Source organism: Heterodontus francisci, chromosome 2, assembly GCF_036365525.1.
Source record: "Heterodontus francisci isolate sHetFra1 chromosome 2, sHetFra1.hap1, whole genome shotgun sequence".
Taxonomy (NCBI): Eukaryota; Metazoa; Chordata; class Chondrichthyes; order Heterodontiformes; family Heterodontidae; genus Heterodontus; species Heterodontus francisci.
Window position 1 is genome coordinate 92,192,252 of NC_090372.1, and position 275,956 is coordinate 92,468,207.

Below are 275,956 nucleotides of genomic sequence, written 5' to 3' on the forward strand. Positions count from 1 at the left end.
TCTCTCTCACTCTCACCACACTCTCTCTCTCTCTGACCACACTCTCACCACACTCTCACTCTCTCTCTCTCACCACACGCCCTCTCTCTCTCTCACCACACGCCCTCTCTCTCTCTCACCACACGCCCTCTCTCTCTCTCACCACACGCCCTCTCTCTCTCTCACCACACGCCCTCTCTCTCTCTCACCACACGCCCTCTCTCTCTCTCACCACACGCCCTCTCTCTCTCTCACCACACGCCCTCTCTCTCTCACACCACACGCCCTCTCTCTCTCACACCACACGCCCTCTCTCTCTCACACCACACGCCCTCTCTCTCTCACACCACACGCCCTCTCTCTCTCACACACACGCCCTCTCTCTCTCACACCACACGCCCTCTCTCTCTCACACCACACGCCCTCTCTCTCTCTCACCACACGCCTCTCTCTCTCTCACCACACGCCCTCTCTCTCTCTCACCACACGCCCTCTCTCTCTCTCACCACACGCCCTCTCTCTCTCTCACCACACGCCCTCTCTCTCTCTCACCACACGCCCTCTCTCTCTCTCACCACACGCCCTCTCTCTCTCACCACACGCCCTCTCTCTCTCTCTCACCACACGCCCTCTCTCTCTCTCTCACCACACGCCCTCTCTCTCTCTCTCTCACCACACGCACTCTCTCTCTCTCACCACACGCACTCTCTCTCTCTCACACCACACGCACTCTCTCTCTCTCACCCACACGCACTCTCTCTCTCTCACCACACGCACTCTCTCTCTCTCACCACACGCACTCTCTCTCTCTCACCACACGCCCTCTCTCTCTCTCACCACACGCCCTCTCTCTCTCTCACCACACGCCCTCTCTCTCTCTCACCACACGCCCTCTCTCTCTCTCACCACACGCCCTCTCTCTCTCTCACCACACGCCCTCTCTCTCTCTCACCACACGCCCTCTCTCTCTCTCACCACACGCCCTCTCTCTCTCTCACCACACGCCCTCTCTCTCTCTCACCACACGCACTCTCTCTCTCTCACCACACGCACTCTCTCTCTCTCACCACACGCACTCTCTCTCTCTCACCACACGCACTCCTCTCTCTCACCACACGCACTCTCTCTCTCTCACCACACGCACTCTCTCTCTCTCTCACTCATCACACTCTCTCTCTCTCACCACACTCTCTCTCTCTCTCTCTCTCTCCCACACTCATTCTCTCTCTCTCTCTCCCCACACTCATTCTCTCTCTCTCTCTCCCACACTCACTCTCTCTCTCTCTCTCCCCACACTCACTCTCTCTCTCTCTCTCCCCACACTCACTCTCTCTCTCTCTCCCCCACTCTCCCTGTTTGCCACATCTCCCTCTCTCTGGTTCCCCTCCACAATCTCTCTCTCTCTCTCACCACACTCATTCTCTCTCTCTCTCTCCCCACACTCACTCTCTCTCTCTCTCTCCCCACACTCACTCTCTCTCTCTCTCTCCCCACACTCACTCTCTCTCTCTCTCCCCCACTCTCCCTGTTTGCCACATCTCCCTCTCTCTGGTTCCCCTCCACAATCTCTCTCTCTCTCTCACCCACACTCTCTCTCTCTCTCACCACACTCTCTCTCTCTCTCTCTCACCACACTCTCTCACCACGCACTCTCACTCTCTCACCACGCACTCTCACTCTCTCACCACGCACTCTCACTCTCTCACCACGCACTCTCACTCTCTCACCACGCACTCTCACTCTCTCACCACGCACTCTCACTCTCTCACCACACGCCCTCTCTCTCTCACCACACGCCCTCTCTCTCTCTCACCACACGCCCTCTCTCTCTCTCACCACACGCCCTCTCTCTCTCACACCACACGCCCTCTCTCTCTCACACCACACGCCCTCTCTCTCTCACACCACACGCCTCTCTCTCTCACACCACACGCCTCTCTCTCTCACCCACACGCCCTCTCTCTCTCTCACCACACGCCCTCTCTCTCTCTCACCACACGCCCTCTCTCTCTCTCACCACACGCCCTCTCTCTCTCTCACCACACGCCCTCTCTCTCTCTCACCACACGCCCTCTCTCTCTCTCACCACACGCCCTCTCTCTCTCACCACACGCCCTCTCTCTCTCTCACCACACGCCCTCTCTCTCTCTCACCACACGCCCTCTCTCTCTCTCACCACACGCCCTCTCTCTCTCTCACCACACGCCCTCTCTCTCTCTCACCACACGCCCTCTCTCTCTCTCACCACACGCCCTCTCTCTCTCTCACCACACGCCCTCTCTCTCTCTCTCACCACACGCCCTCTCTCTCTCTCACCACACGCCCTCTCTCTCTCTCTCACCACACGCCCTCTCTCTCTCTCACCACACGCCCTCTCTCTCTCTCTCTCACCACACGCACTCTCTCTCTCTCACCACACGCACTCTCTCTCTCTCACCACACGCACTCTCTCTCTCTCACCACACGCACTCTCTCTCTCTCACCACACGCACTCTCTCTCTCTCACCACACGCACTCTCTCTCTCTCACCACACGCACTCTCTCTCTCTCACCACACGCACTCTCTCTCTCTCACCACACGCACTCTCTCTCTCTCACCACACGCACTCTCTCTCTCTCACCACACGCACTCTCTCTCTCTCACCACACGCACTCTCTCTCTCTCACCACACGCCCTCTCTCTCTCTCACCACACGCCCTCTCTCTCTCTCACCACACGCCCTCTCTCTCTCTCACCACACGCCCTCTCTCTCTCTCACCACACGCCCTCTCTCTCTCTCACCACACGCCCTCTCTCTCTCTCACCACACGCCTCTCTCTCTCTCACCACACGCCCTCTCTCTCTCTCACCACACGCCCTCTCTCTCTCTCACACACGCCCTCTCTCTCTCTCACCACACGCCCTCTCTCTCTCTCACCACACGCCCTCTCTCTCTCTCACCACACGCCCTCTCTCTCTCTCACCACACGCCCTCTCTCTCTCTCACCACACGCCTCTCTCTCTCTCACCACACGCCCTCTCTCTCTCTCACCACACGCCCTCTCTCTCTCTCACCACACGCCCTCTCTCTCTCTCACCACACGCCCTCTCTCTCTCTCACCACACGCCTCTCTCTCTCTCACCACACGCCTCTCTCTCTCTCACCACACGCCCTCTCTCTCTCTCACCACACGCACTCTCTCTCTCTCACCACACGCACTCTCTCTCTCTCACCACACGCACTCTCTCTCTCTCACCACACGCACTCTCTCTCTCTCACCACACGCACTCTCTCTCTCTCACCACACGCACTCTCTCTCTCTCTCACTCATCACACTCTCTCTCTCTCTCACTCATCACTCTCTCTCTCTCACCACACTCTCTCTCTCTCTCTCTCTCCCCACACTCATTCTCTCTCTCTCTCTCCCCACACTCATTCTCTCTCTCTCTCTCCCCACACTCACTCTCTCTCTCTCTCTCCCCACACTCACTCTCTCTCTCTCTCTCCCACACTCACTCTCTCTCTCTCTCCCCCACTCTCCCTGTTTGCCACATCTCCCTCTCTCTGGTTCCCCTCCACAATCTCTCTCTCTCTCTCACCACACTCTCTCTCTCTCTCACCACACTCTCTCTCTCTCTCTCTCACCACACTCTCTCACCACGCACTCTCACTCTCTCACCACGCACTCTCACTCTCTCACCACTCACTCTCACTCTCTCCACACGCACTCTCACTCTCTCACCACGCACTCTCACTCTCTCACCACGCACTCTCACTCTCTCACCACGCACTCTCACTCTCTCACACGCACTCTCACTCTCTCTCACCACACACTCTCACTCTCTCACCACACACTCTCTCTCTCTCACCACACTCTCTCTCTCTCTCACCACACTCTCTCTCTCTCTCTCACCACACTCTCTCTCTCTCTCACCAAACTCTCTCTCTCACCACACTCTCTCTCTCTCACCACACTCTCTCTCTCTCTCACCACACTCTCTCTCTCTCACCACTCCCTCTCTCTCTCACCACTCCCCCTCTCTCTCACCACTCCCCCTCTCTCTCACACTCCCTCTCTCTCTCTCACCACTCCCTCTCACTCTCTCACCACTCCCTCTCTCTCTCACCACACTCTCTCTCTCTCACCACACTCTCTCTCTCTCACCACACTCTTTCTCTCTCACCACACTCTTTCTCTCTCACCACACTCTTTCTCTCTCACCACACTCTCTCTCTCACCACACTCTCTCTCTCTCACCACACTCTCTCTCTCACCACACTCTCTCTCTCTCTCTCCCCCACTCTCCCTGTTTGCCACATCTCCTCTCTCTGGTCCCCCTCCACTCTCTTTCTCTCTCTCTCACTACAGTCTCTCTCTCTCACCACACTCTCTCTCTCTCTCTCTCTCTCTCTCTCACCACACACTCTCTCTCTCTCTCTCTCACCACACTCTCTCTCTCTCTCTCTCTCACCACACTCTCTCTCACCACACTCTCTCTCTCTCTCTCACCACACTCTCTCGCTCTCTCTCTCTCTCTCACCACACTCTCTCTCTCTCTCACCACACTCTCTCTCTCTCTCTCTCTTACCACACTCTCTCTCTCTCTCTCTCTCACCACACTCTCTCTCTCTCTCTCTCTCACCACACTCTCTCTCTCTCTCTCTCTCTCACCACACTCTCTCTCTCTCTCTCACCACACTCTCTCTCTCTCTCTCATCACACTCTCTCTCTCTCTCACCACACTCTCTCTCTCTCTCTCTCGCACACTCTCTCTCTCTCGCCACACTCTCTCTCTCTCTCGCCACACGCTCTCTCGCCCACACGCTCTCTCTCTCTCTCTCGCCACACTCTCTCTCTCTCTCTCTCTCCCGCCACACTCTCTCTCTCTCTCCCGCCACACTCTCTCTCTCTCTCCGCCACACTCTCTCTCTCTCTCCCGCCACACTCTCTCTCTCTCTCCCGCCACACTCTCTCTCTCTCTCACACACCACACTCTCTCTCTCTCTCACACCACACTCTCTCTCTCTCTCACCACACTCTCTCTCTCTCTCACCACACTCTCTCACTACACTCTCTCTCTCTCTCCCCACACTCACTCTCTCTCTCCCGCCACACTCTCTCTCTCTCTCCCGCCACACTCTCTCTCTCTCTCACCACACTCTCTCTCTCTCTCACCACACTCTCTCACTACACTCTCTCTCTCTCTCCCCACACTCACTCTCTCTCTCTCCCCACACTCACTCTCTCTCTCTCCCCACACTCACTCTCTCTCTCTCCCCACACTCACTCTCTCTCTCTCCCCACACTCACTCTCTCTCTCTCTCCCCGCACTCACTCTCTCTCTCTCTCCCCGCACTCACTCTCTCTCTCTCTCTCCCCGCACTCACTCTCTCTCTCTCTCTCCCCGCGCTCACTCTCTCTCTCTCTCTCCCCGCGCTCACTCTCTCTCTCTCTCTCCCCGCGCTCACTCTCTCTCTCTCCCCGCGCTCACTCTCTCTCTCTCCCCGCGCTCACTCTCTCTCTCTCTCCTCGCGCTCACTCTCTCTCTCTCCCCCGCGCTCACTCTCTCTCTCTCCCCGCACTCACTCTCTCTCTCTCCCGCACTCACTCTCTCTCTCTCCCCGCACTCACTCTCTCTCTCTCCCCGCACTCACTCTCTCTCTCTCCCCCCGCACTCACTCTCTCTCTCTCCCCCCGCACTCACTCTCTCTCTCTCCCCCGCACTCACTCTCTCTCTCTCCCCCCGCACTCACTCTCTCTCTCTCCCGCACTCACTCTCTCTCTTTCTCCCCGCACTCACTCTCTCTCTTTCTCCCCGCACACTCTCTCTCTCTCCCCACACTCACTCTCTCTCTCTCTCTGCCCACACTCACTCTCTCTCTCTCTCCCCACACTCACTCTCTCTCTCTCTCCCCACACTCACTCTCTCCCTCTCTCTCTCCCCACACTCACTCTCTCCCTCTCTCTCTCCCCACACTCACTCTCTCTCTCTCTCCCCACACTCACTCTCTCTCTCTCTCCCCACACTCACTCTCTCTCTCTCTCCCCACACTCACTCTCTCTCTCTCTCCCACACTCACTCTCTCTCTCTCTCCCCACACTCACTCTCTCTCTCTCTCCCCACACTCACTCTCTCTCTCTCTCCCCACACTCACTCTCTCTCTCTCTCCCCACACTCACTCTCTCTCTCTCCCCACACTCGCTCTCTCTCTCTCCCCACACTCACTCTGTTTGCCACATCTCCCTCTCTCTGGTCCCCCTCCACACTCTCTCTCTCTCTCTCTCTCACCACACTCTCTCTCTCTCTCCACCGCACTCTCTCTCTCTCTCTCTCACTGCACTCTCTCTCTCACCACACTCCTCTCTCACTCTCTCATCACACTCTCACCACACTCTCTCTCTCTCTCACCACCCCTCTCTCACCACCCTCTCTCACTCTCTCACCACCCTCTCTCACTCTCTCACCACCCTCTCTCACTCTCTCACCACCCTCTCTCACTCTCTCACCACCCTCTCTCACTCACCACACTCTCTCTCTCTCACCACACTCTCTCTCTCTCACCACACTCTCTCTCTCTCACCACACTCTCTCTCTCTCACCACACTCTCTCTCTCTCACCACACTCTCTCTCTCTCTCTCCCACTCTCCCTCTCTCCCACTCACTCTCTCTCTGTCTCCCCCACTCTCCCTGTTTGCCACATCTCCCTCTCTCTGGTCCCCCTCCACACTCTCTCTCTCACTCTCACCACACTCTCTCTCTCTCTGACCACACTCTCACCACACTCTCACTCTCTCTCGCTCACCACACTCTCACTCTCTCTCGCTCACCACACTCTCACTCTCTCTCACCACACTCTCTCTCTCTCTCACCACACTCTCTCTCTCTCTCACCACACTCTCTCTCTCTCTCTCACCACACTCTCGCTCCCTCTCTCACCACACTCTCGCTCCCCCCAACACTCTCTCATGCTCTCTCTGTCCCCCTCTCCCACTCTCTCTCCCCTACCCTCACTGCGCCTCCCACTCTCTCCCCTACTCTCTCTCTTTTCCCCCACCTCTGCTCCCCCCCACTCTCTCTTTTCCCCTGCTCTCTCTCTCTCACTCTCTCTGTCCCCCCACTCTCTCTCTGCCCCCTCCCCCATTCTCTCTCTCTGTCCCCACTCTCTCCCCCTCTTTGTACACCCCTCTCCCACTCTCTCTCTCTGTCCCCCCACTCTCTCTCTGCCCCCTCTCTCTCCCCCACTCTCTCTCTGTAACCACCCCCCTTCCCCCTCGCTTTCCTCTCTGACCATTGCTGAGAGCGGGAACAGCACTTCCAAACTTTGCAGAAATTCATGGTTTTCCAGCGGACTTTTAAAAAAAATTGGAACCTGCCGGAAAACCACGAATCTGTCTGAAGTTCGGAAGTTCGAAACTGACATTCACGATTTTTTAAAAAGGCTTTTCTGAAGAAGCCAATGGGAAATTTCCCAACCTTGAAATTACCAGTCACGGACCCCAAAATTGTTTACCACGGACATTGGTGTCCGTGTATGGACACATGCCAACCCCTGAATGGGCCCACATTTGACTTTGGTAATCTTTTCCTTTTTCCATATATAGAAGCTTTTACAGATCATTTTTATGTTTCTGGCATGTTTACTTTCATATTCTATTTTCTCTTTCTTGATCAGTTTCTTGGCTCTCCTTTGCTGAATTCTAAAATGCTTCTAATTCCCAGGCTTACTACATTTTTGGGCAATTTTATAAGCCTCTTCCTTTGATAGAATACAATCTTTAACTTCTCTTGTTAGCCATTGTTGGATCACCTTTCCTGTTGGGTTTTTGTGCCTCAAAGGAATATAAATTTGTTGTATACTGTCTATTAATTCTTTAAATGCTTGTCAGCCCCCCAAATCCTTGCCCATCTTCCCTGGAACGCCATGTTTGAATCCTTCTAATCAGGTTTCTGCCCCTATCACAGTAAAGAAATGGTTCTTATCAAAGTCACAAATGACATCCTATGTGGTTGTGACAAAGGTAAACAATTCCTCTTCATACCTCTCTACTTGTCTGCAGCTTTTGACATGGTTGACCACACCATTCTCCTCCAACACCTCTCCACTGTGATCCAGCTGGATGGGTCTGCTCTCACCTTGTTCCAGTCTTACCTATCTAATCGTAGCCAGAGTATCATTGCAATGGCTTTTCTTCCAGCTCCCAAACCTTTAACTCTGGTGACCCCAAGGATCTAACCTTAGCCTGCTCCTATTTCTCATCTACATGCTGCCCCTCAGTGACACCGTCCGAAAAGATAAGAGTTTTCACATGTATGCTAATGACACCCAGCTCTACCTCACCACCACCTCTCCAAATTCCTCTATTGTTGCTAAATTATCAGACTGTTTATCCAACATCCAGTACTGAATCACCAGAAATTTCCTCCAATTAAATATTGGGAAGATAGAAGCCAATGTCTTCGGTCCCTACTACAAACTTCATTCCCTAGCTACCAACTCCATCACCCTTCACTGGTAAGTGTCTGAGGCTGAATCAGACTGTTTGCATGTGATATTTGACCCCGAGATGAGCTTCCAACTACATATCCATGCCATCACTAAGATCACCTATTTCCATCTCCATAACATCTCTCTACTCTGACCCTGCCTCAGCTCATCAGTTGCTGCAACCCTCATCCCTGCTTGTTACCTCTATCTAGACTTGAGTATTCCACTGCTCTCCAGCCTGCCTCATACATTCTACACTCCGTAAACTTGAGGTCATTCAAAGGTCTGCTCCCTGTGTCCTTACTCGCACCAAGCTTTGTTCACCCATCACTCCTGTGCTCGCTGACCTACACTGGCTCTTGGTTTTAAAATTCTCATCCTTGTTTTCAAATCCCACCATGACCTCAACTCTCCCTATCTCTGTAATCTCCTCCAGTCCCACAACCATCTGAGATAGCTGAACTCATCTTATTCTGGCCTCTTGAGCATCCCCAATTTTAATCATTCCACCATTGGTGGCTGTGCCTTCAGTTGCCTTTGCCCCAAGGTGTGGAATTCCCTTCCAAAACCTCTCCATCTCTCTTTCCTCCTTCAAGACGCTCCTTAAAACTTTAAAATCTATCTCTCTGACCATCTGCCCTAATATCACTTCATGTGGTGTAGTGTTAAATTTTGCTTTATAATGTTTCTGAGAAGTACCCTAGGATGCTTTATTATGTTAAAAGCGGGTATAAATGCAAGTAGTTGTTTTTGTTCATAACATTCAGTGCACTTCAGCGGTGAAGCAAACAACAAGAGGTAATTTTTGTGAAGCTGACTGAGGAGCAGCACAACTCAGACAACAACTTTTGGACATTCTTGTTTAGCTGCACATCTGCCCTTCGCCTAAAGTCGCTATAGTATTTACTCATAAAAACGTCGATGCCAGTCGCCTCACCATTATTTTTGACAACAAATTCTGACCCAATGATTCACTGGTTGTTACTGGGGTTGGGGGTTACAGTTATGAAGTAAGACTGGGGAAGTTAAGGCATTTTTTCACGAGAAATGAGAAGACCATGGCTGGGGATCTGAAAGATTATGAAGGCTTACGATAGATAGTTTCCAGTAACAAGCAAGATAGTTAAAAGACATCAGATTTATCTCAAAGAGGAGTTTAGAATTAAAGCAGAGTTTAGAATTACAGGGAACGTAGAATTAAAGCAGAGTTCAGAATTACAGGGAATGTAGAATTAAAGGGGAGTTTAGAAGAAACATTTTACACAGGTACAATACTGTTAATGTTGAACTGACACAAAAAACTCACATTTTTTGCATTTATATGGTGCCATTTCATTGTGATCATCTGCAAAATGTTTGCACCTGCAACGAATTGGCTGAGTTCCATTCAATGGCACATAATTGTAGGAGATACACCGGCAACCTGTTACTCTGCAGGGCAGCATAATAGGACGCACAGTTGGAATTTCTTTGTAATCTGTTTTGTGCTGTTTATACCTGTGAGAACAAAATGGGGTACATTTCAACAAAGTTATATAAGTTTACATTTATGAAGTATATTGTTATGACCGATCACTCAAGACAAAGCCCCCAAACAAAATATATGATTCTGATTGTGGTGGGAGAAGCGCACTGTTGATTCAGTCCCGCCGCTCCACAGATTGCCTAACATATCATTTTAAACTTTCCAAATTAAAGAAAGACCCAGCCAAATTGTAACATCTATTAACTCCCGAATGAGGCTAACCAAATCAGGTGTCTTTAGATCAACAAATTAACTGTTTAATTAGAAAAACTAAATTCTTAAACACTACTAAGATATAAACAACATTTAAAAAAGAAAAATTAGTGTCCTTGCAGATTTACACTCCTGCCGAATGTGGAACAGTCCAAGGTTGCTTGAAGTCCTCACAGCTGTCTGATAGGGGAAAAAAAAGTTCTTCAACAGTAGAACAGTCCGTAGTTTAGTTCAGCAGTTGAATTGATGCTCTGCTTTTCCAGCAACGATTTTCAACAATTACCGTCAGTAGATAAAGGAATTGGTTATTTTCTTTTAAGAAATTAATCTGGCTTGACATCAGAATTCTGAGAGTATAATAAATGGGGTTTAAATAAACCAAGAGAGAGCTCTCTTTTCCTTCAGTATATGTTGGCTGACAGTCTGTGTCTGTCTCTGTTAACTGTGTCTCAAAAGCCAGTTTTTCAACTAGTTTCAAATGTCAATCGGCAGCAATGTATCTCTCGATCCTTAGTCTCTGAGTGGCTGTATCCAGGGGCAACCAGAATGCACTCTTTGACTCACAATCTCTGAGTGGCTGTATCCCAGGGCAATGAGAATGCATTCTTTGATTCATTCTCTGGAGCTTGTTGCCTTAAAGCAGTACTGCTCCTTTTCCAGCCTTAAAGGCACACCGCATTCTTCCCGGAAAAAAACTACAGGATCATAACAATATATAATATAAAGTTTCATTACATGGTTCACATGGTTACATAATTACATGGTTTAAAAACTTGGATGAAGCAGCTCAGATCTACACTTTTACCAACATACATTTTATGTACACATATCCATCTATCTATTAACATAACTAAAAAATCTTGTATCCGTACACACCTCCTGTAATTTCTTTCCATTATAAATGCAGACATGGCAATTTATAATAGAAACTGCCTATGCAAACTTGCCACTCTATAATTACACCTTCCTGAATGCACAGAACTATCAGTGGCAGGGGGGGGGGTCGGGCGGTGGGTGCAGTGTAATTACAGCACAACTTTACACAAGCAATGTGCAATACAAAAGTAGGCAAAGGAATTTATAGTGGTAATATTAAAATAAGGATACAATGTATGACTTTCAAATGGGAATAGAATTATACCTACATTCAGATAAAGCCTGCCCTGTAACCCCACTTCATCTGAAGACAGCACATAGCCTGGACTCCACTGTGCAACACCACAAGATCAAATATATATTTTAGATACACTCTGATGGCATTGCTCACAAGGAGTCAAATGGAGATTTTTCTTTTACAACAATTGCCATATTACCAATAAAGAGTGATGGGAAAGTACTACGGGAAATAAGTGTAACACTTGCAGGAATGCATATGATACACAAGACTTTAATAATATGTAAATAGATTGTGGTTATTTTTGCATTTATTTTATATTGTAATATTGTAATTTTGTGTACTATATCTGTAACAATTAAGATTTAACAAATTAATACACAAGATTTAAATTGTGCATAGAATTAAACTGATGACTCCATCAAAATATTTATATGTACATATTAGTTTGATTCATTGCTGTAGCACTTAATACAATAGATTTAGAAGTTGAGAGCAGGAATGGCTGGAGGGAAAATCTCATCAGACTATGGACATGAAGCAGCCAGGAGTCGGCTGAGGTACTAAATGAGTACTTAGCATCTGTCTGTACCAAGGAAGAAGATGCTGCCAAAGTTATAGTGAAAGAAAAGGTAGTTGAGATACTGCATGGGATAAAAACTGATAAACAGCATAACAGAAAGGCTGGCAGTACTTAAAAGTTGATAAGTCACCAGGACCAAATGGAATGCATCCGAGGATACTGAAGGAAGTAATAAGGAGGAAATAGCAAAGATACTGGCCATAATCTTCCAATCCTCCTTAGATACATGGTTGCTGCCAGAGGAATGGAGAATTGCAAGTGTTAAACCTTTGTTCAAAAGGGTATAAGGATAATCCCAGCTACTACAGCCCAGTCAGTTTAACCTTAGTGGTGGGAAAGCTTTTAGAAACAATAATCAGGGGGAAAAAATTAACAGTTACTTGGATTAATTAAGGAAAGCCAGCAGAGATTTATTCAAGGCAAATCATTTCTAATGAATTTGACTAAGTTTTTTGATGGGGTAATGCGTTTGATGTGATAAATATAGACGTCTAAAAGGCTTTTGATAAAGTGCTACATAATAGACTTGCGAGCAAAGTTGAAGCCCATGGAATAAAAGGGATAGCGGCAGTATGAATACCAAAGTTGGCTGAGTGACAGGAAGCAGAGAGTAGTAGTGAATGGTTGTTTTTCAGAATGGAGGAAGGTATATAGGGGGAATCCTCCAGGGGTCCTTGTTAGGACGCCTGCTTTTCTTGATATACATTAATGACCTAGACTTGGGTGCACAGGGGTACAATTTCAAAATGTGCAGATGTTACAAAACTTGGAAGTATAGTGAATTGTGAGGAGGATAGTGATAGACTTGAAGAAGACATGGATAGACTGGTGGAATGGGCTGATATGTGGCAAATAAAATTTAATGCAGCGGTGATAAACAGAGTCCTACCCCAGAAGTGAAAAGTGAAGTAAATGGACAAATCTTGGAACAAATGAAAAGATTCACATACCTTGGGCAGATTATCACAGATAATGGGATATGTGATTGTGAGATCTGAAGGAGAATTGAAATAGCCAGGCCAGCTCTGTCAAAATGAAGGATGTCTTACCATCAAAGAAACTGAACCTGAATTTTAGGGAAAGAATGCTGAAGTGCTACATTTTGTCATCTATGTTATTTGACTCGGAGACATGGAAAACAATGAGTATTGAAAAGCTGAATACATACAAGAGGTGGACATATAGGAGGATGTTCTGCATATCCTACACAGACAGAAAGACTAATGATGAAGTGCTGAAAATGGCTGGAGAAAAGAGTAAATTAGTGCTATCAAAGAGAGAAAGATACAATATTTCCCTCACATCGTTAGAGCAGAAGGTAGACAGAGACAATTATTGGAAGAAAAGATCAATTGAAAATGTAGGAAAGGGAAGCAGAGGAAAAAATGGATGACAAATATCATGGACTGGATGCAGTTGACCTATGCAGAATGTGCAAGGGCAGCACAGGACAGACAGAGGTGGAGATCCACGGCAGTCAACCTTCTGGGAAGAAGATGACACCAACAAACAAAATATTATTTTGGAATATCTTAAGGACATAAGATGTTATGTAAATGAAACCTTTTTTCCTTGAACTTCTGCCACTTTGTCGTATCAAGGTTTTCTTGAAGTAGCCGTCAGATTTATCTTTTCAATATGGTTTACCATAATTCTATACCTCTACGCAAGTTTCTTCTCTGTTGCTTTCTTTCAAGGCTAGAGACTCCAAATTTCTCCAATCTTTCCTCATAACTTAATCCTTTGACATTAGTGATGAGTCACACCGCCTCCAGGCCACTAATGTTTCCAGTAACCAAAACTGGCTACTGTATGAGAAATGCAGTGAAACTAGACCACTGTGCATTTGTAAGATGATATCTTATTTATACTCTACTGGTTCAGCAATATCCAGCACAGTGGTTAGCACCGCAACCTCACAGCTCCAGCGACCCGGGTTTGGTTCTGGGTACTGCCTGTGCGGATTTTGCAAATTCTCCCTCTGACTGTGTGGGTTTCCTCTGGGTGCTCCTGTTTCCTCCCACATGCCAAAGACTTTCGGGTTGATAGGTAAACTGGCGATTGTAAAAATTGCCCCTAGTGTAGGTAGGTGGTAGGAGAATTGAGGGAAGGTGGGGATGTGAGAGGGAAAATGGGATTAATGTAGGATTAGTATAAATGGGTGGTTGATGGTCAGTGCAGACTCGGTGGGCCGAAGGGCCTGTTTCGGTGCTGTATCTCTCTATGACTCTATTATAGTTGTTTCACAGATTGCTGCTCTGCATTGACTTAACATGTTAATTGCCTAATACACTGTAAGATAAAGTGCTCTGGCTATTTTAGTGTGCCTTTGTCATCAATGGGCGGAGAAACTAGAATTTCTAGTAACTAAAACTAGAAGCACTGAAGGAATGAAAGCCTTACATTATCATTCACTGTGTTAGCTGCTTAACCAGTATAAACCTCCTAACTTTATTAATGCATCTAAAGCTGTCGGAGAAACTGACCAAACATCAGTTGTGAACAGCAAGAGATCTCCAGTGGGCGTTGTAAAGAGTATCATGATGACATATTTGGTACAAAAGGAAGGTCTATAAATTAGCAGAGAAAATAAATAAGCAGATATTAAAGCATGTGTTGTATTATGTCACCTGCAGGGTGAAAAAGATCTTCAGGACTAAAAGGACTTTGCAGGAAGTGAGGCAAAAAATTGCTTGACTGAAGGATCAAGATCCACATATCACTGTAACATGCAGAAGGGGAAAATATGCACTAAACAGAAACTTACACTTTTAAATCTGTCCATCTCAGTATTGGTGGAAGTCCCACCTTCACATTGAGGATACCCTTCATCGTGTTGTATGGCACTACCACCATGCTAAATGGGATACATTTTGAACAGATCCAGCAATGCAAAACTGGGCATCCATGAGGCGCTGTGGGCCATCAGCAGCATCAGAATTGTATTCAACCACCATCTGTAGCCTCATGGCCCAGCATATCCCCCACTCTACCATTATCAAGCTGGGGGATCAACCCTGGTTCAATGAAGAGTGCAGGAGGGTATGCCAGGTGCAGCACTCGGCATACCTAAAAATGAGCTGTCAACCTGGTGAAGCTACAACACAGGGCTACATGCATGCTAAACAGCGGAAGCAGCATGCGACAAATCCAACTGGCCAATTACCGCCCCATCAGTCTATTCTCGATCATCAACAAAGTGATGGAAGAGGTCGTCAACAGTGCTATCAAGCGGCAGTTACTCAGCAACGACCTGCTCACTGATGCTCAGTTTGGGTACCGCCAGTGACACTCAGCTCCTGACCTCATTACAGCCTTAGTCCAAACATGGACAAAAGAGCTGAACTCGGGAGGTGAGGTAAGAGTGACTGCCCTTGATATCAAGGCAGCAGTTGACCGATTCTGGCATCAAGGAGCCCTAGCAAAACTGGAATCAATGGGAATCAGGGGGAAAACACTCCATTGGTTGGAGTCAAACCTAGCACAAAGGTTGTGGTTTTTGGAGGTCAATTATCTCACTCCCAGGACATCACTGCAGGAGTTCCTCAGGGTAGTGTCCTAAGCCCAATCATCTTCAGCTGCATCATCAATGACCTTCCCTCCATCATAATGTCAGAGGTAGGGATGTTTGCTGATGATTGCACAATGTTCAGCACCATTTGTGACTCCTCAGATACTGAGGCAGTCCATGCCCATATACAGCAAAACCTGAAGAAAATTCAGGCTTGGGCTGATAAGTGTCGAGTTACATTTGCACCACACAAGTGCCAGACAATGACCATCTCCAACAAGAGAGAATCCAACTATTTCCCCTTGACTTGCAATGGCATTAGCATCGCTGAATCTCCCACTATTAACATTCTGGGGGTTTCCACTGACCAGAAACTGATCTGGACCAGCCAGACAAATACTGTGGCTACAAGAGCAGGTCAGAGCCTGGGAATTCTGTGGCAGGTAACTCACCTCCTGACTCCCCAAAGCCTATCCACTATCTACAAGGCACAAGTCTGGAGTGTGATGGCATACTCTCCACTTGCCTGGATGAGTGCAACTCCAACAACACTCAAGAAGCTCAACACCATCCAGGGCAAAGCAGCCTGCTTGATTGGCACTCCATCCCACCACCTTCAACATTCACTCCCTCCACCACTGACACACAGTGTGTACCATCTACAAGATGCACTGCAGCAACTCACCAAGGCTCCTTCAACAGCACCTTCCAAACCTGTGACCTCTACCACCTTGAACACGGACAGCAGATTCCTGGGCACCACCATCTGCAAGTTCCCCTCCAAGCTACACACCATCCTGACTTGGAACTCTATCGCCATTCCTTCACTGTCGCTGGGTCAAAATCCTGGAACTCCCTTACTAGCAGCATTGTGGATGTACCTACATCACATGGACTGCAGTGGTTCAAGAAGGCAGCTCACCACCACCTTCTCAAGGGCTATTAGGGATGAGCAATAATTGCTGGCCTAGCCAGCAATGCCCACATCCCATGAAAGACTTGAAAAAAATTATATCGAAAATGCTATACCGACACAGAAAAATGTCAACAACATAGCAAGGTAAAATTAAAATAGCACGTTACAGTATATATATATATATATATATATATATATATATATATACACTGTAACGTGCTATTTTAATTTTACCTTGCTATGTTGTTGTTGACATTTTTCTGTGTCGGTATAGCATTTTCGATATATATGTATATATATATATATATCATGAAGGCTGATCAAATGTATGCCAAAGATGATTTCCCATGGGCTAAATCACCATCCAGTCTCATTGCCATTGTTCTTCAGTTTAAAGGGAAAACTGGCATTCATTAGGGAGATACAAAGTGCAGCAGATGCTAGACCACACCGAATAAACCTGAGGAATGTCTACTTGATCTTTAAGGCAGAATTAGGAAAGTTTATGGTCTTCAGGAGGTTAAGGAACAGAACAGAACTCATACTGGACACCACATTATTCAGATCTTATATAATTTCCACTATATGTTACATGAACAGATCACACGTCGTGACTGAGTACATAAAAGCTTGAGGGAACAGTAGCATAGTGGTTATGTTATTGGATGAGTAATCTAAAGGCCTAGACTACTGATCCAGAAACAAAAGTTCATACTCCAGCACAGCAGCTACGGAATTAAATACAGTTAATTTAAAAAAATTCTGGAATAAAAAGCTGGTATGGTAACCATAATGGTAACCATAAAACTACTGAATCCCATAAAAACCCGTCAGTTCACTAATGTACTTCAGGGAAGGAAATATGCTGGTCTGGCCTATATGTGATTCCAGACCCATAGCAATATGACTAATTGTTAATTGTCTCTGAAATGGCCTACCAAGCCACTCAATTGTATCAAACTGCTGCAAGAACAATAAGAATAAAACCAGACAGACACCCAGCATTGACTTTGGCATCGGACATGACAAAGTCACGCAGAGCCCAAACAACCATGCAAAATCCTCCTCACTAACATCTGGGGACTTCTGCCAAAATTGGGAGAGCTGTTCCACAAACTAGTTAAGCCTTACATATTCATTCCCACAAAATCATATCCAATGTTCCAGACTCCTCTATCACTATCCCTGGGTCTGTCCTGTCCCATCAGCAAGACAGACCCACCAGAGGTGGCAGCATAGTAGTGTACAGTTGAGAGGGAGTGGCCCTGGGAATCCTCAACATTGACTCTGTACCTATGAAGTCTCATGGCATCAGGTCAAACATGGGCAAGGCAACTTCCAGCTGATTACCACTGATCGCCCTCCCCCACCTAGAACATAGAACATTACAGCGCTGTACAGGCCCTTCAGCCCTCGATGTTGCGCCGACCATCTGACCTACACTATTCCATTTTCATCCATATGTCTATCCAATGACCACTTAAATGCCCTTAAAGTTGGCGAGTCTACTACTTGCAGGCAGGGCGTTCCACGCCCCTACTACTCTCTGTGTAAAGAAACTACCTCTGACATCTGTCCTATATCTGTCACCCCTCAACTTAAAGCTATGTCCCCTCGTGTTTGCCATCACCATCCGAGGAAAAAGGCTATCACTATCCACCCTGTCCAACCCTCTGATTATCTTATATGTCTCTATTAAGTCACCTCTTCTCCTCCTTCTCTCTAACGAAAACAACCTCAAGTCCCTCAGCCTTTCCTCGTAAGACCTTCCCTCCATACCAGGCAACATCCTAGTAAATCTCCTCTGCACCTTTTCCAAAGCTTCCACATCCTTCCTATAATGCGGTGACCAGAACTGCACGCAATACTCCAGGTGCGGCTGCACCAGAGTTCTGTACAGCTGCAGCATGACTCGTGGCTCCTAAACTCGATCCCCCTACTAATAAAAGCTAACACACCATATGCCTTCTTAACAGCTCTATTAACCTGGGTGGCAACTTTCAGGGATTTATGTACCTGGACACCAAGATCTCTCTGCTCATCTACACTACCAAGAATCTTCCCATCAGCCTAGTATTCTGCAATCCTGTTACTCCTTCCGAAGTGAATCACCTCACACTTTTCCGCATTAAACTCCATTTGCCATCTCTCAGCCCAGCTCTGCAGCCTATCTATGTCCCTCTGTAACCTACAACATCCTTCGGCACTATCCACAACTCCACCAACCTTCGTGTCATCCGCAAATTTACTAACCCACCCTTCTACACCCTCATCCAGGTCATTTATAAAAATGACAAACAGCAGTGGCCTGATGAATCAGTACTCCTCCATGTTGAACAGCATGGAAGAAGCACTAAGGGTAGCAAGGACAAAAATGTAGTCTGGGTGGGGGCTTCAATGCCCATCACCAGGAGTGGCTCAGTAGTACCACTACCGACCAAGCTGGCTGACGCCTGAAGGACATAGCTGCTGGACAGGACTTGCAGCAGGTAGTGAGAGAACCAACTACATGGGGGTGAAAGGTTATTGGGGGAGGGAGGAATGTGGAGTCGAGGTTACAATCAGATCAGCCATGATCTTATTGAATGGCAGAACAGCTGTAAGGGATCGAGTGGCCTACTCCTGCTCCTAATTCATATGTCCGTATGTATGTTCGTATCTTCACCAATCTACCCATCACAGATGTACCTGTTCATGACAGTATTGTTAGAAGTGACCACCGCATAGTTCTTGAGGAGACAAAGTCCCGTCTTCATGCTGTAGACACCCTCCATTGTGATGTGTGGCCCTTTCACTGTGCTAAATGGGATAGATTCAGAACAGGTACAGTAGCTCAAAACTGGGCATCAGCAGCAGCAGAACTGTGTATCAACCCAATCTGTAAGCTCATGGCTCAGCATATCCCTCACTCTATCATTACCATCAAGTCATGGGACAAAAACTGGTTCAATAAGGAGTGTAGAAGAGCATGCCAGGAGCAGCACCAGGCTTACTTAAAAACATTCAGGGTACGATGAGTAGGAAAAGAGAGGCTTTTAGCAAATACAAGGAGAGCAAATCAACTGAAGCATTAGTAGAGTACAGAAAGTGTAGGATGGAGCTTAAGAAAGCAATTAGGAGAGCAAAGAGGGGACATGAGAAAGCTCTGGGTAAAAGTAGGGAAAATCCCAAGATATTCTATAAGTATATCAATGGGAAGAGGGAAAGAGTAGGACCCATTAGGGACCAAGGGGGAAATCTGTGGGTGGAGCCAGAGGACATTGGTAGGGTGTTGGATGAATACTTCACATCTGTCTTCACCCAAGAGAATGAGGAAGTAGATATGGAACTCAGAGAGAGAGACTGTGAGGTTCTTGAGCAAATTGTCACAGGAAGTGACAAGGTATTGGAGGTTTTGGCAGGCTTAAAAGTGGACAAATCTCCAGGTCCGGACGATTTGTGTCCCAGGATGCTGTGGGAGGCGAGGGTGAAGATTGCAGGAGCTCTGACCCAAATTTTTAATTACTCTCTGGCCACGGGGGAGGTGCCAGAGGACTAGAGAACAGCTAATGTGGTCCCACTATTTAAGAAAGGTTGTAGAGATAAGCCAGGGAACTATAGACCAGTGAGTCTCATGTCAGTGGTAGGGAAACTATTGGAGAAAATTCTGAAGGAGAGAATCTATCTCCACTTGGAGAGGCAAAATTTGATTCGGAATAGTCAGCATGGCTTTGTCAGAGGGAGGTCATGCCTAACAAATTTGATTGAATTTTTTGAGCATGTGACCAGGTGCGTAGATGAGGGTCGTGCAGTTGATGTAGTTTACATGGATTTCAGCAAAGCCTTTGACAAGGTCCCACATGGAAGACTTATCAAGAAAGGTTATTGGCAAGTCCCCTTGAACGACCAAGCTAAGTAAATTTCTGCCTTCATGACCCCAGATGACCTATTTTAGCGTAAGGTTCAGTTCCATTTGGTATGAAAAATGCATCGGCCACATTTCAAAAGTTGACCAACCAGGTGATGGCTGGACTGAGCAATTACATTGGGTACCTTGATGATCTGTTGGTATACAGTGGACTTGGGAAGATCATGTTAAACACTTAAAGACTCTGTTCAACAGCTTAGAGAGAGTCAATTGGTAGTAAATATAGCTAAGAGAGAGTTTGCTAAGGCTAAGTTCCTTATTTAGGGCATGTAGTGGGTCAAGGTCAAGTGTTGCCCAGAGAAGTTAAGTTCAGGTGACAATAGACAAGACAAAATAGGAGATACTATGATTCCTAGGGTCGTGTCGGTTCTAATGGAGGTTCATTCCTAATTTTAGTACAGTAGTAACTTCACTATCAAATTTATCAAAAAAGGGCATGAAGATCCAGTGGACAGAATCCTGTAAAATGGCCTTTGAATAGTTAAAGGTCATTTTAATAAATGAACCCATTCTAGTGGCACCAGATTTTGGTAAGCCCTTGAAAGCGGCTATTGATGCCAGTGATGTAGGAGTAGGAGCAATATTACTCCAGGGTGATAATACTGTACCAGAATGACCAGTCAGGTGTTTTTCCAGAAAACTCAGTAAGTACCAGAAGAAATACTCCACTATTGAGAAGGAGGTCTCATAATAGCTTCTCAACATTTTGAAGTATATGTTAATAATGGCCAAGGAGAAATAGCATAATCCATTGAGGTTTCTAGAAAAATTCAAAACCAAGAATACCAGATTATTTCAGTGGAGCCTAGTACGACAAACATTTAGCCCAAAGATTGTACATGTTGCAGGAAAGAGCAATGTAATTGCCGATGCTCTATCCAGAATTTAAATAAGGGGTATAATGGAGAGAAACAACTCAGAAATGTGCAAAGTGCTAATAATGAAAATTTTTACAATGTTACATCTGATTATGTCGTAGGAAAAATCATTACAATGCTAATGACGTTTCTGTTTTTAGGGGGGAGGTGTTATGAACACTGGACCTTGTAACATGATTATGTTTTAAAAATTGTGATTTTTTTTAAAGTTCAAAATGGAGTCCAGAAGGTCATGTGACCTTACATCCACTCTGCGAAAGGACAAGTTACCAGGACAACAGAGGACACAGAACAAAGACTTTAATTTGAAAAACAGAGATGCAGGGCTAACACCTGAAGAACAATGGGGTTTCGCCCTTGCAGACTTTTGGGAGGAGTTTGGAACATTTAACCACAAAGGATTGCGCCATCAGAAAGGACTGTGTAATATACAAGTGTCTTATCATGTAATTCTTGAAATTGGTTTGGGGGTTCATATCTTGTATTTTTCATATTAACTATCTCACTGAAGTTGTAACAATAGCTTTGGTCCAAACATAGACAAAGGAGCTGAATTCCAGAGGTGAGGTGAGAGCGATTGTCCTTGACAGCAAGGCAGCATTTGACCGAGTGTGGCATCAAGGAGCCCGAGTAAATTCAAAGTCAATGGGAATCAAGGAAAACCTCTCCATTGGTTGGAGTCATACCTAGCACTAAGGAAGATGGCTGTGGTTATTGGAGGCCAATCATCTCAGCCCCAGGACATTGCTGCAGGAGTTCCTCAGGGTAGTGTCCTAGGCCTAACCATCTTCAGCTGCTTCATCAATGCCCTTTCCTCCATCATAAGGTCAGAAGTGGGGATGTTCATTAATGATTACACAGTTCAGTTCCATTCACAACTACTCAGGTAATGACAGTCCGTGCCCGCATGCAACAAGACTTGGACAACATTTAGGCTTGGGCTGATAAGTGGCAAGAAATATTTGCACCACACAAATACCAGGCAATGACCATATCCAACAAGATAGAGTCTCAGCACTACACTGACATTCGATGGCATTGCCAGTTCCAATTCCCCCACCATCAACAACCTGGAGACCATCATTAACTAGAAACTTAACTAGACCAGCTATATCAATATTGTGGCTACAAGAGCAGGTCAAAGGCTGTGTATTAAACAGAGTGACTTACCTCCTGACTCCCTAAAGTCTTTCCACTACAAGGAGTGTGATGGAATTCTCTCCACTTGCCTGGATGAGTGCAGCTCCAACAACAATCAAGAAGCTAGGCACCAACCAGGACAAAGCAACCCACTTGATCAACACCCCATCCACCAAAATAAACATTCACTCCCTCCGCCATCACTGCACCGTGGTTATAGCATGTACCATCTACAAGATACTACAGCAACTCACCAAGGCTTCTTCAACACCACCTCCCAAACCTGCGACTTCCACAGGTGAAAAGGACAAGGGCAGCAGGTGCATGGGAACACCATCTTCTGCAAGCTCCCATCCAAGTCACACATAATCCTGACTCGGAAAAATATCGCAGTTCCTTCATTGGCGCTGGATCAAAGCGCTGGAACTCCCTACAAAATAGCACTGTGGGATCACCTTAACCACACGGACTGCAGCAGTTCAAGAAGTCCACTCACAACCACTTTCTCAAGGGCAGTTGGGGATGGCAAAAAATAAATGCTGGCCTTTCCCGCAATGTCTACATCCCATGAACAAATGAAAAAAATAGAGAATGTTAGAATACTGCAGCGCTCAGAGAGATAAGTGTGCTTATTTATTCATAATGTACCATCTGCGCTTTTCACAAGGGAAAAGATCACAGTTGCTTCCCTGGTGTCACGGTTAAAGATCTCACGGAGAGGGTGTAGAATATTCTTCAGGGTGAAGGGAGAAAGCCAGAAGTTGTACAACAATGACAGAGAGAGCAGGTATTGAGGTCCCACAGTCAGATTTTCAGGAGCTAGGGAACAAGTTAATAAGTAGGATCTCAATGGTAGTAATCTCTAGATTACTCCCAGTATCACACACTCAAAAAAGTAGAAATAGGAAGATAGGGAGGATCAATGCATGGCTTGAGGCATGGCGCAGAAGGGAGAGCTTCAGATTCTTGGGACATTGGAACCAGATCTGGGGCAAGAGGTAACTGTTCAAAAGAGGCAGGTTGCACCAACAGGACTGAGACCATTGTCCTCACGGGGAAGTTCACTAGTGTGGTTGGGGAGGGTTTAAACTAAATTGGTAGAGGGGTGGGCACCAGTATTTCAAGGCAGAAAAGAGGAATAAGGTGCATAAAGTGAAAGTGTTGGATAGTATTAGAGAAGGAAGTAGTACCATATTAGATAGGACTAAGAAGGACTGCGAGGAAACAAAGACAGGTTTCGAATGCATGTATGTAAACACCCAAAGTGTGGTGAATAAAGTTGGTGAGCTACAAGCACAAATAACCCTGTGAGAATATGATGTAATGGCAATAACAGAGAGGTGGTTTAAAAATGGTGAGGACTAGGCACTTAATATTCAAGGATAAAATGTGGTCAGAAAAGATAAGGAAGGAGAAAAGGTGGCAGTACTGATTAGGGAAGACATAGTGTTGGAAAGGGAGGATGTCCTAGAGGGGGCAAAGAGAATAAATTTGGTTAGAGTTGAGAAGCAAAAGGGTATGATTATGCTACTGGGGATATTCTATAGGCCAACAAGTTGTAAGAGACAGATAGAGGAGCTAATCTGCAGGGAAATTACAGAGATCTGTAAAAGCTAACGAGTGGTGATATTGGGGACTTTAATTACCCAAATATCGATTGGGATATCGTTAGGGTAAAGGGTAAGGAGGGGAAGAATTTCTGAAATGTGTTCAGCAGAACTTCTGTGACCAAATGCGAGTGGACAAATGCAAGTTAATTAAGGAAAGCCAGCATGGATTTCTTCAGGGAAAATCACGTTTAACTAACTTGCTGGAGTTTTTTGAGGAGGTAACAGAGAGAGTTGATGAGGGGAATGCTGTTGATGTGGTGTAAATGGACTTTCAAAAGGCACCACAAACTTGTGAGCAAACTTGTAGCTCATGGAATAAAAGGGATATAGCAACATGGATACAAAATTGACTGAATGACAAAGAAACAAATAGTGGTTAATTAATATTTTTCGGGCTGGAAGAAGGTTTGTAGTGGAGTTTCCCAGGGATCAGTGTTGAGACCCTTGCTTTTCCTGATATATATTAATGACCTAGACCTTGGTGTACAGGACACAAATTCAAAGTTTGCAGATGATACGAAACTTGGAAGCATTGTGAACTGTGAGGAGGATAGTGTAGAACTTCAAAAGGACATAGACAAGTTGGTGGAATGGGCAGACAGGTGGCAGATGAAGTTCAATGCAGAGAAATGTGAAATGATTCATTTTGGTAGGAAGAACATGGAGAAACAATATAAAGGGTACAATTCTAATGTGGATGCAGGAACAGAGGGACGTGGGTGTATATGTGCATAAGTCATTGAAGGTGGTAGGACAGGTTGAGAGAGTGGTTAATAAAGCATACAGTATCCTGTAAGCATAGGCATAGAGTACGAGAGCAAGGATGTTACGTTGACCTTGTATAAGACACTAGTTCGGCCTCAGCTGAAGTATTGCGTCCAGTTCTGGGCACCACACTTGAGGAAAGACGTGAGGGCATTGGAGAGAGTACAGAAAAGATTCACAAGAATGGTTCACAAGTTGGTGGAATGGGCAGACAGGTGGCAGATGAAGTTCAATGCAGAGAAATGTGAAATGATTCATTTTGGGATGAGGAATTTCAGTTATGAAGATAGATTGGAGAAGTTAGGACTCTTTTTCTTGGAGAAGAGAAGGCTGAGAGGTGATTTGAAAGAAGTATTCAAAATCATGAGTGGTCTGGACACAGTAGATAGAGAGAAACTGTTCCCACTCGTGAAAGAATAGAGAACAAGAGGGCACACATTTAAAGTATTTGGTAAGAGAAGTAAAAGTGACATGAGGAAAAGCTTTTTCATGCAGCGAGTAGTTAAGGTCTGGAATGCATTGCCTGAGAACGTGGTGGAGGCAGGTTCAAATGAAGCATTCAAAAGGGAATTAGACAGTTGAATGTGCAGGGTTCTGGGGAGAAATGGAACTGAGGGAATTGCTCTTTCAGAGAGCCAGTGTGGATACGATGGGCTGAATAGCCTCCTTCTGCACTGTAATTATTCTGTCATTATGTCCAACTAGGAAAGAGGCATTGCTGGATACAGTGCTGGGGAATGAGGTGGGCTAAGTGGGCCAAGTGTCTGTGGGGAACACTTAGGTAAGAGTCATCGTTGTATTATAAGGTTTAGATTAGTAATGGAGGAGCAAGGAGCAAACTAATGTGGAACTTCTAAATTGGAAGAGGGCTAACTTCAAAGGGATGAGAGGGGATTTAGCCAGGGTAAAATGGAACTAAAGATTGACAGGAAAAACAGTAATGGGACAATGGGTGATCTTTAAGGAGATGATGTTTCACATACAGGCTAGGTATATTCTAACAAGGGCAAAAGGTAAGGGAACCAAAGCCAGAGCTCCTTGGATGATGACAGAAATAGGGAATATGATGAAACAAAAAAAAAGTGTGTTGGTACATGTCAGGTGAATTCTTCAAGCACGAACCAGGCCAAATACAATAAATTCAGAGGGGAAGTGAAAAGGAAAATAAAACTGACAAAGTCAGAATATGGGAATAGAATGGCAGTTAACATAAAGGGAACCCAAAAGTCTTCTCCCGGCTTGTAAATAGTAAGCAGGTAGCAAGCGGTGGAGTGGGACCTATTAGGGACAAAGAGGGTGATATATGCTTATAGGCACAGGGCAAGGCTAGAATACTTAATGAGTACTTTGTATTGGTGTTTGCATTGGTGTTTACTAAGTAAGAGGATGCTGACAAACTATCAGTAAAAATGGAGATAGTAAAGGTAATGGATGGGGTGAAAACTGTTAGGCAGGATGTATTGGAAAGGCTGGCTATGCTTAGAGGGCATAAGTTGCCTGGTCCAGATGGCTTGCATCCCAGGTTGCTAAAGGAAGTGGGAGTGGCTATAGTGGAAGGCCTTGCCATAATCTTCTGAACTTCCCAAGATACGCAGGAGGTGCCAGAGGATTGGAGAATGGCAAATGTGGCACCCTTACTCAAGTAAAATTTCAAAATTTGCCGATGATACCAAACTTGGAGGTGTGGCAGATAGTGAGGATGATACAAATCGACTGCAACAGGACGTAGATAGGTAAGCAGAATGGGCAAACAAGTGACAGACGGAGTTTAATTCAAAGAAATGTGAGGTGATGCATTTTAGATAGGGAGAGGCAATGTGGACTAAATGGCACAGTTCTAATGAATGTACAGGGACAGAGGGACCTTGGGTCCACATGCACAGATCCTTGAAGGTGGCAGGACATATTGACAGAGTAGTTAGCAAAGCATAAAGAACCTTGGACTTCATAAATAGAGGTACGCAAGCACAAAAACAGGGAAGTCATGCTGAACCTAAAGCTCTGGTTAGGCCACAACAAGATTACTGCATCTGATTCTGGTCACCACACTTTCAGAAGGATGTGAGGGTCCTTGAGAGGGTGCAGAGGAGATTTAACAGAAGTTTAGCGACAAGGTTAGGCTGGGGTTGTTCTCCTTGGAGCAGAGGATATTGAGGGAATATTTGATAGAGGTGTACAAGATTGTGACAGGTTTAGATAATGAAAAGCTGTTCCCATTAGCTGATGAGACAGAGTTAAGGTTTTGGGCAAGAAATGCAGGCGGATGTGGGCAAGAACTTTTTTACACAGCGAGTGGTAAATGACCTGGAACTTGCTGCCTACGAGGGTGGTGGAAGTGGAAACAATGAATGATTTCAAAAGGAAATTCGATAGGCACTCGAGGGAAATAAGCTTGCAGGGCTACGGGAATACAGGGGAGAATGGGACTAATTGGATTACTTCACAGAGAGCTGGCATGTGCCGTAATGAGTCCATGACTCTGATTCAATTAACAGAAATCAGAACAGTCACCAGCATGTTACGACCAGGTGAGAAAGGTGTCTAGGGGTCTTTTACTGTCTTCACTTGGTCTTATTGTAATAGGGTTTAATTTTTAAATACACTGTGTTTTGAGCTCCCCCTTTGGTGAATCCTTGTTCACCACTTTCCAATTATAAGGCAAAGAAATGAGCATAAACAGGCTTTCTTAGGTTTAAATAAGAAAAATGAAATTTATTAAAATTTAACAAACTAATTCGCTTAACGTCAACGGATACACACCATGATAGCATGCATACACAATACACACATGCAAATAGGGACAGAAAAGAGCAGAAGAAAAATAAAACGGAGAGGTTTGAGGCAATATCAGAAGAGCTTCTTGTTTACTGTGCTTACAGCTCACGGTAGTCCTTTTGTAAGTAGACTTGCTTTTCATTGGGGCCCAGTATTCTTCTTAAACCTTGTTCACTGTAGGAGATGTTTCACTCTTGAGGTTCATGTGTCTTCAATGGTTTCCGAAGCTGGTGAGAACGAGATGAGAGCAGACAGGAGAGAGGTGTTCTCAGTACAAGAGCAAACGGCATTCTGAGTTTCTTTCAGCAAGTTTGAATTCAAAAAATTCCAAGTCAGTTAGTCATCTGACTAAAACTGGTCTGACCACTTCTTCTGTGTATTGCGGAAGCAAGGACTGGGTCCCTTGTTCCAACACTGTCTGGTAGCATGCAAATGTCTTTCCAGTCAGGGGCTTGGCAATTCCTTGTGATTGGCCCTCTTTTCTTCCCAGCCATGATTTTAAGTTTTAATGTTCATGTGGCGAAATAATGTGTGCCTCAGTCTTGGCAGGTGGGGGCCTGCGAGACAAGCAGTTCAAATCCAAACTTTCACCAAGCATTCAGCAAGACTAGGGTTACAGTATAGTGGTTATGTTACTGCAGTAATAATAAAGTAGAATATTACATAGAATACACAGCACAGAAACAAGTCTGCTCCCGACCCATCAACATCATCACAGCCTTTCAGCATATCAATATGTTCCCTTTTCTCTCCTGAAAATAGCTATTTGCCTCAATCACTTCCATGTTCTAATCACTCTGAGTAAATAAATTCCTCCTTATTTCCCTACTGGATTTTTTAGTAACTATGTTTTATTTATGGCTTCTACTTTTGGATTCTCCCAAACTTTCTCCCCACATTGCCACACTTATGACAACTGCAACAATGAGGGAAAAAAATTAAAAACTCAAACTGAAGAATTATAAAAATTAAACTATTTAATATAACAACAAATTATCAGTGATATTTCTAAACTTGAAACCTAATTAGTTAAATACAACACAATAGAGATGGTAGGCCAGATGATTTGTTCCAGCTGAAGCATGTGGGAACTGGTGGACACCAGTGTGATCCACTGCAACCACATATGCAGTAAGTGTCTGCAGCTCGAGGAACTTTTGGCTCAGAGTTGATGAGCTGGTGTCCAAGATTCAGACACTACAATGCATCAGGGAGGGGGAAAGTTACCTGGACACTTTGTTCCAGGATGCAGTCACACCCCTTAGGTTAGGTACTTCAGATTCGGTCTGCTCTCAAGGACAGGAGGGGGTGACTACGAGTGAGGCAGGTATGGGGATCCAGAAGGTAGCAATGGAGGAGCCTCAGCTCTTGCACTTGTCAAACAGGTTCGAGATTCTAGCAGCTTGTCTGGATGAGAGCAGTGACTGCAGGGAGGATGAGCAAACTGACCACAGTACTGTGGTGCAGGGGACCATTCAAATGGGCGGAGTAAAAAGGAACGTAGTAGTAGTAAGGGACAGTATAGTTAGGGGGAGAGATACTGTTCTGTGCAGCCAAGAGCACAAGTCCTGAATGGTGGGTTGCCTGCCCGGTGCTAGGGTTAAGGACTTCTCCTTGGGGCTGGAGAGGAACCTGGAGTGGGAGGGGAAGGATCCAGTTGTCGTGGTCCATGTGGGTACTAATGACATAGGTAGGACTAAGAAAGAGGTTCGGCTGAGGGAGCATGAGCACCTAGGGACTCAATTAAAAAGCAGATCCACAAAGGTAATAATCTCTGGATTACTACCTGAGCCAAAGGAAAACTGGCATAGGGTAAATAAGAGTTAAACGACTCAAAGATTGGTGTGGGAGAAATGGATTTCGATTCATGGGGCACTGGCACCAGTGCTGGGAAAAGTGGGAGCTGTACTGTTGGGACAGCTTTCACCTGACTTACGCTGGGACTAGAGTCCTGGCGAATCATAGAACTAGGGCTGTAAAGGGGGCTTTAAACTAAATAGTGGGGAGGCGGGGGGAGAGGGTTCAGGTGAGGGAAAATTTAGAAAGTTGATGAGAAAGGACTAGGAATAGTGCAGGATAGCGCTACAGGCAATGATAACTAGAGTGTGACGGGAACGGACAGAGCGTACAAACATACTGGTGCACCAGCAAATAAGGTCAAAGTGGAGTAAATGGTAAATAGACAGAATTAAAGGCTCTTTATCTGAATGCACACAGTGTTAGTAACAAGATGCATGAATTGATAGCACAAATAGAAATAATTGGGTATATGAAAGCCATTACAGAGACGTGGTTGCAAAGTTACCAAGGCTGGGAACTAAATATTCAAGTGTATTTGACATTTCGAAAGGATAGGAAGAAAAGAAAAGGAAGTGGGGTAGTTCAATAAAGGATGAGGTCAGTACAGTGGTGAGAAATGATCTTGGCTCAGGAGATCAAGATGTAGAATCAGTTTGGGTGCAGGAAGCAATAGTGGAGGAAAGAAGTCTCTGGTGGGAGTAGTTTATAGGCCTCCTAACAGTAGCTACACTGTAGGACAGGGTATAATTCAAGAAATAATGGGAGCTTTAGGAAAGGTACTGCAATAATTGTGGGCAATTTTAATCTTCATATAGATTGGACTAATCAAATAGGCAAAGGTAGCCTGGAGGATGAGTTCATAGAGTGTATTAGGGACAGTTTCTTAGAATAATACATCCTGGAACTAACAGGGATCAGGCTATTTTAGACCTGGTAATGTGTAAGAGACAGGATTAATAAATGACCTCCTAGTAAAGGATCCTTTAGGCAAGAGTGATCATAGGGCGGCGCAGTGGTTAGCACCGCAGCCTCACAGCTCCAGGGACCCGGGTTCGATTCCGGGTACTGCCTGTGTGGAGTTTGCAAGTTCTCCCTGTGTCTGCATGGGTTTTCTCCGGGTGCTCCGGTTTCCTCCCACAAGCCAAAAGACTTGCAGGTTGATAGGTAAATTGGCCATTATAAATTGTCACTAGTATAGGTAGGTGGTAGGGAAATATAGGGACAGGTGGGGATGTTTGGTAGGAATATGGGATTAGTGTAGGATTAGTATAAATGGGTGGTTGATGTTCGGCACAGACTCGGTGGGCCGAAGGGCCTGTTTCAGTGCTGTATCTCTAATCTAATTTCACATTCAGCTGGGGAGAGAGAAGTTTGGGTCTGAAACGAGTGTCTTAAACTTAAATAAAGGCAATTACAAGGATATGAAGACAGAGTTGGCTACAGTGGACTGAGAAAATAAGTTAAAAGGTAAGACGGTAGAGAAGCAGTGGCAGATATTTAAGGAGGTATTTCATAACTCTCAACAAAGATATATTCAATTGAAAAAGAAAGACTCTTTGAGAAGGATGCACCATCCATGGCTAACTAAGGAAGTTAAGAATGGCATCAAATTGAAAGAAAAGGGGTACAATACTACAAAAATTAGTGGTAGGCCAAAAGATTGGGAAAATTTTAGAAACTAGCAGAGGATGACTAAAAAAAGGGGAGAAATTAGAGTATGAGAGTAAACTAGCAAGAAATATAAAAACAGACAGAAAAAGCTTCTACAAATATATAAAAGAGAAGAGAGTAGCTAAAGTAAGTGTTGTTCCCTTAGAGAAAAGACTGGGGAATTAATAATGGGAAACAAGGAAATGGTAGAGATTTTGAACAAGTATTTTGTATCTGTCTTCACAACAGAAGACACAAAAAACATCTCAAAAATAGCAGAAAATCAAGAGGCAAAAGGAACAGAAGAACTTAAAACAATCACTATCACTAGAGAAAAAAGTACTCGGAAAACTAACAGAACTAAAGGCTGACAAGTCCCCTGTATGTGATGGCCTGCAACCAAGGGTCTTAAAAGAAGTCGCAACAGAGATAGTGGATACATTGTTTGTAATCTTCCAAAATTCCCTAGATTCTGGAAAGGTCCCAGCAGATTAGAAAACCACAAATGTAACACATCTATTCAAGAAATGGGGAAGGAAGACAGACAGCAGGAAACTATAGGCCAGTTAGCCTAACATCTGTCATTGGGAACATGCTAGAATCCATTATTAAGGTAGTAGCAGGATATTTAGAAAATCATTATGCAATCAGGCAGAGTCAACATGGTTTTATGAAAGGTAAATCGTGTTTGACAAATTTATTAGCATTCTTTGAGGATGTAACAAGCAGGGTGGATAAAGGGGAACCAGTAGATGTACTGTATTTGGATTTCCATAAGGCATTCGATAAGGTGTCACATAAAAGATTACGTCACAAGATAAGAATTCATGATGTCGGGGTAATACATTAGCATGGATAGAGGATTGGCTAACTAACAGGAAACAGAGAGTTTGGATAAATGGGGATTTCAGGTTGGCAAACTGTAACTAGTGGAGTGCCATTGGGATCAGTGCTGGGACGACAACTATACATGATCTGTATTAATGAATTGGATGGAGGGACCAAATGTATTGTTGCCAAATTTGCAAGCAATACAAAAATAGGTAGGAAAGCAAGTTGTGAAGAGGACACAGTGTCTGCAAAGAGATATAGCTAGGTTAAGTGAATGGGCAAAAATTTGGCAGATGGAGTATAATGTGGGAAAACGTGAGGTTGTTCCCTTTGGCTAGAAGACTAAAAGCAGAATATTATTTCCATGGGCAGAAACAGCAGAATGCTGCGGTACAGAGGGATCTGGGAGTCCTTGTACATGAATCACAAAAAGTTAGCATGCAGGTACATCAAGTAATTAGGAAGGCAAATGGAATGTTGGCATTTAATGCAAGGGGGATGCAGTATATAAGTAGGGAAATTTTGCTACAACTGTACAGGGCAATGGTGAGACCGCACCTAGAGTGCCATGTACAATTTTGGCCTCCTTACTTAAGAAAGGATATACCTGCATTGGAAGCAGCTCAGAGAAGGCTCACTCTGCTGATTCCTGGGATGTTACTGTTGTCTTATAAGGAGGCTGAGCATATTGGCCGATACTCATTGGAGTTTAGAAGATTGAGAGGTGATCTTATTGAAACATATAAGATTCTAAGCGGCTTGACAGGGTAGATGCTGAGAGGATGTTTCGCCTTATGGGGGAATCTAGAACTAGGGGGACACAGTTTCAAAATAAGGAATCTCCCTTTTAAGACAAAGATGAGACAGAGATGGAATTCTCTTCCCCAGAGAGCAGTGGAGGCTGGGTCATTGAATATATTCAAGGCTGAGTTAGGCAGATTTTTGATCTACAAAGGAGTCAAGGGTTATGGGGGGCAGGCAGGAAACTGGAGTTTAGACCACAAACAAATCTACTATGATCTTAGTAAATGGCAGAGCAGGCTTGAGGGACTGAAAAGCCTACTCCTGCTCCTATTTCTTATGTTCTTATGTATCATGTTGCATTATTCATCAGCGTAAGTTACAGCCCCAAGTTTGGTATCATCTGTAATTTTTAATGTTGAATTACTTGTTCATTAATCCAAATAATTCATGTAAATTATGAATAAAAGTGATCCCACAAGAACACAAGAAACAGGAGCAGAAGTAGACCAGATGGCCCATTGAGCCTGCTCCGCCATTCAAAACGATTGTGGCTGACCTTGGGCTTCAACTCCACTTCCTGCCCGCTCCTTTATTCCCTGCGAGACCAAAAATCTATCTATCCCAGCCTTAAATGTATTCAATGAATCCCAGAACTAATCCTTTTGGAACACAGCTTTCTACCTTCTTCCAACCTGAATACCTACCCGTTACGCCTACCTCTGTGCTTTATATATTTTAGCCAATTTGCTATCCATTCAGCTATTTGTCCCTGACTCCAAATACACTAACCTTTGTCATGAGTCTACTGTATGTTAACTTAATTGAAGGCCTTTTAAAAATTAAAATATATGGCATCTACATTACACTTATCTATTCTTTCTATGATCTCTTCAAAGAGCTCTATCAGGTTAGTTAAGCATGATTTAGCTTTTTGGAATTCATGCTGACTATTATTTTGTTATATTTTCCGTCTCTTGATGCTCTTGTAACACTTCTTTTAGTATAGATTCCAGTATCTTTCCCAAGATTGGCTTTAAGCTGACTGCTTTATAGTTCCCAGGTTTAGTTCCATCTCACTTTTTGTATAATCAAGTTCAAATTCCACCTTGCCAGTTTGAGAATTGAAATTCCACTTTCATTTTTAAATCTGGAAATAAATAGCTGGTATTAGTAAAAGTGAGCGTAAAACTGTTAGATTGTTGTAAAAACCCAATGGTTCATTGGTAGGGAAGAGACTTGCCATCTTTATTCAGTTTAGTATACCTGTGACTCTAGTCCTATACCAGTATAGTTGACTCTTAATTGCCCTCTAAAGCGGCCTAGCAACCCAGTTGGTGCGGGACTGAGGTCATGTGTCGGCTAGACTGGGTGGTGAGAGCAGGTTTCCGTCCCTAAAGGTCATTAGTGAACCAACTAAGTTTTAACAACAACCTGCCAGCTTTATGGTCACTTTTACTGAACCTAACTTGATATTTCCAGTTATTAGACTGAATTCAAATTCTCATTCCCTGGATTATTAGTTCAGGCCTTCGAATTATGAAGCCAGTCACAGAACCATTAAACTATCCTACCCAGCCACCCAATGCAGATAAAGAATAGAAGGTAAGAGTGAAAATGAAGAACAAAGGCAGAAAAATAAAAAAACAAATAAGTAAATATGTCAAAGTGAAAATTACATACAATAAAGAATAAATAGCCAAATGAAAACAAAGTAAGAAAAATTATGAAAATGAAAGCAATGGAAATGTTTAGAGGTTACGGCACAGCCTTCTTAATCATAGTCTCTGGAACATGGAGCTATTACTTTGACTAGGCACGTAATATTCGCACCCCACAAGTGCCAGCAATGACCATGTCCAACAAGAGAGAGTCTAACCGCCACCCTGACATTCAAAGGCATTATCATCTCCAAATCCCCGACCTGAAGGTCACCATGAAGAGTCTCATGCAGGACCCAACATATTAAATTTCTGTTAGTTGTTGATTTTAGTCATTTGTGCTTGACTGGCATGTTGAGAGATTTGATTGATGGCTGACATCACCAATTTGTCCAAAAGGGCAAGCAAGATACACTAAAATTTTAATATACGAACAAAAGAAAACAAAGTTCTAAAATCTACCTGTGCCTGCAAAAACAAAGTGTTTCTGGACCAACTAATTTGCAGTCAATGCCATTGGGTGATGTCCAGCTGACAAACAATCGATTTCGTAATCGTGTTGGCAATACTTCCTTCTTGTACCTTTCATATTCCTCCGGCGTAAAGAGAGTGCCACCATCATCCTCACCAACGATCCTATGACCAAAAATAACTAAATTAAAGCTACAATCACTAATTCAATTAGTAAACAAAAAATTGGCACCGTACACAGATCCAAAGAATATTATGTTTTTACATAAGTTGATGAAAAAAGTATTGAAGTTTTTTGCAATATTCAAGAAAATATATTTGTTTAATAATTTATTGAACAGATCAACTACATTTCTCTCCCTCTTTCATTATTTATTTTTACAAACTGCATAGTGGACCCACACTGAAGGACTGCCACAAATTTTCCAACTTTTGTTATACTATGAAAAATGACGACTCATGATTCTGATTTATACATCCAGCTTTCTAAGAGGTTCAGTTGGGACTGGCTATGAATCTTATTATTTTACCAGTACATCTCCAGCGGTCTTCCTCAAAGGCTGAGGAGTGGAGCTCAGAAGTGAGCAGAACAACAGCAAAGAGACAAAGCAGAAGCAGAGAATCAGTCAAGGCCTGAGGCTTATCAGACAGATATCTGAGAAAGGAGTGGTTGGTGACAGTAAAGTGCTGGTAGCATTGCAAAGGTAAGTTGCAACCTTGCTCTTTTTTGATCCACACAACACAGTGTAATGATGGCTGAAAGGGAGCTCAATTTTTTCCTGGAATTTGACTGATGTACTGTTTTACTGAAAAAGAATTAAAAGGTAACTCATTTGCAAGTAAAATAATATGGAAGCCACTTGGCTAAGAAACACATTTGGATGAACCAAAGCATTACTTACCACATTTGAATATAATAATGCAGCAGTTAGTGACTGCCCTTATATATTACATTTCTACAGGAAATGCAGGGGAAAACTAGACCACCCAAAAGAAAGAATGAAAAATTTTACTGTCAGCACTAACACGAGAATAGCTTTCTTGAAAACTTGAAATTGAGAGGTCATTTGGTACCTCAAAGCTGTTCCTTCCAATATCTACTCTATCATGCACTCTACCCATTTATTTAATCCACTGCAGAGAGTTTTGCATTATAATAAGTAAAACTCCAGAACATTCATCCAGCCCAATCTCCATTATTTAACTCTGCTCTGTTGCCCTCCAGATATTGGGTTTGAAATCTGTGATCCTCCCAGCCCCAGTACAGATCCAGAATTATAATTTCTTGTGAAATATTTCATCATCTTGGTCTAATTTTGACACAATAACACAGTTACCAGCTCCTTTTTACTGCTATGCAAATATATTTGCATACAAATTATTTCATAAGAAATCTACTTCCTTGATCTTTTATCATTTCATCATTTTCATTCAGGAAGTCCTCACACAATTGGAAAAAGACAGTGTGGGGATGGTGGCGTAGTGATGATGTTACAGGACTAATAATCAGAGGCCTTGACTAATGGTCTGGGGATACGAGTACAAATTCCACCATGGCAGCTGGTGGAATTTAATTTCAATCAATTAATAAATCTGCAGTTAAAAGCTAATATCAGCAATGGTGACCATGAAACTATCAGATTGTCATAAAATCCCATCTGGTTCACTAATGTCCTTCCAGCAAGGAAATCTGCTATCCTAACTGGTCTAGTTTGACTCTTAACTGCCCTCTGAACTGGCCTAGCAAGCCACTCAAATGTACCAAACTGCTACAGAAAAGTCAAAAAATAAAAGCAGACAGATCACCTGGCATTGACCTAGGCACCTGAAACGACAAAGGCACATCCTGCCCAGTCAGCCCTGCAAAGTTCTCCTTACTAACATCTGGAGACTTGTGCCAAAATTGAGAGAGCTGCCCCACAGACTAGTCAAGCAACAACCTGACATAGTCATACTCAAATACTCACCTTCCTGCCAATGTCCCAGTCTCCTCCATCACCATCCCTGGATATGTCATGTCCCACTGGCAGGTGGTGGCACAGTGGTGTACAGTCAGGAGGGAGTTGCCCAGTGGGTCCTCAATATTGAATCTGGACCTCATGATGTCAAATATGGGCAAATGTGCTGATAACCACCTGCTGCACTCCATGTTGAACACCACTGAGAAGAAGCAGAGGGTCTCCAGGGCACAGATTGTACTCTGGGTAGGGGACTTCGATGTCCATCACCAAAAGTGGCTCAGTAGCACCACTACTGGCCAAGCTGACTGAGTCCTGAAGGACGTATCTTCCAGACTGGGCCTGTGGTAGGTGGTGAGGGAATCAACAAGAGGGAAAAACATGCTTGACCTTGCTCTCACCAATATGTGTCACAGATGCACCTGTCCATGACAGTATTGGTAGTAGTGCCCACCGCACAGTCCCTGTGGAGACGAAGTCCTGTCTTGACACTGCGGATACCCTGCATTGTGTTGTGTGGGACTACCACCGTGCTAAATGGGATAGCTTCAGAACAGATCTAGTAGCTCTGTGAGCCATAAGCAGCAGCAGAATTGTATTCAACCACAATCTTTAACTTCATGGCCTGGCAACTCCTTCACTCTACCATTACCATCAAGCCAGGGAATCAATGAGGAGTGCAGGAGAGCAAGCCAGAACCAGCACCAGGCATACCTGGAAATGAGATGCAAACCTGGTGAAGCTACAACACAGGAGTACATACATGCTAAATAGTGGAAACAGCATGCTATAAGCAGAGCTAAGCGATCCCACAACCAACAGATCAGATCAAAGTTCTGCAGTCCTGCCACATCCAGTCATGAATGGTGGTGGACAATTAAACAATGAACTGGAGGAGAAGGCTCCACAAACACCCCCATCCTCAATGATGTGGGAACCCAACACGTCAGTGCAAAAGACAGGTTGAAGCATTTGTATTCATCTTCATCCAGAAGCACTGAGTAATGAATGACCCATCTTGGCCTCCTCCTGAAGTCCCAGCATCACAGATGCCAGTCTTCAGCAAATACGATTCACTCCAGGTGATATCAAGAAACAGCTGAAGGCCGTGGATACAGTAATGGCTATGGGCCCTGACAACATCATCAGTATTACTGAACTCTTGAGCTCCAGAACTAGCCACACCTCTAGCCAAGCTGTTCCAGTACAGCTACAACACTGACCTCTACCCCAGAATGTGGAAAATTGCCTCAGTATGTCCTGCCCACAAAAAGCAGGACAAATCGAATCCAGCCAACTACCACCTCATCAGTCTACTCTCGATCATCAGCAAAGAAATGGAAGGTGTCGTCGACAGTGCTATCAAGCAGCACTTAATCAGCAATAACCTGCTCATTACTGCTCAGTTTGGGTTCCAACACAGTCAGCCAGCTCCAGACCTCATTACAGCCTTGGTCCAAATATGGAGAAAAGAGCTGAATTCCAGAGGTGAGGTGAGAGTTACTGATTTTGACATCAAGACAGCAAGGAGCCCTAGGAAAACCTGAAGTTAATGGGAATCAGGGGCAAAACTCTCTGCTGGTTGATCATACTTAGCACAAAGGAAGATGGCTGTGGTTGTTGGAGGCCCATCATCTAAGCCCAGGACATCACTGCAGGAGTTCCTTAGGGTAGTGTCCTAGGCCCAACCATCTTCAGCTGCTGCATCAATGACCTTCCCTGCATCATAAGGTCAGAAGTGGGGATGTTCGTTGATGATTGCACAATATTCAGCACCATTTGCAACTCCTCAAATACTGGAGCAGTCCATATCCAAATGCAGCAAAACCTGGACAACATTCAGGCTTTGGCTGATAAGTGGCAAGTAACATTCGCACCACACAAGTGCCAGGCAATGACCATCTCCAACAAGAGAATCTAACCATTTCCCCATGACATTCAATGGCATTACTATCGCTGAATCCCTCACCATCAACATCCTGGGGGTTATCATTGACCAGAAACTTAATTGGACCAGCCATATAAATACTACGGCTACAAGAGCAGGTCAGAGACTGAGAATTCTGCAATGAGTAACCCACCTCCTGACTTCCCAAAGCCTGTCCACCATCTACAAAGCACAAGTCAGGAGTGTGATGGAATACTCTCCACATGCCTGGTTGAGTGTAGCTCCAACAACATTCAAGGAGCTTAACACTATCCAGGACAATTCAGCCCACTTCCATCAACACTCCATCCACCACCTTAAACATTCACTCCCTCCACCACTGGCGCACAGTGGCAGCAGTGTATACCATATACAAAATGCACTGCAGCAACTCACCACGCCTCCTTCAACAGCACCTTCCAAACCTGGGACCACTACCACCTAGAAGAACAAGGGCAGCAGATGCATGTGAAGATGACTCCCTGCAAGCTACCCTCCAAGCCACATTCCATCCTGACTTGCAACTATATCGTCGTTCCCTCACTGTCACTGTTAAAAACCTGACTGCAGGAACAGCTCACCACCACCTTCTCAAGGGCAATTAGGGATGGGCAACAAATGCTGGCCTTGTCAGCGATGCTCACATCCTGTGAAAGAATAAAAACATTTGGAATGGAGTTAAACAGATGCAACTTCTGTCATAAATGATTTGTAACAACTTGTAACCATAAAAATTAACAGCAGCCATTCACCCTATTGTGTGTGATAGCTCTTTGGTGGAGCAATCCAAAACTAATCCCACTGCTCTGTGCTCTTCCCATTGTTTGTGATTGAGGTATTTGTCAATGATAATATAAAAGTTGCAATGGTAATCACTTAATTACTCCTTGTGGCAAAGCATTTTGTGCTCCAACAGCCCTTTACATAACAAAATTTGTTCTAACCTTTCTCCCCATTCTCAGCAATTATTAAAAATTAATGTCACCTTATTAATGATTGCCAAACCAATAGGATGTCCCTATTCATCATCAAAACCTTCAGAATTTGAAAATCTTCTATCAAGTCTTCTGTTAGCTTCCACTGCTCCAATGAAAATAGTCCCACTGTTGGCTGCCTCATCAGAACTAGTTTCCCATGGGTGGCATTTTGTCTTGGTGAAACAATGCTGTCTATGGACTGAAATATCACCTTTACCAGTCAGTCAGCAGAAAGAAGGCAACTTTAGTCCCAACAGTCTGGGCTCACAAGAGCACAAGAAACAGCAGCAGGAGCCTACCATATGGCCCATCGAGCCTACTCCACCAGTCAAAACGAGCGTGGCGGATCTTACGCTTTAATTCCACTGTTCTGCCCAATTGCCATAACCCTTGATTTCTGAGAGACCAAAAATCTGTCTATCGCAGCCTTTAATGTATTCAAGGATGTGCTGGGATGAGGGAGCAGTACCACAGTACATGTGCGATGCCAATATCATCACCCTCTATAAGAACAAGGGTGACCGCGGTGACTGCAACAACTACCGTGGAATCTCCCTGCTCAGCATATTGGGGAATGTCTTCGCTCGAGTTGTTTTAAACAAACTCCAGAAGCTGGCTGAGCATGTCTACCTTGAGGCACAGTGTGGCTTTCAAGCAGAGAGATCCACCATTCACATGCTGTTCTCTCTTCGCCAGCTACAGGAGAAATGCCACGAACAGATGCCCCTCTACGTTGCTTTCATTGATCTCACCAAAGCCTTTTACCTCATCAGCAGACGTGGTCTTTTCAGACTACCAGCAAAGATCGGATGTCTACCAAAGCTACTCAGTATCATCACCTCATTCCATGACAATATAAAAGGCACAATTCAGCATAGCAGTGCCTCATCAGACTCCTCTCCTATCCTGACTGGCGTGAAATAGGGCTGTGTTCACGCACCTACACTGTTTGGGATCTTCTTCTCACTGCTGCTCTCACATGCATTCAAGTCTTCAGAAGAAGGAATTTTCCTCCACACAAGATCAGATGGCAGGTTGTTCAACCTTGCCCATCTTAGAGCAAAGACCAAAGTACGGAAGGTCCTCATCAGGGAACTCCTCTTTGCTGACGATGCTGCATTAACATCCCACACAGAAAAGTGTCTGCAGAGACTCATCGACAGGATTGTGGCTGCCTGCAACAAATTTGGCCTAACCATCAGCCTCAAGAAAACGAACATCATGGGACAGGACGTCAGAAATGCGCCATCCATCAATATCAACGACCACGCTCTGAAAGTGGTTCAAGAGTTCACCTACCTAGGCTCAACTATCACCAGTAACCTGTCTCTCGATGCAGAAATCAACAAGCACATGGGAAAGGCATCCGCTGCTATGTCCAGACTGGCCAAGAGGGTGCGGGAGAATGGCGCAGTGACACGGAAAACAAAAGTCCGAGTGTATCAAGCCCGTGTCCTCAGTACCTTGCTCTATGGCAGCGAGGCCTGGACAACATACGTCAGCCAAGGGCGACGTCTCAACTCAGCCCATCTTCGCTGCCTCCGGAGAATCCTTGGCATCAGGTGGCAGGACCGTATCTCCAACGCAGAAGTCCTCGAGGCGGCCAACATCCCCAGCATATACACCGAACTGAGCCAGCGGCACTTGAGATGGCTTGGCCATGTGAGCCACATGGAAGATGGCAGAATCCCCAAGGACGCATTGCACAGCGAACTCGTCACTGGTATCAGAACCAGTGGGCGGCACAGTGGCGCAGTGGTTAGCACCGCAGCCTCACAGCTCCAGCGACCCGGGTTCAATTCCGGGTACTGCCTGTGTGGAGTTTGCAAGTTCTCCCTGTGTCTGCGTGGGTTTCCTCCGGGTCCTCCGGTTTCCTCCCACATGCCAAAGACTTGCAGGTTGATAGGTTAATTGGCCATTAGAAATTGCCCCTAGTATAGGTAGGTGGTAGGGAAATATAGGGACAGGTGGGGATGTGGTAGGAATATGGAATTAGTGTAGGATTAATATAAAATGGGTGGTTGATGGTCGGCACAGACTCGGTGGGCCGAAGGGCCTGTTTCAGTGCTGTATCTCTAAAACTAAAAAAAAACTAAAAACCACCGGCCGTCCATGTCTCCGCTTTAAAGACATCTGCAAACGCGACATAAAGTCCTGTGACATTGACCACAAATCGTGGGAGTCAGTTGCCGGTGATAGCCAGAGCTGGCGGGCAGCCATAAAGGCGGGGCTAAAGAGTGGCGAGTCAAAGAGACTTAGCAGTTGGCAGGAAAAAAGACAGAAGTGCAAGGAGACATCCAACTGTGTAACAGCCCCGACAACCAATTTTATCTGCAGTGCCTGTGGAAGAGTCTGTCACTCTAGAATTGGCCTTTATAGTCACTCCAAGCGCTGCTCCACAAACCACTGACCACCTCTAGGCGCTTACCCATTGTCTCTCGAGACAAGGAAGCCAAAGAAAGAAAGAAAGCATCGACAACCCTCTGGGGTAGAGAATTCCAAAGATTCACAACCCTTTCAGTGAAATAATTTCTCCCCATCTCAGTGCTAAATGACAGGCCCCTTATCCTGAGACTGTGCCCATGTTTTAGATTCCGACCAGACAATCTGTGTCTACCCTATGCAGCCCCTTCAGAATCTTGTATGTTTCAACAAGATCACCTCTCATTCTTCGAAACTCCAGAGAATATTTGCCCAATTTACTCAGCCTCTCATCATAGGACAATCCCCTCATCCCAGGTCCCAGAGAGACCCCAGTCCTGCCCAGAGCCCAGTCCCAGAGAGATCCCAGTCCTGCCCAGAGCACAGTCCCAGAGAGATCCCAGTCCTGCCTGGACCCCAGTCCCAGAGAGATCCAGGTTCCAGAGAGACTGCAATCCCATGCAGATTCCAGTCTCAGACAGACCCCAATCCAGGGAGACCCCGGTCCTGCCTAGACCCCAGCCCCGGACAGATACTGCCGACAGCACAAGGCAGGAGAATGCGATTCCCCCCGGAGTGCGCGCTGACGAGCCGGACTGCGGTTCTACAGGATGAGCCTGTGTAAGTCCGGCCTCCCCCGCGGTATCTCCACCTGTGTCACGGCCCAAGCCCAGGCCCCGGTCACTGTAGGCCGGTCCTGGCCGCTCTCTATACCCTTCCCCAGCCCAGCCTCCAACACACGGCGGACGGCGGACGGCGCACACTCAGGGCCAGTCAGGTGGTGGAGGCCATGGGCCGGCGGTTTCTAACCTCCGATATTCGAGATAAGAGTCGACGGCAGCCACCGCATCCTTATCCAGGCTGATTCGCTCCATCAGCACGTTGCTAAGCAACGGATCGCCGGGCAACCAACGCGACGCGGACAGCAGGTCAACCGAGCATGGGGGTGTGCATCGTACACAGCAAAAACAATATACACAGCAAAAACGATATACGTAGTACACAGCAAAAACAATATACATAGCAAAGACAATAAGAACAGCAAAAACAATATATACAGCAAAAAACTACACAGCAGAAACAATATACACAGCAAAAAAATGTACACACCAAAAACAATATACATAGCACACAGCAAAAACATTATACACAGCAAACACAATATACACAGTAAAAAATGTACACAGCAAACACAATACACACAGTAAAACCAATATACACAACAAACACAATATACCACAGTAAAAACAATATACACAGCAAACATAATATACACAGCAAAAATAATATACATAGTAAAAACAATGAACACAGCAAAAACAATATACACAGCAAACACAATACACACAGTAAAAAATGAACACAGCAAAAACAATATACACAGCAAACACAATACACACAGTAAAAAATGTACATAGCAAAAACAATATATACAGCAAAGACAATACACACAGCAAAAACAATATACACAGCAAAAGAAATGTACACATCAAAAACAGTATACATAGTACACAGCAAAAACATTATACACAGCAAACACAATATACACGGCGAACACAGTATACACATAAAAAATGTACACAGTAAAACCAATATACACAACAAACACAATATACACAGTAAAAACCATATACACAGCAAACATAATATACACAGAAAAAATAATATACACAGAAAAAATAATATACACAGTAAAAACAATGATCACAGTAAAAACAATATACACAGCAAAAATAATATGCACAGTAAAAACAATGAACACAGCAAAAACAATATACACGGCAAAAACGATGTACATGGTACACAGTACACAGTAAATACAATATACAGATTAAAAACAATATACACAGTAAATACAATATACATAGTATACAGTAAATGCCATATACAGAGTAAAAAAATACACAGTAAATACAATGTACACAGTAAATACAATATACACAGTATGCAGTAAATACAATATACACAATTCACAGTAACTACAATATACAGTAAATACAAATACACAGCAAACACAATATACACAGTACATAGTAAATACAATATACAGAGTAAAAACAAAGATAATATACACAGTGAAGTGGTACACCCGGGAGATGGGTGAACATTGTGCAATCATCAGCGAACATCCCCACTTCTGACCTTACGATTGAAGGAAGGTCATGAATGAAGCAGCTGAAGATGGTTGGGCCTAGGACACTATCCTGAGACACTCCTGCAGTGATGTCCTGGAGCTCAGATGATTGACCTCCAACAACCACAACCATCTTCCTTTGCGCTAGGTATGACTCCAACCAGCAGAGGGTTTTCCCCCTGATTCCCATTGACCTCAGTTTTGCTAGGGCTCCGTGATGCCAGACTCGGTCAAATGCTGCCTTGATGTCAAGGGCAGTCACTCTCACCTCACCTCTTGAGTTCAGCTCTTTTGTCCATGTTTGAACCAAAGCTGTAATGAGGTCAGGAGCTGAGTGGCCCATGCGGAACTCAAACTGAGCATCACTGAGCAGGTTATTGCTAAGCAAGTGCTGCTGTATGGCACTGTTGATGACACCTTCCATCACTTTACTGATGATTGAGAGTAGGCTGTTGGGGCGGTAATTGGCCAGGTTGGACTTGTCCTGCTTTTTGTGTACAGGACCTACCTGGGCAATTTTCCACATTGCAGGGTAGATGCCAGTGTGTAGCTGTACTGGAACAGCTTGGCTAGGGGCGCGGCAAGTTCTGGAGCACAGGTCTTCAGTACTATTGCCGGAATATTGTCAGGGCCCGTAGCTTTTGCAGTATCCAGTGCCTTCAGTCATTTCTTGATATCACGCGGAGTGAATTGAATTGGCTGAAGTCTGGCATCTGTGATGCTGGGGACTTCAGGAGGAGGCCGAGATGGATCATCAACTCGGCACTTCTGGCTGAAGATTGTTGCAAATGTTTCAGCCTTATCTTTCGCACTGATGTGCTGGGCTCCCCCATCATTGAGGATGGGGATATTTGTGGAGCCCACCTCCTTCAGTTAGTTGTTTAATTGTCCACCACCATTCACAGCTGGATGTGGCAGAACTGCAGAGCTTAGATCTGATCCGTTGGTTATGGGATCGCTTAGCTCTGTCTATCGCATGCTGCTTAGGCAGTTTGGCATGCAAGTAGTCCTGGGTTGTAGCTTCACAAGGTTGACACCTCATTTTGAGGTATGCCTGGTGCTGCTCCTGGCATGCCCTCCTGCACTCTTCATTGAACCAGGGTTGGTCTCCTGGCTTGATGGTAATGGTAGAGTGGGGGATATGCCGGGCCATGAGGTTACAGATTGTGGTTGAGTACAATTCTGCTGCTGCTGATGGTCCACAGCGCCTCATGGATGCCCAGTTTTGCATTGCTAGATCTGTTCGAAATCTATCCCATTTAGCACGGTGATAGTGCCACACAACACGATGGATGGTATCCTCAATGTGAAGGCGGGACTTCGTCTCCACAAGGACTGTGCAGTAGTCACTCCTACCAATACTGTCATGGACAGAAGCATCTGCGGCTGGCAGATTGGTGAGGACGAGGTCAAGTATGTTTTTCCCTCGTGTTGGTTCCCCCACCACCTGCCGCAGACCAAGTCTAGCAGCTATGTCCTTTAGGACTCGGCCAGCTCGGTCAGTAGTGGTGCTACCGAGCCACTCTTGGTGATGGACATTGAAGTCCCCCACCCAGAGTACATTTTGTGCCCTTGCCACCCTCAGTGCTTCCTCCAAGTGGTGTTCAACATGGAGGAGTACTGAGTCATCAGCTGAGGGAGGGCGGTAGGTGGTAATCAGTAGGAGGTTACCTTGCCCATATTTGACCTGATGCCATGAGACTTCATGGGGTCCGGAGTCGATATTGAGGAGTCCCAGGGCAACTCCCTCCCTACTGTATACCACTGTGCCACCACCTGTGGTTGGCCTGTCCTGCCGGTGGGGCAGGACATACCCAGGGATGGTGATGGCAGTGGCTGGGACATTGTCTGTAAGGTATGATTCCATGAGTATGACTATGTCAGGCTGTTGCTTGACTAGTCTGTGGGACAGCTCTCCCAACTTTGGCACAAGCCCCCAGATGTTAGTAAGGAGGACTTTGCAGGGTCGACACAGCTGGGTTTGCCGTTGTTGTTTCCGGTGCCTCGGTCGATGCCGGGTGGTCCGTCTGGTTTCATTCCTTTTTATTGACCTCGTAGCGGTTAGGTACAACTGAGTGGCTTGCTAGGCCATTTCAGAGGGCATGTAAGAGTTAACCACATTGCTGTGGGTCTGGAGTCACATGTAGGCCAGACCAGGTAAGGACAGCAGATTTCCTTCCCTAAAGGACGTTAGTGAACCAGATGGGTTTTTACAACAATCGACAATGGTTTCATGGCCATCATTAGACTGGCTTTTAATTCTTGATTTATTAATTAATTCAAATTCCACCTTCTGCTGTGGTGGGATTCGAACCCATGTCCCCAGAGAAAAGACTTAAAGACTTAAATGTGTTTTGCAGTAAAAGCTAGTTAGAGTCGGCTGTGATTAGGTAACGATTGGACAATACAGGGGACAGGACGTCTGGACAGATAAAGCAAAGTTCGTCTTTCTCCTCTTGCAAAAAATCAGGTCTTCCATGACTAATTTATCTGTAACTATGTACATGTTGAAATGTCACAGGAATGGTATAAATACATGAGAAAAATGATGTTACTCTGAGTCAACTCTTAGAGTGGTCTGAGAGGACTCCCCTGTATGCATACTTGTAAAATAAACTGCTGCTTTATTCACTTACAGCTGACTTGGACATGTCGAGTGTCTTTAGAAACTCCACAATAATTGGCGCAGTGAGCAGGGTCTCCACAAGCAACTGAAGAACTGGTCGGTTGGACGCACCAGACGGGTAAGTACCTTTATTTTGCCACCCATAGTTAGGGTGTAAGTTCGGCAATCATATGATATAGCGTGTGGAGACCCGAACCTGAGAGTCAGCTGAAGGTGAGGAAGCAGCAGCTGCGCAGTTAGCCGCGAGCCGTCAGTAGCGAGGTCAGAACCGTCACTGGACGACAGGCCAGGTAGAGCCGCACCAGGAGACAAGCAGGTCAGAGCTGCAGGAGCGCAGGCCAGAGGCGAGGTACCGTGTAACCATGTCCGGACTAGACAAGAATGAGTGGGGACCAGAAGGGTCAATAACTAAATTTATCAGACAAACATAAGAAACTAATGGAGAAGATGAGAAAGAAAGCATGGAATCCGGAAGACCCCCTAGCTAAGCAGAAGGGGTGGGGGGATGCCCAGAGTAAGGTCAAGGAAGAAGAGGGCATGATTATAATTATCAGTAGCTACTTAGGACTCAGTAACCACGTAAAAAATCATATTGAGAAATGTTGAAGAAATTTGATTGTCAAAGAAATTCTCCGGACTCAGACCTTGAGCATTAACAAATTTTATTGCATGATATCACCAAAGCGCTCCAGATCTCCGCGGATTTATATAGTACAACAGATGCCGAGCTGACAGTTTCCCAATTATTTACAAAACCACAAGATAAGCACAGGACGGCCTACGTGACTATACACCATGCAGAATCCGAGGTCAGCTTCACATAAGGCTGTACATAACGAGCTATTATTTTCCTTAAGTCAATGCATACTCCAGATACCACATTCGCCCGTTGATAACGTCTGTGTGGGTTGCGTTTTTGCTTAGCAGGCTGCTACAGACAACGAGTCATTAAAGCTAAGAGCTATAGACCCCAAGGTCAGCAAAACTGCTACCACAAGAAAAGGTAAAATAAAATAAGTGCAATACAGGCACCAGGACCGAGACTTGTATCCGCAGACAATAATGATGACACTGACTGGGTAGGATTAGAGAAAGAAGCTGCCAAATATGGCAGACAAGATGATGACTGGGATTGGGAACAACCACTGGACTATGAAGCGGTGGGACCCTCAGCCCCACCAGTGACAGAAACAAAGGGACCAGTGGCCCCCATTGTACACGACCAAAAGTGGGATGGCCACGGGAACACCCAAATGACAGTAAAGTATATCCCTTTTACCCCGGCCGAGAAACAAATGACGACCAGGGACCTACCTATCCCTAGACAGAACCATGCAAATACCTATTTCTGGAACAAGTTGGAGGAACTGATCGCTATCTACTCACTCCACCCTGAGGACATACCAGTCCCAGTGAAAGCTAAGGTGCCACGCCAGACTTGGCGACAAATGAATAATTTGGTTACCAGTGGGAGGTGGATGCACATCCGAGGTTTAACCCAAGTAGGTAGATACAATCGGTTCAAGAGACTGGTCAAGGAAGGATTGGGGGTACCCGATCTAACTGGTCAGTGGTCGTAGGTGTGACTCAAAACAAAGGCAAAAGCACCTATGACTATGCCGAAAAGAAGTACACTGCCATTAGTGATTTCTCCAACCTGAATGACCCAGACATGGACAATCTAACGTTTCTGAAAATGTTGAAAGAGGGACTAATTTCTGAACACTAGAAGGTCCTTGAGTTGGGACTACCGGTAGGGACAGATTACGATGAGATAGTGGAGTGGGCTACTGAGGTAGACACAAAGAGTAAAAAGGGAATGCCCACGGACATACCAGGCATACTCTGGTGGAACTCTTAAACACCGGTAGATTAAAAACAGTCTTAGACATCAGGAGAGCCACCTGCCAAGGGATAATTCAGCACAAATAGTTAAAGATATGGGTACCAACCCTGCAGAAGGCAGTGCGGACATAGGAGAGGAACATGAGTGCGAGGAAACTATCGTCTCGGAAGATCCTAGCAGGATCTGCAAGGAGCCCCTTGAAAATGCAGACCTTATCCTGTTTGTGGACGGGTCGCAGAAGTATGTAAACAGAACCCCTCGGACTGGATGGGCAGTGGTAGATAGTAGGGGTGTCACTGTTGCTGAGGGAAGCCTCCCAGGAGACTTCTCTCCACAGGTTGCCGAACAAACGGCCCTCAATGAAGCCCTTAAGTTAGTTGAGGACCATACCATGAATATCTATACTGACAGTAAACATGCTTTTGGGGTTGTCCATGACTACATGACTGCCTGGAGTAGACGAGGGTATGTGACTTCCAGTGGGAGGTATATACAGCACGAGGAAGTAGTGAAAGGATTGGTAGAAGTGGCACGCTTACCCCGACAGGCCGCTGTAATAAAAGTTAAGGCACATCAGAAAGTTCAGGACACCATTCAGAGAGAAAATCAATGGGCAGATGAAGCAGCAAAGCAAACCGCAGAGGTAGGGACCCCGGAGCCAGTGGCAGCTTGTGCCATTGGCCCAGAGGAGATAAATGTGCAGAAAATACATGCTGAGACGCCCGAGATAGAAAAGGAAGATTGGGAAGGAAAGGGTGTGTGTAAAGATGAGCATAGAATCTGGAGGAAGGATGGACAAGTAATGGTCCCTAAATGTATGCGACAAAACCTGTTCAAGATTTATCATGGAAATCAACATTCTGGGAGGAATTCCATGCTCGGGTGCACGGAGCAGTGTTGGTGGTGGCTGGGAATGGGCAGGGACATAGAAAAACATTGCCAGCGATGTGTTACTTGCACCCAGTTTAACGCTGGTAAAGCTGTAAAAATCAAAATGGCCGACCAGCCTAGACACAAGGGGCCTTGGGAACACATTCAGATAGACTTTACCAGACCCTTGTTCCCTAGCCAAGGCAAGAGATACTGCTTAATTGTGATAGATCAGTTCACCCGATGGGTAGAAGCGTTCGTGACAAGGGATTGTTCCGCTAATACTGTCACGAGAATCTTCGCTGAGGAAATTAAACTCCGATGAGGAATACCATTGCCGATAGATCCAGATCATGGGACACATTTTACAGGCAAAATAATCAAACAGATATGTAACCTTTTGGGAGTTAAGCAAAAGTTCCATATACCATACCACCCGCAGAGCTCAGGTATGGTAGAAAGGATGAATAGGACCCTCAAGGCCATTGCTGAAACCTGCAAGAGCTGGGCTAATCTGCTACCCAGTATCCTGTTTAGATTGCTGGTGACTCCTAGCCGAACTAACTCCATTTGAACTAATGACCGAACAAGCCATGAGGCTGCCCAAGGGCACTTATACAGGCAGTGAGAATGTGGGACCAGCTTGGGAAAGGATTAAGCAATTTGGCAAAGAGTTGTGCAAGCAGTTACATGTCCTGAGGCAGGAGGTGAGGGACCAGCAGATTATCAGGGATATGGAAGTGGATGAGGCAGAGGGAAAAGAAAAGTTGCCAGGAGTAGGTGATCAAGTGATGGTTAGGGTCCTACCCACAAAACCAGGTTTAGCACCTTGCTGGCAAGGACCTTACGAGATCCTGATGACCAGCGACAATTGCGCATGTGTGGAAATGAAAGGGAAAGGCCGGTGGAAACACTGGACACGGATCAAGAAATATGGGAGCGCAAAGTATACGACCGGCATCCGTTATGTACTCTCTTTACAGGACCATGAAAACCGCAGTACTGCTGATATGTCTGGCGACCATGATCACAGAGAGAACCAAGTCGTTTGACTAGAGGACCCAACAAGATCTGTTCTACAGGAACTCAAGCGATGACAATTGCGATCAGGAGCATGGAACATTAAATGTCACGGTTAACAAACCAATATACTTAAAGTGTAGCAGAATTAACATTTCAGTTCTATGACCTTTCATCACCTCTGTTTCTCTCACCACAGATGCTGCCAAACTTGCTAAGTATTTCCAGCACTTTCTGTTTTTATTTCTGATTTCCAGCATCCACAGTATTTTGCTTTTACTTAGAATGTAGCTCGGGAAAACTGAAGGTGGAAGGCAAGGGCAGAAACAGTAACAATTGGCTCCCAGGGGATGGGACTAACCATTGGTGTCTGACCTTCCTTAACCGCAGTGTTGCAACGGACGTTTCTACAGTTACGGAAATGAGCCCGCCTGCCGAACGCTGAGATATAGGTGTTTTAACCTCACGTGTACAAACAAGTAGCCAGCCCACGTTCTCTCCACCTAATGAGCCAGGGGCCTGGGAGATGTGTGCTCTGGCAAGGGATGACCTGTGGAGGCAAATGAAGAGGGACGGGTACGCTATGACAGAGATGGGTCAGTAGAAGATTTGTTCGCGAGACAATCCCACAACCCTGACCACCCACAGTACCCCAGTCACATCAGCCTCTGGGACTACAACTACAACCACTAAGGAGCCGCTGAGGTGCACCCAAGACTGCCCTGGACCCCAGGGTGGGCTTGTGGTACAGGACTCTAGCAGGAATTTGTTTGAGAACATACATCACGAGATAGTCCTGGTTGTAGGAACATAGGAACATTGGAACAGGAGTAGGCTATTCAGCCCATCGAGCCTGCCGCACCATTCAATATGATGATGGCTGATCATCCACTTCAATGCCTTTTTCCCACACTATCCTCATATCCCCTTATGTCATTTATATTTAGACATTTGTCAGTCTGCTTTAAAATTCTCAGTGACTGAGCTTCTGCAGGCCTATGGGATAGAGAATTCCAAAGATTCACAACTCTCTGAGTAAAGAAATTTCTCCTCATCTCAGTCCTAAGTGGCTTCCCCCTTATTTGAAATTGTGTCCTGTGGTTCTAGACTCTCCAACCAGGGGAACATCTTAGCTGCATCAACCCTGTCTATCCTTGAAGTATTTTGTAGGTTTCAATGAGATCACCTCTCATTCTTCGAAACGTGAGAGAATACAGGCCCAGTTTACCCAATTTCTCTTCATAGGACTGTCCCACCATACCGGGAACAAGTCTGGTGAAACTTTGTTGCACTCCCTCTAAGGCAATAATATATTTCCTAAGGTAAGGGGAACAAAACTGCACACAGTACTCAAGGTGCAGTCTAACCAAGGTTCGAGACAATTGAAGCAAGACTTCACTACTTCTGTACTCAAAACCTCTTGCAATAAAGGCACCTGCATGTCAGCTTTCAGTGACTTTATTGATGAGGATACCCAGGTCCCTTTGTACATCTACACTTTCTAATCTCTTACTATTTAAGAAATACTCTGCATACCTGTTCCTCCTACCAAAGTGGATAACCTCACATTTTTCCACATCATATTCCATCTGCCATGTTCTTGCCCACTCACTAGGTCTGTCCAAATCCCTTGAAACCACTTTGCATCTTTCTAACAAAACACATTCCCACCTAGTTTTTTGTCATCCGCGAACATGGAAATATTACATTTGGTCCCCACATCCAAATCATTGATATATATTGTGAAATAGCAGCTGGGGCCCAAGCACTGATCCTTGTGGTATAGGTCAGCTACCTGACCCGAACCCAATGGGACCTGATGACATGTTTGGGCCTGGTTGGGTTGCACTTCAGGGTTCAGCATTCGGGGTCGGGCCGGGTCGGCCATGCTCTATCACAACCTCAGGTAAATGGCTCCAATGTTAATTTACTTTTTGGGCTTGAAAGGTGGTTTTGTTACAGTTATTTTAAGCTTGTACAGATAAGCAACAAAGTGAGAAACGGATGGTAGGTTAACTGATGGTTGGGTCGGGTTGGGCGCGAGAAAAAATGGAAGGGCTCGGGTCAGGTCGGGCTCGGGGCCGGGTGTGGTTCTGTCGGGCTCGGGTCAGGTTTCATTTGCAGAACCGAGCTGGCCTTTACCTTGCAGTGCCCCAATCCTTAATCCATGCCAGTATATTACCTCCTATCCCATGTGCTTTAATTTTGCTAACCAACCTCCTGTGGGGAACTGTATCAATGTGATCACCTCTCATTCTTCAGAATGTGAGAGAATACAGGCCCAGTTTCCCCAATCTCTCTTCATAGGACAGTCCCACCATCCCGGGAACAAGTCTGGTGAACCTTCGTTGCACTCCCTTTATGGCAATAATATCCTTTGTAAGGTAAGGGGACCAAAACTGCACACAGTACTCCAAGTGCAGTCTAACCAAGGATATAGACAATTGAAGCAAGACTTCACTACTCCAGTACTCAAATCCTCTTGCAATAAAGGCTAACATACCATTAGCCTCCCTAATTGCTTGCTGCACCTGCATGTTAGATTTCAGTGACTTATTAACAATTCCACAATGGAGATGTGCCGAACTGGATCACAGATGACACGCTGCAGACCTGGGCGCCTGAAAGCAGGAATTGCTCCTCCTGTACCCTGAGAGGACTAATACGAGCTTACTCAACAGCTGAACACTGTGTCACCACCCACCTGAGATTAATAGGAATGGTGCTGGCCATACTGAGTTTACAGGAAGGGGCATCCAAGCCCCTCTATGAGGTAGAAAATATCGGGATCATAAGAGATGGCAATTAGCTTAAGTATTACCCGTACCCAAATACGCAACCCAGAGAGGTTCCCTCTTTACAGGGATCACACTAGTCAGATGCAGAAAGGGAATAATGTTGTCTGCCCACATCCCATAGGGATGGGGATGAGAGCCGCATGTGGTTTTAACACCCTAAACTATACCCTTGAAATTTCCAGCGCCTGCCATGAACTGACTCAGGTGGCATACCGTAGAAAAGGGGAATATTGCTTGACCACCAGCGAGCCTCAATACCAGTACGGTAACATGCACTGCCCAATGATCAACTCAAGTTTCTGCTTCCACCCCGGGCCCCAAAGACAATCGGACATTCGGCGATAACTCACATCCAGCCTCCTCATATGGAGCGGATGAATCTAACCAACGACCTGAAGGATAACTTACTAAGATACCTGCTTCCTGAGGGTAAGCGAATCCCGAAACTGCCGGAACATCTACCGAAGTTGAGGGGCCCAGGCAGCAATGAAGCAGTATCACTGAATCCAACAGGAGGTCAAACAACTGGGAGAGGATGTGAAAACCGAACTGGAGGACGCATCGTGGTGGCGGACAGTTTGGGACTTGGGTATTAGGGTGGACATTCATCCCTGGATCAGAATTGCTTCCCATGTACTGGTGTGGTGCAATTGCTAACTGCTTTCGGAATTATGATTGAATGTTTTATCCGGTGCTGGCGATGCTGGAACCAAGCCATTGCTAGAGTAGTAACCGAGGCACTGCGCAAGCCTGAGGATAGACAGGGCATGCTAGATGTAGTTTAGGAAAATATAACAGTGCAAATCTAACTGCCTGCCTGGCCAGCAGTGATGGAGCGAGGAGCAGGGGATAGCTTAGCGTTAGTTGACCATCTTGGGGACTAGTTGCCAAGGGCCAAAAGGGGGGACTGAAGTGGTGCACTTGGGGGTAGGGCAGGGGAGCTACAGGCTAGGCTAAAATTGCTATAATTTATTTGGCAATTCAAAATATTAGATGTTTTGTATTTAAAATTACTATAATTGGTATAAAGACTTAAATGTGTTTTACAGTAAAAGGGTGTTCAGAGTGGGCTGTGATTAGCTGATGATTGGACAATACATTGGACAGGAGGTCAAGACAAATAAAGCAAAGTTCGTCTTTCTTTAAATAAACTGCTGGCGCCGCTTGCAAAAAATCAGGTCTTCCATGACTAATTTATCTCTATGTACACTTTGAAATGTCACAGGAATGATATAAATACATGAGGAAAATTATGTAACTCTGAGTCAACTCTTGGAGTGGTCTGAGAGGACTCCCCTGTATGCATAGTTGTAAAATAAACTGCTGCTTGATTCACTTACAGCTAACCTGAATGTGTCGAGTGTCTTTAGAAACTCCACAACACACAGTAAATACAATATACACAGTACACAGCAAGTACAATATACAGATGTAAAAGCAATACACACAGTAAATACAACATACAGAGTAAAAACAATATACACAGTACACAGTAAATACAATATACGGAGTAAAAATGCGACACACTAGATACAATCTACACATTGTGCAAAAACTATAGAGTAAAAACAATATACACAGTTTAAAAAAAACACAGTACACAGTAAAACAATATACACAGTAAAACAATATATACAGTACACAGTAAATGCAAGATGCACAGTAAATACAATATACACAGTAAAAACAGTACCCAGTAAATACAATATAGATGGTACACAGTAAATACAGTATATAGCAAAAACAATATACACAGTACACCATAAACACAAAATACACAATAAAAGCAATATACACAGTAAACACAATATACAGAGTAAAAACAATATACACACTAGATACAATATAACCAGTGCACAGAAAATATACAGTAAAACAATATACAGCACAAAGTAAATGCAATAGACAGAGTAAAAACACTACACACCAGATACAATCGACACATTGTACAGCAAAAATAGTCTACACAGTTATTCAATATAGATGATACACAGTAAATAGAGTATACAGTAAAAACAATATGCACAGTAAAACAATATACATGCTAAAGGCAATATACACAGTATGCAGTAACACAATATACACAGTAAATACAGTATACACAGTTAATACAATATACACATTTCTTTTCTTTGGCCTCCTTGTCTCGAGAGACAATGGGTAAGCGCCTAGAGGAGGTCAGTGGTTTGTGGAGCAGCGCCTGGAGTGGCTATAAAGACCAATTCTAGAGTGACAGACTCTTCCACAGGCGCTGCAAATAAAATTGGTTGTCGGGGCTGTTACACAGTTGGCTCTGTCATTGCGCTTCTGTCTTTTTTCCTGCCTACTGCTAAGTCTCTTCGACTCGCCACTCTTTAGCCCCGCCTTTATGGCTGTCCGCCAGCTCTGGCAATCACTGGCAACTGACTCCCACGACTTGTGGTCAATGTCACAGGATTTCACGTCGCATTTGCAGATGTCTTTAAAGCGGAGACATGGACGGCTGGTGGGTCGGATACCAGTGACGAGCTCGCTGTACAATGCGTCCTTGGGGATCCTGCAATCTTCCATGCGGCTCACATGGCCAAGCCATCTCAAGCGCTGCTGACTCAGTAGAGTGTATATGCTGGGGATGTTGGCCGCCACGAGGTCTTCTGCGTTGGAAATATGGTCCTGCCACCTGATGCCAAGGATTCTCCAGAGGCAGCAAAGATGGAATGAGTTGAGACATCACTCTTGGCTGACATATGTTGTCCAGGCTTCTCTGCCGTAGAGCAAGGTACTGAGGACACAGGCTTGATACACTCAGACTTTTGTGTTCCGTGTCAGTGCGCCATTTTCCCACACCCTCTTGGCCAGTCTGGACATAGCAGTGGATGCCTTTCCCATGTGCTTGTGATTTCTGCATCGAGAGACAGGTTACTGGTGATAGTTGAGCCTAGGTAGGTGAACTCTTGAACCACTTCCAGAGCATGGTCGCCGATATTGATGGATGGAGCATTTCTGACGTCCTGTCCCATGATGTTCATTTTCTTGAGGCTGATGGTTAGGCCAAATTCGTTGCAGGCAGCCGCAATCCTGGCGATGAGTCTCTGCAGACACTCTTCCGTGTGGGAGGTTAATGCAGCATCGTCAGCAAAGAGGAGTTCCCTGATGAGGACCTTCCGTACTTTGGTCTTTGCTCTAAGACGGGCAAGGTTGAACAACCTGCCATCTGATCTTGTGTGGAGGAAAATTCCTTCTTCTGAAGACTTGAATGCATGTGAGAGAAGCAGGGAGAAGAAGATCCCAAACAGTGTAGGTGCAAGAACACAGCCCTGTTTCACGCCGCTCAGGATAGGAAAGGGCTCTGATGGGGCACCGCTATGCTGAATTGTGCCTTTTATGTTGTCATGAAATGAGGTGATAATACTTAGTAGCTTTGGTGGACATCCGATCTTTGCTAGTAGTCTGAAGAGACCACGTCTGCTGACGAGGTCAAAGACTTTGGTGAGATCTATGAAAGCAACGTAGAGGGGCATCTGTTGTTCATGGCATTTCTCCTGTAGCTGGCAGAGGGAGAACAGCATGTCAATGGTGGATCTCTCTGCTTGAAAGCCGCACTGTGCCTCAAGGTAGACACACTCAGCCAGCTTCTGGAGTCTGTTTAAAATAACTCGAGTGAAGACTTACCCCAGTATGCTGAGCAGAGAGATTCCACGGTAGTGTGTTGCAGTCACCGCGGTCACCCTTGTTCTTATAGAGGGTGATGATATTGGCATCACGCATGTAAAATCAATATACACAGCAAATACAATATACACAGTAAAATATATACAGCAAATACAATATGCATAGAACACAGTAAAAAATATGCATAGTAAGAACAATATACACTGTAAATACAATACTATATATATGCATAGTACAAATAGTCGTTTGGTAGTACAGAACTTGTGTATTGCTGAAATTTTTTTAAAATTATTTTTATTTAGAGATACAGCACTGAAACAGGCCCTTCGGCCCACCAAGCCTGTGCCGACCATCAACCACCTATTTATACTAATCCCACATTAATCCCATATTCCTACCACATCCCCACCTTCCTTCAATTCCCCTACCACCTACCTATACTAGGGACAATTTATAATGCCCAATTTACCTATCCATCTGCAAGTCTTTGGCTGTGGGAGGAAACCGGAGCACCCAGCGAAAACCCACGCGGTCACAGGGAGAACTTGCAAACTCCACACAGACAGTACCCAGAATCAAACATGGGTCGCTGGAGCTGTGAGGCTGCGGTGCTAGAGACATGTTGTTGAAACCTTTTGTCTTGCACTCATCAGGACAATCCGCAAGAATAACAAATGTAACGGAAAACAACAAAGTATACTGCATGAGAAGAGAGTGCTGATTGGTTGGCAAGTGAACTCTGATTGGTAGAGGCATTGCCATGGATAATGCACCAGTTTCTGGCGACTGACAGCTAACTGCCAAGCTTTTGTTTGAAATTTAAACCAGGCAGCTTGACTCTGATTGGGCAAGGCATTGCCCTGAGTAATGAACCAGCGAATGGTTGTCACCTATTTTGTTCAGCTGAAACAGGCGTAATGTTTGTACATATTCTTTCTGTCTGCAAAGAACAGGGCCCTGTGTATTAATATATGTAGCTTCCAGTAAGTGCAAATGCACTACACTGTGAGCCCTACTGACAATCTTAAATTGGTTGTCAGCGTAATTCTTAGCACACTGTGGATTATTTAGCAAATGTTATCCAATCGTGGAATCACATCTAATGTTGGACACGGTTTAAAGTTTTGCAAGCATGAGCTGGTTGGGTACGGCCCGTACCTTGCCTGTTGCGAACAGCAGAAGCGACATGTTGTTTGATACGATCCGCCAGTCTTTGGAACGTACGGCCTATATACTCAGCATCACACCGGCATTGAAATTCATATATCACATTACTCATTTGTATGATAGACAGGACGTCTCTTTGACTTGACGGCAGCATCCGGTTAGTAGCGAATACCACAAGTGTTGCTACTGCATAGTAGCAGCATGAAACTAGCTTTACCTGTTGCACATATTTGTGGGGATATATTACCCGGCCAGGGTAATTTGAGGTAGACTAGGCACTTTGCAGGGCCGAAAATGACGGCCTTAGGCCCATTCATAAGTTTGTGCGATATACAGCGAGAAATGATCTAATCAGGGTAGACATTGTCGCCCAGGATTTCTTTGATTCGCCCTATTTCAGCATCAAGCTTACATGGTAATCAAATGGCTCAGGCCCTATTCATAAGGTTCTTCTTATTCTTGTTAAAACTTGGAATCTATATTTTAAAACTGACAGGCTGACCTTTGGGTGTTTTTTTTTAAAGGAGGTTCAAGAAAAGGTTGACCAGTAAACAAGGTTTACTGGAAAGCATGTGATTTCAAGTAAACATCACCGGGGAGGGGGTGGTAGGGGGGTTCTAACCTGAAGGAACAAATGTTTACAAGAAAATGACAGACCACTATATATGGCTATCACAAGATTGTTGCTGAACTGTTTTTGGTTTCACTTTGAACTGTTAAAAGATGCTAGTTTTTGGACTAAAAGAGGCAATTGGAATTTGTTTATGGACGCGAGTAGTTCAGAACATCCAGACAACTGTTCCCTCTCTTTGAAGAATCCGTTTTTGAAAAGCAAAAGCCTGTATGAGGTTGTACTGTTGCCTCCTGCATTTTGAAGAAAGCCTGAAGATTTGCAGAAACCTTGCATCTTCAAATGAACTTTGCATCGAATGTATGAGTACTGAAACCTCTGTTGCTGACCTGCTGTAAGACCTATTTGAAGCCTCTGCAGTTGAATTTCTTTGAACACCTGTTTGAACAGACTGTTCATCAACCTCACCTGTAAAGATTCCTAATGGAAGCCAATTATTCGATTTTATGACATCTTGCCAAAAAAAAGACTTCCTTCTAGATCTTTGTCGTCAAAGTTACTTTTTTAAATTCATTCTATTCCTTTGTCACAGCTGTAAACAAAAATCCTTTTTTTCCTGGTTAGCCTGGTTGTGGATGTATGTGCTTGTGTGCGAGGGCTAGGATAGTAATACAGGGCTTTAATATTTCAATTTGCGTATATATTTGTATCATTACTGCTTAAGACTTAGTTTATAATAAATGGCTAATTTTGTTGTTTATTAATGAAACCTGGTTGATGTGCTTTATTCTGGGGACAAATAGAGTATCTAATTGGCTGTTTTGGTAAGTGGGAAATTTTATTGATATGTTGTGACCTGTCGAGAAGTGGGACTGAATTAACAGTGCACTCCTCCCACCTCGGTCGTAACAAAATAGTAAATATAATACAGAGTATGCAGTAAATACAATGTACAGTGCAAATACAATATACACAGAAAAATAAAATAGTCTATACACAGTATACATAAGCATACTATATAATACAGTAAATACAAAGTACAAGTAAATACAGTATACTACATACACACAGAAAATATACATAGTACACAGTAAATACAATACACAGTAAATAAAATAGAGTAAATACAATATACACAGTAAATACAACACTATACACACAGTACACAGAAGCGCAATATATACAGTACAAGTAAATTCAGTATACACCGTAAATAGAATACTATACAGAGTAAATACAATATACACAGAAAATACAATATAGTACACAGTAAGTACAATACTCAGTAAATAAAATAGTGTAAATACAATATACACAGTAAATACAATACTATATACACAGTATACAGTAAATATTATTGCTACGGTCAAGTGAGGAGGGGTTGAAGGGCTTCCCTCTTTTCCCTCTCCTTGTTAGACCACAACAGGTTTAATTCTTTCTTAAAGTGGATGTACTGGCCAATTCAGTACATGTTTGATTACTTACTTGCTATGATCATAACAAGAACCAGACAGGTTTTCTGGAGTTAACAAAGAAAGAAGTTAACTTTATTGTACCTAAACCGAACTAAAAAAAAGTGCCAACTTTCACTCACACACACTCTGGAGGTTTACATACACACAAATAGGTTACAGAGTGGGAAAAGGTAGACTGGTTGAGTTAGAGTCCATAAAAAAAGGTATACAGTCTGTGGAGTTTGACGATTCGGCTGGCTTCTAGCTGAATTCAGTGGTCCTGAGGTTTTTAGTTTGAAGAGATAGATGACTGGTTCAATAATAATAATAATAATAATAATAATAATAACAACAAGAAATGCTGGAACCACTCAGCAGGTCTGGCAGCATCTGTGGAAAGAGAAGCAGAGTTAACGTTTCGGGTCAGTGACCCTTCATCGGAACTGACAAATATTAGAAAAGTCACAGGTTATAAGCAAGTGAGGTGGGGGTGGGGCAAGAGATAACAAAGGAGGTCTAGATTGGACCAGGCCACATAGCTGACCAAAAGGTCACGGAGCAAAGGCAAACAATATGTTAATGGTGTGTTGAAAGACAAAGCATTAGTACAGATTAGCTGTTAATACACTGACTATTGAACAGCAGCAAGTGCAAACCTGAAAAAAACTTGGGTGACTGGTTCGATGGGTTTCTTGGAGATAGCGATGCGGATGATTTCCTCCAATGGGGTTTCTGACTGTAACTGGAGTGTGCAAAGGTGGTCAGTCAACAAGCAGGATTTGAAAGCTCTCAAGCTGGAATGGAGAGAGAGACCCTCACTTGGGCCTACTGATGTCAGAGTCCAGTTGTTCTCCTTTGTTGCAGAGAAAACACCAGCTTAAAACCACAGAAGGCTTGTCACATGACAGCCACTCAGTGATTCAAACATAGCATTTAGCAGTATTTCTTCTTCTTGCTGAGAGAATAGATAGTTCCTTTAAAGTTCCTGAGTCTTGGTGCTTGCTGGGGACTTTGAGCAGACATTTCATCTCTCTCCTCACAAACATTGCAGTGTAGGATACAGTGTTGCAAATTAGGTGATCATCTTAAGCTAAAAGGATGACTTTGCTGGCATCTTGTCAGTTAAAAATATCTTTTAAAAAATACAAATTCAGATCTTCGGCCAGTGGATCAAAGAAAATTATCATTCAACAAAACACATTGGGCTGAATTTTTCGCTTCAAAACCGACATGGCGCACAGGAGTTCTGGCAAACAGCCGGAATATCAGCGTGGGACAGCCATTGCGACAAAGTAAGTGATTCATTAACATTTATTTACATATTTCAATTAAGTCTCCGTCGCCATGTGGCGGGGGGTGTGCTGCCACAAGGCCTCGCCGTCGCTGGTAAAATGGAGCAGGGATTTCCCAGCATCGAGGCCCATGGCGGGCCTCGCCCGGAGGTATTTTCCAGGCCTTCCCGTCATGACCCCCGACAGGGGGCTGGTAAAATTCAACCCATTGGTGGAACACCTCCCCCTACACGAAATGAAATGTGACAACATTTCATCATGAGGCCACAAGATAAAAAGAAACTGTACACACACACTCATCAGTCTCACTGTCATGGCCATACTCTAGTTTAATTTTTTTGATCCGGGATTGTGCACTAGCACAACTGGGGAACTCCAAATGCTTTGACTGGGCTCAATCAGCTTGTGCTCCAGCATACATTTAATTTCCTCATGTATTTCTACAATACCTTTCTTTTCCAGTTTCTCTACATCAGTGAACTCAACCCTGAATTCAAAGTTGTTCATAACTTTGTGAAGATCATCCAGTACTTTTTGTACATGTTTTGCTCTGTACTCATCCAGCATGGCCCACAATTCCTCCTCAGTTAGGATACATGACTTGCAGTCAGCACCACCATCACCATCCTCCAAAACTGCCACAAAACCCTTTTTGATCTTAGGATTTTCCTCTGGCTTATGAGCTTTTCAGTCTCTCCCTTCAGAATTTAAATCTCTAATTTCTAGTCTTCATTCAGAATTTCTTCCCAAACCTGGGTCAGTTTCCTGGGACCTAGGCATTGGGATTTTGTTTTATGGGAGGGGTCTCTCTTACATTCACATCATGTAGGGTTAGGGTTATGCACCCTGGTTTATCCCTGCAAATCCCTTTAAATGTGGTGAGCTGCCTTGCTAGATCTCCTCCCTGTTCTGCATTTAAATTGGAGAGTACAGTGTCTGATCTCCTACCATTTCAGTGTTAGCTAACTGGGCGCTAGGGGGTTTGATTGGGAAACCCTCCAGGCCTCCCTCTAACTCGTCCTCACTGTCCCTTTCACCCTTCTCTTTTCTGACTACTTGACAGACTTGAGCTTGTTTGTCCCCTTCCCGGCTATGATACCATTTTAACATATTGATGTGGCACAGCCTTTGTTTTGTCCTATGATCTGCATTGTCAAATATATAATTCACCTGGTTAATTCTCTTCACTACTCTGCAAGGGCCACTGAACCGGGCTTTCTCCCTGTATTGGTAATAGCACTAACACATGATCTCTAGGCTAAAATGTTCTGGTTTTGGCATGTTGATCTATCTGCCTTTTCATAGCTGTCTGGGAGGCTTTTAGGTGTTCCTGAGCCACGACACAGGCTCTCCTGAACCATTCTTGGAACATGAATATGTAGTCTAACAGGGAAGATTCGTCCCTGGGTCCCAAAAACCTCTCCTTGATTAGTTTTAGAGGACCTCTCACCTCATGTCCGTAAACTAATTCAAAGGGACTAAAGCCAGTGGACTGATTGGGTGAATCTCTGGTAGCAAACAGAAAAAATCTCTGCCCCTTGTCCCAGTCATGGGGATACTCACAGCAGTATGCCCTGATCATTGTCTTTTGGTTCTGGTGGTACCGCTCCAAAGCCCCTTGTGACTGTGGGTGGTAGGCTGAGGACTTTAGCTCGGTTATGCCCAGATTATCCATGACCTTTTGAAAAATACTGGTCATAAAATTTATGCCCTGATCCAACTAGATCTCAGCACGCAGCCCATATCGGGTGAAGAATTGAGTTAGCCCCTCCACTACGGCCTTGGCAGAGATAGTTCTTAGAGGGATAGCCTCTGGAAATTGTAGCCACATCCATAATGGTGAGAAGATACTGGTAGCCCCCTTTTGTTTTCGGCAGGCGTCCCACACAATCTACCAGCAGTCTGTTAATGGTTTCCCAAAGGTCGGTATGGAATTAGGAGTGTTGTTTGATTGCAGGTTGAGGCTTCCCCACAACCTGGCACATGTGACAAGTCTTACAGAACTCCACCACATCCTTGTGGAGTTGTGACCAGTGAAAATGCTGTCTGATGCAGACTTGGGTTTTTCTGATACCGACATGTCCAGCTATTGGAATCTCGTGGGCTATTCTTAATATTTCCCGACAGTACCTCAGCGGCATCACTACCTGGTGAACCACTGTCCACTCTTTGTCTGCAGGTCTGAGAGGAGGTCTCCACTTCCTCATCAGCACCTCATCCTTTAAATAGTAGCACTCTGGAAATCCCTCTGCTTCAGCTTCAGTTTGGGCAGTCCGTGCTAACATTTTTAACCCTGGGTTGGCTTTCTGAGCCGCGACCAAGGAAGATCTGTTCAACCCATCCTCTGAGTCCTCTAACTTCCCAAAGGAGGTTTCAGACAACTAGACAGTAGGGTCATCTGTGTGCGGTGCCAGTTCAGCCTCCTCACGGAGCTTGTTTGGCCATGGACAGGGGCACCACACAGTCAGGGAAAATGCCAGGGACCTTGTCCTGTAAGTGCTCTGTCTCCCTGACCTCTTTCTGTCTCTAAAACCAGAGGGGAAGCTACCACCTTTGCCCCCACCAGATCATTAACCAGGAGCAGGTCGACCTCATCCGCAGGTAAACTAGGGACAATGCCCACGGTTACTGGCCCTAAAACAAGGTCGCACTCCAAATGCACCCGGTATAAAGGCATGAGCATATGCTTTCCTCCAATACGGTTTCCTAGCACTCTAGCATTCAATGCACTCTCTGGGGGAAAGGTCATGCCCTACATCCCTAAGTATGACCATGGGCTTATTCGCCTCACTCAAGGGGTATGGGGTCACTTTTCCTCTGGACACAAAATCCTGGTAACTCTCAGGGATCTTGTTAAGTTTTCCCACACTCTCAGTGGTAGGTTTACTGGGTTTTACTGCTGCAGTTAAAGCCACAGCCTGGTCTGCTGTGCTTTGCATCAGGGCCACTTTTCCTGCACTGGTCTGGTGTACCCTGACTAAACCTATGCGTTTTCCCCGTAACTTCTAGAAGTCAGCGCAAAGGTGACCTGCCTTGTTACAATGGAAACACACAGGCCTCCGGGTATCACTCCTGTTCTCAGCATCGTCCTTTCTGGCCTGAGGAGGGCCCCCTGTGTTTCCAGCTCTCCCTTCTCACTCATGGCTCTTCATCCTCCTATCACCCTCCCATCTTCTATCCTTTTCAGCTTTTTGGAGGTGACTAGGGAAGAGTTTCCCTTGGGGCAAGGGCTTGTGAATAAGGCTATAATCATCAGCCAAGATTAAAGGCCTGCTAAGGTCTGCAAATGAAACCCGACCCGAGCCCGCCCCTCCCCGAGTCCTTTGATTTTTTTCCCGCGCCCGACCCGACCACCAGAATGAAGTTGATTATATATTAAAGAGGTTGTGCTCTACCTTGGATGGAATCGCTCACTGCAGACTAGTGCGGAAGCCAGATGCACGTTTCCCACCTTGATGTCCTGGCTGCTCAAATCTGGAAGCTTTTCCCCCCCTAACCAAACGGCAGCACTGTGTCCGACCTGGCCCTGAATGCCGGAGCCAGAAGAGCGACCCGACCCGGATACATGTCGTCGGGTCTGGTTGGGTTTGGGTCAGGTAGCTATGCTCTAGCCAAGATTGCTGCCTCCCTGGCTCTTGGAACCTTTTGTTCTTCCACCTGGAAAGGGAAAGCTATAGAAGCAGCATTAACATACAACATACAGAACAGCTATAGGAATTCTGTGAATATATACAGCACAGCTATAGCAAAGAACAAAAAGAACAAAGAACAGTACAGCACAGGAACAGGCCATTCGGCCCTCCAAGCCTGCGCCGATCTTGATGCCTGCCGAAACTAACACCTTCTGCACATCCGGGGCCCATATCCCTCTATTCCCTTCCTATTCATATATTTGTCAAGATGTCTCTTAAACGTCGCTATCGTATCTGCTTCCACCACCTCCCCTGGCAGCAAGTTCCAGGCACTCACCACCCTCTGTGTAAAAAACTTGCCTCGCACATCCCCTCTAAACTTTGCCCCTCGCACCTTAAACCTATGTCCCCCAGTAACTGACTCTTCCACCCTGCGAAAAAGCTTCTGGCTATCCACTCTGTCCATGCCGCTCATAACTTTGTAAAGCTCCATCATGTCGCCTCTCCACCTCAGTCGTTCCAGTGAAAACAATCCGAGTTTTTCCAACCTCTCCTCATAGCTAATGCCCTCCAGACCAGGCAACATCCTGGTAAACCTCCTCTGTACCCTCTCCAAAGCCTCCAAGTCCTTCTGGTAGTGTGGCGACCAGAATTGCACGCAATATTCCAAGTGTGGCCTAACTAAGGTTCTGTACAGCTGCAACATGACTTGCCAATTTTTATACTCTATGCCCCGACCGATGAAGGCAAGCATGCCGTATGCCTTCTTGACTACCTTATCCACCTGCGTTGCCACTTTCAGTGACCTGTGGACCTGTACGCCCAGATCTCTCTGCCTGTCAATACTCCTAAGGGTCCTGCCATTTACTGTATACCTCCCACCTGCATTAGACCTTCCAAAATGCATTACCTCACATTTGCCCAAATTAAACTCCATCTGCCATTTCTCCGCCCAAGTCTCCAACTGATCTATATCCTGTTGTATCCTCTGACAATCCTCATCATTATCCGCAACTCCACCAACCTTTGTGTCATCCGCAAACTCAATAATCAGACCAGCTACATTTTCCTCCAAATTATTTATATATACTACAAACAGCAAAAGGTCCCAGCACTGATCCCTGCGGAACACCACTAGTCACATTCCTCCATTCAGAAAAACACCCATCCACTGTTACCCTCTGTCTTCTGTGACTGAGCCAGTTCTGTATCCATCTTGCCAGCTCACCTCTGATCCCGTGTGACTTCACCTTTTGCACCAGTCGGCCATGCGGGACCTTGTCAAAGGCTTTACTAAAGTCCATATAGACAACATCCACCGCCCTTCCCTCATCAATCGTCTTCGTCACTTCCTCAAAAAACTCAATCAAATTAGTAAGACACGACCTCCCATTCATAAAACCATGCTGTCTCTCGCTAATAAGTTCGTTTGTTTCCAAATGGGAGTAAATCCTGTCCCAAAGAATCCTCTCTAATAGTTTCCCTACCACTGATGTAAGGCTCACCGGCCTATAATTTCCTGGATTATCCTTACCACCCTTCTTAAACAAAGGAACAACATTGGCTATTCTCCAGTCCTCTGGGACCTCACCTGTAGCCAATGAGGATGCAAAGATTTCTGTCAAGGCCCCAGCAATTTCTTCCCTTGCCTCCCTCAGTATTCTAGGGTAGATCCCATCAGGCCCTGGGGACTTATCTACCTTAATGCTTTGCAAGACACCCAACACCTCCTCCCTTTTGATAATGAGATGACTGAGACTATCTACACTCCCTTCCCTAGGCTCATCATCCACCAAGTCCTTCTCCTTGGTGAATACTGATGCAAAGTACTCATTTAGACCCTCACCCATTTCCTCTGGCTCCACGCATAGATTCCCATCTCTGTCCTTGAGTGGGCCAACCCTTTCCTTGGTTACCCTCTTGCTCTTTATATATGTATAAAAAGCCTTGGGATTTTCCTTAATCCTGTTTGCCAATGACTTTTCATGACCCCTTTTAGCCCTCCTAACTCCTTGCTTCAGTTCCTTCCTACTGTCTTTATATTCCTCAAGTGCCGCATCTGTTCCTAGCCTTCCAGCCCTTACAAATGCTTCCTTTTTCTTTTTGACTAGGCTCACAATATCCCGTGTTATCCAAACTTCCCAAAACTTGCCAAACTTGTCTTTCTTCCTCACAGGAACATGCTGGTCCTGGATTCTAATCAGCTGACGTTTGAAAGACTCCCACATGTCAGATGTTGATTTACCCTCAAACAGCCGCCCCCAATCTAAATTCTTCAGTTCCTGCCTAATATTGTTATAATTAGTCCTCCCCCAATTTAGCACCTTCACCCGAGTACTACTCTTATCCTTATCCACAAGTACCTTAAAACTTATGGAATTATGGTCACTGCTCCCGAAATGCTCCCCCACTGAAACTTCGACCACCTGGCCGGGTTCATTCCCCAATACCAGGTCCAGAATGGCCCCATCCCTCGTTGGACTATCTCCATACTGTTTCAAGAAGCCCTCCTGGATGCTGCTCACAAATTCTGCCCCACCTAAGCCCCAAGCACTAAGTGAGTCCCAGTCAATATTGGGGAAGTTAAAATCACCCACCACTACAACCCTGTTACCTTTACATCTTTCCAAAATCTGTCTACATATCTGCTCCTCTACCTCCCGCTGGCTGTTGGGAGGCCTGTAGTAAACCTCCAACATCGTGACTGCACCCTTCCTATTCCTGAGCTCCACCCATATTGCCTCGCTGCATGACCTCTCTGAGGTGTCCTCCCGCAGTACAGCTGTGATATTCTCCTTAACCAGTAATGCAACTCCCCCACCTCTTTTACATCCCCCTCTATCCCGCCTGAAGCTTCTAAAGCCTGGAATATTTAGCTGCCAATCCTGCCCTTCCCTCAACCAAGTCTCTGTAGTAGCAACATCATATTTCCAAGTACTAATCCAAGCTCTAAGTTCATCTGCCTTACCTGTTATACTTCTCGCATTGAAACAAATGCACTTCAGACCGCCAGTCCCGCTGTGCTCAGCAACATCTCCCTGCCTGCTCTTCCTCTTAGTCCTACTGGCCTTATTTACTATGTCCTCCTCATTTACTTCACTAGCTGTCCTACTGCTCTGGTTCCCACCCCCCTGCTACACTAGTTTAAACCCTCCCGAGTGACGCTAGCAAACCTTGCAGCCAGGATATTCGTGCCCTTCCAGTTTAGATGCAACCCGTCCTTCTTGTACAGGTCCCATCTGTCCCTGAAGAGAGCCCAATGGTCCAGATATCTGAAACCCTCCCTTCTACACCAGCTGCTCAGCCACGTGTTTAGCTGCACTATCTTCCTATTTCTACCCTCACTGGCACGTGGCACAGGGAGTAATCCAGAGATTACAACCCTCGAGGTCCTGTTTTTTAACTTACTACCTAACTCCCTAAACTCCCCCTGCAGGACCTCATCACTCTTCCTGCCTATGTCATTGGTACCGATGTGTACCACAACCTCTGGCTGTTCACCCTCCCCCTTCAGAATGCCCTCTGTCCGTTCAGAGACATCTTTGACCCTGGCACCAGGGAGGCAACATACCTTCCTGGAGTCTCTTTCACGTCCACAGAAGCGCCTGTCTGTGCCCCTGACTATAGAGTCCCCTATAACTATTGCTCTTCTGCACTTTGTCCCTCCCTGCTGAACAACAGAACCAGCCGTGGTGCCACTGCTCTGGCTGCTGCTGTTATCCCCTGATAGGCCATCCCCCACAACAGTATCCAAAACAGTATACTTGTTAGAGAGTGTCAATATACAGTAAATATAGCACAGCTATAGGAAGCCATTTAATATACAAGATATGCAGCATAGAAATAGGAGCACTGTCAATATACAGTAAATACAGCACAGCTATAGGAGCAGTGTGAATGTACAATGTAAACAGCACAGGTATAGGAGCCTTGTCAATATACAATATATACCACAGCTATAGGAGCAGCGTTAATATATAACATACATTGCACAGCTATAGAAGCTCTCAATATATACAGCATGGCTGTAGGGTCAGTATCAATATACAGCACAGTTATAGTAGCACTGTCAATACAAAATATGCAGCACAGCCACAGGAAGTGCTCCCCACCACCCCCCCATCATCCTATCCTATCTTCTCCTCCTCTCACCTATCCGTTTCTCACTCACTCCCTCCCTCTCCCCTTTCCACCCTCTCTCTATCTTTTCCTCCCTCCCCTTTACCCCTTCCCATCCTCTCCACCTCTTCTCTATTCGTGGAAACTGTCATTGGTCTTTATCCCATGTGATTACCAAGGGAGCTTGAGTAGCTTTGTTTAAAAGGATGACTTTATTTGGATAAATATCACTCAAGTCTCCCTATGTTAAAAAAAAATTACAATATATCACTTCTGTTTATCACCAATGTTATGCATTACTGCCTGTGAATGTCGCGAGTTTCAGGAAATAAGCCCATTCGCACACAATACATTGAGCAGTGGCCGATAGAGCGCAACAACTGGTGGCTCGCACATGCGCAGTTCGCGGGGGCTGGGGCTGCTGGGAGTTGGAAGTGCTGCGAGCCGGAAACGGCGAGAACTTGGAAGCCAAACAGAAGCAGTGGGTGAGTGAGGGGAGCGCGCGTGGGTAGTTGCGTCACAATGGGTTAGGGACCCCTGACCCAGGCTCGGGAAGGGGGCTGGTGTGCTGGGAAGTGAGAGTCATAGGCGGGGACACCGCCCCTTCCTCACTGGGTAGTGAAGGGTCGTAGGCCTAGGGGTGTGGGTCTCTGTAACAGTGCTGATGGGTGGGTCACCATGTGGTTCAGGAGTTGAAGCGCATCTGACAAGTCAATGAGTTAAATTGTGCTGGTGAAATGGAGCGTACCGATCTCAGGTGCGCAGTCATAACCTTGTCCGAGAAATCGTCCCATTGCCCTGCCAGGCATATTTTATAACAAGGTATTTCAACGCCCATGTTCCCCAGTTGCAGCCACCACCCCTTCATTATCTCTACAACTTTGCAATAGTAGGAGGTATCAAAACCTTCTTTGTTCTCAGCTGCGCCTGTGATGAACTAATTGAGTAAGCAGGCTCGTGGAAAAAGCCCACAACCAAAAACAAGTATATTTCACCTCAGTCACCCAAAGGTCCCGCTGGAACGCTTTGGTCAGAACTTTCTGCTACTCAGCGACCACCTAAAAACAGGAAGTTTAGAATGAAAGGTCACCAAGGAAGGACAGGGATAAAAATACCTTTTGGGAGACACACAAGATTTTTTTTTCTTTCTATTTTCGTTTAGCACTGCCAAAGTGTTTCTGGAATGTATTGTCACAGTGGGGAAATGCCTACAAGAAAGTGTAGCAACTGGGAACTTGATAGTTGAGAAAACTACATACCAGAAAATAAATGACATGATCCAATCGCCATAGGGGTACCATGATGGTAGGACTGATATTGTAGTTGGCATGTATCTTGGATCAAGATGTCCCTCATGTTGTATTTGTTAATGTCTTTTGAGGCAGCCCTTTCCTTAAATGGCTGCTTTATCCTCTAGCTCTTTAATTCCTCCTCTTCATTATACAGGCACAAGGGAATCCCTCCCAGACACTGAAGTCTGCATATGTCTGGGTGGAGAAAAACTGGAACAGGATTTTGGACTGATAATTATTATTTGGCCTCTCTGACCCATTTTCCTTTGATATCTACTCCCAAACAGGGTGTAAATGGGAAGCAAATATAAGCAAAAGAAAAGCTTGGATTTATATAGTGCATTTCGCAAGCTTGGGACGTCCAACAGAGTTTTACAGCCAATTCACAGCTATCACCTTGATCTTTTTATTTCAAGTAAAAACGAAAGGTGCTGGAAATAGCGATCTGGTAGTATCTGTGGAGAGAGAAGCAGAGTTAACATTTCACGTCTGTGACCTTTCGTCGTCATCATGTTATTTCATGTGTCCTTGTTACTCTGATCAGGTGATCTCTAATCACTTTATTGTATCACTCTCCACAAACATCCCTCTTGCCCTTTCCCCACCCTAATTCCTTCTGTGTCTGCAGCTGGGAAAAAAACACTCTCAAGTCAGTTACAACTGTACTTGCAAAATTCCAACAGTCTAGCCTTTGGCCCTCCATTCACCATAACATATTTGCAGCTACTGATCTGCTCAATCACAGTCTAACCTCCACCTTTGATACCCTAGTCCTTTTAAAACCATTACTGTCTTTCACACTGGTTGTTTTCCCCTTGGATGACCCTCATCTCTGCTCCCTTAAGTCCAAGGGATGCAGTCTTAAATGTATATGGTGGACAACTGGTTTAGCTATGCACAACCAGATCCGCTGGACTACATAATGCATTATTGAGTCTTGCTTTCCTCTATCAAAACTGCTCGCTACTCCAAAATGATCCTGGAATACAGATAACCGTGGCTTCTTTTGTCACTGCAAACGATCTTGTGAAACCCCTCTCCCCTGTCTCATCTACCTTTGTCACTAAGATTGAGATCATCTGCCTCTGCTACTTCTCTTCCTTTCCCTAGCCCACCAGGCCAAAGTTCGTCTAAGGTTCCCCACGCCCTAGCCCTGAACTTGCATTTTTCTCTAATTTCTCTTCTATCTGCCCTTGTGTCCTCTCCAAGCTCATCTTGTCTTTCAGATCCACCTTCTGCTCTCTCGACCCTATTCCCACTAAACTGCTGATCACCCAAATTTCCCTCCTGGCCCCCATGTTAGCTGATATTGTAAAGGTTCTCTCTCTGCCAGTATCATACACCCTCCTTCAAATTTGCCATCATCACCCCTTCCTCAAAAAAAACCTTGAACCCCCTCTGTCCTTGAAAACTGCAGCCCCATCTCCAACCTGCCTATCCTCTCCAAAGTTCTTGAATATGCTGTCGCCTCCCAAATTCACGCCCATCTTTCCTGGAACACCATGTTTGAATCCCTCCAGACAGGCTCTGCCCCTGTCACAGTACTCAAATGGCATCAAAGTCACAAAGGACATCTGATGTGACTGTAACAGTGGTATCCTTCCTAATTCTTCTTTACCTGTCTGCAGCCTTTGACACAATTGATGGCAGCGTCTTTCACCAATGCCTCTCCTCCGTTGTCCAGGGGTGTGGAACTGCACTTGCCTGGTTCCATTCTTATCTATCCAGTTGTAGCCAGAGAATCACGTGCAATGGCTTTTTTTTTCCCACCCATAGATCATAACCTCTGGTGTCCTCTAAGGATGTATCCTTTGCTGTTCCTAATTCTCATCTACATACTGATCTTTGGTGACATCATCCGTAAACATCAAGTCAGTTTCCACATGTCTGCTGACGACATCCAGCCACCTCACTGCCACCTCTCTCAACCCCTTCCATTTCTCTAAATGGCTACACTACTTGTCCGACATCCAGTACTGGATGAATAGATATATCCTCCAACTAAACATTGGGAAGACTAAAGCCATTGTCTCCTGGCCCTGTCGTGAACTCTGCTCCCTAGCCACTGTCTCCATCCCTCTCCCTGGCAACAGGGTGAGGCTAAATCAGACTGTTCATAACATTGGTTCTGTATTTAACCCCAAGATGAGCTTCTGACCACATATCCATGCCATCACTAAGACAGCCTAGTTTCACCAACATAATATCACCTGACTCTGCCCTCTTTTAGCTCATCTGCCAGCTATAATTTCAGCATTTATCCTCACAGCAAGAGAAACCAGGTATCAGGGAACAGGGTGAACAGGGCAAGTGGCTGCATATCTCCTTAACCAATCAGATTGAAGGATTGAGAAATAAACAGGGCAAGGACTGAGAAGCGAGTGTAAATTAGGGTGGGTAAATTCAGTGTCAAACCAAGTACTGAAAGAGAAATGAGAGAGTAGGAATGATTGAATGAGGGAGAGAGAAAAATGACAATGAAAAGGTTTTTTAAAATGTAGATCTAAAAAATTTTATATGTAAAACAATTAAAACCTGAAGGAATGAGACTCCACACTTGTCGTAGCTAATTTTCAGTGCCAGAGAGCCGTTAAAAGGGTATTTAGACTGAAACGGACAAGACTTATCATTTTTTGGCGAGTTTAGCTCGTATCTACTGCGCAAGTACAGCAACTTCACACCGTTCAATGCATCTTGATGGTGAGGCTGACAGCACGATACTGGTATTGTAAAGCTAATGGTGGAGCAGTGCATCTTCAGCAGCAACTTTTGGAATTGTGCATTTAACCACACATTTTCCCTCAGCTGAAGTTGCTGTAGCATTTACACATAAATACTGGCAAGCATTGTTAGCCTCACTGTTATTCTGGCTGCAAATTATGGCCCATTATTCATATAGTACAGAAAATATGTTCTGACCAACCTCCTGGCTGTGTTTGTTTACATCTCGTTGGGAGAAAGAATATGCCTTGCATCTACAACTTCTCAAGTCCCACAGTAATACACTCCATACACAGGAGAGGAGTAATATTGGTCCACATTTTGCAGTGGTAATGACTGAAACTGTCGGGGTTCACCACCATTACTCTACTGAAACTGACATCAACATCTGGAGATCCACACCTGGAAATTCAGATGTTACTTTGAGTGGTTCTACACTTCTCCAGAGGGTGCGTGTTGAGGCACTCCTAGACTGCAGTCAATTGAATTGACAAGATCTTTGACTCTTAGACTGTTAGTCTCACTGTAAAAAACACTTGAAAAAGTTACACCTTGTTAAATGAGGTGTAACTAGGTTTTTAAAGGCGTATTAACTTCATAGTTAACGCTAAATACACTCACTGGCCCTGAGACGCTAATTTTATATATGTGGAATGCCAAATTTCTCCATTATGATAGAAAAATGCTGCATATGTTTTTTTAAAAATTAAATTTATTTATCTTTATTTTAGCTTTTATCTTAATCCAATCATTATTATTTACTTCGCTGTCTGAAAATTTAAATTAAAAATGGAGAATATTAATTGATTTTAACTTCCTGGTTTGTTGTGTGTAAATTCCTCAATGTGATTGGCTGCTTACCTGCTTGCTGACATCACTATTGCTGCATGCCAAGATATCTCCTGACTTAGCACCAGATTTAAACTGCAATTTGGAAAAGGGAAAACCATGCCAAAGAGATCGCTAGATCTTTGTGGGCAACTTGCTTAGAGGTCAGTGGTGAGCACCGTTGCTTCGCTGCTAACCACAAAATCCAGGCTATTGAGGATTATGTGTATGCTGTTGCAGGCTGGCTGGAATAACACACATCTTTAATGGTTAGATAGTACACAGGTGACTTTTGTGTTTTAGGTTGCCATGCATTTGGAATGGCACTGGCTGAAGTTTGGAAAGTTATTAAATGCAGTAATCTTGTTTTATCAGTACTAACCGTGGTGAATCATCCGTGAAAATAATTATAGTGAATGCGTTAATTATGGGTCTCATAGCTGAATTGTATTTTTAAAGCCCTCGGCCACTGGTCAAAAGCCAGCTGTTTGCTTCTTTCAAACTCCAGATAAGTTTGATTGGCTTGCTTTTTGAGGGTTCTAAACTTCTGACGGTAGGTTTCGGGTACTAATTCATATGCCCCGAGGATAGCATTTTTGGTCAGTTCATGATTTGATGAACTCTCATCTGGCAACAAGGAATAAACCTCATAGGCTTTTCCAGTTAGTTTGCTTTGCAGTAAAAGAGACCAGGGGCTGGATTTTATCTTGGGTGAGCAGGAATTCGCTACTGACGTAAAAGTCGGTGGTGAACCCACTTCTACCCAGCCCGGGGATCCGTGCCGCATTTTATGGGTCCCTGGGCTTTAATTGTCCCGAGGTGGGACTTCCACCCGCTTGAGGGAGAATGTCCCACCTCATTGAGCTGCCGGCCAATCTGCGGGCCACTGCTGGGACTGCAGCCCAGCCGACAACATGGAGCCAGGAGGGAAGGTAAGTTGGGCATGCCTCATTAGGGAGATCGGTCGTTTGGGGGGAGCAGGGGGTGTCTTGGGTCCCGGGGGTGGGTTGGGAGGTGGGGGCAGCCCTTAATCAGGCACCCTGTGCCTGACTTACATGGCACACACCACCCCCTCGGCGCGCAGAAAGGCCGACAGCTATCGCTGGACAGCCTTCAACATCCCCAGCACGCCCGCTTGCCATGGATAAAATAGCTGTGGAGGCGGGCGAGGGCCCTTAATTGGCCGTTTTCCCTGCCCGACCGCCATAAAGTTGACGGGAGCGGGGCGGGTAGGCCTCCCAGAGCCTCCCACTCAATTTCACGCCGTCCCCATGCCACCATCTGACCCGCTGGGGTGGCATAAAATTCAGGCCCAGGTCTCAGCTGGCCGTTTTAGCTGCCTTGCCAGTTTGTCGAAAGATATGAAAAACCCTTCCACATTTTCCTCATTGAATCTTAGAATCAGTTGGTGAGTTATAGAAATCTTGTACCCAAGCCTGAATTCTGATCCTCCATATTGGCCATGCTTTCACTAGGGTTACTCTGTCGCCCCCTAGCTAACTCAAGCCACCGTCACTCTCTTTCTTCGCATTCTTTCTGGAATTTTCTTTCTCTCCCTTTCTCTTCACATTCCATTTGGAAGGCTCTCTCTTTCTGCCTCTCCTGCTTCTCTCTCTCTTTCCTTGTCTTCTAATTCAAGTTACTTTTGTTCCAATTGTGTCTTTGCTAGCAGTACCCTGTCTGGGACTACGTCTAACACTGCTTCTGCCTCTTCAGATTCAAGGGAAAAATGGTGGGCCACTAACCTTAGGAGTTCAGTCTTCCTAGCCTTGCCCCGTACAGTGTTCCCACACTGCTCAGCCATTTTTCTCAACTCCTCCAGAGACAATGCTTTTAACTTATCCCAAGTTGCTCTACACTGGCATAGAGAGCTACTCGCTTCAGTTGCAGACATATTAGTATACAATCATACACAACCACAAGAAAATCTGTCTTGATTTGCTCTTTTTTGATAGGGAACAATTTGGCTTCCCACTTCAATTTAACTCGTTTGTCTGTGGGTAACAGACAAACGGAGCGGCACACTGGCGCAGTGGTTAGCACCGCAGCCTCACAGCTCCAGCGACCCGGGTTCAATTCTGGGTACTGCCTGTGTGGAGTTTGCAAGTTCTCCCTGTGTCTGCGTGGGTTTTCTCCGGGTGCTCCGGTTTCCTCCCACAAGCCAAAAGACTTGCAGGTTGGTAGGTAAATTGGCCATTATCAATTGCCCCTAGTATAGGTAGATGGTAGGGAAATATAGGGACAGGTGGGGATGTGGTAGGAATATGCGATTAGTGTAGGATTAGTATAAACGGGTGGTTGATGGTTGGCACAGACTCGGTGGGCCGAAGGGCCTGTTTCAATGCTATATCTCTAAACTAAACTAAACTAAGCAATCCCAGATGAGTCCCAATTTCTGTTATGACCAGGTGAGCAATGTTTTGAGGTCTTCTTCTGTCTTTACCTGATCTTATTATAACAGGATAACAGGGTTTTATTTTTAAACAAACTGTGTTTTGAGCTTCCCTTTGTGTGAATCCTTGTTCACAGTTTTCCAATTAGCAGGCTTTCTTTGGTTTAAAGCAGAAAGAGCTGGTTTGATCACTTCTGTGTGTTGGCGAAACAGGGACTGGCTTCCTTTGTGTCTACATTTATTTATTTTATTTATTTATTTAGAGATACAGCACTGAAACAGGCCCTCCAGCCCACCGAGTCTGTGCCGACCAACAACCATCCATTTATAATAACCCTACATTAATCCCATATTCCCTACCACATTCCCACCATTCTCCTACCAATTACCTACACTAGGGGCAATTTACAATGGCCAATTTACCTATCAACCTGCAAGTCTTTTGGAGGTGGGAGGAAACCGGAGCACCCGGAGGAAACCCACGCAGACACGGGGAGAACTTGCAAACTCCACACAGGCAGTCCCCAGAACTGAACCCGGGTCGCTGGAGCTGTGAGGCTGCGGTGCTAACCACTGCGCCGCCCAAACATTGTGGTGTATTATGCAAATGTCCTTCCAGTCAGAGAATGCAATTCTTTACATTTTAATATTCATGTGGCGAAATAATGTGTGCCTCAGTCTTGGCAGGGGGGTTTGCCTGACAAAATCCTTTGATGATTAACTGAAACAAAATAAATTTAATAGAGCAGCCATTCATATGTATACTTAAAAAATAAATTGAATATCTTGACAACTTCCTGGAAATAGATTAATCTGTTTCAAACACCTGTGCGATATTATCTCATTTTATGGCAGCAATAACCAGAAGCATTTGTACTTCAAAGTATTCTTGGACTATTACCATCCTATATTTTGTGTTCAACTTGTCCTAATATCTGTCTCTTAGACAAGTCAAATCTTTAAGTAAATTTAGTTTCAACTTCATATGTACTATAATAAAGAAATAAGCCAATGGCACAATTCATAATAAATAAAAAATAGTTCATTTTGTTGCATTGGCTTTCAACATGCATTTCTTTCTGTACGGTTGGTGAGACTGAGCCTCATTCTTAGGTTGATATTTTGAGTTCTCAAGGTGCTGTGGTCTTCTACGGTTAGGGATTGTTTTAAAGAAGTTAAGGGGTGGCTCCTAACCTAATGTCAGCAATAGCTTCTCATTACTGAGTATCTTTATGTTGACTTGTCCTTTTTGGTGCTGGATATTCTACCTTCGTAAACCTGAGGGCATCCAAAACTCTGCTGTCCATGTCTTAACTCACACCAAATCCCATTCACCTATCACCACTGTGCCTGTAATGGCTCCTGTTCCAGCAACACCTTGAATTTAAAATTCTCATACTTATTTTTAAATCCCTCCATGGCCTCACCCCTCCCTATCCCTGCAATCTCCCCCATTCCCATAACCCTCTGAGACAGCTGCGCTTCTCTAATTCTGGCCTCTTGAGTAAAGGCCTGCTACCCGACCCAAACCCAACGGGACCTGACGACATGTGTCTGGTTCGAGTCGGGTCGCACTTTTGGGTCCGGCATTCGGGGTCGGGTCAGGCCGGATCGGACACGCTCTATCACCACCTCAGGTAAATGACTGTAATGTTAATTTACTTTTTAGACTTTAAAGGTGGTTTTGTTACAGTTATTTCAAGCTTGTGCAGGTCAGGAACAAAGTGAAAAACCGAAGATAGGTTAACTGATGGTCGGGTCGGGCGAAGGAAATAATGGAAGGACTCTGGCTGGGTCGGGGTCGGATGGGGTTCTGTCGGGCTCGAGTCAGGTTTCATTTGCAGACCCGAGCAGGTCATTACTCTTGAGTGTCTATGCTTTTAATTGCTCCATCATTGGTGGACACGCCTTTGGTCGCCTAAGCTTTGGAATTCCCTCCCTACACATCACTGCCTCTCTACCTTATTTTCCTCCTTTGAGATGCTCCTTAAAATCTACCTCTTTGACTAAGCGTTTGGTCATCTGACCTAATATCTCCTTATGTGGCTGGGTATCCTATTTTGTTTTATATGGCTCCTGTGCAATGCATTGGGATGTTTTATTACATTAAAGTTGCTGTATGAGTATAAGTTGTTGCTGGATGCTAATCAGGAGGTAGATTGAAACTTGCAGCATTTGCTAGGCACTGCTGTGTGCTGGGCTGGAACTGAATTATCCATTGTCTCATCTTCAGGGATGGGAAAGGATACTATCGGCATGTGCTGTTAGCTGATTTCATGTAAGTGACTTTATGAAAGGTTTCAGAACGGCTGGCCTCCAGGTGGCCCCAAGCGTTTAAAAAAGAAATCTGCTTTTGAAGATTTATGGCAGTGCGGGGGGGTTGGTGGGGACTTTAACCTGGGTGTGTGGGTTTGGGTACAGGTGGGGGAAGGGTGAAGAACAGGAAAAATGTGAGTGCATCGGGAAGCTGGCTCCAACAAGCCGATTTCAGCGTTTAACTTGAGCGCGTTTGGCTACTTGCACACAATCCCCACCCCGTTGGCCCATTAACATACTCAATTAGAGCATGACTTTCTGAACCACATCAGGATGGGTGCCATCCTGGCTGCCTTAGACTGGAACTCAGATAAGGAGCGATATGAGCAGCAACTGCAGAAGTAGCAGCCTGGTCATGAGAGACTTCTGGCTGCACAGCAGAGGAGTGCAGTTTACAGGGATACTACTCACATCACAGAGTCTACAGGCAGAAGCTGAGTTTCTTTGGCACGTCCAAACAGTGTTTTAGCGGGCTCAAGTTGTTGTGTCAGCTGGTCGCAGACGTCTGCCTGGTAAAGTTGCCACCGCCCTCAACTTTTTTGCCTCCAGATCTTTCCAGGGCTCTGCCGGAGGCATATCCAGAAACTCTCAGTCGGCGGCCCACAAATGCACAAGACAAATGACTAATGGCTTGATTGCCAGGGTGGGCAATTATGTGAATTTGGTCTGTGATGACAGCAGTCAGAATAAGCTTAGGGTTGTGTCTCTGGCTGGCTTTCCACAGGTGCAGGGCATCATCGACTGTACACATGTGGCAGTCTGGGCACCCAGGAGAATTCATCAACCCAAGGGCTTATATTCCATCAATTTGAAGTTGGTGTGCAACCACAAAAAGATATTTCTGCAGCCATGTGCAAGATTCCCGGGGTGCTGCCATGATGCATTTGTCTTGTGGTTGTCCAAGCTCCGTGACATCTTCAGACCTGGAAGCAAACTTAAAGGATGGATGCATGGAGATGAGGGATTTCCATCTCTAATTTGGCTGATGACAACTGTCAGACACAACCACTGAAGGCCAACAGTGCTACAGTGAATGCTGTAGGACCACCAGATGTGTGATTGAACAAATCATCGGCATGCTGAAGATATGCTTCAGGTGCTGAGATAGTTCTTCGGTATGCACCAGCTTGAGTGTCCAAAATAGTTGGGGTTTGAACTTGCAGGAAGAATAAGGCACAGAGCTCAGACCCTCTGTGGATGATTCTGAAGAGAAGCTGATGAGGACAATATCAAAAGGCAACTTGTCACCCAGCACCCAAGAATGGACAAGTCAGGAAAGTGATGCAAAAAAAAAAAATTGAACTAAAGAACATAAACATCACAACATAACATTTTCTCATTGCTTCATGCAGGAAAATTGTACATACTGAATGACTCATTTAATTTTAAAGCAGGTTTAATTTGTGATTATGTATATTTAATGCACCCACCGGTCTGACTCATCGCTTTATCAGGTGGTTAAGTAGCGATGACCAAGTATTAATGAGACTCATTTTACTACATGGCACCTGAGACACTGGATCAGACAACAGCCAGCTCATGCAGTAAATGCAAGATCCCAACACTTGTGTTCAATAATATTTATTTGGTAAGTCTATAGTGCATTTCTTAGAGTACAAAATTAATTCTCATTGTTACTTTTGTTATTGGGATATCCTGTTGTACAAGTTGGTGTTAGAGTAGCAGTAGTTGTTTGTACAACACTAAATGCTGTAATGATCGCACAATTTTTATTTGTTTCAAAGTCCTTGTTAAAACCTGGGGACAGTTTTGAAGTACTAAAAAGTTCCCATCTTTTCAGAAATGTGTTAGTTAGGTGATCACTGTACTATTTACAGTGTCAGTCACTTGCATTTGAATTATGAAATTAATTATGTTTGGTATTTTAAGAACCTTGTTTATCACTGCTCGAACTGCATTGCATTGTTAATATGTAGAGATCTATATATTCTTTCCCTCTGTTTATTTGGAGAAATAATTATTCCTTTTTTGAGAACAGGCCTATCTACAATATATTTTATCTGACTGGGCCATTGCTCTCAATGTACGCCTTCCTGCGTAGGAACAGGAGTAGGCCCATGGAGCGTGTTCTGCCATTCATTTAGATCATGTTTGATGTTGTGACCAGGTGAGAAAGGGGTCTAGGGGTTCCTCTCAGCCTTTTCCTGTTGTGACCGTAACAGGGGTTAATTTTTTTTTTAAAACATCGTGTTTTTAGCTTTCCCTCACTGATTCCTTGTTCACTGCTCTCCAATTGTAATGGCAAAGAAATCAACCAGACAGATTTTCTTAGATTTAAACAAGAAAGGTGTAAGTTTATTAACCTTAAAACTCTAAGTTGGTTAAAACTACTAAAAATACACGACTCAACCACGCTGGCCTGCACACACAATAAACACACGCAGATAGAGACAGAAAAGGAGAAAGAATCAAGGGGAAAGGTTTGAAGCAATAGCTGGAGTTCATTTAATGTCTTTTGAGTTTGCTGTAAAGTCTTTTATTGCAGTTAAATCTTGCTGTCTCGTTGGGGCCCAGTACACACTTTCAAACTTGTTTTGATGGTTTTCTGTCTTCTGGAAATCCAGCTGCAGTCTCTTCTTTTCGTGGGAAAGGGAGAGACCTTCCTTTTCTTTTGTCTTCAAATTGTAGTCTGACCCAAACTGTTCTGTGAACACAATTCAAACCAAAGCTAGGTCAGTCATGTGACTAGCTTCTTTTTTGGGACAAACTGCCCAGTGAGTTTTGTGGATTCTTTCAATCTTAGTAGACATCCTCAGTAGGGGACTGGAATGCTGGCTTTCACACAGTCAATGTCTTGTGATCAAAATCCATTTGGTTAATTGAATCTGGGAGCAGTTCCATTGTCTTCTCCAGGCAACTGTATCTTAGAATGCAATGTTTCCAGCCACTGTCCTGTTAGAATGCAGGTGCAGCATGTTTCAGTCCAGTAAGAGTTTAAAATTAATGTTCCATATGATGAAATTAATATGCCTCATTCTTGGCAGATGTGGTTTTCATCACATCGATCAGTGATATAACGCTATATAGCTGCATGTACCACATTTCCTTAATACCTTTGGCTAACAAAAATCTATCAGTCTCAGTTTCAAAATTAACAATTGATTCAGCATCAATTGCTGTTTGCAGAAGAGAGTTCCAAACTTCTACCACCTTTTATGTGAAGAATTGTTTACTAATTTAATTCTTAAAAGGATTGGTTCTAAATTTTTTGACTGTGCCTCATAGTTCTAGGCTCCCAAAATAGCAGAAATAGTTTATTTCAATCCCCCCAATGGGTTGAATTTTATTCTTTTGTCGCCATCAATGGCGGCGGGCAAAAGAAATGCGGACCACACACTGCCATGCTGCTGCAATGTACCACGCAGTGGCACAAGATAATATGCCAGTCGGGCCCACCAACCCCCCCCCCCCCCCCCCCCCCCACCCCCGCCAATCACGTGGTGGGACAGATACTGTGACGCCGGCAATGGCGTCAGCTGCCCTTGTGCAGGCGCTGTCACCATTTTTAAAGGGCAGCCAGACCTGCCACTAAATTTAAATATTTAAAACCGTACCCCCCCCCCCCCCCCAGTACACCACAGTAAAAAAAATATTGCCCCTTTCTCCCTCAATAACACTTACAGATAATAGTTGCCCTACCCACCCTCCCAAATGACTTAACATGCAAGACATGGCTTTCCCCCAACCCTCCCCCAAAAACTGTTCAAAGTGCAGAGGTCCCCCTTCCCTACACTATTGATGCACATTTGACCCCATACCCCCCTCCCACCCTAACACACTGAAAATCCTAAGTACCCCTTTTTCCTACCTCAGCGGTGCCAGCTTTTCCTTGACGGGAAAGTGAATGCTTGTGACTTCCGGCCACCGCTTGTAAGATCCCGGGCAGCAGGTAAGATCGCTGACAACTTTATTTAAATGTATTCATTTTCTTAATTTACATATTCAAAGTCTGGTCCCGTCGTCCAGCGACGAGGAGGCTGCCGTGGAGTCTTGCCGTTGCCAGGAAGATCGGGCCCGGCACTTCTGGCGCCAGGCTCCGTGGCGGGCCTCTGCCAGTACAATCTTCTGGTTCCACCCCCGCCATGGATCCTGACATTGGGACCTCAACAAAATCCAGCCCAATCTGTTCTGCTTAATGTCTTGAAAAAGTCAATCAAATCATCCCTTAACATTGTAAATTCCAGGGAATACAGCCTACTTTGTTTAATCTCTTGTACCAATTATCTATGTACCTGGACTCCAAACTCTCTTTGGATCTCCACTGTTTGTAGCATTTCACCATTTAGAAAGTATCCTGTTCTATCCTTTCTAGGTCCAAAGTGGATGACCTCACGTTTACCTAAATTGAAATCCATTTGTCACAGTTTTGTCCGTCACTTAATCTATCAATATCTCTTTGTAATTTTTTGCTTCCATCTACGCTGCTTATAATACCATCTATCTTTGTGTCATTGGCAAATTTGGATATGTGGCTTTCTATCCCATCATCTAAGTTAATGAATATAGTTGACGTCCCAACACAGATCTTTGTGAGACACCACTAGTCACATCTTACCAGTTAGAGTACCTCTCCATTATCCATATCCCCTTTTTTGTTCCACTCAGCCTATTTTCTAACCAGGCCAATAATTTGTCTTCAATTCCATGAGCTTCAAATTTAGCTAACAGTCTCTTATGAGGGACTTTATCAAATGCCTTATCCATAGGCATTCCCCTGTCCACTACTTTCTCATCTCTTCAAAAGAAAATTCAGTGAGTTTCATCAGGCATGACCTACCCCTTACAAATCCATGTGGGTTCTCTCTGATCAGCTGAAAATTTTCAAGGTGTTTAGTTGCCCATCTTTAATTCTGGACTCCCGCAATGACCCGACAACAGCTATTAGGCTAACTCGTCTGTAATTCCCTGGTTTCCTACTGTCACCTTTCTTAAAGAGCTGAGTGGCATGCACAATTTTCCAATCTAAAGGAATGGTTCTTGAATCAAGAGAATGTTGGAAGATTATAGTTAGGGCATCTGCAATGTTCTCTCCTTTTAAAACCCTGGGATAGAAACCATCTTGTCTCTTTAGTGCCATTAATTTTGCCATTTACTGCATCTTGCCTGAGTTAGTTTTGTTGAGTCCCTGTCCCTGATTCAGTAAAGTTTCCTTAGGATGTCTGGCATGTTGACCTCTTCTGCTGTAAACACTGACGCAAAATAATTATTCATCGTGCCCGCCATTTCCTTATTTTCATTAACATCGCCTTGATCAGTTTTCAAGTGACCCACATTGCTTCTGACCTCTTCTCAAATGTAATTGTAAAAGTTTTTTCTACTGATTTTGGTATTCCTTGCAAGTTTTTTTCATACACCCTTTTTGTAGCTGTTGCTATTCGCTTTATCACCCTTGCTGTTTTTGTATATTTCCTATTTGCCAGGTGCTATTTTTTGCATCTTTGCATGCTTTTTCTTTTACTTTTATGATCATAAGATCATAAGAACTAGGAGCAGGAGTAGGCCGTCCGGCCCCTCGAGCCTGCTCCGCCATTCAATAAGATCATGGCTGATCTTTTCGTGGACTCAGATCCACTTACCCGCGCTCTCACCGTATCCCTTAATTCCTTTATTGTTCAAAAAGATATCTACCTTAGCTTTAAAAACATTTACTGAAGAAGCGTCAACTACTTCACTGGGCAAGGAATTCCATAGATTAACAACCCTCTGGGTGAAGAAGTTCCTTCTTAATTCAGTCCTAAATCTGCTCCCTCTAATCATGAGGCTATGCCCTCTTGTCCTAACTTCACCTGCCAGTGGAAACATCCTCTCTACTTGTATCTTATCTATTCCCTTCATAATTTTATATGTTTCTATAAGATCCCCCTTCATTCTTCTGAATTCCAATGAATATAATCCCAATCTACTCAGTCTCTCCTCATAAGCCAACCTCCTCAACTCCGGAATCAACCTAGTGAACCTCCTCTGCACCCTCTCCAGTGCCAGTACATCCTTTCTCAAGTAAGGAGACCAAAACTGCACACACTACTCCAGGTGCGGCCTCACCAGTACCTTATACATCTGCAACATAACCTCTCTGCTTTTAAACTCAATCCCTTTAGCAATGAAGGACAAAATTCCATTTGCCTTCCTAATTACTTGCTGTACCTGCAGACCAACCTTCTGTGATTCATGCACAAGGACGCCCAGGTCCCTCTGCATAGCAGCATGCTGCAACTTTTTACCATTCAAGTAATAATCCTTTTTACTGTTACTCCTACCGAAATGAATGACTTCACATTTATTAACATTGTATTCCATCTGCCAGACCTTTGCCCACTCACTCAATGTATCTATGTTCCTCTGCAAAGTTTCACAGTCATCTGCACACTTTGCTCTGCCACTCATCTTAGTGTCATCTGCAAACTTTGACACCCTACACGTGGTCCCCAACTCCAAATCATCTATATAAATTGTAAATAATTGCGGTCCCAACACCGATCCCTGAGGCACACCACTAGTGACTGATTGCCAACCAGAATAGCACTCATTTATCCCCACTCTCTGCTTCCTGTTAGTCAACCAATCCTCTATCCATGCTAATACTTTACCCCTAACGCCATGCATCCTTATCTTATGCAGCAGCCTCTTGTGCGGCACCTTGTCGAAGGCCTTTTGGAAATCTAGGTACACCACATCCACTGGGTCCCCATTGTCCACCTTGCTCGTAATGTCATCATAGAATTCCAAAAGATTTGTCAAGCATGACCTGCCCTTCATGAACCCATGCTGCGTCTGCCCAACGGGACAATTTCTATCGAGATGCCCTGCTATTTCTTCCTTGATAATAGACTCAAGCATCTTCCCCACTACAGAGGTTAAGCTAACCGGTCGATAATTCCCCATCTTTTGTCCACCTCCCTTTTTAAACAGTGGCGTCACATCTGCTGTTTTCCAATCTGCTGGGACTACCCCAGAGTCCAGCGAATTTTGGAAAATTACCGCCAGTGCACCTGCTATTTCTCCCGCCATCTCTTTTAGTACCCTGGGATGCATTCCATCAGGGCCAGGAGACTTATCAATCCTTAGCTCCATTAGCTTGCCCAACACTACCTCTTCCGTAATAATGATTGTTTCCAGGTCCTCACCTACGTTCGTCTCTTTGTCAATTACTGGCATGTTATTAATGTCCTCCACTGTGAAGACCGATACAAAATACCTGTTCAATGCCTCGGCCATTTCATCATATCCCATAACTAAATTCCCCTTCTCATCCTCTAAAGGACCAACGTTTACTTTAGCCACTCTTTTTCGTTTTATATATTTATAGAAACTTTTGCTATCTGTCTTTATATTCTGTGCTAGTTTTTTCTCATGTTCTATCTTACTTTTCTTTATAGCTCTTTTTGTGGCTTTCTGTTGACCTTTAAAGGCATGTTCTAGTTTCATGCTGTTTTTGGCCACTTTGTATGCCTTCTCTTTCAATTTGATAGCCTCCCTTATTTCCTTAGACACCCATGGCACATTACCCCTTTTCTTCCAGTCCTTCCTTTTCACTGGAATATACTTTTGCTGAGCACTTCGAAAAATTGCTTTGAAAGTCCTCCACTGCTCGTCAACTGTCCCACCATAAAATCTTTGTTTCCAGTCTACTTTAGCCAAGTCCTCCCTCATTCTATTGTAGTCCCCCTTGTTCAAGCGCAGGACCCTGGTATTGGATTTTATCTTCACACTCTCCATCTGTATTCTAAATTCAACCATACTGTGATCACTCCTTCCAAGAGGATCCCTAACTATGAGGTCATTAATTATTCCTGTCTCATTACACAGGACTAGATCTAGGATAGCTTGCTCCCTCGGCGGTTCCATTACATACTGTTCAAGAAAACTATCACGGATACACTCAACGAACTCCTCCTCAAGGCTACCCTGACCGAGCTGGTTTGACCAATCTACATGTAGATTAAAATCCCCCCATGATAATTGCCGTACCATTTTTACAGGCTTTAGTTATTTCTTTGTTTATTGCCCGCCCCAATGTGTTGTTATTTGGTGGCCTATAGACTACGCCTATCAATGACTTTTTTTTCTTAGAGTTTCTAATTTCCACCCAAATGGATTCAACCTCATTCTCCATAGAACCTATATCATCTCTCAGCACTGCCCTGATGTCGTCCTTGAATATCAGAGCTACACCACTTCCCTTACCTTCCTGTCTGTCCTTCCGAATAGTCTGGTACCCCTGGATATTTAACTCCCAGTCGTGACCAACCTGTAACCATGTCTCCGTAATGGCTACCAAATCATATTCATTCGTGATGATTTGTGCCGTTAACTCATCAACCTTGTTACGAATGCTACGAGCATTCAGGTAAAGTGCCTTTATGCTAGCTTTCTTACCCTCATGATTTCCAACATCTCTAATAATAACTCCTGAGTTATCCTTCTTTTCTGCTTCTTTCATAGTCTGCCTTGAACTTAAACCCTCCTGCACACATGTTAACCTGCTGCTTACCTTTTTATTTACTATCATACTCCGTCGTTTTCCCTTTCCCTTCCCCCCGACTCACTAGTTTAAAGTCCTAGAGACCACCCTATATCTCTTACCTCTTCAGTTGACCATAGCTGTCTTTCTTGGCAAGTAGAACTCTTGCCCATTAGGGGTATAAGTTGGTTCTGTATCACATTAAATTCTTTTTTCAGCACCTCCTACTGATCATCTGTTGTTTTACCCTGAACAGTCTTTGTCTCATCCCATTGAAGTCAGCCTTATCTAAATCTAGAATCTTAGTAGCTGTTTCACATTTCCCCATTTCAAACACTACCTTGAACTCGATCATATCATGATTGCTATTAGATAAATGTTCACGCACTATTCAGCTGTAAACTAAATCTCGCTCATTACTAACTCTAATATGTCTTTCCCCCTTGGTTGTTGGACATATTATTTCAGAAAACTATCCTGGACAGACTCAGAAAATTCACAACCTTTCTAACGTGCTAGTCTGCTTATCCCAATCTATTTGAAAATTAAAATCCCCCATTAAATCCATTTTGCCTTTGGTACATGCTTGTCTAATCTCAGCATTTATACAAGCTAACACTTCACAGCAACTACCAGGGGACCTATATACAAGTGCCACTTTCATCCTAAATCCTTTTCTGTTCCTTAATTCTACCCATAAAGTCTCCACTGCCTGCTTACCTCTCGTTATATCCTCTTATCATTGAAGTGGTTTGATCCTTAATTATTAAGGCTACTCCTCCCCCTTACCATTTTCCCTATCTTTCCTGTAGACCTTATAACCTGGTATGATTCGTTCCCAATTCTGGCTGGCTTGCCGCCATGTCTCTGTAATGGCTAGAATGTCATACCCTTCAAGTTGAATTTGTGCTTGAAGTTCATTCAATTTGTTCCTTATACTCCATGTTTATATAAAGAATACTTATTTGAGCCATGCTTCTGCTGTAATGCTTTACTCACATGTTTCTTATTTCTCAATCCTGGTTTAATTACATCCTTTAGTTTTCCCTTCACCTGCAGTGCGTAAAGCACAATTTCTGACTATTAGCCTACTGTCTTTTTTGTTTTTCAAACTATTATCTATACTTGTACACTCAACTCCTGAAAGAATCGAATACTGTAGCTAAAAAAATGCTGTTGAAAGTAGGGGCGCAATTCAATTTAATTTCAAAAAATAATTCAAAATGTGACTGGTTTTGCAAAACTGAAACTGTTGCATGTTTATCTTTCCTGTACATTAGGCTGAAAAATCAAGTTCAGAGTGCTAGGCATGAGGGTCTGAGGCCAAGTGTTTTGCACTGGATTTTGTGGTAATGACTTCCAGAATGATCTACACCTTTTCTCTTTTGTTTTTTTTTACTGATTATTCCAAGTGTTTAAAATGCCAACAAGAATGGCAAATGTGGGTGCATTATGTTATTTAACTTGTATTGTGAGCATAGAATGGAGGACTCAAAATGATAGAGCCTGGAACAGGATGGAATCCTTCTTTCCCCTCTCTCCAACACGGCACAGCAGAAAAGTGGAACAGAATTCTAACTAAAACAGTTGATGCTGTAATCATTAATGTGTCAATAAGAAACCTGGTTGAAAGGCACTTGGGTTATTAAGATAAATAGAACTATTTGGTCCTATAACTTTTTCCTCCCTTTCTGTTCTGTAGTGAAGCACTTAGTTGTCCATAGTGGTATACTTAAAGTCAGGAACTTACTATATGGGAAATTATAGGTACAGAGTCATGTCCCATCACTACATGGCACAGTGCATTGGATCATTCCTGAGAGTGACCTTCAAAATAATCATTGGTTGAGATTATAGACCGTCAAAATGTTAATGAATAAATGTGTGATAGTTCCTAATGCCAACCCTGGGGTAGGGAAGGGAACTACCATTTACATTCCTCCACCTAAAAAACATCCAGTGACGACGATTCTGTTTTCTGTCCATTAGAATGCTACTGCATTCCCTTTAATAGCAATTATATCTATACACCTGTTATACAACACCTTATCAAACACTTTCTGAAAATCCATATCTACCACACCCACTTCATTTCTTTTGTCTGTATATTCAATTACTTCCTCCGAGAACTCTAAATCTGTCAAACACAACTTGGCTTTTGTAAATCTGCGTCCGTTGTAACTCGAGTCTTTCTTTTGAGAATTTTTTGTGCAGTGGTGTTAGACTGACAGTCCTCTGATAGAAATTCTATATTCAAGAATTGATGAAAGATTGTAGTGGGGGGATGGTGGGGGTCAGGTCTATGCTATTTTCTCCCTGAACACATCTCCGAATTCAAAAAGCATGCATTAGAACCAGGTACTTTGTCTAATTTGAGGTCCCTAAATTTTTCCAATATTTCACTTGGATAATTTTATTGATCTCACTTCTTTTGTATCTGCATTTGTTACAGGAAGGAATCAAAATACACTTCATTGTGCATAGTTCCAAACTTCTTTCCAGGTCCTGTTAATGGTGATGTGCACAATTGAATTGCCCAGATTCATCTTACAGCAGCGTAACCTCTCACTGTGAATAATGCCATAGGAGATGTGCTAGTGGCTATATATTTTGGAAAGGACATGGCATTAAAACATTTAATGGGAGTGTGTTCAAGAGTTTCTATCCTGTGCCGAATAGGTTAAGATTACTCTGCTTATTTTAATGTTTGACTTTTAAATGTGAGCTAAAAATTGACTTCACAGAACTGTATCTTTAAGCGTTCCTTGCCTGTATCAGGAAAGTAAGTGAATGCACAATCTGTCCTGTTCCATCCACATTTTCAATGAGAATCAGCTACCTGTCTTTGTGCTACTGTCTGTATTCAGTAACTGATCAGCTTGCAGGTTTAGAACACTCAGTATAAGAATATAAGAGCAGGAGTAAATCATATGGCTCCTCAAGCCTGCTCTGCCATTCAATATGATTATGGCTGACCTGCCTCAACTCCACTTCCTATCTGTTCCCCATATCCCTTGATTCCCTGAGAGACCACAAATCTCTGTATTTCAGTCTTAAGTATACTCAACAATGGTGCATTCATAACTCTCTCGGGGTAAACAATTCCAAAGATTCACAACCCTTTGAGTGAAAACGTTTCGCCTCATCTCGGTCTTTAATGATCAACCTCTTATACTGAGACTGTGCCCCAATGTTCTATATTCCCTAGCCAGGGAAACAACCTCTCGGTGCCTAACTTGTCAAGCCCCTTCAGAATCTTGTATGTTTCAATGAGGTCACCCCTCATTCTTCTAAACTGCAGAGAATATAGGCCCAATTTACACAGCCTTTCTTCATAGGACAACCCTATCAGTGCAAGATCCAATCTGGTGAAGCTTTGCTGTACTGTTTCCAATGCAAGTATATCCTTCCTTAAATATGGAAACCAAAACTCCAGGTATGGTGTCACCAAAGCCCTGTACAATTGTAGCAAGAATTCCTTATTCTTGTACTCCAATCCCCTTGCAATAAAGACCAACATGCCATTTGCCTTCCTAATTATTTGCTGTACCTGCCTGCTAACTTTCTGTTTTCATTGTACGAGTATACCCAAATATCTCTGAACATCACCATTTAGAAGTTTCATGCCTTTTTAAAAAAAATTCTGCTTTTTCATTGTTACTAGCAAAGTAAATAACCTCACACTTCCCCACATTATACTCCATCTGCCACCTTGTTGTCCATTCACTGAACCTGTCTTATGTCGTCCTCTGAGCTTGCATTCTCATCTAGCTTTGTATCATCAGCAAACTTAGATATGTTACTCTGTCTCTTTGTCTAAGTAATAATTGTAAATAGCTGAGGTCCCAGAACTGATCCTTGCAGCACTCCAGTAGTTACAGCTAGCCAACTTGAAAAAGGCTTGTTTATCCCTGTTCTCTGCTCCATGTCCATTAACCAATCCTCTGTTCATGCTAATATATTACCCCCAACTCCATCTTGCATATTAGCCTTTGTGTAATACCTTATCGAATGCTTTTTGGAAATTCAAATATGCCACATCTACTGGTTCCCCTTTATCTATCCTATTAGTTACATCCTCAAAAAAAACTCAAATTTGTCAAACAGGATTTCCTTTGGTAAAGCCATGTTGACTTTCTCTGATTAGACATGATTTTCTAAGTGCATTGTTAAGGCTTCCTTAATAATAGATTCCAGTATTTGCCTAACAACTAATGTCAGGCTGACAGGCCTGTAGTTCCCTGTTTTCTCTCTTCCCTCCTTTCTTGAATAGTGGTGTTACATTTGCTAAATTCCAATCCACTGGTACCATTCTAGAATCTAGGGAATTTTGGAAAATCGTAACCTGTGCATCCACTATTTCTGCAGCTACCTCTTTTAGAACCCGAAGAGGTAGGCCATCAGGTCATGGGGATTTGTTGGCTTTTAGTCCCTTAAGTTTCTCCAATACTTTTTCTCTGCTGATATTAATTACATTATGTTTCTCAGTCTTATTAGTCCCTTGGTTACCATCTTTCTGGTATGTAATTTGTGTCTTCTACTGTGAAGATATACACAATATTTGTTCAATGTCTCTGCCATTTCCTGATTCTCCATAACGGACCAATGTTTATTTTACCTACTCTCCTCTTTTCTATATACTTGTAAAAGCTCTTACAATTCTGTTTTTGTATTCCTGGCTAGTTTACTCTGGTATTCTATCTTTTTCTTTTCTATCAACGTCTCTGCATTGAATTCCATCTGCCGTCTTTCTGCCCATTTCACGGCATAACAGGGCACTTGGAAAATTACAACATGATTAGGCAGATTCAACATGATTTTATGAAAGGGAAATAGTGTTTAACAAATTCATTGAGTTTTTTGAGAGTGTAATTAAGCAGGATAGATAAGGAGGAAACCAGTAGATGTAGTATATTTGGATTTTCAGCAGGCATTCGATAAGGCACCGCACAAGAGGCTGTTACACAAGATTAGGGCTCGTGGGATTGGGGGCAATATATTGGCATGTTTTGAGGATTGACTTAGGGACAAAAAACAGAGTAAGAATAAACAAGTCATTTTCAAGATGGCAGGGTGTAACTAGTGGAGTGCTGCAAGGATTAGTGCTTGAGGCCCAGCTATTTACAATCTATATCAGTGACTTAGATGAGGGGACTGAATATAATATATCCAAGTTTGCTGACGATATAAAACTAGGTGAGAAAGTAAGCTGTGAAAAGGACGCAAAGACGTATAGACCAGTTAAATGGCAAGAAAGTGGCAGATGAAGTATAATTTGGAAAAGTGTGAAATTATCCACTTTGGTAGGAAGAATGGAAAATCGGAATACTTTTTAAAAGATGAGAGACAAGTAAATGTTGGTATTCAGAGGGATTTTGGGGTTCTTGTACATGAATCACAGAAAGTTAACTTGCAGGTACAGAAAGCAATTTATTAGAAGGGGTTTGGAATAGAAGAGTAAGGAAATCTTGCTGCAATTATATAGGGCTTAGGTGAGATCACATCTGGAGTAGTTTGTACAGTTTTGGTTTCTACCTAAAGATGGATATATTTGCCTTTGGAGTGCAACAAAGGTTCACAAAATCGATTCCTGGAATGAGATGATTGACCTATGGGGAGAGATTGAGTAGAATGGACCTATATTCTCTGGAGCTTTTGAATGAGAGGCAATCACATTGAAACATACAAAATTTTTATTGAGCCTGACAGGGTAAATGCTGAGAGACTGTTTCCCCCATTTGGAGAGTCGCAAGGTAAGGATTTGGCCAATGAGGACTGAGATGTAGAGAAATTCCTTTGCTCCGAGGGTAGTGAATCTTTGGAATTCTCTACCACAGAGAGTGTTGGTTGTTCAGTCGATAAGTATATTCAAGACTGAGATTGATAGACTTTTAGGCACTAAGGAAATGAATGAAAGGTATGGAGATAGAGCAGGAAAGTGGAATTGATGTAGACGTTCAGCAGTGGTCTTACAGAATGGTGAAGCAGGTTCAAGAGGCCATATGATGAAAGGTCATGACCTGAAACGTTAACTCTATTTCTGGCTCCGCAGATGCTGCCAGAGCTGCTGAGTATTTCCAGCACTTTCTGGTGTTATGCCATATGGCCTACTTCTGCTCCTATTTCTTATGTTCACCAGCCTGTCTGTGTCTTCCTGAAGTCTGTTACTATTGTTACGGCCAGCTGAGAAAGGCGTCTAGGGTTCCCTTCAGCTTTCACCCGGTCTTAGCGTAACAGGATTTAATTTTTAAAACACAGTGCTTCAGTTCCCCCTTGGTGAATCCTTGTTCACCGTTTTCCAATTATAAGACAAAGAAATCAGCTCAAACAGGTTTTCTTTGGTTTAAAGAAGAAAGGTTGAAATTCATTAAACTTAAACTCCAATTCGGTTAACGCCTACGGATACACGACGTGCCCACGCTAGCATGCATACGCGATACACAGATGCAGATAGAGACAGAAAAGAGCAGAAGAAAAATAAATTGGAAAAGTTTGAGGCAATCTCTGAAGAGGGTTTTTGTTACGGTTCTTCGAGCTCACTGTAGAGTCCTTGCTTGTAGGTAGATCTTGCTTTTCGTTGGGGCCCAGTATTATTCTTAAATCTTGTTCGCTGCAGGAGACTTTTCTCTCTTGGGGGTTCATGTGTCTTCTGTGAATTTGGTGTTCCATGAGAAAGAAAGAATGAGAGAGCCAGACAGGAGAGGTCTTCTTCAGTCCAGAAGCATACTGCAGTCTCTGAGTTCAAATTGTTTGTACAATTCAGAAAAATCAGGTTGCCAAGCAGGCTAGTCACGTGACGAGCTGGTCTGACCACGTCTGTTTGTGGATTCTCTGGTCTTAACCGACCCTGGAATGTCTCTTCTTATACGCAATACCTGGTGCTCAAAGTCTATTGTGGGTTAAATTGGATAAGGGGAGTAACCCCTTTGTCTCCACAAGCACTGTCTGTTAATATGCAAATGTATTTCCAGCCAAGGGCCTGGTGATTTTTTACACGTCCTTTCTTCACTTCAGCAACAGTTTTCAAACAATCAATGTTCATATGACAAAATTAATATGCCTCATTCTTGGCAGGTGGGGTCTAGTATGACACTATCCTCCACTGTTTTACTACATTTCTGAGTTTCATGCCATCTGCAAACTTTGAAATAATGCCCCATATACCTGACCCCAGGTCATTAATGTATATCAAAAACGTCCTAATACTGACACCACTGCAGAATTCCCTCTTGTGTGTGAAGCAATTGTTCACTGCTGCTCTATTTTCTGTCCCTTAGCAAATTTCGACTTTGAATTTAATTAGATTATAGAATCAATTTATTTTCAAGGAAACTAAATAATCATTGTGTATTGTGCTATATAGCTAACATTTTAAGATAACATGATGTAATACTTCAACACAAAAGTAAAGTATTGCACATGCTGGAAATCTGAAATAATAGAAAATGCTGGAAATACTCAGGTCTGGCAATATCTGCGGAGAAACAGTAATAATACTTCATCTTGTGTATGTATTTAGTCAGATTTTTACCAAAACTTTTTTTAAAAAGGGGATTGCAGTAGCTTGTAAGCTAGTTTTGTTAATTATTCTGATCTTAGACAATCACACTGTCAACTTAGTTATTTTTGTATAATGTTTTTGGCCTTTTTATCATTTTTACTTTCTGGTTTGCCCTTGATTAACATAAAGTGCTTCTGGATTGTTACTGGTGATTAATTGTCAGTTGTATAACTTAGGTCACTTTTTCATCCTAAAGAATCATTCCTCCCTACTTTTTGCAGGACAGAAGATGAACGTCAGATGAAGAAGATTTAAAGCGATAAACGGCTTGAATGCTCCCATATAAAGGATTCAAAAAATTAAGATGTTCATAATGTGACTCGTTTGTCTGCAAAAGGAGGCTGTGGTTGGACAAACATGTTTGGAAGTCTGTTCAGAAGAAATACATCTCAGAAACTAGGTGTTTTGCTGCTGATTTTTGGATTTATTTGGGGACTGGTGCTACTTCGATATACGGTCCAGCAACCAAAGCACCAAAACAGCGCAGAATTGCGGGAACAGATTCTGGAACTGAGTAAAAGATATGTCCGGGCTCTAGCAGAGGAAAATCACAATGCAGTAGATGGTCCTCATGGTGCTTCAATGGCAGGATATGGTAAGAGCTGAAAAGCATCTATTCTGGGTGTGTGTATTGCAAAATATTTTTCTAAACTTTCTTGTTGGCAAGAAGAATCATGCTCGAAATGTCCGTAACCTTTTAAATGAGTTTTGTTCCTATGCTTAATAATTGCAGGAGGCAATGTGTAGAGCATAAGAAGGTCGCAGGTCTGCATGGTGAAAATTTGTATTTTTTATTCAACCATGGGATGTGGGCATTGCAGGCAAGACCAGCATTTATTGCCCATCCAAAATTGCCCTTGAGGTGGTGGTGGTGAGCCACTGCATTGAATGCGGCTGAGTGAGTTGCTAGGCTATTTCAGAGGGCAGTTAAGAGTCAGCCACGTTGTGGGTCTGGAGTCACATGTAGGCCAGACCAGGTAAGAACAGATTTCCTTTCCTAAAGGACATTAGTGAACCAGCTTGGTTTTTATGTAATTTCATGGTCACCATTACTGATAACAGCTTTTCAAAACAAAAAATCTAGATTTATTTAATTGAATTTAAATTCCCCAGCTGCCATGGTGGGTTTTGAACTTGTGGGCTTTGAACTTGTATCTCTGGATCATTAGTCCAGTAGCGTAACTATTTTGCTACCATACCCTGTCAGCCACTATGTAACTTGTGGCAAAGTGCAAATACAACCTACACAGATTGTTATGGAGAAAAAACATTGGTTCAATTAAAATTTTATACAGTCTTATTTTTGATGCCTTTAATAACTTAGGTTTAAGTTCAAAGATACGGGGAAATAGCCCAAGAATAACAATTATTAATATTCACCTGATACTATTGACTCTGCTTCCACCACTCTTCAATCCTGTAATTCTATCCTATGTCCCAAATTAAATTGCTCATGTGATTTATGGTCATTTATCTTCCATGATTTTTAACATGGTTTCTCAATCTTTTCTCCAGCAAAAGCAATTTAGGCTATTCAACTTTCTTTATAATTTAGCTGGTACTATCCTTGGCATAAAATCAGGATTTCACAGATTTAGAATTTAATAATGGATAGTTAAGGGGACTGGGAAACAGGTTGGTTAAGGGAAATTAATGAAAATATGCATTAAAATCTTTGCATAAAAGAAATTGGAAAGTAATAATTATAATCTGAGTTTTTTCTAACTACAAAGAACAAGTTTCCACTGGATGGAGGGCTGATAACCAGAGGACACAGATTTCAGTAATCAATCCCGAAGTATCTGATGACTGGTTAGGGTTCCATTTTTTAATAATTCATAGATGGATAAAATATTTTTTGCTCGTTATGTGCTGGTTTCTGTGCTGGCTTCTCCCACCAGATGGCAGCATTGTGCAATTTCACACAAAGCAACATTGGCATTTGTTGCAGGGATCCCCACTGTCATTCGCTCATCCACTTTAAGTTTGTCAGCCGAGTGTCTAGCATACAGAAGTTCCTTTGTGTTCAAATTTCCAAACTAAGCTACCTAGACACATACCAGTGATCATCCGATATGGAGTGTACAATCTCTCTCCCTGGCCAGTGAGCTTAAGAGTAAGCTGATTCTAAGTTCAGAAACTCACAAATGGACACAGGTGACTGCAGGAGGTTAATCAGCTAAATGTAGAAGTAGGCTGGTGCTTGAGTGGAGTACTGAGGGAGTGCTGCATTGTCAGACACTAGTATAAGACACTAGTTCAGCCTGGAGTATTGCATCCAGTTCTGGGTGCTGCACTTTAGGAAAGAGAGTGCAGAAAAGATTCACGAGAATGGTTCTAAGGATGAGGAGCTTCAGTTAGGAAGATAGATTGGAGAAGAGAAGGCTGAGAGGAGATTTGATAGAGATATTCAAAATCGTGAGGAGTCTGGACAGAGTAGACAGAGAGAAACTGTTCCCACCCATGAAAGGGTTGAGAACGAGAGGGCACAGATTTAAAGAAATTGATAAAGGAAGCAAAAGCGACATGAGGAAAAACTTTTTCACGCAGCGACTGGTTAAGGTCTGGAATGCACTGCCTGAGAGTGTGGTGGAGGCAGGTTCAATTGAAGCATTCAAAGGGGAATTAGACAATTATATGAAAAGGAAGAATGTGCTGGGTTATGGGCAGATGGCAGGGGAGTGGTACTAGGTGAAATGCTGATTAGGAGAGCCGGTGCAGACACGATGGGCTGAATGGCCTCCTTCTGTGCTATAACAATTCTGAGATTCTGCGATTCTGATGGGATGTTGAATTGAGGTCCTGTCTGCACATGAATATAAAAGATGTCAAGGCACTATTTGAAGATGAGCAAAGGGGTTTCTCCCCATCTCTGCAACAGATAATCTGGTCATTTATCTAATTACTGTTTGTGGGACCTTGCTGTGTGCATTTCCTGCATTACAACAGTAACAACACTTCAAAAATACTGAAAACATTGGCTGTGAAATGCCTTTGGAGGTTCTGCATATGTGAAAGGTGCTATATAAGATCAAGACCTTCCTTTTCCTGTTTCATGAGGACTGTAATTTACTAGATTGCTTTAGCTGGAACATGAAACTGTAGAGCTTTTGATGTAAAGCAGAGAATTGAAATGTGGGAGAAAGGTTTTGCATAATTGATGAGTAATACATGGGAAATAGTTTGAAAGGAAGAAAACCCCAAAAGAAGCTTGGCCAACAGGGAATAAAGTTGGGCAGACTTGTCCATCACAATATGGATGACACATCTTTCGCTATCTTGTCTCAGGCTCGGTGGAGTGACAAAGGTAATGTCGAGCCTGGCGTCCTTTATCACTGCTATTTATGCACTGCCTGATAAAATGGTTCATGTTAAAAATGCAGTTCTGCAGTCATGTTATGCCCATCCACAAGTCTGGCCAATCGAGTTAAATTCTGCGAAGATTATGTGATTTCTTGGATCATGGTACTGCACAGATTACCCAGCACTTGTAGTTGTATACATTAAGAACCTTGCACTGTTGTGCACATTTGATGAGCACTTTGTACAGATTTCGCTGGACTATGAGATGAAAGAACTTGCATTTATAAAGTTCCTGCTTCAAAACAGAGTGCAGACTGTAAGCTGAGTGTGGAGATTTGAGTTTGGTGAGGGGAGAGGAGGTGCTCCATTTTTGTACTTTTTTAACCGTCCAGTATTTGGTTCTTGCTTAGGTTCAGTGCAAGAAGCTGGTTGCTAAGTAACTGATAAGCTATTCTACTTATAATAAATAGTCTGTAAAGGTCTGGCAGGCTTGCTCTGCCGAGCGGAATGCACAGCCTGTGGCATGTGGGAAGTCATGGATGCACCATGTGTCCTGGACAAATACATCTGCAGGAAGTGTCACCAACTGCAGAAGCTTGAGCTTCGGGTTTCAGAACTCGAGCGGCGGCAGGTAGAGTCACTGTTGTGCATCCGCGAGGCGGAGGATTACGTGGACAGCACATTTAGGGAGGTGGTCACACTGCAGGTTAGGAGCTTGCAGGCAGATAGGGAATGGGTGACCGCCAAGCAGTCTAAGAGAATCAGGCAGGTAGTGCAGGAGTCCCCTGAGGCGATCTCACTCGCTAATTGGTTTTCTATTTTGGATACTGGTGAGGGTGATGGTTCCTCAGAGGAGTGCAGTCAGAGCCAAGTTTGTGGCACCACAGGTGGCTCAGCTGCACAGGAGGGGAAGAAGAAGAGTGGAAGAGCAGTAGTGATAGGGGACCCATTAGTTAAGGGAACAGACAGGCATTTCTGCAGCAGTAATCATGACTCCGGGATGGTGTGTTGCCTCCCTGGTGCCAGGGTCAAGGATGTCAAGGAGCAGCTGCAGGACATTCTTCTGGACGAGGGTGAACAGCCAGAGGCTGTGGTCAACATTGGTACCAATGACATGGGTAAGAAGGGGGATGAGGTCCTTAAAGCAGATTTTAGGGAGCTAGGAAGGGGATTAAAAAGCAGGTCCTCAAAAGTAGTAATCTCAGGATTACTCCCAGTCCCCCGTGAAGTGAGCATAGAAATAGGAGAATTGAGCAATTGAGCACGTGGCTGGAAAACTGGTGTAGGAGGGAGGGCATGGATTTCTGAGACATTGGGACTGCCTGAGAACGTTGTGGAGGCAGGTTCAATTGAAGCATTCAAAAGGGAATTAGACAGTTATATGAAAAGGAAGAATGAGCAGGGTTCTGGGGAAAAGGCAGGGGAATGGAACTGAGGGAATTGTTCTTTCGGAGAGACGGTGTGGACACGATGGGCCGAATGGCCTCCTTCTGTGCTGTAACGATTCTGTGATTGTGATTCATTGTCAAGTAACTCCACCTGGAAAGTACATGTGTGCCTGGATACTAAATGAGGGCAGGATTGGGCTCAGAACCAAGACAAAAACGCTTCACCACCACCCCATGACATTCAGAAGGATTACCATCACAAAGTACTGCGCCAACATCATCCTGGGAGTGCCCATTGATCAGAAACTTAACTGGGCAAGCCATATAAATGCTGTGGCTACTAGTGCAGTTCAGAGGCTGGGTATGCTGCAGCAAGTAGCTCACCGCCTGACGCTCAAGTCTTTTCATTACCTACAAGATGCACTGCAGCAATTTGCCAAAATCTTTTCAGCAGTGCCTGGTAAGCCTATGACCACCATCGCCTACAAGTACAAAGACAGCAATTGCATAGGAACATCATCACCTTCAAGTCGCACACCATCCCAACTTATATACATATTGCTGTTCCTTCCTGTAGGGAGTATCAAATGTGGCAGTCCAGTGATTGCATGCTGGCCTTCACCAATGGCTTGCACACTCTGAGTGCCACCTTAAATAGGATTGATCAAAACCTTGCCCCTTCATCGCCTCACTGATGTGCAGCAAAGTGCTCTCTAGCTAATTGCTAGCAGGGAAACACAGGTGGGCCAAGAGAGGGAAGGTGAAGGAAGGGGACATGGAAGTGGGGGGACTGTTCAAAGTGCCTTCACGTCTCATCCATTACCCCCCCCGCCTCTCGGTCAAGGCCCCACATGCTGCCTCATACCCTGATGGCCGAGTCTGCCCCTGCACAGGTGCAGGTGGGGGAATCTTTGGCAAGGCTTTGTAGCCTTCAAAGTCCAGAGGATATTTGAGTCACAAAATTATTTGTTTGCACCACTTTCCAGTCTTGCCCATTTTTTCCTGCTGCCTAGCAAGTGGCCTTCTCACTTGTGATGCTTGGTACGACAAGACTTGAAGCAGGGCTCTGAGTGTCTGTGATAGGAATACTTTGCTGGTTGTGGGACTGTTTTGTGTTGGGGTGGGGGCGGCAGGTGGTGGTGGGTGGGGGGGGCGGCGCGGGCACTGGTCACGTGAGTTCAGCATGTGGCTACCAAATGGGTGCGCTGTGCAACTTAACTAAATCATGCCTTCTGAGGGAGTCTCGGTCAGCAAGGTGCATTGCTGCTAGTGCCATAGCTACACGTTTAGCCTCCTCCTGTACCGTCAGCATCTCTTTTGAAGAGTTAATGCTCTCCACACTTGGCTCCTTGTGCAGCTGCAAACCTCACTGCTGTGCTATGTTGCGCAGAGCACAGCACACAGCATTCGCGATACTCTGGCTGTTGCATGTTGAAGAGCACCTCCAGGTCTGTCCAAGCACCTGAAATACATCCTCAACAGCTTGATTGCTTGCTCTGTTCTCATCATCATATGGCTACGTTTATAGTACTCTTAGGCCTCATTGCTTTGGCTCCTCATGGGCGTTATCAACCATGTGTTAAGTGGCTAGCTCTTGTCCCTAAGGAGCCAGCTGGTATGTCTGTTCCAAGGTCCACTATCCACTGCAAGGTTACTTCACCCTACACACATGGCATTCGTCTCTGGCCGATGATGCTGGAGAAATGACCCAAACAATGTACATGAGACTATGCCTCTGTCTTCAGATCTACTGGATGTTGAATCTTGGAGTCGTGAATGATCTTAACTTGACCCTGTTTTCTCCTCTCCTCTCTGCCGCCTGCCCCCCAGTCATGCCATACTCCACCTGCTGCCTTACAACAATGCACTGTTTACATTACAGTAATCATCCTCTGGAACTTTCACAGTTCTCATGTCAACAGAAAGCAAAACCATGTATCCAGCTGTGGTGTAATCCAGTATCACTCATTTCATAATTTGCATTTGTCATATGAACAGTTTAATTATAATTTCAGCAATTTACCACCAACCAAAGCAAATTGGAAAATTATAATGCCTTTAAACCATATATGTGGCAAGTTTTCTGCAAGGTTCTACTACAAAAGTTCATGATATTGTACATCTCTGCAGAGTATTATACATTTAGGAAGTCTTTCTCTTAATCTTTTGTGTTTCAGTGTAAGGCATGCAGGGCATTTTTAAGGACATTTATTTTGAAGATGGGTTATTCATTTTGGGGAGGGTGTTTCGTATGCTGTATATGTCAATCATTGTTTTCAATGTTTTTGCATTCTGTTTAAAGTTGAATATTAAAGGGAAAAGTGTGTTCAGATGGCACTTGATTAAGATATTTAACATTCCAATTTTTTTTTCTCCCTCAGCTGATCTGAAAAGGACAATTGCTGTCCTACTCGATGACATATTGCAGCGTCTGGGAAAACTGGAAAACAAAGTGGACTACGTGATTACGAGCGGCTTGACAAATAACACCAACAGTACCAACAGCAATCCTGTGTCAGCAGCTGCCAATAAACAAATTAATCTTCAAGGTAGTATTAGATAGCAAGTCTGTAAAGGGGTAAGAAAATGGGATGCTATTTTCAGTTCCCTTTCTGCTTTGGTAACCTTCAAATCCTATTGAGCTTTTTTTGGAAGGTTTCATTGACATTTCTGTCTAGTTGAAGTACAGTAAGTATCTGGTGCTCTGTACTGTCTCGATTAATTTTGATATCAGTATGCAGTGTTAAAGCTTAAATTAGCAAAAAACAGGAGATGTTTCAACGTGATGTAATGCTGGGACTGGTTGCATGTGAATGCAAATTCTTGGACATTGGTCCCGTGGCTCATTATGGATTCTAGTTGGCTGGGTTTTTTTAAAGAACTATGCTTGTAGGAAAAAGTGATCTATTATATGAAAGGGGATAGGCCTCTTTTGATAGTAATCAGTAGATATTCATATCCTTATAATATATATTTAAAATTGTCACATCTTCACTGGTGACTTTAAAAAAAATAGCTTAAAATAAACCATTTTTAAGTGCACTGAACTTTGCATGTTAACACAAAACAATCACTGTAAAATACTGAATAATGGATCAGTCATGGTATATTTCTGTATGTTATATCCCAGGATTGCATACAAGTATAAATGGGATACGTAATTACTCATTTTAAAATAGCTCTCCTCCCCCCTGCCCCCCGACCCCTCCTTTCTCCTTCCATTCTACCTGCCCCAAAGCTGTATTTGCACTGCTGCCTTCAAAGCTGTAAAGTTTTTTGAAATGACTGATAGTGAATGTACTGTACAGACCAGGCTATTGCAGATATTTTGCAAAAGCTGTGGATAGAAAGAAAAGGAACCTGATTATTGACTACATTCGTTAAGACATGGATGAACAAATAATGTTATTTAATGTTCTTCAATATTTTGGGGGGGGGAGGTGGTGGAGGTTAGACTACCACTATGTTATCGCTCTGTACTTCTTGGCAACTGCACAGATCTTTTGTTTACTTAATCTAATTTTTTTTCTATGGGTGTTGCTTTACATTAAGTCTGTGAAGTTTGTAATTGCTATGCAAGTTCACCTTGTACACAGTATATCTCTGGTCATGAGGTTATTAGTGGAAACAGACTTCATTGTGCCCTCTACCCCAGTGTAATTAAAGCTGCAGTACTTTATAGTAAAACATATCATTGAAGAGGATAAGGTATTCATCTTTAAAAATACAGTAAAATCACCAAGACAGTTAACCTTTGTATTTATATATACAGTAGTAATGGGAGAAAGCCTATAGGTGTTCACACTAGTGCTGCAGGGTAACATTCATAAAACATATATTGAACTGGGAGAATTCACAGGCATTTTATGTCTGTATATTCAACTCATATCTGTAAATACATCTTAGTTTAATTTATTTGTCAGAAGCTGTGCATTGCACATAAAAAAACTGCACAGATAGACTGACATAAAATGTTTCCTACACAGTGCTGCAGATTTAAGTGTATATTTGCTTATTGTAATTATACTTTTTGGTCTGTTAAAACTGCTGAGCAATAAATTTCCATTTATGGGGCTGGGGTTTGCAAATGCTTTATGCTTTATTTGTGTTCTTTTATTCATGCTGTCAAATGTGTTTTGCAAAATAGCGAATACCATTACATGAAATAATGTACAAAATGAATTGGACAGCATTTATCTGTTAAGCAGTTTTATACTGGTGTGACGCTATCTCTTTTAAAGATTGGCTGCAGCAATGGGCTATTATAGTATCCTTTTACCTCCAAGATTAAAGGCTCCCTTCTTGGGCAGTTGTAAGGGTCCTACATGGAGAGAACTGTTTCAACTCAGCTTTTAAAAAACCTAAACAAGCAGCATCAAATTCACAGTATTACTCAGGGAAAGGAACAAGAATGGCTGGTGTAGGAAATCAGAACATTCACATTGGTATAGTAGAGAATACTCTTCTGAGATAAGGCACATGATGAGGAAGTGTAGAGGGTGAATGATTCTGGATCTCACCTGGGAATGGTTCACGTTGATAAAGTGGAGAATCCATTCATTAGCACTGTTGCATCTCTGTTGTCTCTGTTTTTGAGCACAAAAGTTCACCAAAACTTGTTTAAAAACACAATCCTTTTCTAGCTGACTTGCACTAAGATCTTTTCAAATTAATTTGCCGATAAGTTGGAATGTTGGATTTAATAACTAAATTATTTGCAGTATTGACTGAACTAAATTTTGTTGCATTCCTATAAGGTAGTTTATTATGATGGGCCAGGAATCAACCTGATTTTTCTCAATTTTCACTTAGCATGCAAACTTTTTTGAAATTCCATTGCAATGTTAAAATTAAGCACATGCAGAATCTAGAAGGAAATCTAATTTGATGAATTATAGCAATACGGGGAGAGAGAAGTTAATCTCTACAAAAGATTCACTTATTGAGCTCTAACCCAATTCTGAAGTTGATAGCTTTGTACTGCACTTGAATTTTCTTACTCCCGATTATAATTTCCTTTGTCTCTTTAATGGTAATTTGCAACCAATAAAATACATTAAATAGCTATGTAAAGTATAAATGAAGTAGAAAATCCAAATCCTAAATCTATCTTTTCAATGCAGTAAAATTATTGATACACCATGTAGACAATTGTACTTTTATCCATTTTTTCAAATGAATTAAATGGATAAGCACCTGAAGAGAGAAATTTTGCAGGGAAAGGGCAGGGGAGTGGGATGAGCTTAGTTGCTCTTGCAGAGAGCCAACATGGATGCAATAACCCGAATGGCCTCCCCTGTTCTGTAATCATTCTATGATTCTAAATATGCACAGCAAGTCATTTAATGTTGCATTTACCCTGAAAATTTAAGGGATTATTTTGGCAGCGCAAGTCTACAATGTTTCAAAGTACCAACTTGTTAAATATTGATCAGATCAAATTTGTAACATCAGAACCACTTTTTTTCAGTTTGGCCTTAATTTAAATTAATTACAACTTTGGTTTTATTCATTCTCGGGATATGGACGCGCCGAGCAAGGCCAACATTTATTGCATGTCACTGAGAATGTGGTGGTGGGGCATTTCCTTTAACTACTGCAGTCTCTGTGGTGAATATATTTCTATTGTTGCTGCAATTCTTGTCTTTTACTGGCTGCCATCTTTTCATTAACAGAGAACACTATGCTTACTTTGTGCAATATTTGTTGCTTTGCACTTACAACAGAAAGTACATTCTTGTGCCACTGCTGGGTTAACCAGTGTTTCTTGCAATTTGCACAGCAGTAATATCATCTCCAAGACTGTTTAATAGTCTATTTGGATAATAGAATCAAGGTATATGAAATATTTTTGAGAATTTAAAAATACTGAAAATAATTGTAATTAACCTTGTAGGTTTTGTTTTTTTTAACTTGTAAAGCAAAATAATGTGCTACTGCAAAGCTTAATCATTATTATGTGACTTTGTTTCTGGAGCTTTGTGGTTGGAAGTATCTTGAATAAAGTTCATTTAAAAAGCTTACAGCACTATATTTCACTTTTCTGATTTGTCTGGTTCTTTTATACAATGTTTTTTCCCCCTTTAGAGTGGGAGTCTTTGCTGCTATTTAATGCATTTTTCTTGGCTTCTTTACTTCTGCTTACACAGTGCGTCGTGCCAAAAAAATCCTTTCTCACTATTGGATCATACTTGATTGAAGGTATAATACTCATTTGTAAATTCAAAAGCAAATTTTGGGAGCCTCTGAAATAAAACTGCACAACCTACACTCACTACTGAGTATAGAATTCCCAGACTATTTGCCATTTGTTTTGAAGGAGATTGTTCTCTTTTTCTTTATTTTGATAAAGTACCTTTATTACTGATTTTGATCTTTTTTTTTCCAAACTTAAGTTTAAAAAAGTGGATAAGTATTTGAAACAGAGGAAGACACAAGATTGAGAGGATAGCACGAGTTAGTGGAATAAGTTTTGAATTGCTGTCAAAGGGCTCATATGGGCAGGATGGGCCAAATAACCTATGTTGTTACCTTCTGTGGTTTACAGACTTTCACAGATGATAGACTTGTTGAAACAATCCATGTGCAGTTTAGAGCAAGAGAAAAGGAATTCCAATTTCTGCCAGGTCAACATAAATATGACATGGTTTTGGTATGATCTTTCCATCTGCTTATTCAGATGCTTGTTCAGAGCATGATCACCAAATTGAGGTAATCCAGGGATAATCTCTTTATTTAGGGTAAAGCAAAGTTTTGTATTTAAAACAGGCTTTTTAAATAAGGTTGGTGTTTTGTCATGTATGTTTGTTGACTGTCTCCAGTTGACCAGTTAATTGAGATAACTTGTGTTTGAAAACCTTGGATTATGTACTTTCCCATGGTAATTGTACTATAATTGAGTACAGTTAAATATAAAGACCTCTAAACAGCATATTTTGTTTACAATAGTGTAACTTTATGGGAAGGGAGGGAAAATATTGGTTTACTTTTTTATTAATGAGATTTTATGAAATTAGTGTAATTGCTGTTGGTGGTAACACAGGCTAATTTGTCAAAGAAATATGCTTTGTATGATTTTATGTTGTATTTTGGAAGTAACTGTTAGGATACCTTATGGCAGATTCAGAGCTCTGAAAACAGTGGAGACCCTAGAGGAGTATAGAAAGTGAAGATGGGGAATTAAAAAAGTAATTAGGAGAGCAAAGAGGGGGCATGAAAAAACACTGGCGGGCAAGATAAAGGAAAATCCCAAAGCGTTTTATAAGTATATTAAGGGCAAGAGGATAACCAGGGAAAGAGTAGGGCCCATTAAGGACCAGAGTGGCAATCTGTGTGTGGAGCCAGAGGACGTAGGTGAGGTTTAAATGATTCCTTTTCATCTGTGTTCACTATGGAGAAGGACGATGTAAGTATAGAGATCAGGGAGGGGGATTGTGATATACTTGAACAAATTAGCAATGAAAGGGAGGAAATATTAACTGTTTTAGCAGGCTTAAAAGTGGATAAATCCCCAGGCCCAGATAAGATGTATCCCAGCCTGCTATGTGAGGCAAGGGAGGAGATTGCAGGGACTCTTGACACAAATTTTCAAATCCTGTCTGGCCACAGGAGAAGTGTCAGAGGACTGGAGGACAGTGAATGTGGTACCATTATTCAAGAAGGGTAGTAGGGATAAACCAGGTAATTACAGGCCAGTGAGTAACATCAGTGGTAGGGAAACTATTGGAAAAAATTCTGAGGGACAGGATTAATCTCCGCTTGGAGAGGCAGGGATTAATCAAGGATAGTCAGCATGGCTTTGTCAGGGGGAGATCATGTCTAACAAATTTGATTGAATTTTTTGAGGAGGTGACTAGATGTGTAGATGAGGGTAAAGCAGTTGATGCAGTCTACATGGACTTCAGCAAGGCTTTTGATAAGGTCCCCCATGGGAGATTGGTCAAGAAGGTAAGAGCCCATGGGATCTAGGGCAATTTGGCAAATTGAATTCAAAGTTGGCTTAGTGGCAGGAGGCAGAGGGTGATGGTCAAGGGTTGTTTTTGTGATTGGAAGCCTGTGACCAGTGGTGTACCGCAGAGACCGGTGCTGGGACCCTTGCTGTTTGTAGTGTATATTAATGATTTAGACATGAATATAGGATGTATGATCAGTAAGTTCGCAGATGATATGAAAATTGGTGGTGTCGTAAATCGTGAGGAGGAAAGCCTTAGATTACAGGACGATATAGATGGGCTGGTAAGATGGGCAGAGTAATGGCAAATGGAATTTAATCCTGAGAAGTGTGAGGTGATGCATTTTGGGAGGGCTAACAAGGGAAGGGAATATACAATGGATGGTAGGACCCAAGGAAGTACAGAGGGTGAGAGGGACCTTGGTGTACTTGTCCATAGATCACTGAAGGCAGCAGCACTGGTAGATAAGGTGGTTAGGAAGGCGTATGGCATACTTGCCTTTATTAGCTGAGGCATGGAATATAAGAGCAGGGAGGTTATGATGGAGCTGAATAAAACGCTAGTTAGACCACAGCTGGAGTACTGTGTATAGTTCTGGTCGCCACACTGTAGGAAGGATGTGATTGCACTGGAGAGGGTACAGAGGAGATTCACCAGGATGTTGCCTGGGCTGATGCATCTCAGCTATGAAGAGAGACTGGATAGGCTCGGGTTGTTTTCCTTAGAGCAGAGAAGGCCGAGGGGAGACCTGATTGAGGTATACAAAATTATGAGGGGCAGAGATAGGGTAGATAGGAAGAAACTTTTTCCCTTAGCAGAGGTGTCAATAACCAGAGGGCATAGATTTAAGGGAAGGGGCAGGAGGTTTAGAAGGGATTTAAGGAAAAAGATTTTCTGGAACGCACTGATTGAGTGGGTGGTAGTGACAGGAACCCTTACAACATTTAAGAAGTATTTAGATAAGCACTTGAAATACCACAGCATACAAGGCCACGGGCCAAGTGCTGGAAAATGAGATTAGAATAGATAGGTGCTTGATGGCTGGCGTGGACACAGTGGGCTGAAGGGCCTGTTTCTGTGCTATATATCTCTATGACTCCATGACCTTTTAATACCATATGTGGAGGATTTATTACTGGACAAGTGGAAATACCTATTATTTCTTTAGTGAGGTGTAGTCATCCTTGCAACTAAAGGTTATGAATGAATTACATAAATTAACCTTTGCAATGCATTATAAGTAGGTACTCATCATGCACACTATTGAATATTCTGTTTGCTATTCCCATACAAAACTGAAGTGTGCCTCTATTTTCTACAAATAAAACTTAAAACTAAGGTCTGATTATATTTTTTGACACCTTGTGGGCCGACATCTGAATTGGCAGTTAAGTTTTCATCCTTCTACAGCAAGAAAACATTGCAAAGTTCATCAAACCAGTAAAAATGCATTTGACGAACATTGCCAACTTCGAGAACAACATGTTAAAGTTATGAAAACTTTATGAAAATTACATTCAAATAGGTCTCCCTTAATTCCTAACTGAGATAAACAATTTTGATAAATGTTCAAAACTCTGAACATGTTATTTCAAGGGCATTTAGGAATAGACAACAAATGCTGGCCTTCCCAGTGATGCTCACAGCCCATGAAAGTATATACATTTTTTTTTAAACCTGGAGGATGGCATTATTGGTAGCCACTGGGCTAGTGAATGCCAACTAATTATTACACACATTGATCATTCAGTTTGTGAGGAAGCTTAATGCTTTTTCCAAATATGATGCCGTTTTTTTAAGAAAAGGCTACTTAAAATGATATAAAGATTCCAACACAAACACAATGTAGAATTGTATTAATCTCACTGTTACTATTCCCAGTGTTTCAAGTCTGACAACTTTCTCTGGTGATGCAATGACCTATGACAAAAATCTAAAACAACAAATTATTTGCACATGAACTGTTGTTACTAAGTTCAATGTAAGTACAAACCATAGAGATTTAAAATAGCACTCCAACTGTGAGCTTCTGTGCCAATGCAGATAACTTATACAACTACTTTTGTTCCAAACTCATTTGATTTAGAGTGTTGTTGAAGTCTTGGATTTATTCTACAATTATCCATTTATGGTATATCTGAAGTTCTATACATATAATTTTGATCTAATTTAATCTTTGCCAAGTCTCTGATTTATTCCTGCGTTAAGTGCAAATAAATAATTGCAATAATACAAAATTTTAGTTAAAACAAATGTTAATGCTTTGTGGGTAGCTAGTGTGTTTGTAAACAGACGAGTTATACGTACAAGGAAGGCCCCAGATTCAATCCGCAGTCTGCTGAGTTTGGCTGAGGGAAGCAATATAGGTGTTAAATTTTGCCTCTGTGCCCCTGAATTAGGGAAAATAAATATCAGCTAGGATTCTTGCTCCTGATTGCCATCCAGCAATCCTTCCTGGAAATGAGAGTGTCGGCTGAGGACAAACTCATGCTCGGCTATGATGCCCCAGCATTGAATAATTCCCTGCCAAAAATTACTATCAAGGCCAGTTGGGCAAGGTATCGAAGGGTGACTAGTGGCTGCAGAATCGTATCCCGGCGAAGAAACACCGCCTTCAGGAGAGGAGAGAGATTGGTGAGGAAAAAAATTTACATTTTAAGAAAGCAATTCTATGGCCCAACTTCGCACTTTGTATGTAACAATGTTTCACAGTATTCACATCAACTAGTTTTGAATCTAGTTTAATAAAGTATACTACTCAGGCTTCGATATTAAATAATAGGCTTTGCAGAGTAGATTCTGACTATCTTGATAGCATTTTCCTTTGTAAAGTGACTATATGTTTAGGTTTATGCTTTTTCTAACATGTGGGACACGTAGCTATCATTAGACAATAAAGATGGCATGTGTTACTAGAGCGATGTATGAATCCAGAAAACATTAGCAGAAGTAGAAAATAATAATTGCTGCAGAATGAAAACATTTTTGTAGTTCATCTAACTACTTCCTGCTTGACAATTTATGCCAGTAACTTAATCAAACTTATTATCATTACAGAACTTGCAGCCTTTTGTGGTTTAACATCAATAGATGGTTTTCCACATTGTGAAGAAAAAATAAAGGTGAGGAAATAAATGTTTTTTTTTGCTGAATCTGAGTGATTGGGATGATTTTTGAAAAAAGGCCTTAACCATTTTTTAAAGTGTTCCTTAATCTCGATGTCATCCATAAGACACAGAGTAATAGATGCAATTGTGTGTTGTGTTTTTTGCAATCCTGTGGAACTTTTTTTTGAAGTGGCATCAGTGTGCAGGTTAGTATTGCGTGCTCTGAAAAAAAAAAGACTTGTATCATATAGTTCCTTGCATGGTTGAATAGCCTGTCATACAGCCTAGGCTCAGATGTAAAGAATAGCCATTTGGGCAAAGCACTGGAGAGCATCCGGTGCCCATAAAACCATATTTTAACAAGAAATGAAAGAGAATGAAGAGAAAATTGGTGAGTATATGTACTTTAAAAAAAAAAGAATTTCTGAGGCTGTCATGGTATGGGGCATTTTTCATGTGTGCCTCCTGGTAGCCCACCAAAAACAAATGGCAGCAGCCTGGGGAGCAGGGCCCCCACCTTGTTAACCACATGTTTTGTAGCCTTGCAGAACCTAGGAGTGTTAAGAAAAAAATAAGTTTACATTTCAAAGATTCGAATCATTAAAGAAAAAAATTGGTTTGGCCATGCAGTCTTATGGAGTACATACAGAAAGCGTAACTAATTATGCTGCTGTAACCATTTTGCTCAAATAGACACGTAAAATAGCAATCTGCACTCAACCACATATATTAAAAGCATACTTAATGTAAAAAATGACTCATAGTGCTTCACAGATGGGGAGGGGGTCAGACCCAAACTGTAGTCAGATAGTAATTTGGGGAAGTGACTAAAGGTGCAGCCAAAGAGCTTGGATTTAAGTCAACTTTTGAAGATGGAATAAATATAACATAGTAGAGGGATTTCGGGGACAGAGGCCCTGACAAGTGGCTGGGAGTGATAAAATGCCAGGGTTGAGACTTCTACAAGCACAAATTAGGCCATTGTGGGGTTCCAGCAAAAGGCAGGCAGAGGCCTAACTAACATTCAAAAGTCATGGCCCAATGACATCATTGGTACCATCATTTAATCATAACAGTAAGTTTGAGGGAGGCCTGTGCTTTTTTAAATTTATTTTTAATTTGTTCATTCTTAAGATATGTACGTTGTTGGCATCCCTAACAGCCTTTAAGGAGGTGGTGGTGAGCCTCCTTCTTGAATCACTGCAGTTCTTGTGGTGAGTGCACGCCCACATTGCTGTTAGGGAGGGAGGGCCAGGAGTTTGACCAGTGACGGTGAAGGAACGTCAATATATGTCCATGTCAGAATGGTGTTTGACTTGGAGGTGGTGGTGTTCCTAAGCGCCTGCTGTCCTTATTCTTCTAATTGTTAGAAGTTGATGGTTTAGAAGGTGTTGTCAAAGATGCCTTGGTGAGTTGATGTAGGATGGGGTACCGATCAAGTGGGCTGCTTTGTCCCGGATGGTAACTAGCTTTTTAAATGTTGTTGGGCTGCATTCATCCAGGCAAGTGGAGATATTCTATCACACTTCTGACTTGTGCTTTGTAGGTGGTGGACAGGCTTTGGGGGGTCAGGAGGTGATTCACTCACCGCAGAATTCCTAGCCTCTGACCCTCTCTTGTGGCCACAATATTTATTTGGCTGGTCAGTTATGTTTTGGGTTAATAGTGACCCCAAGGATATTGATGGTGGGTGCTTCAGATTGGTAATGCCGATGAATGTCAAAAGGAATTGGTTCGGCTCTTTTGTTGGTCATTGCCTGGCACTTGTGTGACGCAAATGTTACATGCCACTTATCAGCCCACGCCTACATTTTGTCCAGGTCTTGCTACATGCGAGTATGAACTGCTTCATTATCTGAGGACTTGCAGATGCAGTCTGAACACTACAATAATCAATGAAAATCCCCACTTCTGAATTTATGATAGAAGGTCATTGATGAAGGAGCTGAAGATGCTTGGACCAAGGACACTGCCCCTGAAGAACTCCTGCAGTGATGTCCTGGGGCTGAGATGATTGGTTTCCAGCAATCACAACCATCTTCCTTTGTGCTAGGTATGACTCCAACCAGTGCAGAGTTTTCCCCCTAGTCCTAATTGACTTAAATTTTGCTAGGGCTCTTTTGTGCCACACTTGGCCAAATGCTGACTTAGTGTCAAGGGCTACTTCAATTCAGCTCCTTTGTCCATGGTTGGATCAAGACTATAATGAGGTCTGGAGCTGGGTACTCCTGGCAGAACCCAAGTTGAATATCAGTGAGCAGATTATTGGTGCATAAGTGCTGCTTGATAGCACTGTTGACAGCCCCTTCTGTCATTTTGCTGATAATTGAGAATAGGCTGATGGGGTGGTAATTCGCCGGATTGGAATTGTCCTGCTTTTTGTGGACAGGACTTACCTGTGGTATTCCCACCAGCAGCTCCAAGACGGGATGTACAAGCATACGAATTAAGAGCAGGAGTAGGCCATTCTGCCTCTCGAGCCTTCTCGGCCTTTTGATAAGATCATGGCTGATCAAAATTCCACCAGCTGCCATGGTGGGATTTGTCTGTTTCTCCAGGTCATTAGCCTGGACCTCCGAACTACTAGTCCAGTGACATTACCACTATGGCACTGTCTTTCCACTGCCACAGCTCCCCGGCTATGGCCTCCTGCCCACTTGCTTGTGCTCCCATCTGCCGGCCAGACTGTCAATTTGGCTGTCTGTCTGCCCAGTGGCTGTAAAGGTTTATCACATCCCAGGCCTTGCTGGGTTCTTCCCACACTAGCACACTCCCCAGCACCCTTCCCACCTTGCCGTTCATATAGGGGCCAGAATCTCAAGGAGGCAAGGTGGCTGAAGAGTCTGCCATTACACTTTGGTGACTTCTAATTTTCCTCTTGCTCCTGTTTTGGAACTTTGCAAGAGAGCATTGAAAAGCATGAAAGTCTCCGTGACAAGTGCAGTGAGATAGGGATGGATGGAAGCTGCTGATTGCTTGGATGTGCAGTTTGAAGTTCAGTTGAATATAGCAAGATTCAACAATCGGGTTTAACTTGAGCAAATACCGAGGAAGGAGGATGGAATTGGGAAGCTAAGATGTAGTGTTTCTGGCAAGCCTGAACAGGATGTCTTTCATCTTGCCAATGTCAAGCAGCTCAAAATTTTGATGATCCATGATTTGATATCTGGAAGACAAATCATGGAATCAAGGGTGGTGATGAAGAGATAAAGCTGGCTATTGTTGGTATACATATGAAAGCTGGCTCCATGCTTGCTGAAAATATTGCCAAGGGGCAACATATAGATTAGGAGTGGAAAGGGCCAAGGATGGAACTTTGGGGCATACCAAGGCTATAGTAGAGACATACAAATTGAAGTCATTGCAGATGTGCTAACAGTGTTAGTATTAATAGGAATATAACCTTGGAAAGGCAGTGCCACAGATGTGGGCCACAGAGAGGTGGTCGAACAGGATGGTGTTGTCAATCTTGTAAAAAGCCACAAAGAAATTAAGGACGGCAAAGAAAGAGAATGACCCACGGTAACAGCCACACAATGTCACTGGTGGCTTTGATCAAGTCAGTCATAATGCCTTGGGCCAAATTGTAGGGACTCGAACAAGAAAAGTTGGGCATGGATTTGGTGGCAACAACACATTCCAAATGTTTAGATAGCAAAGGGCAGTTGGTGATGGAGCAATAGTTGTCTAAGAAAAGTTTGAAATGGACTTTATTTAAGGGCCAAGTTTTAGGAACATAGGAAATACGAGCAGGAGTTGGTCATTCGGCCCCTCGATCTTTCTCTGCCATTCAACTGGATCATGGCCGATCTACCTCAACGCCATTTTCTCACACTATCCCCATATCCCTTGATATCTTTGATATCTAGAAATCTATCAATCTCTGCCTTGAAATACTCAATGTCTGAGCCTCCACTGCCCTCTGGGTAGAGAATTCCAAAGATTCACCACCCACTGTGTGAAGAAATTCCTCCACATCTCAGTCCTAAATGGCCTACCTCTTATTCTGAGACTGTGTACCCTGGTTCTAGACACCCCCGCCCTCCCGACCCACCCCCAGCCAGGGGAAACATTCTTCCTGCATCCACCCTGTCGAGCCCTTCAATTAGATCACCTCTCATTCTTCTAAACTCTAGAGAATATAGGCCCAGTCTCCTCAGTCTCTCCTCATAGGACAATCCCACCATCCCAGGGATCAGTCTGGTGAACCTTCGTTGCACTCCCTCTATGGCAAGTATATCCTTCCTTGGGTAAGGAGACCAAAACTGTACACATTGCTCCAGGTGCAGTCTCACCAAGGCTCTATACAATTGCAGCAAGACCTCTTTCTTCCTGTACTCAAATCCTCTTGTAATAAAGGCCAACATACCATTTGCCTTTCTAATTGCTTGCTGCACCTGCATGCTAGCTTTCGGTTAGCCTTTTGAAAGGAGCAGAAGGCATTGCCAAAATCCCTCTGAGTTGGTTTACCAAGGCTAGAGAAGACAAAGATATTGAGTGAAAAAGAGCTTTAAAGTGTATATTAGTAAGCAGTTACAATTTTATTTTATCATTTTTTGAATTTCTTTTTTTTTTCTTGCATTGCTCAAGATGTGCTTTTTTGATATTAGTAACCATGAATGTGTTAAATGTTCTTAATACTGAACTCAATGGTATAATTTTCTTCTCCCAATTTTTTGCTGTAGTGGATGGAACAGATGTGGAAGTCTGAAACTTGCTATGCAAACTATGGTGTCAATGGAACTGTGTGTTCATTCATTGCATATCTCAGTGAGGTATGTTACTTGTACTTTCGTACAGAAATTTCTTTTTTAAGATGTAGCCATCAAGTTCTGGGGTCACTGTTAGGGAACAGAGTATGTTTTGCACTAACCACTCAGTGCAGGGACAAGTTGGATACAGAACAAAGTTTGCTCTTTTGCAATTATGTGCCTTGCCGGCAATGTAACAATTGTGAATTTTTTTTCTACTTCCTACAATTATCTTTTAACCTTTGTTGGTAACTCTGTCAATTAGTATGATGTCATCACAGTCTCATAATGCAATCTAATTTAGAAAATGATTCAGAATGCTCATATCAATTTCACTTAAGATTATTATAGCCATCAGACAGTGGAAACTAGACTAAAAAGTCTGAGGTGAAACTTGGATTCAAGGGATGAATAGAAATACATATAACGATGTTATCATTCAGTTCCAATGATATTTTGTTCAGGGTTTGCAAAATTCTGGAAAGTGTTAATTGCTTTCAAATTATTCTATTGCTATATATACAATATATTATGTATTAGTAATGCCATGTGGTAACCATCTTTATTTTACAGTGCTTTATGGTATTTTTGAAAATTCAAAGCAATTGCATAGGGGTGTGCTAGTACTGATTTATAGTAATTATAGTTAAATCACATTTGTTATAGGATATAGTTTAATGCTTTTTCAATATTCTGGCATTACCAATAAGAACTGCAATGCATCAGTTAAATACCATTAAGTGGTAATAGAGCTACACTTCAAATGAGTTCTATCACAAATATTTTTAATGTTGTAATTTCAAATATTTATCACTACCAGTGGGGCTGTTCTTATTGTTCTCTCCATCCTTTGTCTCTTCCATTTCTTACTGGGACACAATTCCATAGTTCAGACTGTGCTCTGGGATCTCATACAAGTTATTATTATTCATGTCTGAGCCAAGGCAATGTTACTCAATGTTGGAGGGTATCACAACCAAATGTGATAATTTCCTTGCCTATTGTCCACATGTGCATTCTTGCAACAATCAGAAGTGAAAACCCTTTCCATTCATTTTCCTGTTCAGGGCCATTGAAGTAAATTTTAGCACCCCTATTGCCACTCCAGTTGAGTTCACATTTTCAAGAAGTAAACTTTTTCACAAAGTAACACAAAACGCTACCATACTATTCATGCTTATAATCTTTATTCTAATTCTTTACAAAAATAAAATGAAAAACATGGTATTAATCATCAATTTTATTTTGTGCTTATGGTACAGATTGAATTCTCACCATATTGGACACTGAATAACTTTTGAAATAAAACAGAAACTGCAGTAGTAAAGAGTTCAGGCAAATGATTTAACACAATCTGGGAAATTGCCAACCTACTTTTCATTTCAAAACATATTTCAATAATGAAATTCCACAACCCACCTTTGTTCATGCTCTAATCAAAGCAGTAGCAATGCTTATTTTTTACAAGCTGATACTGAGATGGAATCCATGGTTGCAAAGCTTGTTTTTTTTTAGACCCTAACTGAGACGGAAACTAGAACCGAAACAGAAACTGGAAAAACAACTTTAGGTTTCCAGGGAAACTGACACTGGTTAGTACCAGATAAAAAGAGACAGAGTCCTCCCAAGATCGGGCAGGAATGGAGCGTCTGCAAGCAGAAGAAAGTGAAGACTGAATCCAGTTGTTTCTGTTACTTAAAGTAGCCAACTAACCATATCCAGCCATACAGTGCACAGGTTGTAGCTGAAGGACTCCGATAAAGGGAAGAATGGTAAACCCATGTCATCATCTGATTCCTAGGATGAAAGGGTTGTCTTTTGAGGAAAAGTTGAGCAGGTTGGGCCTATACTCATTGGAGTTTAGAAGAATAAGAAGTGATTTTATTGCAACATATAAGATTCTTAGAGGTCTTGACAGGACAGATGTTGAGAGGATGTTTCCCCTCATGGGGGAATCTAGAATTAGGGGGCACTGTTTAAAAATAAGGGTCCCTCATTTAAGATGGAGATGAGGAAGAATTTCTTCTCTAACGGTCATTAATCTTTGGAATTCTCTTCCTTAGAGAGCAATGGAGGCTGTGTCATTGAATATATTCAAGGCTGAGTTGGACAGATTTTTGATCTACAAGGGAGTTGCGGGTTATGTGGGGTAGGCAGGAAAGTGGAGTTACAGCCAAAATCAGATGAGGGATGATCTTATTGGATGGCAGAGCAGGCTCGAGGTCCCGAATGGTCTACTCCTGCTCCTATTTCTTATGATTAAGAATGTCATGGGCAGAGCTGAGGAGGTTGTGGAGAAGTACATCTTGTGGTGAAGACCACACCTGTGGAGTTCAGATTGAGAAAGAACTGCTGTCAGAAGAAGAACAGCAGCTAAATCCTTGAAGAAAAGTCCATGCATGGAATAGTAGTAGAAAAATAACATTTAAGTCACTTTATCTGCATGCGCAGAGCATCCGCAATAAGATAGATAAGCTAGCGGCACAAAACAGAAACATGGTTACAAGGTGACCAAGGTTGGGAAATAAATATTCTAGGGTACGCAATATTTTGAAAAGACAGGCAGAATGGAAAAGGAAGAGGGGTAGCCCTGATAATAAAGGATGGCATAAGGACATTAGTGAGAAAGGATCTTGGCTCAGAAAATCAGAAAGTAGAATCAGTATGGGTGGAGATTAGGAATAGCAAGGGTCAGCAAACACTGGTGGGAGTAACTTGCAGGTCCCCTAACAGTAGTTGTACTGTTCAACAGAGCGTTAAACTGGAAATTATTGGAGCTTGTAACAAAAGCAATGTAATGTTTGTGGTGGACTTCAATCTTCATATAGACTGGACCAAATTGGCAAAGATGGTCTGAAAAATGAGTTTGTAGAATGTTTTCCTGACAATTTCTTCGAGCAATATGTTATGGAACCAACTAGGGATAAAGCTGTTTTAGATCTAGTATTGTGCAATGAGGCAGGGTTAATTAGTAATGTCATAGTAAAAGATACAATGGCAATAGCAATCATAATACAATTGAATGCCACATTAAGTTTGAAAACGGCAAACTCCATTCGCTAACAAGAATCTTAAAACTTAAACAAAGCCAATTATGTACTTATGAGGGGAGAGCTAGCTAAGGTTGATTGGTTAAATAGACTAAAAGGTATAGTGGTAAATAAACAGTGGGAAACTTTAAAGAAACAATTCAAAATGTTCAACAAAAATACATTGCACTGAAAAGCAAAAACTTAGTGAGAAAGATCCATCTGTGGTTTACTAAGAAGGTTAAGGATAGTATTAGATTAAAAGAAGAAGCTTATAGTGTTGCAAAGAATAATAAGTCTGAGGATTGGGAGTGTTTTAGAAACCAGCAAAGGTCCACCAAAATGTTGATAAAAATGGAAAAAGATTATGAGAGTAAACTAGCCAGGAATATCAAAACAGACTGTAAGAGCTTTTTACCAGTATATTAAAAAAAGAAGACAGTGGCTAAAGTAAACATTTGGTGCCTTAGAAGCAAAGACAGGAGAAATGATCATGGGGGATGAGGAAATGGCAGAGACATTGAACAGATATTTTGTGTCTATCTTCACAGTAGAAAACGCAAGTTACATATGATAAATAGAGCGTAACCTAGGGACTAATAAGTGTAAGGAAATTAAGGTAATTAATATCAGTGGAGAAAAGTACTAGAGAAACTCGAGGGATTAAAATCTGACAAATCCTCAGGACCTGATGACCTACATCCTAGGGTTCTAAAAGAGATAGCTGCAGAGATGGTGGATGCACTGGCTATGATTTTCAAAAGTTCTATAAATTCTGGAATGGTCCCAGCAGAGTGAAAGTTAGCAAATGTAACACCGCTTTTCAAGAAAAAAGGGAGAGAGAAAACAGGGAACTACAGGCCCGTTAGCCTGACATCAGTCATTGGGAATGTGCTGGAATTTATTATTAAGGAAATCTTAACTATGCACTTAGAAAAGCATAGTATGATTAGAACAAGTCAACATGGTTTTATGAAATGAAAATCCTGTTTGACAAATTTATTAGAACTTTTTTGAGGATATAAATAGTAGAGTAGATAAAGGGGAACCAGTAGGTGTAGTATATTTCGATTTCCAAAAGGCATTCAATAAGTTGCCGTGAAAAAGATTAATACACAAGATAAGGGTTCATGGAGTTGGGAGCGATATATGGATGGAGGATTGGTTAACGGACAGGAAGCAGAGAGTAGAGATAAATGGGATATTTTCAAGTCGGCAAGCTGTGGCTAGTTAGGTGCTGCAAGGATCAGTGTTGGGACCTCAGCTATTTACACTCCATTTTAATGACTTGGATGAAGAGACAGAGAGTAATGTATCTAAATTTGCTGATGATACAAAGCTCGGTGGAAAGGTAAGCTGTGAGGAGGACATAGAGAGGCTGCAAAGAGATACAGACAGGTTAAGTGAGTGGACATCAAGATGGCAAATGGAGTATAATGTAGGGTAGTGTGAAGTTGTTCACTTTGCTCTTAAATATAGAAAATCAGAATATTTTTTAAAAGGTGTAAAACTGGTAAGTGTTTATGTTCGGAGAGACTTGGGGGTACTCTTAAAAGGAACGCACAAAGTTAACATGCTGGTGGAGCTGGCAATTTGGAAGGCAAATGGCATGTTCGCCTTTACTACAAGTGGATTGGAGAACAGGAATAAAGAAGTCTTACTAAAATTGTACAGGGCTTTGGTGAGACCGCACCTAGAATACTGTGAGCAGTTTTGGTCTCCACATTTAAGAAAGGATATACTTGCACTGGAGGCGTGAAGATTTATTAACTTGGTCCCTGGGATGAGGGGATTGTCCTATGATGAGAGGCTGAGTAAATTGGGCCTTTATTCTCTGGAGTTTAGAAGAATGAGAGGCGATCTAATTGAGACATACAAGATTCTGAAAGGCCTTGATCGGGTAGAAGCTGAGAGATTGTTTTCACTGGTTGGGGAATCTAGAACGCGGGAACACAGTCTCAGGATAAGGAGCAATCATTCAGGAGATGGGGAGAAATTACTACACTCAAAGGGTTGTGGTTCTTTGGAATTCTCTCCCCTATAGGGTTGTGTATGCTCCATTGCTGAATATATTTAAGGCTGGGTTATGGGGAGCGGGCAGGAAAGTGGAATTGAAGCCCAAGATCAGCCATGATCGTATTGAATGGCGGAGCAGGCTCTGTGGGCCATATGGTCTGCTTCTCCTATTTCTTGTGTTCTTAACCCACAAAAGCAGTAGTTACAAGCCCCAGTTTGGAAGCCTTCAGGGAAGTTGGAGAGACAGAAAGATTTATAAAAAATAAGATTTGGTTCGACTGAGAAAGATGACAAAAGTAAAGACACAGACACACTTCAGGTTAGTAAAAGAGAAAGAAAACCAGAAGGAAAGGTTTGGTTCGAGGGGATCGACATGCTATTTCTGTCATAAGAAAGGACATGTGAGGGCTGAGTGTTGCAAGTGGGAAAAACAAGCCTATTGCATGTGTACAGTCAAAGGATGTTTCCACAGGAGATACTGTCCTAGTGGGTGACATATACGTCAAGTTGGTAGTTTCTCCCATGTTCACTCATAGTGAATCCGATTGCAGAAAACTCTAGAAGTTTTCTGTTGGAGGCTGAAGTATCACCACAGTCGTCTGGTGAAGCAGGCAAATCGATTATCATCCTTAGAGATACAGGGGTGGCATAGTCACATTCTGGTAAATCTCCTCTGTACCCTTTCAAGGATCCTCACATCTTTCCTGAAGGGTGGTTACCAGAAATGGATGCAATACTCTAGTTGGGGCCGAACTAGAGCTTTATAAAGTTTGAGCATAACTGCCCTGCTTTGGACTCAATGCCTCTATTTATGAAGCCTAAGAGCCCATATGCTTTGCTAACCACTCTCTCAATATGTCCTGCCACCTTCAAAGATCGATACACACGCACCCCTAGGTCCCTCTGTTCCTGCGAACTCTTTAGAACTGCGCCGTTAAGTCTATAGTGCCTTGTCCTATGCCTTCTGCCAAAATGTATCACTTCACACTTGTCTGTATTCAATTCCATCAGCCACTTGTCTGCCCATTCTCTTAGCTTATCTATGTCCTGTTGCAGGTGGCTTATATCATCCTTACTGTTTGCCACTCCTCCAAGTTTAGTATCATTGGCAAATTTTGAAATTCTACTGTTTTCCAAGATCCAAGTCATTTATATATAGCAAAAAAGGCAGTGGTCCTAGCACTGACCCTTGGGGAACACCACTGTCTACCATCCTCCAGTCTGAAAAACATCCACTTACCATGACTCACTGTTTTATGTCCTTATGCCAATTTTTTTTATCCAATTTGACACTGACCCTCCTATTCCATGAAACCTTAGTTTTGTGTCCATGTTTGCTGATTACACAAAGCTAGATGGGACAGTAAGCTGTGAGGAGAGAACAAAGAGGCTGCAAAGAGATATAGACCGGTTAAGAGAATGGGCAAAAGGATAAAGATGGAGTATAATGTGCAGAAATTTGAAATTATCCACTTTGTAGAAAGAATAAAAAACTACTTTTTAAAAGGTGAAAGACTAGTAAATGTTGGTACTTGGAGGGATTTGAGGGTCCTTGTATATGAATCACAGCAATTTAACATACAGGGACAGCAAGCAATTAGGAAAACAAATGGTATGTTATCCTTTATTGGAATGGGATTGGAGTATAAGAGCAAGAATGCCTTACTGCAATTACTGTACAGTTTTGGTCTGCTTACCTAAAAAAGGATATACATGCCATAGATGAGGTGGAACAATGATTCACCGGATTGATTACTGAGATGGGAGGGTTGTCCTATGTGGAGAGATTGAGTTGAATGGGTCTATATTCTCCAGAGTTCAGAAGAATGAGAGGTGATCTGATTGAATTGTATAAAATTCTTGGAGGACCTGACAGGGTGGATGCGAAGAGGCATTTTTCCCTGGCTGGAGAGTCTAGAACTAGGCAGCATAGTCTCAGGATAAGGGGCCATTTAGGACTGAGATGAGAATTTTTTTCCCTCAGAGGGTTGTGAATTTTTGGAATTCTCTACCCCATCAGCCTATGGGTCCTCTGTAGATGAGTGTATTCAAGACTGAGATCGATTATATTTTTGGACACTAAGGGAATCAAGAGATATGGAGATAGGGAGAGGAAGTGGAATTGAGGTAGAAGTTCAGCCATGATCTTATTTAATGGCGGAGCAGACTCAAGGGGCCGTATAGCATAACTCCTGCTCCCATTCTATATGTTCGTATGTGACTAAAATGTAGAGCGGAGTTTTATTATATGTATGACTTGTAAATTATTTTATTAATTTCCCTTGCCAATGTAATTTATACATATGGCAAATCTTTAAATATTATGAAAACATTAACTCCTTTAAGTAAATTAAAGCAATATTTAAAAAAAAATTGCAGTTGTATTATTTCAGGGTAAATGATGCTCAATTAAATGTGCTGTAATGTTTTTGAAACGTGGTTAGGAAAGTTTGAAATTCGCAAATTGCTAGCTACTCTGTACACTATCGCACTGCCAAATGAATGTAAAGTGATCAATTTAATATATTCTATCGAAACATCATAAGCTTGGATAAAAATGAAATATAAAATTTAAACATAATGTAAACATTTGTTCAGCAGCCACACAAGTTCACTGAGCTCTCGGTTCATTCTTCCAGAATGCACATTGGAGAAAGCCAGTAACTGCCTCCAGGCTGCCCCTAAGAGAGTTGAACAATTTAATAAGCAAAACTATTCTTTACAGAAAACATTGAAAATTTCTTTCTGCTGAGAGATTCAGCCTCTATTACTGCAGGAATTTACAATGCTGTGTACTCTATTAGCTGAAAATTCAGTTACCTATGAACACAAAGTAACATTGGAGTAGTTGCTTCCCAGCGATTTATCTCAAAAAGGAACCGAACAAATGATTGGGTGAATGACTAAAATGGAATAAAATTTCAGTAATGTTAAGTAAATTGAGCTTTTCTTCCTGATGAACTTGTTACAGTGCTAGTGTGTGCCTTTGGGCACAGGACCAGAACAATTGGAGTGGGCCATTCCTTTTTATAAAAATAATATATGTGAAAGGGAAGCCCAGGATGAGCTGTGGATAAATGCTGTATAATGGTGTCTTCATGAGTAATTATAGATGTATCTATCTTTACTTTTTTTTTTGCTGATCATAATCAAGAAATCACTGAATATTTCAAATATGGATAGAATAGAGGAGACTTACAAAGACTGGGCAATGTTCAGCGGTAATCGAATAGAATGCAAAGTGTGCAAAGGTGAAGTAACAGAATGGCATTGCTGAAACTGTAAACTGGAAGAATGAACAGCAAATCTAAAGTTCTAGATCCAGGTTTAAACAGTAGTTGAAAACTGGGCTTTGGAAACTGCAAAATCTGGGATTTGTGCAGTTCCCCACAAATTGGAAATGAGCAAGAAATCGCCATTTGGGAAAGCAACTGGTGAGTTCACCTGTACAATTTAAAGAAGTACTGTGTAAAAGCCAGGCACTGCCGCTGCGAAAGAGAATATTGAAGGGACAATCAATCACCCCTTTCTTGTATATCCCCTAGCAACTAGTTTCAGAGTAAGAGGGTTAGCAGCAGGTTTTCATCCAAGTTAGGAAAAAATTAAAATTTCTCTTTCTTTAAAAAAAAGGTGTGAAAATGTTGCTGTATGTTATATTGTTCCATTTTAATGTTGTGTACTAATTGTTTAATTTTTTTAATTCTTCAGGTTGAGAATTTCTGTCCCATGCTTCCAGTAAGAATAAACCAGATTGCGGATGATGATGCCTTAAAACCCAAGGTGAGAGAGATAAATCATTCATGTATTTTTAACTGTTTTTAGAAACATACCATCAGTAGCAATAGTTTTTCCATATTCTAGTTCAAGAATATTTTGATAAATTCACATTGTATAATCCACATAGATTTTTTCTGCTTTCTATCAGTCATTCTATAAATAAAGTAAATATATCTTGTATACATGCTTGGCAGCGATTTGTATGAAATTTATGTTATTGGATTCTGCATTAGGGTGATAAAAGTACTGGCACTTGTCAAACAGAAATTCATTTCTTGAATGATTTTGAATTTTTGCACCTATTCTCGGCATGATTGAAGTAAACCCTAATAGCCATTGACTAATTCAGAATAAAGTTATAAACAACTGAGCCCTGATTTTGCAATCCCAACAAAATCTGTTCCTGGAAATTGCTGGCTGCCTAGACCAATCTAGACCACAGTGCACTGTTATACCTGAGCAGTGGAGTATTGTTCTGACATTCAAAAAGGAGTGAATCATCTGACAGTCATAGTTGGCAAATGCTCAATAATGTCTTATGGGATATTGTTGATCTAAGGAGTACATTAAGAATAGTCAGCATGGATTTGGAAACAGGTGATTTCTGATGAATCTGCTGGATTTCTGTGAGGAAGTAACTAATTCAGTGGATGAGCTATCCAGTGGATATTATTTACTTGGGTTTTCAGAAGACATCTGAAAAAGTTTCTCATGGCAAATTAGTTAGCTTAATTTAAAATGACCTAGGCAATAGAAACAATAAAGTGACAAATGAAAATAAATTCTGGGGGCAGTGACCAGTACAGTTCTGCAGAGTCTCCATTTTGGGTGTCCCAGCTGTCCACACGATACATCAGTGACATGGAGGAGAGCACCAACAGTAACACAACATCTACCGATGCCACCAAGCTATGTGGCCAGTATGAAGAATCTGGACCAACTAAGTAGAGTGGACAAAGGAAGGTATTTACTTTTTAACATGGATAAGCGTAAAGTTATGCAGATTGGAATATGACAAGAGGAGAAATTTTCTTTAAACGTATAACAAGGGGAAAGGAACAGTAGCTAGTTTCATCAACAGGCATACTAATAAGTCACTGAATATAGGGTGAAACTCAGTGTCACAGAAAAAATTGAAAGGAACACAGGATCAGTGAGGTTTCTGAATCAGAACATTGAACTGCAGTCCTTGTCCTGGAGCTCGAAGCTAAAATGCAAGAGATTAGTTTTTGCAGTTACCGACAAAGAAAGGTAATGACAAAAAGTAAATCAGCTCATGAGGGAATATGATACATGGTTTATTATTTATTCCAATTTTTCAAGGAAAGAAAGTATTAAATGAAGTAGAAGTTTGCTTTGAATGTTGCTTTATACATTCACTTGTCTGTAAAATAATTAATAATTTGAATACGGACTCATCTCATTTAGCGTTTCAATTCCCCTTTGGAAAGACTGGCGAAATGCACATGCAAGGACATGATATTCAGTTCAAATCACAAAGTATGCCCATCGTTAAACCTCTCGGTTACCCTATCGTATAGTTAGATTTGGACAATATCCCGAATGTAAGATACTCAGACTGCTTATAGGAGTGATCAGTACCATTCAACCTGAGAAACAATGCAGAACTGACATTTACAACAGGAAGCATTCAGGGTTATAGTTGCAATGTTGCTGCAGAAAAGAAAATTACAGTACTTGATTATTATTATTCTTCTGCCATTGCTGCATTATTTTCTGTATTGTTGGTTCAGGATCATTACTATTATTCTTGTTAGGCCAACGTTGTGACCAGCCTGGATGGTTTGCTAGAAATGCTGGCTGCACGTGAAGAACTCATATGGATAAAACAAAGAATAGAAAGGATGAAAGACAACTGGATAGCAGATATGAAAGCATTGGCAAAGAAACAGAATTTAGAAAATCGACCAAAGAAAAAGGTATAAAATTATTAGCACGTTTCCTTAAAATTTTGTTTTGAAAAAAATATATTTGCAAGCCAATTAAGACATGATAGTTTGGTTATAATACAATTGCACTTACAATAAATTGTCAATTACATAATTTACACCTAAAATTCATTTTTAAAAAATATTGTAAACAACATTTTTCAGAAGCATTTTGTGAAATCGCTATACAGTTTTGTTGCATGGTATTACAGGAGAAAACATTGAAATATTAGGTTGTTTGGAACATAGGAATGTACAAGAACAGCAACTTGCATTTATATAATACAAGTAGACGTAGAATAACATCCCAAGGTGCTTTACAAAAATGGATGCTGAACCAAATAAGGAGATAGTAGGAGAAGTGAAAACCTTGATCAAAGAGGTAGGTTTAAATTAAATAAAGGAGAAGTTCTGGGGTTCTTGGAGAGAATTCGAGAGTGTGGGGTCTATGCAGCTGACAGCATGGCTGCCAATGGTAGGGAAAAATGAAGGAGATGCAAGAGGAGTGGAGAGTTTGGGAGGGAGATTGTAGCATTAGAGGAGGTTACAGAGATGGGGGGACAAACAGGGATGTGGAGTGCTTAAATACAAGGATGAAAATTTTAAATTTTAGTTGGTGTGGGACCAAAAGCCATTGCAGGTCAGCGAGACCAGGTATGTTGTGGGATGATTATGACAAGGATGCCTCCATCCTCTCTCCTCTGTGCTGTCCATAGAGATCCTGGAAGCAAGCTCAGATAACCATGAAGTAGATGTTGGAGGAGACAAAGCAAAATATCATATTTTAATGACATCCTGTTTTCTATGTGGCTGGTAGGAGGCAAGCTCCTGTGGGTCCCCAGGATAGGTTGCCGCTTTGGAGGATTTGCTGCATTCCCTAAAGTAGTGTTTCCACTGGGATACAGCACAATGCTGTTCTATGCAAACCCTATCCCTATTGTGACAATATTTAATCTTTTATATGATTAAACTATATAACAATGGAGAACAATTTACATGTGGAGTTATCAAGTCCAGAGAATTATTGGCTCACATTTCCATAATGTTGACTAAATCGTGAAAACAATTGACTGTCTTAATTAATTGACTTTATTTGTGATGTATGTTATTCACAAGTTTTTATCTTTCTGTATACACAGGATGACTAGACTTTACTGCTAAATTGCAGAATGACAGTAACCACAGGTTGATGGGCTTTCTGAATATTTCCCAACTAAATATTGGCAAGACAGAAGTCGTTATCTTTAGTCCCCACCACAAACTCCGTTCCCTACCCACTGACTCCATCCTTCTCCCTGGCAAGCTGAACGCAACCTTGATGTCATATTTGACCCCAGGATGCCATCACTAAGACCGCCTATTTCCACCTCTGTGACATCACTCAAATCCTCCCTTGCCTCGGCTCATCTGCTGCTGAAATGCTCATCTATGCCTTTGTTACCTCTAGACTTGACTTCTAACACAGTCCTGGATGGCCTACCACATTCTACCGTCCTACACTTGAGGTTGCTCAAAACGCGACTACCTGTGTCCTAATTCACGCCAAGTCTTGTTCACCCATCGCCCCTGTGCTCACTGACCTGCACTAGCTCCTGGTTAAGCAATGCCTCAATTTTAAAATTCGCATCCTTGTTTTCAAATCCCTCCATTACCTCACTTTTGAGCATTCCTGATTTTAGTTGCTCTTGCATTGGCAACTTACCTTCAGCTGTCAAGGCACTAAGCTCTGAAATTCCCTTCCGAAACCCCTCTATCTGTCTTTCCTCCTTTAAGATGCTCCTTAGAATGTACAGTTTACTTCACATCCCATGCAAGTACAGCAACTTCACGCCATTCAATACATTTCAATTTATACAGCGAGATGCCGTTTTCGCAAAGCTAACAGTGAAGTGGAGTGGCCAAACTCGGAGTGCAACTTTTGGATTTCAGCATTTAACCACGCATTAATTACAATTTTGGCAGCAAATTGTTTTTGAATGCAGAATTTACCAAAGTTCCTTCGTTCATGAAATAAATGTGATTGAGATTATTGAAGGTGAAGCAACACTGTCCTCTTCATTGTAACGTTCCAAAAAATGTTCAAATTTTAGATGGTGAAATCGCTACATTTTGTGTGGGGTTTTTTGCTGTAAATTTGCAGATTTGTGTCAACCTTTTTAAAAAGCCCTCAAATATAAAGCTGAAAATGAGACTGCACATTCAGGCATAAAAACATGCATAATTTAGGTTTATACTTTCATTGAAATTGTGAGATAAAGTGTAAAATAGTGAAACTCATGGAAAACATTGAGTTGACACACCCACTTTTACATCACTCATAATGGGCTTTTTGTGATAATATGTTGCTCTTTATTTCCCCAATTGTACCTCCTTTTTTTCCTACATATCTTATGTAATTGAACAGACATGTAACTTCCTGTCATGTTGCTACTGAAGTGGCTAGTGAGAGGCTGACATAAACATTCCAGTGATAGCTATCCCTGATCTTTCTTCACTGCCAGAGTGTCTCCATAAAGGGGCATCTAGCTTACCCCCTCCCCATAGAAATACAACTATGAGCAATAACACACACAGTAGTGGAGGGTTGAAGTGAATAAGTATTTCACTGTTAGTGGACAATTAAGGGAACTTCACTCCAATTAAACAAAAACAGAATCTGTAGAAAATTTAATGCACTAATTTCAGCAGAATGTAACATTCTTTAAGTTGCTAAGATTTGCATATGTGTGGCTACTTGTAATGGGTGTTAACAAACCTGTCATAGGATGCTGCTATATATATATGTATAGTGCAGAAGAAGGATACTCATTTATCAAGAATTGGGAGGACTTACGCAAAACAAAAGGATGTAATTGAAATTGATGAAAAGCACCACCTTCAAGATTAAATTTATACTGCATGGACTGCTATGATCTGACAGATCATTCTGCCAATTATAGTGGGAGCTTTACAAACCTTGGGACACATTACCTAAGGAAAGTTTGGCATATGAACATGGGTGGTGGCATATATCGAGCTTTTTTTCACATAGGAGTTAAGCTAACGTGGATTTGGAAGAACCAGAATATATCCTTTTAGGTACTTACAGTTGCTGTCACCAATCAGTTGATACTGCAATATGGTGGGACATGGCTCTTGAATAAACAGAACAGCTATAAGGTTAGGGAGAAAAAGTACTACTCTACACCTCAAATTCTCTGTGGAGCAAATCTGAACTGATCACTCCACTCTGATTCCTGCTTGAATGCATTCACAGTGAACAACTGGTTTCTTGTAGTTCCACAAAATGTGACTGGTCATTTAGTTCAGTTAGTTAATGGGTGCACAGAAACTGGATATTTAAGCAAAAAGGAATTTCAGAAAGAACATTGATTGCTATTATGCTAAGTTTCTTCCTGGGAAATGATTAAGCTACGTATTTTGATATCGAGCTCTTGAGGCTGATTTGAAGTTAAGTAAATTTCAATTCACAGACATTTCTGATATATGAGCATAGTACTTGTTCATATGATACATAGCAGGGAATTTTCCCAGGCAAGGGGAAGCGGGTTTACATGTGTACAGGAGTTAAATCCCCTAAAACTGATTAGCTTGGCTTTGTTTGTAGCAATGTTGTATCTGAATCATAGGACTGGATTTTGCACTGGAGGCGGGGCTCCCGGCGCTGGGCCGAAAAGGCGGGGGGAACCCAATTTCTGCATTTTTTTCAGCCCCCCGGAACGATCCTCTGGTCTTTTGGGCTGAAAGTTTAAGGAGGAGGTTTCCCTGTCTCGTTAAAGACTTAATAGGGACGGGAATCCCACCCCCTAGAGCTTTTTTATTCATTCCTGGGATGTGGGCGTTGCTGGCCAGGCCAGCATTTATTGCCCATCCCTTGAGAAGGTGGTGGTGAACTGCTTTCTTGAACCGCTGCAGTCCATGTGAGGTAGGTACGTCCACAGTGTCAAGAGGAAGGGAGTTCCAGGATTTTGACCCAGTGACAGTGAAGGAACGGTGATATAGTTCCACGTCAGGATGGTGTGTGGCTTGGAGGGGAACTTGCAGGTGGTGGTGTTCCCGTACATCTGCTGCCCTTGTCCTTCTAGTTGGTAGAGGTCGCGGGTTTGGAAGGTGCTGTCTGAGCAGCCTTGGTAAGATGCAGTGCATCTTGTAGACGGTACACACTGCTGCCACTGTGCGTCAGTGGTGGAGGGAGTGAATGTTTGTGAATGGGGTGCCAATCAAGCGGGCTGCTTTCTCCTGAATGGTTTCGAGCTTCTTAAGTGTTTTTGGAGCTGCACCCATCCAGGCAAGTGGAGAGTATTCCATCACACTCCTGAATTGTGCCTTGTAGATGGTGGACAGGCTTTGGGGAGTCAGAAGGTGAATTACTCGCCTCAGGATTCCTAGCCTCTGACCTTCTCTTGCAGCCACGGTGTTTATATGGCTATTCCAGTTCAGTTTCTGGTCAATGATAACCCCCAGGATGTTGATAGTGGGGGATTCAGCGATTGTAATGCCGTTGAATGTCAAGGGGAGATGGTTAGATTCTTTCTTATTGGAGATGGTCATTGCCTGGCACTTGTGTGGTGCGAATGTTACTTGCCACTTATCAGCCAAGTCTGGATATTGTCCAGGTCTTGCTACATTTCTACACGGACTGCTTCAGTATCTGAGGAGTCACGAATGGTGCTGAAAATTGTGCAACTATCAGCGAACATCCTCACTTCTCACCTTATGATTGAAGGAAGGTCATTAATGAAGCAGCTGAAGATGGTTGGTCTTAGGATTTTACCAACAATCACAACCAGCTTTCTTTGTGCTAGGTACAACTCCAACAGCAGAGAGTTTTCCCCCTGATTCCCATTGACTCCAGTTTTGCTGGGGTTCCTTGATGTCATACTCAGTCAAATGCTACCTTGATGTCAAAGGCAGTCACTCTCACCTCACCTGTTGAGTTCAGCTCTTTGTCCATGTTGAAACCAAGGATGTAATGAGGTCTGGAGCTGAGTGGCCCTGGCAGAACCCAAACTGAGCGTCAGTGAGCAGGTTATTGCTGAGCAAGTGCCACTTGATAGTACTGTCAACGACACCTTCCGTCACTTTACTGACGATCAAGAGTAGACTGATGGGACAGTAACTGGCTGGTTGGATTTGTCCTGCTTTTTGTGTACAGGACAGACCTGGGCAATTTTCCACCTTGCCGGGTAGATGCCAGTGTTGTAGCTGTACTGGAAGACTATTTTTTAATCTCAGGGCCGGCAGCTCAGCAGTATCGGCAGGATCATTGGGAGTATGGCCACTGCCGGTACTCCAAAAGCCTCGGACCCAGGCCCAGCACTAATACCCCAGAGAAGAGGTAGGTGAGTCAGGTGCCGGCGCCAGTCCGGGTGGCCCCAGTGAGGGGGGGGGTGGGTGTTCAGTCCAAGGGGAATGGGGTCCCGGAGGTAAACTAGTTCATGGTGGGGGTCCTCCGTGGGTTGCAAATGGCCCACGGAGAAGGCATCTCCCCCCCCCCCCCCCCCCCCAAAGCCCGCATGGAGGCTGTCTTGTTTTCCAAGACGTTCTCCCCGCAGGCCTCAATAGCCATTTGAGTGGGAAGGCCGCCGTCGGCCTATCCCGCCCCGGGAGAATCGGAAACGGGAATCCCGGCATCGGTTTCGGATTCTCCAGCACCCACCACCCCCACCATGAAAGCTGCCTTCTGGAGGAGAATAAGATCCATCCCATAGGGTTGTAGGTTCAAGCTCTCTTCCAAAAGTTCTGCATAATTTAGGCTGCATTGTCAGGTTCTGATCTTGAGATGAAATGTCAAATTAAGGCAAAAGCAAAATACTGTGGATGATAGAAATCTGAAATAAAAACAAACAATGCTGGAAATACTCAGCTGGACAGGCAGCATCTGTGGAGAGAGAAGCAGAGTTAATGGGTGGGATTTTTACAGGCAAGGATTGAAGGTGAGCGGAGAGCACCCTTACATCTGTTGCTAAGTAATTAAGGTACTTAAAAGGCCAATTAAAAACTGTTTTAACCCTCAATTCTGGATTTCCCAGACAGGGTACCTACTTCCTGACCTGTCAGTAACTCACCGGGTGGGGGGGGTGGGTGGCGAGTGCACAGTGGGAAGGCTTTGATCAGTGAAACTGAAGAGCTCCAGCCCTGGCCATTGAGGGGCTGTTGTTCAAAGCTCTACTTTTCTTTCAGCGAGTACTATCACTAATTGACAGGTCATTGCCAACTTCTTGGAAGACACTTCACCTGCACTTCTCTGCTGCCAGCCTTCACCACAGCATGGGAGCAGCTTATGCAGTTGCACCTTGCGCCTCTAATGAAGGACAAGAACAGAAGCCATACCACTGCCAACAACACAAGCTGCAGCAGCTGCCTTCTCCTCAGCCACATGCCCCTCCACAGGGCAGAGGGGATTGACACCAAGATCCAGCTGGAGGAGGTGAGACCCCCAACACAGGGTCTACAAGCAGAGGATCAACTCTCCTGTCATGTCTGAGCACTACTTTCTCAGAAGGCTCAGGATCCCGTGGCAGGGCGCTCATGATATCTGCAATCTTTTGGAATAAGACCTACTTCCCAGTGGAGCAGCTGGGCACTCATTGCCATATGCCTGTCGCTGACTCTTCCCTTCCACCACCAGCCCCCCCACCCGCCAACATGCCTCTGCCTCTTGTAAAGTTGTGTGCTCTGTTCTACAAGGAGAGAAAGTGGAGAGGTGTGAGTGTTCATAAAGGGAAGAACATCATTTGTGGAGGGTGACTGTGAGGCATGGGTGCAAGAGGACAATAGGATGAGGGTGAGAGAGAGTGTTGGCTGCTCAGATGGGGATGTGAGGTGCCTGCAGAGAGAGGACTGAGTGGAGCTGTTAAGTATGTTGTCCTGAGCAGTGCTGTGTAAAAGAATGCTGGGAAAGTCAGAGTATGGGGCTTGCTACCTGAAAGTGTTATGCCACTCACCTTTCCAGGTCTCCATTCCTGTGGTTGCTGCAGCCTCAAAAATCCAAGTGCCAGTGAGCCCTTCTAACCCGTGCTGTGGTCCCTTTAACTGGAAATCTTTCCTTTGACAGAATGGATGTGCCATCCCCACCCACCCTCCCTAATTGGTTGCAGAAGCCAGACGCAGGATGCTAATGCTGTGTCCGGGAAAGAGCCTCGACTAAGCTCAACTATTAATAAATCGGGTTCCTGACCCGCAAATGGTCCCACCATTCCGGCAGGGACTATGCACACAAAGTTCCATCCATGGACTCTGCTTTCAATTTACATTGAAGCAGAGGTCACAATGAACTGAGAAAAGTAAATGTTTTTCTTTTCGCTACTAAATGTTTCTCCTCTCCTGTCCTCTCCTTATATATAAAAAAAGCTCTACCTTTTGCTGGGATATAGTTTCACAGATGCTGGCAGCCTTCTAATAACTCACCCAAGTGCTCATCCTTCATGAGCTAAACCGTGAGTGTCAGCAGGCTATTCAACCATAGGGTGCTTTAAGGTCTATCTCAATCTTGTCCTCATCTGCTATCTACACAAATGCAAATCTATGCACATTTTACAGCAGAATTCACAATGGGGGTAATCAGGAGCAAGAACAATGAGTGAATATTCCCTTCGCTTCAAACAGGGGCCTTCCTGTCTATACAGCTCGGTACCACATCGTATGGTGCATTTACAGTCATTAGGAATACTCATTTGAAATTAGGTACAAGCCAAATTCACCAACATATCTAATGCAATTTCATAAGTTACATTATAAATCAAGACCAATTGGCTTTACATTGGATTATTTATTTTCAAATGGATTATTCTTTTCAGTTCAGATTTATTTCAAATTCAATCACACGATACATTTATAGATTCTTTCTGCTTTTCCAACGTTTCAATTCTTTGCTGCTCTTGATTGCATTGTGTGTGGTTAAAATTTATCAGTCAATTATGTTCATTATTACTTTATTTCTACCGTAATTAGACATTTTCTTGCACTGGAGTTTGCAGAAGTGTCTAAATTTAGACTGGGATTGACTCGAGTGTAAAAGAAATGTGAATTCAATACAGATTTCATAGAAGCAAAATCTAATTGCACCTTTTAACTTTGAATCAGAGCCTCAACAGCTTCCTTAATAATCCTTTATTTTTTTTAAACTCATTTATTTTGTGAAAAGACCGACTAATCATTTTCTTTTTATTTCTTAGATTTTACTTCATTTAGGTCTTTTAACAAAGGAATCAGGATTTAAGATAGCCGAGAACGTCTTTAAAGGAGGCCCGCTTGGGGAATTGGTGCAGTGGAGTGACTTGATAGCCTCTGTATATTTACTAGGTCACAACTTGATACTTTCTACATCAGTAACTGATCTGAAAGGGTAAGTATGTTGAACAAACTACACATGTCTCTTAAATATCTGGCAAGAAGTAACATCAAGAGCTGAATAAAACAATTGTCTATTTGCTGGCTTATTTCAAATGAGTACAGTTTCTACTTAAAGTGATAATATAAATAGCAATATAATGAATGCTAAAAGTGAAAATTAAAATAGAATCTGTTTTTCTTTGTATAAATACAAAAATAAATGTGAACATAAATATGGAATACAATAAAAGTTACACAATGTTAGATAATTACTCAATGTTTACTGATGGAATATAGACTATGTTTAAATGACAAATGTATAGCATGCATACTGGTATTTTCTGTTCTGTGTTGGATGTATAATGTTATATGCAGCATTAAGAAACAGATGAGTGCAGTGGACACTCCATAAGGCTATGTGTGTTGACAACATCTCAGCTGTAGTACTGAAGACTTATGTCCCAGAGCCAACCACTTCCATAGCCAACCTATTCCAGTACAACTATGACACTGGCTTCTTCCCAACTGTGGAAGATTGCTCAGGTATGTCCTTTCCTCAAAAAAGAATCAGTATAACCTGGCCAATTACCACCCTATTGGTCTCCTCTCAGCCATCATTAAAGTGATGGAAGGTGTCATGAATAGTTCCATCAAGCAATACCTACTCATCAATAACCTACTCACTGATGCTCAGTTTGGGTTCTGTCAAAACTATTCCGCTCTAGACCTCATCACAGCCTTGGTCCAAACATGAACATAAGACCTGAATGCTAGAAAAGAAAGTAGCTGCCCTTGACATCAAAACAGCATTTGACCATGTATTGTACCAAGGAGTCCTAACACAACTGGCATCAATGAGATTGCCAAAGGGAAAACCTTCCAGTAACTGGAATCATACCTGGTGCGAAGGAAGATGTTGTTGGACACCAGTCAGCACATCTACGGGACATCACTGCAAGAGTTCCTCAGGGAAGCGTCCACAGCTGAACCATCTTCAGCTGCTTGAACAATGATCTCCTCCCCATCATAAGGTCAGGATTGGGGTTGTTTGTTGTTAATTCCAGTGTTTGTTCCATTCACAACTCCCAACGATGATGAAACACTACATGCCAGTCTGCAGTAGGGTCTGGATAATATCCAAGCTTGGGCTGACAAGTGACAAGTCTCTGTCAGACAGTGCTGCTTTTCTCAGCGATGCTCTGGGGTCATCTATGATAATGATGAATCAAACATTGTCTTATTTCTTCGGTGTTCCTCCTAGTATAGCTCACTTGCCACATACATTCTTTGTTGATTGCTGCATTGTATTTTTTCTTAGTGCTTTTAAACTTATGTTGTTAACACTCAACATTCTGAACAGCAGCAGCAACTTGCATTTATATAGACACAGAAAATTCTGGAAATACTCAGCAGGTTTGGCAGCATCTATTGAGAGAAAACGAGAGTTAACATTTCAGGTCGATGACCTTTCACCAGAACCTGATCAGGTCATTGACATGAAACATTAACTGTGTTTCTCTCTCCACAGATGCTGCCAGATCTGCTGATTATTTCCAGCATTCTCTGTTGTATTTAAGATTTTCAACATCTGGAGTATTTTGTTTTTGCATTTGTATCGCATTTTTCATGTAGAAAAATATACATAGGCATTTCACGGAAGCATATTTTAAAAAAAAAAATAGATCCCAAGCCAAAGGCGACGATATGAGTACTGACTAAAAGCTTGGTCAAAGAGGTGGATTTAAGGAAGATCTGAAAAGAGAAAGATGTGAAGAGGCAGAGAGATTTAGAGAGGGGATTCCAGAGTGTGGAATGTAAGAGCTGAATACATGGCCACCAATGGTGGAAAGAAGGATGCAAAAGAGGCCAAAATCAGAAGAACAGGGTTTGGTGGAAGTTGTAGGGTTGAAAAATGTTAGAGACAGGCCACAAAGGGATTTAAACATGAAGATGAGTACGAGCAGCAGAGCTTTGGATGAACTGAAGTTCATGGAGGGTGGAGGTTAAGAGGCCAGTCAAGAGAGCATTTTAATCAAATTTTGAGATGACAGAGGCATGGATGAGGGTTTCAGCAGCAGGTGGACTGATGTAGGGAAAGAGTTAAGCGATGTTGAAGACTTAGAACTCTATAATATTTATAATTGGGAAGATCTAGGGTTGAATAGGATGTCAAGGTACCAAAGAGTGTGGGTCTACCTGCAACAGTGGCGGAGGAGGGGAATGGAATCAGTGACAAGTGTTTTGTGGCAGGAGCAGGTGAAGACTTCAGTCTTCCAAATGTTTAACTGGAGGAAAGTTCATCTGATACAGAACTAGTGGTCTGACAACACAGACAGTGGAGGGATCAAGAGAACTGGTAGAAAGGGAACTAGGGGAGGCGGTGGCATAGTGGCAATGTCACTGGACTAGTAATCCAGGGCCCAGGCTAATGCTCTGGGGACACGGGTTCGAATCCCACCATGGCAGATGGTGAAATTTGAATTCAATTAATCTGGAATTAAAAGCTAATCCAATGGTGACCATAAAACCATTGTCGATTGTTGTAAAAACCCATCTGGTTCACTAATGTCCTTTAGGGAAGGAAATGTGCTGCCGTTACCTGATCTGGCCTATATGTGGGAAGTGGCCAATTAAAGGCCTCTTCCCGCCGCCACTGGGATCTTAGCAGCGGCCGGGGGTGGTGGTGGGGAGGATGCCTTGGAAAACAAGGTGCCCTCCCTGCTGGCTTGGGGGGGGGTGCTGCCTTCATGAGCAGTTTGTGGCCTACGGAGTACCCCCCCCACACCCACCCTGGGAACCACTGTACCCCCGGGACATCCCACTTCCTGGACTGAACGGCACCCCCCCCCCCCCCCCCCCCACCCCCCACCCTTGCCGAGCATTCCAGACTGGCCCCGGCGAGCCTGCCTCACCTACCTCGGGTTCGGGGTTTCAATGCTGGGCCCGGGTCCAAGGCCTCTGCAGTACCTATTAAGTGTTTAAAGGGATGGGGATCCCACCTCCTTCAACTTTGATGGCCAAAGATCGCTCTGGGCCTGAAAAATTGCAGAGGCAGGGTTCCCCCAAACTTTTCGGCCTGGCACTGGGACCCCTGTCTCCTGCACAAAATCCAGCCTAGTAGGTAAAGTATGTCTTTTTGTCTATGGTTACCAAATCTCTCCTCCACTGAGATTTTGGCCAGAATTTTTCGCTTGCTGGACGAGAGCCATCCACCGACTGAAAAGCTGGTGGCGATCCTGCATCTGCTGGGCCTAGGGTTCGAGACTGGATTTTATGGTGTCTAGGCCCTTAATTGGTCTTTGGCGGGACTTCCACCTCCTTGAGGCAGGAAGTCCTGCCTAATAGAGCTGCTGGCCAATCAGAGGGCAGCTTAGTCCCAGCAGCACCACTGGGAGCGGTGGCCATTGCTGGGACTACGCCTAACTTCAAGATGAAGAGGAAGGACGGCCCTGGAAAAAAGGTGAGTTTATGGGCCCTCGCCGGGAGTAATCGGCCGCGCGCCGGCAAGGCAAGGGGGGTCGATTGGTGGGGGGGGGGGGAGGTGGGCAGGGGGATGGTTGGGGCCTGATCAGGAGGCCCCCCCCCCCCCCCCCCCCACCAAGGCTGTCAAAAGGCCACTTATTTCTATCAGGCAGCTTTTCTCAAGCCTGGGCAACCGCTTGCCAATGGTAAAATCCCCGTTAATTGGCCACTTAAGGGCATTGATTGTCCTGGGGCGGGCAGGCCATTTCTCGCTGCCACCGACCCATGTAAAATGGCAGCGGAGGCAGGAGTGGGTCGGGAAGGGCCACTCGAGCCTTCCACTCCATTGTATGCTCCCCCCCAACCCCCCAGTACCACCATCCCATTCTTTGGGGCGGGGGTGTAAAATTCCAGCCTTTGTTTTTTTTTTCATTTCTAGGTCTGTTGTAGAGTGATTGAAAGAGATTGCTATGATTAATCAACAACTCCATTATCATTTTCTCATGCGATTACCAGGATGGTGGAAGGAAAACTACATGGACCATGGTCTGTCTTCATCTAGCAATTCCTGTGTTCTACAAGCTTGGGGAGTGTATGGGGGAATAGGAGAGAAAGTAAAGTGAGATGTAGGTTCAGGACTGGACAGAAGGAAACCTGGGTGGGAGGTTTGGCTTGGTGGGATAGTGGGAGGAGAAGCAGCTAAATGGATGGTCTAAATCTTAATGACAAAGAATTCTATAAGCTCCTTGCACTTGTTGAAGGTAAAGGTGGACACTAGTTTAAGGAGCTGATTGGTGGTGCAGAAAAGAAGCTGTGGGTTATCTTTCTTCTCTTGGAGAAGTGAGTGGTTTTGGTGGAGAGTGAGGCCGATGGTGCTCAATGTGTTCCAGCCAGATCTGGTGATGGATGGCTAAACAAGTTGTGTGCCCGACATGCTCAAGTCTGCACCCCTTGGATTTGAGGGAACGCAGACATGGGCCATATTAAGGGAACAACCGAGATGGGAGAGAGTAAAAGTTTTGTTAAGCTAGAGGCATGAAGGTGGAGGTGAATGAGTGGTTGTGCAAATCAGTGGTGGCAGAACTTTCTTTTGAAATGAAGGACCAACGTACAGTTGAGGTGTTTGAAAGTGACTAGGGAGAGAATTATTTTCCAGATAGACACAGCAGGAAGCAGGATGTGAATAATAAAGGGACCGTTCAGAATTGACATTGTCTGTGACAGCGATCATAGGATTAGATAGGCCCTAAACCTATATGAATCTTCATCCTCCTTTCCTTTGTAAACCTTTTTCTGTCATTTCCCCTTTGTAAATGTAGTCTGGTCTTGTAGGGTGAAAGACAGAATGTGATTTTATTCTTTAATTTGTGAAATACATTTTTACGCCCGCACAGTCATAATGTTATATTTACTTTTGTGGGGTCTTGTAAGAAACTCCAGGCATAAACTATGGCTTTATATTAAAAAGACATTATGGGCAGAAGGATTAATAAAAGATCCTTTATTATATACCAGAAAATTACTGACCTAGAATTAAATATCTACAGCTCATGCACAATTCAGAATTGCTTTAAAAAAGAAAGGAAAACCTTCTGACTCCAAAATGCATGCCCTTATTAGAGAAGAAGGCTTATACAATACTAACACTTTAAAAGAGCATTTTACATATACTTAGGGTTGCCTCAGACTTTAAAGTTTGTTGAGGCCCTGTAGATAGGCTGGGTAGTAGTGTAGCACATGTTCTCTGGCTAAAAAGCCGTTGGAGGTATCCTGGAAGAATCAACAAGGCAGAGTGGGAGCTTCCTGCACAGCCTCTTAATAGAACTATACCTTTGGGGTGCCACCTATATTCTTCGAATACAGCTCAGGAATAGATTGACACTCCTTTTATTTGTTGTCTTTAATGTGACTCAGTTATGGAAGTTTCCATGGTGATCAATCCTTCTTTTGAATCAACCATAAGGTATGTTTCGGGAGTTCTAATTACTTCAGCCTATTGAGGGCCAGGTTACCATTCAATACAATTTTTTTTTTGCTGCAACCTTAAACGCCCACAAATATAATCCCACTTCAGATGACCAGGCCATTTTGTTACAAGCATCACTCGGAAGTACAATAACACATTTTAGAAAGTTGTAACTGTGCCTGTGGGAACTTAAGCAAAGTAGTACGTTATGTTAATAACACTGTCAAGATGATTCATTGCACAATGCCTAAATCGCCAGTTTGGTTTCTTCTTATCCAAGGCTGCCTGACATTTAGAAAGAAGTTCTTTGTTTGGTCAACACTTATATATGTAGTTAACCACCATTTTGTTTCATTAATGAAATTATGTAAGGGAATTAACCCTTTTGTTGGGCCAACGCTCTCCCATACTTACCCTAAAAAACCTCTTCTGGCATTTTCCACAGGTAGTCCAGGATTTGGAATTGGTTTCTGATGACTATCACAATCTTACAGCAATCTAAACTTAGCAGACAGTAGATCACTTTAATACAGCAAATTTAATGAAACATTATGTTAAATGACCTGACCTGAGGTAAAATACAAACAGCTTAATGGTACGGAAGGTATTTGTTCTCATAAACACATTTGTAATGATTTACCTACCACTTAACAAAACTTGTTTAAGATCAAGTATCTTCTTTTCTCAAATACTCTTATTCTCAATTATTAACATTATAAAACACAGTTTGCCCTATCTTAAGATGCAATTTATTTATTTTCTCCTCATCCAAAACGCTTTTCTTAGTCATTTGCATAATTATATTTTGAAAAGTACTTGCCTCCCAGCACATTGTTCCTCCATTGTATTATGACATAGGTGATGGGACGTAGCTTCAACCCAGTGAACTGCTGTTCTTTTGTATCCCATTGAATGTGTGCTGAGAAGGCTGAGCTCTTCTTCACGGGCTGAGTTACTCACTGCAGCTGTTCTTGAACACCTACTAGCAGTTAGCTTGAATGTAGGAATGGTAGAAACCTGCTAACAGGTTAACCAACCTATCGCATTGACTGGGGAATGTAAAGTGGGTTCTGATGAACTGGCTCCTAATGGTAAAGATCAAGATCTAAAATATGAATAATAAAGGTGTTGCAAATGTATGCAACATCTACAAATTAATCCAAATTGTGCAGTATTTAATATCTCCAATCTGACTATTGTAACAGTACTTTTACTTAATTTGGATTAGTTACTTGAGCGTCCTGACTGGGAATAAAGATGGATGTCCAATCAGGGGACCAAAGCTACTGGATCTCATATACATTGACATCGTTGGATTAAAACAACTCCAAACTGTACTCGGAGCATCCTTAACCCACTATCGGTAAGACTGTACACCATCTTTATGCTTCTGTTCATTTTATGATTGAAAGCAGCACATTCTGCAGTTGGGCTCACTATAACAGTTCTAATTACAATGCACTTAAGTCCAAATTGCAGAATCTTTGCACATATTGGTTGGGTTGGGAGTCTCATTTTTCACAGTACCTTCAGTTTATTAGCCGTTCACGTGAGTTGATAGGAAGACTTTCAGTGGTAAAATACTGCGGATGCTGGAAAACTGGAGTAAAAGCAGAAAATGCTGGAAAACAATTAACAGGTCAAGCAGCATCTCTGGAGCGAGAAACAGAGTTAGTATTTCAGGTGATCTTTCGTCAGAACATTCATAACAATTTTGCCAATACAGTTGCCTCTTCCCGGTAATACAAAGCAAGGGTTAGTTTGACACGAAGGATTTACTGCCTATAGCTCATGGTAACGTTGTTGTAAACGACAATCGGTTTAATAATAAAGGGAATGGGATAAAACAGAAGTGACATTCCATAACCCTTGTGGGGAAAATAGATTGTAAAAGGAAATTTGTCTAGGGGTACTACCATTGGCCTCTACCAATTGGAGAGTAAAACAAAATCAGCCAGGGTTTCTACTCCTACTTATATTATGCATCATGTGGTGTTTAAGTGCTTCCCCCTAGAGAGGAAACATCAAAGTGACAAGGTAATTTTAGGCTACTCTTGCACATCCTCTGTATCAGAGCAGCATTGGGAGATGATACAGTGCAGGTTGCCTATCTGCCATGTCATCCAAGGAGAACAAGAAATTTGGAGCAAATTTGGAAAAAAGGAATTGTGTATTTTAAAATATATTCTTTGAAAAACAACAAATACTACAGGTGTGCAAACCACATTGTGCATCTGAAGTTAATCCACAAGAGAAAGTAAACTGTTTCTACTTTACTCGTGAGCTGATTGTATTATGGCAACTTTGTCATATGCAAGTTGATACCTTCCTTTTAATAAGATATCCCAGTACAGAATGTTGCTGAAGCTTAGCTCCCAGTGCTAAACCAGATCTGTGGTGCGTCAAGCTGTGACATGGTGGTTTTGGGGAACCATGGAAGGATGAGCTGCTGCAGTGGTTTTCCACCTGCAAGCGCATGTTCTATATGCCAGTTGTGGCACAGCGTTGGTGATATTTACTGATCATCCAGTTGGCTGAGTGGTGGCAAATGATTCTAGCAGAAAAATAAAGAACAAGTATGAGGAAGTAAATTGAGCTTTTTAGAATCAGGTAATAATGGATTGAGATTGCATAATGCAACTAAAATATACAGATAGGGAACAGTGGATTGTTTTAAGATCTGTGGTGTTTTCGATGGAAGCAATTTGGAACAGTTTTGATAAAAGCAGCTGTGTTCAACAATAAAAGAAATTCTATAAGAATTTTAAACAGTCTGGTTTACACTTCTGAATTAGATTATTGTGTTTACCTTTAAAACTGACATAAGTTAATTGAATCCTAAAGAACAGATTCATCTCGCTGATAATCTGGGAATGTAAATTCTAATATGCCACTAATTTTATTACTTTTGACATCCTTTCTTAGATGCTTATTGAGGGTTCTTGATTCTTTTGGAACTGAGCCAGAATTTAACCATGCTGAATATGCCAAGAAAAAGAACCATGGCTCCCCTTGGGGAAAACTGAATCTAATTCCTAAGCAGTTTTACAACATGTTCCGTAAGTAAATCATATATAACTCGCTCTAGGGCTTTATATTAAGTGAACCACAAATAAAATACAGAGATATTTTACTTTGATTACTCGTATGTAGTGTACCACAAATAATGTGCAACTGTACATAACACTCCTTTTCACTATCTCTGCAAACATTTTTATTTATAACACACTTTTTAAAACAATTAATGATATAATGTAATGGATGCATGTTATGCATACAAATTACTTTAAAATCCACTTACAAAATATTTTTGTATATCATTTTGCTTGCTTATAATGTGCAACTAGGTTCTGGATTCATTTCAGCATAAAATGGTGCATGATAAAAGCTAAAAAAGTTGAAATTTTTAATAGATCTTTTATTTTGAGATGGGGACAGAGCCCATTTTGATAGTGCAGCAAGATCCTTCTGTGATTTGTCTGAACATGAATGGTGTTGAAAGGCTAAGGGTAAAAGTTGAAAGAGCTCAAGGGATCTTAGTAGACTCAACTCTAATCATTGCAGTGCAGGAATTAAGAAAAAAAAGAATGCTGAACTATATAGCCAAATACAAGTTAGGGGAACTCGTGCTTAAACTGTGTAGTGCTCTCGTGAGAGTACTATGTCTAGTTTTGGTCACCAAGACAGAAGGGAAACATTCAAGTGCCGGAGAGTTCAGAGAACAGCCATGAAATTGATACCGTCTGCCAAGGTCTGAATTATAAGATCAAGAAAGAGATACTTGGGATTTTCAGCCTTGAATAAAGTTGACTGAGATTGACGTCTGGCAGATAGATCCTGCAAATTACTTCAAAATAATTTTTTAAAAATTTGTTTCATGGGACGTGGGCGTCGCTGGCCAGGCCAGCATTTATTGCCCATCCCTAATTGCCCTTGAGAAGGTGGTGGTGAGCTGCCTTCTTGAACTGCTGCAGTCCATGTGGGGTAGGTACACCCACTGTGCTGTTAGGAAGGGAGTTCCAGGATTTTGACCCAGTGACCATGAAGGAACGGCGATCTAGTTCCAAGTCAGGATGGTGTGTGGCTTGGAGGGGAACTTGCAGGTGGTGATGTTCCCACGTATCTGCTGCTCTGGTCCTTCTAGGTGGTCGAGGTCGCAGGTTTGGAAGGTGCTGTTGAAGGAGCCTTGGTGCGCTGCTGCAGTGCAGCTTGTAGATGGTACACACTGCTGCCACTGTGCGTCGGTGGTGGAGGGAGTGAATGTTTGTAGATGGGGTGCCAATCAAATGGGCTGCTTTGTTCTGGATGGTGTCGAGCTTCTTGAGTGTTGTTGGAGCTGCACCCATCCAGGCAAGTGGAGAGTATTCCATCACACTCCTGACTTGTGCCTTGTAGATGGTGGACAGGCTTTGTGGAGTCAGAGGGTGAGTTACTCGCCACGGGACTCCTAGCCTCTGACCTGCTCTTGTAGCCATGGTATTTATATGGCTACTCCAGTTCAGTTTCTGGTCAATGGTAACACCCAGGATGTTGATATTGGGGGATTCAGCGATTGTAATGCCATTGAATGTCAAGGGGAGATGGTTAGATTCTCTCTTGTTGGAGATGGTCATTGCCTGGCACTTGTGTGGCGCGAATGTTACTTGCCGCTTATCAGTCCAAGCCTGGATAGTGTCCAGGTCTTGCTGCATTTCTACACGGACTGCTTCAGTATCTGAGGAGTTGTGAATGGTGCTGAACATTGTACAATCATCAGCGAACATCCCCACTTCTCACCTTATGATTGAAGGAAGATCATTGATGAAGCAGCTGAAGATGGTTGGGCCTAGGATACTACCCTGAGGAACTCCTGCAGTGATGTTCTGGAGCTGAGATGATAGACCTCCAACAAACACAACCATCTTCCTTTGCGCTAGGTACGACTCCAACCAGCGGAGAGTTTTCGCCTTGATTCCCATTGACTCCAGGTTTTAATAGGGCTCCTTGGTGCCATTCAGTCAAATGCTGCCTTGTTGCCAAGGGCAGTCACTCTCACATCACCTCTGGAGTTCAGCTCTTTTATCCATTTTTGAATCAAGGCTGTAATGAGGTCTGCAGCTGAGTGGCCCTGGCGGAACCTAAACTGAGCGTCACTGAGCAGGTTATTGCTGAGCAAGTGCCGCTGATAGCACTGTTGATGACACCTTCCATCACTTTACTGATGATTGAGAGTAGGCTGATGGGGCGGTAATTGGCCGGGTTGGATTTGTCCTGCTTTTTGTGTACAGGACATACCTGGGCAATTTTCCACCTTTCCGGATAGATGCCAGTGTTGTAGCTGTACTGGAACAGCTTGGCTAGGGGCGCGGCAAGTTCCGGAGCACACGTCTTCAGTATTATTGCCAGAATGTTGTCAGGGCCGGTAGCCTTTGCAGTATCCAGTGCCTTCAGTTGTTTCTTAATATCACGCGGAGTGAATCGAATTGGCTGAAGACTGACATCTGTGATGCTGGGGACTTCAGGAGGAGACCGAGATGGCTCATCCACTCGGCACTTCTGGCTGAAGATTATTGCAAATGCTTCAGCCTTATCTTTTGCACTGATGTGCTGGGCTCCCCCATCACTGAGGATGGGGATTTTTGTGGAGCCACCTCCTCGTGTTAGTTGTTTAATTGCCCATCACCGTTCACGACTGGATGTGGCAGGACTGCAGAGCTTAGATCTAATCTGTTGGTTATGGGTTCACTTAGCTCTATCACATGCTGCCTATGCTGTTTGGGATGCAAGTGGTCCTGGGTTGTAGCTTCACCAGGTTAACACCTCATTTTGAAGTATGCCTGGTGCAGCTCCTGGTATGCCCTCCTGCGCTCTTCATTGAATTGTAGGAGAAATAGACGCAAAGGCAAATTTGAGATTGATCTCAGGAAGTTCTTCAAACAAAGAATCATCAGCACCTAAAATGGATTTCTGGGTAAAATTATGGAGGCATAAAACGTGGAATTAGTTAAAATGCAAGTCGATCACATTTGGCATTGGACAAAATAACTCATGGATTTTCTCTCAACTGCCTCTGTTGTCTTTGTGTTGCTGATTATTTCTCCATGTCTCCTTTCCTCTTCTGTTTCTCTCTGTTGAGTGGTGTGGTGGAAAAATGGTTCATGGGTAGAGCAGCCAAAGTTTGCATTAAAGTGGAAGTTATGGGGAAAATGGTGCTCAGTGTCTCCACTCACATTTTCTCTTTCAATCACTCTTGCTTCCTCCACCATCACCAGCCCCACAGTGTCCTTTACCCCTTCACCTATCTGTAATCTAGTCCCCTTCCTGACACTTTCACTCCAGTCACTGCAGCTACCTCTAAACTATATCCTCAACCCTATTATCCTCCCCTTCCCCTTTCTTTGCTGTCATTCACTTCACCCTTAACTCTCTATCTACTCCCTCCATGGGCAAGTGTTAAGATACTAGAGGCCCCTCAGTTTCATTTTCCCTTAATGTGTTTAGATAGGATTACATAGAACATACAGCACAAGGCCATTCGGCCCAACCAGTCCATGCTAGTGTTTATGCTCCACTCGAGCCTCCTCCCATTTTTCCTCATCTAAATCTATCAAAACCCTCTATTTCCTCCTCCCTCATATGCTTGTCTAGCTTCTCCTTAAATGCATCTATACTATTCGCTTCAACCACTCCCTGTGGTAGCAAGTTCCACATTCTCACGAAAACTTTGGCTAAAGACTTTTCTTCTGAATTCCCTATTAGATTTCTTGGTGACTATCTTATATCGATGGCCTCCAGTTATGCTGTTCCCCATAAGAGGAAACATTCACTTGTATCCACTCTATCAAAACCTTTCATTATTTTAAAGACCTTAATCAGGTCACCCCCTCGGCCTTTTCTCAAGAGAAAAGTGACCCAGCCTGTCAATCCTTTCCTGATATGTATCCCCACGCATTTCTGGTATCATCCTTGTAAATCTTTTCTGCAACCTTTCTAATACCTCTATATCCTTTTTATAATATGGCAACCCCAAATGCACACTGCATTCTTAAGTGTGATCTAACCAAGGTTTAATATAGGTTTAGCATAACTCCCTACTTTTCCAATGCTGTCCCTCTAGAAATAAAGCCCAGTGTTTGGTTTGATTTTTTATGGTCTTGTTAACCTGTGGCACAACTTTTAGTGATTGGTGTATTTGTATTCTGAGATCCCTTTGTTCCTGCACCCAACCTGGATTTGCACTTTTCAAGTAATAAGTGACCTCCCTGTTCTTCTTATCAAAATTAACTACCTCACTTATCTGTGTTGAACTTCATGTGCCAATTATTTGCCCATTCTGCAAGTTTACGAACGTCCTCCTGTAATTTGTTGCAGTCCTCCTCAGAATTGACTATTCCCCCCTCCCCACCCCAAATTTGGTGTCATCTGCAAATTTAGAAATTGTGTTTTGATTCCAAAGTCAAATTGTTAATGTAAATTGTGAACAGCAGTGATCCCAGCAGTGATCCTTGTGAAATGCCACATCGACCTTCTGCCTCTCTGAATAACTACCCTTTACTCCAAGTCACTGCTTTCTGTCTTGAAGTCAGCTAGCAATCCATTCTGTCACTTGTCCCCGACTCCATGTTCTCTGACCTTATTCATTAGGGACACCTTATCAAAGGCCTTTTGAAAATCCAGATAAATTACATCTACTGCATTACCATTGTCTATCTGTTGCCTCCTGAAAAAATTCAATAAGGTTGGTCAAGCAAGATTTTCCCTTTTGAAATCCATGCTGACTATTCATTTTTATATTTTCGTTTTTAGATATTCTTTCATACTTTCCTCGAGTAGGGATTCCATTATTTTTCCTACCACCAATGTTAAGCTGACTGGTCTTTAAATCCCTGGACATGTTCAGTTTCCCTTCTTAAATATAGGAATTAGATTAGCTATCCACCATTCTTTGGGCACTACATCTTTTTCTAATAAATTATTAAATATGTGTAGTAATGCCACTGCTATCTCTTCCCTAGATTCTTTTAAAATACATGGATGCAATCATCCGTACCAGGGGCTTTGTCCTCTTTGAGTTTGATTAGTTCCTTCAATACATTCCTTTTTAAAAAATTTTAAACGCACTCATCTCATTACTCATCATTCAATGTCACATCTACCTGTTCAATCAAATGAATGCCGGAATTTCACCCACGTCACCCACCCCAGTGAACAGAATAGTGGCGGGTGGGTGATGTCAAATGGAGTGGGAGACTCCGAGAGGCCTTCCCAAGCTGATCCCGCCTCTGCTGCCACTTTACGTAGGGCGGCGGGGGTGAAAAACGGCCCACCCGCCCCAGGCCTATCAAGTTCCTTAAGTGGCCACTTAACGGTCACTTAAGGGCCTTCTCCTGCCTCCACGCGGATTTTACGCATGGCAAGCGGGTGGCCGAGGGCCCAGAGAAGCTGCCTGGAAATACCAGGCGGCTGCCGATTGTCCCGGGGGAGCCCCTGATGATCGGGCACAGGGTGGCCGATGGAGGGCCGCCCCGCTACCCCAATCACCCCCAACATGCCCCCCTTTCAGCCACCCTTGCCTGGCTGGGGCCCGACCAATTACTCCCGGCGAGGCAACCAAAACTTATCTTAACTCCTGGCTCCATATCTTCCTCTGTGGTCGGCTGGGCTGCGGTTACAGTAGTGGCCACCACTCCCAATGGCGCTACTGGGACTAAGAGCTGCCGGCCTGCTGATTGGCAGGTGGAAGTCGTGCCTCAGAACAATTAAAGCCTGGGGACCTGTAAAATGCGGAACGGATCCCTAGGCCAGGTGAAAGCGGGTTCGACACCAACTTTTCAGTCGGTGGCCAGATCCCGTCCACCCAACGTAAAATTCTGGCCGATATTTTCAAAATTCAAATCGTTTTTCTTTGAAAAATAAAGAAAAATAAAATTAGAATGAGGATAGATACTAAGTGTCTGCCTTTCTCTGTCTTTCTTTCACACTTCCTCCTCTCTCATGGTTATATGTATCTATCTTTTTCTCCCCTCCTCATCTCTCTCTCTCTCTCTCTCTCTCTCTCTCTCATACACACATATGCAGCCACATGCGCACAAGTGTAAGCAATAATCAGCATTGATTTTTCTGATTATCAATTCAAAAATCTGAAATACTTAGCTGGTTTCAAAATTCAATTGGTGTTTTATTGGTGTTTTTGGACTAACATTAACATGACTTTCGCTTTTTCATTCTCTGCCTGTCCTTAATGCATTTTTTGATGTGTGTAGAATGCACAACCACTGTTTTTAATAACGCCTTTCCCGTAGTAAAACATTTCAAGTCACCGCACAAGAGCGTTATCAAACAAAATTTGATACCAAGCAAGGTAAAGAGTTATTAGGGCCATTGACCAAAAGCTTGGTCGAAGATGTAGATTTTAAGGAATGTCTTAAAGAAGGGAAGAGAGGGGGAGAGGTTTAGGAAAGGAATTCAAAAGCTTAGAGCCTAGGCAACTGAGGCACGGTCACCAATTGTGGAGGGATTAAAATCAGGAATGCTCAAGAGGCCAGAATTAGGTGAATGCAGACATCTTAGAGGCTTGTAGGGCTGGAGGAGATGACAGATATAGGGAGGGTGAGGCCATGGAGGGATTTGAAAACAAGGATGCGAATTTTAAAATTGAGGCATTGCTGAACTGGGAGCTGATGTAGATCAGTGAGCACAGGGGTGATGATGAACAAGTCTTGGTGCGAGTTAGAACATGGGTGGTAGAGTTTTGAGCAACGTAACATTTAAGGATGGTAGAATGTGGTAGGCCGGCCAGGATTGTGTTGAAATAGTCTAGTCTATAGGTAACAAAGGCACAGATGAATGTTTCATCAGCTGATGCATTGAGGCAGGAGAGGAGTTGGGCAATGTTACAGAGGTGGAAATAGGTAACCTTAGTGATGGCGTGGATATGTGGTCGGAAGTTCATCTTGGGATCAAATATGACACCGAGGCTGCTCACACACATTGGGCTGAATCTTCTGTGCCCGCGGCAACTCATTTAAATATCCGGGGCGGGCTGCCCCCCCCCCCCCCCCCCCCCGATCACATGGAGGGGCGGGCTGTCTGTCCCCTGCAATGGCGTCAGCTGCCTGTGTGCAGGCACTGACGCCCTTTTTAAAGGGCTTGAGCCCTACTGGTAAATTTAAATATTTAAAGCTCAAGTAAATAAAAATAAATAAAGACATTTCTTCAGCCCCTCTCCCACCCCCCCCTCCATAACAATTTAATTAATTAATTGCCCTCTTCTCTTCCCCCCCCCCCCCCAAAACACTTAGCTTGTCCATGTGACCTCCCCCACCCCAACTGCATAAACTTTAACCTCAAACCCTTCCCACCATCCCCTACACCAATGATGTTACTTTGACCCCATTCCTTCCCCCTCCTGCACTGATAAACGTAGTGCCTCTTCCCTCCCCCCCACCAGTGTGGTGCCTCGTTTCCCCGGGCGGGGATCTGAAGGCGTAGGAGTGCTGGCCGCCGGGCCGAAGGTTGCAGCGGGACATCAGGTGGCGGCGTAAGTATTGTTAATTCATTAATTTTAATTTATTTAAATATTCAAATGGGGGTCCCATTGCCAAGCAGCGAGGGGGCTGCCACAAGGCCTCGCCGCCACCAGTAATATCGCTCCGGGCCCTCCCAGCATCTGAGTGTGTGGTGGCCCCTCTTCTGGAGGCATCTTCAGGCCCCCGACTTGCACCTGTGACTGAACAAAATCCAGCCTATCATCCCTGTTTTAAAGTAAACATACTCGATTTACATTTTACTTGAACAAAGAATTTGAAATTATTCTTTAGCTTTTCTTGATGCATCCTGGGAAATTAGGTCCATGGCACATGCTAAGATTGTACAATTTAAATTCAGCTCATTTAGTCACAACTCTAAACAAAAACATCAAACCCAGGCTTTTAGGAAAGGCCTTATAAGTAAAAACTTCAATGAACATATGAAAAGCTAATATTTTACTTATTGTGTAAGATATAATTTTTGATGTGCAAGTTTTTTGTTTAAACCCTTTTTTATAATAGAATATTATGATATAAGAGAAGAAATGAGAAAATTGCTTGTGGAGAAAAAAAATCAGAAAACATTTTGACTGATTTTCTGGGAACCAGGTGGTCAGCTTGGAGAATCAGAATAATGAATTTTTGTAGGTAAAACCCATTATAAATGTGGACATTGTCATTTATAATGGGAGGGGAAAATGTGACAACAGGAAGTCAAGATAGTGCATGTAAATTGCATTATTATTTTTATCTTGTGAGTATGAATATAATTTACAGTAATAAACAGCAGTCCAATACATTAAGCTTTTGTCGCAGGTTAAATGTAAATGAAGGTATCGTGTGAATTTCAGTTCAGCATGGTATGTTTTCTTCAAAACTAAATGTCTGCTTCTTGCAACGAATGTGATTAACACCAATATAGTTATCACATTTTCACACCTCAAGCAGACAGATGGCATTAGCTCATATGTATAAAGGTCTTTCAATCCTTTTGAAAGATATCTGTTTTATAAGTTAAGCAAGTAGGTGTGTTAGTAACAGTAAGTTTCCTCAAGATTGCTTAATTTATATTGTATTTTCCAATGTATTTGCAGCCCATACACCTGATAACAGTTTTTTGGGCTTTGTGGTGGAGCAGCATTTTAACAGTAATAACATCACTCTCAATAAAATCCCAAGAACTAACAAAGCTCTGATTTATGGTAAACTGGCAGACTATTGGAAGGTATGTATTGTCTTCTTTTATCGCTTAAACTGTTGACATGTTTTCATTATTTTTTTTATCCTGAATAATATATTACTGCCTAGCCCAGATGAGAGTGTTAGACAGTACTAGAGAAGGGAGAAGATCTGTTTTAGTGGGAGTGGACTGAGAAGGACTACGAGGAATGCAAAGACAGAATTACAATGCATGTAGGTAAATGCACAAAGTGTGGTGAATAAGGTTGGTGAGCTACAAGCACAAATAGCAATAAAGGAATATGATGTTGTGGCAATAATGGAAACGAGGCTTAAAAATGGTGAGGACTGGGTGCTGAATATATGAGGATATAAAGTGTTCAGAAAAGGTAGAGAAGGAAAAAAAGGAAGTGGGTTGGCAGTCCTGATTAGGGAAAACATTGCAGTGTTGGAAAGGGAGGATGACCTTGAAGGCGCAAGGACAGAATCCATTTGGTTAGAGTTGAGGAGCAAAAATGGTATGATCACGCTACTAGGGGTATTCTATTGGCCTCCAAATAGTGAGAGAGAGATAGAGGAGAAAATCTGCAGGGAAATCACAGAGATGTGCAAGATCTATAGAGTGGTGATATTGGGGGACTTTAATTACCCAAATATTGATTGGGATAGTATTAGGGTAAGGAGGGGGAGGAATTTCTGAAATGTGTTCAGGAGAACTTCCTGGATCAGTATGTTCTCAGCCCTACTAAAAATGAGGCATTGCTGGGAAATGAGGTGGGCCAATTGGGCCAAATGTCTGTGGGGGAGAACTTCAGTAAGAGTGATGATTATATCATAAGGTTTAGACTAGTAATGTAGAAAAGCAAGGAACAAAATAAGGTAAAATGTCTAGATTGGAAGAGGGCTAATTTCAACACAATGGGAAGGGATCTAGCCAGGGTAGAATGGAATGAAAGACTGGCAGGAAGAGCTGTGTCGGAATAATGGGTTATCTTTCAGGAAGCGATGCTTCAGGTACAGACTAGGAACAAAGAACAAAGAAAATTACAGCACAGGAACAGGCCCTTCGGCCCTCCAAGCCTGCACCAATCCAGATCCTCTATCTAAACATGTCGCCTATTTTCTAAGGGTCTGTATCTCGTTGCTTCCTGCCCATTCATGTATCTGTCTAGATACATCTTAAAAGACGCTATCGTGCCCGCGTCTACCACCTCCGCTGGCAACGCGTTCCAGGCACCCACCACCCTCTGCCTAAAGACCTTTCCACGCATATCCCCCCTAAACTTTTCCCCTCTCACTTTGAACTCGTGACCCCTAGTAATTGAATCCCCCACTCTGGGAAAAAGCTTCTTGCTATCCACCCTGTCTATACCTCTCATGATTTTGTACACCTCAATCAGGTCCCCCCTCAACCTCCGTCTTTCTAATGAAAATAATCCTAATCTACTCAACCTCTCTTCATAGCTAGCGCCCTCCATACCAGACAACATCCTGGTGAACCTCCTCTGCACCCTCTCCAAAGCATCCACATCCTTTTGGTAATGTGGCGACCAGAACTGCACGCAGTATTCCAAATGTGGCCGAACCAAAGTCTTATACAACTGTAACATGACCTGCCAACCCTTGTACTCAATACCCCGTCCGATGAAGGAAAGCATGCCGTATGCCTTCTTGACCACTCTATTGACCTGCGTTGCCACCTTCAGGGAACAATGGACCTGAACACCCAAATCTCTGTACATCAATTTTCACCAGGACTTTTCCATTTACTGTATAGTTCACTCTTGAATTGGATCTTCCAAAATGCATCACCTCGCATTTGCCCTGATTGAACTCCATCTGCCATTTCTCTGCCCAACTCTCCAATCTATCTATATTCTGCTGTATTCTCTGACAGTGTCCTTCACTATCTGCTACTCCACCAATCTTAGTGTCGTCTGCAAACTTGCTAATCAGACCACCTATACTTTCCTCCAAATCATTTATGTATATCACAAACAACAGTGGTCCCAGCACGGATCCCTGTGGAACACCACTGGTCACACGTCTCCATTTTTAGAAACTCCCTTCCACTGCTACTCTCTGTCTCCTGTTGCCCAGCCAGCTCTTTATCCATCTAGCTAGTACACCCTGGACCCCATGCGACTTCACTTTCTCCATCAACCTACCATGGGGAACCTTATCAAACGCCTTACTGAAGTCCATGTATATGACATCTACAGCCCTTCCCTCATCAATCAACTTTGTCACTTCCTCAAAGAATTCTATTAAGTTGGTAAGACATGACCTTCCCTGCACAAAACCATGTTGCCTATCACTGATAATCCCATTTTCTTCCAAATGGGAATAGATCCTATCCCTCAGTATCTTCTCCAGCAGATTCCCTACCACTGACGTCAGGCTCACCGGTCTATAATTACCTGGATTATCCCTGCTACCCTTCTTAAACAAGGGGACAACATTAGCAATTCTCCAGTCCTCCGGGACCTCACCCGTGTTTAAGGATGCTGCAAAGATATCTGTTAAGGCCCCAGCTATTTCCTCTCTCGCTTCCCTCAGTAACCTGGGATAGATCCCATCCGGACCTGCGGACTTGTCCACCTTAATGCCTTTTAGAATACCCAACGCTTCCTCCCTCCTTATGCCGACTTGACCGAGAGTAATCAAACATCTGTCCCTAACCTCAACATCCGTCATGTCCCTCTCCTCGGTGAATACCGATGCAAAGTACTCGTTTAGAATCTCACCCATTTTCTCTGACTCCACGCATAACTTTCCTCCTTTGTCCTTGAGTGGGCCAATCCTTTCTCTAGTTACCCTCTTGCTCCTTATATCTGAATAAAAGGCTTTGGGATTTTCCTTAACCCTGTTTGCTAAAGATATTTCATGACCCCTTTTAGCCCTCTTAATTCCTCATTTCAGTTTGGTCCTACATTCCCGATATTCTTTCAAAGCTTCGTCTTTCTTCAGCCTCCTAGACCTCATGTATGCTTCCTTTTTCCTCTTAGCTAGTCTCACAATTTCACCTGTCATCCATGGTTCCCTAATCTTGTCATTTCTATCCCTCATTTTCACAGGAACATGTCTCTCCTGCACGCTAATCAACCTCTCTTTAAAAGCCTCCCACATATCAAATGTGGATTTACCTTCAAACAGCTGCTCCCAATCTACATTCCCCAGCTCCTGCCGAATTTTGGTATAGTTGGCCTTCCCCCAATTTAGCACTCTTCCTTTAGGACCACTCTCGTCTTTGTCCATGAGTATTTTAAAACTTACGGAATTGTGATCACTATTCCCAAAGTAGTCCCCTACTGAAACTTCAACCACCTGGCCGGGCTCATTCCCCAACACCAGGTCCAGTATGGCCCCTTCCCGAGTTGGACTATTTACATACTGCTCTAGAAAACCCTCCTGGATGCTCCTTACAAATTCTGCTCCATCTAGACCTCTAACACTAAGTGAATCCCAGTCAGAACATTCCACAAGGGTGAAAGGTAGGGGAACCAAGAACAGGGCTCATTGACCAGGAAGATAGAGATTATGATGAAACAAAAAAAAGAGGATGTATGATGCATGTCAGGTGAACTCATCAGGTGAGAACCAGGCCATATACAATAAGTTGAGAAAAGTGAAGAGGAAAATATGACTGGCAAAATTAGGACATGAGAATAGAATGGCAGTCAACATAAAAGGGAACCCAAATATCTTCTACTGGCATGTAAGTAGTAAGCGTGTAGTAAGAGGAGGAGTGGGGCCTATTCGGAACAGAGAGGGTAATATATGCGTAGAGGTGCAGGGCGAGGCTAATATACTGAGTAAGGACTTTGTATCAGTGTTCACTAAGGAAATGGAGATTGACAAATTATCAGTAGAAGCAGAGAGTAGAGGCAATGGAGAGGATAAGAATTGAGAGGGGGAGATACAAAGGTTGACAAAGCTTAGAGTAAATAAGTCACTGGTCCATATGGCTTGCATCCCAGGTTGCTAAAGGAGGTGGGGATGGAGATAGCGAAAGGGCTTGCCATAATTTTCCAATTTCCCTGGATGCAGGGGAGGTGCCAGATGATTGGAGAGTGGTAAATGTAAAATCCTTATTCAAGAAAGGGTGTAAGGACAGTCCTAGCAACTGCAGGCCAGTTAGTTTAACATTAGTGGTAGGAAAGGTTTTAGAAACTATAATCAGGGAAAATATCAACGGAGACTTAGAGAGGTTCGAGTTAATTAAGGATGGCCAGCATGGATTTGTAAAAGGCAGATTATGCTTGACAAATCTAATTGAAATTGTTGATGAAGTAACAGAGAGGATTGTTGAAGGGAATGCGGTGGATGTTGTTTATATTGATTTTCAGAAAGCATTTGATAAGGTACCACATAAAAGGGTGGTTAATAAAATTGCGGCTCATGGAATCGGAGGGTCAGTGTTCAATTGGATGAAAAATTGGCATATGGACAGAAAACAGCAAGTTGGTTACTTTTAAGACTAGAGGATGGTAGACCGTGGTGTTCCCCCAAGGGTCAGTGCTGGGACCACTGCGTTTTTTGCTATATATAAATGACTTGGATCTTGGAATACAGAGTAGAATCTCAAAATTTGCTGACAACACCAAACTTGGAGGTGCAGCAAACTGTGAGCCTGCAACAGGACATAGATAGGCTAGTATAATGGGCAGAGGAATAAAAGCAAAAAGTGCTGGAAGTACTCAGCAGCTCTGGCAGCATCTGTGGAGAGAGAAGCAAAGTTAACGTTTCAGGTCAGTGACCTTTCATCAGAACTGGCAATGGTTAAAAATGTAATCGGTTTTAAGCAAATAAAGCAGGGGTGGGGGAAGGAGAACAAAAGGGGAGGTGTTGATAGGACAGAGGGCCAGAGAGATTAACTGACAAGGAGGCCAGAAGGCAAAGGCAAAGAGTGTGCTAATGGTGTGGTGAAAGACAAAGCATTAGTGCAGAGAGGGTGTTAAATGACACAATAATGGACAGCCCTAGCCAAAAGCTATGGACAGAGAGGTGGCAGATGGAATTTAATACTGACAAATGTGAGCTGATGCATTTTGGCAGAAGGAATGGGGAGAGGCAATATATATTTAATGGCACAGTTCTAAAGAGTATGCAGGAACAGAGGGACTTGGGAGTGCATATGCATCGATCTTTGAAGGTGGCAGGACAGATTGAGAGAGTGGTTAGTAAAGCATATATGGGATCTTGGGTTTCATAAATAGAGGCATTGAGTACAAAAGCAGGGAAGTTAAGCTGAACCTCTATAAATCTCTAGTTAGGCCCCAACTGGAGTATTGCATCCAGTTCTGGTCACCACACTTCAGGAAGGATGTGAGGGTCCTTGAGAGGGTGCAGAGGAGATTTACCAGAATGGTTCCAGGGATGGAGGATTTTAGTTACAAGGTTAGTTTGGAAAAGCTGAGTTTGTTCTCCTTAGAACAATGGAGATTGAGGGGAGATTTAATAGAAGTGTACAAGATTATGACAGGCTTAGATAAGTTAGACAAGAAAAGCTGTTCCCATTAACAAATTGTACAAAGACTAGGGGACAGAGATTGAAGGCTTTGGGTATAAGATGCAGGGGGAATATGAGGAAGCACTTTTTTACACAGCGGGTGGTAATGACCTGGAACTCGCTGCCCACAGGGGTGGTGGAAGCGGAGATGGTCACTGACTTCAAGAGGAAATTGGATGGCCGCTTGAGTGAAATAGACTTGCAGGGCTACAGGGATCGAGCCAGGGAGTGGGACTGACACCATGGAGAGCCGATATGGACGCGATGGGCTGAATGTCCTCCTTCTGTGCCATAAACGACTCTATAAAACTCTATGGACTGGATTTTGTGCAGGAGGCGGGGCTCCCAGCACCAGGTCGAAAAGGTGGGGGAAACCCCACCTCTGCATTTTTTCAGCCTCTGGTCCTCTGCTGTCAAAGTTTAAGGAGGCGGGATCCCCTTTAAAAACTTAATTGGGATGGGGTTCTGCCCCTAGAAGCTGCCAGCTTCTTCAGGTTACAGCAGAGGCCTTGGACCCTGGAGAAGAGGTAAGTGAGGCGGGGTCGCCAGGGCCAGTCCGGAAGGCTCTAGCAAGTGGGGGGTTGGGGGTGGACATTCGGTCCACAAATTGCCCACAAAGATGGAACCCCCGCCCCCAAGCCCACAGGGAGGGCGGCACGTTTTCCAAGGCATCCTCCCCATGCAGTGGAGGATCCCCTCCTCCCCCGCCACCGTCACTGATAAGATCCCAGCAGCGGTGGGAGGAGGCCCTCAAGTGGCTGTCAATAGGCCACTTAAGGGCCTCAATTGGCCTCTGGGCAGGAAGGCCGTCGTCGGCCTTTCCCACCCCCAGGTGACCTGGAGCCGGGAATCCTGGCACGGGTTCTGTGGCAGGCGTTTCTGCCCCGATTCTTCGCTGTGCCCCCCCACCGACATGAAACCCGCCGTCGGGATGAGAACAAGATCCAGCCCTGTGACTCTTTGCTAAAAGCTTATTATTTGATCTTAAGATAGGAAATAGGATTGGAAGAGTCTTCAGGCATTTAGCAGATTAATTATTTCTTATAAGTTATATTAATGAGACTTGTTTGAATTTTTTGAACTAAAGCCTATGTTGGCTAAGGTAAGGAGTATTCTATTTCTAATTATGCCTCCTGCTTTTCATAGGATAAAACATCTTTTCTGGATATTGTCAGAAAATATGCTGAAATCCATGGCACTTTTCACAATGAACATAGTGTCCTTTTACCCAAGTATGTAATTAATCATGGAATCCTCAGTGGGCGTGACCTTCACCTCTTACTAAGAGGGACTAAGGTTTGTTAGATGTTAATCTATAGTAAAGTAATTGGTTATCACATTGATGGACACAAGTAGCAGATTTATATGATTGTTTTTTGGAACATTTAAGAAAAGACAAAAGTACAATCTTTTAAGTTAGGGATATTAATTCATCAATGTCTTTAGGAAACCATGATAGACACAATGACGGAAACGTAAAAGAAAAAATAGGCTGGGATAAGATTTAGAGTGGGTATGTGAAAGGTCTCAGAGAGGGGTTGAGTCTCTGCGTACTTGAATGAAAAAGACAGGCTAAACAGTAACTAAAAGATAAATAATAATAGAAATGTTTAAAGATGAAACTGGCAAAATACAATAACATAAAACAGTCTATGAAAGCAAAGACTGATACTGAGATATTGAAATTAACAGCAAGCATATATGAAATGTTGATAACATGGTGTGCAATGTAGCAATTATTGTGACAAGTGTTTGAGTAAATAATTGCATTATTTCATTACTGAGTTACGCCAAACAATTAGAGAAAATCCTAGAAGATAGCAAGAACTTGAATTTATAAAATGAAGTGGTTTAATAATTTAAAACATGGTCAGTGCATGTTTGAAGGAAGTAATGGATTGTTGAAGGGAACAATTCAGAAAATTCACTTACCAGACCTGTGGTTCAAGTTTAATTATTTCAGTGCTTTACTCCATACATTTGAAACTAGGGTATTGGCTAATGTTGATTCCAATGGAAGGCTCCTTTGGCCAAATACTAAGATGGTCAAATAGAGCATAAGAGATTGCTCCTAACTCATAACCAGTTGGCAAGAAACATATGTAACATAATATACTCACTCAGTACTGTTCTCAGCTGTCCTCATCTGAGGTATGTAAGGAACTTAACATGTTGGGGAATCAATCACATACTGCTTCCAAACAAGAAAATGTCAGTTACATCTTGGACAAAATGTTACAAAGGTAATGTGCACCTCAAATAGTCTTAACTAGTTTTTTGATTTTGGACTCTATATGTGTACATAGAGATGCAAGGCAGCTAATGCTACCTATGTGAATATCCAAGTGGTGATCTTCCAGAGGGAAATACGTTTATAATACATTGTAGCCCCACTTCTCTGACCCATGCTCCCTCTGTGGATGGCTTTCTGCTGGGAATGCAGGATGTGTTATTGACTCTATATTGTGCCATTTGGGCATTCTACCTTGAAAAGGTCATTAATTAATGCATTGGGAAAGCTTCAGGAAAGAGAAACTAGGATGATTCTGTGGAATCAGACAGCTGATTTTTCTTTCATTGGTGAAGAGAGAATTGAGAAAATACATCATCCAGGATTTTAAAATGCTGGGAGGAATTGATAATTTAGATGTGAGCAGGTTATTTAATTTGGAATGAGTACGGAATTAGAGGACATAAGTATAAAATTAAATGAGTCTCAAAGGTAAAAGAATTTTTCTTTTCCTTCTGAGTAACAGGTGACTGAGTGGACTATTGTTGAACCAATTGACATTTTATCTATTAAAACCTTTTTTTAAAAAAAGGATGAATGAATATCTGACTGGAAATGAGATTGAGGGTTAATAAGGAACATAAGAACTAGGAGCAGGAGTAGGCAATTCAGCCCCTCGAGCCTGCTCCACCATTCAATACGATCATGGCTGATCTCATCTCTGCCTCAACTCCACTTTCCTGCCCGTTCTCCATAACCTTTCAACCCATACTAATTAAAAATCTGTCTATCATCTCCTTAAATTTACTCAACGTCCCGGCATCTACCGCACTCTGGGGTAGTGAATTCCACAGACTCACGACCCTTTGAGAGAAGTTATTTCTCCTCAACTCTGTTTTAAATCTGCTACCCCTTATCCTAAAACAATGACCTCTCGTTCTAGATTGCCCCACCAGAGGAAACATCCTCTCTACGTCTACTTTGTCAATCCTCTTAATCATCGTACATGCCTCAACTAGATCTCCTCTCATTCTTGTAAACTCCAGAGAGTAAAGGCCTAAACTGCTCAATTTCTCTTCATAAGACAAACCCTTCATCTCTGGAATCAATCTAGTGAACCTCCTCTGAACTGCCTCCAATGCAACTACATCCCTCCTCAAGTAAGGGGACCAAAACTGTACGCAATACTCCAGTTGCGGTCTCACTAATGCCTTGTACAGTTGCAGCAACACTTCCCTACTTTTATACTCTATTCCTTTCGCAATAAATGCCAAAATTCCATTTGCCTTCCTTATTACCTGCTGTACCTGCATACTAGTTTTCTGTGATTCATGCAGGAGGACACTCAGATCCCTCTGCACCGAAGCACTCTGAAGTTTCTCTCCATTTAGATAATAATTTGCCTTTCTATTCTTCTGATCAAAATGGATAATCTCACACTTATCCACGTTAAATTCCATCTGCCAAATTTTGGCCCATTCACCTAACCTATCCATATCCATTTGTAAATTTCTTATTTCTTTATTGCAACTTACTATCCCACCTATTTTAATGTCAGCTGCAAATTTAGCTACAGCACCTTCTATCCCTGCATCCAAATCATTAATATAGATTGTAAATAGTTGGGGCCCGAGGACCGAACCCTGTGGCACCCCACTAGTTACATCTTGCCAACCAGAAAAAGACCCATTTATCCTGACTCTCTGTTTTCTGTTGGTTAGCCAATCCTCTATCCAAGCTAATAAATTGCTCCTAACCCCATGTGATCTTACCTTATGTATTAACCTTTTGTGCGGCACCTTATCAAATGCCTTCTGGAAATCCAGATAGACTACATCTACAGGATCCCCATTATCCACTTTGCTTGTTACATCTTCGAAGAACTCTAGCAAATTAGTCAAACATGATTTACCCTTCATAAAACCATGCTGACTCTGATGGATTGCATGTTGACTTCCTAAATGTCCTGTTATTACTTCCTTAATAATGGATTCTAACAATTTCCCCCAACGACCGATGTTAAACTAACTGGTTTCCTACTTTCTGCCTCCCTCCCTTTTTGAATAAGGAAAGCTTGGACAGATGATTAAATGTTGAATAGAATGTGTAAAGTTCTTGAACTACTGGGGCCCTGAAAATGCCATGCCAAGGAAAACGACTGGTCAAGATGTATAATGCAATATGTTGGACAGATATTTTGAAGCATGTTCAGTCTACTTTTTGGGGATTGCCAGGGAAAAGTTTTACAGAACATTTCCTCGAGAGAGATGTATGATAAAACAAATTATATATTGTTTATGGAAGGAAAGAGCATATTGACCTGAATAATCTTTTCTCGCTCCATACTTTCCTGAAACCAGTAAAGTATCAGCTTGGCTCGGCTAGCAGTACTCATCTCTAAGTTAGCTGGTTTTGGAATCAAGCACATAACACTGAGAGAGTGCTGTATAGCCAGAGGTGCCTTCCTTAGACCAAAACTCCATCTATCTGTTCCACTGGCTCAAGTGCAGGCTGGAAATCCTATGGCACTATTCAGAAAAGAGCAGAGACCTCTTTCAGTGCCCTGGCTGGCATTCATTCCGCTAGCAACACCATTGTGAGCAGATTCGTTAGTGGGATGTTGCTGTGTGCAGAATAGCAGCCAAGTGTCTACATAACCACATTCACTGCACTTAGAAGGAATTCACTGTCTGTGAAGTCTTTTGAAACATTTCTATGAGATTTGATAAGGTAGGATATAATAGTTTTTCTTTCACATATGTCTTGATCCTAATGGCTGGAAAGAGGAAAGCTCCAGGTAGCCAATTTTGATCAGTTTTATATTAAAAACATTATTTTACAACAGATACTTAGCCATACTTACCTTAATATTGAAAATAACTTCATGAAGAGAACTCAGTGGTACAATGGATTAGCACATTGTTATTTTCATTTTTGGGACATGGAATTAAATCCAGCCTAATTTATTTATTTTTATTTCGGTTGGGACTCTTTTTAAGTATTTTCTTTTTTCTATCCACTCCTGGTTGAAAGTCTGGGAAAGTAGGTGGCTATTGTATAACATCTCCCCATGGTGGTGGATTAAGCAGGTAGAAAATCTGAAGTACCAACACTTTGTGTCCAGATCATGAATGCAGCATAAAGGTATATTTGAATGACATTATAATTCTTTGAGACTCTCCAGAGAACATTCGAAGAGATGTCATGGAGATTCTAAATTCTGTGATTTGAAGTCCTCACTGCTCATTGTGTGCATTTTCTAAGGGTTGGGGTGTATGACAATTTGAATGCTTAAGAATTGAAATGACTTGCTTCTACTGGGAAAATGTCTGCTTCCTTTTCTTTGCTACGAATATGATTTTGTTTTCTGAATATATTTTCAATAATTGAGAATTTTACCAATAATCTGTATACAATCATTATCTTAAAGTTTATCTTGTATTTTAAAAAAGTGCATCATCTTCTAAAAGTACATTGAAATTGAGTTAGCTCAAGGTGCAATGATGTAGATTGTATCAATGGTACGAGTACAGAGTTCATTTGTTTACAAACACTCTGGTTGAATCATATAATTGTCACTTCAAGTTGTGTTGCCAAATACTTTTTCAGGAACATAGTGCACCTTTAGTCGATCTGATTGCATTTACTGAAAACCTCTGCCTGATTCAAGCCTTTTACTAGACTGTTGACTGATAGCAATTAAATTGTCTTTCTTTTTTTAAAATTTATTCTTGCACAGAATCTCACGTAGTATAATCAAATTAAACGTTCAATTTACTGATTGAATTAATTGAGAATTGTCTTATGTATTTGTAGATATTAGAGGAACAATATATTTGTCCCTCCAAGTTTATGCATGTTTGAAGACTGATGTATATTTGGTAATATGCTGGAGAGATTAAAATGCTCATGATTGTAGAAACTCTGCATCCATCCCCTCCATCAGGGGACAATCTGACCCATGTAGCCCAAGGTAACAATTTAAAGCTATTGTTGTTTCCTTGATGTTTCTTCAATTTCATAATGGTTATCAATCTCTCATTGATTGCACAACTGTTTCTCAATTAGGCCACTTCAAATACCTCCCCGCCCGCACCCCTCCCCCATCCCCATCTACCTGTTGTGCTAATTCCATGCCTTAAAGAGACCAGAATTTCTACTAAAGAGCCCCTCTCAATCATCTTACTGGAAAAATGTGTATGAATTGTTAATATGATGAAAGTGATGAGTGAAGTATTAATCTGTAAAATACTTGTTTTATCCTTTAGGTTTTTGTGGGACTTGGATTCCCCTATGAAGGCCCTGCACCTCTAGAAGCAATCGCAAATGGCTGCATATTTCTGAATCCAAATTTTAACCCTCCAAAGAGCAGGAAAAACACTAATTTCTTTAAAATGAAACCAACTTTCAGAGAGGTGTTGTATACAAAACTCAGTTTGAATTATTCATTTTGAATTATTCAGTTTGAATTGTAGAGTTGTTGAATTAGAATTTTAACTTGCCATTTATGAAGTTTAAATTATAATTATAAAAAGTTAACTGTACTGTTATTAGAAAATGTGTTTTAATGATTACTTTCCTACTGAAAAGATTGGACACTAATTTCATATATCTATATATTATATATAAATCTCAAAGCTATTGCATATGGGTAGTCAATACAATTTGAATTTTTTTTAGGACAAACTGGGTTGGGGTGCGAATAATACAACTAATATGTGGGATTGGGGAGGAGAGAGGAATAGAGGATCAGGGAGGTAGAGAGAAGACCACAGATGAGGAAGGGAATGCTGAGAAGGGGGAATTCTGTTCAGAGGAGAATAGTGACGTGAGCATTGGAGGAAGTGAAATACAGCCAATGGGGAAAGGGTGGTTGTGGATGAGAAATGTATTTGGAGGAGTTGCTATAAAAGTGGAAATTAAATGGGTCACCTGTGAGGGGCCAATGCAGCAAGTGTGATATTGGAGGTCGAAAGGATTAGCAGCCACTGGGTGGGTTGAAACAGGAAATGCAGCCAAAACTCTCAGCTTTGGGACAGGTGGGGATGTGGTAGGAATATGGGATTGGTGTAGGATTAGTATAAAGGGGTGGTTGATGGTCGGCACAGACTCGGTGGGCCGAAGGGCCTGTTTCAGTGCTGTATCTCTAAATAAATAAATTAAATAAATAAACTCCGTCACTCTACATAATTCTTCAGATCTCCCTCAATGTCGTCACTCTTATTTCTGCTTAGTATATGGCCAAATAGCTTTGTGCTGTCAGTAAATTTAATACTGACACAGATAGTTCCATATCATTCACAAGGATATATATAGATAGCAGGTGTCCTAGAACCCTGTGAAACTCCACTTCTTACTTTTTCCCAGGCAGAGCATTTTTCCATTTATTACCACATCCTATGTTGCCAGTTAATCTGAATAATTTGTAACTACTCCATTTGCATTAAGCTATTTTGCTAATAAATGAACGTTCTCCTACATTTTGTGCTAAAAGAGTGATAGTTGGTCAAAATCTTAGACATATTTAATCACTTTTATGTTTTAACTCCTGTGCTCCAGCATAAAGCATATTGAAATATTAATTAGCATTAGCTAATATGATTCAAGTGTGTTATAATTATTGAGTAACAGAATTTAATTTCTTTTGTACGTCAAGTTTGTATCTCAGTTTCCATATCTGGCTATTTGCAAAACAGAATTTAAACTCGATAGCCAAGCATAAGCTCTGCAGAATAGAACAGAAATTAGGAACATAGTACCAAATTAACAGGAATGGTCCATTCATCCCCTCTAGCAGTGGGCCGAAGGGCCTGTTTCTATTTTGTACGACTCTATGACTCTATAACTAGATCATGACTGATTTGTATCTTAACCCCATTGCTCTATTGGGTAGTATTAAGATCTGAGAGGAAGTGTCAGTGCTGCCTGGGCCTTAAAGGGGTGAGCCAAAAAAATGCTCCATGAGAACCAGAAGATCACATTTAAAAAAACAAATAATGGAATAAGATTTGTATAGTGCCAGCTTCTGATGAATTGTGTTAAGTTTTTCATTTCATTTATAATAAGGTACTAAACACAGCCTCACTCCCTAAATATAAGGACTAACAGCATCTGCAACAAGAATAGAAGCAACAAAAATATTTTTTCAATTCAAAAAGCCAAAAACAAAGATCTTTCTTAACAATACTAATCTTTCCCTTAAGCCATTAGCACTGAAAACAATAATACCAGATTTTTCTGGGACTAGTATTCCCCTGCACTGTGCATGGCAGTTGAGCAGGAAATCTGAGGACATGGGTCTCTGTCACTCATTATATGTACTTTACTTTGATGTACCACCTGAAAAGCCATTACAGGAAATTCTGTCGCAATGCTGTTCAGGCGCAAAAACGGGAGCAGGATTATTTCTCATTTTTCAGAGCTAAACCCCCCAAAAAATTGCTCTTTATATAGAATGGTTCAATTCTGATCTTTCTAATTTGTCCATTCCTTCAATGATCTAATGAAATAAAAGTGATGGAATGTCATTGTGCTGGGGGGAAATCAGTCTTAATATTAGTAAGGCTGGTACAACTGAAGCCATTTTCGCCATTTTTTGAAAAGTTTACTTTTGTTTTCTTAGGTGATTGGCAAAAAATAGAAAGTTGTTGAAAGGTGCAAGGTGCAAAAAGTGGTCCAAACTCTGCTTCTGAAAGATAGGCTTTTTTAATATAACTAAACGCAGGGTTAGATTTGGTGCGGGAATGAAGAGCCAACTTCGGTACACAAGTGGTGACTGCAATATGAATAATTCAACACCTTTGGTTTATGAATACTTTCACTTAAATTGGAGCCATGCCATTTGGTTGCTGATAATTAAAAACAGTTTCCTATGAACTGGCAAAACTTCCAAATTGTCACCTTAAATACCTTATTAATTTCCTCATATACACAAGCTTGCTTCTCAGACTGATGGGAACTCTCTAATATCCCCCATGTCCCTAACAGAGAAATAAGATGCCAGTAGTCCTGAGACAATGGCCGTGAAATTGGGTGCCGTAGCCCCGAAGTCCGACAATGGTGCCGGCCACTTCCAGCGCAGCCTGCACGACACCTCATACTGGGTAGGGCTCTAGTGTGCTATGCCTTGCCAGAAGTGTCAGAAGAAGTGCTATCATGATGTCAGACAGCCGTTCCTTACACTCTTTTAACAGACTTGATCTGCATGTGTGCATTGAATGCCAATGCCAATCACTGACAGCTGAATATGTGTTCAGCAGCACAAGGGACCTCCCCACAACCAGTGTTGTTTAAAGGGTCAGCCACCCATTTGAAGATGAAGTGTTTTTGACTTAGTTCTGCTTAGGTAAAGTCAGTGAAAGTACTGTAGATTGCGTTGGGAGGTGTTTTGGAGATCTGCATGTATCCAGGAAGGCAACAGGATTTGGTGACCCAACACTGCACAATATAATAGGGGCTGTGGTTGCAGTGCCTCTGGGTCTGCAACATGACCAACAAATGGAGTGAAAGATGCAGAGAGGGGAAGTTCTGCAAAGAGGGAGGAGGAGGACCGTGCTGCACAGGAGGCCCTACCCACCATGGGTTTTTTGAGAGCACTATCCTACCTCCACCTCAATTAGGAGCAGTGCCTGAGGTGACTCAGGTCCAACAAGGAGATGTTCACAGAATTTGCCACCTCCTTCAACCCTACGGGAGCCTCACACCAACAGGCGGGCTGTGCTGCCAGGATCCATTCTAGGCTCCCTTGCTCTGGACAGGCTGTCCAAGAGGACTTGCCGGGATTCTGGTTTCCGTAAAGCTACTTCCTTTACTACCATGGATCCACGATGCCCCCTGTTAAAGAACTCGTCTGCAACCTTGCCCTCTGGTGAGGTTGCACACACGCTGCCCTTTCTCCCTTGACCTGGTTGCAGCCCACTAGTGCTCGGTGACCCACCACATGCTGATCCCAATTCTGTACTAGCGTTTAAAGGTACACACAGTGCCAGTGTCTGAACTAGTGGCTGTCCATGTGAAGTCATTAAACTTCTTCCAGCACAGCTGTCAGGCCCTCCAGGAATTGACCTCTCTGGCCTCCTACTCCCTTTGGGAGGGTGTACCTTGAGGGCCACCTTCCCCATCCCGTTCCCACCCCCCACTCTCTCCTCCTGACCACCTCCATGATTAAAGCCTGCTGAGCTGCATCCATGATGCAAATCATGACCCCCGTGCCCAGAAAAGTGCACCAACCAATTTTTAGCCAATTAATCTGTTTATTCAACGTGAGCATTTGGTCTGATTGTCAATGAAGTGATGTCTTGGATGAATCTCTTCCTCCTCTTGCTAAATCACTTATAAATGAGGATTTTCTTGAGAACTGAGCGAGTGGAGTGAGAGCACTCAGCGTTGCTTCAATGATTTTCCATTTCCTCGTCCTACAGATACATTTTGCAGCAATTTCACATATCTATACAAATCGGTATTAATGTCCTACTCTCATCTACAATTGTCTGTTATGAAAATCAGTTAAAGTAAAACAATTTTGAAGTAAAACAACTTCATTAAAATATCAAGTTTCTATACTAAAAACCCGATCTTCATTTCCACTAATAGCTTTCATCTCAGCATCCTTATGCAGAAGTTTATATTGGGAAGCCCCACGTTTGGACTATTGACATTGACAACCCCAGTGATGTAAAAGAAGCAATGCGTCAAATAATGGAACAAAAGGTAAGTGGGAAAACACTTATTAAATCATGTCACACATTTACACTTTATTGTCCTGAGCTTGTACTAGTAATTTTGTAATATAATGACATTTACTTAAAGCTCAGTACCCCCTGCTCTTCCTGGCCCCACCAAAACAAATTAACCAAGAGATCTTGTCTAATATGCTCCTGTCCCACAAAAAGGCCCATCCAAGGCCTTCCTCCTCCCCCCAGGCTCTGATTGTCAGCCAACTCAGCATGGGAACCATCCAATTTCACATCCTCCCACAACCAGCAAGCTGCAGCGGGGCACCTACTTGGTACTCACAGATAGTTGTCAGCATTAAGCTAAGGCCCAGGCCTCACGCTGACAAGAATGGGCAGATGGTGGCAGCCCTCCAGTTTTTTCCAGGTTTAGTAAGTGGTCGAGCCTCATCCATCTCTTTGATGAATAACCTTGATAAAATGATGGGCAGTCAGTAAGAGAGAAAAGCAGCTTTTTTCTTACTTTCCAATTTTGATGCCAATCTGCATGGATCTTGAGAGTCAGGAGTATTTGCGGGGCAATGGGAGCAGCTCTGAAGTGCATGGCTCTGCATTGGGAGAGATTAGCACCACCAAGCTCACAGGGAAGTTTCCGGGTTTCCCTGCTCGACTGGGTGAAATCTAGGCTCTCCACAATACTTAATGTCTCTGAAAACAGAAAGGAAAGAAAGTTTAATTGTAATCACTCCACAGCTGCTTGAAATTCTGGAATTTTGAAATTATTACTTGGGTTACATTTTAAAAGTGGACCAAGAGAATGGATGTAAATAAGATCAGATTACTTGGCATGCTGGGTGTTTACTTGCTTATTTATCCTGCAGTATTTATTTAATCATAGTTCTTGTGTGCTATTCCTCATGGTCTGGATGGAACGAGGATTTGTACCTGTGTCATTTATACAGGACTTTTGTCTTACTCATAGCTGAATTGAGCTAAATAATGCTCATTATGTAAAATGGTATCAGAAGGTTTGATGTCAATTGTATTTTACTTTTGGGAACTTCTGAATGCAAACCGTGCAATGAAGCTGCCTTTAGAAAAAAAAACTAAAGTGGAGAACTTACGAAGGAAATAAGAGGGGCAAAGAGAAAGTCTGAGAATAGATTAGCAGGTGGCATAAAAGGGAACCCAAAATCTTTTATAAACACATGTATAGTAAAAGGGTAGTTAAAGGAAAGTTGGGCAGATTAGGGACCAAAACTGTCATATAGAGGTAGAGGGCATGGCTGAAGTACTTTACAACTGTATTCACTAATGAAGAGGATGCTGCCAATGTCACAGTAAATCTAATGCCTGTAGTCACAAAACGTTGAGACAATAATCCATGACAAAATTAATTTTCACTTGAAAAAAATAGGATTCTTAAATAACAACCCACATGGATTTGTTAAAGGCAAATTCTGTTTGACTAGCTTGACTGAGTTCTTTGAGGTACCGGAGAAGGTTGAAGAAGCTAATGCAGTTAATGTTGTATATCTCGACTTTCAAACAGTGTTTGCCAAAGTACCATGTAATAGACTTGTTAGCAAATTTGAAGCCCATAGCATTACAGGGGCAGTGGCAGCATGGTTACAAAATTGGCGAAGGGATAGAAAGCAGAGAGTAGTGGTGAACAGTTGTTTTTCAGACTGAAGGGACATATGCAGTGGTGTCCCCCAGGAGTCGGTATTAGGACCACTGTGCTTTTTGATATCTATTAATGACCTGGACTTGGGTATTGCTATCAACGCTGGACTTTGCAACATGATTGTGTTTTAAAAACTGTGATTTTTAAAAGTTTGAGATGGAGTCAGAGAAGTCAGTTGACCTCACATCCACCCTGCTTAAAGACAAGACAAGACAAGACAAAAATCTTGGTTACCAAAACAACAAATATCCAAGATCAAAGAATTTTTTGAAAAAACAAAAAACAGTGGTGTAACACCTGAAGAACAATGGTTTCACCCTCCCAGATTTTCAGATCATAAACAAGGAGTCAGTGATTCTGATGATGTGAATGCGCATGGCAGCTGCGAACACCTGGAAACAATGAACAGCCGGGTGACACTCTCGAAGCAAGACTTCTGGACTTCGCATTTTGGAAAAGGATAGTGAGCGATTTACTTCTGATAAATTTAACAGATTTTCTGAAAGCAGACAGGCTGTATGAAAGGAAGACAACCAGTGGTGGCAGCCTCAAAGGTGAGAAAGGGGGTGTTTCCGCTAGTGTTCAAGTAGAGCTAGCCAAAATTGAGTTGGAGAAGCTAAGATTGGGAAGAGAGGAAAAAGAAAGAGACAGATGATTACAATTTGACATGAGAAAGCTTGAATTTGAAAGAGAAAGGGAAGAAAAAGAAAGGGAACAAGAATTGTGAAAATTGATATTAGAATACAAAGGGGGAATGGAAAAGCTTAGATTCTGTGAACAGGGAGTGACAGAAAGGTGTGAGGATGAATCTTGATTGAACTCCTGGTTTTGATTTGGCAAGGAATATTCACTTTGCCTAAATTCAGTGAGGAAGGAATTAAAATGTACTTTTTGTCCTTTGAAAAATTGCTACAAAGTTGCAATGGCTGTAGAAAGTTGGACAATCCTATTGCCAAGTGTTTCAGTAGGAAAAGCATTAGAGGTATATTCAACACTTTCGGAGGAACAGTCAAGTGATTATGAAGTGGTTAAAACTGCAGTTTTCAATTCTTATGAGTTGGTACCAGATGCTTACAGGCAAAAATTCAAGAATTTAAGCAAGAAACAGGACCAGACATTTAGAGAATTTGCTAGGGAGAAGGAAATGATATTTGGTCATTGGTATTGGTCCATGAAGATTGTGCAAGATTTTGAAAGACTTATGGAAGTAATCCTAATGGAGGAATTTTAAAATAGTATCCCGTCAGGAATACAGTCCTACTTGGAAGAACATAAAGTTCGTAAGATAAAGAATGCCGCAGAAATGGCAGCTGATTACAAATTGACCCACAAAAGCAGTAGTTACAGGCCCCAGTTTGAAAACTTTCAAAGAAGTTGGGAAGATCAGAGGGTAGATAATGAAAAGAGATTCGGTTTTAGTGAGAGAAAGAGTAGAAGATACAGGCAACCCTCAGAGTGGTTAAAAAGATAGTCAAGAGACTAAGGTTGAGCCAAAAGAACCAACATGTTATTTTTGTAATAAAAGAGGGCATATAAAATCAGGATGCTGGAAGTTGAAAGGCAAGGATCTGTGCACATGGACCCAAGGTCCCTCTGTCTCTGCACACTCTTTCAAACTGTGCCATTAAGCCTATATTGCCTCTCCCTATATTCTGTCAAAAGCATCATCTCATGCTTCTCTGAATTAAATTCCATCTGCCACTTATCTGCCCATTCTGCTAGGCTATCTATGTCCTGTTGTCGTCAATTTGTATCATCCTTACTGTTTGCCACACCTCCAAGTTTGGTATCATTGGCAAATTTTGAATTTTTCCAAGTTATTTATCAAAAAAAATCCTAGCACTGAACCTTAGGGAACACCACCATCTACCATCCTCCATTCTGAAAAAAAAACATTTTACCATGACTTGCTGTTTTCTGTCCTTAAGCCAATTTTTTATCCAAGCTGACACTGACCCTCCTGAGCCGCAATTTTATTTACCAGCCTTTTATGTTGTGCTTTGTCAAATGCTTTCTTACAATGGATCTTGTCTATATGGATTTTATTTCCTTCATTAACCTTCTGTTACTTCATTAAAAAGTTCAATTAGATTAGTCAAGCACAATCTGCCTTTTACAAATCCGTACTGGGTCTCTTTAATTAATTCAAACCTTTCCGAGTGCCTGTTGATTTTTTCTTTCCCCCTGATTATTGTTTTTAAAACCTCACCCACCACTGATGTTAAACTGACCAGTCTGTAGTTACTAGGAATGTCTTTACACTCTTTCTTGAATCAGGCTGCATTATTTGCAACTCTCCAATCCTACGGCACCTCCCCTGTATCCACAAAAGATTGGAAGACAATGGCAAGCCTGTCCACTATCTCCACCCCCACTTCCTTTACCAATCTGGGATGCAAACCATCCACACCAGGTGACATATCCATTCTAAGCATAGCCAGTCTTTCCGGTACATCCTGCCACTCAATTTTCACCCCATCCATTACCTCTCCTTCCTCCACTTGGACCGATATTTTACAAGCATCCTCTTCCTTAGCAAACACTGATCCAGAGTACTGAAGTATATTAGCCCTGCCCTGTGCTTCTAAGTATATATCATCCTCTTTGTCCTTAATCGGCCCCTCCCGCCTCTTACTACCCATCTACTATTTGCATGCCGGTTGAAGATTTTTGGGTTCCCTTTTATTTTCACTGCCATTCTATTCTCATATTCTCTCTTTGCTAGTATTGTTTTCCTCTTCACTTCCCCTCTCAACTTATTGTATTTGGCCTGGTTCTCGCATGAAGAACTCACCTGACATGCATCATACACCCTCTCCATCATATTCTCTAGCTCCTTTGTCATCCAGGGAACCCTGACTTTGGTTCCCCTACCTTTTACCTTTTTTGGAATGTACCTAGCCTAAACCTGAAACATCTCCTCCTTAAAGGTCACCCATTGTTCCGTTATTGTTTTCCCTATCAATCTTTGTTTTCATTTTGCCCTGGCTAGATCCCCCTTCATCCCATTAATGTTTGCCCTCTTCCAAATTAGAAGTTCTGCTTTACATTGTTCCTTGCTCTTCTCCATTACTAATAAACTTTATTGCAGTGCAAGGGTCTGAAAGCGTTAATCTTAAGAGAAGGTAAAGAATACCCCCCGCCGTGATGGTGTAAGAGATCCTGTGAGAGAGCCTCGAGAACAGATACAGAGTGGCTTTTGGAGGAGTCACACAGGCTAGTGTAGAGTGTATATATTACATTGGCTGTCCCTCGCAGGCCAGGATGATTGTCTTCCATGAGTCTGAAGACTGCTGATGAGGCCAATTCGGGATCTACAGACTTTATGGCACCTAGGGCATTTGTTGTCATATGGCTTGTCTGGCCATGTATTATTAGTTCGGGTCATGGCTTGTTCTTTTTGTTGCTCTCGTTTTTCCTCTTCATTTTGTCGTCGTTGGGTCTCAAAATGCTGGGACCTGAGCACTACAGAGAGTCAAGACTCTGCCAGAGAGCTCGCCCAGTGGAAAGAGAACCCACACAACACAGCACAGCTCACCATGCCGCCCAAAGACTACCAGAGTGAGAAAGAGAAATGCAGCAAGTTCCTGCAGGCGTTCTACACAGACAGAGAACTCGGGAAGAAGCAAGTCCAACTAATTTGTCAGGCGCAGAGGCAAGAATGCATCTATGTCTGCCAAAATTGCGAGCAAGGTTGTCTGCAACAGAGCCCCAAGGGTAAGAGGATGAAAATCATCTTCGAACACAGAAAACACTTTACCATAGTGAATGATTTGCTGATCTATAACGAGAGACTGGTGATTCCAGAGCCACTCAGAGTAGAGATGTTGGAGAAAATACACCAGGATCATATGGGCATAACTAAATGTAGAGCACAGACTCATGCATCCGTGTGGTGGCCAAGAGTCTCGAAGGGTATTAAAGGACTGATTTCAAATTGTGATGTATGTGCAGTTAACAGACTAGATCAGAGAGAACCTCTAATTTTGACCCAATTCCCAACTAGACCATGGGAACGGTTGGCGATGGATCTATTCTTCCTTGATGGGAGATCCTATCTAATTATAGTCGATTACTTCTCAAGGTGCATCGAGGTTAAATGGATGTACACAACAACAACTAAAGCAGTCATCAGAGTTTTAAAGGAGGTTTTCGCAGCACATCGTTTACCTGATCAGCTAGTATCCGATAATTGACCACAATTTGCAAACGATTACTTCATGCGCAAAAATGTGGATTTGTTCATCTAACAAGTTCTCCTAGGTATCCACAATCAATTGAAGAAGTTGAATGAGCAGTCAGAACTATTAAAGCTATGTTGAAGAAAAATCAAGATTTCCAATTAGCACTTCTAACCTACAGAACGACTCCAATATTATGCAGATTAGCACCATCCGAACTCTTAATGGGAAGAAAACATCGAACGCAATTTCCAATTCTACCCAAGAAATTACTTCCAAGGTTAGTAAACAAGGATTATCAGAGCGTACAAGACAAAGAAAAGTCTTATCGAAAGAAACAAACCCATAGTTATAACAGGAAATACCGTACCAGAAACCTACTGAAGTTGTCAGAAGGGAAAATGGTATGGGTACAAGACCAAAACAGAGAAGGAGTAATTCTCCATTAAGAGGTGAATAAACAGCGATCATATTTACTAAGAACTCAAGAAGGTACTATACAAAGAAATAGAAGGATTCTTATTCCTTTACAGCAAAGATGTCAAATTGTCATACATTTAGACGAATCAGATATTAAACTGGAAATTTAGAAAGCACTGAATACTACAAACCTTAATGAAGACTATCCAAGTCAAGATACAAGAGATCAAAGAAAGTACACCAATCTTCCACATCTGACAACAAGATCAGGGAGAGTTGTGAAGCCTTCTGACAGATTGAATCCATGAAGTCAGAAACTTGGGGGGAGATGGGGTAATATGTAAATAAAAAAGTAATGTGTGTAAATATGTATTTGGATAAAGATTTGGGAGATGTAGTATAAGGGTCTGAAAGGGATAATCTTGAGAGTATGTAAAGAATACCTCCCACCAGGATGATGTAAGAGATCATGTGAGAGAGACTGGAGAGCATATACAGTGTGGCTTTTGGAGGAGTCACACAGGCTAGTGTGGAGTGTATATAGTTGTAATGTAATAAAGATTAATGTTTAATTACTACAGGATAAGAATCTCTCTGGCTAGATTAAATACACAGTGGCAGCATACCAAACATACATAACATATATATGATACGATGATCACTCTTACCCAAGTGTTCCCGCACGGACACTTGGCCCACCTCATTTCCCAGCATCAGATCCAGCAATGCCTCCTTTCTAGTTGGGCCAAGAACATACTGATCAAGGATGTTCTCCTGAACAGATTTCAGAAATTCCTCCCCATCCTTACCCTTTACTCTAACATTATCCCAATGGATATTTGGTTAATTAAATTCCACAATATCACCACTGGATAGTTCTTGCACATCTCTGTGATCTCCCTACAGATTTGCTCCTGTATCTCTCTCTCACTGTCTGGAGGCCTATAGAAAACCCTCAGTATTGTGATCATATCCTTTTTGCTTCTCACCTCTAAGCAAATGGATTCTGTCCTCGCCCCATCAAAAACATCCTTTCTTCCCAACACTACAATGTCTTCCCTAATCAGGAATGCCACCCCACCTCCCTTTTCTCCCTTCCCAATCTTTTCTGGACACTTTGTATCCTTGAATATTAAGAACCAGTCCTCACCATTTTTAAGCTACGTTTCCATTATTGCCACAACATCATATTCCCACACAGCCATTGGTGCTTGTAACTCACCAATCTTATTCATCACACTTTGTGTGTTTACATACATGCATTCTAAACATGTCCTTGTATTCCTCATAGTCCATCTTAGGCTGTTTCTACCTAATAGGGTACTTCTTCCTTCTCTAGTACTATCCAACACTCACTCCTTTATGCACCTATTCCTCTTTTCTACTTCTATATGCTATTGCCCATCCCCCTGCCAATTTAGACTCTCCCAAACCATACTCATGAAACACCCCACGTGGATATTCATCCCAGTCCTGTTGAGGTGCAACCTGTCCCTTTTGAGCCTCCTGCTCCAGAATGGGTCCCAGTGCCCCAAAAATCTGAAGCCGTCCCTCCTGAACCATGCTTCAAGCCACGCATTAATTCTCCCTATCTTCCTATTTTTACTCTTGCTAGCGCATTGCATTGGGAGTAATCCAGAGCATACTACCTTGGAGGTCCTACTTTTTAACTTCCTCCCTAGCTCCTGAAAGTGACTGTAGACCTCAATATCTGCCTTCCCTATTTGGTCATTACCAATGTGTACCACAACTTCTGTCTTAATCCCTTTTCCCTGCAGAATATTCTGCACCCTCTCTGTGATATCCTTTACCATGGCACCAGGGAGGCAACACACCAAGCAAGACTCATGATGACGGTTACAGAAACGCCTGCCTGTCCTCTATGCTGTTCCCTCCTGTGCAGTTCCTTTCCCATTGGTGCCTTGGTCTGGACTGCACTCCTTCAAGGTGTTATCATTCCCAGCAGTCTCCACTGCTCAGTACCAGTTTGAAAGTGGCACACGCCCTGAAGACTCCTGCACTTCCTGCCTCTTCCCACTCTTCTGGATGGGCACCCAAAGACCATCCTGAGCTCCCACTGCCTGTGGGATGGCCATCTCCCGGAACGCACAATCCAGGAAACTCTCAGCCTCCCTGATGCTCTGCAGTGATTCCATCTACTCCTCAAGCTTGGAAACTCTGAGCTCAATCTCGAGCAGCTGGAGACACTTCTTACACACTGGGTCCCCCAAGACACATGAAGTGTCCTGAAGTTCTCTCACGGTGCAGGAATTGCAAGCAACAGTCTCAGCTGTCCATTCATGGTCTTAAAGAAAATCTCCTTTTCTCTCTTTTAGAATCTAGTTAGTACCTTATTGAAACTAGTAATTTTAATTAATGTCTCTAGACTTGCTCTATGCTCATTTTCTTATTAATTCACTTCCTGTTATACTTACCCCAATTGATTTTTTAAATTTCCCAGCCTAGTTTAGAGAGAGAAAAAGAGAAATACTCCCAACCAATCACTTACCAGCGTTCCTGTGACATCACACTTTTCTTTCTCTGTTTTTGAGCGCGCTTGCTCTGTTCCCCACCGCCTCCTCACCGTCGCTTTTAACTGTGGGTCTACGTCACTGTTCTCTCTCAGGCTCACTTTCTCTTAAAGGGGAAAGATTTGCAGAGCTGTGGGGAAAGGGCAGAAATTAGTCAGATCAATATTTTACAAATTTTAAAAACTAGGCAGGAGATTCTTGCAAAATGTATGGTTGGCCACATTCAGCTTATTGAATGGTATATGTTATGCACCATTGCATTTAAATAATTTCAATTCCTCTAAATAATCAATACTTTGTAAAGATTCAAGTTATTGTACTCAATCTTTTTCTGAGCAACTCATGGATATAACTAGTGGATACAGCTGCTGATGTAAAATGGGATTCACTGTTATTGTTGTTCAAAGGCTCCCTCTAAAAGACAAAAATATGATGATTTGCAAGCTGTCAAGAGTATTTTACTTTTTAACATGTAATTCTTGTTGAAAAGTTGTGATGGAGTCCGAGTGAGCAGTTGACCTGTTGAATGTACTGGGTTTCAAAGCTTGTATTTTTTTCTCGGACAGTCATTTCCTGGAAAAGGAAACTGAAAGCTTCAGAGTTCTGGGGAAGACAGGACTGGTTGGGACCAGTTAAAAGAAATAGTCCTATGATTAGAAGTGTGATCAGAGACATGTAACTGGAGCTCAGGTTTCAGTTTACAAGATCACTCTGCAGAGTGTGGAAGCAAAACAGCAAGCTGGTGCTTTAAAAAATAAAGACAAGTTGCTGTAATTGGAACCTGTTTTCTGGGAGCTGGCCCTCGGCAAAAACAAGTTGCCACAAGCTGTTTTTGGTCACTTAACGAGTTACTTAAGGCAATACAGGTGAAGCTACATCATCAGGACTCTTGTGAGCCAAACCACAGATGTTTCCGAAGGATGCAATGTTTTGGTGCAAACAGTATCGGTGGAGTTTGGATTGCAGGGAAACAGCTATTGAATGGAAATCAGTGTTTGCATCTTGGTTGACAGGATCTGGAGATCTACTTGAAAAGTTCAAAGACCTGAAGGACTTTATGGCTGTTATTGATGCTACCTTTGCTGAGATGACTACCCAAAAAACTTGAGATCTATCTTTGTTGCATCTGCTAATTAACGTGTAATCATTTAGCTATAAATAAACTGTGATTTAACTGTTAATTCATGTTTACGTTTTGTTGGTTTTAGTTTCAGTGATTTGGTTCTAAAAGTGAAATCTTGTCTGTTTTTTTTAAATTGGGGGTCGGGCGATGAACTGGAAGCTTTTGGTTTGTGATCCTCATGGGGATCATAACAATGTACTTGTGCCATTCTGGGTAATAATAGAGCAGTTTTTTAATGATGTGACAATGATGTGTGTCTCATGGCTGTACGACGCCATGTGGTTCACCCACTCTGCCTTTGTTGTAATGGTAAGCAGCGCATACCTTGCATTGTAATACAAACAGAAAATGCTGAAGACAGGTTTGAGAACTTCTGTGGAGAGAGAAACTGAGTTAACATTTTAGGTTGATTATTTTTCGTGAGACCAAAAATTAGAGATTAATGGTTTTTAAGCAAATAAAGAGCCAGGGGAAAGGGCAAGAGGGAGGAAAGAACAAAGGGGGATGTCTGTGATAGGGCAGGGGAGTGATTAAATTACAGAAGTGATAGTGCAAAGCAAAAGTAAGTTGCAAGAAACAAGTAAAGAAATAAAATATGGGTCGAGAGGAAGTATAAATAGTGACAGGAGGGAAGCATGGAAAATGTAGCAAAGAGGAGAAAGCTCCTGGGAGTCTGGCAGACAAGGTGGGTAGAGTTTAGTGGTGTGAACGTTCTCACAGCCCGCGTCCCGAGAAGGGAACCCCAACCCACCACTCTGTCAGTGCTTCTGGTGCGGCCATCCTGCTGTCTGAGATAATGGGAGCCATGGTTAAGATGTGGGTTTAGGGTGGCGCAGTAGTTAGCATCGCAGCCTCACAGCTCCAGCTACCTGGGTTCAGTTCTGGGTACTGTCTGTGCGGAGTTTGCAAATTCTCCCTGTGACTGCGTGGGTTTCCACCGGGTGTTCCGGTTTCCTCCCACAGCCAAAAACCTGCTGTTTGTTAGGTAAATTGGCCATTGTAAATTGCCCCTAGTGTTGGTAAGAGAATGGTGGGGATGTGGTATGGAATATGGGTTAATATAAATGGGTGGTTGTTGGTTGGCACAGACTCGGTGGGCCGAAGGGCCTGATTCAGTGCTGTATCTCTAAATTAAAAAAAATGTATCAAGGAACACTGAATATCATGAAGATGGATGAAACATTAAGGGTGAAACATTAGTTGGAATCTACCTGAGAGGGCAGATGAGGCCTCAGTTTAACTGTCATCCAAAAGATGGCACCTCAATAGCGTAGCACACCCTTAATACGACACTAGAATGCCAATTTCATTTTTAGTACTGTAAGACATTACTGAATTATGGACGTAATAGAGACCTAGTTTCTGGAGCCGTGGCTCAGTGGGAGCATTCTTGCCTCTGAGTCAGAAGGTTGTGGGTTCAAGTCCCATTCCAGAGACTTGAGAATAAAGTTTAGGCAGACACTCCAGTGCAATATTGAGGAAGTGCTGCACTGTCTGAGATGTTGTCTTTCAGATGAGATGTTTATCTGAGGCCCTGTCTGTGCTGTCAGGTGAATATAAAAGAATCCATGGCACTTCTTCAAAATAAAAAGCAGGGGAGTTCTCCCTGGTGTCATGGCCAATAGTTATCCATCAACCAACAACACTAAAGAAGATTACCTGGTCATGATCCCATTGTTTGTGGGAGCTTGCTGTGCACAAATTGGTCACCAATTTCAAAAAGTACTTCATTACCTGTAATGCGCTTTGGGATGGCCTGACGTCATGACAACATCTATAAATGCAAATTCTTCCTCCTTTATAACATAATTGAGATTGTCTGCTTATAATAAAACAGTATTTCTTTTGAACAGGTTGACCCATATTTACCATATGAATTCACAAGTGAAGGAATGTTGGAAAGATTAAATGTTTTCATTGAAAAACAAGTAAGTTTTTTATTTAACTCCAGAATATTGCCACAAAAATTTGTCAGATTTCCAAACGTGTCTGGGTTGTAAAAACTGTAAATGTATATAAAGAACTTGAAGAAGTCCAATGATTTGGTGAATTTATCCAGTTTGTAGGTGAGTCATACAGACCAGCAAGTTCCTTGTTTGATCCCCAGTTAGTGTTGAGTTAGATGATGTTAGCTGAATTGAAACATGCTGTGTCTCTTATTTACGAAGGAAGGGAGGGATGTAGTGTTTTGAAATTGCAATTGCATTGTACATTGTGTACTCTAGAGGCTGCTGCAGAACACATGCACTAGCAAAGTGAAGACAGAATAGAAAGAGAAGCTCATGTGTTCAGCTGTTGCAGTCTTTGTCTCCTGTCTTACATTAACTTGACTAAACCTCACTCAAGTCCTGAGGACATCACAGTGACCATTTGGGTTAGGTACTAGAAGGTATCTGATGTGACAACATACCTGCTAAGGAATCAGCTCCTTCAAGAAGCGGAGGAAAAGATTGGTGGGGAAAAGTCAAGCAAATATTGTCTTTAAAAAAAAAAGATGTTGTTTGAAAAGGATAGATAACATTCAGTTTAATATAACAAAGGTGCTGATGGCTTGATAACATATTATGTTGGAGCCCCAACTTGATCTGACAAAGGTAGGGGAGTTTTTGGTTTGCAAATAGTTGATGCAGGAACTGAACAATTCCACGATGGGAGATGGTGGATCTGAGCTGCGGCCAGAAGCTTTTCAGTAAGAAAGGATAAAAACACAAATATCAGAGTTGCGACTTTTAGGCCTGACTTAGATATTCCCTCAGGTACAGCAGTTCTGGGTCATTTCCAAAAGTGATCCATATTACACCCTTATTGTCCAATATCAATATGATAGTGTAACTGGCTGTATAATGAACTGGGTGTCATGTCTTTCTTACATGCCCTCATGAGCTTCTTCAGTCTTTCTGAAGGCTAGATTTGAATTGTTTAGCTGCTTTATTTTACAAATAGCAAATCAATGTAGAGTAACAGATGCAATCGTATTTTATCTTGATTCAACTATCTATATAAACCTTCTTGTGAACTGGAAAAATGATAAAAGTATGCCACACTTTTTCTCTTCGGTAGGCTCTCTTAACTTTTCCTGGTTAGCCTTCTGATCCTGATTAACTCTGGACTTGAGAAGAGGGAGTTTCCCCTCACTGGACCAGAATTTCCCTCCAGACCTAGTTGGCTGCCTGACTGGCCATGTGCCCCTTATCCTTTTTCTCTGTTCCCACCATGCAGGAGGGCAGTCCTTTTTTTTTCTCCCAAATTCAGTGATTCATCAATAGGATCAGTCAAATCAATTCCCCCTTCCCCAAGGGTAGATTCTCAACAAACACCTCATGCTGGCCTCATGAAGAGAAGCATGCCCACCTCCATAGATGTTAGTGTTCCTGGCAACTTGAAACTATCATTGTCCTCAGAACAATGATATCTGTGGTCCTCTGTCCTTGCCTGGGGTGCACTGAGCATTTGGGACATTAGGCAGTTTGCTTATGGGATAGCGTTGGGCAACTTGTCTCATGGAAAAGCTCATCTGCTCACAATATTATGATCAGCACATGTGACTAAGTTACTTTACAGTTTGACACTCCTGATCAAGCAACCAGATTGTTATCTGGAACTATATCCAGAAATCTTAGCATTAACCATTTCTTCATAAGTACTGAATGGATCCTTCCTTGGTTTCTGAAATTTCTGCCTGCATGCTTCAGGCATTAAGTCATGAGCACCAAGTAGCACGCTTTACAATATCATAATCCATACTAGTGACAGGATGGCATTAAAAAATGCTGTGAGCGTCTTTCTAATTATGTTGTGTTAGTTGGCCCATTCATTTTTGCCCCACTTTTTTTTTATTCATTCACGGGACATAAATGTTGCTCACAAGGCCAGCATTTATTGCTCATCCAAAATTGCCCTTGAGTACATGGTGTTGAGCTATCTTCTTGAACTGTTGCAGTGTGTGTGGTGAGTTTGGTGGGGAGTTACAGGACTTTGACCACGTGACAGTGAAGGAACGGCGATATATTTCCAAGTCAGGATGATGTGTGACTTGGAGGGGAACTTTCAGCTGTTGGTGTTCCCATGTACCTGCTGTCTATGTCCTTCCAGGTGATGGAGATCTCACATTTATGAGGTGCTGTCAAAGAAGCCTTGATGAGTTGCTGCAGTGTATCTTGTAGATGGTACGCACTGAACCACAATGGGTCAGTGATGTAGAGAGTAAATGTTTACGGGGTGGATGGGGTGCTGATCAAACAGGCTTCTTTGTCCTGGTTAGTATTGAGCTTATTGGGTGTTGTTGGAGCTGCACTCATCCAGACAGGTGAAGATATTCCAACACACTCCTAACTTGTAGATGGGGGAAAGGCTTTAGGGAGTCAGAGGTAAGCCACTCACGAAACAATACCCAACCTCTGACCTGCTCTTATAGCTACATTATTGATGTGGCTGGCCCATTTAAGTTTCTGGACAGTGGTGACCCCCAAGATTTGGTTTGCTAACACTCCTGTGAAGCGCCTTGGGTTGTTTCACTTGGTAAAAGGCGCTGTATAAATGCAAGATTTTGTTATTTCATGGGGGATTCAACAATGTTAATGCCAATGAATGTCAAGGGGATATGGTTAGACTCTCTCTTGTTGGAAATGATCATTGCCCGGCACTGAAGTTGTGCAAATATTACTTTCCACTCATCAGCCCAAGCCCGAATGTTGTCCAGATCTAGCTGTGTGTGGGCAGGGACTGCATTATCTGAGGAATTGCAAATGGAACTGAACACTGCAATTATCGGTGAACATCCCCACTTCAGACCTTATGATGGAGGAAAGGTCATTGATGAAGCAACTGAAGATGGTTGGGCCTAGGACACTGCCCTGAGGAACTCCTGCAGTGATGTCCTGGGGCTGAGATGATTGGCCTCCAACAACCACAATCATCTTCCTTTGGGTTAGATATGATTCCAGGCAGTGGGGAATTTTCTCCTGATTCCCATTGTCTTGAATTTTACTCAGGCTCCTTTATGCTATACTCAGTCTACATAGGATGTACAGTATAAAAACAGATCATTCAGCCCAACCAGTCCATGCTGGCATTTATGCTCCACTTGAGCTTCCTCCTGTCTTTTCTTATCTAAATCTAACAGCGTAGCCCTCTATTCTCTTCTCCCTCATATGCTTGTCTAGTCTCCCCTTAAAGGCATGAATGCTATTTGCTTCAACCATTCCCTGTGGTAGTGAGTTCCACATTCTCGCCACTCTTTATTCCACTAGCCCACCTAGTCTTGCACCTTCCAAGCAATGTGACCTCTCTATTCCTCCGACTAAAACATACTACCTCACGTTTAACTGTGTTGAACTTCATTTGTCAATTTTTGCTCATTCTGCAGGTTTATTAATGTCCTTCTGTAATTTGTTGCAGTCTTCCTCCGTATTGACTATCCCCCGATATTTGGTATCATCTGCAAAGTTAGAAATGTAGTCAAATGTTGCCTTGATGTTAAGGCCAGTCACTCTCACCTCACCTCTGGAATTCAGCTCTAGTGTCCAGGTTTGAACAAAGGAGTAATGAGGTCTGGAGCCAAGTGGTCTTGGCAGAACCCAAATTGAAAATTGGTAAGCAGGTTATTAGTGAGTAAGTGCTGCTTGATAGCACTGTCGAAGTCACCTTCCATCACTTTTCTGATGATTGAGAAGCAGCTGATGGTGTGGTAAGGGGAGGCAGTGGCGAAGTGGTATTGTCACTGGACGAGTAACTCAGAGACTCAGGGTATTGCTCTGGGGATATGAGTTTGAATCCCACCACGGCAGAAGGTGGAATTTGAATTAAATTAATAATTCTGAAATTTAAAAAAAGCTAGTCTAATGATGGCCATGTCGACTGTTGTAAAAACCCATCTGGTTCACTAATGTCCTTTAGGGAAGGAAATCTGCTGTCTTTACCTGGTCTGGCCTACATGTTACACCAGACCCACAGCAATGTAGTTGACTCTTAAATGCCCTCTGACATGGCCTAGCAAGTCACTCAGTTGTATTAAACTGCTACAAAGTCAATAAGGAATGAAACCGGACGGACAACCCGGCACCAACCTTAGCATTGGAAACGACAATGGCAAACCTAGTCCTGTTGACCCTGCAAAGTCGTCCTTGTGCCAAAGTTGGGAGAGCTGTCCCACAGACTAGTCAAACAGCAGCCTGACACAGTCATACTCATTGAATCATACCTTACAGACAATGCTCCAGTCACCGCCATCACCATCCCCAGCTATGTTCTCTTCCACCGGGGGGACAGACCCAGCAGAGGTGGAGGCACAGTGGTATACAGTCGGGAAGGAGTTGCCCTGGGAGTCCTCAACATCGACTCCAGACCATATGAAGTCTCATGGCATCAGGTCAAACATGGGCAAGGATTAGCACCTACCGCTCTCCCTCAGCTGATGAATCAGTACTCCTCCAATGTTGAACAGCACTTGGAGGAAGCACTGAGGGTGGCAAGGGCACAGAATGTACTCTGGGTGGGGGACTTCAATGTCCATCACCAAGAGTGGTTCAGTAGCACCACTACTGACCGAGCTGGCCGAGTCCTAAAGGATATAGCTGCTAGACTGGGTCTGCGGCAGGTGGTGAGGGAAAAACATACTTGACCTCGTCCTCACCAATCTGTCTGTTGCAGATGCATCTGTCCATGACATTATTGATTGGAGTGACCACCCCAGAGTCCTTGTGCAGACAAAGTCCCATCTTCACATTGAGGATACCCTCCACTGTTTTGTGTGGCACTACCACCATGCTAAATGGGATAGATTTCAAACAGATCTAGCAACTCAAAACTGGGCATCCACGAGGTGCTGTGGGCCATCAGCAGCAGCAGAATTGTACTCAACCACAATTTATAACTTCATGGCCCGGCATATCCCACACTCTACCATGACCATCAAGCCAGGGGATCAGCCCTGGTTCAAATAAGAGTGCGGGAGGGCATTCCAGGAGCAGCACCAGGCATACCTCAAAAGGAGGTGTCAGCCTGGTGAAGCTACAACAAAGGACTACTTGTGTGCCGGACAGCATAAGCAGCATGCAATAGACAGAGCTAAGCGCTTCCACAACCAACAGATCAGATCTAAGCTCAGCAGTCCTGCCACATCCATTCGTGATAGACAATTAAAGTACTAACAGGATGAGGTGGCTCCACAAATATCCTCATCCTCAATGATGGGGGAGCCCAGCAGATCAGTTTTTTTTTATTCATTCATGGGATGTGGACGTCACTGGCTATGCCAGCATTTGTTGCCCATCCCTAATTGCCCTTGAGAAGGTGGTGGTGAGCTGCCTCCTTGAACCATTGCAGTCCATGTGAGGTAGGTAAACCCACAGTGCTGTTGGGAAGAGAGTTCCAGGATTTTGACCCAGCGACAGTGAAGGAACGGCGATGTAGTTCCAAGTCACGATGGTGTGTGACTTGGCCGGGAACTTGCAGGTGGTAATGTTCCCATGCATCTGTTGCTCTTGTCCTTCGAGGTGGTACAGTCGCGGGTTTGGAAGGTGCTGTCTGAGGGGCCTTGGTGCATTGCTGCAGTGCATCTTGTAGATGGTACACACTGCTGCCACTGTGCGTCGGTGCTGGAGGGAGTGAATGTTTGTGGATGGTGTGCCAATCAAGCGGGCTGCTTTGTTCTGAATGGTGTCGAGCTTCTTGAGTGTTGTTGGAGCTGCACCCATCCAGGCAAGTGGAGAGTATTCCATCACACTCCTGACTTGTGCCTTGTAGATGGTGGACAGGCTTTGGGGAGTCAGGAGGTGAGTTACTCCACACAGGATTCCTAGCCTCTGACCTGCTCTTGTAGCCACGGTATTTAATTGGCTACTCCAGTTCAGTTTCTGGTCAATGGTAGCCCCTAGGATGTTGATAGTGGGGGATTCAGCGATGGTAATGCCGTTGAATGTCAAGGGGGAGATGGTTAGATTCTGTCTTGTTGGAGATGGTCATTGCCTGGCACTTGTGTGGCGCAAATGTTACTTGCCACTTATCAGCCCAAGCCTGGATATTGTCCAGGTCTTGCTGCATTTCTACACGGACTGCTTCAGTATTTGAGGAGTCGCGAATGGTCCTGAACATTGTGCAATCATCAGCGAACATCCCCACTTCTGACCTTATAATTGAAGGAAGGTCATTGATGAAGCAGCTGAAGATGGTTGGGCCGAGGACACTACTCTGAGGAACTCCTGCAGTAATGTCCTGGAGCTCAGATGATTGACCTCCAACAACCACAACCATCTTCCTTTGTGCTAGGTTTGACTCCAACCAGCAGTGAGTTTTCCCCCGATTCCCATTGACTCCAGTTTTGCTAGGGCTCCTTGATGCTATACTCGGTCAAATGCTGCCTTGATGTCAAGGGCAGTCACTCTCACATCACCTCCTTGAGTTCAGCGCTTTTGTCCATGTTTGAGCCAAGGCTGTAATGCGGTCAGGACCTGAGTGGCCCTGACGGAACCCAAACTGAGCATCACTGAGCAGGTTATTGCGAAGCAAGTGCTGCTTGATGGCACTGTTGATGACACCTTCCATCACTGTACTGATGATTGAGAGTAGGCTGATGGGCCGGTAATTGGCCGGGTTGGACTTGTCCTGCTTTTTGTGTACAGGACATACCTGGGCAATTTTCCACATTGCTGAGTAGATGCCAGTGTTGTAGCTATACTGGAACAGCTTGGCTGGGGGTGCGGCAAATTCTGGAGCACAGGTCTTCAGTACTATTGCCGGAATGTTGTCAGGACCCATAGCCTTTGCAGTAACCAGTGCCTTCAGTCGTTTCTTGATATCACATGGAGTGGATCAAATTGGCTGAAGTCTGGCATCCGTAATGTTGGGGACTTCAGGAGGGGGTTGAGATGGATCATCAACTCGGCATTTCTGGCTGATGATTGTTGCAAATGCTTCAGCCTTATTTTTCGCACTGATGTGCTGGGCTCCCCCATCATTGAGGATGGGGATATTTGTGGAGCCACCTCCTCCAGTTACTTGTTTAATTGTCCACCACCGTTCACGGCTGGTTTTGACAGGACTGCAGAGCTTAGATCTGATTATGGTTATGGGATCGCTTAGCTCTGTCCATTCCGCTTTGCGGAACACCTCCGCTCAGTCCACAAGCAGGACCCTGAGCTTCCGGTTGCTTGCCATTTCAACACTCCCCCCTGCTCTCATGCTCACATCTCTATTCTGGGCTTGCTGCAGTGTTCCACTGAACATCAACGCAAGCTCGAGGAACAGCATCTCATTTACCGATTAGGCACACTACAGCCTGCCGGACTGAACACTGAGTTCAATAATTTCAGAGCATTACGGGCCCCCCATTTTACGTCCATTTTTAGTTTTTCTTTTCTTTTTTATATTTTTTACAATTTTTTTTCTTTTGTTTATTTCATTTCATTGTAGTTTGTTCAGTTTGCTTACCCACTTTTTTTTCATGTTTGTACTTGCTGTTGTTCAATCTTCAGTTCGTTAACACCCTATCTGTACTAATGCTTTGTCTTTCAACACACCATTAACATATTGTTTGCCATTGCTCCATGACCTCTTGGTCAGCTATGTGGCCTTGTCCAATCTACACCTTCTCCTTTGTTATCTCTTGCCCCACCCCCGGCTCACTTGCTTATAACCTTTGACATTTCTAATATTTGCCAGTTCCGAAAACGGGTCACTGACCCGAAACGTGAACTCTGCTTCTCTTTCCACAGATGCTGCCAGACCTGCTGAGTGGTTCCAGCATTTCTTGTTTTTATTTCAGATTTCCAGCATCCGCAGTATTTTGCTTTTATATCTGTCTATTGCATGCTGCTTATGCAGTTTGGCATGCAAGTCGTCCTGGGTTGTAGCTTCACCAGGTTGACACCTCATTTTGAGGTACGCCTGGTGCTGCTCCTGGCATGCCCTCCTGCACTCTTTATTGAACCAGGGTTTGTCTCCTGGCTTGATGGTAATGGTAGAGGAGGGGATATGCCGGGCCATGAGGTTACAGATTGTGGTTGAGTACAATTCTGCTGCTGCTGATGGTCCACAGCACCTCATGGATGCCCAGTTTTACATTGCTAGATCTGTTCGAAATTTAGCACGGTGATAGTGCCACCCAACACGATGGACGGTATCCTCAATGTGAAGGCGGGACTTCGTCTCCACAAGGACTGTGCAGTGGTCACTCCTACCAATACAGTCATGAACAGAAGCAACTGCGGCAGGCAGATTGGTGAGGACAAGGTCAGGCATGTTTTTCCCTCGTGTTGGTTCCCCCACCACCTGCTGCAGACCCAGTCTGGCAGATATGTCCTTTAGTACTCGGCCAGCTCGGTCAGTAGTGGTGCTACCGAGCCACTCTTGGTGATGGACATTGAAGTCCCCCACCCAGAGTACATTTTGTGCCCTTGCCACCCTCAGTGCTTCCTCCAAGTGGTGTTCAACATGGAGGTGTACTGACTCATCAGCTGAGGGAGGGCGGTAGGTGGTAATCAGTAGGAGGTTACCTTTCCCGTGTTTGACCTGATGCCATGAGACTTCATGGGGTTCGGAGCCGATGTTGAGGACTCCCAGGGCAACTCCCTCCCTACTGTAGACCACTGTCCCGCCACCTCTGCCGGTGGGACAGGACATACCCAGGGATAGTGATTGCAGTGTCTGGGACATCATCTGTAAGGTATGATTCCGTGAGTATGACTATGTCAGGCTGTTGCTTGACTAGTCTGTGGGACAGCTTTCCCAACTTTGGCACAAGCCCCCAGATTTTAGTAAGGAGGACTTTGCAGGGTCGACTAGGGTCGGTTTGCTGTTGTCGTTTCCGGTGCCTAGGTCAATGCCGGGTGGTGTCCAATTTCATTCCTTGTTATTGACTTTGTAGCAGTTAGGTACAACTGAGTGGCTTGCGAGGCCATTTCAGAGGGCATGTAAGAGTTAACCACTTTGCTGTGGGTCTGGAGTCACATGTAGGCCAGACCAGGTAAGGACAGCAGATTTCCTTCCCTAAAGGACATTAGTGAACCAGATGGGTTTTTACAACAGTCGACAATGGTTTCATGGCCATCATTAGACTAGCTTTTACTTCCAGATTTATTAAGTAAATTCAAATTCCATTTTCTGCCGTGGTGGGATTCGAACCCATGTCTCCAGATCAATACCTTGGGTCTCTGGGTTACTAGTCCAGTGATAATACCACTACGCCACCGCCTACCCTCAGTGCAAAAGATGAGACTGAAACATTTGCAACAATCGTCAGCCAGAAGTGTTAAGTTGATGATCCATCTCGGCCTCCTCCTGAAGTTCCCAGCATCACAGATGCCAGTATTCAGCCAATTTGATTCACTCCACCTGATATCAAGAAACGACTGAAGGCAAAGGTTGTGGGCCCTGACAACATTCCGCCAATAGTACTGAAGACCTGTGTTCCAGAACTTGCCGTGCCCCTGGCCAAGCTGTTCCAGTACAGCTACAATACTGGCATCTACTCAGCAATGTGGAAAATTGCCCAGGTATTGTCCTGTACACACAAAGCAGGACAAATCCAAACCGGCCAATTACCGGCCCATCAGTCTACTCTCAATCATCAGTAAAGTGATCGAAGGTGTCGTCAACAGGGCTATCAAGAGGCACTTGCTTCGCAATAACCTGCTTAGTGACGTTCAGTTTGGGTTCCGTCAGGGCCATTCAGCTCCTGACCTCATTACAGCCTTGGTTCAAAAATGGACAAAAGAGCTGAACTCGAGGTGAGGTGAGAGTGACTGCCCTTGACATCAAGGCAGCATTTGACCAAGTATGACATCAAGGAGCCCTAGCAAAACTGAGGTCAGTGGGAATCAGGGGGAAAACCCTCCGCTGGCTGAAGTCATACCTAGCGCAAAGGAAGATGGTTGTGGTTGTTGGATGTCAATCATCTGAGCTCAGGACATCACTGCAGGAGTTCCTCAGGGTAGTGTCTGGGCCCAACCATCTTCAGCTGCTTCATCAATGACCTTCCTTCAATCACAAGGTCAGAAGTGGGGATGTTCGCTGATGATTGCACAATGTTCAGCACCATTCGTGACTCCTCAGATATTGAAGCAGTCCGTGTAGAAATGCAGCAAGACCTGGACAATATCCAGGCTTGGGCTGATGAGTGGCAAGTAACATTTGCGCCACACAAGTGCCAGGCAATGGCCATCTCCAACAAGACAGAATCTAACCATCTCCCCCTTGACATTCAACGGCAATACCATCGCTGAATCCCCCACTATCAACATCCTAGGGGCTACCATTGACCAGAAACTGAACTGGAGTAGCCATATAAATACTGTGGCTACAAGAGCAGGTCAGAGGCTAGGAATCCTGTGTGGAGTAACTCACCTCCTGACTCCCCAAAGCCTGTCCACCATCTACAAGGCACAAGTCAGGAGTGTGATGGAATACTCTCCACTTGCCTGGATGGGTGCAGCTCCAACAACACTCAAGAAACACGACACCATCCAGGACAAAGCAGCCCACTTGATTGGCACCCCATCTACAAACATTCACTCCCTCCACCACCGCACAGTGGCAGCAGGGTGTACCATCTACACGATGCACTGCAGTAATGCACCAAGGCTCCTTAGACAGCACCTTCCAAACCCGCGACCTCTACCAACTAGAAGGACAAGAGCAGCAAATGCATGGGAACACCACCACCTGCAAGTTCCTGTCTTAGTCACACACCATCCTGACTTGGAACTATATCGCCGTTCCTTCACTGTCGCTGGATCAAAATCCTGGAACTCCCTTCCTAACAGCACTGTGGGTGTACCTACCCCACATGGACTGCAGCGGTTCAAGGAGGCAGCTTACCACCACCTTAAGGGCAATTAGGGATGGGCAATAAATGCTGGCCTGGCCAGCGATGCCCACATCCCATGAATGAATAAAAAAAACAGCCTGCCATCCTGAGAATGACCCGTTTGTTCCTCCTCTCTGCTTTCTGTCTGTTAAACGATTCTCAATTTATAGCAGTATATTACCCCTAATCCTATGTGCTCTAATTTTATTTACTAATCTCCTGTGTGGGACATTATCAAAAGCCTTCTGAAAATCAAAATACACCACATCCACTGGTTCTCCTTTATCTATGCTACAATATCCTCAAAAAACTCCACCAGGTTTGACAACATGATTCTCCTTTCATAAATCCATGTTGACTCTGCCTGATCATATCATTATTTTCCAAGTGTCCACTTATCCCGTCCTTTATCATCGTTTCTAACATTTTCTCTGCTACTGACTTCAAACTAAAAGGTCTGTAGTTTCAGTTTTTTCTCTCGCTCCCTTCTTAAATAGTGGGGTTACATTTACTACTTTCCAGTTTTGCAGGAACGTTTCCAGAATCTAAAGAATTTTGAAAGATAATCACCAATGCATCCACTATCTCTATAGCCATCTCCAGTGGCGCAGTGGTTAGCACCGCAGCCTCACAGCTCCAGCGACCCGGGTTCAATTCTGGGTACTGCCTGTGTGGAGTTTGCAAGTTCTCCCTGTGTCTGCGTGGGTTTCCTCCGGGTGCTCCGGTTTCCTCCCACATGCCAAAGACTTGCAGGTTGATAGGTAAATTGGCCATTATAAATTGCCCCTAGTATAGGTAGGTGATAGGGACAGGTGGGGATGTGGTAGGAATATGGAATTAGTGTAGGATTAGTATAAATGGGTGGTTGATGGTCGGCACAGACTCGGTGGGCTGAAGGGCCTGTTTCAGCGCTGTATCACTAAACTAAACTAAACTAAAAATACTCTGGGATGAAGCTCATCTGGTCCAGGGGATTTATTAACTTTCAATCCAATTAATTTTTCGAGTACTATCTCTTTATTGATACTAATTTCTCTTAGTTCCCTCATTTTCAGAAGTTCCTTGGTTCCCAAGTATTTCTGGAAAATTTTCTGTATCCTCCTCCATGAAGACACAAAGTAATTGATTTGTCTCTCTGCCATTTCCCCATTTTCCAACACAAATTCTCCTGTCTCTGCCTGTAATGCACCCACATTTGTCCTTGCTAATCTTTTCCTTTTCACATACCTAAAGAAGCTTTTACAGTCCGCCTTTATGTTTATAGCTAGCTTGCATTCAAATTCTCTCTCTCCTTTCTTTATCAGTTTCTTGGTCCTCCTTTGCTGAATTCTAAATTGCTCCCAGTCCTCGGGCTTACCACTATTTCTGGTGATCTTATCAGCCACTTTCTTTGATCTAATGCAATCTTTAACTTCTATTGTTAGCCACGGTTGATTCACCTTTCCTGTCGTGATGACTGGATAACAATTCAAATACCTAGAATAACCTATCTATATTATCTTATTAGAATTTGCAATCAGATTTGATTGAACAAATTGTGGATCCATGTTCTGCATCTTCAATTACTGGACTTGTTACAAACTCGACTAGTTCAAGAGTACAGCATTGCTCTGTCTGAGGTGGTTTCTTTTCATTGGCCATGAATTTGTGTTAATCCCTTTTTTCCTGCACTTTGCATTCTTTTCATTCTTAACCTCCTTCACATCTGCATTGGGCTTATTATCATATTTGTTCTTGTCTACATTACTGAAGGTCCAATTGAAATTCATACTCTTTTAGTTGAAACACTCTCCTTCACTTTCTATAATAAAAGCAAATTACTGCGGATGCTGGAAATCTGAAATAAAAACAAGAAATGCTGGAAATACTCAGCAGGTCTGGCAGCATCTGTGGAGAGAGAAGCAGAGTTAACGTTTCAGGTCAGTGACCCTTCTTCACTTTCTATTTGGTCGCTAACCTCACTAATTCCTGTTTAACTTATTTTGATTTAAATATTTTTAAATCTATCTGTTCCAATCATGTTTAAATTTTAAACATTTTAAATCATCTTCATAGAATCATTGAAATTCGCAGCCTAGAAGGAGGCCATTTGGCAAATCATGTCTCTGCCAGTCAAAAAAGTGCTACCCAGCCTAATCTCACTTTCCGGCGCTTGGTCCATATCCTTGTAGGTTACAGCACTTCAAGTGTGTATCAAGTACTTCTAAAATAGAATTAGGGTTTCTGCCTCGACACCCTTTCAGGCAGTGAGTTCCAGACCCCCACCACCCTCTGGGTGAAAGAAATTCTGCTCAACCCCCCTCTAATCCTTCAACCAATTATTTCAAATCTATGTCTGCTGGTTAGTAACCTCCCTGGTAAGGGAAATATGTCCTTCCCATCCACTCTATAGGCTCCTCATAATTGTATACTACTCAAGAAAATCTCCCCTTGGCCTTTTTCTGGAAAACAACCCCAGCCTATAAATCTTACCTCATAGCTAAAATTATCCAGTCCTGGCAACATACTCATAAATCTCCTGTGCACCCTGTCTGGTGCGATCACATCCTTCCTGTAATGTGGTGACCAGAACTGGATGCAGTAATCTGGCTGTGGCCTAACTCGTGATTTATACAGTGTTATGGCCAGGTGAGGAGAGTGGGTCACAGGCTCCCCTCTTGCCACTTCTCTTATTTGACTGCAATAGGGTTTATTCCTTTTGAAACCATGGTTGTGCTTACCTCCTCTGTGAGTCTTTTACCTTTAATGTGATCGTGAAAGAACCAATCGAACAGGTTTTCTTGAGCTTAAAAAGGAAAGAGGTGAGTTTATTGTACTTAACAATCTAAACCCGATCTAAAAAATAATACGCCACACATTCACGCACACGTTCACACTAAAATCACACACGCACACAAGTAGATTATAGAGTGAAAAGTAGATTTTGTAGTGGATTAGAGTCCAGAATAAATGGAAATTAAATACACAGTCTGTGAGGTTGGATAATTCGGTGGTCTTCCGGCTGAAGTTGTATTCTTGAAGTCTTTGACTGGTTCAAGTGCACTTTGTGGTTAGCCTGCTTGGCTCAGAGCTTTCTTGGAGGCAGACTTGTTAGGTGGCTCTCTTCTCCTGGTCTCTACCTGTAGCAGTCTGTAGACTTGGAGGGTCCACAGTCACAGACGGTTTTCAAACTTGTGTTATCTGGAGAGAGAGAGAGAGGGAGGGAGGCACACAGCCTTTCTCCTGCTGCACAGTCTGAGTCACTGGCTTGACTGTCTTTGTTCAAGGAAACTCCCAGCTTTCCCAGAGATGGACAGATGGTCGCATGACTGCCCAGTATATTATCTGGAACCTTCTAATGAGATTCAGGGTTTGGCATTGGCTCACAGATGCCAATATTTACACTTGCAAGGGTTTGCTCTTTCAAAGTGCAAGTGTTAGGATTGCCTTGGATGCTGTGCTAATGAATCAATCTTAGGTAATTCAATCATTTAGAGCAAGCCATTGTTCTGGGTCCATGGTCCTCAGACCTCTGTCACCTATTGGGCCTTGGAATGTGAAAAGGTGTTTCAGATGCAAATTGCGATGGCCATCTTGGCTGGCAGTTTTTTTTTAAGTTAACTGTAGGATTTTTCCCATTAAAAGTTTAATGTAAGTTTCCAACCGATGAATTAATATTCCTTATTTGGCATATCATTTTTCTTGACAACAGTTCCAGCATAACCTCCCTGCTCTTATAATCTATGCCATGGCTATTTAAGGAAAATATCCCATATGCCTTCGTAATCACCTTATCTACCTGCTATCTTCAGGGATCTGTGGGCATGCACTCCAAGGTCCCTCTGTTCCTCTACATATGCTCAATAACCGATCATTTATTGTGTATTCCCTTGCTTTGTTTGCCCTCCCCAAATGCATTACCTCATACTTCTTAGGGTTAGATTCCATTTGCCACTTTTCTACCAGTGCATTGATATCTTCCTGCAGTGTACAACTTTCTTCCTCACTATCAACCACAAGGCCAATTTTTGTATCATCTGCAAACTTCTTAATCATGCTGCCTACATTTAAGTTTTAAATCATTGATATGTACCACAAAATTCAAGGGATCTAGTTCTGAGCCCTGTGGAACCTCACTGGAAACATCTTTAAAGTCACAAAACACCAGTCAACCATTACCCTTTGCTTCCTGCCACTGAACCACATTTGGATCTAATTGCCACTTTCCCATGGATCGCATGGGCTCTCACTTTTCTACCAGTCTGCTATGTAGAATCATAGAATGATTACAGCACAGAAGGTGGCCATTTGGCCCATCATGCCCATGCTGGCTCTGCAAGCGCAGCTCACCTAGTCCCACTCCCCTTCCTTTTCCCCGTAGCCTTGCAAGTGTTTTCTCTTCAGATAATTATCAAATTCTCTTTTGAAGGCCTCGATTGAAGCTGCCTCCACCACAACCTCAGGCAGTGCAGTCCAGATCCTAACCACTTGCTGCGTAAAACAAGTTTTACCTCAAGTCACTGTTGCTTCTTTTGCCAATCACCTTAAATCAGTGTCCTCTGGTTCTCAACCCTTCTGCCAATGGGAACAGTTTTTCCCAACCTATTCTGTCCATACGCCTCATGATTTTGAACACCTCTATCGAATCTCCTCTTAATCTCTTCTCTCGGGAGAACAGTCCCAGCTTCTCCAATCTATCCACTTAACTAAAGTTCCTCATCCCTGGAACCATTCTTGTGAATCTTTTCTGCACCCTCTCCAATGCCTTCACATCCTTCCTGAAGTGTGGTGCCTGGAATTGGACACAATACTCCAGTTGAGGCCAAACCAGTGTTTAATAAAGGTTCATCATAATTTCCTTGCTTTAGTATGCTATGCCCCTATTTATAAAGCTCAGGATCCCGTATGCTTTATTAACTACTTTTTCAACTTCCCCTGCCACCTTCAATGGTTTGTGCACGTATACCCCCAGGTCCTTCTGCTCCTGCACCCCTTTTAGAATAGTATCCTTTAGTTTATATTGTCTCTTCTCGTTCTTTCCAAAATGAATCATTTCACATTTCTCTGCATTAAATTTTGTCTGCCACGCGTCCACCCATTCCACCGGCCTGTCTATGTCCTCTTGAAGTTTGTCACTATCGTCCTCACAGTTCACAATACTTCCAAGTTTGTGTCATCTGCAAATTTTGAAATTGTGCCCTCCACACCCAAGTCTAGGTCATGAATATAGACCCAAGAAAAGCAGTGATTCTGTCACCGACCCCTGAGAAACCCCACTATATACCTTCCTCCTGGCTGAAAAACAACCATTAAGCACTACGCTCTGTATCCTGTCACTCAACCAATTTCACATCCATGCTGCCATTGTCCCTTTATTCCATGGGCTTTAATTTTGTTAAAATGTGCAACTTTGTTAAAAACCTTACTAAAATCCATGTAGACTACATCCAGCATGCTACCCTCGTTGATCCTCCTAGTTAATGCCTTAAAAAATTCAATCGTTAGTCAGCCGCGATCTTCCATTAACAAATCATGCTGACTGTCATTGCTTAATCCATGCTAAAGGCCGGCTTGGGTCTGCAAACGAAACCCAACCCGAGTCCTTCCATTTTTTCCTGCGCCCGACCCAACCCGACCATCAGTTAACCTACCTTCCGTTTTTCACTTTGTTGCTGATCTGCACAAGCATAAAATAACTGTAACAAAACTCGTCCAAAAAATTACATTAATATTGGAGCCACATACCTGAGGTTGTGATAGTGTGTCTGGCCCTAGCCAGAATGCTGGACCCAGAAGTGTGACCCAACTCGACAGGTCGTCGGGTCGCGTCGGGTTCGAGTCAGGTAGCCGTCCTTTAATCTGTGCCGTGCTAAATGACGATTAACACAGTCCCTCAGAATTTTTTCCAATAATTTGCCCTCCATCGAGGTTAGGCTGACTACCCTGGAAATATTCAGGGATGGATTTCATGCAGGAGGCGGGACTTCTGGCGCTGGGCCAAAAAGGATCCCCACCTTTGCATTTTTTCTGACCCCCCCCCGGAGTGATCCTTCAGTCTTTTGGGGTCAAAGTTTAAGGAGGTGGGATCCCAGTCCCTTTAAACACTTAATAGGGACGGGGATCTCACCCCCAAGAGCTGCCGGACAATCACAGGGCCGGCATCTCAACAGTATTGGCAGCACCACCGGGAGCGGTGGCCACTGCCGGTACTGCAGAGGCCTCAGACCCAGGCCCAGCGATGGAACACTGGACCTGACATAGATGAGGTGGGGTCGCCGGGGCCAGTCCGAAAAGCCTCGCGAGGGGGATGGGCGTTCAGTCCAGGGGAGGGGTGAGTCCTGGGGGGGTACAGTGGTTCCTGGTGGCGGTCCTCCATGGACTATGAATGGCCCACGAAGGAGGGATGCCCCCCCCCCGCAAGTCCACAGGGAGGGGACCTCACTTTCTAAGGCGTTCCCCCACTGCTGGTAAGATCCCAGCGGCAGCGGGCAGAGGCCCTTAATTGGTCATCAATAGACCATTTAAGGGCCCCAATTATCCTCTGGGTGGAAGGCTGATGTCGGTCTATCCAGCCCCTGGGAAGATCGGGTCTGGCAATCCTAGCATCGGGTTCCATGGTAGCCGTTGCGTCTCCGATATTCCGCCCCCTGACCACCCCCCCACCACCATGGAACCCGCTTCAGGCTGGGAATAAAATCCAGCCCTCAGTCTCTACCTTGCTCTCTTTCTAAACAACAGTACAACAGTAGCAGTCCTCCAGTTCTCCATCACCGTGCCTGTACCCATAGAGGATTGGAAAATAATGGTCAGAGCCTCCATTATTTCCTACCTTGCTTCTCGGAGCAGCCTGGATACATTTCTTCCAGACCCCGCAGTTTACTTGCAAAGATGCTGAACCCATTAATATTTCCTCTCTGTCATATAGGCCCCCATCTGCCAAGAATGAGGCATGTTAATTTCACCACATGGTCATTAAATTTCAAATTGTGGCTGGGAAGAACACCTATATCCCTTTGCACTTTGGAATTCTGCAGTTATTCCCCGTTTAAGAAATATTCTGCTTTTTTATTCTTCCTGCCCAAGTGAACAATTTCACATTTTCCCACATTATACTCCATCTGCCAGATTGTTGCCCACTCACTCAACCTATCTATATCGGTCTGCAACTTCCTTATGTCCTATATCCATGTAAGATCATAAACGAGTTCTATTGTTACAACCCACCTCCCCGCCACCCCCAATAAATGCTATTGCATATTTAGATATTGGGCAGTATGGGCTGGCTGCTGAACATAAGATAGTCCAAAACACTTACAAGAATGGGCAACTGCTGTAGCCAAGAGAATGTCTCCGGCAGACCCAAAATTGGAACACATCCCACCATCATATCTCCGGTTCTGGATGCTCACCTTACTGCACTTAGTGAATGAGAGTGCTCAGAATCTGATCTTGTAAATTTAATGAATTTACTGCAGGATTTCTGCCGCCAAAGAGAAATATGGCCACCGCTGACTGCACTTAAAGTTAAAATGGCCAAACCCTCCCAGTCATGTGTTGAAGCCTGCCAAAGAGAACAACTAATATGTGAGTCTGCCTTCTTCTACCATCTCAACAAAGAGACTGAGCTTAAGAGGTAAGAGTTCTGCTGTAGTTTTAATATTGTCACCACAACCCTTTAATTATAGAGGAACTATTACCTTCAGCTCTTATTTGGAGAACAAAATTTTTTGCGCATATAGATGGCTTAATAGAAAGCAACTTTTGTTGAGTTATCTTATGAGTTAAATTCTATATAAGACAGACAGGTAAATGTGATAAACTTACAATACCATGCATTGACAAATGACAAGGATTTAAGTAACTGGGAAAATCTTTAGTTATGGACACTTTTTTTCACAAAGAGGCTGATATAGCAGTCACATGAATGATGTCATGAAGTAATAGTTGTCTGCATTACAGACTATCATTGAGCATATGGCAACTACTGGCATCTGAAGTGAAAAATTCAATTGTACAGGCCATAAGCACAGTTGGATCATCTCTTGTAATTGTTTCCACTGCTGCTACGGAGACATTTGGGTTCCAACTCTGATACGTTAATTTCTGGCTTCACTCACTTAAGTAATGGTTACAATCAACCACAAGGGATGGATTCTGAGACCACGTAGATACTCATTACTGAGACAGATTGTTCAAGCTCATGAGGAAATGACCACCAGTAGTGACATCTGCAGAGTAGCCCCCTAATACTCATAGCTTCAAATATGTGACTTTACATAACCCTGTACAAGTTACAGTAGGCATTGCTTCTGAAAGTAATGAGCTCATAGCAACTCCAATAAAAGACATGATGGGCACTGATGCAGATGCATGTGCATTTGATGCCATGCAGCTTGATAACTGGTTATGCAGTTACTGTTCGATACTACTCCTCCAATTACCAGTAAGACACATTCACAAATAGCACAGAGAACATTATAAAAGCATCAAACACACTAAACTCCTTGTCAGGCAAGCCCTCCACATACCAAGACTGAGGCACCCATTATTTCACCACATGAACATTAAAACTTAAAACTGCAAACCCCTGACTGGAAAGACATATTTGTATAGTAACGAGCAGTGTTAGAACAATAGGGACCCAGTCGTTGCTTCCCCAATACACAGAAGAAGTGGTCAAACCAGTTTTAATCACATGACTAGCTGGCTGGAATTTTTAAATTTGAACTTCCAACAAAGGATTTGAACTGAGACAAAGCGTGTGCTCATGGAGTAACGATCTCTCCTGGAACTGAAGCAAGAAGACCTCTCTGTTGCCTGCTTCCATCTCCTTCCCATGGAACTGAATCTTGTGAAAACATGTGAAACTCAAAAAGAAAAATGTGAACAAGGTTTTAAGAAGAATACTGGGCCCCAATGAAAAGCATTGAGTAAGCTCGAAGCACCCTAACAAGATATTGTCTAAACCCCTCTCTACTATATTTTCTTTTCTTTTCTGTTCCTATCTGCATGTGTGTATCGCGTGTGTATGCTAGCCTGGGCACATCGTATATCCATAGGTGTGAACCATATTAGAGTTTAAGTTTTAAGTTTCAATAAAATTTCATCTTCTTTAAACCTCAGAATTGGTTTGTGTGAATTAGTTTCTTTGTCTTATAATTGGAAAACTGTGAACAAGGATTCACGAAAAGGGAGCTCAAAGCACAGTGTGTTTACAATGAAGCCCTGTTAGAATAAGACCAAGTGAAGAAAGTAACAGATGTCTTGACACATTGCTCACCTGGTCGTAACAGAAATTGGGGGCTCATCCAGGATTGTTACCCACAGACAAACGAGTTAAATTGGAAGTGGGAAGCCAAATTGTTCCCAAGCAAAAAGAGCAAAATATCAATACAGGTTTTCTTGTGGTTGTGTATGATTGAATACTAATATGTCTGCAACTGAAACTAGCAGCTCCCCAAGCCAGGGTGAAGTAATTTGGGATAAATTAAAAGCACTGTCTATGGAAGAGTTGAGGAGAATGGCTGAGCAGTGTAGAATCACTGTATGTGGCAAGGCTAGGAACTCTAAACTCTTAAAGCTAGTGGTCAACCATTTTTCCCTTGAATCCGAAGAAGCAGAAGCAGTGTTAGAAGCAGACACAGACAGGGTACTGCTAGCAAAGATACAATTGGAACAAAGGAAACTTGAATTAGATGACAGGTAACGAGAAAGAGAGAGCCTTCCAAAGGGAATGTGAAGATAATGAAAGACAGGAGAAGGAACGAGAGAGGAGAGAGAGTGAAAAAGAATATTCCGGAAGGAGTGTGAAGAAAGAGTTACGGTGGCTTGAGTTAGCTAGGGGACGACAGAGTAACCCCAGTGAAAGCATGGCCAAAATGGAGGAACATAATTCAGGACTGGGTACAAGATTGCTAAAACTCGCTCAATTTATTCCAAAATTCAATGAGGAAGATGTGAAAGCATTTTTCATGTCCTTCGAGAAACTGGCAAGGCAGCTAAAATGGCCAGCTGAGACCTGGTCTCTTTTACTGCAAAGCAAACTAACTGGAAAAGCCCATGAGGTTTAGTCCTTGTTGCCAGATGAGAGTTCATCAAATTATGAACTGACCAAAAACACTATCCTCGGGGCATATGAATTAGTACCCAAAACCTACCGCCAAAAGTTTAGAATCCTCAAAAAGCAAGCCAATCAAACTTATCTTGCATTTGAAAGAAGCAAGTAGCTGGCTTTTGACCAGTGGCTGAGGGTTTTAAAAATACAGCTCAGCTACAAGACTCTCAGAAAAGTAATCCTGTTAGAGGAATTTTAAAAACTCTCTCCTGTTGTCAGTAAAAACCCATGTAGAGGAGCAGCGGGTTCAGGGAACCCGGCAAGCAGCCATTCTGGCTGATGAATTTGCTTTAATATATAAGTCGGTTTCGCAGGGGAGAACCTTTCCTGAACACCCCCACAAATCCAAAAAGGACAAAGGGTGGGAAGGTGATACCCGCCCAGGTAGTCCTGGAAGAAAAAGGAAAGCAGGAGACACGGAGTACTCCTCCAACCAAAAAGGAAGGTGCTGTGAGCAAGAGTGAGACCCGGAGACCTGTGTGCTTCCATTGTAATAAAGCAGGGCATTTAAAAGCTGACTGCTGGAAACTAGAGAGAAAACTGGTAGGGTTAATCAGGGCACACCCGCTCAGTGCAGACAGGACCCTGATGGAAAATGCAGAACAAGCTGTGGCTTTAACTGCAGTAAGAGTGCAACCCAGGAAGCTTACTACAGCCAGTGCAGGAAAAGTTAATAGGATTCCTGAAGGTTATCAGGGTTTGAAGGAAGAGTAAATCCATGTCCCTCTAGTGGGGCAAGCAAGCCCATAGTAATTCTCAGGGACACAAAGGCTGACTAGCTCCCTGCTACTGGAAAAAGGCCTGACCTTTCCCCCAGAGAGTGCAGTGAACACCAGAATGGTGGTGAATGGTATTGGAGGGTAGTGTATGCCTGTACCTGTACACCGGGTGCACCTGGAGTGCGACCTAGTTTCGGGACAGGTGACTATAAGGATTGTCCGTAGTTTGCCTATGGACAGGGTTGACCTGCTCCTAGGTAATGATCTGGCAGGGGTGAAGGTGATAGTGCCCCCCGCAGTAGTGAAAGAAAGACCGCAGGAGGGCAGAGAGACAGGGCAGTGTCAGAAGACTGTTTCCTGCAGTTTCCCTGAATGTGTAGGGGTCAAGCCATAATCAAACCAGCTCCCCAGAGGAGACTGCATTGGTACTGCAGGCAGATGACCATGAGGTCTGCCAGTCCGAGACTTTCTTTGGAAAGTTAGGAGACCCAGGGAATGAATTAAATGGATTTTCCCTAGCTAAGGCTCAGCGAGCTGACCCAGTATTGCGAGAGCACAGGCTGCCCAATCTGGAAGTGAAGCAGAGGGAGACCCTGACTGCTACTTTTTAAAGAATGAGGTACTAATGAGGAAATGGAGTTCTCCTCACAGACCTGAGGGCAAGGAGTGGACAGTGGTTCACTAGTTAGTGGTGCCACAGAGGTACCGGGGAGAAATATTAAGAAGGGCCACAAGACTACAGTGGCTGTACATGCCGGTACACGAAGGACCAAAGTCCGCATAAAACAGCAGTTTGACTGGCCAAAATTCCACAAAGATGTGGTGGAGTACTGCAGAAGTTGCCACATCTGCCAGGTTGAGGGGAAACCCCAACCTACAGTGAAACCTGCACTCCTAAGTCCTGTAACGATGTTAGGAGGACCCTCCAGCAGAGGGCTGGTGAACTGTAAGGGAGCCCCCACTGAGAACAAAAGGGGAAAGGCAGACACATAGCTGGCAAAAGTTTAGAAAGAAAAGGGAAAAATGTGACCAAGTGGGTAGGCTAAAGGAAGTCCGGGAAGAATCCCAGATGAAAACTCCTACTGTCTGGTCAACCAACCCTGAAAAATGTGAAAAGTTAGACCCAACATCCTTCTATGTGAATGCAGACTGTAGAAGCACCCCCACCAGAGTTGCTAACAGCATTTACTGGAATCTGCAAAGACGAAGAGAGACATCTAGGGGGCAGAGAAACCGTGAGGTGATGCCTCATCTAGTCGAAGTGTCACAGGAGAATGCAGTTAAGTCTGGAAAAGTACCTGCAGGTAGGAGTGTCCCAAAGAACAATGGGGAAAATAACAAAGACTCCTCCCAACAGTCAGAGGAGAAAGGAACCACCCATCCCCTGAGCCAAAAGTCTTTGCATGACTCAGAGTTCAGGATAGACCCGCCCTCTACTCACCCTCCTGAGAAAAAAAATGGGGAAATTCAAGCAGCCCTGGCACCCAGAACAGACCATTTTTAATGAGCTTTAAGATTGGTAAATGAATGAGAAAAATGCATAGTTTTCTTATATTTCTCTCAAACTCTGTAATGAAATGCGTTGTTTTTCTTCAAATCGTATTTCATTCCCCTGGGTGTGAGGGGTCAGGTAAACTCCGCCCCCCCCCCCCCCCCCATTCAGCCGCACCCCACCAAGACTGAGGCACCCATTATTTTGCCACATGAACATTAAAACTTAAAATTGCAAGCCCCTGACTGGAAAGATATTTTTGTATAGTAACTAGCAGTGTTGGAACAAAAGGGACCCAGTCGTTACTTCCCCAATACACAGAAGAAGTGGTCAAACCAGTTTTAATCACATGACTAGCTGGCTGGAGTTTTTGAATTTGAACTCCAACAAAGGATTTGAACTGAGACAAAGCTGTGTGCTCATGGAGTAAAGATCTCTCCTGAAACTGAAGCAAAAAGACCTCTCTCCTGCCTGCTTCCATCTCCTTCCCACGGAATTGAATCTTGTGAAAACACGTGAAACTCAAAAAGAGAAACGTTTCCTACGTGAACAAGATTTTAAGAAGACTACTGGGCCCCAACGAATAACAAAACTACTTACAAAAGGACTACAGTGAGCTCAAAGCACCCTAACTAGATATTGTCTCAAACCCCCCTCTACTATGTTTTCTTCTCTTTTCTGTTCCTATCTGCATGTGTGTATCGCGTCTGCATGCTAGCATGGGCAAGTTGTATATCTGTAGGTGTGAACCGTATTAGAGTTTAAGTTTTAAGTTTCAATAAAATTTCATCTTTCTTCTGTAACCGTCAGAAAGCCTGTGTGAATTAGTTTCTTTGTCTTATAATTGGAAAACTGTGAACAAGGATTCACAAAAAGTGGAGTTCAAAACACAGGGTGTTTAAAATGAAACCCTGTTAGAATAAGACCAGGTGAAGATAGTAACAGACCCCTGGACACATTGTCTACCTGGTTGTGACTTCCTGCTCACCAAAATATAATTGGAATTTCTGTAGATAAGCTTGCAGGATTTTTCCGAGAGAGGTTTCATATAATACTGGGTCTGGCACTATGAATTTTTAAACAGGAAATAATGTGCAGCTGCAGTTCTCGAAGGTTGCACTCAGACACAAGTACTCCACTAGATGTAAGTTTGGAGAATAGAACAATCATCTCTGCTCGCTGAAGTTCTCTGTGGTCGTAATCTGCCACCTCAAAGGCAGAAATGTAATCACTGAGCCAAGGTTCACTCAATTTTTTCTCCCTATTGAAGCAAAACTTTGTTCTTTAACAGAAGTGACTGGACCTGTAAATTTTCTCCTCATTTATGTTCTCGTCCACCCATCAATAGAGCGGAATTTTAAAAAAAACAGATGAAATGTCACAACATAAATGTTAGCCATTTAAAAGAACAGTATCAGCCATTGTATTTAGAAGAGATAAATAAGAAACTAATCATCCAATCAAAGTAGCTGTACCAGGTATGGATATAAGGCTAATATTTGATCACAATCGGAAGGATGAGCAGTTGATGTCACAGAATTAAGGCCAGCACGCCAATGAATCATGTTGCCATCCAAAAGGAGACAAACAGCATAAAGTGATGAAAAATAGCATTACTTTCAGCATATAGTACTGTATAAGGTGATTACTTTCTGAGCATGTTTTCAAAAAAAGTTTGAGAAAGCAAGAAACATGTAATGCATTTAAAATATATGTTTTTGGAAGCAAAACCTTCCAGCTATTTTGGCAACCCTAACATCGATATAATCAGTGTAAATCTACATTGCTGCAAACACTCAACGAGATATTGAATAACATAGGTAATAATGTATCGGGGGGGGGGTGGGGGAGCGGGGGGATGGTGGGGTTCATATGACAAATTGAGAGCTTGAGTTACTGCTTTGAAACACACACTTACCTGTATTATGTTATGAACAGACTTAGTTCTTACTGCTGAACTAAGTCTATAGCAGAGATAGTACTTTTGTTCCACATCAAAAGAACAGTAGGTATCAGTGAGAAAAACAATGTGATTCATTGTGCAGTGATGTTGAGTTTTACTTGACTGTATGTTGTTACATGATCCCAGGAAACAGGAAGATTTGTGTATACTTTGACATAACATCATGAGGTAACAGGAAATGTAGTCCAGCATTTTCTTAATATTCTGCAGACAAGCAAGGAGAAACATAGGAATAGGAGTCGACTATTTAGCCCCTCAAGCCTGTTCCGCCATTCAATGAGATAATGGCTGATCTGCAACCTAACTTCATATACCTGCCTTTGTCCCATTTCCCTTGATTCTTTTGGCTAACAAAAATATATCCGTCTCAATTTTAAAATTAATACTTGAGATTTTATATGTGTAATAGCCAGCATGAGATTTGTGCAAATGATTTACTCTTTTTGTAGATATGGAATATACTGCAAATCCTTAAAAAGGGAAAGTGATCTGTATCTGCCAGCATTTAACCCTGAAAACCAAGTGTGCCTGCTTCAATCAGATTACTTGCTCTTCAGCTGTGCAGGATCACATGAACATTACAGTCGAATCTGTCCATGTCGAGATTATGTCAAAGGTCAGGTTGCTGTCTGCCAGGATTGTTTGGAAAGAGAAGTGCACAGCTAACCTCTCTTGTTTACTGAAACAAAAGAATCTGCTAACTTCAAATAATTCAACAAGGATGAATCCAATATTGTTGCTGCAGCAGCGAAAAGATGCCAATGGTAACAAAAGATGGATCAGAAACTACACTCCTGAAGACCTTTTTTCAACAATGCTGTATCATAGGTAACTTAGAAACTGCTAAACAAAGCTTGTCTTCCACTGCCATTAAGAATTTAAAAAATATCATCAGCCATTACACTCCTTCCATTTAATGTTGAAAGCTACATTTTTATTCAGAGCTTTGCAAGTTCTCAAGCAACTTAAGGTGGCTTCTTTACATGATTGATAGCAAAGCTTTAAATTTTACAGTTCCTCTTTCTGAATGCATGATGTCTGAGCATCATGGCACTGGGCATGAATCATAACATCACCACATCTAAAGGTCTCAAACCATTTTGAAATTGCAAGTTGAAATCTGGTTTTGGAGGAGCTACTTAATTCCCTGAAGCTGAAACAAACACCGAGTTGGTTTGCTGGAGTGTAAATGTGTCACGAGTGCAATGAGGTCCTTCTGCTTCCTGTATGAGGTTCCAGAAGTAGATCTCTGTCAACAATGTATTTATAAGCTGGTTTATTGAAGACTGGGAACTTTTTTGCTCATTTATCAATATGGGGGTTGAGATTCCAATTATTCATTTAAAAAAAACGGTTGAATATTAAACAAAAGTAACCTAGAATACAAGCTACTGAACCCATATGAGGAAGCCATTATCATACTGGTTGGGAGAGAGATTGGAAGTCATGGGCTCAATTGAACTTGAAGGACAAAACAGAACTCTTGGTTTCCCCCGTATTATTATTCAAATATTTTGTCTCTTATAATAAGTGTTGTGGGACGACTCAATCACCATTCAAGGAGATTCAGATACAGGTTTTGATCATTTATTCAAGCATATGCAAGGAGACACCACCTCGGGCAGTCCAAGATAGTGCTCTGATTTTATACATAAAGATACAAACTTATATACTGTTCTTGTCACACAATATGGTCAAACAATGGATGATTGATCATGTACTCTAATGAATTCACTGTTCCAGTCTTATCAGTGCTCACACCAGATGTCTCTAGCCTGGGCCTATTATCACTTTGTTTCACATTAGTTAAACATTCCTTAGTTTGCTGATTGTGTGGCCTGGATTGATCCCATTTATCAACCTTCACTCCCTAATTCTGCCTTTGCCCTAACAGCTTGTCTGTTTCTTTTCTCATCCTGACTTAATTATATTCTGCTGAGTTACCTTTCTAATACATTGCTTAATTCTGCTTAACCCCTTCAATAAATTACATAAATATGGCCAAGTGCATAACTCTGCAGTTTCCGCATAGAATACCATCTGTGTTCTTCACAGAGAAAGGAAAACCCAGTTGGCCTGCAGACAAAATTGAAGAGTCATAGAGTCAGTCATTACAGCACAGAAGGAGGCCTTTACGCCCATTGAGTCTATGCAGCTCTCTCCAGAGCAATCCAGTCAGTCCCATTCCCCTGCTGTATCTCCATAGCCCTGCAAGTTTATTTGCCTCAAGTGCCTATCCAATTTCCTTTTAAAATCGTTCATCGTCTCCGCTTCCACCACCCTCATATGTAGCAAGTTCCAGGTCATTACCATTTGCTGCGTAAAAAGTTCTTTCTCACAGTTCCTTGCATCCCTTGCTCAAAACTTAAAACCTGTATCCTCTTATCCTTGTTCAGTCAGTTAATGGGAACAGCTTTTCTTTGTGCACCTGTCATAATCTTGTACACTTCTATCAAATTCCCTTCAATCTCCTTTGCTCCAAGGAGAAGCACCCCATCTCTTCTAACCTAACTTTGTAGCTAAAATCCCTCATCCCTAGAACCATTCTGGTAAATCTCCTCTGCACCCACTCAAGGACCTTCACATCCTTCCTAAAGTGTGGTGATCAGAACTGTGAACTAGTTGTGGCCTAAGCAGAGCTTTATAAAGTTCAGCATAACTTGCCTGCTTTTGTACTCAATACCTCTGTATATGAAGCCTCAAGATCCTATATGCTTTGTTAATTACTTTCTCAATATGTCCTACCACCTTCAAAGATCTATGCACATGAACCCCAGGTCCCTCTTTCCCTGTACACTCTTTAGAACTGTGCCATTTAGTCTATATTGCCTCTCCCTATCCCTTCTGTCAAAATGCATCACAGCACATTTCTGTGTATTAAATTCCATCTGCCACTTATCTGCCCATTCTGTTAGTCTATCTGTGTCCTGTTACAGTCAATCTGTATCATCCTCATTGTTTGCCACACCTCCAAGTTTGCTATCATTGGCAAAATTTGAAATGTTACTCTGTATTCCAATATCCAAGTCATTTATATATATCAAAAAAATGCTGTGGACCTGGCACTGAACCTTGGGGAACATCGCTGTCTACCATCCTTCAGTCTGAAAAACAACCATTTACCATAACTTGCTGTTTTCTGTCCTTAAGCCAAATTTTTATAGAAACTGACACAGACCTTTCCATTACTTCACCAAAAAATTTGATTAGTCAAGCATGATCTGCCTTTTACAAATTTGTGTCAGCTATCCTTAATTAGCTCAACGAGTGCCAGTTGATTTTTTCCTAGATTATTGTTTCTAAAACCTTACCCATCACTGATATTAAACTTACCAGCCTATAGTTACTAGGAATGCCCTTACACTCTTTCTTGAATAAGGGTGTCACATTTGCCAACTCCCAATCCTCCCCTGTAACTAGGGAAGATTATGGCAAGCCCTTCCGTTATCTCTGCTCCCACTTCCTTTAGCAACCTGGGATGCAAGCCATCCAGCCCAGGTGACTTATCCACTATAAGTATAGCCAGCCTTTCCAGTACATCCTGCCTGTCAATTTTCACCCCATCCATTACCAATACCATCTGCGCTTCTACCGATATTTAGTGAACACCGATACTAAGTACTCGTTAAGTATTCTAGACTTGTTCTGCGCCTCTAAACATATATCGCCTTCTTTGTCCCTAATAGGACCGCCCTGCCTCTTACCACCCGCTTAAAGTAGCATTACAGCACCAAATGTCACACCTAAATCGGTCACTGGCACATTTGCACATACATGGGACAATATTAGTGAAGTTGAGGGTGAAGCATAGAATGCTAGTAGAGGGAACAGTACTAGTGGTCAAAAACGTCTGATCATGCAGGCGAATAGTCCAGTATGCATAGTGCCCTGACCAAATTTGATTGAGGGGCAGACCTTACGGGACCTGCTTTCACAAGGAATCTGTGTAATAGCAGGGATGAACTGAGGAGTTGTTTAGCTTCTTGCATATGATAGTGGAAGTTGGTCTGATAGTGTGGAGAAGTCCAACAACCTAATGTTTGCTGCTATTTCCCATACAAGATGTTATGGATGAAACATTGTTGGCATTTTGTCAGCTTTGCTCAATTGACATCGTCCTCATCTTTGAATCAGAATGTTGTGTGTTCAAGTTCCACTCCAGAACTAAGCAGATAAACTAGGCTGATACTTCAGTGCAGTATTGGGGAGGTACTGCATTGTCAGAGGTTCTATATTTTAGGCTCTGTCTGGTGAATCAGGAAAAACCTAAAGGCCCCTGGTGCTTTTTGAAGGATTCAACCACCACCACCAAAAATACATCAACTGGTCTATATTATACCTTTCACTGTTTCAAAGTAATTCATTGTAATTCATTCATTTGGGCGGCACAGTGGCGCATTGGTTAGCACCGCAGCCTCACAGCTCCAGCGACCTGGGTTCAGTTCTGGGTACTGCCTGTGTGGAGTTTGCAAGTTCTCCCTGTGACCGCGTGGGTTTCCGCCGGGTGCTCCGGTTTCCTCCCACTGCCAAAGACTTGCAGGTTGATAGGTAAATTGGCCATTGTAAATTGCCCCTAGTGTAGGTAGGTGGTAGGAGAATGGTGGGGATGTGGTAGGGAATATGGGATTAATGTAGGATTAGTATAAATGGGTGGTTGTTGGTCGGCACAGACTCGGTGGGCTGAAGGGCCTGTTTCAGTGCTGTATCTCTCTATGATTCTATGTAATAGACGGATGTCATAAGGTAATTTTTAATGGAAATCTTTCATTTCACTGTCTGCCAGTAAACATATAGCAACAGCAGTGACGCCTGAAGTAAGCACCTAAGTTATGGGGGCCATTGACACGGTAGGAACATTAGTATCAAGTTGTCCCGTTTTGGGGTGTAAACTCCACGTTGAAGGTAAAGCTAGCTTCAATTCACTCAGAAAACATTTTACAGGCACCATGAAGGAGGAATGTCAAGAGCTCATAGCTTAATTGGTCATGGACAGCAGATATCCTCCAGCAATAGTACATGTGCAAGGGCACAACATTAACCAGCTGCCATTGGTGATGTCATGTATCTCTGTGCAAATGACGACAGATGCTGTCTTGGGAATCAATAAGCCATCTCAAACCCAATAAAGTTATATCCCCAGTACTGATGCAGGCCCATCTTGCTTTCATTGTAGAAATATGTAGCAAGTCTTCTAAATCTTCTACAGTTATACAGCTGGCTACATAACATAGATCAGTGCTACTCATTCAACTATGGAAAGACATTGTGATACAGCACATACATACAAGCAGAGAAGTTCACAAAAGAGCAAGAGGAAATGCACAGCAAGACATGTTAAACAAAAATGGCACCATCACTAAACAATTTAATGAAATTCATTCACTTTCATTATATATTAGAATCATTATCATAGAATGATACAGCAGATGAGATGTGTGAAAGGGCTAAACAGTTAGTCTCACACCCATGCCCTTTTCCTGTTGCCCTGCAAATTGTTTCCCTTTCAAGTATTTGTCCTATTCCCCTTTGAACATTATTACTTAATTTTCTCCCATCAACCTTGCAGGCAATGCATTCCAGATCCTCACAACCTACTGTCTAAAAAAAATGTTCTCTTCATCTCACCTCCAATTTTTTTGCCAAATACTTTAAATCAGTGTCCTTAAATTGTAGTCTGTTCTTTTATTGTGCAAAAACGAAAGTGGTCATTATGGAAAAAGTAAATATACAGACAGACTGCTGAGATGTTCCCTGTGGTATCTGGAATGGCTCTGTCATCTTAAAGTTGAGGGTGATGGCGATCTTTCACTGTCACTCGTAATTCACTGCAGAAGGCTGATTGCTCTTGTGGATCTTCATTGACCTGGTAGTACAACTTGTGCACTGTCCCTCTACCATGCCGAGGTGGTTGACTCTAGCTGCTATTACATTGGTTTAGCACTATAGTAGCACCATTGGCTTCCATAAACAAGTCTTCCTAGTCACTAGCCTTAGTGGATGTGGCAAGTTTATAAGACCTATACACTATGGTCTTGTTGACCTTGATGATTCTGGGCGCTATACTTTAATTTGACAACAGCTGAGTGAGATCTGCATGTCAGGAGCTAAACTAATGTAAAAGGAGCTTAGATTGTGGTAGATGCTAGGGCAGTACACACAAAGAGTTATGCACTTTATCCTCTTTGCACTATGGGTCACTCTCTACCCCTACACCATCTGTTTCACTGTGATGCATTTGTCAATAGATACTACAACCATGTTACAAAATAATTCCTCTGTAATGTTCACCTGTTTGGGATAAAATTCCTTCCATAGTTTATTCTCCCTTCTGAAGTATTTTTAAGAAATATAATGGTTTTGAAATGTCGTATTTCATCCCATTTGGTGCGATCAGTTAATTAATAAATCCCTGTATTTTATTCCTGTGGTGATTCAATGGTGCTATTAAGACATTTACACATTACCTTCAAACTAACTAGAATTGAATTTTTACATTTGTGCACGTAATACCCATACTACATGCGCAATATAATGCTGTTCATTTTAGTTGTATAATGACATTTTTGGGAAATACAATCTGAATTAACCATAGCACCGTTATATACTTTGCTTATTTTGAATCATCAACTATTGTTGTGCTTCAAAATATTGTCCTTCCTTTATATAATTAAATTACAATCTGAGAGTTCAGAACTCGATTTTAATTTACTGCCGAACAATTCTACACGAGCTTCTCATGATTCCACAATTCTACACAAGTTTATCGTGTTTAGCCTTTAACAAATTCTCAACAAACATTTTATGGCTACACTTCATTAATATGTTTTAAAATGAGGGGAGGAGTCAAAGTGACAACAAAACCACAGGAGGGTCCATTACTGCCTTCTGGTGATGTTGCACCACAGGTTATACTGTTAATATATAGAACGCAGAGGAAAACCACTCCTTAGTTGATTCAATATGCAGCACTGTTGGTTTTGCTGTTTGTGTCGATAATTGAAAATGTTATGTTTTTAAAATGTTGCATGTTTTCTGTATTTATCTTAAGTTGGGTATTTGGAATTATTTCTCACTGTTATTCTGCTGAATCTACTGTAGATTTGTTTACAGATTTTTTTTTAATGTTCTTGCATTGTCCTGCTGTGACTGCTGGCCAGTTAATTAGAATGTTACATTTTACTCAGGGTCTTCTAATAGCTTAGTGAGTTGATTCAGTGAGTAGCTGAGCCTTGTAAACCAGGAAGGTTGCAAGTTTGATCCCCTGATTTGTATTATTAGGTAATCTCAGATGGTATAGATTCTATAATTGGGCTCAATGTCTTTGGATTAAGAAGTGGAAAATAGGTTAAGATTCCCACTTTTAATTATATGTTAGAGAACCCACTACCTGTGTGGACATTAGATGATTAGGCTCTGCTGTCCAACATAATTGTTAAGGCTCCCATTTGAGTAACGAATACTAGTATGAGGTAACAGAGAACACCTGGCACCCAACTAAGTATCTCATTAACAATTCAATGTCTTTAGGAAAAAAGGCTAAAAGAATTAAAATATTACATTACTACTTACCAAGAGAGCACACTGCAAGTAAAAGTTATGATGCAAAATCAGATCACCTGGATGTACATAGCTGTTTATATAAGCATAAGTGGCACAATTTAGTTCCCTTCTAACCAATAAAACATTATATTGACCCAAAATTTGTGGGACTTTTGGTGGCAAACTGTCAGCATTTGCCCTCATTACCCCTCTGAATCTGACTGCAACTTCAGAATTTAGCGAAAGGGCAGTTTAATGCAGAAATCCTGAACTTGCGGTCTGTCATTCACTGCTGTTGCACTATGGACACTCACCCGCACCCCTAAGCCAACAATCAGTGAAATCAATTGATTTGGCAGTATCTTCCCCTTGTCTGCTGTCATTGCACTGTTAGAAATCCCATAAAAGTTAAGCCTTGTTCAATGAGGGGTAATGGGTTTTTAAAATGTGGTCTGATTAATAACTACTGCTGAACAACTAATCTGGCCCTGAAAAAATAATTTTACATTTGTGGAAAGTTGTTAAATGTCTCCATTATGATTAATTACTAGATTTTTTGAATAATTAAAAAAATCAGCTTCTATAACCCTATGTGAATATTCCAATCTTTATTAGTGCTTTTCATTTCCTGGTTAGCTATCTGTGAGAATTCTTTAATGGGATTGGCTGCCTGGACAGCTTGGTGACATCACTGCAGCTCCACACTGGGAATCCTCATTAAACAATGCTAAAATAAATTGCATGTCGAGAAAGTTAAAAGTCTTGCCACAGAGATCACGACTGTGAGGCTTTCTTCGAGGTTAGCGGCAAGCGCCCTTGCTTTGCCGCTGATTGTAACATTCAGACCATTGTGATGGCACTGTGCATGAAAATACTAGATATTCCTGTTGTATTGATGATTGTTATTAATCGTCTTGAAAAGTCAGATTATATACGTTGGATTTTGTGGTAGTAAAGATGGCAAAACTGTCGGGGTTTAACATCAGTACTCCTCTGAAACTGACAGCAGTTGCTAGTGTCCACATATGTGTAATTCAACACGAAAGTTGTTGTCAGTGATTCTATGCTTCCCCACAGGATGCACTGTTGAAGTCCCCTAGACTGCAATCAAATGGAAATCACTGAACTCATGAGAACTTGCCCTTTTACAATATTAGTCTCGCTGTAAAAACCCTTGAAAATTTACACCTTGGTGAATGAGGTGTAACTGGGTTTTTAACAGTATACTGAATTCACAGTTACTGTTGAACAGCCTCACTGGCCCTGTAAAACTAATATATTTGTGGAATGTCAAATGTTACCGGAAACAATAAAGGCATGCACTGCCTAGTCAACCCTGATAACATCCCAGCTGTAATACTGAAGACTTGTGCTCCAGAACTAGCCGTTCCCTTAGCCAAGCTGTTCCAGCATAGCTACAACACAGGCATGTACCTGACAATATGGAAAATAGCCCAGACATGTCCTGGCCACAAAAAGCAGTCAAATCCAATCCACCCATTCCCACCCCATCAGTTTATTCTCAATCATCAGCAAAGTGATGGAAGGTGGCATCAGTAGTGCTACTTACTCAGCACAAACCTGCTCAACATGCTCATTTTGGGTTCCACTAGGGCCACTTAGCTCCAGACCTCATTACAGTCTTGGTCCAATGGTGGAATACTGACCACTTGCCTGGATGAATGCAGCTCCAACAACATTCAAGAAGCTTAACACCATCCAGGACAAGCAGCCCGCTTGATCACCACCCCAACCACCACCTTAAACATTCACTCCCTCCAGCACCGGCGCACAATGGCAGCAGTGTGTACCATTTACAAGGTGCACTGCAGTAACTCACCAAGCTTCCTTCAAAAGCACCTTCCAAACCCGCAACCTCCACCACCAAGAAGGACAAGGGAAACTGACACATGAGAAGACCACATCTGGACGTTCTCCTCCAGGCCACACAGCATCCTGAATTATAGAATCATGAAATGGTTACAGCACAGGAGGCCATTCAGCCCGTCATGTCTGTGCTGACTCACTGGAGAGCAAATCACCTAGTCGCACCCTCTTGCCTTTTCCCTGTTTAGTTATAAGAACATAAGAACTAGGAGCAGGATTAGGCAGTTCAACCCCTCGAGCCTTTTCCGCCATTCAATACGATCATGGCTGATCTCATCATGGCCTCAACTCTACTTTCCGGCCCATTCTCCATAACCCTTCAACCCATTTCTAATTAAAAATCTGTCAAGCTCCTCCTTAAATTTACCCAATGTCCCGGCATCCACTGCACTCTGGGATAGTGAATTCCACAGATTCACGACCTTTTGAGAGAAGTAATTTCTCCTCATCTCTGTTTTAAATCTGCTACCCCTCATCCTAAAACTATGACCTCTCGTTCTCGATTGACCCACCAGAGGAAACATCCTCTCTATGTCTACTTTGTCAATCCCCTTAATTATCTTATATACCTCAATTAGATCGCCTCTCATTCTTCTAAACTCTAGACAGTAAAGGCCTAAACTGCTCAATCCCTCTTCCTAAGACAAGGTAGATGGGATTCTGGATCTAACTTGGAAAGCTGTAGGAATCTGGAGCCTAAGATTGAAATAGTGAGAAAATGGGGGTGAGCAGGGTGGAGCCTGGGAATACAGCTGTGGTTGCTTTTCTTCCAGTGGCTCACTTCTCCCTACTTCTATAACTTCTGTTCTTCCAACTCTGATCTACTGTGAGTTTTTCCTCCCTCCACTCTACAATCAGTGATAGGACCATCAGCCAGCTTTCCCACAATCTTGGAACTCTCCGCCCACCATCATGCATCCTCCATCTTAAAAAGCCTTCTTACAACCTGCTTCTTCAACTGTGTCTTCAGTCACCCCCCCCCCCTTACTTTCCCTCCTACTTGGGTCCAACTACAAACTGTGAAGAACCTTGGGACATTTTGCTGTATTAAGACCATTATACCCCTCACCACCACACCCCCTGCCGCACAAAATATATGATATAGTTGGAACTGTATTGCTGTTCCTTCATTGATGCTGGGTCAAAAACCTAGAACTCCCTTCCAAACAGCACTATGGGTGTACCTACACCAGATGGGGATTTCAGTGGTTCAAGAAGGCGGCTCACCATCACCTTCTCAAGGGCAATTAGGGATAGGCAACAAATGCTGGCCTTGCCAGTGATGCTTACATCCCATGAAAGAATTTTAAAAAAGACAACAGAGCTGAATTGCAGAAGTGAGTTGAGAGTGATTGCCCGAGACAATACTGGGCATCAAGGCAGCATATGACCTAGTGTGGCATCAGTGGCCTTCCCTCCAACATGAGGTCAGAATTGGGGATGTTTGCTGATTGGTGCAAAAGGTGAAGTCACACGGGATCAGAGGTGAGCTGGCAAGATGGATACAGAACTGGCTCGGTCACAGAAGACAGAGGGTAACAGTGGATGGGTGTTTTTCTGAATGGAGGGTGTGACTAGTGGTGTTCCGCAGGGATCAGTGCTGGGACCTTTGCTGTTTGTAGTATATATAAATGATTTGGAGGAAAATGTAGCTGGTCTGATTAGTAAGTTTGCGGACGACACAAAGGTTGGTGGAGTTGCAGATAGTGACAAGGATTGTCAAAGGATACAGCAGGATATAGATCGGTTGGAGACTTGGGCAGAGAAATGGCAGATGGAGTTTAATCCGGTCAAATGTGAGGTAATGCATTTTGGAAGGTCTAATGCAGGTGGGAGGTATACAGTAAATGGCAGAACCCTTAGGAGTATTGACAGGCAGAGAGATCTGGGCGTACAGGTCACTGAAAGTGGCAACTCAGGTGGATAAGGTAGTCAAGAAGGCATTTGGCATGCTTGCCTTCATCGGTCGGAGCATAGAGTATAAAAATTGGCAAGTTGCAGCTGTACAGAACCTTAGTTAGGCCACACTTAGAATATTGCGTGCAATTCTGGTCGCCACACTACCAGAAGGATGTGGAGGCTTTGGAGAGGGTACAGAGGAGGTTTACCAGGATGTTGCCTGGTCTGGAGGGCATTAGCTATGAGGAGAGGTTGGATAAACTCGGATTGTTTTCACTGGAACGACGGAGGTGGAGGGGCGACATGATAGAGGTTTACAAAGTTATGAGCGGCATGGACAGAGTGGATAGTCAGAAGCTTTTTCCCAGGGTGGAAGAGTCAGTTACTAGAGGACATAGGTTTAAGGTGCGAGGGGCAAAGTTTAGAGGGGATGTGCGAGGCAAGTTTTTTACACAGAGGGTGGTGAGTGCCTGGAACTTGCTGCCAGGGGAGGTGGTGGAAGAAGGTACGATAGCGACGTTTAAGAGACATCTTGACAAATACATGAATAGGATGGGAATAGAGGGATATGGGCCCCGGAAGTGCAGAAGGTGTTAGTTTAGGCAGGCATCAAGATTGGCGCAGGCTTGGAGGGCCGAATGGCCTGTTCCTGTGCTGTACTGTTCTTTGTTCTTTGATTGCACAGTGTTCAGAAACATTCGCAACTCCTCAGATACTGAAGCAGTCCATGCCCGCATACAGCAAGACCTGGAAAATATTCAGGCTTGGGCTGATAAGTGGCAAGTGACATTTGTGCCACACTAGTGCCAGGCAATGATCATCTCCAACAAGAGAGACTCTCACCATCTCCCCTTGACATTCACGGCATTACCATTGTTGAATCCCCCACTATCAACGTCCTGGGAGTTGCCATCGACCAGAAACTTAACTGGACCAGTCATATAAGTACTGGTATAAGTATAAATGGCTACCCGGGCCACTCAGCTCCAGACCTCATTACAGCCTGGGTCCAATGATGGAATACTCACCACTTGCCTTGATGAGTGCAGCACCAACAACACTCAAGAAGCTCAACACCATCCAGGACAAAGCAGCTCACTTGAATGGCACCTTATCCACCACCTTCAACATTCACTCCCTCCACCACTGATGCACCCACAGTGACAGCAGTGTGTACCATCTACAAGATGCGCTGCAGCAACTCACCAGGGCTCCTACTACAGCACCTTCCAAACCCGCGACCTCTACCACCGAGATGGACAAGGGCAGCAGCTGTATGGGAATACCACCACTTCCAAGTTCCCGTCCAGGTCATTCACCATCCTGACTTGGAACTGTATCGCCCTTCCTTCACTCTTGCTGGGTCAAAATCCTGGAACTTCCTCTGTAACAGCACTGTGGGTATATCTACCCCACATGGACTGCAGAGTTTCAAAAAGGCAGCTCATCACCACCTTCTCAAGGGCAATTAGGGATGGGTTATAAATGCTGACCTTGCCAGCGACGCTTGCATCCCAAGAATGAATAAAAACAAATTCTCCATAATTAAAAAAAATCAAAGTTTTAATATATTTTTTAAAAGTTAGTTTGATTTTTCAGCTTCAGACTTAATCCCATGTGTATATCCAGGTCATTTATTTCAATCTCTGTAAAATTTTTAATTAAAGGACAATCATTCAGTGCATTTTACTTCCTGGTTTGCTGGCCCCGAGAATACTACAATGTAATTGGCCACTTACCCTGTTGGATGACATCAGTGTTATTGGACATCAGGAGATCCCAGACTCAGACTGGAGTTGGGAAAGGGGAACGCTGGACAGTGAGTTTGACTGCCCACGATGAAATCCAGATCATTATCTACAATGGGTTAGAGTTTCATCTTCACCATCTAGGTGATAATCTGGCAGGGCAATTTACTCTCTTATAGAATCTACCTGATTTTTATTCTATTGATTACTACAAAGGTGGTGAAGAAAACATCTACTCCTGATATCTTTTTAAGGAAAAATTATACCTGTAAGATATAAATATTCTACTACAATTGCTCCAACTCAGTTAAATAGCTATGTACATCCATTCCAGCCTGACTGGCACTTCTTAAAAAAAAAGTAGTGCCTTCCTACCAACAAAATAAGTCTAATTACTGAAACAACTTGCAGGTCCTTATTATCAAACATTATTAAAATTACAGTCGTAATTTACTGCAACACCTCTCTCTCTCTCTTTATATATATATATATATATATATATATATTTTTTTTTTTTTTTTAATGAATGTTTAGTTATTTTCTGGTTATGGCAATCTGTACTTAAATAGGAAACAAGGTTGCCTGAATAAGGAGTACAAGATTGCAATTGAAGAAACTTATTCCTGTGCAAACTTACCCCTTTAACCCATGATTTTAATCACCTGACAATAATTAATCAAAAAAAATGTGCAATCCAGTTAACCTTGTTTAATTAAATGCAGGATTGTCCTGCTGGGAGAATAAAACTTTATATTGCACTATCAGCACTCAAATACAAAAAATAATTAATGCCATAGAAAGGAATACTTTACCACTTGAGTTTAGTTTTCCATTTAATATTGCATTGCATTCTTTATCTTGCCAATTGAGTTGTTGCTGGGATACTGTTCCACAGGTGCAGAGCATCTTTTGTTAGCTTAGCCAAGTGCTCATTATTCACATGAGCCTTGACAGTGAGCATCGGTAGGCTATTTGATTAGAACAAACAACATAGCCAAGCCTCACCGATGTCCATTGACACGTAAAACCTTCCTGGTCTGTATGATTCAGCTACACATTGAGCTGTTGGGCTAGCTCATTACAGAATGTTTGTAATTATATGTTTAACTGTAAATCATTTTTTAAAAACTGAAGCATTACACTGGACGAGGTGCAACCAAACGTTCAACAATTCTAGTTACAAAATATGTTTAGATAGAAATCAATAGCCGAGAATATACAAACATATGAATAACATGTTTGCAATTTAAATATTTGAGGGTTTGTCTGACTTCTCAGGGTACTTAAAAATAATGTGCATTAATAAAAACTGTATTATAGCAAGACTATTTAGGAGGATAGCACAGATAAGCACAGAATTAAAGGTAAAATTAGACATGTTCGACTAATTCATGTGTGTATTTACGCTACAACTTTAGCATTGATGTAAAGCTGTAGTCTCACTGCCTCAGTTTCAGTCCACATGGATGTAACTCCTATGCAATGTCAAACCAAATTTAAAAGTGACTTAGCCTCCTAAATACTTTACTGTTATGACCAGGTGAGAAAGGCATCTAGGGGACTTTTACTGTCTTCACCTGGTCTTATTGTAACAGGGTTTAATTCTAAACATACTGTGTTTCCAGCACCTACTTTGTGAATCCTTGTTCACAGATTTCCAATTATAAGGCAAAGAAATGAGCACAAACATGCCTTCTTAGGTTTAAAGAAGAAAAGTGAAATTTGTTAAACCTTAAACTTAAACTCTAATTCGGTTAACACCTACGGATACACGCCGCGCCCCATGTTAGCATGCATATGCCTTACGCACATGCAAATAGAGACAGAAAAGAGCAGGAGAAAAATAAAATGAAGAGGTCCGAGGCAATATCAGAAGAGGGTTTCTTGTTACTGTTTCTGTGTTTCCAGCTCACCGTAGAGTCTTTGATTGTAGACAGCTCTTACTTTTCGTTGGGGCCCAGTATTCTTCGTAAATCGTTTTTTACATAGGAGACTTTTCTCTCTTTGAGTTTTCATGTCTTCAGTGGTTCTTCAGTTCCGTGAGAAAGAGATGGGTGTAGACGGGAGAGAGGTCTTTTCAGTCCAGAAGCTAACAGCCTCTGATTTCAAATTCCTTGTTGGAAGTTCAAATTCAAAAAACTCCAATAGCCAGCCAGCCACATGACCAAACCAGTCCGACCATCTGTGTGTGTATTCGGCCGTCTTAGCAGTTAACCTGGAATGCTGGCCTTTCCACCTTCAACGTCTGGTAATCAAAAGTCCATTGTGGATTAAATTGGAGCAGGGAATAGCCCTTTTGTTCTTTGAAGTACTGTCTGTGGATATGCTAATGTCTCTCTCCGGCCAAAGTCTCCATTTTTTTTTAAAGCAAGTTCTTTCTTCAACAACTGTTTAAAATCAATGTTCATGTAGTGAAATTAATTTTCCTCATTCTTGGCAGGTGGGGGGCTTGCCTGACATTACCCAGATTTGGTTTAAATATTGAGAACATGGGAACACGCCCCCTCTCTCTCCCTAGGCATAGTGGCCCTGTAATGTCACCAAAACTGTTCCACTGCCATTACGCTACTGAAACTGACAGCAACTTCAGGAGTCCACACAAATACAGAATAACCTAAAAATCCAGAGGTTTCTGATGGAGATTCCTACCCTCCTCCAGTAGTAGGGGGTGTGCTGTTGAGTTCCCCCCTACCACTGCCCCTCTGCCTCCAGAGTGCAATCCTTAGCCATCAGTGAAATGACAAAAACTTCCATTCTTGTGCTGTTATTCTCACTATAAAGACCCTTGAAAAAGTTACATCTTATTGAATGAGATGTAACTGGGTTTATGTTTACTGCACACTATTAGCATCCTCATTGGCCTTGAAATGCTAATCTTATATTTGTGCAATATTAAATTTCTCATTAAAAATTCAACATAATTTATTTTTTAATGTCTGTTTATTTTGATATTTTAAATCCAATCATAAGCATATATTTCACTATTCGAAGATTTAAATTAAAAGTGAAGGATAAAGTGCTTTTAACTTCCTGGTTTGCTGTCTGTGAGAATACTTACATGTGGTTGGCTGCTAATGGTGTTGGGTTACATCACTGCTGCTGCACTCCTGAGGATTTCCTTGACCCAGCACCACATCGGGAAAGGAGAAGTCTGCACCACTGAGATCACTACAACGTTGTGGAAAGCTTTCTTCAAGATCAGCGGCATTGTTTCATCACTGACTGCAAAATCTAGCTCATGAATTTTATGCACTAGGAAAGGAACTCTGCACATGTCTGTAATGATGCATGAACAGAGCTACTTCCTGGTCAGAAGAATCAGAGTTTCACCCATACAGTGTAAACAAGTAGCTACAGTGTAAATGCAGCATAAGATAATTTTTAACTCAGATGGGCAATACCAAGAGAATACACTGAGTTAATTTTGACTTTATATAAAGATTTCATTGGCTTCAAAAAATAATTATTTATTGACTACAAATGACTGGTATAATGAATGGATCCAAGTTCCTGTTTAGATCTGGATTTTTATCCGATGCTGTTGTCATGCAGGCTCCCACTGGCCAAGCATAAGGCACATTAATTTCATCAAATGGACATTAAATTTCAAACTGTTGTTGAAGTGAAGTTTTAAAAAAATTGCCAGATCTTGGCTGGAAAGACATTTGCATATTAACAGACAGTATTTGGAAGGACAAAGCAGCCATTCCCTGACACATTCAACCCACAATAGACTTTTGATCACCAGACGTTGAAGATGGGGGAGCTCGCATTCCAGGTTGACTGCTAAGATGGCCGAATACACAAATGGACATGGTCAAACCAGCTAGTCTCATGACTAACCTGCTGAGCAACTTGAGTTTTTTGAATTTGTACAAACGGTTTGGGCAGAAAGCATAATGCTCCTGGACTCAGAAGATCTTGCCTGGCCGGCTCGCCACAGCCTGTCCTGTCTGCCTGCTCCCACCTCTTTCACACGAAACTCTAAGACACATGAACCCCAAGAGAGAAAATTCTCCTACAGTGAACAAGGTTTAAGAATACTGGGCCCCAACGAAAAGCAAGATATACAGTGAGCTCGAAGAACTGTAACACAAAAAACCTCCCCAGATATTGCCTCAAACTTTTCCACTTTATTTTTTCTGTTTTCTTTCTGTGTCTTTCTACATGTGCGTATCGCGTGTGCATGCTAGCGTGGGCACATCGTGTATCCGTAGGCGTTAACCGAATTAGAGTTTGTTTAAGTTTAATAAAAATTTCACCTTTCTTTAAACCTGAGAAAACCTGTTGTGCTGGTTTCTCTGCCTTATAATTGGAAAGTGGTGAACAAGGATTCACCAAGGGGGAGCTAAAAACAGTGTGTTTAAAAAATAAACTGCTACAGTAAGATCAGGTGAACGCTGAAAGGGAAGCCTAGACCTCTTTTTCACCGGGTCGTAACACTGTCCAGTTATCGAGTGAAATTGAAAGTGGTCATAGAGAAGTCTGTGGATGTATGTTGCTTGAAGACATTTAAAAACATGAGAAAATGTGTTTTTCAAAGTAAGCCATCAAAACATTAATCTTTGTAATTTTTTCAAATTAAATCACAGGAACTGCTGAAAATCTCAGCTAAAATAACTTGAATGGCATAATTTAGATAATATATATAATTTTATTACAGCTTGTGACTGCATTGTTAGTAGAATGTCATGCAGAAAAGAACTATAGGTCATGTTATCTGTGTCTAAACTATGAATAAAAAAGTTATATCTTCTAGTACTTTCATTATCTACAATTCCCTAGGCCATTAATTGATGTAGATAAAAACTTGAAGTTACTTGTAATTTGAGTTGGTACCTTTGTCTTGAAAATTATGTTTGGAAATGTACATGTCAGGGAATTTAGTAATGCCTATCAGATATGTACAGAATTAGTCATAAAATTAAACATTTTATATTAATCATTCACCAAATTTAGCTTCACGTAGTGTTTGAAAGCTTGAGTTGTTAGTTATCTTTCATATTAAAGATTATTACATTTGTTTTTCAGAGATATTTTACAATTTTTTAAATTGATTTTTAGATTTTTGCTATTTTCAGGAGTTTACATTGAAACTTTGTGTTTTGGATACATTTTGTTGGCTTAAGTTGCCTTTATGTTTAATCCTCGGAGGATTTTTTAATGTCAGTTTTCTGGCATTGGTTGTTATTAGTGCATTTTATATTGTATTACACTGCTGAGTATTTCTGGTGACAAAACAATTGTGCAGACATTTTCTAAAATTGTTATCTTGTAAACCTTTATTTTAAGCAGACCATTATTTGTGTTCTAGAAAGATGGTGCTGTATCATAACCACCAAAAATGATTATACTTGCAGTAGCCCTGACTCTTTTTTTCTGGTTTTGCCAGCACCAGTTGGTGGGGGATAGTGGGGTCAGTTTTTTCATGCCCTTTCTTTTTAGTTTATACGCATGGGGGCAAGTTTTCTGCTACTTCACCCAGAATCGACCAAACCAGCGCAAAAGGTTGGGGAATTTCAAGCGCAATTTACGTTCAGCGCAAACTGAGCTTCAGTGATCTTTTGCGCTGCTTTAAAAACGTTGCTGTGGAAACTGGCCCCGCTTCTAGATCAAATTAATCATCATGGTGAGTTTCTACTAACTGCACCCATTTGCAGGTCTTTGGAGAAGCTGTTAAAGTTGAGCTTTTTTTAGACGCAAGGGCACTAATAGGCATCTTTCAAAATCTTTTAAACTTTAAATATTTAATTGACTAAGAGACTATTGTACACCAGTGAAACTAGTAAATAGTTCTGTGATTGAACCATAAAATAAATTCTGAAAACTAGTGCAATTTGCACTCTGATTGCGCTCAAAGCAGAAACTACCCCATGGACTTAGCACTTGTTTTTGTTTATGCACTTTTGATCAATTTGGTTTAAGTTCTTCTCCTATAGTTGCCTCAGATTTATTATTTCCATGCCTTGAATGTTCTTGTCTCCTTTCTTTCAAAATAGCTGTCATGATCCGGCAACCTATCTGATCTCTTACTGTATGCTGTTCTGCTGTCAGACTTCCTCATTAGCTGGTGTTGCCTCTCTCATTGGTCTCTTTTCAGTACTTGCCTTTTGTTTAGCTGTAAAATACTCAGGGTTACTGGCTACCTGTATTCTATGATCCAGACTTTCACGGGGACCCCAAAGCAGCAGGATTTGAAACCACCATCTGTCATTTCTACATCAGCAAAAATTAGGATTTTTTTTTAGGATAAGTTCTCTCTCTCTCCACATCCTCTCTGTCTTTGAAATATTTCGTTTCTTCTGTTAATCACCCAGGTCACTGTTCCCTAGCACTGGCCAAATCAGGAAAATTATTTTAAAAATGCATATAAAAATGGTGTATCTGTCTGTAAAACTGTATTATGGAAATGAAAAGGAGGAAGGAGTGTAGGCCAGAGAAAAGGGATCAAGGTTCCTAATGTTTCACAATCTTAAAATTTTAAAAGGGATTTTTAAAAAAAAACAAATTCAAGATTCTGTAATGATTGGTCAATTTTTGCACACCCTAGAGGTCGGCAGTGCTGATTAGGTCTTTGGAAACTGCATATTGTTTGTTAAATGTTACCCTGACCTGTGGACTGTTGTCAAAATTTGAAAACCAATAAAAAGTAGATGATTAAAAATGTTTTCTGTGTGTGGGAGTATTATTTCTGAATCCTTGCTATTCACAGACAAATTTTACATATTCAATATATCAAAAGATCTTGGGTGGAATATTCCCAGGCCAGCAGAGATGGTGTTTGGGAGCAGGATAATTGCAGGAAATGACCAGTTTGGGATATCGATGTGATCCAGCCCCCTTCCAACTTTCCCAGGGGCAGGTTGGGAGTACAGTGGGGAATCCCCGTGGCTGAGGCAGGATGCCAATTATAGTACTTAAGAAGGCAATTAGGAGTGATTTTGTGCATGAATTCTCTCTTCCCCAACAGCGCAGGGGTTTCACTCTATGTCTGCAACTTGGTGGGTTGAGGAAGACGCATGCACAGCAGCAAGTAATTCATCAGTGAAATTAACAAGCTGTGAAGTCTTTGATCAGTTACACTGAAGAGCTGCAGGGATGGCCAGATGAGAGGCTGCTGTTCAAAGCACTCCTGCCAGAGCGTGCTATCACTGCTTGGCAGGTAATTACCAACTGCTTGGAAGGCACTTCACCTGTCCAGCACTTCACCCTTCAGTTGCATTTCCCTGCTGCCAGCCTTCAAAGCAGCAAAGGAGCAGCTGATGCAGCTCTGCAGTCCACCTCTGCTGATGGTCAAGGGCGTGGGGATCACCATCACCAACTACTCTGGCAGCAGCACCAGCTGCCTTCTCCTTAGCCACATGCCCCTCCACAGGGCAGAGGGGATGGCCACCAAGATCCAGCTGGAAGAAGACAAGACCTCAAACATGGTCTACAGGCAGAGGATCAACTTTCTCAACATGTCTGAGCACCAGTACCTGAGGAGGTCAGGCTCTGATAGCTGGTTGCTGCTGACATCTGCATCTTCATGCAACAAGTCCTCCTTTCCAATGGAGCAGGTGGTCTGTCATTGGCGGCCCACCCCTCACCTTCCTCTACCCTACAACTCTGCCTCTCACCAAGTTGCGTGCTCTCTTCTGCATGGAGAGAAAGCAGGAAGGTGTGAGTGCTCGTAATGGCTTGTGTGCATTGTGAGGCATGGGTGCAAGAGGGAATAGGCTGAAGATGAGTGTGAGTGTTGGCTAATCAGATGGGGATGTGAGATGCCTGCAGGGAGAGGAATGAGTGGAGCTGCAAGGTGTGTTGACCTGAGCTGTGCTGTACAGGAGAATGCGAGGCAAATCAAAGTGTGGGGCTTGGCACCTGAAAGTGTTGTGCCACTCACACATCATGCCTTCTGAGGTCCTGGATCCTCTTGGTGCACTGTCTCCAGGTTGGTGGGAACACACTTCAGCTGATAACTTCCTCAGCCACTTCCATCCATGCCTGCTTGGTTAGAGAGTTTGTCGGCCTCCTCCTGTCCTTGGGAGAGCTCTCCTCACTGCAGTCCCGTAGCTCCCTCAGCTGTACTTCCAGGTAAGAGTGAGAGATCTGCATTGGGGTGGTGGTGGGGGGAGTGGGGGCAGGGGCAGCCTTCCCAGATCTCTTCTCCATTTCTTTGGGTGCTGCAACCTGAAAAATCCAAGTGCTGTTGACCTTTCCTGAAGCATGCTGTGGTCCTTTTAAACAGAAATCCTTCCTCTGTCAAAATGGCCGCATCATCCCACCTGTGTGCCATTTTTTAAAAACACTCACTCAGGTTTATCATTCGTTTTGACCCATGAATTACAAGAGAACAAATTTATGACTCACTCAAAAAGTGGTTATACTTAATGAGGTTATGGTTTATTTGGGTCCATGATTAGATTTAAAGTGATAACAGAAAACAATGACAGATTTAACAGGTTGAGAAAGTAGAGGACAAAATAAAATAAACTGCTTTGTTACTGTATGGCATGCAAATAAATGCTTTAACGATATCTGGAATCAGAAAGCTCAAATATGTTTCTCGTAAATTCAGTGATACAATCAACTCCTCTTGATCGCAGATTTTCCTTCCGACGCTCAGTTGGATCCCACCTCTTGACTGTGGTAAAGGTCTCTGATGTGTTCAACCTTTTATACCTTGTTTCTGGGGATGGAGCTATATTGATAGGCTATGTTGTCCTATGAAGCTTCTCTTATAAATGCACTGTCCAAACATATTCTGAGCTCTTTGTTTAAAACCGGTTTGAATCCGGCCAGAAGCTGTCCATCTTTCTTTAGCTTTCTTTCAGTAATTTTCCATCATGTGAAGCCCCTTGTAGTCAACCTTGCCAATAAAGATGTAGAATTTGTAAGAACACTAGGCCCCATCTTGTCTAATTTGTACGTCTCCAAGATCTATTCAAATACCAACTATCTCGGTTTCTTCCCGAAAGCATTTGTTTATTTTCACTACCTTACCAGAGCTCAGCAAGTTTAATTTTCAAAGACTAAAAAACAAGCATTTCTTCCAGCAGCACTGTTTCCAGCTCCCCCAGGTAAGCTGGTTGAATGTCAGGCTAAAAATTGTCAATTTGCTTCTTTTCCTTACATGCCCAAAGTCCCTAAGTGGTCGGTGAGCAAGAAGGTAGGCTCTTCATTGGTTTGATCTGGGAAAGAGCAAGCAGAAGGCCCACTAATGAGGTCAGGTTCACAACATGAAAGTGGTCCTGCCGTTGCACCAGAGACTATGGTGGTGAGATTCCACTCCTTGGGCTGGATTTTGTTCCCAGCGCGATGTTTGGTTCTGTGGCGCGGGGTGGGGGGGGGGAGGTGGTGGTGGTGGTGCGGTGGGGGGCCACAGAGAATCAGACCAGGCAAGCAGCAGGGATTGACGAGCCAAATCTTCTCGGCAGCGGGAAGCTCCGTGGTGGCCCCTCCGCTGCTCTGCCAAGGGACCCAGCTATTCATATAATTAGATGTTTGCATTAACTTATATGTAACCTGCAGTGATCTTACCTTCAGTACTCTATCTTCAGCGTGATGTTCGGCAGTCACGTGCATTCAATTTCCCGTAAAGGGAAAGCGGGCACCACCAAGGAGAGGAAGGGGTCAACTCTGCAGTATTTGTATAGCGATAAAGGGAAGGGGTCAAATCTGCGGTATTTGGATAGGGAAGAGGGAGGAAGGGGTCAACTCTGCAGTATTTGTATAGGGAAGGTGGGGAAGGGGTCAACTCTGCAGTATTTGTATAGGGAAGGGGTTAACTCTGCAGTATTTGTATAGAGAAGGGGGAGGAAGGGGTCAACTCTGCAGTATTTGCATAGAGAAGAGGGGAAGGGGTCAACTCTGTAGTATTTGTATAGAGAAGAAGGGAAGGGGTCAACTCTGCGGTATTTGTATAGAGAAGAGGGGAAGGGGTCAACTGCGCATTTTGTTTCGAGAAGAACGGAAGGGGTCAACTCTGCGGTATTTGTATAGGGAAGGGGTCAACTCTGCAGTATTTGTATGAAGAAGGGGTCAACTCCGCAGTATTTATATAGAGAAGGGGGAGGAAGGGGTCAACTCTGCTGTATTTGTATAGAGAAGAGGGGAAGGGGTCAACTGTGCAGTATTTGTATAGAGAAGGGGGAAAGGGGTCAACTCTGCAGTATTTGTATAGGGAAAGGAGAGGAAGGGGTCAACTCTGCAGTATTTGTATAGAGAAGAGGGGAAGGGGTCAACTCTGCAGTATTTGTATAGAGAAGAGGGGAAGGGGTCAACTCTGCAGTATTTGTATAGAGAAGAGGGGAGGAGGTCAACTGTGCTGTATTTGTATAGGGAAGGGGTCAACTCTGCAGTATTTGTATAGAGAAGAGGGGAAGGGGTCAACTGTGATGTATTTGTATAGGGAAGGGGTCAACTCTGCAGTATTTGTATAGAGAAGAGGGGAAGGGGTCAACTGTGATGTATTTGTATAGAGAAGAAGTGAAGGGGTCAACTCTGTAGTATTTGTATAGGGAAGCGGGGAAGGGGTCAACTCTGCAGTATTTGTATAGAGAAGAGGGGAGGAGGTCAACTGTGCTGTATTTGTATAGGGAAGGGGTCAACTCTGCAGTATTTGTATAGGGAAGCGGGGAAGGGGTCAACTCTGCAGTATTTGTATAGAGAAGATGGGAGGAGGTCAACTGTGCTGTATTTGTATAGGGAAGGGGTCAACTCTGCAGTATTTGTATAGAGAAGAGGGGAAGGGGTCAACTGTGATGTATTTGTATAGAGAAGAAGTGAAGGGGTCAACTCTGCAGTATTTGTATAGGGAAGGGGTCAACTCTGTAGTATTTGTATAGGGAAGGGGGAGCAAGGGGTCAACTGTGCTGTATTTGTATAGAGAAACGGGGAAGGGGTCAACTCTGTAGTATTTGTATAAGGAAGGGGGAGGAAGGGATCCACACTGCAGTATTTGTATGAGGAAGGGGGTCAACTCTGCAGTATTTGTATAGAGAAACGGGGAAGGGGTCAACTTTGTAGTATTTGTTTAGGGAAGGGGGAGGAAGGGGTCAACTCTGCAGTATTTCTTTCGGGAAGGGGGAGGAAGGGGTCAACTGTGCTGTATTTGTATAGGGATTTGGGAGGTAGGGGTCAACTGTGATGTATTTGCTTAGGGATTTGGGAGGTAGGGGTCAACTGTGCTGTATTTGTATAGGGAAGGGGGAGGAAGGGGTCAACTCTCCAGTATTTGTATAGAGAAAAGGGGAAGGGGTCAACTCTGTAGTATTTGCAAAGGGAAGTGTGAGGAAGGGGTCAACTGTGCAGTATTTGTATAGGGAAGGGGGAGGAAGGGGTCAACTCTGCAGTATTTGTATAGAGAAGGGGGAGGAAGGGGTCAACTCTGCAGTTGTATATGGAAGGGGTCAATACTGCAGTATTTGTATAGAGAAGGGGGGGGAAGGGGTCCTCTGCAGTATTTGTATAGGGAAGGGGGAGGACGGGGTCAACTCTACGGTATTTGTATAGAGAAACGGGAAAGGGGTCAGCTCTGTAGTATTTGCATAGGGAAGGGGGAGAAAGGGGTCAACTCTGCAGTATTTGTATAGAGAAGAGGGGAAGGGTCAACTCTGCAGTATTTGCAAAGGGAAGTGTGAGGAAGGGGTCAACTCTGCAGTAGTTGCATAGAGAAGGGGGAGGAAGGGGTCAACTCTGCAGTATTTGTACAGAGAAGGGGGAGGAAGGGGTCAACTCTGCAGTATTTGTATGAGGAAGGGTGAACTGTGCTGTATTTGTATAGGAAAGGGGGGGGAAGGGGTCAACTCTGCAGTATTTGCAAAGGGAAGTGTGAGGAAGGGGTCAACTCTGCAGTAGTTGCATAGAGAAGGGGGAGGAAGGGGTCAACTCTGCAGTATTTGTACAGAGAAGGGGGAGGAAGGGGTCAACTCTGCAGTATTTGTACAGAGAAGTAGGGAAGGGGTCAACTCTGCGGTATTTGTATAGGGAAGGGGGAGGAAGGGGTCAACCCTGCAGTATTTGTACAGAGAAGGGGGAGGAAGGGGTCAACTCTGCAGTATTTGTATGAGGAAGGGTGAACTGTGCTGTATTTGTATAGGAAAGGGGGGGGGAAGGGGTCAACTCTGCAGTATTTGTATAAAGAGGGGAAGGGGTCAACTCTGCAGTATTTGTATTGGGAAAGAGGAGGAAGGGGTCAACTCTGCGGTATTTGTATAGGGAAGGGGGAGGAAGGGGTCAACTCTGCAGTATTTGTATAGAGAAGAGGGGAGGGGGTCAACTCTGGAGTATTTGTATATGAGGGCGGCGCAGTGGTTAGCACCGCAGCCTCACAGCTCCAGTGACCTGGGTTCAATTCTGGGTACTGCCTGTGTGGAGTTTGCAAGTTCTCCCTGTGACTGCGTGGGTTTTCTCCGGGTGCTCCGGTTTCCTCCCACCGCCATAGACTTGCAGGTGATAGGTAAATTGGCCATTGTAAATTGTCCCTAGTGTAGGTAGGTGGTAGGGAATATGGGATTACTGTAGGGTTAGTATAAATGGGTGGTTCTTGGTCGGCACAGACTCGGTGGGCCGAAGGGCCTGTTTCAATGCTGTATCTCTAAATATAATAAAAATAAATAGAAGGGGGAGGATGGGGTCAAGTCTGCAGTATTTGTACAGAGAAGTAGGGAAGGGGTCAACTCTGCGGTATTTGTATAGAGAAGGGGGAGGAAGGGGTCAACCCTGCAGTATTTGTATAGAGAAGAGGGGAAGCGGTCAACTCTGCGGTATTTGTATAGGGAAGGGGGAGGAAGGGGTCAACCCTGCAGTATTTGTATAGAGAAGAGGGGAAGGGGTCAACTCTGCAGTATTTGTGGAGGAAGGGGTCAACCTTGCAGTATTTGTATGGAGAAGAGGGGAAGCAGTCAACTCTGCAGTATTTGTATAGAGAAGGGGGAGGAAGGGGTCAACCCTGCAGTATTTGTATGGAGAAGAGGGGAAGCAGTCAACTCTGCAGTATTTGTGGAGGAAGGGGTCAACCTTGCAGTATTTGTATGGAGAAGAGGGGAAGCAGTCAACTCCGCAGTATTTGTATAGAGAAGAGGGGAAGGGGTCAACTCTGCAGTATTTGTATAGGGAAGGGGGAGGAAGGGGTCAACCCTGCAGTATTTGTATAGAGAAGAGGGGAAGCAGTCAACTCTGCAGTATTTGGATAGAGAAGAGGGGAAGCAGTCAACTCTGCAGTATTTGTATAGAGAAGGGGGAGGAAGGGGTCAACTCTGCTTTTTTCTGAACTGTCTGCAGGGGTGGCAGCCTTTTTAAAATGGTGCCAGCACCTGCATCCACATCAGGTGACACTGTGAATGGCATCGCCAATGCCGCCCACCACGTTATTGGTAGGGGCGGCCGCTGTGTATATTCTAAGTGGCTGCCCGCCACAGAATCACAGCAGCATGGATCCCGCGCGGGACGGCCGCCAATTTCTGCTCCCGCTTTAACCCAGTGGCGGGACAACAAAATCCAGCCCCTTGTGCGTAATATACATCAGATTTGAAATATGTCTCTCTTGCTTTTCTGAATAGTGACTTAAACTAATCAAAAGCAAATCACTGCTGTCCACTTATCCAGGAATCAGTGTAAAAGCACTTCAACACTCCATTTATTTCAGTCTCTGATCACATTTTTCAAATATCTACCATATACTTTGACTCACGGAACAATGTCATAAGCAATTTGCAATTATTTTATGAGATTACTCCAGTTGATTGGAACTGCAATTTTGTCCTGTTTAGTATTGAAGTAACATCTTCATTCTGTGCTTCCTCTCAATAACGCACTTAAGGTTTTGTATTCAGCATATAAGATGTGAAATTGTTTCCTACCAGTTCACTGTGTTTTCCCTTGCAGTAGAATTTTTGAAAGGTGAAATCTGATCTGCTGCCAACAAGTTGCACCTTGAAGCTGTAGTGCACAGATTTTCCCTTGCAATATCTGAAAAGGTGAATTGCCAATTGTGGTAACATTGTCTTTTTTGGAAGCAAACCTACCAGATTAATATAAAAGCAAAATACTGCATTTCTACCAGATTAATATGTATGTAGATATTGTTCTCCCTCTCACAAGTGATTCGAGGGATACCGTGAGAAGTGGCATTTTGAAAGTATTAACTTGCAATTATATTTCTGCAATGAGCACTTATACTCAGCCTGGGAATGGGTAAAAGTGCCTGTAAGTTACAGAAAAGGATGGCTATTGCAGCACACTGGTGAATTATCACACTATACAACTTAATTGTACAGCTTCAGTCATGCAACAAAATGTACCACAGCACTTTATGGGGAAAGTGAGCTCCGAGCACAAAGTACAGTAATTGGGGGGAGGTAACTGAAAATCAAAAAGGTAAGTTTTAAGTATGCATTTCAATGTGGGCAACTTGGCAGCAAGACAGCAAGGTTTAGGAAGAACAGTTTAGAGTGTAAGGGCATGATGGCTATCAATAGTGGAGTGAAGGGGAGAGATGAGCATTCGGCCAGTACGGAAGCAAAAGTTGCTTGCTGGAATGTAGGATAACAAAAGATCACAGAAGTAAAGTGGAACAAGACATCTGAAGTCAATGATTTTGAAATCAATGTCATGGTGAATAGAGATTGAAAAGACAGGGCAATAGGGATGGAATTTGTTCTAGGGAATCTTGTATGAGTTGTGGTTTTTATATAATGGAGCTGGAAGACTTAGTGAGGAAAACAACTACTTGCATTTATATAGCATCTTTATGGTAGTAAAGTATTCCAAGACACCTCACAGGAGTGTTATCAATCAAATTTTGACTCCAAGCCACATAAGGAGATATTAGGACAAATAACCAAAAGCTTGGTCAAAGAGGTAGGTTTTAAGGAGGGTCTTAAAGGAGGAGAGTGAAGTAGAGAAGTTTAGAGAGGGAATTCCAAAGCTTCGGGCCTAGGCAGCTGAAGCCACAGCCAGCAATGATGGAGTGATTAAAATTAGATATGTTTAGTGCCAGTATCTGGGCTGGTAGCTGCAACTGTCAGATGAAATGATGGTGCCTCCTCGTCATTGGTGTGGGATTGCTCTTCCTCCTCCTCCTGTAGCTGGCCAGGCAGCAGTTTTTGGTTAATAAATACAAGAAATGCTGGAAATACTCAGCAGGTCTGGCAGCATCTGTGGAGAGAGAAGCAGAGTTATTGTTTCAGGTCAGTGACCCTTCTTCATCAGTGTTTGATTATCTGAAAGCATAAAAACAGAAGGGGAGGGTTGGAGTTGGGGAGGAAAGCAAGTGGTCCATAGTCACATCATCTGTACTTTGCACTTCATGCCACATCTCAGGGTGAGGAGGGAATAGAGAAGGGGCATAAGGCAGTGACTTACTATCATCATCGATGATCTCAGTGACACCGGATGCCACTGGCTCTGTTGCAGAATGCCCCATGTTTCTCAGCCCCATCTCTTCCATCAGGCTGAGTGGATGGACTCATGGCCACCCCCACCAGTCCTCTGGTTCTCCCTCCTGTTATAGGTGACTTTGGCCTGCAAGAGAGAGGACAGAATTTCAGTGATTGTGTAGCACTGTGTTTGGATGATGTTCCTGCCACAGCTGCATAGCTGGAGTTAATTGGAGGCAGCGAGACCTGGGTGTGAGGCTGGCATCAAAGGAAGGTACGGATGAGGTGGAATATGTGAATGCTAGGCGTAAGTCCTGAGTGCTGCTGGGTGAGGGATGGTGGTGTGATGCAATGAGCAGCATGAGAGGCTGGTGGTTTGGTGAGTATGAGCGGCTATGTGAAGATGCATTCTCTGATGTTGGCCACAAGTCTGAGTTCATTAAACTTATTCTGGCACTGCTGCCAGGTCCTGAGGACCAGACTCGAGGCAGTGGCCTCCCTTGCCACCTACACTCAATCCCTATGGAGGGTCTGGCTTGAGAGCCTCGTGTGGAAACATGGTCTCTCTCCTTGAGTCCAACTTTGTGACTAGTGCTTCCAGCATGGTATCACTGAATGTTGGAGCCCTCTGCCTAGACTGGTGCTCCATTTTTCTTCACCTTCAATCTTCAAAAATGGATCAAATATCAAATATTTGCTGCATTCACTTCTCCAGTGCAGATTCGTGCTCCCACCACTGCCATACCACCTTGCTGTTACCTCTCAGCCAGCTAGCTCAGACTGCTAACGCCATTGCCAAAGTGGTGCGTTCCAAAGCTAGATCCTGAGAATCCGGATCTGCTCGAGGGCGTCCTGCAAGCCCATCTGCAGTGTCCCCCAGTGAAAGTCAGCAGCCTTCCACCGGCCATGCTGCAGCCATTGGGGTGGCACTGCATAGGATCACTAGGACAGGCAAAGACACCCGCAAGAATGGAATGCTCAAGTGTGAATAGTTCATTTTTGTTTGTATAAGCGAATGTTTTTGGTTAAAGTTTTATAAGGTGATTGTTGGTAGTTTTTATTGCAGGATCTTGACCAAGGGAAAGCTGTGATGGTGCATCCCAGATGGATGGTAAGATGGTGAAGGGTAAAGCCATGGTGGTAAAGGGAAGTTCTCCTATGGGAAGCGGATTTTGAGCAGCCTGTCTGGAACGAAAGGGTCCTGGATGCATCCTAGGAACAGGAGTAGACCATTTAGCCCCTCAAACTGTTTCACCATTCAATGAGATTATGGTTGATCTGCGACCTAACTTCATATATCCACCTTGCCCCAAATCCCTAAATATATTTAGTTAACAAAAATCTATCAATTTCAGATTTAAAATTAACAATTGATCTAGCATCAATTGCTATTTGTGGAAGAGAGTTCCAAAATTCTACCTGTTCAGATCACCTGGTTCGTGGTTTGTATCAATTTTCTGGAGGTAACTTTTAATTTGGCAATTGATTTTTTTTAATACAAGGCAAATGAAAACACCTGGTTTGAGAAGCTGGCAAACAAACCTAGGGTGGTTACAAATCAAAGGGTGGCCCATGTTTATTTGCAAGAGTAAAGACCCTATACAATAGGAACGCCTCTTAACTTGTTGATGGAGACAGTGGGCTGAATCTTACCAGCCCTCCGATGTCGGGGTCTGGTAAATTCTTCTGGGAGAGGTCCGCCATAACCCCCAATGTCGAGAAGGCCCCGCCGCATTTTACCGGCGACAGCGAGCCCTCGGTGCGGCACCCTACACCCCCCCCACCACCGCCGAGCAGCGGGGTCTTCATTTTAATATTAAACTTAATTAAAACACATGCAAATAAACCTATCTTTTCCCGGCAGCTGCCCCACAGCGATATTTTGGTGAAGACACTGGTGGGGAGGAGGGAGGAGTGGGATTTTCAGGGCGGCGGGGGGAAACGGGGAAAAATCTTTCCATCGGCTGAGGTGCTGAAGGGAAGGGGTTGAAGGGCAAATTTACAAAGTTCAGGGGGAAAAGTTGATCAGCAAGAAGAGATTTTCTGATGTGTAAATAACATTAAATGGTCATTGAGGGTTGGGAGAGGGGCCTTGATCTGTTGATAAAGTTTTCAATTTCAATTTTCCCATAATGTGCCTTTAAAGAGTTAAACTACCGGTAAGGGCTTGAAGCCCTTTAAAAACGGCAGTGGAGCTAGAACCCATTGCCGAAGATGGAGCGACCGCCCCCTCTACGTCATCGGGGGCAGCCATTCAGCCCCCTCGATTTAAATGAGTCCCCACGCGAATTATCACAGGGGCTCAGCGACAGGCAATCCGCGCAGGTGGACCACCAACTTCAAAGTGTGCCGCTGTGATTTGTAGCGCACTTATAAAATTCAGTCCTGTGTGTCTGCCGCTGCTGCATTTGGGGGTTTAAATTATTCATATGACTTCCCAGAAAAAAAGAGATTTAAAGTTCAAAAAATCTCTTTATGAGGGCATACAGAGACAGAGTTAGAGATGAGAGCCGTAACACCGGAGGTGGCTTCATTTAGTTGGGCAGTTGGAACCAGAAGGTTTAGGAGAGTTTGTTCTGTCATTGCGAGCAATATCAATTATTCATGTGGGTATCAGGAATCAAAGAGAAGATTTTGAGTTGGAAATAACTAGTTTAAATTGCTATCTCGGACATCCCATTAATATCACTTTGCTATGGAGATAGATGATGCAGGGGTGTCTGTTGTTTTTTTGATCTGTGTGCTTGCTGACACAGTCAGTCAGTTGGCTTTTGGAAGTCAGGAGCAGAGAGGCCATCAGGAACCAGGGTGTTTTGAGGCATGCTCAAGCTGGGAAATCCAGATACGTGAGGTGTTGAAGGTGAACTGGAGGATTTGCCGAGCCAAAGCTAGGAACTCTCAACCCTCGGAAGACAGCTCAGAAATTAAGGAAATCGCAGTGAATTCTTAAGAGCTGTGGTACACATTGGATTGGTCCCAGGAGAAGTGAACAAATTGTCAAGATCCTGTAACGTTTAGGGAAATTCTTGGAGTGGAAGTAACAGTCAAAGGAAGGTGCTCTATTGAGAGTTAGAGTTTAAAGTATTCATCTTCAAGTTAAGATTTTCAGTTTAAAATGTGTTTCCAAATTGTAGTGTTAAGTTAGCAGTGTTTTGCTTTGTGTAACTCTTGTAAAGTTTTTGTTTAAAATGTGAAATCTTGTGATGTAATTCTTTCAGCAATCACTGGGAATTCAACTTTCTCTTTTTAAATGTAAACTGTCCCTAATGGGATCGTAACAAATTGGGGGATTTTGGCGGGTTTTTGAATCCATAGACTGAGATAGATACGGTGGGCTTCGCTAAAGTTTAAGTGAACAAGATTTCATGGTGACTTTTACTGTTCTTATTGAGAAGCAGAATGACTTTGTCAATTGCTAAGACTTTTCTGGGATGGGAAGATTTATCCCTGAGTGTTTTGCAACAATAACAAAAGTTAAGATGATGACGTTAGCAGCAGAGTTGAAGATAGAGTTAAAAGCAGGGGCTAAAAAAGCAGAAATAGTGGAGACTTTAGCACAACATTTGGAATTTAAAGAGGAAACGTTTGACCCAGATAAAATACAGATTAAGTTAGTTAGGATTCAATTACAAATGAAGCAACTTAAATTGGAAAAAGAAATTAAGCAACTCGAATTGGAAAGAGATAGAGAAGAGCAAATATTGGAATTAGAGGTTCAAAAAGAAAGAGAAGCGAAACAATTTGAATTGGAAAGAAGAAAGGCTTAGTTTATGTGGATAGGGAATTAGTAGTTTGGATGATGATTCGAGTTCAACTCCGGGGGCTGGATTTTATCAGCACGCCATGCCCTGCGGTGGCGTGCTGTAAAATCGGCAGCCTTCCGATACGGAAGTGCCACCGCACAGCCCCCGCAATATTACACGCAGGGGCTGATTTAAATGGAGGGGGTGGAGCGGCCGCCCTGGCAACGGCGTCCAGCGCCACCACCATTTTTAAAGGGCTTCAAGCCCTTAGCAAAAATTGACATTTTAAAGGTATATTAGATTTAATTTGTTTTTAGTAAAGAATTAGAAGATGGAAGCCCTTTCCCAACGCCCCCCCTCCCCCCCGCCATGGTCTTTTCATTACCCTAAATTCACAAAACTTATTTTATTCCCGTCCCGAACTTTCCCTCCAACCTTCTCACATTTTCCCTTCAAACCCTTCCCACCAACCCCACAGCCAATAAAAAGTGTTTTTCCCGTTCTGCCACCCCTCCCGCCCTGATAATTTTATTCTTCCTCCTCCCCCCTCCCCCCACCAGTGTCTCACCTCAGAACTCCAGCGGAATTCCAAAGGTGTGCGAGTCGCAGCTGGTTGGACGTAAAATCAGCGTGGGATGGCCGCCGTCGGTCGCTATGTTCATTTGCATTTCATTAATGCTCATTTAAATATTTAGATCACCGAGGCCTCGTCGCCGCCACTAATATCCAGCGGGGCCTTCTCGAAGTCGGGGGTCAAGGCAGGCCTCTCCTGGCAGAATTTTACAGGCCCCCCTGCCTGTCAAGGGGCTCAAAATTCAGCCCCAGGTTTTGATTTAACAAGGAATATTTGCCTAGTGTCTAAATTCACTGAGGAAGGAGCTGAAAGGTATTTTGTCTCATTTGAGAAAATTGCTACAAGGTTAGCTTGGCCACGAGAAACATGGACCATTCTTTTGCAAAGTGTCTTAATGGGAAAAGCATTGGATGTTTGTTCAAGACTTTCTGAGGAACAGTCTGCAGGTTGAGACAGTTAAAAATGAGGTACTTAGCGGGGATGAGCTATTTCCAGAAGCTTATTGATTAAAATTTCAAAATTTGAGTAAGAGACAGAATCAAACTTTTGTAGAATTTGCTGAAGAAAATAATGATTTTCGACCATTGGTATTGTTCAATGAAACTTGAACAGAATTTTGAACATGTGAGAGAGGTGCTGTTAATGGAGGAATTTAAAAATCGTGTTCCAGCAGGTATTAGGACACATTTAGTAGACCGTAACGTTTCTCATATAAGAGAAACTGTTGTCTTAGCTGATGATTATGATTTGTCCCATAAGCAGCTAGGGGGTAGTAGATCTTCATTTGCAAATCCACACAGGAGTTGGAGAGATAGACCAAATGATGAAGTAGTTTCTGATTACAGAGAAGGGGATAGCAGGAATGAGAAGAAATATGCTCCCCAAAGAGAGATAGGAGCAAGTCAAAAAGACCAACATGTTTTCATTGACATAAGGTTGGACATGTAAGAGCAGAGTGTTGGAAATTAAAACCAAAAGCCGTGGCTTTAGTGAGCGTGGGTTGTGTTTCTCCAACAAATATTACACGAAAGAGTGAGGCTGGTGAAAAATCAATACTGTCTAATGTATTTACAGTGGGTGCAAATAGAGGCGTTAAAGATTGAGGTTTTTATATTCCATTTTTGTCAAAGGAAAGACCCAGAAAGATTGTTATCCTGAGAGATACAGGTTCAGCTCAGAGCTTAATGTTAGAAAAAGATTTAGACTTTTCTTCAAAGAGTTCGCTAAATAAAAATGTATTGAAATGGGGTATCGATGGGAATTGTGTGCCCATCCTATTGTATAGAGTGAATTTAAATTGTGCTTTAGTAAATGGATCTGTTATTGTTGATGTTGTGTCTGAACTACCTGTTAATGAGGTTGATTTTATATTAGGAAATCATCTCGCAAGAGATAATGTTTTTCTGTTTTCTAGAACGGTGAGCAGGAGTACGAGAACTATTCCTGTGGGTAAAACCCATCACCTGTTTGTAATCCTCGGGAAAGAGTGTAAAGATACCAATGTATCTACCCCATTAATGGACTTAACAGAGGCAGCAAAGGTACCTAAAGAATTTCAAATTAAAAGTTCTCCGCAAGAAGGACTGAGACTTCAGACTAACTTTGAAGGTTAATGAGACCTGACACTGACACTCAAAGGTGCCTACCAATGCTGATACAACAAAGAATACAGCAACAGGAATCTAAGCAAATGGGCAGGTTGCAAAGGACCATTTGAAACCCCAAAGTGATTGGGGTGATATTCTTCAGGAGTTGCAAGGAAGAATCAAAGTTTTAGAGTGGAAGATGAGATCCCAGAATGAGGACGCCATTGCACTTGCTCACAGGAAATTAGATAAGGCTCATTCTGAGTGGGATCAAGAAAAACTGAAAGATTATAAGTTGTTTAACGACCAGAGCAAACAGGAATATCAAGCATTTATATTTAAACATCAGGATAATTAGAACAATCTTCTTAAAGTGGCTAAATCTGGGGAATGGACTTAAAAATAATGATGTGCCTGCAGTTAAGCAGAAGAAAGATGGTTTAACTGTGGAACTAATTGGGACATTCTTTTCTAACTTAAATGATGAACCTGGAAATATAGAAGAAAATAAAGTTCAGAAGGTGAAATCTGAACCAACTGATTCACTTACCACTTCTCTACTTCCTGTTACTAGTTTTGCTTCCCTCTAATCTTTCCTTCCTGCCATACCTCAGATTATCAATTCCCTTATTGCTACCTTGCTCTCTTGCCTTCTCCTCTCTCTAAATGATCACATCTTCCCTCACTTGATCCCTTGCCCCCTCTCCCGCCCCCACTATTTAATTTAAAGCCCTCTCTACCGCCCTAGTTATATGACTCGCCAGAACACTGGTCCCAGCACCGTTCCGATTAAGGCCATCCTAACGGTACAGCTCCCACTTTCCCCAGTACTGGTGCCAGTGCCTCATGAATCATACCCCATTTCCCCCTCACCAATCTTTGAGCCACGCATTTGACTCTAATCTTATTTACCCTACTCCAATTTGCTCATGGCTCAGGTAATAATCCAGAGATTATTACTTTTGAGGTCATGTTTTTTAATTTAGCCCCTGGCTACTCATACTCTCTATGCAGAACTTTCTTCCTAGTCCTATCTATGTCGTTGGTACCCAAGTGGACCACAACACCTGGATCCTCCCTCTCCCATTGCAAGCTCCTCTCCAGCCCTAAGCAGATGTCCCGAACCCTGGCACCGGGCAAGCACCACAGACTTCGGGACTCTCGCTCTTGGCTTTAGAGAACTGTGTCTATCTTCTTGACAATCTGTCACCTACTACCACTACATTCCTATGTACTCCCACCTCTTGAATGACTTCCTGTACCACGGTGCCACGGTCAGTTTGCTCATCCACCCTGCAGCCCTCGCTCTCATCCATACAAGTTGAAAGAACCTCAAACCTGTTGGATAATTTCAAGGGCTGAGCTCCTCTACTTCTTCCTTCTGGATCCTGTTACCTGCCTCACTCACAGTCACGCCCTCCTGTCCCTGACCACTGACCAAATCAGAAGACCCTATCCTATGGGGTGTGACTGCCTTCTGGAACAAAGTGTCCAGGTAAATTTTCCCCTCCCTGATGCCTCGCAGTGTCTGTAGCTCAGCCTCCAGCTCATCCACTCCAATCCCAGGCTTTTGAGCCGCAGACACATACTGCAGATGTGGTTGCCGTAGATCACACTGGTGTTCACCAGCTCCTACATGCTAGAGCTACAACACATCATCTGCCCTGCCATCATTATTGTGTTTTAATTAACTATTTGATTATTTAATTATTTTTAAAATCATTTTTAAATTAAGTTTTTTAATTAATGCCTCCACTCACCAATCACTCACATTACTAATTTAAACCTTAGTAATACTAATAAATCGTACCAGTTACAAAGTAGTTACTTGAGGGTTATTTTTAAAAGAAAATTTTACATTTTTCTAATTTTCCAGCTATTTATACACAAACCCGAACAGCATTTACTCACCAACCAATGGCGAGTCATATAACTTAAGGCTTTCCTGTGATGTCACCAGCATGCGCCGACTTCCAGCCAGTCTGCCTCTCCGCTCTCCCAGTTAAGTGTCGGCCCCAAGCCTTAGTCTTGATTTATACTCTCCCTCTCTGGTGCGTTTCCTCGCCAGTCCGCTGCCTCTCTGCTCTCCCAGCTAAGTGTAGGCCCCGAGCCTCAATCTCGATTTATACTCTCTGTCTCTGGTGCATTTCCTCTTGATTTCTGTCTTGAACATGCTCAATGACTGAGCTTCCACAGCCCTCTGGGGTAGAGAATTCCAAAGAATCACCACCCTCTGAGTGAAGATATTCCTCCTCATCTCAGTCATAAATGGCTTACCCCTTATTCTGGGACTATGTTCCTTGCTTCTAGATTCACCAGCCAGGGGAATCATCCTATCTATAATCCACCCTGTAAGAATTTAGTAAGTTTCAATGAGATCACCTCTCTAAAAACTCGAGAGAATACAGGCCCTCTTTCCTCATAAGGCAATCCCATCATCCCAGGGATTAGTCTGGTGAACCTCCATTGCACTCCCTCGATGGCAAGTATATCCTTCTTTAGATAAGGAGACCAAAACTGTACACAATACTCCAGGTGGGGTCTCACCAAGACTCTATACAATTGCAGCAAGACATCTTTACTCCTGTACTCATCCCTTTGCGATGAAGGCCAACATACCATTTGCCTTCCTAATCACTTGCTGCACACTTTTCTGTGGAGATAGATGATGCAGGGGGCGTCTTTTGGTTTTTTGATTTGTGTGCTTGCTGACAGTCAGTCAGTTGGCTTTTGGAAAGGCAGTTAACTTTTCGACGTCAGCTGGACTCGGGAGCAGAGAGGCCTCAGGAACCAGGGTGTTTCTGTTTTGAGGCAGGCCCGTGCTCAATCTGGGAAATCCAGATACGTGAGGTGTTGAAGGTGAAGTGGAGGATTTGCCTAACCAAAGATTGGAAATCTCAAACATCGGAAGACAGCTGAGAAATTAAAGAAATTGCAGTGAATTACTAAGAGCTGTGGTACATATTGGATTGGTCCCAGGGGAAGTGAACAAACTGCCAAAATCCTCTAACGTACAGGGGAATTCTTGGGGCGGAAGTAACAGTCAAATGAGAGTGTTCTGTTGAGATATAGAGTTTAAAGTATTCATCTTCATGTTCGGTTAAGATTTTAAATTTAAAATATGTTTCCAAATTGTAGTGTTAAGTTAGTAGTGTTTTGCTTTGTGTAACTCTTGTACAGTAAAGTTTTTGTTTAAAACGTGAAATCTTGTGGTGTAATTCTTTCAGTAATAACTGTGAATTTGACTTTCTTTTTTTTAAACATCAACAACTCCTAATGGGATCATAATAAGCCACGCTTTGTGTGTATGGGAATTTCCGAATTTCACTCCTGAAAGGTTTGGCTCTAATTTATAGACTGTGCCCCTAGTCCTAGAGTCCCCAACCAACGGAAATAGTTTCTATCAGCCCTATCTGTTCCCCTTAATATCTTGAACACTTCAATTGAGTCACCATTTAACCTTCTAAATTCCAGGGAATACTATCCTAGTTTGTGTAATCTCTCCTTGTAATTTAATCCTTGGAGTCCAGTTATCATTCTGGTAAATCTGCGGTACACTCCCTCCAAGGCCAGTACATCCTTCCTAAGGTGTGTTGCCCAGAACTGCTCATCGTACTCCAGGTCTAACCAGGGCTTTGTATAGCTGAAGTATAACTTGTATTCTTGTCCTCTAGATATGAAAGCCAGCATTCCATTAGCCTTTTTGATATTATCTGTACCTGTTCACAATATTTTAATGATCTATGTACAGGGACCCCCAAGTCTCTTTGGACCGCCAATACTTCTAGCTTTTCATCGTGACGCCATTCTATCCTTTTAGATCCAAAGTGAATGACCTCACATTTGCCTAAATTGAAATCCATTTGTCACCGTTCTGCCCATTCACTGAATCTACCCATATCTCTTTGTAAATTTATGCTTCTATCTACACTGCTTACAATGCCACCCATCTTTGTGTCATTGGAAAATTTGGATATGTGGTTTTCTATCCCATCATCTAAGTTGGTAATAAATATGGTAAATAATTGAGGTCCCAACAGAGATCCTTGCAGGACACCACTAGTCACATCCTGCGACCTAAAGTCGCATTATCGAAAGAGCTATTATCTCTACTCTCTGTCTACTGCTGCTCAGCCAATTTCCTATCCAGGTCAATAATTTGCCTTTAATTCCATGTACTTCAACTTTAACAGTCTCTTATTAGGGACTTCATCAAATACCTTCTGGAAGTCCATATATATATATATATATATATATATATATCTTTCTTTTTTTTTTCTTTTGGGCCTCCTTATCTCGAGAGACAATGGATACGCGCCTGGAGGTGGTCAGTGGTTTGTGAAGCAGCGCCTGGAGTGGCTATAAAGGCCAATTCTGGAGTGACAGGCTCTTCCACAGGTGCTGCAGAGAAATTTGTTTGTTGGGGCTGTTGCACAGTTGGCTCTCCCCTTGCGCCTCTGTCTTTTTTCCTGCCAACTACTAAGTCTCTTCGACTCGCCACAATTTAGCCCTGTCTTTATGGCTGCCCGCCAGCTCTGGCGAATGCTGGCAACTGACTCCCACGACTTGTGATCAATGTCACACGATTTCATGTCGCGTTTGCAGACGTCTTTATAACGGAGACATGGACGGCCGGTGGGTCTGATACCAGTGGCGAGCTCGCTGTACAATGTGTCTTTGGGGATCCTGCCATCTTCCATGCGGCTCACATGGCCAAGCCATCTCAAGCGCCGCTGACTCAGTAGTGTGTATAAGCTGGGGATGTTGGCCGCTTCAAGGACTTCTGTGTTGGAGATATAGTCCTGCCACCTGATGCCAAGTATTCTCCGAAGGCAGCGAAGATGGAATGAATTGAGACGTCGCTCTTGGCTGGCATACGTTGTCCAGGCCTCGCTGCCGTAGAGCAAGGTACTGAGGACACAGGCCTGATACACTCGGACTTTTGTGTTCCGTGTCAGTGCGCCATTTTCCCACACTCTCTTGGCCAGTCTGAACATAGCAGTGGAAGCCTTACCCATGCGCTTGTTGATTTCTGCATCTAGAGACAGGTTACTGGTGATAGTTGAGCCTAGGTAGGTGAACTCTTGAACCACTTCCAGAGCGTGGTCGCCAATATTGATGGATGGAGCATTTCTGACATCCTGCCCCATGATGTTCGTTTTCTTGAGGCTGATGGTTAGGCCAAATTCATTGCAGGCAGACGCAAACCTGTCGATGAGACTCTGCAGGCATTCTTCAGTGTGAGATGTTAAAGCAGCATCGTCAGCAAAGAGGAGTTCTCTGATGAGGACTTTCCGTACTTTGGACTTCGCTCTTAGACGGGCAAGGTTGAACAACCTGCCCCCTGATCTTGTGTGGAGGAAAATTCCTTCTTCAGAGGATTTGAACGCATGTGAAAGCAGCAGGGAGAAGAAAATCCCAAAAAGTGTGGGTGCGAGAACACAGCCCTGTTTCACACCACTCAGGATAGGAAAGGGCTCTGATGAGGAGCCACCATGTTGAATTGTGCCTTTCATATTGTCATGGAATGAGGTGATGATACTTAGTAGCTTTGGTGGACATCCGATCTTTTCTAGTAGTCTGAATTGTTATATATATATATATATATAGCATGCATAGTAGACATTCCCCTCTCCACCTTTTGAAAAAATTTCTATCAGGTTCGTCAGGCATGACCTACACCTTACAAATCCATGCTGGATCTCTCTGATTGGCTGAAAATTTTCAAGGTGCTCAGTCACCCTATCTTTAATTATAGACTCCAGCAATTTCCTGAGAACTGATGTTAGGCTAACTATAATTCCCTGGTTTCCCTTTCTCACCTTTCTTAAATAGCGGAGTAACATGCACGATTTTCCAATCTAAAGGAAAGGTTCCCAAATCGAGACAACCTTAGAACATTATAGTTAGGGCATTTGCAATGTTCTCACCTACTTCCGTTAAACGCTGGGATGAAAACCATCAGGTCCTGGGAATTTGTCACCCTTTAAGTGCCATTATTTTCTTCATTACCCTTATTTTGCTTATGTTAATTTTATTGAGTCCCTGATTCAGTATTAGTTTCCTTGGGATCTCTGGCACACTGACCTCTTGCTCTACAGTAAATCCTGATGCAAAGTAATTATTTAGTGTGTCCGCCATTTCCTTATTTTTATTGGCAATATCACCATTATCAGTTTTCAAGGGGTCCGCATTGCTCCTGACCACCCTCTTTTACCTAATATAATAGCAAAAAAAATTGTATTGATTTTGATATCCCTTTCAAGTTTCTTTTCAGCATCCCTTTTTCGAGCTCTCATGATCTGTTGTCACCCTTTGCTGTTCTTTGTGTCTTTCCCAGTTGCCAGAATCCATTTTTTAAATTGTTGTAAGCTTTTTCTTTTAGTACTATGATATCTCTTACCTCTTTAGTTGTCCATGGCTGTCTTTTTTGGCAAGTAGAGCTGTTGCCCCTTAGGGGTATAAACTGGTTCTGTATCACCTTAAACTATTTTTAAACACCTCTTGTCATTTTACCCATTAACAAATTTGCCCAGCTTACTGTGGATAGTATTTGTCTCATCCCATTGAAGGCAGCCTGACCTAAATCTAGAATCTTAGTAGCTGTTTTGCATTTCTCCTTTTCAAACACTGCGTTGAGCTCGATCATATTATAATCAGTATTAGTTAAATCCTTCCTGCCTCCTCCTCTTCCCGAGGTGACCTCTGGATGTCTGATGGCAATGTTTATAGATGATGCAGCTTTCAAGATGGCTCCTGGGCTGGAAGCTCCCTTGCTGTTCAACTCTATCCATGGCCATCTGCTGCCATCCCTAACGTTTTCTCCCCCAATCTGCCCTCTTAAACTGTTTAAATTCCCCTGGCTCTTTAAATCAGTTCATTTTAGCCCTATCTAAAAGTTAACAGTTAGTTTAGTGTATGTTACCTGGGCCCACTGCCCTCCCCCAGCCACACCTGCTCTTTGTTTTCTCAATGAAATTGATCCGGATGAAACTGACGAGCACAGCTGCCGATACTTTAATCTCCGATCCTGCTGTCTTCACAGTCCAGAGTGTCTGCAGCCACGGCATGCGGTAAGTCCATTGAGGTGAAGAAGGAGCTGCGGGACCCGAGAGAAGTCCTGTGAAAAGGTGCCCCGAACACCCAAAACATCCACGAACGGCCCCCCCGGCCGCAACTTCAAAGCGCCCGCGGGAGATGGCTCGGAGAGCATCTGCAGCGCACTGTCGGCAATGCTGCATGCCTTTATTTAAACCACTGCAAAAAAAAAAAAACCCTTAGCAAATGTAATCACCTCTAAGTCTGCCAAATGATGCTTCACCTCCCGAAGGACGTGGATGAGCTTTCCGGACGTCGATGGTGGGCACTGAGGAAATGGCTTATTACCTGCACCAGATTCCACCCCCCCTCCCCCCCCCCTTTACCCCCCTTCCACCCCCCCCCCCCACCCCCGTCCCCTTCCCTGCTCCACCCTCTCAGCTCACCCCCTCACAACCCCGTCCCAGCCCGCCCCCCCCCCTCGCACCATCTTCACCCCGCACCCCCCCCCTCCCTCTACCCCTCCCCCTTGCATCCCCTCCTCCCACCGGCACCATCCTACACCTGTGTAGGGGCCCCAACAACCCCACTGCCTTGTGGGCGTCTCGGGAGAGACCAAGGCTAAGGGAGTAAACCCTAACAGAAAATCCGGAGCGGAACCCCGTAGGCGGTCATGTGTCACCTTTGGCATGTTTCCGGCAGTTCCTGCAGCCATACTGGTGCCAAACGTCGTGTCCTGCACTCCTTTGGACCCCACCAGAAAGGCCGAGAGGGGGGTTTTGACGACTGGGCAACTCTCAACCTCCATAAATTTGCCCAGGCATGCGCCATGGAGAGGTCACTCCATAGTTGCCTCACAGCGACTGAAACAACACGGAAGGCAGCAGTTACGGGTTATAAGTCCAGATAAATTGGCGTAGAAACTGGGCGCCACGGGTTGCCTTTGTCGGTGGGAGAGGTCATTGCACCTCACTGGACAGCTACCGCCCGCCTCAAACCGGGCAGCCCCCGGTCAATAAGGTTCTGTCCCGCCACAGTCTGCCTGCTTCAATGGGTGCTTGGAGCTCAGGGTCATTGCCCGAAAGGTGGACTGATACACCGCACCAAACAACATGAAAAAAGGAAAGAAGGTACCAGCCCTTCGCTTTGCAAGCTGGAACGTCAGAACTATGTGTCCTGGCCTGTCGGAAGACCTTACACAAATCAACGATTCTCGGAAGACCGCCATCATTAACAACGAGCTCAGTAGACTCAATGTGGACATTGCAGCACTTCAGGAGACTCTCCTCCCCGCGAGTGGCTCTCTAGCAGAGCAAGACTACACCTTCTTCTGGCAGGGCAGGGATCCTGAAGAACCAAGACAGCATGGAGTGGGCTTCGCCATCAGAAACTCCTTGCTCAGCATGATAGAGCCTCCCTCAAATGGCTCGGAACGCATACTGTCCATCCGACTGCTCACCACCTCTGGTCCAGTACACCTACTCAGCATCTATGCTCCAACACTCTGTTCCGCACCTGAAGCTAAAGACCAGTTCTATGAACAACTCCATAACATCATTAGCAGCATCCCCAACACCGAACACCTATTCCTGCTGGGGGACTTTAATGCCAGGGTTGGGGCCGACCATGACTCATGGCCCTCCTGCCTTGGGCGCTATGGCGTTGGAAGGATGAATGAGAACGGGCAGAGACTGCTTGAGTTGTGTACCTATCATAACCTCTGCATCACCAACTCGTTCTTTCACACTAAACCCTGTCACCAGGTTTCATGGAGGCACCCAAGATCACGTCGTTGGCACCAGCTAGACCTCATTGTCACAAGGCGAGCCGCCTTAAACAGTGTTCAAATCACACGCAGCTTCCACAGTGCGGACTGCGACACCGACCACTCCCTGGTGTGCAGCAAGGTTAGACTCAGACCAAAGAAGTTGCATCATTCCAAGCAGAAGGGCCACCCGCGCATCAACACGAGCAGAATTTCTCACCCACAGCTGTTACAAAAATTTCTAAATTCACTTGTAACAGCCCTTCAAAACACTCCCACAGGGGATGCTGAGACCAAGTGGGCCCACATCAGAGACGCCATCTATGAGTCAGCTTTGACCACCTACGGCAAAAGTGCGAAGAGAAATGCAGACTGGTTTCAATCTCATAATGAAGAGCTGGAACCTGTCATAGCCGCTAAGCGCATTGCACTTTTGAGCTACAAGAAAGCCCCCAGCGATTTAACATCCGCAGCACTTAAAGCAGCCAGAAGTACTGCACAAAGAACAGCTAGGCGTTGCGCAAACGACTACTGGCAACACCTATGCAGTCATATTCAGCTGGCCTCAGACACCGGAAACATCAGAGGAATGTATGATGGCATGAAGAGAGCTCTTGGGCCAACCATCAAGAAGATCACCCCCCTCAAATCTAAATCGGGGGACATAATCACTGACCAACGCAAACAGATGGACCGCTGGGTTGAGCACTACCTAGAACTGTACTCCAGGGAGAATGCTGTCACTGAGACTGCCCTCAATGCAGCCCAGCCTCTACCAGTCATGGATGAGCTGGACATACAGCCAACCAAATCGGAACTCAGTGATGCCATTGATTCCCTAGCCAGCGGAAAAGCCCCTGGGAAGGACAGCATTACCCCTGAAATAATCAAGAGTGCCAAGCCTGCTATACTCTCAGCACTACATGAACTGCTATGCCTGTGCTGGGACGAGGGAGCAGTACCCCAGGACATGCGCGATGCCAACATCATCACCCTCTATAAAAACAAAGGTGACCGCGGTGACTGCAACAACTACCGTGGAATATCCCTGCTCAGCATAGTGGGGAAAGTCTTTGCTCGAGTCGCTCTGAACAGGCTCCAGAAGCTGGCCGAGCGCGTCTACCCTGAGGCACAGTGTGGCTTTCGTGCAGAGAGATCGACTATTGACATGCTGTTCTCCCTTCGTCAGATACAGGAGAAATGCCGTGAACAACAGATGCCCCTCTACATTGCTTTCATTGATCTCACCAAAGCCTTTGACCTCGTCAGCAGACGTGGTCTCTTCAGACTACTAGAAAAGATCGGATGTCCACCAAAGCTACTAAGTATCATCACCTCATTCCATGACAATATGAAAGGCACAATTCAACATGGTGGCTCCTCATCAGAGCCCTTTCCTATCCTGAGTGGTGTGAAACAGGGCTGTGTTCTCGCACCCACACTTTTTGGGATTTTCTTCTCCCTGCTGCTTTCACATGCGTTCAAATCCTCTGAAGAAGGAATTTTCCTCCACACAAGATCAGGGGGCAGGTTGTTCAACCTTGCCCGTCTAAGAGCGAAGTCCAAAGTACGGAAAGTCCTCATCAGAGAACTCCTCTTTGCTGACGATGCTGCTTTAACATCTCACACTGAAGAATGCCTGCAGAGTCTCATCGACAGGTTTGCGTCTGCCTGCAATGAATTTGGCCTAACCATCAGCCTCAAGAAAACGAACATCATGGGGCAGGATGTCAGAAATGCTCCATCCATCAATATTGGCGACCACGCTCTGGAAGTGGTTCAAGAGTTCACCTACCTAGGCTCAACTATCACCAGTAACCTGTCTCTAGATGCAGAAATCAACAAGCGCATGGGTAAGGCTTCCACTGCTATGTCCAGACTGGCCAAGAGAGTGTGGGAAAATGGCGCACTGACACGGAACACAAAAGTCCGAGTGTATCAGGCCTGTGTCCTCAGTACCTTGCTCTACGGCAGCGAGGCCTGGACAACGTATGCCAGCCAAGAGCGACGTCTCAATTCATTCCATCTTCGCTGCCTTCGGAGAATACTTGGCATCAGGTGGCAGGACTATATCTCCAACACAGAAGTCCTTGAAGCGGCCAACACCCCCAGCTTATACACACTACTGAGTCAGCGGCGCTTGAGATGGCTTGGCCATGTGAGCCGCATGGAAGATGGCAGGATCCCCAAAGACACATTGTACAGCGAGCTCGCCACTGGTATCAGACCCACCGGCCGTCCATGTCTCCGTTATAAAGACGTCTGCAAACGCGACATGAAATCGTGTGACATTGATCACAAGTTGTGGGAGTCAGTTGCCAGCATTCGCCAGAGCTGGCGGGCAGCCATAAAGACAGGGCTAAATTGTGGCGAGTCGAAGAGACTTAGTAGTTGGCAGGAAAAAAGACAGAGGCGCAAGGGGAGAGCCAACTGTGCAACAGCCCCAACAAACAAATTTCTCTGCAGCACCTGTGGAAGAGCCTGTCGCTCCAGAATTGGCCTTTATAGCCACTCCAGGCGCTGCTTCACAAACCACTGACCACCTCCAGGCGCGTATCCATTGTCTCTCGAGATAAGGAGGCCCAAAAGAAAGAAAAGAAAGAAGGAAAAAAGATGCAGCAGACCACCATGAACTTGGAGATGTTCTCCGGTGTGCATTGGAGGGCTTCTCCCAAGTCATCCAGGCATGGAAGAATTGTTTTAGCATGCCGATGGTTTGCTCCATGATATTCCTGCTGCCTCCGCGGTATTCATTACATATGCCCATTGTTCTCGTGTGGTAGGGTGGCAGAGTTGGTCTCATTCAGGTGTAGAGGGAGTATCCCTTGTTTTTTACCAGTCACCCTCTGGTTCTTTTTGGAGGCGCAAGGATGGTAGAATCAACAGACTGCCTCAGAATAAAGGGATCGTGGCTGCTGCCAGGAGAGCAGGAATTCACCAATATTATGGTCTGTGCACAGTTACACACCAACTTGTACCTTTCCCCTTTGATATTGGGGGTCTGCAGAGACACGTGGTGCAATCGATGGCTCCCTGCACCATTGGGAATTCCACTATCCTGGCAAAGCCACATGCTCGCTCATCCTGATTTTCTCTGCTTCGAGAGAATACAATGTAATTGTGACTCTCTACATATATGACCGTCACCTCCCGGATGTAGCAATGGACAGTGTACTAGCAGATGCTGGATGTGTTACCTGCTCCCACCTGGAATAATCCGGTTGCCTAGGGGTTTAATGTAACTATGATCTTTGCAGCCACTAGCAGTGCCGTCCTCACGCTGATGTGAGGCTCCGGGTCCTATTGAAGGAGATGGCACAGTTCTGTTGGGGGAATGTGGTGCGGGGGGTGGGGGGGGGGAGACCTTTTGCAGCTGAACGAGTAATTAGCACAGGCATTTACTGGACCACGTTTGAAAGACATGCATCAAATCAGCTGGAATGGCTGACTGATATCACGTTCCTACCACTCCTGATGTTACCGTCATGTGTACAGCACATCCTTGCTAGTATCGGCAGCATGGGGCATCATGCTGGAAGTGGCCGGCAGCATAGTCCATGCAATTTGACCCCTTTGGCACTTCCATAGCACCAGCACAAGCAGTGCTACAGAGCCCAATTTCACAGCTTAAATGTTTTGTTATCTGATCTTTTAGTAAAGATTTTAGAGTTTTTCAACCACCAAGGTAAAACAGACTGGTCTATAGCTGCCTGGGTTAGTTGTAACTCAAGGGAACTACCTTGGCTTGGTTCCACTCTTATATGTCTGATAGTAACATTGCATCTCCAGAATGGTGACTCCACATCCCTGGACCATTACCTCCGAATTCCAGAATTCAGACTTGGCCCTCTTTTCCTCATCTACAAACTGCCCCTTGACATCATCATCCACAGACACTGGATCAGCTTCCACATGTCACTGACAACATTCAACTCTACCTCTCCACCACCTCTCCCTAATTGTCCACTACCTCTGTTCTGTCAGACTGCTTTTGTAACATGGAAGTCTTGGATGAGTTGCAATTTCCTCCAGCTAAGCATTCGGAAAACCAAAGCAATCACCATTGGCATCCTTGTCACCAATTCTATCACCTCCCTGACCATTGTCACATGCTGAACCAGATTATTCCTAATTTCAACATCTAGTTCAAACCCAAGCACATCTTCCAATTCCATATCCTCTCCACTACAAAGACCACCCCTGTAATATCGCTTGCTTCCAGCCAATTCAACCCATCGGCTGCCAAAATCCTCAGCCATGACATTGTCACCTCCAGAATATTCCAATGCTGTCCCAGCTAGCCTCCCATCCTCCACTTTCCACAAACCGCAGCTCACCCAAAATTCTGCTGCCTGTCTCCTATCCCATATCAATTCCTGCCCAAGTCTCTCCACCTCCCTCTGCTCCTTCATGACTATCCTTAAAACCTACCTCTTTGACTTGCTTTTGGTCACCATTTCCTTCTTTGGCTTGGTATTCATTTAATGCTGATTGAACCTCAGAAATGCTGAGAGACATTTTTCCATGTTAAAGTCTCTATAAATGCAAGTTGTTGTCATATTGATATAGTGTCGACACAACCTTTTCTAAACAGATGGTAAAAATTTTTTTAATATTCTTTTATGGGATGCGAGCATTGCTCGCAAGGCCAGCATTTGTTGCCCATCCCTAACTGTCCTTGAGAAGGTGATGGCAAGCCAGCTTCTTCAACTGCTACAGTCCTTCAGGTGTAGGTACACCCACAGTGCTATTAGGGAGGGAGTTTCAGGTTTTTGAGCCAGCAACAGTGAAGGAACAGCGATACAGTTCCAAGTCAGGATGGTGTGCAGCTTGGAGGGGAACTTGCAGGTGGTGTTCCCATGTGTCTACTGTCCTTGTCCTTTTAGGTGGTAGAGATTACAGGTTTGGAAGGTGCTGTCAAAGGAGCCTTGGCAAATTGCTGCAGTGCATCTTGTAGATGGTACACACTACTGCCACTGTGCACTGGTGGTGGAGGGAGTGAATGTTTAAGGTGGTAGATGGGCTGCTTTGTCCTGGATGGTGTTGACCTTCTTGGGTGTTGTTGGAGCAGCACTCATCCAGGCAAATGGAGAGTTTTCCATCACACTACTGACTTGTGCCTTGTAGAAGGTGGACAAGTATTGGGGAGTCAGGAGGTGAGTTACTTGTTGCAGAATTTTTTTTTAAATTTATGGGATGTGGGCGACCTGGCCAGGCCAGCATTTATTGCCCATCCCTAATTGCCCTTGAGAAGGTGGTGGTGAGCTGCCTTCTTGAACCGCTGCAGTCCATTTGGGGTAGGTACACCCACAGTGCTGTTAGGAAGGGAGTTCCAGGATTTTGACCCAGCGACAGTGAAGCAACGGCGGTATAGTTCCAAGTCAGGATGGTGTGTGTCTTGGAGGGAACTTGTAGGTGGTGGTGTTCCCATGCATTTGCTGCCCTTGTCCTTCTAGTTGGTAGAGGTCGCGGGTTTGGAAGGTGCTGTCTGAGGAGCCTTGGTGGATTGCATCTTGTAGATGGTACACACTGCTGCCACTGTGCGTCAGTGGTGGAGGGAGTGAATGTTTGTAGATGGGGTGCCAATCAAGCAGGCTGCTTTGTCCTGGATGGTGTTGAGCTTCTTGAGTGTTGTTGGAGCTGCATCCATCCAGGCAAGTGGAGAGTATTCCATCACACTCCTGACTTGTGCCTTATCGTTCCAAGTCAGGATGGTGTGTGACTTGGAGGAGAACTTGTAGGTGGTGGTGTTCCCATGCATTTGCTGCCCTTGTCCTTCTAGTTGGTAGAGGTCGCGGGTTTGGAAGGTGCTGTCTAAGGAGCCTTGGTGCATTGCATCTTGTAGATGGTACACACTGCTGTCACTGTGCGTCAGTGATGGAGGGAGTGAATGTTTGTAGATGGGGTGCCAATCAAGCAGGCTGCTTTGTCCTGGATGGTGTTGACCTTCTTGGGTGTTGTTGGAGCAGCACTCATCCAGGCAAGTGGAGAGTATTCCATCACACTCCTGACATGTGCCTTGTAGATGGTGGACAGGCTTTGGGGAGTCAGGAGATGAGTTACTTGCCTCAGGATTCCAAGCCTCTGACCTGCTCTTGTAGCCACGGTATTTATATGGCTACTCCAGCTCAGTTTCTCATCAATGGTATCCCCCAAGATATTGAAGGTGGGGGATTCAGCAATGGTAATTCTGTTGAATGCCAAGTGGAGATGGTTAGATTCGCGCGTGTTGGAGATGATCATTGCCTGCCACTTGTGTGGCACGAAAGTTACTTGCCACTTATCAGCCCAAGCCTGGATGTTGTCCAGGTCTTGCTGCATATGAACACGGACTGCTTCGGTATCTGAGGAGTCGTGAATGGTACTGAACACTGTGCAATCATCAACGAACATCCCCACTTCTGACCTTATGATGGAGCGAAGGTTATTGATGAAGCATCTGAAGATGGTTGGACCTAGGACATTACCCTGAGGAACTCCTGCAACAATGTCCTGGGACTTAGATGTTTGGCCTCCAGTAACCACAACCACCTTCCTTTGTGCTAGGTATGACTCCAATCAGTGGAGCATTTTCCCCTTGATTCCCATTGACTTCAATTTTGCTAAGGCTTCTTGATGCCATACTTGCTCAAATGCTGCCTTGATGTCAAGGGCGGTCACTCTCACCTTACCTCTTGAATTCAATTCTTTTGTCCATGTTTGGACCAAGGCTGTAATGAGGTCTAGAGCTGAGCAGCCCTGGCAGAACCCAAACTGAGCATCGGTAAGCAGATTATTGATGCGTAAGTGCCATTTGATAGCACTATTGACAACACCTTCCAACCAATGAGATAGTGCATAATATGCTTAGATAGTGCATAATATGTTATACTCGCAGTCCATTTTGTTGACAAGAAAGAATTAAAATGAAAACCAGACAATTCTTTATTTTTACGAATGCACTATATGCACTAATCCCAGACAGAGGGCAAGCAGGTGACCTGTTTGCTGCCTTTTCATGATTTCATTCTCTAGTTACCACATGACAGTGTATTAGACCACATACAATTAATCAACAGATCCACTTTCCATGTTAATTATTAACATGGATACAAATACATTTTGGAATGTATACTGAACCTTCCTTTTGCAAATAAAGTTTGAAGGTGTCAACATGAAAGTTTAAGCTCAATCAAAAAGATTGTAACTAATGTTTCACAATGAATTATGGCTTAATTATTTTCTTTTGATTCAGAGTGACACATTTAAAAGGTCCTTTTTCCTTCTTTCTTGCTACCAGTGGCGAGAGTGGACCAGCTCGCAGACCTCTACAACTATTCAACTGGCTGTAAGGAGTATGGAAGAATGAAATAAATGTCTCTCCATTTGACTCTCATTTTAGTGAACCACCAGGGCTCTACTTAGCTCTACCACTATGCAATGTGTTGTCATCAGAAATTCAGCACGTGAAGGATGCTTGATTTCTTTTATTACTCAACAATTGTCTTACAAATATAGTATGTTTTGAATTCTCAAAGATAAATTTTGTTTTCACCACTATGATTGCTAGATAAATAATCAGCTTCCAGTATAAAATGCATAATTACGAAGCATTTCAGTGAAACTATATTACAATAAAATGTTCACTCAGCATTTTAAACCAAAAAAACTATACTTTGTTTACATTGGTGTTTGTAATGGTTTCAAAAAATATGCTAGATATAAACCAGCACAACTCTGGTCAGTAGTTTTTTGAAAAATAAATGACTTGCAACTTGGAAATCACAGTCCATGATCATTTGGACCAAAACATATTTTGATGGCTGGTATTGCAGGTTAAGTAAGAATACTTCATTTTCACAGTTACAGCATGCAATTTCCTTAAGTGTCAGACTTGGCTTAGTGATAACTCTTGCCTCTAAGTTAGAAGGTTGACCACATAATCTAAGCTTCAGTGCAGTACTTAGTGAATGCTGACTGTTAGAGGTACTATCTTTTGAATGAGGTGTTAAAACTGAGGCTCCAGTTATCCTTTCAGGTGGATCCAAAAGATGCCATGACACAATTTGAAGAGCCGAAAAGTTCTCCCAGTGTCCTGCCAACATTTATCGCTCGACCAACATATAAAAACAAATGAGCTGGTCATTTATTTCATTGCTATTTGTGGGACCTGACTGAGCACAAACTGGCTGCTGCATTTCCTACTTTAAAATAGTGACTACACTTCAAAAGCACTTGATTGGCTTTGAAAGGTTGTAAAAAACACAAGATAAGTGCAAGTTCTTTTATTCTTTATAATTTAGACCCCAAATGTGTTGTCACCTCCCAGATCATTTCTGAGATTCTCTGTTTGAATCCTTCCAATCAGTATTGAGCAGATCCCAGTGCGTTGAAACAGGCCTGATCAAAATCATCAATGGCAATCATAAAGACCGCCTATAGCTACCTCCACAACATTGCCCACCTTCACCATTATCTCAGCCCATCTGACAAGGAAACCATCATACATGTCTTTGTTATCTGCAGACTGGATTACACTAATGTACTCCTGGCTGGCCTCTAATTTTCCATCCACTGTAAACTTCAATTCATACAAAACTCTGTTGCCTAATCCTATCCTGCGTCAAGTCCAGCCCACCTATTAGCCATGTCCTTGCTGACCTATATTAATATAAAAGCAAAATACTGCAGATGCTGGAAATCTGAAATAAAAACAAGAAATTCTGGAAACACTCAGGAGGTCTGGCAACATCTGTGGAGAGAGAAGCAGAGTTAACGTTTCAGGTCAGAACTATATTGGTTCCTGGCTCCCCAATGCTCTTAGATAAACTGTTCATCCCCATTTTAAAGCTCTCCAAAGACTCATGCCTCTCTATCTTTGCAACTTTCTTCAGACCTAAAACTCCCCTCTCCTAGACTCTCTGTTTCTCTGACACAGACTCTCTTGTATATCATCGCTCCTTTTTGCTCCTCCATTGGCAGCCGTGCCTTCAGAAAACTGGGCCCCATGCTCTGAAATTGCTTTCCTTCTGCTTCAGCTTCCTCTCCTCTTTAAGACCCTCCTCAAAACCCATACCTTTCATCAAGCTTTTGGTCACCCTTCCGAATCTCTCCTTCTGTGGCTTGACATCCATTTCTTTTTCTTAGCCTCTGTAAAGCAGCTAGGGATGTTTTTCTATGTTAAAAGTACTAGATAAGTACAAGTTGTTATTACATGGAAAAGTGTGAGATAATACATTTTGGAAGGATAAACAATGAATTGAATTGTATACACAATAATGGGTGTGGATAAACAGACAGACATAGAGTTTAAAGTACATAAAGTGTATTTATAAATAGGGCCATAGAGTAAAAAGTAAATAATCGTTTGGTAGTACAGAACTTGAGTATTGCTGAAAACAGAGACATGTTGTCGAAGCTTTTCGTCTTGCACTCATCAGGACAATCTGTAAGAATACCAATGTAAGGGAAAACAACAGCTTTATACTGTATGAGAGGAGAGTGCTGATTGGTTGGCAAGTGAACTCTGATTGGTAGAAGCGCTGCCATGGAGAATGCACCAGTTTACAGTCTTCTTCTTCTTTGGCCTCCTTGTCTCGAGAGCCTGGAGGTGGTCAGTGGTTTGTGAAGCAGCGCCTGGAGTGGCTATAAGGTCCATTTCTAGAGTGGCAGACTCGTCCACAGGCACTGCAGATAAAATTGGTTGCCGGGGCTGTTACACAGTTGGCTCTCGGCTTGCGCATCTGTCTTTTTTCCTGCCAATGGAGTACTGTGTTCAGTTCTGGTTACCACTCTATAAGAAGGATGCGATTGCACTGGAGAGGGTGCAGAGGAGATTCACCAGGATGTTGCCTGGGCTGGAGCATTTCAGCTATGAAGAGAGACTGAAAAGGCTAGGGTTGTTTTCCTTGGAGCAGAGAAGGCTGAGGGGCGACATGATTGAGGTGTACAAGATTATGAGGGACATTGATAAGTTAGATAGGAAGAAACTGTTTCCCTTAGCGGAGGGGCATAGATTTAGGGTAAGGGGCAGGAGGTTAAGGGGGGATTTGAGGAAAATTTTTTTCACCCGGGGGGTGGTTGGAATCTGGAACACACTGCCTGAAGAGGTGGTGGAGGCAGGAACACTCACAACATTTAAGAAGTATTTAGATGAGCACTTGAAACGCCATAGCATACAAGGCTACGGGCCAAGTGCAGGAATATGGGATTAGAATAGTTGTGTGCAGGATGGCTGGCACAGGCACCTTGGGCCGAAGGGCCTGTTTCTGTGCTGTATAACTCTATGACTCTATAACTGCTAAGTCTCTTCGACTCACCACGCTTTAGCCCCGCCTTTATGGCTGTCCACCAGCTCTGGCGATCACTGGCAACTGACTCCCACGACTTGTAATCAATGTCACAGGACTTCATGTCGCGTGTGCAGATGTCTTTAAAGCGGAGACATGGAGGGCCGGTGGGTCTGATACCAGTGAATAGCTCGCTGTACAATGTGTCCTTGGGGATCCTGCCATCTTCCATACAGCTCACATGGCCAAGCCATCTCAAGCGCCGCTGGCTCAGTAGGGTGTGTATGCTGGGGATGTTGGCCGCCTCGAGAACTTCTGTGTTGGAGATACGGTCCTGCCACCTGATGCCAAGGATTCTCCGGAGGCAGCGAAGATGGAATGAATTGAGACGTCGCTCTTGGCTGACATACGTTGTCCAGGCCTCGCTGCCGTAGAGCAAGGTACTGAGGACACAGGCTTGATACACTCGGACTTTTGTGTTCCGTGTCAGTGCGCCATTTTCCCACACTCTCTTGGCCAGTCTGGACATAGCAATGGAAGCCTTTCCCATGCGCTTGTTGATTTCTGCATCGAGAGACAAGTTACTGGTGATAGTTGAGCCTAGGTAGGTGAATTCTTGAACCACTTCCAGAGCGTGGTCGCCGATATTGATGGATGGAGCATTTCTGACGTCCTGTTCGTTTTCTTGAGACTGATGGTTAGGCCAAATTCGTTGCAGGTAGCTGCAATCCTGTCGATGAGTCTCTGCAGACACTCTTCAGTGTGGGATGTTAATGCAGCATTGTCAGCAAAGAGGAGTTCCCTGAGAGGACTTTCCGTACTTTGGTCTTTGCTCTAAGATGGGCAAGGTTGAACAACCTGCCATCTGACTTGTGTGGAGGAAAATTCCTTCTTCTGAAGACTTGAACGCATGTGAGAGCAGCAGGGAGAAGAAGATCCCAAACAGTGTAGGTGCAAGAACACAGCCCTGTTTCATGCCACTCAGGATAGGAAAGGGGTCTGATGAGGCGCCACTATGTTGGATTGTGTCATGGAATGAGGTGATGATACTTAGTAGCTTTGGTGGACATCCGATCTTTTCTAGTAGTCTGAAGAGACCACGTCTGCTGACGAGGTCAAATGCTTTGGTGAGATCAATGAAAGCAACGTAGAGGGGCATCTGTTGTTCTCTGCATTTCTCCTGTAGCTGGTGAAGGGAGAACAGCATGTCAATGGTGGACCTCTCTGCTCGAAAGCCACACTGTGCCTCAGGGTAGACACGCTCAGCCAGCTTCTGGAGCCTGTTTAAAGCGACTCGAGCGAAGACTTTCCCCACTATGCTGAGCAGGGAGATTCCATGGTAGTTATTGCAGTCACCGCGGTCACCCTTGTTCTTATAGAGGGTTATGATATTGGCATTGCGCATGTCCTGTGGTACTGCTCCCTCATCCCAGCACAGGCAAAGCAGTTCGTAGAGTGCTGAAAGTATAGCAGGCGTGGCACTCTTGATTATTTCAGGGGTAATGCCGTCCTTCCCAGGGGCTTTTCCATTGGCTAGAGAATCAATGGCATCACTGAGTTCCGATTTTGTTGGCTGTTCGTCCAGCTCATCCATGACAGGCAGAGACTGGGCTGTATTGAGGGCGGTCTCAGTGACAACATTTTCCCTGGAGTACAGTTCTAGGTAGTGCTCCACCCAGTGGTCCATTTGCTTGTGTTGGTAAGTGATTGTGTCCCCTGATTTGGACTTGAGGGGGGTGATCTTCCTGATGGTTGGCCCAAAAGCTCTCTTAATGCCATCATACATTCCTCTGATGTTTCTGGTGTTGGGGGCCAGCTGAATATGACTGCATAGGTGTTGCCAGTAGTCATTTGCGCAGCGCCTGGCTGTTCTTTGTGCAGTGCTTCTGACTGCTTTAAGTGCTACGGATGTTAACTTGTTGGGGGCTTTCTTGTAGTTCAACAGTGCAATGCGCTTAGTGGCTATGACAGGTTCCAGTTCTTCAAAGTGAGATTGAAACCAATCTGCGTTCTGCTTCACACGTTTGCCATAGGTGGTCATTGCTGAGTCATAGATGGTGCCTCTGATGTTTTATTTTTATTTTATTTTATTTAGAGATACAGCATTGAAACAGGCCCTTCGGCCCAACAAGTCTGTACCGACCAACAATCACCCATTTATACTAATCCTACATTAATCCCATATTCTCCACCACATCCCTACCATTCTCCTACCACCTACCTGCACTAGGGGCAATTTACAATGGCCAATTTACCTATCAACCTGCAAGTCTTTGGAGGTGGGAGGAAACCGGAGCACCCGGCGGAAACCCACGCAGACACAGGGAGAACTTGCAAACTCCCCACGGGCAGTACCCAGAACTGAACCCAGGTCGCTGGAGCTGTGATGCTAACCACTGCGCCACTGTGCTGCCCGTGGGCCCACTTAGTCTCTGCATCCCCTGTAGGAGTGTTTTGAAGGACTTTTTCAAGTGAATTTAGAAACTTATGTGACAGCTGTGGATAAGAAATTCTGCTAGTGTTGATGCGCAGGCAGCCCTTCTGCTCGGAGTGATGCAGCTTCTTTGGTTTGAGTCTAACCTTGCTGCACACCAGGGAGTGGTCGGTGTCGCAGTCCGCACTGTGGAAGCTGCGTGTGATTTGAACACTGTTTAAAGAGGCTCGCCTTGTGACGATGAGGTCCAGCTGGTGCCAACGACATGATCTTGGCTGCCTCCAAGAAACCTGGTGACAGGGTTTAGTATGAAAGAACGAGTTGATGATGCAGAGGTTGTGATTGGTACACAACTCAAGCAGTCTCAGTCCATTCTCATTCATCCTTCCGATGTCATAGCACCCAAGGCAGGAGGGCCATGAGTCATGGTCGGCCCCAACCCTGGCATTAAAGTCCCCCAGCATTAAAGTCCCCCAGCAGGAACAGATGTTCGGTATTGGGGATGCTACTAATGATCTTATGGAGTTCCTCGTCGAACTGGTCTTTAACTTCAGGTGGGGAGCAGAGTGTTGGAGCATAGATGCTGAGTAGGTGTACTGGACCAGAGGCGGTGAGCAGTCGAATGGACAGTATGCGTTCCGAGCCATTTGAAAGTGGTTCTATCATACTGAGCTAGGAGTTTCTGACGGCGAAGCCCACTGCATGCTGTCTTGGTTCTTCAGGATCCCTACCCTGCCAGAAGAAGGTGTAGTCTTGCTCTCTTAGAGATCCGCTCACAGGGAGGCGTGTCTCCTGAAGTGCTGCAATGTCCACATTGAGTCTACTGAGCTCGTTGTTAATGATGGCGGTCTTCTGAGAATCGTTGATTTGTGTAGGGTCTTCCGACAGGCCAGGACACATAGTTCTGATGTTCCAGCTTGCAAAACAAAGGGCTGGTACCTTCTTTCCTTTTTTTGTCGTGCTGTTTGGTGCGGTGTTACAGTCCACTTGTCGGGCAGTGACCCTGAGCTCCAAGCACCCATTGAAGCAGGTGGACTGTGGCGGGGCAGAACCTTACTGACCGGGGGCTGCTCGGTTTGAGGCGGGCGGTAGCTGTCCAGTGAGATGCGATGACCTCTCCCACCGACAAAGGCAACCCGTGGCGCCCAATCTCTATGCCAATTGAACTGGGCTTATAACCCATAACTGCTGCCTTTCGTGTTGTTTTGGTCGCTGTGAGGCGACTATGGAGTGACCTCTCCGTGGCGAATGCCTAGGCGGACGTATGGAGGTTGTGAGTTGCCCAAGTGTCAAAGCCCCCTTTCGGTCTTCCTGGGAGGGTGCAGAGGAGTGCAGAGCACGATGTTTGGCACCGGTATGGCTGCAGCAACTGCCGGAAACATGCCAAAGGTGACACATGACCGCCTTCGGGGTTCCGCTCCGGATTTTCTGTTAGGGTTTACTCCTTGAGCCTTGGTCTCTCCCGAGATGCCCACAAGGCAGTGGGGTTGTTAGGGCCCCTGCTCAGGGATAGGTGGATGCCGGTGGGAGGAGGTGAGGGTAAGGGGGTGCGGGGGAGTTTACAGTGACTGACAGTTAACTGCCAAGCTTTGTTTGAAATTTAAACCAGGCAGCTTGACTCTGATTGGTCAAGGCTTTGCTCTGAGGAATGAACCAGCGAATGGCTGCCACTTATTTTGTTTAGCTGAAACAGGCGCAATGTTTGTTTCTGTTCTTTCTGTCTGCAAAGAACAGGGCCCTGCATATTAATATCTGTAGCTTCCAGTATGTGCAAATGCACCACATCGCAAGACCTGACAATCTTAAATTGGTTGTCAGCGTAATTCTTAGCACACTGAGGGTTATTTAGTAAATATTGTCCAGTTGCGGAATCACATCCAACGTTGGACACTATGTTTTGAGTTTTGCAAGCACAGGCTGGTTGGATATGGCCTGTACCTTGCCCATTGCGAACAGCGGAAGGGACATGTTGTTTGATACGACCTGCCAGTTATTGGGATGTTTGGCCTATATACCTCACATCACACTGGCATTGAAATTCATATATCACATTACTCATTTGTGTGATAGGCAGGACACCTTTTTGGCTTAACGGCAGCATCCTGTTAGTGGCGAACATCACATGTGTTGCTACTGCATAGTAACAGTGTGAAACAGCAAGCTTCACCTGTTGCTCAAATTTTTGGGGTACGTTACCCTTCCAGGGTAATTTGAGGTAGACTGGGCACTTTTCAGGGCCGAAAATGATATTTGTGCCACAGCACTATATCATGGCAATCCAGACCCACGACCATTGCATGAGTCAGTGCTCATTGAACTTATGAACTCGGCAACCTGCGCAGTTGAGTTCAGTTTTAACGACACCATGTATGCCCAAATAGATGGTGTTGCCATGGGATCCCCTCTAGGCCCAGCTCTCGCAAACATCTTTGTTGGGTTTCATGAGAAACGTGTCTTTGAGGGAATGACACCTAACTTCCTACCTCTTGCATATGTCCGATATGTAGATGATACGTTTGCTATATTTGAATCCGCAACTGCACGTAATAATTTCCTTACATGTCTTAATGGACTCCATCCTGCGCTCAAATTCACCTTTGAAATGCAGCAGTCAAATGAGCTCCCTTTTCTTGACGTACCAGTTGAGAAATCTGCTAAGGGGTTCTCTACCATGGCCTAGCGCAAACCTACCTTCACTGGTCAATGCATGCGCTGGGATTCTTACAGTTCCACGCACTATAAGATTGGCCTTATCGGCAACCTCATAAATAGGGCCCGAGCCATTTGCTTACCATGCAAGCTTGATGCTGAAATAGGGTGAATCAAAGGCATCTTGCGTGATAATGCCTACCCTGATCAGATCATTTCTTGCTGTATATCGAGCAAACTTATGAACGGGCCAAAGGCTGTCATTTTAGGCCCTGAAAAGTGTCCAGTCTACCTCAAATTACCCTGGAAGGGTAATGTATCCCAAAATTTTGAGCAACAGGTGAAGCTAGCTGTTTCACGCTGATATTATGCAGTAGCAACACGTGTTCGTCACTAATAGGATGCTGCCGTCAAGCCAAAAAGACGCCCTGCCTATCTCACAAATCAGTAACGTGATATCTGAATTTCAATGCCAGTGTGATGCTAGCTATATAGGCCAAACGTCCCAAAGACTGGCAGATCATATTAAACAACATGTCCCTTCCGCTGTTCGCAACAGGCAAGGCACAGGCCGTACCCAACCAGCCCGTGCTTGCAAAACTCAAAACACAGTGTCCAACTTTGGATGTGATTCCGCAACTGGACAACATTTGCTAAATAATCCTCAGTGTGCTAAGAATTACGCTGACAACCAATTTAAGATTGTCAGTAGGGCTCGCAGTGTTGCTCATTTGTGTGCACAGGAAGCTACATACATTAATAAACGGGGGCCTGTTCTTTGCAGACAGAATGAACATATACAAACACTGAGGCTGTTTCAGCTAAACAAAATAAGTGACAGCCATTCGCTGGTTCATTCCTCAGAGCAATGCCTTGACCAATTAGAGTCAAGCTGTCTGGTTTAAATTTCAAACAAAGCTTGGCAGTTAACTGTCAGTCACCGTAAACTGGTGCATTCTCCATGGCAACACCTCTACCAATCAGAGGTCACTGCCAACCAATCAGCACTCTCTTCTCACACAGTATAAAGTTGTTGTTTTCCCTTACATTGGTATTCTTGCGGATTGTCCTGAAGACTGCAAGACGAAAAGCTAGACAAAATGTCTCTATTTTCAGCAAAGGATAAATGGTAAACGTATACAAAACATTGATTAGACATTTAGACAATACGCATGTAGATTTGAGCACCGTATTATAAAAGGGGCATTAAAAGCATTGCGAGTATATTGATGAGGAAAGGTTGGGCCTAGACTTATTAGAGTTTAGAAGATTGAGAGGTGATCTTATTGAATCGTATAAGATTCTGAATAGGCTTGACAGGGTAGATGCTGAGAGGATGTTTCCCCATTTGGAGGAATCTAGAACTTGGGGGCACAGTTTAAAAATAAGAAGTCTCCCACTTAAGACAGAGTTGAGGAGGAATTTCTTCTCTCAGAGGGTCAGAATCTTGGGAATTTTCTTCCCTAGAGAGCAGTTGAGGCTGGGTCATTGAATATATTCAAGGCTGAGTTAGACAGATTTTTGATCTACGAGTTGAGGGTTATGAGGGGCAAGCAGGAAAGTGAAGTTAAGGCCACAATCAGATCAGCCGTGATCTAACTGAATGGTGGAGCAGGCTCAACGGGTCGAATGGCCTACTCCTGCTTCTATTTCTTATGTTTTTATGTTCATAGAATAACCAGGATGATGCCACAGCTGGAAAATCATAGCTATGAGGAAAGACTTGAGACATTGGTTTATTTCCACTGAGAGGATATTTAACAGAGGTTTCTTTTTTTTAAAAAAGACCTTTTGAAGGGTTTTGATATGGTGAATAGGGAAAAGACTATTTCCTCTTAGGGAATCAGTGATGAGGGGGCATCAATTTAAAACTGTCACTGAAAGTGAGGACAGAAGTCGGGACAATTTTTTTTTTATAGAGGGTCATTAAAATATGCAATACTTTGCCACATAAAGTGAACAGAGGTAGAGACAGCTGCCTTTTTAGTGATAATTTGATAAATATCTGAAGTAGAGGAAGATACTGGGCTACAGGAAATAATCTTTCCCTATTCATTATCAAAACCCTTCACAATTTAAAAAAAACTATATTAAATCTGCTCATCTTGCATAAACAAACACCAAATATAAAAACAACTTAACATTTCCACCTTTTCCAACAAGTCCAACATCAGACTGTGGATAGCAGTTCTGGAATGTATTTTTTGTTGTTGAAGGAAATGCTCTGAAACTGTAGTACATCATAAGACAGATCAGTAAAACAAAAGAGCTTCTACTTAAAAAAACAACTTTTAGCATCCATAGGGCTGCCAACATTGGGCACCGAGATTCTTGAATAAAAAAATTGAGATAGATCACAGAATCATAGAATGATATAGCACAGAAGGCGGCCATTTGGCTCAGCATGCTTTACTGGCTCTTTGGTAGAGCTATCCAATTAGATACACTCCCCTGCTCTTTCCCCATAGCCCTGCAAATGTTTTCTTGTCAAGAATTTATCCAATTCCCTTTTGATTGTTACTATAAAAGCTGCTTTGACCACGCTTTCAGGAAGTGTATTCAATAACACGACAAATCATTGTGTAAAAAATGTTTTCCTCATGTTGCCTCTGGTTCTTTTGCCAAACACGTTAAACCTGTGTTCTCTGGTTACCAACCTTTCTGCCACTTGAAACAGTTTCTCCTTATTTACCCTATTAAAAACATTCATGATTTTGAACACCTCTATCAAATCTCCTCTTAACTCTCTCCACATAATTGAAGTCCCTCGTACCGTTCTAGTAAATCTCTTCTGCACCCTCTCCAAAGTTTTGACATCCTTCTTAAAGTGCAATGCCCAGAACAGAATACTTCAGCTGAGGCCTAACTAGTGTTTTATAAAGGTTTGGCATAACTTCCTTGCTCTTGTACTCTATTCTGCTATTAATAAAGCCAAGGATCCCATAGCTTCTATAACAGCCTTCTCAACTTGTCCTGCCACTTTCAAAGATTTGTGTACACACACCCCCAGGTATCTCTGTTCCTGCACCCCCTTTAAAAATTGTACCATTTAGTTTATGTTGCCTCTCCTCATTCTTTCTACCAAAATGTTTCACGCCACATTTATCTGTGTTAAATTTCATCTGCCATCTGTCCACTTCACCAGTCTATGTCCTCCTGAAGTCTGTTACTATCCTCCTCATTGTTTACTACATTTCTAAGTTTTGTGTCATCTACAAACTTTGAAATTATGCCCTGTGCACCCAAGTTCCAGTCATTAATATATATTAAAAATAAGTGGTCCTAATGCCAATCCTTGGGAAACATCATTGAATATCTCCCTCTAATCTAGAAAAAACAGTTCACTATTATTTTCTCCTTTCTGCCCCTTAGCCAATTTTGTATCCATGCTGCCACTGTCCCTTTAATCCTATTGGCTTTAATTTTGCTAACAAGTCTATGATATGGTACTTTGAATGCCCATATATACATCAACCCACAAGCCTCATCAACGCTCTATTACTTCATCAAAGATTTCAATCAACTTAATCAAACACAATATAACTTTAATATATCTGTGCTTTCATTTATCAACCCATAATTCTTCAAATGCCAATTAATTTTATCTTGGATTATCATCTCTAAAACCTACCCCACCACCAACGTTAAGCTGACTGGCCAATAGTTGCCGGATTTATCTTTCTCCTCTTTTTTAAACAGGGGTGTAACATGTGCAAACCTCCAGTTCTCTGGCACTAACCCCCACAACTAAGGAGGATTGGAAGATTGTGGTCAGAGCCTCCACAATTTCCACCCTTACTTCCCTCAACAAACTTGGATGCATCCCTTCAAGGATGAATGACTTTTCTACTTTGAGGACTGCCAACATGTTAAGCACCTCCTCTTTATTTTTATCCTATTCAATATTGCTACTGCCTCCTCCTTTACTGCCACATTGGTAGCATCCTCCTATAGTGAAGACAGAAGCAAAGTACTCATGTAGAACCTCAGCCATGCCCTCTGCCTCCGCAAGAATATATTCTTTTTGGTCCCTAATCAGCTCCACCCTTCCTGTGACTATTTGCAAGACTTTGGGGATCCCATTTTTATGTTAGCCACCAATCTATTTTCATACTCTGGGCTGGATTTTTCCAGCTCGCTGTCGATCTGAGCTTCAAAAATGGTGCGACCATGCGCGAGAAGTGCTCCACGGTGCTGACACGATATTTAGCTTGGCAGTCAGCCTGCCCCCGATGATGTGGAGCGGGCGGGCATTCCGTCCCTGGCAATGGCATCCGGTGTCACTGCGCAGGCGCCATTTTTAAAGGGTTTCCAGCCCTTCAGTGTAATTGACGATTTTTCATTTCTTTTCAGAGGTGTTTGGTAACCATTTTACAAATCTCCGAACAAAATTTTTAGAGTTACATCAGTTTAAAAACTAAAGTGAGAAATTTCATAAAAGTTTCAATCCCCTCTCCCACCCCTCAATGACTAGACAATTTATTAATTTCCCTCTCCCTCCAAAAAAACTAACTTTACGATCCCAACTTCCCCCTGCCACAAAGTTTATAACTTTTTACCTTCAACCCCTTCTCACCATCCCTTCCTGCTCCCCTCCCCCTCCTGCCCTGAAAACTTACCTGCTCCCCCCTCCCAACCAGTGTTCCACCTCAGAGATCCGAAGGTGCGAGAGTTCCGGCAACCGGCTGGAATATCGCAGCAGGATGGCTGTCACGATGAGGTAAGTATTTATTCATTCATTTAAATATATTAACATATTTTAATAATGTCTCCAGCACCAAGTGGTGGCGGGGAGGGCCACTGCGAGGCCTCACTGCCGCTGGTAATACGGGGCGGGGCCTTCCAGGCATCGAGGCCCGTGGTGGGACTCTCCCAGAAGTATTTTCCAGGCCCCCCCCCTCCGCCAGTAGAATCCAGCCCTCTGTCTTTGCCCCTCTTACTTCCTTTTTTTAGATCTCCTCTATACTTTCTATGTTTAGTTTGGTTTATTGTACTATGAACTTTCCATTTGTCATAAGCCTCCTAGTTCAGTTTCATTTTAACTTCAATATCTCTTGTCATCCAGGGAGCTCTAGGTTTGGATGGCCGTCCTTTTCCCCCTCGCGGAATGTGTCTACTCTGAACTCAACCATCTCCTCTTTGAAAGCCTCCCATTGTTCAATCACTGTTTAGTCTACCAATTTTCAATTCTCATCCATCTTGGCACGATCCCTTTTAAACTCACTGAAGTCAGCCCTCCTGAAGTCAGTATTTTTTTATCCTTGATTGTACCTTTTCCTTTTCCATAACTATTCTAAATCTGATATTATGATCACTCTTCTCCAATTGCTCTCCCACAGAAGCATGCTCCACTTCATTCCCCAGAACTAAATCAAGAAGTTTTTCCTTCCTCATTGGGCTGGAAACACAATGATCAAGAAAACTCTCTTGTACATATTTCAGGAAGTCCACCCCTTCTTTGCCCTTTGCACTGTTACTATCCCAGCCCAGTCCCCCATTAAAGTACTCTGTAGTATTTGATCTTTCTGTAATTTGCCTGCAAATATGCTCCTCTTTCTCCTTAGCACTATTTGGTGACCTATAATATACACCCAGTGGAGTAATAGTTTCTCTATTGTTCCTTAATTCTAACCCAACAGATTCTGTCTTTGACCCTGTAATTGCATCATCCCTCTCCAGTGCTTATAATAGTTTCTCTGGTCAATATGGCTGCGAAACATGAGCAATTTAGTTATTAGGAAAAGAAGCTCAATAATTTCCATCTTTGCTCCCTGCAGCACATTATGGGTATATTCCGGCAGGACAAAATCAAAAATGTGGCAGTCCTCTCAAAGGCAGAGCTCCCAAGTGTGTTGCTGCTAATCAAACAGAGACGACTTTGATGAATCAGGCACATCCGCAGGATGGAAGATGGTTACGTACCCAAGGTCCTTCTGTATGGTTAGGTACCTAGAGGCATACGACCAGTGGGGTGCCCAAAGGTCCACTTCAAGGAAGATTGCAAGTGCGACATGAAGGTCCTAAATGTAATCTATTGCACCTGGGAGTCATGAGCTGGCGAAAGAGAAATGATGACACATATCCTGTGGATTGGTGTGCACTACCACGACGACCAATGGCTACAGCAGCTTAACAGGTGCCAACCCTGAAAACAAAAACTCAGTGCCGCTTGGGAGCTTCACGTGCAGCACTTGTGGTAGAACCTGCCTCTCAAGGATTGGCCTTCACAGCCATCAATAAAGGTGCACCAAGAGAAGACACCCCACCTAAATGGATTGTTTGCTGTGTGTCCATCAACTTTCATAAATGGAAGGATGCCAACACACTGCCACCCCTTCCTTTTATCCTTCCCTGAATCCCTTGTAGCCAAGTATATTAAGTTCCCAATCCTCCCCTTCTTTGACCCAGGTCCCTAATTCCACTCTATCATGAGGCGATTTTTGCCTGCAGTTCACTGTTATTCAGCATGCTGTCTGCATTTGGGCACGTGCACTTCAAACATTTTGCATTTTCCCACCCGATCCCTACTTTTTAACTATACTTTCGTACTTGTTGTCTCTCCCAGTCCCCCATGCAGCTTGTTTCTCTTTAATGTTTCATCCCGATGTCCAACCCCTGCTAAATCAATTTAATCAAACACAGGAAAAAGCATAAACGTGAGTAGGGAACTGTATTTACTTTTCATCCAGACTAAATTTAAGAAAAATCAAACCGAAGTATACCACAATAAGTTCGATTTCACTTCCAGTGAATGAGATGACAGTCTGGGTTCTGGAGACATAATTTACCCATTTCTGGGCAGTGGAGAAACGTCAAAGCTTTTTAACCCTCTGTGTACCCTTAAATAGCTGGAACCCCTGTGCCATCCGTCCTTATTCAGGTAGCTGTTGGCTCACTTACTTTGCTGTTTAATATTAATAGTATGTTATAGCCTCCAGAGACACTGGGGAAGGGGGCTGAAAATCTGGTACAGGTTAGTTTCCAACATCTGAAGCGTCATACGCCTGGACTGGTGTTTGTAAAGATGGGGGTTTGGAGACCACTCTTGATTGTTCTCCCGCGCCTCCTCCATTTTACCGTTCGCGCAGCGCCGTCCATTTCCCGCTCGCGGCTCAAAGGGTTCAAAAAAAACAGCCGAGAGTGAAAAGATGTCACGTGATGTTTCAGGGCCCCAGGCCCGGTAGTGGGGGCCTGATTGCAAAATAAAAGCCCTACTTTTTTGTGCGTAAACAGTGTTTGGTGCGATCTTGATGGTAGTTCTCGGATAGGCTTTAATGTATTTAACTGGCATGAAAAGCGGTTAATAGTTTAAAGACAAGCTTCCGCCCGCGGCTCCCATGGAGATGGGCGGTTGTTCAGTGACGTCAGAGAGGCCGGGCTCGAGCTTGGTAGCGCTGCCGCCGCCATATTGTCGAGAGAGAGCGCGAGGGAGCGGCTGGGGTTCCGGGAGAGGGAGAATAGTTACTGGTCTCGGCAATACATTGCTCGCCTTATAACAGCTAGATCACACACATACATACATATATATATATCTCTAATTTCCATAATTCACAGGAGCAACCATGAGCGACATCGATGAGACAGCCTACGAGGGAAGGGTGAGTGCTGCGAAACGTTTGGGATTTAAAAAAGGGGTTTAATTGCTGTTGAGGTAGGGGGATTATTTTTATAAAAAAATGGAGTCCAGAGCAATGTCATGGTGGCGAGCCGAGGCCGAACGTGGCGTCTCCAGTATACGGCGGGTGATTGTCGTCGATCGAGGCCACAGGCTTCGCATTAGACACATGCCTCGGATCCAGAGGCAGGGAGGGGGAGGGGGGAAGGGAGAAACTAGTTTTAGAGGACAAGGCAACTTAACATGGAAATGTTTAAGATTTTCATTTTACTTTTTTTCATTGTAAAATGTAACCAGTCAAAGTAGGTCACACATTGTGGCCTCCTGCTGGCACAGGCGAGCCCTCCAAATCTTGGACTTGGGATCTTTTGTCTTCGATCTCTCTCTGCCCCGATCTCTCAGACACACATTGGTTTAAGGGCACGGTTTAGTTTCGATTGTATTCTGATCTCCGCTTTTGCCTCTGGTATGGTAGGTACTAATCCGATTCTGTCTTTGAAGATTTTGTTAAAAACGGTTCCGAAAGTGGGACAAAAAACCGCCAGGCCGCGTGCCAGCAGTTGGCAGCGCCCTCGCCGTCCCCTCGCCCTCGCCCTCGCCCTCCCCCCTCGCCCCTCCCCCTCGCCGTCCCCTCCCCCTCGCCCTCGCCCTCGCCCTCGCCCTCCCCTCCCCCTCGCCGTCCCCTCGCCGTCCCCTCGCCCTCCCCCTCGCCCTCGCCCTCCCCCTCGCCGTCCCCCTCCCCCTCCCCCTCGCCGTCCCCTCCCCCTCCCCCTCGCCGTCCCCTCCCCCTCGCCGTCCCCTCCCCCTCGCCGTCCCCTCCCCCTCGCCGTCCCCTCCCCCTCGCCCTCCCCTCCCCCTCGCCCTCCCCTCCCCCTCGCCCTCCCCTCCCCCTCGCCCTCCCCTCCCCCTCGCCCTCCCCTCCCCCTCGCCCTCTCCCTCCCCCTCGCCCTCCCCTCCCCCTCGCCCTCCCCCTCCCCCCTCGCCCTCCCTCCCCTCCCCCTCGCCCTCCCCCTCCCCCTCGCCCTCCCCTCCCCCTCGCCCTCCCCTCCCCCTCGCCCTCCCCTCCCCCTCCCCTCCCCCTCCCCTCCCCCTCCCCCTCCCCCTCCCCTCCCCCTCCCCTCCCCCTCCCCCTCCCCCTCCCCTCGCCCTCCCCTCGCCCTCCCTCGCCCTCGCCCTCCCTCGCCCTCCCCCTCGCCCTCCCCCTCGCCCTCCCCCTCGCCCTCCCCCTCGCCTCGCCCTCCCCTCCCCCTCCCCCCTCCCCCTCGCCGTCCCCTCCCCCTCGCCGTCCCCTCCCCCTCGCCGTCCCCTCCCCCTCGCCGTCCCTCCCCCTCGCCGTCCCCTCCCCCTCGCCGTCCCCTCCCCCTCGCCGTCCCCTCCCCCTCGCCGTCCCTCCCCTCCGCCCCTCGCCGTCCCCTCCCCCTCGCCGTCCCCTCCCCCTCGCCGTCCCCTCCCCCTCGCCGTCCCCTCCCCCTCGCCGTCCCCTCCCCCTCGCCGTCCCCTCCCCCTCGCCGTCCCCTCCCCCTCGCCGTCCCCTCCCCCTCGCCGTCCCCTCCCCCTCGCCGTCCCCTCCCCCTCGCCGTCCCCTCCCCCTCGCCGTCCCCTCGCCCTCCCCTCCCCTCGCCCTCGCCCTCCCCTCCCCTCCCCCTCGCCGTCCCCTCCCCTCCCCTCCCCCTCGCCGTCCCCTCCCCTCCCCTCCCCCTCGCCGTCCCCTCCCCTCCCCTCCCCCTCGCCGTCCCCTCCCCTCCCCTCCCCCTCGCCGTCCCGTCCCCTCCCCTCCCCCTCGCCGTCCCCTCCCCTCCCCTCCCCCTCGCCGTCCCCTCCCCTCCCCTCCCCCTCGCCGTCCCCTCCCCTCCCCTCCCCCCTCGCCGTCCCCTCCCCCTTCCCCTCCCCCTCGCCGTCCCCTCCCCTCCCCTCCCCCTCGCCGTCCCCTCCCCTCCCCTCCCCCTCGCCGTCCCCTCCCCTCCCTCCCCCTCGCCGTCCCCTCCCCTCCCCCTCGCCGTCCCCTCCCCTCCCCCTCGCCCTCCCCTCCCCTCCCCTCGCCCTCCCCTCCCCTCCCCCTCGCCGTCCCCCTCCCCTCCCCCTCGCCGTCCCCTCCCCTCCCCCTCCTCGCCGTCCCCTCCCCTCCCCCTCGCCGTCCCCTCCCCTCCCCCTCGCCGTCCCCTCCCCTCCCCCTCGCCGTCCCCTCCCCTCCCCCTCGCCGTCCCCTCCCCTCCCCCTCGCCGTCCCCTCCCCTCCCCCTCGCCGTCCCCTCCCCTCCCCCTCGCCGTCCCCTCCCCCTCGCCGTCCCCATCCCCTCCCCCTCGCCGTCCCCTCCCCTCCCCCTCGCCGTCCCCTCCCCTCCCCCCTCGCCGTCCCCTCCCCTCCCCCTCGCCGTCCCCTCCCCTCCCCCTCGCCGTCCCCCTCCCCTCCCCCTCGCCGTCCCCTCCCCTCCCCCCTCGCCGTCCCCTCCCCTCCCCCTCGCCGTCCCCTCCCCTCCCCCTCGCCGTCCCCTCCCCTCCCCCTCGCCGTCCCCTCCCCTCCCCCTCGCCGTCCCCTCCCCTCCCCCCTCGCCGTCCCCTCCCCTCCCCCTCGCCGTCCCCTCCCCTCCCCCTCGCCGTCCCCTCCCCTCCCCCTCGCCGTCCCCTCCCCCCTCGCCCTCCCCTCCCCTCCCCCTCCCCTCCCCCTCGCCCTCTCCCTCCCCTCTCCCCCTCGCCCTCCCCTCCCCTCCCCCTCGCCTCCCCTCCCCTCCCCCTCGCCGTCCCCTCCCCTCCCCCTCGCCGTCCCCTCCCCTCCCCCCTCGCCGTCCCCTCCCCTCCCCCTCGCCGTCCCCTCCCCTCCCCCTCGCCGTCCCCTCCCCTCCCCCTCGCCGTCCCCTCCCCTCCCCCTCGCCGTCCCCTCCCCTCCCCCTCGCCGTCCCCCTCCCCTCCCCCTCGCCGTCCCCCTCCCCTCCCCCTCGCCGTCCCCTCCCCTCCCCCTCGCCGTCCCCTCCCCTCCCCCTCGCCGTCCCCTCCCCTCCCCCTCGCCGTCCCCTCCCCTCCCCCTCGCCGTCCCCTCCCCTCCCCCTCGCCGTCCCCTCCCCTCCCCCTCGCCGTCCCCTCCCCTCCCCCTCGCCGTCCCCCTCCCCTCCCCCTCCCCTCGCCGTCCCCTCCCCTCCCCCTCGCCGTCCCCTCCCCTCCCCCTCGCCGTCCCCTCCCCTCCCCCTCGCCGTCCCCTCCCCTCCCCCCTCGCCGTCCCCTCCCCTCCCCCTCGCCGTCCCCTCCCCTCCCCCTCGCCGTCCCCTCCCCTCCCCCTCGCCGTCCCCTCCCCTCCCCCTCGCCGTCCCCTCCCCTCCCCCTCGCCGTCCCCTCCCCTCCCCCCTCGCCGTCCCCTCCCCTCCCCCTCGCCGTCCCCTCCCCTCCCCCTCGCCGTCCCCTCCCCTCCCCCCTCGCCGTCCCCCTCCCCTCCCCCTCGCCGTCCCCTCCCCTCCCCCTCGCCGTCCCCTCCCCTCCCCCTCGCCGTCCCCCCCTCCCCCTCCCTCCCCCTCGCCGTCCCCTCCCCTCTCCCCCTCGCCGTCCCCTCCCCTCCCCCTCGCCGTCCCCTCCCCTCCCCCTCGCCGTCCCCCTCCCCTCCCCCTCGCCGTCCCCTCCCCTCCCCCTCGCCGTCCCCTCCCCTCCCCCTCGCCGTCCCCCTCCCCTCCCCCTCGCCGTCCCCTCCCCTCCCCCTCGCCGTCCCCTCCCCTCCCCCTCGCCGTCCCCTCCCCTCCCCCCTCGCCGTCCCCTCCCCTCCCCCTCGCCGTCCCCTCCCCTCCCCCTCGCCGTCCCCTCCCCTCCCCCTCGCCGTCCCCTCCCCTCCCCTCGCCGTCCCCTCCCCTCGCCCTCGCCGTCCCCCTCCCCTCCCCCTCGCCGTCCCCTCCCCTCCCCCCTCGCCGTCCCCTCCCCTCCCCCTCGCCGTCCCCTCCCCTCCCCCTCGCCGTCCCCTCCCCTCCCCCTCGCCGTCCCCTCCCTCCCCCTCGCCGTCCCCTCCCCTCCCCCTCGCCGTCCCCTCCCCTCCCCCTCGCCGTCCCCTCCCCTCCCTCTCGCCGTCCCCTCCCCTCCCCCTCGCCGTCCCCTCCCCTCCCCCTCGCCGTCCCCTCCCCTCCCCCTCGCCGTCCCCTCCCCTCCCCCTCGCCGTCCCCTCCCCTCCCCCCTCGCCGTCCCCTCCCCTCCCCCTCGCCGTCCCCTCCCCTCCCCCTCGCCGTCCCTCCCCTCCCCCTCGCCCTCCCCTCCCCTCGCCGTCCCTCCCCTCCCCCTCGCCGTCCCCTCCCCTCCCCCTCGCCGTCCCCTCCCCTCCCCCTCGCCGTCCCCCTCCCCTCCCCCTCGCCGTCCCCTCCCCTCCCCCTCGCCGTCCCCTCCCCTCCCCCTCGCCGTCCCCTCCCCTCCCCCTCGCCGTCCCCTCCCCTCCCCTCGCCGTCCCCTCCCCTCCCCTCGCCGTCCCCTCCCCTCCCCCTCGCCGTCCCCTCCCCTCCCCCTCGCCGTCGCCTCCCCTCCCCCTCGCCGTCGCCTCCCCTCCCCTCGCCGTCGCCTCCCCTCCCCCTCGCCGTCGCCTCCCCTCCCCCTCGCCGTCGCCTCCCCTCCCCCTCGCCGTCGCCTCCCCTCCCCCTCGCCGTCGCCCTCCCTCCCCCTCGCCGTCCCCTCCCCTCCCCCTCGCCGTCCCCTCCCCTCCCCCTCGCCGTCCCCCTCCCCTCCCCCTCGCCGTCCCCTCACCCTCCCCCTCGCCGTCCCCTCCCCTCCCCCTCGCCGTCCCCTCCCCTCCCCCTCGCCGTCCCCTCCCCTCCCCCTCGCCGTCCCCTCCCTCCCCCTCGCCGTCCCCTCCCCTCCCCCTCGCCTCCCCTCCCCTCGCCTCCCCTCCCCTCCCCCTCGCCGTCCCCTCCCTCCCCCTCGCCGTCCCCATCCCCTCCCCCTCGCCGTCCCTCCCCTCCCCTCGCCGTCCCCTCCCCTCCCCCTCGCCGTCCCCTCCCTCCCCTCGCCGTCCCCTCCCTCCCCTCGCCGTCCCCTCCCCTCCCCCTCGCCGGTCCCCTCCCCTCCCCCTCGCCGTCCCCTCCCCTCCCCCTCGCCGTCCCCTCCCTCCCCTCGCCGTCCCTCGCCGTCCCCTCGCCGTCCCTCCCTCCCCCTA

The 275,956-nt window shown here is 44.0% G+C and overlaps 3 protein-coding genes across 13 annotated transcripts in view; 2 read left to right on the forward strand and 1 right to left on the reverse strand.

Moving 5' to 3' along the window:
- The window catches only part of fam221a (family with sequence similarity 221 member A), a 106,205-nt gene extending 63,502 nt beyond the window's left edge, over positions 1 to 42,703 (reverse strand). For 3 of the 4 annotated variants that reach the window (XM_068050886.1, XM_068050875.1, XM_068050904.1), the window contains exons 1-3: positions 42,633 to 42,703; positions 34,531 to 34,704; positions 9,755 to 9,945 (exon numbers count right to left, since the gene is read on the reverse strand). In XM_068050886.1, the coding sequence (XP_067906987.1) occupies positions 9,755 to 9,945; positions 34,531 to 34,704; positions 42,633 to 42,697 (430 nt within the window). In that variant the 5' untranslated portion in view covers positions 42,698 to 42,703. The remainder of the gene's footprint in view (positions 1 to 9,754; positions 9,946 to 34,530; positions 34,705 to 42,632) is intronic. The other variant, XM_068050895.1, reaches the window with a different exon arrangement.
- A 26,705-nt stretch (positions 42,704 to 69,408) lies between these two features.
- Positions 69,409 to 242,227, forward strand: LOC137345341 (alpha-1,6-mannosylglycoprotein 6-beta-N-acetylglucosaminyltransferase A-like). Of its 4 annotated transcripts, none has more exons than XM_068008841.1 (17): positions 69,409 to 69,487; positions 94,816 to 95,189; positions 101,667 to 101,834; positions 110,295 to 110,359; positions 115,030 to 115,119; positions 123,849 to 123,920; positions 125,696 to 125,857; positions 134,044 to 134,213; positions 140,857 to 140,991; positions 142,554 to 142,687; positions 151,231 to 151,361; positions 157,974 to 158,123; positions 163,326 to 163,472; positions 167,650 to 167,766; positions 179,525 to 179,599; positions 197,928 to 198,085; positions 238,907 to 242,227. In XM_068008841.1, exons 2-17 carry the CDS (start codon positions 94,952 to 94,954, stop codon positions 239,103 to 239,105), a joined length of 2,211 nt encoding a protein of 736 aa, XP_067864942.1. In that variant the 5' UTR covers positions 69,409 to 69,487; positions 94,816 to 94,951; the 3' UTR covers positions 239,106 to 242,227. The 4 variants fall into 4 exon arrangements, with proteins under 4 accessions (XP_067864942.1, XP_067864938.1, XP_067864943.1 ...); XM_068008837.1 differs by lacking the exon at positions 238,907 to 242,227 and adding an exon at positions 205,190 to 219,574; XM_068008842.1 differs by lacking the exon at positions 197,928 to 198,085 and having other exon boundaries at positions 238,907 to 239,027.
- A 28,396-nt stretch (positions 242,228 to 270,623) lies between these two features.
- Positions 270,624 to 275,956, forward strand: part of tra2a (transformer 2 alpha homolog) — a 59,447-nt gene continuing 54,114 nt past the window's right edge. For all 5 annotated transcript variants that reach the window (XM_068008845.1, XM_068008847.1, XM_068008848.1 and 2 more), the window contains exon 1: positions 270,624 to 270,830. In XM_068008845.1, the coding sequence (XP_067864946.1) occupies positions 270,795 to 270,830 (36 nt within the window). In that variant the 5' untranslated portion in view covers positions 270,624 to 270,794. The remainder of the gene's footprint in view (positions 270,831 to 275,956) is intronic.

Coding starts and splice junctions, on each gene's coding strand:
- LOC137345341 (XM_068008837.1), top strand. CDS start 94,952: ATGTTTGGAAGTCTGTTCAGAAGAAATACATCTCAGAAACTAGGTGTT. Junction 125,858..134,043: donor AAAATCGACCAAAGAAAAAG/GTATAAAATTAT, acceptor TTTATTTCTTAG/ATTTTACTTCATTTAGGTCT. Junction 140,992..142,553: donor GCATCCTTAACCCACTATCG/GTAAGACTGTAC, acceptor ATCCTTTCTTAG/ATGCTTATTGAGGGTTCTTG.